The sequence below is a fragment of the Lepidochelys kempii genome, chromosome 7, assembly GCF_965140265.1.
Source record: "Lepidochelys kempii isolate rLepKem1 chromosome 7, rLepKem1.hap2, whole genome shotgun sequence".
NCBI classification, from domain to species: Eukaryota; Metazoa; Chordata; order Testudines; family Cheloniidae; genus Lepidochelys; species Lepidochelys kempii.
In genome coordinates, this window is record NC_133262.1 from 17,703,552 (window position 1) to 17,965,613 (window position 262,062).

The window sequence follows — 262,062 nt, forward strand, 5'->3', positions numbered from 1 at the left end:
TAGCGAATTTGCTAGCTATGCCATCAGATTACTTAAGCGGGTATTAAATCTTGCAGGCCTTTGAAGACTTTCGGTCAAATGAAGAAGGAATTGCACTGCATATTTCTTAGATTTAAAGCTCTGGTTTATTATCTATGGGGGTTTCTTTTGCATTTTGAGTAATTAGTACATATTTTTTTCACCTATTAACAGAATTGATATTGTGGGCCCAACCTTGCAAGCTGCTGAACATCTTCAGTTGACACTGAAAACAAGAATAGCTGGAAGCACTCTGTATCTCACAGCAGCAGCTAAGCCCCATTCTGTTAGACTTTTGTGGACTCTCGGATTTATTTCAGTGGGCACTCTGGCTCCAATCCTACCAAGCACTTAGGCACATGCTTTACTTTAAGCACATGACCAATTCTATTGAAGTCAATGGGACTAATTACTTGAATAATCGCATGATGAAGTGCTTTGTTGTTATGAACTTGGTAACTGGGCAGCAAATACCAAATATAATGTGGTGCCTGATGTTTTTCTTTTTTGTCATTTGTACAACAAACGTTGATGAGCAAAATTGAGACATTAGTCCAATGGAAACCAGATTCAAAACAACTGCAAGCTTTGGGAACGTTTGAGTCCAAATCCAGATATGAAGTTCACAGCAATGGGAGTTCTTCTCTTGAGCTCAGTAGTGCCTATTCCTAAAACTGTCTGAACAAGGGTGTGACTGGGCAGAGGAGCCACACACCCCAGTGAGGGGGCTAAGGAGGCTGGTAAGCTCTCTACTGGCAATGAAAGGGTTAGGGAAAGCCTGTGGATCCAGGTGATCACACCCTGCTACGTTGGCAGCCAATATCTGGCCTGGAGAGGAGAGCTGAAAGGATGAGAGTTTGGGGATGATCAGGAAGGAAGACAGAGCTCTGCTTCTCTTAATGGTGAATAAGATTGATTGCAGCCCTGCAATTTCAATTGTTCGCCAGCTAGATCAGCTGTCCTAGAAGGCATGACCAGACACTGGCAGGAGGCAATCAATGGAAGCATAGACTATTTGGGGGACTAGCCCTGAATAAAGAATAGGACCCTACTGAAGTTTCATGGGAGGACACTGTTTTTGAGTTGTGTGTATTTTGTTCCTGATTACCTTTGAACCTCAATGCCCCCAAAGGAGTAGGACTGAAGGATACTTTAGCTAGAGGGCCAAAGCACCAAGACACAGGCCATAATTTGGGAATGCTGGACAAACTAAAAGCTTGCAACATTAAACCTGTGTAATTGGGAGCAATCAGATCTGAACTGTACAGCTCTGACCCATCTTTATTATAAATTGTTATTACTGTTGTTATACCGTGGAGGTGATCACAGGCTCCAATCAGCCCCCATGTGCTAGGTGTTGTACCCTGCCACAAAAGGCTTGAAGCATAGAAGCAAAGGACTTATCATGGTAGCTGGCAAACAACATGTTAGTTCCATGTTTTGTTTTGTTTTCATATATTCTATGAAATATATATGAGGTGAAGGCATGAGAGGATGAGTTAGTGGAATCACAGAACTATGAGAGGAAGAAAGGGAACAGAGACATTGAGCAGGGGAGAGGAGAGAATTAGAGAGAGGAATTGTTGAATAGGAGGGAGAGAAGGATGGAGAGGAAATTGCAGAACAGGAAAAATAAATCCAGCAAGAGAGGGTCTGTGAAGGAAAGGATGGTTGTAGAGAACTGTGAGGACTCCTTGTTCTAGAGGGATCCTGAGAACTTCCTCCCTGGCTTGGCTGATCATGACTGGGTAGGTGAGAGATGCAGCAAAGCCAACCATTAGGGGTCTTGTGTGTTATCCCACAGTTAGCTGAATTTGGGTGTAAGGATATGGCTTTATGTTCCCATGCACACACTGTAAGTAGATGTGCCGCAAGGTGGGCTTGGAGTGGGTATCACAGATTCCCTCACAAGACTCATCTTGAGTCCATGAGGTCCCCAACCAACCAGGAGAGGGCAAACCATTCAGAGTGTAAAGTAAGAAAATCATTGGTCTCTGCATATTTGCCAGGAGGATTCATATGGGTTGGATGTGTCCATTAAAAGCCATACTTTTTATCTCCCTTAAGCATACTACTGGGAACTTGGGGATGACTGGGACTTGGTGCACCCAGTGGGGAGCTCCTTCCAGTCAGATTCAGGCCAAAGGGGAGAGGCCTGGGCCAAATAAGGAATCTCTTTGCTCCTGGTGCTGGCTAATTAGCCCAGGGATGGTCTTGTAGAATTTGCTGCTCTTATTCATATGTGTCTGCCCTAGTCACTTTCTAGGAACATTCTACTGTCAGATATATGTGCACAGCGCCCATTGATTTCAATGAGACCTGCACCTGAGTATCTTTCTTAGGGCAAAAGCTGACCCTTCTTGTTTGTCCCAAACCAAGTTCCTCCCCTCAAGCCTGTTGCCACAAGGCTTTGCCTGAAAAAAAATAATACACAAGCCTCTCAGCTGATAGCAAGTATGTACCACACTCAGTTGTATCAAAAGGTTCACTAAAAATACCCTCTGTGACCTTGATGCAGATTTAATCTGTCATGGTACACTCAGTGTAGCTCTAGTATTGTCTTTTGCATTCCTGTCCTATAAAGAGCCAACCAGATATCTTTTCATCCACTCGTAACATATTGAGTGACCTTGGCAATAGTCTAATCTAGTTTGGCAGATCCAAGATAGAGAAAACAAGCAATAGAGACAGACCTGCTGGTTTCTGCTATTGATCAGTGGCTTGAGTGAAAGCTCATTATGAGCAGAAGGAACGTGTCAGGCACAAGCTCTCCTACAAAGCAGTTGAAAGGAGACCAAGAAACTCAAAACAGTAGCAAGACTCTGAGGAAAAATATTACTTCCTTTGACTGAGAAGATCTCACAGCAATTGTTGGTTAAACAAAGGGTAGGTTTATTCTGCTAAAGGGGTAATACAAGTTAAAAATGTGGTCAAAGTAATGAGAACATTGTGATTGAAAGTTTTAGTACAGTAAAGTCTAAAATATTTACTTTCTCTCAAAGATAGGCTTTTTATTTTTATTTTATTTATGTTTTTTTGCTATTAATAGGAACTCAAGAAGGCAATGCAGCATTTGCAACTTGGATTCTGATTATTTAACTAAAGGATTTTGTGGGGAAAGTAGATAGTCATTAAAATGAAGGATGAATAGCATTGTCTAGAGACAGGCCTCTACTGTATAAGAGGAGACTACTCTACAAATGTCTGCCCAAGTGTAAACCTTCTGCCAGGTGGAGCCCCCACCCAGTAACCTGAGAAAATTACACACCACCCCTGGGTGCCTCTGAGAGGGAATACTTCCCCATCCGCAAGCACAGAGTCTGAGTGTAGAAAATAAACTTTTAATGAAAGGGGAGAAGTTACCCGACACTAATTAGGGAAAATGCCGCAATCAGGATTCATGAACCTAAAACTGGGAGCAGGACACCCACCCCAGAGTGAGTGGGGCAGTGCCTTCTGCCTCATGTTCTTGAGTTCTACAACCAAAAGTTTCTTTACTGTGTCCCCCTCTGCTCCCTCACCATACTCCACTCACAGTGGTTATCCTTGGTCAGTGAGGACCCCGTTTCAGAAGTACATCTGTGTGAGTTCACCTCCCACCCAGGGAAGAAGACTCTGGCTTGCTCTGCCATCTGAGCACTTTCTCTGGCTGGCTGCCCTGCTAGCCACTGTTCCTCACTGCCTCCCACCAGCCAACTGCTCACCATTTTCCTCAGTCACTCCCGCCATCTGCCCGTCAGTCCCCTCCTGCTGCCACCTACCTCTCTTCTGTGACCTCTATGGGTCAATCTCGTAGCGATTTTTTTAGCTCTCAACAGGCTGGACAGAAACACTGCCCCACCACAAGTGATTTCAGCTCTCATTGAGTACTTAATATAACAAAAAGGGGAAGCAAGCAGCCATCTTAATTGACCAAGTACCAGCAGGCAGAGGAAGAGAGAGAGGAAGAGAATGAGCTTTAGCCTGCACTGAGGTGCTGCTGCCAGTAGAAGGAGTCCAAGTACAGCCGAAGGCACTTGTAAGCACACACAGCCAGCAGAGGGGGATCAAGCACAAATAGTGCACAGTAAACAATAAATAAACAAAAAAGAATTTGCCTATGGCAGAGGAGACAGCTAGGAGGTGTGAGGTCCAACAGGAAAGCAGTGAAATGGGCATTTTCATGAGCAATGTTGGTGAGTTTGATGAAAACTGTGAATCATGAGTGGAGCCCCTTGAATGTTTTGACCAATTTGTAGTTTGCCACTCCATTCCAGATGGACAAAGACTTTCAGCCTTGCTGACAGTGATGGGTTCCAAGGCATACAGACTGCTATCATCTCCAACTGTGCCCAGAACTGCCAGGTACACTGCAATTACTTCAGCAATGCAGGAACATTTTTCTCCTGCCCTATTGTTGATAGTGGAATGACAGCAGATCCATCAGTAACATCAGGGAAGTGGAGAGTCAGTAGCGCAGTTTGTTGCTACTCTAAGGAAGTTGCCAGAGCATGTCAGTTCGGATGAACATTATGTGATGCCCTGCATGACCAATTTGTCTCTGGATAATGCAGTGACCAAATCCAGAAAAAGTTACTGACACCATCAGCACATACATTCAAGAAGGCTGTTGAAGTAAATATTGCAATGGAGATCACAGACAAGAATTCTCTGGACTTTAATGTGAACCAAGAAGTTTATCTCCTGCATCAGTGAGATAGAGGACCACAGGAATGCAAGGGATTTCTGTGTGGTCATTGTGCACAAACTATGCCCACTGAGAAGGATTGCTGAGCATGCGAGGTCATTTGCAGAAAGTGCCAGAAGAAAGGACACGTCTCTGTGACCTAATGCAGAGTTCAACAACCAGCAACACAGAGTATCTGTTCATCCAAGAAGATACCTGTGAAGACCGAACCAAAGAATGGACAGAAGTCGGGAATTCATAATATTGAAAAAGACACATGCTGTAGTGATCAAGACCTATCACTTCACTTGTTATTAGAAGATAGAGTCATAGATGCCATCTGGGTCACACCCTTGATCAAGGAAGTTCGTATAAGAATGGAGCCTGATACTGGAGCTGCTGTTTCACTGATTTCTACATCTATCTATCAGCAGACATTATCACAAGTTCCTCTGGAAGAAATCTCCACAGTTTTGAAGACTTATACCAGAAAAAAATTAATGCCGATGAAATTTCAACTGGATGGACAATCAGCCATTTACCCTTGTATGTGATTGTTGAAAAGTATCCACCATCATTTGGCAGATCTTGGCTTGAGAAACCCAAGAAGAATTGAGCTGAGATCAAGGTGGTCACAAAAATACCTCAAGATTTTCAAGAAATACAGGACACTCCTAAATTTTTGAAAAAGAACTTGGATAGACGAGCAGTGTGTCAGTGAAGCTCACTGTTAAGTCTGACAGCCAGCCAAAATATTGCAAGGCCAAAGTTGTGTCTTATGCTCTGAAGCCTCTGGTGGAAGCTGATTTGGATCATTTACTGAACACTGGAATCTTGCCACTGGTTTCACATAGTGAGTGGGCTCCTCCTATTGTACCAGTGATCAAGAAGGATGGATCCATCCAAATTTGTAAAGATTTCAAAGTGATGCTGAACCCAGACCAGTGTCCAAACCAGTGTCCACTACCATATATTGAAGATTTGTTTGCTACTCTTAGTGGAGGACAGTGTTTCAGTAAATTGGATTTGCTCAGTGCATACCTACAAATAGAAATTGAGCCAACATCTCACAAATATCTCACAATCAACACACAAAAAGGCTTATTTTGTTATCACAGGTTGCCTTTCTGTATCACTTCAGCACTTGCCCTATTACACAAAGCCATGGATGAGATTCTGAGGGGACTGAATGGAGTTCAGTACTAGTTGGATAACATCCTTGTTATAGGAAAAGATCAAGATCATCTTCAAAAGTTGGACACTGTCTTGCAACATTTGGAAGACCATAGACTGAGAGGTTTCAGATACCCACCTGCGGAAGTGAAGAAACAGATTGATAGAGCCAGAAGAGTTCCCAGAAGTCACCTACTACAGGACAGGCCTAACAAAGAAAATAACAGAACGCCACTAGCCGTCACCTTCAGCCCCCAACTAAAACCCCTCCATCGCATTATTAAGGATCTACAACCTATCCTGAGGGATGACCCAACACTCTCACAAATCTTGGGAGACAGGCCAGTCCTTGCCTACAGACAGCCCCCCAACCTGAAGCAAATACTCACCAGCAGCCACATACCACACAACAGAACCACTAACCCAGGAACCTATCCTTGCAACAAAGCCCACTGCCAACTGTGTCCACGTATCTATTCAGGGGACACCATCACAGGGCCTAATAACGTCAGCCACACTATCAGAGGCTCGTTCACCTGCACATCCACCAATGTGATATATGCCATCATGTGCCAGCAATGCCCCTCTGCCATGTACATTGGTCAAACTGGACAGTCTCTACGTAAAAGAGTAAATGGACACAAATCAGATGTCAAGAATGATAACATTCATAAACCAGTCGGAGAACACTTCAATCTCTCTAGTCACGCTATTACAGACATGAAAGTCGCTATTTTACAACAAAAAAACTTCAAATCCAGACTCCAGCGAGAAACTGCTGAATTGGAATTAATTTGCAAATTGGATACAATTAACTTAGGCTTGAATAGAGACTGGGAGTGGCTTAGTCATTATGCAAGGTAGCCTATTTCCCCTTGTTTTTTCCTACCACCCCACCAAGACATTCTTGTTAAACCCTGGATTTGTGCTGGAAATGGCCCACCTTGATTATCAGACACAATGTAAAGAGAGTGGTCACTTTAGATAAGCTATTACCAGCAGGAGAGTGGGGTGGGAGGAGGTATTTTTTCATGCTTTGTGTGTATATAATAAGATCTTCTAAACTTTCCACAGTATGCATCCGATGAAGTGAGCTGTAGCTCACAAAAGCTTATGCTCAAATAAATTGGTTAGTCTCTAAGGTGCCACAAGTACTCCCTTTCTTTTCATAGACTGAGAGTACATCGAAACAGTCTGAATTTTTCCAACCTTCAGCTGAATAGCTTGAACATGCAATTGATGCCAGAGACTTAAGGAAATCACCAGAGAAAGTGGCTTTTCAAGAACCACCACTGGTCAGAGCCAGAGTCCACAGTCAGGAGTCAAATGTCAGCTGGGTCAGGAAACTGGGAGATCAAAAGCAGGAGACAAATCGGAGATCAGAACCACAAGTTGGAGGTCAGGACCCAAGCCAGGTCGGGATGCTGGGAAGTCAAGCTGGGGGAGCAGGAGGCACAAGATACACAGTCTAGAGCAGGGTGGATCTAAGTTGCTTGGACAGCTTCTCGTTCCTGGCTTAAGTAAGGCCAGTGGTCCAATGGGGCTGGGCTTCCTGGGTCAGCAGTCATCAGCAAACTGTCAAGTAGAGGGTTGAAGCATGGCTACCCCTGTGGACCAGGATTTGAGGCCCATGGATCATGACATCAAGCACAGCAATGCTTATGGGCTGTTATTCCTGCCAGATCCAAGCTTCCGTCAACCCAAAGAAGCTTCAGATAAAGTGTTCTATCTCAATTTGATAGATAATTTACCCATTACTAGCACAGACATTAATAAAGAAACAGCTAAGGATGACACACTTTCTCTTATGAAGGGAATGGTACCGCAAGGTACATTATTGGATCAAAAGAATCCATAGTTTACACAATTCATATCATGTCAACATGAAATAATCTGTGTCTCACGGTTACATCTTATGGGAAATGCAAGTGATCATTCCAATATCACATTAATCTCAGGTTTTGGAAGCTCTTCATGAAGATCATTTTGGCATTGTACAGGTGAAGGCCTGGAGTCATGTCTGGTGACTGGGGATCAACAAGATATTGAGAGGAAGGTGAAGCACTGCATTGTGTGTCAGCAAATTCAGCATGATCCTGGCCCAGCTCATCTAAACACTTGGTCATGGCCTCAGACACCTTGGTCATGTATTCATGTGGACTCTGCTGGATCTTTGGAAGATTATATGCTTTTGGTGGTAATTGATGCCCATTCAAAAATGGCCATAAGTTTTCAAAATGTCTTCTATTACAGCTACCAGAGCCATTGTACATCTTTGTACTTTGTTTAGCCAGTGTGGTCTACCATTACAGTTGGTAAGTGACAATGGATCTCAGTTCTGTTCTAAAATATTTTAGAGGTTCCTAGCTTCAGACTGAATTCAGTGTGCATGTTCTGCTCCATATCATCTAGCTACAAATGGACTAGTGAAATTCATAAGCATGCCTTAAGGGCTAACAAGTCCATTTTGAGTCATCAGTAGAAACTGGGCGAATTCTTTCCTGTCTATAGGACCACACCACATGCTACTACCTAGGGGTCACCTGCAACTTTTTTTCTTGAAGAGATCTTTGTGTATCTGTTGGGACCTGTTATTTCCTGGTGGTGCCTCAAAGGGAGCCAAATCCCAAGCTATGCACATTGATTGACGACATGAGACTTGTCATCATTTTTCCCAAGTAGAAGGCTTAGTATGGACTTGCAACTATGGTTAAGGAGTGAAATGGGTACCTGGGGAACCTTTAAAATTCACAGGACATGTTCCATTTGCAGAAAAACTATCCAATGGTATTTTATGGAAACGACATATAGACCAGTTGCAGCACCGACAAGTACCAGAGTCTAGGGATGTTGCAATAAAAATTTCTGTTCTTCCAGTTTAGCCTCTTTCCATTACAACTCCTAATTTTGATGACTTGGTGGAAGAAATTTTGGTACCAGATCCAGTTGATTCCATACCAGATCCAGTTGATTCCTTACCACTGACCCTGCTGTTCAGGATACTGTTGCATGGCCATCACCACATCATCCCAAAACAGTGCAAAAACCAGTTACGTAACTGAACATATAAGCTGGTAGAGAGCTATTATTCTGGAGCAAAATAATCGCTTGCAACTTGAGAGTCTGCGGAAGTCCGCCCACAACTTTTAGTTAGGTTATATAGTGTTTCATATTAGCCATATAAACAATCTATCTATCTATGGGAAATTTTTTAAATTAGGGTGGAGAAATGTGATGTCCTGTCCCCGAACATTCCCCCCTCCTCAGTTCAAAGCCTTACTTTCATGTTAGTTTCAGTTTTGCAGCTAGACAAAATCTCCGCAGCAGACAGCTGTGTTTCTATCAGATCCTTCTATGCCTATCTCCTTCTCTGTTGATCCAAATATAACACACCCCTTAGCCAAAGCTCCTTCTAGGGAGATAGTAGTGTGGGCCACAAATTCTAATGTAGAAAAGACATTGCACTACTGACTGTAGAGTGGCTGAGCAGCTCCAGGTTAGAGGAAGGATTCAGCTTTCATTGATCCCTTTGCAAAGCCTGTTTACTTGAGCTATGGATGGGGGACTAGAATTTGTGCGTTAGTACCTTCCAATCTTCTGGTTCTTTGCATTCCTCAAAGAGTTAGATCTAGTGCAGACCTCGGTCACAGGTTCAATTTCACATTGTCAATCTTATCTAGAGCAAAAGGACAATTTCCTCCCTCCCCTCCCCCCAACCCCGACCTCTGCCTCCACCAGGCTGGGATTAAGGTACACGAGAGTAAAAGAAATGCACTGTGATGCAGCTCTTGCTTTGGGGGAAAATAAAACTCATGAATACATTTAAATCTAAAGAGGGTAAACAGTGTTTGTGTGGGTGTGTGGATGTGAGAAAGAGAGAGACAGAGAGAGAACAGACGATATGCTAATCGAAAACTACCATGAAAAGGATGCCATCTGATACAGCAATCCTGATTTGTTTCACATCTTTTAGGTTTAAAGTCTAACCGTGAGCATGTTCCACTGTATCCTGATGGTAGCCTACAACACTGCAATATCCTTTAAAGGGCCCATTCAGTCTTTAAGGGGAAAAAAGACTGACTTGCTCCTTTCAGTCAGCTTGTGAAAGGAAAAAGCCATAACCTAGATAAAAATTAGGCAAAGTCAGAGAGCAGAGGGAGAGAAATCACGTAGCAGGACTCTGGGGAGAGATATCAAGCAACAGAGTGAGCAGTCATATAATGTCTGTGTAGCTGATCTATCCTGTTAAATGTCATTTCATTAAAGGTCACTGGTTATATGGATTCCTAAAAATTTGAATGTAGCAGATTCTGTACAGCATTTCCTTCCATGATGGATAAGACAGCTGAACAATTTAACATAAGGGTGAGGGGAAAGCATGTGCGGTACATGATTTGAATTGTATACGAAGAAAAATTAATTCAAACTATCTGCACATTCATTTATATAGTGGGATAAAGGGCACTATATGCGTAGGAAGCAAAGCACAAACAAATGTTTGTGAATCTTTATTTTCCTTAAAATATACATTAATTGCCCTTGTAAGGGTATAATTGGTATAATCTCAATTGTTGGTAAATGCATATGTTGCAAGGCTATTTAGATATATATTGAATACTTAATGAAGGCAACACATAATAGGACATTCTCCTAAATCCCCTCTATGTCACTGTAGTGGTTCAAATATATGCCTTAAGGCTAATGCAGCATGTGAGGATTTCCCTATGCTAGCAGAATCCTCCTCTGGTTTAGCCAGCTCCAATGATCCCTCCCCTTTCAAGTGTGGAAGCTGTTCCAGAATAGGGAAGGGTCATCTGAGGCATAGGAGGGGGAGAAGCTGTAATCTGGCAGTCCTGATTAGTAGTGTGGCTCCTTTGGGCACCATCATCTATCAATTTATGTTGCAGCAGTCCCGAGGCTGCTCTAGCTTTTGCTAGCAGCTGATTCAGGGTGTGAAATTTTTCACAGCCCTGAGCAACATAACTAGGGCAATCTAACTTTTAAATGTACACTGGGCCTAAAAGATTTTGGGGTCATTCAACCACAAGTTGTTGGGATAGATGCAGTAATTGCTGGATGACATTCTAATGCCTGAGTTATGCAGTAGGACAGACTAGAATAGCATAACAAGCCCTTGTGGCCTTCACTTTATGAATCCTGTTGCAAAAAAAGCAAATGCAATTTTGGGTTGCATTAACAGAGGTATAGCATGCAAGTCATGGGAGTTGACAATATTCAGCACTGGTTAGGTCTCAGATGGAGTACTGTGTCCAATTTTGGATGCCTCTGTATAGAAAGGATGTAGAGAAACTGAAAAGGATCCATAGGCAAAAGTGATCAAAGATATGAAATACAAGCATATGATCAAAAGTCTGATGAAACTGGGTATTTTTAGTTTGGAAAATAAGAGATTAAGGGAGGATACAATACAGATCTTCAAATAATAGGCTGCCATAAGAAAGGTGAAGAAGAATTGTTCTCTCTTGCCACAGAGGGCAGGACAAGAAGCAATGGGTTCAAACTACAGCATAGTAGATTTAGTTTAAATCTCAGGATAAACTTCCTAACTGTAAGAACAGTAGGACAATGGAACAGATGGCCTAGGGAAGTCATGGAAACTCCTTCACTGCAGATTTTCAAAAAAAGGCTGGATAGCCATCTGTCTTGGGTGGTTTAGACACAACAAACCCTGCATCTTGGCAGGAGGTTGGACTAGAAGACCCTTGCAGTCCCTTCTAACCCTATGGTTCTATTATTCTAATCGAAATTTAAACCCAGCTGGTCTAGCATTGGGATATTGTAAACTTTAATTCCCTAAACTGTGGCCATGCAGCAAACAGGAGCTTTTAGCTGGAGGAATTGTTCTGCACGGCAACTACAAGCAGGATACAAAGGATCAGTGACCTTCTGCCCTGTGGTATGGTGGAGTCTTTTTAATTAAAAAAATTACTTTGAAGCATAGAGATCTCATTGCTGTTCACCACAGGATTTTTTTTTTTCATCTGCAGCTGGGTGAGAAGTCTTCAACTCCTTTAGTGGTCTTCACTGGCTGCCAGGTTTGTTCCTGAGGTCAAACATTTTTGCTAACCAAATAATCTTTACCTCCCCGTCAATAAGAGGTGATACAATTGCTCCCTAGAAGTACATTAAAGTAAAGGAGTAAAGAAAGATCATGAAGAACTCTGCTAGACCTGCTAATCTCCCCAGAGGTCAACATTGTAATAGCTATTATCTGTGGACATTAATGCCTTCCGGGGCTAGTAGAGTTTTTAAACTTTATGGATGAAAAAAAAAAGTGAGTGACTGAGTCAGTCTTTCCTTGTGGGTGAAATCTATAGAATTCAGTTTGTCTAGAGAAAGAGCTACTGGCAAATCTAATTATTGAGCTACAGTTCCTGCAAAGAGTATTTAAGTGACTAGCCTCTTCCTTTTAGGTGCCTACTTCACAGCTTAGAAGTTTGGACATGCAGAGCTGAGCTGGATCTTGGATTTGATAATATGTCCCTTACAAAATCCATTCATTACTTGTTTCTTCAAGTAATGTATGTTCCTTAAGTATTTTGGCCCTTCAATATTCAAGTATATCTACACTGCAATAAGAAACCTGCTGCAGCAAGTCTCAGAGCCAAGGTCAACTGACTCAGGCTCATGCTACGGGGCTATAAATAGCAGTGTAGATGTTATCACTTGGGCTGAAGCCTGGGCTCTGAGATTCACCCCTGCCATCCTCAGGTTTCAGAGCCCAGCCTCCAGTCCAGTAGGAATGTCAACAGTACTTTAGCCTCATAGCTCAAGCCCTACAAGCCCGAGTCAGTTGACCCAGGCTCCGAGACTTAGCTGACACAGCACTGTCCACAGCGGCTCTTATGTTGGTGTAATTTATGGGGCTCAGGGGTTTATTCACACCCCTGAGCAACATAAATTATACCAACATAACTGGTAGTGTGGAAATAGCCTGAGATAAATGAGGTAGTTCACACATCTCCAGTCTAGCGGCCGGGGTGAGGGGGGGTGGGAAGAGTGTTAGGTGGATGTTCACACCTTTCCAAGTGGGACCATAGGTGGAGCAATTCACACCTCTCCCAGTTAATCCCTCATTGAGATTAATGGGGGCAGTTCACACCTCTCTGAACTTCCAAGATCTCTGAAGACTCATTTCTGCATCTTGCTTCAGTTGCACTTAGTATCTGTGTATGTACACACACAAACAACACTTGTTTGCTAAAATATTAATAGAGGCAAATGTAAGAAATATTCAATACAAATCTGTTTAAATAAGAGTTTATTTGTTGGATTGTATATTGCTCTATTTGCCCATCTCTAGTTTTCACACAGACAATAGAATACAGCAAATTTCCATTGTTTCTGGTTTTTTTGTTTTTTTTTTAGTTTTGCAGCTGTACCAATCAAATTCAGAAGGAGTTTTACATACTGAGCAGAAGCAGGATTATATCCAAACTATCCAGGATATATCTCTCCTGGCTAAGAGTTTATATGATGTGGTTTGGTATCAAGCCAGTAATAACATTCTAAAAAAGCAAAAACAAAAAAATCAAGTGAGCTCTTTGAGAAGGCCATGTTTAAAGAGATCACCCACAGTACTGTCATTGCCATTGGGTCACATAACTTTTAGGATGAATTATTTTATGGTTCATGTTAAAAAAAAAACCTCTGCTCCCATACTCTGTCACTATGCTTTCTACCTACAATAGGATGCATAAATAAGAACAAAGAAATATCTCTACATTACAAAATTAATGTCATGATGGAAGGTATTGATGGCTGCCATCTAGTAGGTCTTTGATGTAGAGATCAGTCGCTAACCTGGTAAAAGTCAATAGATATTTTAACCATCTTTCATTATAGCTAAATGGAAGAAGCAATTAAATGCCTCTTTGTGTGGTGATAGTTGAAATAATATAAAGCTACCACCCAAGTTAAGGTGAGCAAGACCAGACCGATCAGAAGATAAGCCATGCAGATGCTGGGGTTTCCCTGAGGACTGACTGCAAACACAGGAGCTGGAAGATTGATTGTGTGCAGATGAGTGTGTGTGCGAGGCAGAAAGCCAAGAGAAAGAGCAAAAAAGGGAGAGAAGCAGTGATGAGTATGGCCTTCGGAGGAAGCCAAGATACCATGCTTATCTGAGGCACTATACTCACTGGTAATGCAGACTTGGATTTCTGTTTGTTCATACTGTGTTCAAGAACTTTGAGTATGTTCCTTGCAAATAAACAGGACTTCACCAAAGTAATACCTGACCCATTATCAATTTCTCCTCCAACTAGAAACAACCAATAAAATCCCAATATTAGCTAATTGCTTGAGTCAAAAAGGGCCAATAGTAAGAATAAACCAATATTTAACAGTTTAAATATATCATTGTTAATCTTTTCTTCCCACCTCTTTTGTTAATTCTGCCTGTTCCTATTCCCATTGCAATCACTAATGATCCATCTATTTATTGTGTTTATACAGTGCCGATTACATTGTAGCATATGCACCTGTACCTTTGACTCCCATTGATGTCAATGGGAGAAGGAGCAGGCCCTTTTTTATTAACCTCATGCTCTCAAACTATGAAGAAATAACCAGTTAATTCAAAAAAACATTTAGATGTGAAGTTTAACCTGGCAACTGCTACTGGATAAGAGTTAATAAATGTGATGTAAAAGCAGCTGTAGTAAAATGGCACATGAGCTTTTGATTGTAATTCATTTACAATTAATTGCTAACTAGTTAATGATAATGGAGTTTAATATTGCAGCAGTTAGTGGTAATACAATGGAATTAGGAAGTAAATGCTGGATATGTATATTTACATTTATATTGAATTGGCAAGTATTACACTAATTAGTTAATACAGCACATTCAGTAAAGATCCTTATCCAAAAGGGAAAGTGTAAATAGCCACAGAGACCTAGGAACTAGGAATTTGTTTTCTGTTGTCTTTTGCATTTAAACTATCCAGAATATAGTCTGGAGAACCATAACAGATAAAGTGCTGACAAATAAGTCTGAGTGAATGGTTTGGTTAATAAAAGACCACATCCATTTGAGGACACAGGATAAGGTAGTGACTTTAATGCTGACAATGTCATCCATTCTGACTTATTGGTTAACTTATAACAGCTCTCATTTCTAGACATTTTTATCAACTCAGAGCATCTGACTAATATGATAGGCAGAGTTGCTTCTATCTCTAAAGCTGTCTGGCTATTAATGCCTTAGTTTAATCAATTTAGGGTCTCCATGACGGAAAACAGTCTAAAGGTTTGTTCATGTCTTTCTAGAGTCTCATGCTTTTATGCACTTCATGTCTTTCTGAGTATAATGTCCTACATAAGCAGTGAAGAAAAACTGTTTCCAGACCTGTTAGTGGATATAGCAATGGAATGAATTCAAGGATAGTTGGCTGTGAAACACTGTTGCAAAAGACTCATAGACTCAAGTAACACACACAACTGGGTTTGAGAGACTACAGATATTGAATTTGCAGTAAGGCAAACTTGGTAATGTTTGCTGTTTTCTAGACTAAAGGTCATTGAACATTACAGTGCTGGTGATATCAACGTGAGTCTGGTACCCTTAGGGCTGGTTGGCCAAAATGGGATAAAATAATTATAAATGTGAATTGACTCAACTATTGAGGACAAAACTGTTCAGGGATGCACATCCTCTCCTAAAGGATGAGCAATGGCTCATTCCATAGCATTCAACTTTTTCTAGTCCAAACCATGCTTAATATAAGTAAGTCTGGGCCTCTTTTAGTCTACAGCTCCTGCTGTAGAAGAGAAGAATGGTTTGGTAGTTAAGGCAGTGCAGTGACACTCAAGAGCTCTGGGTCCAAGTCCCAGCTCTACCACATCTTCCCGGGCTGAACTTGGGCAAGTCACTCAATTTCTTTCTGCCTTAGTTCTCCATCTTCATATTGGAGGTAAATAATATTTCCCATCTCCCTTGTCTATTTAGCTTGGGATCTCTCATGGAACTTTTTATATTCTCTCTCATTTTAGTTGGTTGGTTGGTTTGTTTTCCCATAAACTAAAATAAGAATCATTTAGACTGGAATTACATGGTTGCTCTTTTTCCATGGAAAACAACATTTCATTCCCTCCCTAAAGAGTTTCATGTCTCTCAGCTACATTTTTAATAGCTTATTAATTGGTAGATAATCATACTGTTCCCAAATAAATAACACCTTAGTAATATATCTGAATAGCCCGTTCAGCACTGATTCAACATGGCACATCCTAACTTTGAGATTCAGTCCAATGGGACTATTTAAGTGGTTAAATTTAGGCACTTCCCTAAGTACCCTGTTGAATTGGGAGCTTAGATATATCATCATGAATAGATTACTGGGAAAATCTCAACCATGCAATTTAATAGAAAATTCAATCCTCTCTCTGGGGGTATTTAGAATTATTCTGTAGAATACTATAGCAGTTATAGATTTTTCTATTAAATTCTATAATATGGTTTTATAAAACTTTCCAGAATGGTTATAATTTTGTATTAAATTGTATTGACCCTTTCCAAAAGGAAAAGTAATAAAGCTCTATCCTTAGGAACATAGCGAGCTCAATCTATTTAGGTTAACAAACAAAAGATTAAGGGGTGACTTGGTTACAGTCTATAAGTATCTAGATGGGGAACAAATATTTAATAATGGACTTCTTCAATCTAGTAGAGAAATTTATAACACGATGCAATGGCTGGAAGACCTGTGGTTCCCAAACTTGTTCCTCTGCTTGTGCATGGAAAGCCCCTGGTGGGCTGGGCCAGTTTGTTTACCTGCTGCGTCTGCAGGTTCGGCATCCAGTGGCGGCGGTTTGCTGCTCCAGGCCAGTGGGGGATGCTGGAAGTGGCGGCCAGTACGTTCCTCGGCCCGCACCATTTCCAGCAGCCCCCATTGGCCTGGAGCAGCAAACCGCGGCCACTGGGAGCCGCGATTGGCCGAACGTGCGGATGTGGCAGGTAAACAAACCGGCCCAGCCCTGCAGGGGCTTTCCCTGCCCAAGTGGCGGAACAAGTCTGGGAAACACTGCACTAGACAAATTCAGACTGGAAATAAAATGTAATTTTTTAATTGTGAAATTAACCATTGAACTGATTTACCAATGGTCACACTGAAGTCTCCATCATGGACCATTCTTAAGTCAAGATTGGATGATTTTTTCTAAAAAATCTGTTCTAGGAATTATTTGAGGAAGTTCTATGGCCTGTGTTATACAAGAGATCAGACTGGGGGATCACAGTGTTCCCTTCTGTCATTGAAATCTACGAATACTAAGAAAATGATATGATATGAAACAAAGCTCCAGTTGAACAATGTAACGTCAAACTATTGTTTAAGACATAAGTTCTATAAAATCCCAGAGACCTAGTGTAACAAAAAAAAAGAGCGGTGAATGGAGAAATCTACTATTCAGCTTCCTATTGCATAATAAACCTTTTAAAAATGAAATTAGTTGATTTTAACAACAAAAGCTAAACGTGTGTGTGTACACTGTAGCCCTTCTGCTTATGTCCCTTGTCCACAGAAGTAACATTCTCATTGTAATGTAATATGAGGAAACATATTGTACCTGTGCAACTGAACCACTTTAATGAATGTTCTGGCTTTATAGAATAATTCTGCAAGAAGTCTCAGGCCAGATGGTGGTCCCAGCTATAAGTGAAAGAGGCGGCTACTGACGGTTGCAATTAAACATAAAAATAGTACTGAATGCTTGAGTTTGGACTTTAATTGCTAGTGGTGAAGTTCAGCCAGTAGCATAGGTGCTTTGAAAGGCCCATCCCACCTATGCAGCAGAACGAATGCAATTCTCTTGCATGAATGGCCTGCTGAACAGATAGAGTGTATGATGAGGACATTGTACCATACCTGCTGTGGGCTCCAGAACTACCTTCTTTGTGGCCTGTCTGGGTAGCCCCTAATCCTCCCTTACTCTGTTCACTGTCACTTTCACAGTGCAGTACCTATGGCCTTTGCACCAATAACTGCTACACAGCCAAAGGTTCCTGATGTTCTGGAAGCCAAAGAAATTCCACATACATCTGAGGTTTGGCAAGTCTGCACTATACCCCTACGCACCAGAGCTGGGTTCTGAACTCCATGTAAGTCTGTGCCAATACAGGACGCAGGAGTGGGAAAAGGGTCAGTGATGACACAGATAAGCGTTCAACAACCCCTTCAAGGGGTCACGAGGGCCAAGGCGCCTATTCCAGCCCAGAGCGGGAATTGCTGCAGACCTGCCACATGCCCTGCTCACGGTTTATGGGTTGGATTCTGTCATCTCACACACTTTCCCCTCCCAAGAATATTTGCGAGGAAGGGAAATACATTTCATCCCCAGGGTTCAGTGCTTTATCATTATATATTAGCAAGAGGAATACCAGAAGACTGATCTTTTTCCCCTAGTCCAGTGATACTGTTCATGTGGTATGTCAAATACAATACTTGGACATTCCACTTCTGATTAAACAACTGGAATAGAAACATGTCAGATGTTTCAGAAGCAACATTCTATATGAGTTTTTACTGACATGATTATAGATCAGTCGAAAATGTCAATACTGTTATTGGATTATCACAGCAAAATTGTCACTGTACCCAAATCATCCATTCTGGCAGATCTAATGTACTCTCCAGTGAATGGTCTTTTTCATTTGGAATCCAGGGGATTTTAACTGAATTACAGCAAAGGTCAGCCTTAAAATTAAAGCCATAATTTTATGGGGTAACTCCTCTCCAGTGGACATAAGCATATTTGTCCACTGTATCGATATGATTGCATTTCTAAATCACATTTCACTGGTTTAAGAACATACACACACACGAGAAATGATCAAATGCCAGCAACAGCACAGACAGTATAACGTAACCACATAAAATGTGTTGACACCAATGGCACAGAGCACGGCATTTTACAGTAGTCATGGGAGAGGTGCTAGTAGGCAGACGAATTTCCTGTCGTAATCATACAATGGTTAGAAACTAAAGCCAAGAGAATAAAAAGTCAACTTACATAGAAATGTGATACATGTGAAACAGTGAGCACCAGATTTTATCTGATAATTTATTTTCTTCAATAAAAGTTTTAAAATACAAAGGGCCAGATTGTGCTAGCATTACACTCACAATGACTTCTAACTTGCACCCCAGAGTCAGTGGATCTTCTTTTGTAGTAAGTTACATAGTGTGAGTAAGGGTGTGACAATCTAGCCTAGGGATCAGCAACCTTTGGCATGCGGCCCATCAGGGAAATCTGCTGGCGAGCCAGGACAGTTTGTTTACCTGCCGCGTCCGCAGGTTCCGCTGATCGCGCTCCCATAGGCCACGGTTTGCCATTCCAGGCCAGTGAGGGCTGCGGGAAGCAGTGTGGGCCAGCGGATTTCCCTGACGGGCTGCGTGCCAAAGGTTGCCAATCCCTGATCTAGCCCAAAATCAAACACAACTGTAGTTTGGGCCAGAGCTTGGTAATTCAAGCAGCACCCAAGTTGATTTGTTAAAGCAGCAGCGCTCAGATTGCAACAGTTTGCCAGCATGGCCCTCAACGAAAAGACAGAGGGAATTGATAATGAAAAATGAATGCACACAAGCTTAATTAGAGAGACAAAGATGGGTGAGGTAATATCTTTTATTGGACCTGAAAGAGACAAGCTTTCAAGCTGATACAGAGCTCAAAAGCTTCTCTTTTTCATCAACAGAAGTTGGTCCAATAAAAGATATTACATCACCCACCTATTCTTTCCAGTATCCTGGGACCAACAGGACTACAACAGGACTGCGAACACTTGCTTTATGTTAGACTATAACGGAGAAACCAGACATCTCTTTCTGCTGGATTCTGAGTTTAAACTCAACCCTAAGGAAGGAGCTCTGCAGGGAGTAGGAGTAACCCTGGAAAACACTGTCACTCAAAAAAACAATTTCACCCTTACTTCCTCTTTGCTTCACAGGCATATACTGGTCTGTACGAGAAGAAAATTACTATCCTTTTTCTCCCCCTCGATGGCTCAGCTGTGCTTGCCAATGAGTAGGGGGAGCAGGGTCAAGGCTCTGCTCATTCTCTGCCTACCCATCCTGCAAAGTCAATAATAGCCATGTAGCCCTTCTTGCTATTTTGTGCTTGGATCCAAACGCTGAGTAGCCCATGCATAGGTAGGGCCCTACCAAATTCATGGCCATGAAAAATATGTCACACACCATGAAATCTGGTCTCCCTCTGTGAAATCTGGTCTTTTATGTGCTTTTAGCTTTCAGATTTCGTGGGGGAGACCAGCATTTCTCAAATTGGGGGTCCTGACCCAAAAGGGAGTTGCAGGGGGGTTGCTCGGTTATTTTAGGGGAGTCACAGTATTGCTATCCTTGCTTCTGCCCAGCCTTCAGAGCTGGGTGGCTGGAGAGCGGCAGCTGTTGGTGGGGTGCCCAGCTCTGAAGGCAGCGCCCCACCAGCTCGGGTGCAGAAGTATGGGTGGCAAAATCATTTCAAGCCACCCTTACTTCTGCACTGCTGCCTTTAGAGATGGGTGGCCAGAGAGCAGCAGCTGCTGACTGAGGGCCCAGCTCTGAAGACAGCAGCACAGAAGTAGGGGTGGCAATGCCATACCCTGCCCTCCTTACTTCTGTGCTCCTGCTGGAAGTGGTGCTGCCTTCAGAGCCGGGCTCCCAGCCAGCAACTGCCACTCTTTGGCCATCCAGCTCTGAAGGCACCATCGCCTACAGCAACAACGCAGAAGTAAGGGTAGCAGTTCCACTACCCTGCCTACAATAAACTTGTGACCCCCCTCACACACACAACTCCTTTTTGGGTCAGGACCCCTACAATTACAGCACTGTGAAATTTCAGATTTAAATAGCTGAAATCATGAAATTCATGATTTTTTAAAATCCTATGACCTTGAACGTGACCAAAATGGACCATGAATTTGGTAGGGTCCGATGCATAGCAGAGAAAGCGTTTTTTTAAACCCTCTTACTTCTTTGCTTGGGTATGAATTTCAAGTCTCAATCCAACCTCACTGGCAATAAAAGTCTGCAGCTGATCAATTTTCTACACATTTTGCAGTTACAGGAAGAGGACAGCCATGGATCATATGTTAGAACTACTTTGCCTACTTCTGAATGATAAAAGATTGCCCTATATAAAGTTTGCATTGAACTCTGTAGGTGAGTGCTCTTAGAACTACACCGGAAACACTCAACACCTGACAGGATGAGGCTCGATATTTTGCTTCTGATAGCTTGCTGAAAGCAGAATGGCAAAAACATGATTCTTTTTCTTTTGAATTATGTTGGTGGCATATAACATTTTAATTTAGCTCCTCAGGTAGTATTCTGACAGCCTCAAAAGCATTTCCCTAGATACATAATGTTATTAATGGCATATTCTGTACTGGTGTCTCATCTATATCCACTAAATGTTATAATTTCAACAGAGCAGTTGCAATCAATGAGATGCTATCTCCAAAATAATGCACAGAGAACTTGCCAGAGGGGAAGCAGGTTTTTCAGAGAAAAGTTAAATTAGAATGAGGGGATTGAAGAGAGAAAAAGACAGAGTAGGAAGAAACTAAAACCCAGAAGGAAGACAAAAATGAGAAGGGGACAAATCCAGGGACAGGTAGATGTGTAGAGTAAGGGAAAGGGTGAGAAAGGGTGAGAGGCAGAGTACAGGGGACAATGCAATGAGATGTCCAGGACAGGAGTCAAATGGGTATAATTCACTGTTCAGTGCATATTATGTGTTCCCCTCTGTGTCAGCTCCACAGACCACCCGAGTTGGCTACAGCTACTACATGGAAGATTTAGTCTTTTAGTTCAAGATGCAGAGGCTCATGCTCTTAACTCTGGAGGTTCCTAGTTCAATCCCAAATGATAGTGGTTACATAGGCATTGTTGGAGAAGAGATTACAAGATATTTCATTACATAGGCATTGTGGGAGAAGAGATTACAAGATATTTCATTCTCTGGCAGGGCCAGACAATCCTTCCCTTTTTGGAAGTTATTTCAGATTTCCAATTTCTTTCTTTTTGAAGCATGGCTGTCACGTGGCTTTAACATCCTTTCCTCATTGCAATGACTCATGAAACCTGTTCTTGCCTTGTCACTTCACTATTTATTACTTTTTTCTTAACATTTCTTTTTTCAGTTTTCCAACAACTCTTGTGTCTCTCTACAACTTGGTCCCAATGCAGACATTTTTAGTCATTCCTGGACAGCCCCAAAAAATTCCCTAAAGGCCACGCTCTGGAAATCAGGGCACAGCCCTGATAGACAGGGATCCTAACAAGAATGCTCTTCCCCAGGTAGTGGGGTATTGTGAGCCATTCTGTTAAAATCAGTGCCGTCCTGAGGTTCAGCAGGTCTTTCAACTTCTGCAGCCTTATTGTACTGGAGCTAATGGCTGGTAGAGGCATACTATGTCAGATCTACATGACCTTTTTTGCTCCTCCCTCTAGCTACCCTGACTCATTCTCCTTTTCCATGCTGCTGTGGAACTTTTTGTTCTTAGATAGCTTTTGCATCTAAAGAACCCAAAGCATTTTGCAAAATGGAAGGTAAGTATCAGTATCCCCATTTTACAGATGAGGAAACTGAGGCATAGAGACTGAATTTATTGCCCAAAAATCACAAAGCTGATCAGTGGTACAGCCAAAACTAAAACTGACTCCCACTCCAATATCCTATTCACTAGGTAATGCTGCCTATTGAAAGTTTCTCTCAACCTCTTATTGGAGTATTTCTATATGCTGCTCAGGGGCTGAGCAAGAGGTCATCATAACAGCCACATTTAAAATAAAACTGCATAACAAACAATAAAAAGCAGACTAAACTGGAGAGTGCAAGATATATAGATTTAAAGACCCAAATATGTAGATCTGCAAATGTCTTATTGAGGAACACGTGACTGTATCGTTGTCATTCTTTTTGTTTATGAATCTTACTTCTCATGTTATACAGAATTTAGATTGCAAGATTTTGGGGGCAAGACGTGTGTATAATTGGTTCTGGGAGGTACCTAGAATTCTACTGACACTATTATTATGATAATACCTAATCTAATTACCAGAATGCCATTGTACTAGACACTTGTTAAAAAGACAGTCCTTGACCCAAAGAGCTTATTGTCTAGTTTACCAGAGGTAGAGCAAATAAACTAACCTTGGGAAGGCAAAGGACAAGGTAACAATAATCACACATAATTTAACACAATAAGCATTGATCACGGCTCATTACCCAGCTGCCAGTGTCTCGTATGTAGCCACGCAGCTGGGTAAGAAGGAGAGAGGCAATAGGGCCTAATAATCATCATAATAATGTAAAAACATAATGCCTTTTGAAAAGCTGTATAACATTAATGAGTTAAACATATTATTTTATTTCTTTAAAACAAACTGTTTGAAAATCAGTTCTTCCTTCACTGTCCTGTCAGACCCTAAATTCAGGCTAATTTGTTCCCTCTGCAGACTCTCAATGGCACCACAAACACTGAAGCCAAGCAGGAAAACACAGGGAAGGAGAAATACAGAAATATGACTAACAAAGACGTACATAAAAATTGTTCAATAGAAGGCCAGGAGGTGGCAAGCATTTCTGGAAGTGAATGGTGTTTAAGAGTGTGCCTTTCAGGCTATTCAGTATGAGTGTGCTACAATGGACAAAACCATACATGTTATTGTACAGAGATTTAAATTTCTACTTACCCTTTGTGGGTACATCTCCGACAAAGGTATGTTCTCACTTTAAGACCAGGAGATGGTAGAAGAAAAATGACACTGTGTTCTTTGCCTTTGAGAAAAGTACTATCTTCAAAGGATTGTTGTCACATTCTGAGACATCTCTGACTAGCTGAGAATTGCTGTGCTGTTTTGACAAGCATATTGAGAGCTGTTGAAATATCATTAAATTGTAACAAAACAGGTTGACTTAAGCAATAATAAACACATTTTGTCTTGTACCTTGGCAAACCAAGACTTGTGATGAATGGCAAATCTAGAAAAATGCTAAAGCATGTTTCAAAGCTAATGACAGGCTTCAAAAAGGTCACACCAGTAAAATGACTAAGAGTTTCTTGTGGAGACAATCAAAGTAACCCATTGGAATGAATCTACCACATTAATACAATAGAAATACCATTTGACTCTTGTGTTCGGCTCTGTGAAATAAAGGTTAATGATTATAGACCAGCAGAAAAGGACAAAACAATACAGGGAAATGGGCATGTGAAATTTCAGACAAGCACCAACCCTTCTCTGAAATAGATTTGACTAATCTATCCAAGACCATTGCCTTCAGTGACAGCAATATTATGAAAAGGAATTGGATTGAGAACTTCCACATGTAATTAATATATGTTTTCATTTATTTGGCAAATGCAAATTGTAGGAATGTTCAGTCTATAATAGTCAAAGTAATTATTTATATGAGGTAATGCTTAGAAACCCCTGCAGAGACAGGAATCCGCTGTGTTAGTCACTGTACATACCACAGTAAGGGTACGTCTACAGTATGAAATTATTTCAAAATTATTCTATTCGAATTTTCAGAAGCTATTTTATACATTCGGTCTTCTGTGTCCCCACTAAAGCACGTGAATTCAGCGGAGTGCGTCCACAGTACCAAGGCTAGCATCGAATGTCAAAGCGGTGCACTGTGGGTAGCTATTCCATGGTTCCCACAGTCCCTGCCGTCCATTGGAATTCTGGGTCAAGCTCCCAGTGCATGATGGGACAAAAACATTCTTGCGGGTGTTTCTGGGTGTGTGTCGTCAGTCGCTCCTCCCTTCGTGAAAGCTATGGCAGACAATCATTTCGCGCCTTTTTGGAGTGCGGATGCCACATTACTTTCAGTACCGCTGCTCTCCTGCTACTGTGAATCCACCTCTCATTTCCTCTCATCTTCCTATGTAATCTCTACTATCTACTCTTTCTCTTCCCCATCGAACTCTGCCAACTCTGCTCGGCCATCGTGAACAGAGCAGCACGCTTCTGCCGCCAAGTCTGCTCTCCCACTATTGCTTCGCTTCCGAGCTTCCCCATGCTGTCTGTCCTGGGCTCCCAGCTCTGTGAAAGCTACAGAAGACAACCATTTACTGCCTTTATTCGGCTATCGTGAACCGAACAGCACCTCTTCCGCTGCCACTCTGCTCTCCTACGTTTCGTGCCCTTTTTCCAGGATTACCCGTGCAGGCACCATAGCCATGGAGCCTGCTCAGATCTCCGCTGCAGTTTTGACCATTGTAAATACCTCGCGCATTATCCAGCAGTATGTGCAGTACCTGAAAAACCGGGTGAGGAAGCGACAACAGCACGATTACTATAGTGATGACGACATGGACGCAGACATTCTTAGAAGCACAGCATGTGGCGACTGGGAGATCATGGTGGTGTTGGGCCAGGTTCATGCTGTGGAACACCGATTCTGGGCCCGGCAAACAAGCACAGACTGGTGGGACCGCATAGTGTTGCAGGTATGGGATGATTCCCAGTGGCTGAGAAACTTTTGTATGCATAGGGCCACTTTCATGGGACTTTGTGACTTGCTGTCCCCTGCCCTGAAGCGCAAAGACACCAAAATGAGAGCAGCCCTCACAGTTGAGACGCGAGTGGCCATAGCCCTGTGGAAGCTTGCAACGCCTGACAGCTACCGGTCAGTCGGGAATCAGTTTGGAGTGGGAAAATCTACTGTGGGAGCTGCTGTGCTGCAAGTAGCCAATGCAATCACTGACCAACTGCTATCAAGGGTAGTGACTTTGGGAAATGTGCAGACCATTGTGGATGGCTTTAATGCGCTGGGGTTCCCTAACTGCAGTGGGGTGCTAGACGGAACGCTTATCCCTATCTTGGCCTCGGAACACCGGGGCAGCCAGTACATACACCGCAAGGGGTTCTTTTCCATGGTGCTGCAAGCACTGGTGGATCACAAGGGACGTTTCACCAACACCAACGTGGGATGGCCGGAAAAGGTGCGTGATGCTCGCATCTTCAGGAACTCAGGTCTGTGTGAACAGCTGCAGGAAGGAACTTACTTCCCAGACCAGAAAATTACTGTTGGGGATGTTGAAATGCCTATAGTTATCCTTGGGGACCCAGCCTACCCCTTAATGCCATGGCTCATGAAGCCATACACAGGTACTCTGGACAGTAGTAAGGAGCAGTTCAACTATAGGCTGAACAAGTGCAGAATGGTGGTCGAATGTGCGTTTGGACATTTGAAAGCGCGCTGGCGCAGTTTACTGACTCGGTTAGATCTCAGCACAAGCAATATTCCAATTGTAATTGCTGCTTGTTGTGTGCTCCACAATATCTGTGAGAGTAAGGGGGAGAGGTTTATGGTAGGGTGGGAGGTTGAGGCAACTCACCTGGCAGTCAGTTTCACACAGCCAGACAACAGAGAGATTAGAAGAGCGCAGCAGGGCGCGCTGCACATCAGAGAAGCTTTGAAAGCCAGCTTCATGACTGGCCAGGGTACAGTGTGACAGTTGCGTTTGTTTCTCTTAAAGTTACCCGCCCCCTATATATATGAAAGGAAATAAAGTCACAATTGTTTAAAAAACATTCTTTATTATTTGTTGCACAAAACACTGAGACAAATCAGAAGCTAGACGGGGGATGGGGAGGTATTGGGTTAGAATCATAGAATATCAGGGTTGGAAGGGACCTCAGGAGGTCATCTAGTCCAACCCCCTGCTTAAAGCAGGACCAATCCCCAACTAAATCATCCCAGCCAGGGCTTTGTTAAGTCTGACCTTAAAAATATCTAAGGAAGGAGATTCCACCACTTCCCTAGGTAACACATTCCAGTGATTCACCACCCTCCTAGTGAAAAAGTTTTTCCTAATATCCAACCTAAACCTCCCTCACTGCAACTTGAGACCATTACTCCTTGTTCTGTCATCAGCAACTTGAGAACAGTCTAGATCCATCCTCTTTGGAACCGCCTTTCAAGTAGTTGAAAGCAGCTATCAAATCCCGCCTCATTCTTCTCTTCCGCAAACTAAACAATCCCAGTTCCCTCAGCCTATCCTCATAAGTCAGGTGTTCCAGTCCCCTAATCATTTTTGTTGCCCTCCACTGGACTCTTTCCAATTTTTCCACATCCTTTTTGTAGTGTGGGGCCCAAAACTGGACACAGTACTCCAGATGAGGCCTCACCAATGTTGAATAGAGGGGAACGATCACGTCCCTTGATCTGCTGGTAATGCCCCTACGTATACATCCCAAAATGCCATTAGCCTTCTTGGCAACAAGGGCACACTGTTGACTCATATCCAGCTTCTCGTCCACTGTAACCCCTAGGTCCTTTTCCGCAGAACTGCTGCAGAGCCATTCGGTCCCTAGTCTGTAGCTGTGCATGGGGTTCATCCGTCCTAAGTGCAGGACTCTGCACTTGTCCTTGTTGAACCTCATCAGATTTCTTTTGGCCCAATCCTCTAATTTGTCTAGGTCCCTCTGTATCCTATCCCTACCCTCCAGCGTATCCACCTCCCCTCCCAGTTTAGTGTCATCTGCAAACTTGCTGTGGGTGCAATCCACACCATCCTCCAGATCATTTATGAAGATATTGAACAAAACCGGCCCCAGGACCGACCCTTGGGGCACTCCACTTGATACCGGCTGCCAACTAGACATGGAGCCATTGATCACTACCCGTTGAGCCCAACAATCTAGCCAACTTTCTATCCACCTTATAGTCCATTCATCCAGCCCATACTTCTTTAACTTGCTGGCAAGAATACTGTGGGAGACTGTGTCAAAAGCATTGCTAAAGTCAAGGAACAACACATCCACTGCTTTCCCCTCATCCACAGAGTCAGTTATCTTGTCATAGAAGGCAATTAGATTAGTCAGGCATGACTTGCCCTTGGTGAATCCATGCTGACTGTTCCTGATCACTTTCCTCTCCTTTAAGTGCTTCAGAATTGATTCCTTGAGGACCTGCTCCATCATTTTTCCAGGGACTGAGGTGAGGCTGACTGGCATGTAGTTCCCAGGATCCTCCTTCTTCCCTTTTTTAAAGATGGGCACTACATTAGCCTTTTTCCAGTCATCTGGGACTTCCTCAGATTGCCATGAGTTTTCAAAGATAATGGCCAATGGCTCTGCAATCACATCCGCCAACTCCTTTAGCACTCTCGGATGCAGCGCATCCGGCCCCATGGACTTGTGCTCGTCCAGCTTTTCTAAATCGTCCTGAACCACTTCTTTCTCCACAGAGGGCTGGTTACCTCCTCCCCATGCTGTGCTGCCCAGTGCAGCAGTCTGGAAGCTGACCTTGTTCGTGAAGACAGAGGCAAAAAAAGCATTGAGTACATTAGCTTTTTCCACATCCTCTGTCACTAGGTTGCCTCCCTCATTCAGTAAGGGGCCAACACTTTCCTTGACTTTCTTCTTGTTGCTAACATACCTGAAGAAACCCTTCTTGTTACTCTTAACATCTCTTGCTAGCTGCAACTCCAGGTGTGATTTGGCCTTCCTGATTTCACCCCTGCATCCCCGAGCTATATTTTTATTCTCTTCCCTGGTCATTTGTCCAATCTTCCGCTTCTTCTAAGCTTCTTTTTTGTCTTCAAGATCAGCAAGGATTTCACTGTGAAGCCAAGCTGGTTGCCTGCCATATTTACTATTCTTTCTACACATCGGGATGGTCTGTCAGCTCTCCTGGACTCCTTTCCCCCTCATGTTATTCTCCCAGGGGATCCTGCCCATCAGTTCCCCGAGGGAGTCAAAGTCTGCTTTTCTAAAGTCCAGGGTCCGTATTCTGCTGCTCTCCTTTCTTCCCTGTGTCAGGATCCTGAACTCAACCATCTCATGGTCACTGCCTCCCAGGTTCCCCTCCACTTTAGCTTCCCCTACTAATTCTTCCTGGTTTGTGAGCAGCAGGTCAAGAAGAGCTCTGCCCCTAGTTGGTTCCTCCAGCACTTGCACCAGGATATTGTCCCCTACCCTTTCCAAAAACTTCTTGGATTGTTTGTGCACCGCTGTATTGCTCTCCCAGCAGATATCAGGGTGATTGAAGTCTCCCATGAGAACCAGGGCCTGCAATCTGATAACTTCCGTGAGTTGCCAGAAGAAAGCCTCGTCTACTTCATCCCCCTGGTCCAGTGGTCTATAGCAGACTCCCACCATGACATTGCCCTTGTTGCTCACACTTCTAAACTTAATCCAGAGACACTCAGGTTTTTCTGCAGTTTCATACTTGAGCTCTGAGCAGTCATACTGCTCCCTTACATACAGTGCAACTCCCCCACCTTTTCTGCCCTGCCTGTCCTTCCTGAACAGTTTATATCCATCCATGACAGTACTCCAGTCATGTGAGTTATCCCACCAAGTCTCTGTTATTCCAATCACATCATAATTCCTTGACTGTGCCAGGACTTCCTGCTTGTTTCCCAGGCTTCTTGCATTTGTGTATAGGCACTTGAGATAACTCGCTGATCGTCCCTCTTTCTCAGTATGAGGCAGGAGCCCTCCCCTCTCGCGCGCTCCTGCTTGTGCTTCCTCCCGGTATCCCACTTCCCCACTTACCAGAGGGCTTTGGTCTCCTTCCCCCAGTGAACCTAGTTTAAAGCCCTCCTCACTAGGTTAGCCAGCCTGCTTGCAAAGATGCTCTTCCCTCTCTTTGTTAGGTGGAGCTTGTCTCTGCCTAGCACTCCTCCTTCTTGGAACACCATCCCATTGTCAAAGAATCCAAAGCCTTCTCTCCGACACCACCTGCATAGCCATTCGTTGACTTCCACGATTTGATGGTCTCTACCCAGGCCTTTTCCTTCCACGGGGAGGATGGATGAGAAGACCACTTGTGCCTCAAACTCCTTTATCCTTTTTCCCAGAGCCACGTAGTCCGCAGTGATCCGCTCAAGGTCATTCTTGGCAGTATCATTGGTGCCCACGTGGAGAAGCAGGAAGGGGTAGCGATCCGAGGGCTTGATGAGTCTCGGCAGTCTCTCCATCACATCGTGAATCCTAGCTCCTGGCAAGCAGCAGACTTCTTGGTTTTCCCAGTCGGGGCGGCAGATAGATGACTCAGTCCTCCTGAGGAGAGAGTCCCCAGCCACCACCACCCGCCTCCTTCTCTTGGGAGCAATGGTCGTGGAACCCCCAACCCTAGGACAGTGCATCTCATGCCTTCCAATCGGTGGAGTCTCCTTCTCTTCCCTTCCCTCAGATGTATCATCTAGTCCACTCTCCGCATTAGTCCCTGTGGAGAGAACATGAAAACGGTTACTTACCTGTATCTGCATTGCTGGTACATGGACGCTCCCCTTTCTTAGGGGGATGGAGGAGGAGGGAAGGACAAGTCCAGAAACCAAATAAAAATTTAGGATATGCCAGCTTTCTGCTGCTTGGGCAATCCTCTCGGGTTAACTGAGTGGGTCCCCGTAGCCTCCCCGTCCCCGTCCCCCTCCCCCTTGTTCTAGAGCATCTGGGTGAGGAGGCTATGGAACTTGGGGAGGGGAGGACGGTTATACAGGGGCTGTAGCAGCAGTCTGTGGTCTTGCGGACTTTCCCGCGTTAGATCCACCATACACTGGAGCATGTCAGTTTGCTCCCCCATGAGCTTGACCATAGCATCCTGCCTGCTCTCATCGCGCATGTCCCTCCTCTGTTCGTATTCATGTAATGCTTTACATGACTCCACAATTGTTTGCCTCCATGCATTCAGCTGTGCCCTATCAGTGTGGGAGGACTGCATGAGCTCGGCAAACATGTCGTCCCAAGTTCCTTTTTTCCGCCTTCTAATATGGACCAGCCTCTGGGACGGAGTAGATAGGGGGCACGTTGAAACATTTGCACCTGCTGCAGGAGGAGAAAAAGGGAGGGTAGTATTTTAAAAGATACATTTTAGAGAACAAAGGGGACACTCTTTCTCAGTGAAACAGACAATTCATAGTACACAGCACATGTTCTTTCTGTACAAGGTCGCATTTTGCCTCTTATACTGAAGTGCCTGCCACTTTGGTGTGAGTAAGCCATCACATGCGGCCGGGCAACAGAATTCAGCTTGCAGGCACCCATGGTAAGCCCTAGGGGCACACGGGGTTCTGCTTCTTCGCATGCATTTCAATGCTTTCAAATTGCTGGGCCCCCTTTACCATAGCAAGCAATGCCTGGTGGGTTTGCCATATAAAAGGAGGGCCTGTGGGCTCTCTGAGATGATCGCTTCACACAACACCCACCGCATGGCTCCAATGAGGCTCTGAGCAGGGATGAGCCCTTTAAACTAAACACGAACAGCCCAGCGCGGCTGGGTTTCCCCCCAACCCCCACTGCATGGCTCCGGTCAAGCTCTCACTCACCAGAAGTGCCTTCTCCAGGATCATGGTCCGGGAGCATGCCTTGGGAGTGGGGGGAGGCTATTGGCTCCAGCGTTAAGAATAGTTCCTGGCTAGGGGGGAAAACAGATTCCCCACTTGCCGCCTGTGCACTGTCCTCCTCCTCCTCCTCCTCCTTCTCTTCGTTCTCCAAAAACTCATCCTCCTCGCTCCGTGCTACTCCCCCCTTGCAGGTGTCCATGGACAGTGGTGGGGTAGCGGTGGCGTCACCCCCCATAATTGCATGCAGCTCACGGTAGAAGCGGCATATATGGGGCTGTGACCCAGAGTGCCCGTTTGCCTCCCTGGTTTTTCGGTACGCTTGCCTGAGCTCCTTGATTTTTGTACAACACTGTTCTGTGTCCCTGGAGTAGCCTCTTTCCGTCATGGCCCTGGAGACTTTAGCGTACGTATTTGTGTTTCTTTTTTTGGAACGTAGTTCTGCCATAACAGATTCGTCTCCTCAGCACGTGATGAGATCCTGTACCTCCCATTCGGACCATGCTGGAGCTCATCTGCAAATCCGGAACTGCATGTGATGGTGGACTCTCCATGGTTGCCTGTGATAGTGGACTGTGCTAATGGTCACCTGTCCTGATGGTGACCAAACAGGAAATTCAAAAGTTCCCGGGGGTTTTACTGCCTACCTGGCTAGTGCATCGGAGTTGAGAGTGTTGTCCAGAGCGATCACAAGGGAGCATTCTGGGATAGCACCTGGAGGCCAATATCGTCAAATTGCATCCACAGTATCTGTAACCCAGAACTGCGATCTCAATTTTAGTGCTACTCCACTTGTCGAGGTGGAGTACAGAAATCAGATTAAAGAGCCCTTTAAATCGAAAAAACAGGTTTGGTCGTGTGGAGGGAATCAGTTTTATTTCAAAGTAACTCAGCTAATTCCGAAATAACCGCATACTGTAGACCAGGCCTAAGAGTCTTTCCCCTGAAGATCTTAAAATCTAAATAGACAAGACAGAAAGTACTTTATACATGTTCCTAAATCCATCCCTATTCTGAAAGCACTTAAGGACATGCTTAATTTTAAGCATGCACTTTAGTCGCATTGAAGCTTTTAGGATCTAAGCATACGTGTAACTTTAGTTGCAGGCTGCCCTGAATCAGAGCTTCTGAGAGTTGCCTCTAGTCCCAAAGGAAGCTTGTGATAGAACTTGGAACTGAATCCAGATCTTTTGAGTCCAGTGTCTAAACCACAACAATATTCTTCCTCTCAGGAAAGGAAAAAAAGTCCACAATCTTATGAACTATTTTTCCTGTCCAAAAGTATATTTAAAAATACCTGATTCAGCAGGATATTGCGGTAGAGTACAATAGCCTGCAAAGGTTGCATAGATTCATAAATTAAGATAAGACTACCCAGTTTGACTCAGACTTAGTTAATATGCAGAAAATAGATGAGATTTTCTCTATTTACTACAGATTCTATGGGGGAAAGAGAACTTTCAGCCATATCTGTGTGTCTTTAGTACTTCACAGAAGTCTTTAGGAGCTATCCTTTGTGCACTGATCCTAGCACAGAAGATAGGATTAAATTCTCTAAGACCTTCTAAAAACTAGACAAAATCTTTCCTATTCCTGTTGTGTTCTTCTCATTAGAGATTGTGTATACATTACAAAGTACCTTGTATATCATTTGCATATCCTAACTTTGACATAAGTAAGGACTACTTGCATAGTAAAGCTTCTAGGATCTGCTCTTGAACATAATCAGGTAACCTGCACACTTTACTAAATTGTGGGTAAAATCCTTCCCTGTGATAGCACTATGTCACAAAAGACTATTTTATTCAAGTTCTAAAATTACACCCATCATGGTGATATCAGATCTATGGGCCTTATCCTACAACCCTTCTGCATATTAGAAACCCTGTTGCACATAAATCAAGGAGACTATGCCTGTGTGCAAACATTTCACGTGCCTATCAAAGTGAGTTGTTGAACTCCCATTGACTTCAATGGCATAAGACTGAGTCCATCATGTAATACCTCTGTAATATATGAGCTGTAATGGGGCACAAGAGTCCCATCTTTCTGAGTTCACATCTTGTAACATAAATTGCTGGATATAGATATTCAGGCCTGTCTGTAAAGGCCTATACTCTAAGAATTTAGGTGTACTCTTATTACTTAGCTAGTTATAGAGGTATAAAAGAAAGAATCAAAATCACTGTCTGCTGGTGTAAGAGCCTTCTCTTACTGTGAAAGTCTGAGGCCCTGTTCTTAGGCTAAGGCCTTTGGCTGAGCAGCAGAGGCAGCCATAAGCTGGGAAGCCAATGGTCACATCCTCACATTCCAAACTAGTCACATTGAAAGAAGGTGCTATTGGGCTGTTAGGAATACAATCCTGTCCTGATAGTGCCTATCTCCTCCAGAGAAAGGGAATTGCCTAGAAGATGTAAAAGGAAACTTAGTCTGATAGCATCCTGTCTGGCAAGAACTCACTTATCAATAGTTGGGATGTGAAATCCTCATGTCTGTGTTGTTCTATCATTGTAGTTCCTATTTCCCTATTGTTTGTCTGTATCATGTCTGTCTGGTTCTGTTATTGTTTCCGTCTGCTGTATAATTAATTTTGCTGGGTGTAAACTAATTAAGGTACTGGGATATAATTGGTTAAATAATCATGTTACAATATGTTAGGATTGGTTAGTTAAATTTCAGGAAAATGATTGGTTAAGGTATAGCTAAGCAGAACTCAAGTTTTACTATATAGTCTGCAGTCAATCAGGAAATGGCAGGGGGGGAATGGGAATCATGTTTTGCTAAGGAGGGGAATGGGAACAGGGACACAGGTAAGGCTCTGTGGTGTCAGAGCTGGGAAGGGGGACACTAAGGAAGGAAACTGGAATCATGCTTGCTGGAAGTTCACCCCAATAGACATCGAATTGTTTGCACCTTTGGACTTCGGGTATTATTGCTCTCTGTTCATGCAAGAAGGACAAGGGAAGTAAGCGGATGAAGGAATAAGCCCCCTAACATAAATAAATGAAATGATACTACTAAATTAAACAAACACCTCTGGATAAAAGTTTACTGTTTTTCTTTTAAATATATTAAGTTTCCATTCTGTACGGAATGAAAAAATATTCAGCAAAAATCTCTGTTGCTGTAAAGCAACGCAGTTCCATTGAAGACAATGAATCGATACCAATTTACACCAACTGAGGATTTGACCATTGCATTGTAAATTAAGTTTAGCATGGCTTAGCTTTTAATCAAACCGTTTCTAGATCAATATTGTGTGCAACCTTCTGGTAAATGGCTAATTTTAAAAGGCTTTGAACAGCTATAACATTACACTTCAGGCTGCAATTTGAAATATTTTCTAGTGTTCATCCTTGTTTTCACTAACAAGGTCAGCTCCCAGACTGCTGTGCTGGGCATCACAAAATGCAGAAGAGATGGCCAGCCCTCTGTGGAGATAGAGGTGGTTAGGGACTATTTAGAAAAGCTGGACGTGCACAAGTCCATGGGGCCGGACGAGTTGCATCCAAGAGTGCTGAAGGAATTGGCGGCTGTGATTGCAGAGCCACTGGCCATTATCTTTGAAAACTCGTGGCGAACCGGGGAAGTCCCGGATGACTGGAAAAAGGCTAATGTAGTGCCAATCTTTAAAAAAGGGAAGAAGGAAGATCCTGGGAACTACAGGCCAGTCAGCCTCACCTCAGTCCCTGGAAAAATCATGGAGCAGGTCCTCAAAGAATCAATCCTGAAGCACTTGCATGAGAGGAAAGTGATCAGGAACAGCCAGCATGGATTCACCAAGGGAAGGTCATGCCTGACTAATCTAATTGCCTTTTATGATGAGATTACTGGTTCTGTGGATGAAGGGAAAGCAGTGGATGTATTGTTTCTTGACTTTAGCAAAGCTTTTGACACGGTCTCCCATAGTATTCTTGTCACCAAGTTAAGGAAGTATGGGCTGGATGAATGCACTATAAGGTGGGTAGAAAGCTGGCTAGATTGTCGGGCTCAACGGGTAGTGATCAATGGCTCCATTTCTAGTTGGCAGCCGGTATCAAGTGGAGTGCCCCAAGGGTCGGTCCTGGGGCCGGTTTTATTCAATATCTTCATAAATGATCTGGAGGATGGTGTGGATTGCACTCTCAGCAAATTTGCGGATGATACTAAACTGGGAGGAGTGGTAGATACGCTGGAGGGGAGGGATAGGATACAGAAGGACCTAGACCAATTGGAAGATTGGGCCAAAAGGAATCTGATGAGGTTCAATAAGGATAAGTGCAGGGTCCTGCACTTAGGACGGAAGAACCCAATGCACAGCTACAGACTAGGGACCGAATGGCTAGGCAGCAGTTCTGCGGAAAAGGACCTAGGGGTGACAGTGGACGAGAAGCTGGATATGAGTCAGCAGTGTGCCCTTGTTGCCAAGAAGGCCAATGGCATTTTGGGATGTATAAGTAGGGGCATAGCGAGCAGATCGAGGGACGTGATCGTTCCCCTCTATTCGACATTGGTGAGGCCTCATCTGGAGTACTGTGTCCAGTTTTGGGCCCCACACTTCAAGAAGGATGTGGATAAATTGGAGAGAGTCCAGCGAAGGGCAACAAAAATGATTAGGGGACTGGAACACATGAGTTATGAGGAGAGGCTGAGGGAGCTGGGATTGTTTAGCCTGCAGAAGAGAAGAATGAGGGGGGATTTGATAGCTGCTTTCAACTACCTGAAAGGGGGTTCCAAAGAGGATGGCTCTAGACTGTTCTCAATGGTAGCAGATGACAGAACGAGGAGTAATGGTCTCAAGTTGCAGTGGGGGAGGTTTAGATTGGATATTAGGAAAAACTTTTTCACTAAGAGGGTGGTGAAACACTGGAATGAGTTACCTAGGGAGGTGGTAGAATCTCCTTCCTTAGAGGTTTTTAAGGTCAGGCTTGACAAAGCCCTGGCTGGGATGATTTAACTGGGAATTGGTCCTGCTTTGAGCAGGGGGTTGGACTAGATGACCTTCTGGGGTCCCTTCCAACCCTGATATTCTATGATTCTATGATTCTAGAGGTGAATTTTTGAAATTCAGTTTTGTGATGTTCAGTTTATGTGAATGCAGAGAAAAATTATATACTTACATTTTTCTTTTATTTCTTTTACTACTCTCTTAACTCAATTGAAAAGACAACCGCTAGTCCAAGCTGTGAACTTTTCGCTAAAAATAATTAAACCAAGCAGGAGGATCTTATCTAACAAAGTTTGCCTCTCTATGGCATTCTATAACATTTCTTTTTAATAGCTTAAAGTCCTGGGCATAGTTTGAGGGGAGATGGGAAGGTTTGTCCCCCCTCAAAACTGCAAACCTTGGGCAGGCATGGAATTTGCTACCTCATTGGCCTGACTGGCGCTGCCTCCCCTCCCCCCCCCCAGATATAGAAGTCAAATTATGCCTGTGCTTAAAGTATCATGACATAAGGATGCTTTGAGATGGCAAATATGTGAGACACTCTTTGGCTACACCAACGTACTTCCTATTCCTTGACATGTCATTGAGGCGTCACCTGGGCTTGCCATTACGGTTTAAAACAAACTGACCAAGCAGTTTGTTTTAAGATGTTCTGCAAAGCTGGAATCCAAATACAGTTATCATAGAATTAACCCAGGTGTCTCCTAATCTAAATTCGGGGGGAAATGTCATAATCACAAATACCATTATCGAACATAGGAATTACTTGAAAATGCTAACCTTAGAATGTTGTCCACAGTTTGTAGTACAGCTTTAAAAGTACTACGCCTTATTCACCACTCTGCTACACTTGTGGGAAGTTACTGATGTCAATGGAATAATGTGATTGTAAAACTAGTGTTTCTGAGTGGAAAGTATGGTTTCAGTGGGGTTGCACTGAGAGTAAATGAGGACAGAATTTGTAGCTGATCGATTGTTGGTTTCATGTTTCTCTCATTGACCTGTTCACTTCAAAAGTGGCTAAAGGATCAGGTACATCAATTACATTCACCAAACACATCATAAAACATCCCTAATCCTGCCAACACACCAACTCAAAGGAGCAAGTCAAGGGAAAAAAAATCTGCCAAGGGAACACAAGAAACTTGACCCTTCTCAAGTAAGCCCTCTTAGGCAAAAAGCCTGAATAAATAATAAGCTTTGCTCTGAGGATCTGGCTACTCTAGCCCCAAGTCAGGAAAGCATTTGAGCATGTGCTTAAGTCCCATTGACGTCAAGTGCTTAAGTGCTGCCCTAACAGACCAACCGATAGAAGCGAGTTTGAGAGTCAACAGCTCTCAACTGAGAATGACCTGTCTCCATTTCACCCATATTCCAACCTAGGAAACATTAGTGAGAGCATCCAAACTGGTCTTACTTACTAGGACAAAGCAGACTCTGTGGCATGAATAGCTTAATATATGAAAATCCACTCCTTGAATTGTACCTAAAAACAAAAGGAAAGCCAGAACAGTCAATGGAGTGCCATTGTGGTAAACTACATTTGAGAAACACTGCTAAGTATCAACAATCTGCCCTACCTCAAGCTGTCAAGTCGTATACAATAGCAGACCAATATAGCATGCATCCTCCCTTATCTTGCACTCCTTGCTTATGGGACAAAAAACAAAAGTGGTTTCTAAAGTCAAAAGATCATGGGGAGTGCTCCCTCTACACAGTCTCCAGGGTGCAAATCACTGGAAAACAGCTGAGGAAAATGAAGGTTCATGGCTTTTATCCCCTCTCATTTCACTTCAGTAGAACTGACTGGGGCAGCAGGCTGCGCACTCCTCCTGTGTGGAGGGGAGCTACAGGAGAGTTATACTTGATGGGCTGGGTGGTGGCACAACACTCCCCCGAAATGGCCCACTCTCCATTACATTTACTAGCATCAGAATCATAAACAAGCCCTAGTGAATCAGCTGCAAGCCTCTGACCTATCTGGCTTATAAGTCTTCCCACTACCAGAGCTTCCCTCACTGAGTCATTCCCTCACCGACTCAGACATCTCTGGCTGATTGAAATGTCCTCAACAGCTTCCAGAGTCATTACATTGTTCTCATTTATGTGCATTGGGAAATGACTATAATTGAGCTAAAATTCATATTGGGGAGCGTGGGGGGAAACAACTAAATGTTATCATCTCCGCAGAAAAGACATTCTCTTGCTGGTTATGACAGAATTATAAAATATTTGAGCATTCATAAGTATTACAGAATGCATCATGTGTATGAAAACACCAAACAAAGAGAAATGCTACATGCATTCTTCCTTTGAGCAGGACTAAGCAAGGAGAGGATGATTGCAAAGATTTCTCTTAGCATTTCTTGATGTTTAAATGTCTAGTCTACTAATACAGCTGAAAAATTCAGGATTTTTATCTGTTCTGGAAGGATGCCCTTATGGTTAAGGGACTGGATTGCACTCAGAAAATCCAGGTTTACTTCTCAGCTCTGCCACAGAGGTCCTTGATCAACTGACTTGCTCTCTCTGTGCCTTGATTCCCCATCTGGAAATGGTAAGGGTAAGAATCATCAAGGAACAATGTGGGGTAATAATATTCCTGTTCTCCCAGCCTTTGTCTGTCTTGTCTATTTAGACAGTAAGGTCTTCAGGCCAGGGACTCTCTTACTATGTGTTTGCACAGTGCCCAGCACAATGGGGCCTACTGCTGCTATTGCAATACAAATAATAATAATAAAAAAACCCACCACCATGAAATTACCACATTGGGTTGCTGACTTCAGTGCATGTAGACTCAGGGCCCAAAGGATCAGAAATGGTCTTAGTTTCAGAGTAGCTTTATAATGGAATATCACCATAAGAGCAGGTCACTGTGCTCCATGTCCCAAAAGATCAGAGAGTTTTTTTATGCCTATATGGATCACTGTCCACCATCTCAGGCACCTCTTAGGTCAGCCCCATTCTGAGCCTCTTTAACGGCCTTGATACCTGAGGGCAGAGATCTCCTGGACAAACCAGTTTGTGTTTGTCCTCCAGATTATCCAAATTATAGGTCTTGTTACATGAATACTATCAGTAACCACAAAAGGACTGCTGAGGCCCACTGTTTTCTGATCTCTTCCAGCACAAATCTCAGGCCCTCTGCTCCTTCCCCATCCTCTTTGGCCTTTCTAATGCCATGGATACCACTGACATCTTGTCTTCCCTTGGCTTTCACATATGATCTTATCTTGGTTTCTTGTGCATTACTTTGGCATTTCTTTTAATGGGCCCTTTTCTTCTGCCAGCCCATTTTCCCTGGGAGTCATTAGACTTACCATACGTACCAACCTATTAGCTCAGGAAGAAGACCCCAGAGCAATTTACCATGTTGCTAAACATTATGCATGTGGTTCCCATCTCACACTAGTTTTACACCACACCTGTTAATTAAATTAGAGTAACTCCGGATTTACAGGAGTGTTAGTGAGATCAGAGTTTGGCCCTATAACTGCACTTTGAAGGACTGGCTACCAGAATCATTAATGAACTGAATACTGTTTTGTGTGTGCTAACCTTTCAAAGGCTTCTAATAATGGAAAGAATTTGCAGTGTAAGGTAATGATAGCAAGAATGCAGAGAATTATCTTCTGCAGTAGCTTATTATAACAGTGCCTCTCTGCAGTACTGTTTTTCAGACAGTGTTTCATGGATCTAGAACTTAGTGTCAAAAATTTGATCAGAGCTGAAGTGTGGCCGAAAGTCTCACAGGGGGAATTGTTTTTTCCCTCTACTTTATTTACTTAATCTATGGCACCATTTCTTTGCAATCAGGAGTCTGAAGCAAAATTAGCATATTTGAGATATATTTTTATACTCTTCCTCAAAACCATTGGTTGCTTGTTTGTTTGAACCCAGTTTGCAGGCACCTAATAATATGGATTAAAAGCTTGTTTTGCTCTTTTCCCTAGTGCTGTGGAAGCCATCTGCTGGGAACTGGTCTTTCAAATTGTCTGCTGTGCATGTGTGTTTCATTTTATTCATTAGGTTTAATAAGGAAAATTATATAATATCATTAAATAGTGCAATTAACTGTCCTAATGACATGATTACACATTTACTCTAATTATATGAAGTGCATGAAAATTGGCTACAAATTAGTTTAAATTAATCAAGGAAATTAAATACAAAACCAGAACGAAGATTATTGTGGGAAAGTAATGGTATGGATCCAAAACAAGCTTATTAAAAGCAAGTTCAGTTATTGACTAAGAACTTAATCCAAAGTCCACTAACATTCCAATGTCTTCTGTGTGCTTTGGATCAGCCTAAGCATGCAACAAGTCAGTCAGTGAGGTGCACCGATATGACAGGGAACAAAATTTTGCCCAGTGTCTCTTAACACTGCACTGAAAATATAGCAAAATATATAACCTAGGATAATTATTTTAAAGCTTCAGCAAGTTCATTTCTTCCTACAGGGATAAATTCTAGCTTGTCTTACACAACAGCAGTTGGGAAGGGGGTGCAGGGAATGTCTTTGCACCCAGTGAACTCACGTAGACAGACAAAATGCTGACCTAGAACCACTAACCGGAGGTTTGGCTAACATGTCTAGCAGAGCTCTGCTGCCAAGAGGGAGTAATATAGATAGAGGGTGGGGCCAGTGGCCCTTATTGTTCACCTGCCTTGTGCCTGAAAGCAGGCTGTTTTCTGTAGCATCAGTAAGCAGTGCTTTAGGGCATTCCACCTCTTCTGACTGCTGAGATATTCTGGGCTGTGCAGGCAGAATATCTGCGGGAACCATCTCCTAACCACTAGAGCTCCATCCTCCCCTCCAGGTCCAGAATGGCTCAGAGGAGGAAACCCAGAATTTGATCCTTTGTGTATTTCAATAACTTGTGAACTCCAATACACTTTACACATCTATTCTGTTCCCAATATATATATTTACCTTACCAGCGGGTTGATTATATTTTCTCCCTGGGCAGTGGCAATGAAAAGAATCCCTCTCATTAATGTATAGAACCTTTTCAAATATTGGATGATAGAGATCAAGTTCTAAAGCCATTAGCCTATGATCCATTCAGTAAATTTTTTAGTTCCTCTGAAAAGACAACCACATATATCACTCTGTCTTTTTGGAACAGAAAAATAAATACTAACTCTATTTCTACAATAAGTTAATTGTCTTATTTTCCCTCCTTTACCTGAGGACTGAGATCTCCTGAGGAGTACATGACTGCTGTATAAAGTGAAATTGTGTTACTATAAACTTATAGTAACTATAAGAGCTCCATATCGATTTGAAAGTGAAAACACAATTCTTCATTGTTGCCAGTGACTCACTCCAAAGAGATCTCAGGAGAATACTCTTCCCATTGTGCATCAATTCAAAAGTCCCTAGGAAAACAACAGATCGCCCTATTGTTGCTTTTCAATAGGCTCTTCAGCAAAATAAATAACTCACTCTGAGAGTCAACACTGCTATAGATGGTAAATATTGTTTGCTCAGTGTGTTTTTCTTAAAGGCAAGTGAAACTCAATTCTCTTTGCTCCCAGAATTTTATTAATGTTACTGAAGTGAAGTAGCCTTTTTATCACTGTATGAACACATCATTCCCCTGCCCCCCCACCCACAGTGGTTATTGTTATTCATTGGTTGTTTCATTCAGTCAAGTGGGAACTCACCTAATATTTCACAAAAATGTAAAAGTAATATGAGTTAATGTTTTATGACTAACAGTAATACATGAATATTTCTGAGATCTTTCTGATTAATCCTCTTTCCTTTCCTGGTCTGCATTAGATGTTAATTTAAGTTCAGAAGAAATCCATACCTTTGTTTTAACTGTCAAGCAGTATATTTCTATGACTTGAAGAAATGTTATTATAGCTTAGTGAAAGTATTCACATACTGTACAATTGCTGGTCATTCTTCCTTGTGCTGTTACCTAAATAAAGTATTATGCAACTGGAAATGGATTTTGATTTTGTTTTCATGCTCAAGATGGATACAATAGGTTCAAGAAGTCCTTTAGAAAGAATAAGTTGAAGGCAGAAAATTACACACAAGTCAAGAATCTTGTAACATTCTAGCAGCATGCTAATTAAAATGAAGGTAAACCCAAAAGGAAAACAACAAGTTGTGCCCTAGCATCAGTTGATATATTCATTATAAGTGGTTTACGTGGTCAATTTTGGCCTTTTTTCTTCTGCACCTTGTCCACGAATGGACTTTGATTTTTCAGACGTGTTTGATATTTGTAATTATTTAGTGATCACTTGATGTGAACCAGGGTTCCGGGTTCCATTGTGCTACATGCTGTACAGTTACACAACAATACACAATCCATGCCGCAGCACGTATCTAGTCAAAGACTCGAGTCCTGCAACTGGATATGCGCAGACGGATCTTTACGCCAAACCCTAATAAAATCAGATTTGACTCGACTGGGACTACTTGTGGAATAGGTAAGTACGTCACGGTGAATAAGGGTGGCAGAAGCCAGTCTTCCCTGCCTCAGTTCCCATCTGTACAATTGGGGTAATACTGCTTTCTTTCTCCCACCCTTTGTCTTCTTGTCCATTTAGACTGTAGACTTCCTCTTGTTAACGTATACGTCCAGCACCTAATACAAGGGGGTCCTAATCTTGGTTGGCACCTCAAAGTACCAAAGTACTAACTAAATTATCTTACAAGTAATTTACAGCATATGGTGGCATACTTTTTTTTTTTTTTGAGCGTTTCAGTGAAGATGACTATTCTAACTCTGAAAAATAATACAACCCTATTTCTGTATGATGAATTGGCTTCAAATGTGGAATCCCACACTACATTTTTGAAAAGTAAGATGGATCCTAAACTAGTGATGCTTTTAAAATAATAATTCATTACTTCAGAAAATGTCTTGTGTTAATCTTACATAAATACAAATTCAATCAATTAATAAGACAAAGTAATTAGCCTTTGAGGTGACATTTGTCCAAATGAATAAATATCTTGACATTTATAGAAAGAAGGGCTGTCAATTCATTGCAGTTAACGCATGCGATTAACTCAAAGCAAATTAATGCTTTTTTTAACGACCGTTAATCTTATGCCATCTGGAGATGGGACACCGTGGCGGCCTGGTGGGGAGGGAGGTACAGGCTGTGGCAGAGAGCAGGAGGGGGCTGGGGACAAGAGGCTGTGGGCAATTCGGAAGAGCTAGTTAAACACCTTCTGAGTGGGAAAGAGGAGCCCGGCCCCTGTCGCCTGCACCATCCCCTCCCCGGTGGACAGCGGTGGCCTTAGGGGTTGGCGAGGGGGGGCACTGCCCAGGTACAGGGGGACAGGGCAGCTGATGTCTGGGTGTCCTCTTTTCCCACCTGTGTATCCGGTTGCCACTGAGCTGAGGTCAGGGAAGAGGGGGAGCCTGTCTGCTGGTGCTTCTGGCTCAGGAGTGAGTGCTGCTGACAGCAGCTGCTGCTGGCTGAGAAAGCATTCAGGCTCCTGTGTGCTCTGCTTAAAAAGACAGTGCTCCCTCAACACACACACTCCCCCAAACACACACACACGCACACACACACAAATGAAAATATTTGTAATAAAAAATAATATAAGTGAGCACTGTCCACTTTGTATTCTGCATTCTAATAGAAATCAATTTATTTGAAAATGTAGAAGATATCCACAAATATTTAAATAAATGATATTCTATTATTGTTAAACAGTGTGATTAAACCTGTGATTAATCATGACTGTTTTTTTAATCTCACGATTAATCACAATTAATTTTTTTAATCATTTGATAGCCCTCACAGAAAGTGTAAAGCTGATAAGGCTACAAACTTGAGCTCACCATGATTTTTTTCTATATAAAATAGAGTCTGAGCATAAAATTGCATTTATTTAGCCAGAGAATGTCAAGTTTCATTGTTAAATTTACCATAGTAATTAGGCAAGCAAAAAAAAGCATTGCATTCTCAGCTCTTAGCACCTTGGAATCTTCTGACAAGCCCCTGTGCAATATTTGAGGAACCTCAGTACGCTATTATTATTCAGGCTACATTTTGTCTGTCCCACTATACTTCTGACTTCCAGCAGGGATTGGCGACAAAAGTACCACAATATTATTAAAGACTGTTCCTGGGGAATTTCTGTCCCAAGATGTTTTGAAACATCTCATGAGATTTTCTGCTCTCAGTTGATTTTCTTCGCAGTTTTGCAGGAGAAGAGATGATTCAGACAGGACATCCGCATTTTGTGGGTGTAAACTCAGCTAATGAAAACCCAGGAAGTTCCATAGGCTGATTTTACTTCAGTTGAGGATCTGGTGCTGTGAACTTAACTCCAATGGTGAAATCCTGGCCCTATGGAAATCAATGGGAATTTTGCCATTGACTTCAGTGGAACCAAGTTTTCACCACGGATCTTTTAGGACAACATCCATCACTATTTTCAAAGGCCATGCTCATCAATGCACCAGACTGAAACGTGTACTAGCATCAATGAAGGAATGCCCCAGAAGGGAACAGAGAGACAAGGTAGATAAGGTAATATCTTTTATTGGATAAACTTCTGTTGATGAAATAGAGATACATGGCAAACCAGAAGGGAACAGCTGATAGAAGGAAACAACCTCATCTGTAAAATTGAGATAATATTTCTCTATCTCACAAGGACAAAAACATGAACACATTGTGAAGTGCTGTGAGAACAATTACAAAAAATTACTATGTACTAGCTAGGTAATACTATATGACTAAGTATTCCAGTGGCAAAACCAAAATAGAAATAGAATGTCTTCTGTAGCTACATACATTTAATCTGTGGATTATGAAAAGACTCTTTAAACTGCATCTGCATAACCCTGAATGTTTGACCCTAACAACTTTAGAGGAAACCAAGTAACATTCATTTTAGAGACAATATAGAAGTAATATATTTTTCCAGATGCTGTATTGGATTGCTCAAACTGGAATGGGCACACTCACAAGGAACTATAATAAAAAAGACAATGTGTATGCAATAGCAGAAAAACATAGCAAAACATCTATTAATATTGTTCTTCCAAGAAAGAATGGCTTACTAAAGAGGCTGAAAGGACATCTGACATGCATTTTTCTCTGTTTTCATGAAATATAATCATACATAAAACTGATGTGATTACTTTCTAAATCTAATACTTTTCTTATTCCTTTTCTTTGATGGTTGTTTGCTCCTTAATGTGCCTTAAATGTGTAATAAAAATATAATGAAAAACATACATTTATGCTATGTGGCAGCTACTGCATATGCCATAAAGAAGTAACCCTATAAAGTTAAATTTTACAGTGTTTTTTTAAACCTGTTACTTCTTATTTTCTGTATGCTTAGGATATTTGTGAAGGAATTTAATATTTAACAGAATGCCTTTCTTCATCCACATTAAATGCAAAGATATTCTTCTATGGTCATTGTCTTTTCCCAGCTGTACAGCTACAAAAAGAGGAAAAACAAATTGAATTAGCTTTCCAACAGTGTCTCATTAAAATGTAATGTCCAAATATTTGTATTATTTTTCAGTAATTGCTTTAGGACAGTAGAGGGTTCTTTCCATACCATTTTCAATAACCATGCAGTTTTGTAACTGAGCTTAACTCTTTGTCATTGGTGACATCAATGCACACATGAAGGAAACGCAAATCAGATCACAAATGAATTAAGCATCTGTGTTAGGGTGTCCACGCAACACAAGGCCTGAATGGGTACATTAGACCAATTAACCTTAGGTTGAAGTTCCTGGAGTGAGAGGGGCTACCGAGCAAGACAGGATGGATGAAGACATTGCCAAACATAAGCACCAACTCCATGGGTGCTTCAGAGCTGTATCCTATTCCCCAGTGCCTCTGGCCCACCGGCAGGCCCCACCAATCAGCTCCTCCCCCTTCTCCCCCAGCACCTCCTGCCTGCCGCTGATCAGCTGTTCAGCAGCGGGCAGGAGATGCTGGGGGAGGAGAAAGAGGAGGCATGAGGGTGGGGTGCTCTCAGGGGAGGGGCGGAACAGGGCAGGAAAAGACAGGGTGGGAGCAGAGCAGGGGCATGAAGAGGTGGGCGGGGTGGGCCAGGCGTCGAGCACCCCCGGGAAAATCAGAAAGTCAGTGCCTGTGTGGCCAGAAAAGGGTGAAGCTCCTGGAAAGAGCTAATCCCCAAAGCGATCAGGAGGAGGCGTCACTAGCAATGAGTGCATTCCATGACAATTTGGTGGAGAATGTGGGCATGACAGTTGCCCTGACACAAGGGGAGAATGAGTGACCATGCACAATGGGAAACCCAGAGATGAGGGTTAATGAAGAAAAAGAGAGGGATGACCGGCAAGCCCAACTTCAGCAGATACACGGTAGGAGACAACCATCCCCCTGAGGGTTACAGGCTTGAGGGGGAGGGTATGTGATGGGGTGTCCTCCCCACACAAGACCTGAAGGGGTAAATTAGGCAAATTAACCTCAGGCTGAAGTTCCTGGAGAGAGAGAGGCTGTAAGGCAAGACATGACAGGTGAAGGCACCTCCAGAGGAGGGTGCAGCACCTGGAAAGAGCTAATCCCCCGAGCAATCAGGAGGCGGTGCCATTAGCAGTGCGTGCACCCCATGACAGCATCCCTTTAAAGAACTGGCCTTCAAGAGCAATTCACTAAATAAAGAATTGATAATGAGAAGGTTTCAACAAGATCTCCGTGGAAATGAACTCCAGGAAGACCTCTTGGGACAAGAAGTTCTGTCAGTTACTCATTGCAGCATTTGAGTTAATTTGTTATTGAATGAGAGACTGACTCAACCACCATATTTGAAGGACTCAGTCTTTGGCCTAATAATCCTTAAAAATATCATCCCCATCTCTGACATAAATATTCACTGTTATATGACTCATGCTTCATTTTATAACTGAAACAGAGCTTTATTTTGAAATCCTTGCTCATGTTGAGTAGTTCAGATAAGAACTCCCATTACTTCAGTGGGCTTTGGATTAGACCAACAATCCTTTCAATTTCTAGTCTCCTCTATCAGCTATATATAAAGACATGTATCCTTGTGATCTAACTGGAAACTATAAATGATCCCTGCTCTTGGTTACTGACCTAGGGCTAAGCTCTACCCAGTGGAACCATTGCAATCAACCTTTTCTATCTGGTTGAATATTGCATGTCCAGTCCAAGTCTGGAATTAGAAGCTGCTTTTACATGCAACATATGTTTTCAGGGGTTAAAGTAAGGAGCAGCAGGAGAAGCTCAGCTCCCCCGTTAACCTCCTTGGCTTAGGTAGACCACATTCCCCTAGAGCTTTCCCTCCTCTTTGTCTAGTGCAGTGAGAGTGTCCCCTCTTGGTTCAATCTACTTTAACAACTGAACATATATTATTCTTTAGGGGTCAGATTTTCAAAAGGCTTGAAGTCAAGTTCCAAGTACTCAACTCTCGGGGCCAGATCTCAGATCCTACAGTGCCCACCATGCTAAGCTCTATTGGAAATCTGGCCACTTATTTTGGCACCTAATGGGAGCTGAGGTCTTCCATACCAGTGCCCTAGTTGTGGGTGTTGATGCTTTTGAATATCTGAGCCTGGAAGCGAATATTTCTGTTCGGAGTCTGCAAATTAGCCATATTACCCTCAAGACTCCTTTTTTAAAAAACCTTCTGCTCTCTTGCATCTTCACAATGGAAAACATTCTGAACACAGCTACAAAAACATGCAAAACACCTACAAAAAAGATGCAGTATCAGTACTTTCAGGTAAGCAGTGGATGGAGGCCTGACAAGCTTATTGGAAACAGCAGCTAGTGTGCCTGGCGTTTTGCTTAAATACAGGAGAAAAATGGACTCCATCAATAGCACCTGATGTTAATTTTGTTATAGGCAAGGCTAGTGCATTAGAAGTGCTACACTTATCCAACAAATGATGACTCTCATTTATCACCCAAGGTAATTTTCCCTACACCAGGTCTCCTTTTGTTTTCCTTTTAATGATTTAACAAAACAAAAATACTTTAAAGTTCAATATGTGGTGAATACACATATCCTCCAGTGTTAACTAATCAACACAAACAAAAGAGTCAGCCAATTAGCAGTCCTCGATCAAAAAGTGATTTCTACAATACTATATAGTCTTGTGCAAAGGACAAAAGTAAACTCTGACTAGGGTGCATATTTATGGCCATACTGCTCTGCAAAGTGGAAATGCCCTGTTGTGTTGGGAAAGGGCTCTGATGCCGTGTGGCACAATAAATATATATGTCATATGGACTTGACTGTGACGAAGTCCATGAATGAGTTAGAAGAGAGGTGTGGAGGCTTAGTCACAATGGGTCAGATTCTTCATTGACTTCAATGGCCAAATATCTTCAGAAGCTACCCCAGCTATCTATGAAAGGGCACAGCACACACTCCTTCTGCCTCTGCCCACTTCCCCCCCTTCACCCCCCCACACACACTCTCTGTCCCCACTTTGGCCCAGGTACACTAGCTTGTGTGTTAAATCACTAATACCTTTAATACCAACATAATGTGTTCCGTATAAGCTGCGTGTGTTGCAGGAAATCTTGGACATGTTTTAGTAGGGAGTTTATTAAAATGTCATTGGGACTATTTTTGTATCCTTCCACTTTTAGAACCAGATGCTTTAGTTACCATGAGTCCAATTGTACAGGATGCAGAGGAAGAAAAAGGTATAAGGCAATGATTTTGAAAAACATACAAATAATTTGAAAATAACTTTAATTAAACTCCAGAATTTCAGGTCCATGAGCTGATAGAAGGAAGTGTTGTTTGGTACTGAGAATCCAATATTATAAAACTCCCATTTCTACCACTGTAGGACTGTGGGGTACTGTCACTAGTATAGGACTTAACACTGCCTCAGGTCAGTGGCTTTTCTGGTGTGGAAAATTCAGATTTGGGAGAAAGTGGCAAGTTGATTTTTAAGAAATAGTGACAATCTGAAGCTGCTTAGGAATTCGGAATAGTAAAATAAGTCTAGGGGAGATGAATTAGTGGACAGAGTGCAGATGAGATGTTGAAAGGTCCAGCTCATTTTGAAATTAATTGAAAGAAAACTGTCCAGAATCATTTTTGGCCATAAGGGTCCCCACAGCTCCACCCATTAAGAAAGTACAGGATGATTTATGAGGCAAGGCTGAGGGAACTGAGATTATTTAGTCTGCAGAAGAGCAGAAGGAGGGGAGATTTGATAGCTGCTTTCAACTACCTGAAAGGGGGTTCCAAAGAAGATGGATCTAGACTGTTCTCAGTGGTACCAGATGACAGAACAAGGAGTACCAGATGACACAACAAGGTCTCAAGTTGCAGTGGGGGAGGTTTAGGTTGGATATTAGGAAAAAAATTTCACTAGGAGGGTGGTGAAGCACTGGAATGGGTTATCTAGGGAGATGGTGGAATCTCCTTCTTTAGAGGTTTTTAAGGTCAGGCTTGACAAAGCCCTGGCTGGGATGATTTAGTTGGGGATTGGTCCTGCTTTGAGCAGGGGGTTGGACTAGATGACCTCCTGAGGTCCCTTCCAACCCTGATATTCTATGATTCTACGATGTGCTTTCCCTCTTTCCCAGTGAGTGCCTTCCCTGCCCATTGGTATCCCAAGCACCCAGCAGGTATGCTGGCTGGAGCAGCTCCTATACGTTCTATGTGTGAGTTTTTTAAGAGAAGAAGGGAGGAAAAGTCTCTTCTCCTCAAGGCTATTCATTTTAAGACTCTAGGTGAAATCCTGGCCCCATTGAAGTCAATTCTAAAACTCCCTTAACTTCATTGGACCCAGGATTTCACTCTCTAACTATAAACTTTTACCTTCTCCCCAACAAAACATCTCCAACTATCCTATTTGTTTCCTAAGTGTCTGATCTCATGCATCTCTTAGAGCCCTGGTTTCAGAGCGCTCTCCCTGGATCACTCATGCAACTACACTCTTTCATCAATACAGTGGTACACAGTATGCTCCAGATAAATTCAGGCCCCATTACAGTTTCCTTCGCCATAAAAATGGTGCTTTATAATCCACTAAGGCAGGGTGTTCTGCAACAGATGGTGAAACTGAATGCTTTTTAACATAATTTTAATAGGGAAAAAATCGTCCTTTCTCTGGCCACTATACAATTCATTGCTCCTGGTAAGTGTGCAGCCAGGGCGGCAGCAGGAGGAGCAGCAGTACAATAAGGCAGCTGTTGAAATGTTAGCCTTTCTTGCAGTGTTTTGCATCACTTTAGAAGACATCCTTTGATAGTGTTACCACTGAGGTTGTCATAATCAGTTAGTAGATCCACAGACTGCCACCAGTGTGGTCCCCGCTTCATATAAGAAAAAGGAGTTCCTTTAGGGCATTTTTCATTAGGGCTGTGCAGGGCCATCCTTAGGATTTATGGGGCCCTACACAGTATTATTAAACTGGTGCCCCTAAGCTCCATTGAAGGTGGTCCCCAGCTGGCACCACTGATCCCAGTGTGTCAAGGGGGCACATCCACCACCCCTGCCCTCGCACCCCCCACCCCCATTGCTGACACACACCGTGCTTCATACACAGCAGATGCTGCAGCAGTGGCTCGAGGCAGGCTTTGCACTGTCACATGGGGGTTGCAGCTTGCCAGAGCCCAAGGCCTTCCTGCAGCCCCTCGCCACTGCTGGCTCACCACGAGCATTTTGACAGGAAGTACCAAGCAGTAACAACAACAACAAGAATACAAGTGTGTGTGTGCGTGACAGAGTGTGTATGTGTATGTGAGGGAGAGCCAGTACATGTGAGAGAGACAGAGAGAGAACCAGCATGTGTGTGACTGTGTGCTGGGGGACTGTGTGTGGGAGAGACAATCTGTATTGGAGGGCTGTGACTCGTGAGAGGCAGAGTATATGTGGGTGGGAGAACCAGTCTGTGTGTGAGAGAGACGGTGTGGGTGTGTGTTGGGGAAGTGTGAGAGACAGTGAGAGCACTGTCACTTTAAGTCCCCTCCTCCCTCCCTTCCTCCCCCAATCGGCCCGGCTCCCCCCCCTCAAGCTGACTCATATGGAAGTTTTGCTCCTCCTGTCCTGGCCCCAGCCCAGTCCCCACCGGAGACTGAGCAGCGCTGGCAGTCAGGGTCCAGGGAGGAACTCTGCTCCAGGCAGCGGTGGGCCAGGCCGCCAGGCCGCTCTGGATTCCCAGGGGCTGGGGCGGCAGAGCAGGAGGCTGGAGCCCTCAGCTGGCTGAGGAACAAGTGGGGACTTGGGGTGGGGGAAGAAGCCCGCCGGCACAGCGCGGCAGGGGGCCAGAGAAGAGAGGTGTCCAGCCATGAGGGGAATGGTGCCCCAAATTTTTGGGTGCCTTACACAGCTGCATATGCCTAAGGATGGCCCTGGGGCTGTGCACCTTTGGAACTGGCTTTCATCTCTGGTCCATAACAACCGGCGTTTACTAACCTTAAGGACACACTGTCAATGGATCTATTCTCCCTGGAGCATATTAATAACTAATTCAACTACATCAGTAGATCTCAAAGTGCTTTACAGAGGAAGTCAGCATCATGATACCCATTTTACCAATGGGGAAACTGAGGCTTACAGAGGTGAAAAGACTTGCCTAAAGTCACCCGACAGGCATAGAACCCAGGTCTCCTGAGTGTCTGTCTAGGCCATATTGCCTCCCATTAGGCTAAGGGAGTTGGATAGGACTAGGGCAGGTCTACACTAGGGAATTCAGTCAAACTAAGTTACCCAACTCCAGCTACGTGAATAATGTAGCTGGAGTCGACGTGGCTTAGGTCAACTTTTGCAGCATCTACACCGCACTGCATCGATGGGAGAAACTCTCCCATTGACTTACCTTATGCTTCTTGTTCCGATGCAGTATGGGAGTCACAGGAGAGCGACTGGCAGTCGATTTAGGTGATCTTCACTAGACCCGCTAAATTGACCCCTGGTGGATCGATCGCCATGCATTGATCCACTGGAAAGTGGAGACAAGCCATTGGTAGCAGTTGGGGGTGAGGGCTTGGACCCTGTGGCAGGGGTTCAATTAACTTTTGTTCTATCTATGGTGTAGCCAGGTGGGGTAATTGATAGGCCTTTTTACTTAGGACTGTATTTTAAATGGTTGCTAAGGGCACCCAGAGCTTTGGATGGGCACTCTTAGGGTAGATGGTCCATTCTGGCCTCAAAATCTATAGTCTATGAGTCTATATGGCCCATGGGTCAACTGACTCAGCCTCAAGTGCCTCGTGCTATGCAGCTAAAAATAGCAATGTAGGTTTTTCTGCTGGAGCTGTAGCCTGGGCTCTGAAAACCTTCCCCCTCGCTATGTCTCAGAGTCCGGCTCCAGCCTGAGCCTGAACATCTACATTGCTATTTTAACCCCGCAAGCCCGAGTCAATTGTCCCAGGCTCTGAGACTCGCTGCTGCTGGAGGGTGTTTTGCTGAGCAGACATGCCCTCATATTCTTACTGTAGACTAAATCTAAATAAAGAGATTGTGTAGTTCCCAAGCATAGAGAAAGTCAGAGACACTTCCCAAGCCAACATCGGTACTTAAGCCCTGATGCCACAAGTGACTTGAGCACATGCCTAATTTTAAGTATTTGAGTTGCCCCACTTGAGTCAATGGGACTAAACTCACGTGTTTTAAAGTTAGGCACATGCTTAAGTCTCTTGCTGAGTCAGGGCTTTTTGCTGCTCTTGTTCAAGCAACAGTGAGTGACTCGATAAATCACATAGTGCTGATTTCGGCTGATCCCTGTATATTTTTTTCATCTTCCTTATATATGAAATGAAACAGCTGTTTGTCCCTCTTAGCAACATTGACATGTAAAATAGCGGTTTGCTCAAAACACCCTGTCTTGAGGAAGGATCAATAACATGAGGAACTTAACAGACCAGGCAGGACCTGGAGAAACGTAATAAAGATCAAGGTGACAGCAGGTTTTAATTGTGTGAGAGGAGAAGGGAAGTTCTGAAAGGTCTTTGCCAGTTGAGATTATAATCAAAATGTCATCAGACTGCCTCTTGTATTTTCAGTCTCTTAGGAAAATTACTAAAACTGGTGTAACATTTTCAGATTAATTTTGATGCTTCCATCAGAAATTCTGGCGTTTCGTTAATGTCAGGTATCATTGTCATTTGATTTCCCCTACCCCCACAGAATGTCACTTCACTAATGACCTACAGGTTCTGTTGAAATATAATGTGCAGATTAATTGAAAATAAGGTTTGTTTCAATATGTGATTACAGGGAATGACAATTTATCATTCAGATACTCAGATGCATATTTTAGTTGTCAAATTATATAGGTCTACAGTGTAGGGTTTTTTTAAACATAAATGAAATATTTGTTTCTTAGTAAATGTCTTCACTTATCCATTCACAGTTCATAACTGTTGCATTTAATGATCTGCAGGAATTTACCAGGTATGTGCATTTAATGATCTGCACCAGGTATATGCAAAGAAACAATACAGGGTTTGGAGTGGGTGAAATCCTTTGTGCTAAGCTCCCAAAAGGAATGTGGTTTTATGGGCCAGGCACTGGACTGGGACTCCAGAAATGTCGACTCTGGATGTGCTATTGTATTCCTCTGTGACTACAGGCAAATCACTTAATCTCTGCCTACCTCTGTGCTCCAGCTATAAAATGGGCCAAATACATCCTTTCTCCCACCTTTTGTTGGTCTTAGGTATTTAAACTGTAAGCTTTTAGGGGCAGGGAGCATCTCAGTCCGTGTTTGTACAGTGTCTAGCACAATGGAGCTTCAAGGCACTAGTACCATACCTATAAACAACAACACTAGCGTGGAGAAAGAGCAACTGGACAGAAAGAGGCCATAGCTAGTTGGGTCCCATACTCCCAGCCATGTAGACTTTGTAGCCACTGGATCTGCAAAGGTCCTCTTATTCCCATGGAGACAGTTGATGCACAGTTCCAGGGAACAGCTCAATACTCATGGGTAGCTTCTACAGGGGAGGTTTTCCAAAGGGTTGTAAGGAATTTAAGAGCAAAAGTCCCACAGAAAGTTAATGGGACTCATGGTCATAAATGTTTTAGACACTTTGAAATCTGCCCCTGCAGCTCACTGCTACACTCATGGTTCTGCTGCATTTTGGACCTTCTGTGGCCACAGTGGAAAAGCATTTAGACAAGTGCCTTGAGTCAACAAAGTGATTTGTAAATGTAGCTGTTACTTTCCTAAAAGACACAAGCGTTTTTAATCAAGACCTTCAATCAACTCTATGTTTCACAATGGATGCCAGCCATACTTCCTATGATTATGAATGATGAAGCCCAATTTTAGCCCAGTGCTTGCACCATAAATAAAAGGAACATTTAAATGACAAAGTATAAGTTAGAGAGACAAGGTGGGCGAGGTAGTATATTTTATTGGACCAACTTCCGTTGGTGCAGGAGATAAGCTTTTGAGCTTTTCTTTCTCACCAACAGAAGCTGGTCCAATAAAAGAAATTATCTCACCCGCCTTGTCTCTCTAGCATCCTGGGACTGATATGGCTACAACACCACTACTTAAAGTATAAATTGTCATTTTGCTCCAGAGAATTCCACTCAGTGTGAACTTTAAATAGGGGACTTTCCATATATATATATATATCATGCAATTTTATGATACCGGTGATGGGGGCGCTTCAGAAGTCCTTACTCTGGTTAAATATCCATCAGTGGTGGCTCAGTTTAACATTCAGAAGATTGTACAGACCACCAAATTCTCTCCTTCTCTGCCTTCCATGATACATTCCAGCAAGAGACACACAGCATACATGGAGGCAGAATATGTCCATACATCATTATAGAGAGCTGCCTATATATTTAAATAGGAACTGTATTTTGCAAAGTTGACAAGATCCAACATGGCTATAAAATGGAATATCTGTTGCCTTGTGTGTGTTTCTTGAAATATTCTTGAGACTACAGTAGGGAATTTTTACTCAGAAGGACAAATTCTGCCCTACATTAAAGTCCATATTGTGCCTCTGAAGCAGTGTAAAGTGAACCCAAAGGTTAATGAGGATTCCACCTTTGGTGAGAATTGTTTGCCTGGCATAAGATTGGTAAAATGGTTCTACACGGGCCTCTTTGTTCCACCCCAACCTCAGTGCATAAAGTCTTCTGGCGTATAGCTTGCGGTGGCACAAACAGTGAATTAGTTGTTGTGTAAGTGATGTAGCCATCCTAACATGGCAGCGTCATCAGGAGACATCAATAGCATCTGTCCGCCATCAAGTTGATAAAGAAAGCAGTCCATAATCAGATGACATGTTGTTTGTTCTTGAGCTCCCAGGGACAGAATGGGGACCTTGAGAAGCCTCGGTAGTAAAGTTATGTGGCCTGTGACCACAATGTATCCTGTTCCTGTGAAGAAGCAGCTTTCAGTTCATATGGTTGTTCTGAAGGGCATGTGAGAGCTGATCTGGAAAGACGAGGGGAGCAGATCTGAGTTGTCTATCTGACAAGAAATGTACTATCAATCCAAAAGATAGTCCCACTTTGCTGCTGTTCCTTAGAAAGGTCATATCTGATGTACTGTCTCAGAGGTTCAACAATTTCAGAAAAGGTGTGTCTTGACTTTTTCCAGAGTTTTTGATGTGGCTTTGATATGAAATTGTGAAACAAGCGGTCTTGATAGTTGGCTGTGCCAAGTGATGCAGCCAGGGTACTGCCTTCATTCCTAATGGCCAGGGAACCAATGCCAGCCAGGACCAGAAGGTTGGAGCCTGGAGTTGGCCAGTAATGACACAAAGAGCAGAGATGATCAGTGAGTCCAACTTGTCACAGTGTCAAATTGAGCCCCATGCTGCCACACTGTATTTGGCAAATGCAATAATTAGGGCATTGATAGGTGTCCATAGGGTTTCAGCACTAGCACCCCCTAAGTTGCCAACAAGCCTGTAGAGGAGTGCAATTCTTGACTGGATTTTAGCAAGTCTTCTTGATGTGTTGTTGAAAGGACAGAGCGTGGTCAAGCTCCATTCCCAAATAAGTAGGGCAACAGTTCCAACATGATTGTTCTGGCTCTTCAGAAGGACCTGCAGCTGTCATAGAGTTAACCAGCTGGTGAGGTGGAAACATGATCACATTGTCTTTAGTGAGTTTAGTTTAAATCAACACTTCAAAAGGTACTTAGGCAAGGTCAGATGACTGGGTGGGATGTCAGCTCCTTAAAGCGCCTTCTGGCTATAGCCGAGCAGATCACATCAGCACACACGAACTTAGTTGCTGAGCTGAGTGGCAGGTTAACTGTATATATTTTAAAGAGCTCTGGAGCGAGTGCAGATCCCTGGGGAAATGTGTAGTTCATGTGACATGGGAGACTTGAACCATCTCCACATTTGATGATTGATTTCTAACAGAACAGCATCAGCATAAAAAATGCTAAACGTTTCTTGTCTGGGACCATGGAGTATAATTTTAGGACTAGTCCATGCTGACAAACTGTGTCATATGCTGATGAAAAGTCAAAAAAAACCAAACCAAACCAAAACAAAACAAAAAAACCAGTGCAAACCTTCTGTCCTGCCTCAAAGACATCCTCAGTCTAATCACTTGACCCTCAGCACTGTGGCCCTGTCAGATCCCTGCCTGGTGCTGAGATAGCAGTAGGTCTCTCAAGCAGCTTAAAAGCAACGCTGATTAGAGCAATTGGGTGATAATTCTTCAGGTCATCCACTTTCCTTCCAGGCTTAAGAAGAGCCACTCTATGTGGCCTTCGGAACTGTACAGCATTACAGACAAGTGTTAGAGACTCTTAGCAGAAATTCGCAACAGGATGAACTTGTGTGATGCAGGATGTTGGGGACCGTGTTGGAGGTCTGACAGGGACTGTTGGGTTGGAGTGAGGCCAGGGTGGAGTGTACTGCATCTCAGTGATCCTCACCAGCACAATGATACTTAGGAGACCAGTTCAAGATGTTCAGGCTAACTTGTGCTGGCACCTAGGCAGCCCCAATATGAACAGAAGCATAGACATGACTTAGACCCACCTTTGCCTATACACACATTCCTTAGCCATTATGCAATTGAGAATTGAGCCCAATTCCTGCTACTTCAAGTAAATCCAACTCGCAAAACCAAACATGCCTCATTATATTTTTCTCACTTTGATCACAAATGTAATTTTTAGATCGATTTAGCTCACTTTTGTAACCTCTTCCTAATATGACAACTTGCTCCTGGCTCCATCTTCTTTCTCATTGAATAACTCAGTTTTCTTGTGATTGATGAAAAATTCCTCTTGGTAATGATGTGAACATTATGATAGTTAACTTTAAAGCCCTTTTTCTCTGCTGGAAAAAAATGTTTTTTAATGTTCATCACCATGCAATGAAATCACAGCAGCAGCGTTCTATAATGTTTATAATATAATACCTAATAAGACTAAAAATGGTTATTTTGGCTGAGAATGGGACAATTTCTAACTTCCCTTTGTTAGTATTTTTTTTAATTTGCCATGCTTCTTCTGATCACTAAAGCAGATTATTGCACTATAATTTTAAAACAAAGTGCATACAACTATCTCATAACGATAAGTAACAATAATAAGAAAAGGAGTACTTGCGGCACCTTAGAGACTAACCAATTTATTTGAGCATGAGCTTTCGTGAGCTACAGCTCACTTCAGCGGATGCATACCGTGGAAACTGCAGCAGATATTATATACACACAGAGATCATGAAACAATACCTCTTCCCACCCCACTGTCCTGCTGGTAATAGCTTATCTAAAGTGATCATCAAGTTGGGCCATTTCCAGCACAAATCTAGGTTTTCTCACCAGTGGGGTGGGAAGAGGTATTGTTTCATGATCTCTGTGTGTATATAATATCTGCTGCAGTTTCCACGGTATGCATCCGATGAAGTGAGCTGCAGCTCACGAAAGCTCATGCTCAAATAAATTGGTTAGTCTCTAAGGTGCCACAAGTACTCCTTTTCTTTTTGCGAATACAGACTAACACGGCTGTTACTCTTAAACCTAACAATAATAAATGATCTATGGGTTTTATTTTTTTTATTTCTGCCTTTGGGACCTCCTGGGCATTTGAGATGAGAAATCCAACATCTCTTCATACAATTCCCCCATCCCTGCCCCCTTTTCCTCTCTTTGGGTCTGATCCAAAGGCCACTAAAGTTAGTGGAAATATTCCCACTGACTTCAGTGGGCTTTGGGTCAGGACCTTTGTAGTTTGTCATTATTATCCTCTAACCCTCCTGATGGGAACATGCAATAAACAGCACACCTCCAAACAGTTGATTCCATTCACTGGTCTTTAGGGCAATACAGAGAGAGATAGAGTTGGTACCTATATTCTCTTTTCCTTCTCTGTTGAAACAAGTTAAACTGATTCACCATAGGCCCAGACTGCAAAAATTCTGCAGCTACCCTAAATCTTCTAGATCGCTTACCTTGTAGCCCCTGACCTCTTTTAGCCTTTTAAGAAAAAAATACATGAATAGTTCAGATATAGGAGCAGGGCCAATAAAGTTTTAGTGATCATATAGTTGAATGCATAGCGATTTAAGTTATTGTTTTAGTCTGCATGATATCGTAATTTGAGAAAGGACATTTACACAGAGTGAGGAAGGCCCATGCAAGGTCTTCCAGAGATGTGCTTAGGTCGTGTGGAAGGCTTTCAACAGGCTCTTTGCACAACAGTGATTACGTTTTCACCCACATACATACAATGGATAATATCGTTCCTTCCACCGTAGGCATTTATGACTTTCACCACTTTGGCCAAATCCATTGCAGTTGTGTCCCAGGGGATATTAATTCTCCATCTTAAACTCCACAATTGCCACCTTATAGTGGATGGGTGTACACTGAATCAACTTGATTGATCAGTCCATCAGCCCTCACAGAGAGAGCGCTGATCCCAACACATCCGTTGTGTTGTTCTAGACAGTCTTTTAGCCACCAGCTGGCCAGGCTGTCAGTGGCACTGGACACCCAATCAGCATAGCATACCACAGCTCAGAACCCCTGAGCAAGCCACCAGCCTCAGCCTCCCAAGCAGCGGGGATTCAAGGCATGCGCCACCATGCCCAGCATACACTGAACAGTCATTAGAAAAGTCATTATCCGTAGGAGTGGCCTCACAAAGTCTCATCCACTAATCTGACAAAAGAGTGACGGATTAGAACATTCAAGTCCATATTGTGCCCTCCAACTGCTCACACAGGCCCGCAGGCACATCAATTACAATAACGTGATGGGAACTGTAGTTGAAATGACTTCAGTTAAGGCATGCCATGAGCAAATCTGAAACATTTGGAACAGATTCAAATTTGGGGTCCTTGCTGCTCTGAGTTATTGGTTATTACTGTGAGAAGCTGCAGTGACTTCTTTGCTGCTATAAATGTTGAAGTGAAATTAGACACCTGGCAATCCATTTATCAAAGAGCTTGCAGTTCTAATTTCAAGGCATGTTAAATAATAATAAATATTGAGTGAGTAAAGTTGAGCTGGGCATCTTATTAAAGGGCAAATACGTACCATGTAAGGGATGGCTCCTGCCAGCTCTTGTTTAACGCATGGTGTCATAAATATAAAGGGAAGGGTAAACCCCTTTAAAATCCCTCCTGGCCAGAGGAAAAATCCTCTCACCTGTAAAGGGTTAAGAAGCTAAAGGTAACCTCGCTGGCACCTGACCAAAATGACCAATGAGGAGACAAGATACTTTCAAAAGCTGGGAGGAGGAAGAGAAACAAAGGGTCTCCGTCTGTCTGTCATCATCTAGCCCCCTTTCCCTGGGGCAAACTGCAGTCTGTGATGGTCATAATTAAAATATGCTGGCAAGGGGGTTGGACCATCTGCCTCTATCTATCCCCAGGCTACACCTCTGCATCCCCAGTACCTCCTTAGCCCTTAAACAAAGGCCTCAGCCTGGGGAGTTGCCAGGCTGGAGCTCCCTTTTCCCTTCCCCAGCACTTCTCAGCTTCAGGTACCCTTGCTCCTCGGGCAGCTAGCTCCATCTCTCTCCAAAGCTAGAGAGAAACCATTTGCCTGCTGGACCAGCAGCTCTTTTATAGGGCCCAACCTGCCCCTGACTGGCTGCCTCCCAGCCTTTTCCTATTGGCTCTCCACCCCAGCCCTCTCCAAGGGCTGGCTTTTAACCATTTTAGGGCTGGAGCAGGGTGACTACTCCACTACAAGCCTACATAATGTCCTAACCTCGGCTCAGTGCTGCATGGTAAGGAAAGAAATTCAGACAGGCATCCATGTACCTGATGAATACCTGAAATGTATTTAATATTTTCTATGCCCTGACCCTTAAGAAAATAGAGGCATATTTTCCTACATAATACAATAGTGCACATTTGAGCTGTTTTTAAGAGACACAGCTAACTTCTCCCTTTCTTAAATGTACTAGAAAGCTTTAATTTTTATGCTCCTATACAATTTCATTTTACCTTCAAACATTTCATAAAAGCACTTTTGATTCTTTAGAATCGCATGAGACACTGACAGATAAGAGAAAAACAAGTGTAGGTGTCTCATTGGAAAAAGGCAGATTCAGTTAAATCATCATTTGTTGTTTTATACTCGAAAATGTAATGCTCTCTGAAAAAAAAAGAACAAACAGACTTTTCTGTTCATGTTTTTATGTGAAAAATACTTAGAGTGGTGGTGGTGCGGGGGGAAATAGGATGGTGGAACAGTTTAATTGAAGTAGATGTTGTGAAGCACAGGAAAAATGAAACTTTAAAGACACAAACAATTGAAAATCAGCTACTCTTGCTACAAATATTGAATAACATGTGAAGAGCTTATTCAATAAATTTGACTTGCTAATGGATAGGGCATTCATTCCTCTAAAATGCCTGGCACATAATATTTGGAAACTGCATCATCCATAAATAATAAAATATGTGTATTTTTTCCATCTTATAATACAGCAGTGGCAATTTCCTCGGGACTTATGATGGGATGGGAGGTGCTGATTGCCCCTGCCTATTCCTTGGGCTATCAAGTCTTCTCAGATGGTCAGTTATCTTCAGGAAAAGCCTTAAACCTCAATCATAACTGTTTGAGTGAAATATCAAAGAAGAGCAAGTGGAAATGAAGGAACTGGGTAACAATGGTGGAGATTCAATACTAAAAACACCAGAAGTTCTCTTTCAGAGCAATCCTCTAAAAGTCAAGCAAGTTTCACTTTACTTACTGCTTGCACATGGAGGATGATTTGTCATCATGAACTTGAATAAGCTCATTAAGCCTGAGGTAAGGAGTGATTCTAAATAAGATTAATAAAATAATCTTGTAAACTGTATCACAGAGCCAGCAGAATATTAAAACTCTGGCATGCAAGCAAGCTAATAGTGCTGTTTTTAGGTAGTCTTCAGAATGAGATGATCATTCCCTGATGATCTCATTTTGAGCAGAATAATATTGTGTGTGTGTGTGTATTTTGAGCAAATCTATGGCTATGTGTAAAGGACAGAGCATAAGGATCAAAGATTTAAAAGTGTGCATGCAAAAGTGCACATGGCCTTCTGTGAATGCACAAATTATGCTTGCAAAACATCTCTGATGTGCGTAGAGAAGCTTGGCAAGCACACATCTTGTACACATGCAAATACCTGAGTTGAACGTGTACATCAGGCATTGTGCACATCAGGCATTGAAAAAAATAGGTCTAAGAATTAGAAGGGGATTCTTGGATTGAAACCCAAGGCCAGAGTATATTTTCCCAAAAAGTGCCTTGAGATTTGGGAAGTGAGAGTGTGTGTTTTCCCACAAGAAGGGTGGCATGGAACTTGAAGCTCAACAAAAAAAATCTTCATGTTGATGGTATCAGTGGGGACTGTACATGAAGAATAGGTCCAGAATGTTTATTTGAGATCCACATTCACTGTGCAGTTTAAAGAGAGAAATGTCCCCTAAATGTATCATTCTCAAAAAATATGAAGGGGATTTAGAGAAAGAAGAAAGAGGGAAAGGGCCTGAAAGTATTTCAAGATCTCCTTTTTTTTTTGTACGAATGATGATGGTGGCTTTTGTAACACAGACAAGTGACCCCTAAGAATTATATTAAGAGCACCTATTTGTTGTTTCATGCAGACTACCCAAAAGAAGACAGAGGATAATGGTTTCTTGTTTGTGATTTATTTTTGTATGTGTTCTAAAATGGAGAAGTCAGAAATGAAATAAGAAACTCAAAGGTTTGGGGGAGGTTCTTTTTGGAGCCTAATTTTGACTGCTGCCTAAACTGTCAATTATTGCCAGAGAAGCCACATTGTTTTACACAAAACCACACTTTAAAAAATTCTTTTATTGGAGATTTATTTATTTCCCGGTATGTGACAAGTTGGGTACAATAGTCATCTACAGGGATTGAACTGGGAATCTCCAGTATCAGACACACAAGCCTTTATCCACTTGAACTAACCATATAATCTCATTACACGTCACTAAAAAGAAGGATATTAGTAGTCACTAGGGCCAACCTTCATAGGGGCATATGATCATATGTTTATATCATATGACCACTGTTTACATCAGTTTCTGAATCTGTGCTTCCCTAAAACTGTAGCCAGAGCTGCTGTCAAACATGAAATTGAAATGTAATGAAGATGACAAAATGATAAAAGAGAAACAGCCTTGGGCAATCATTTCTGGTTTCTGCAGCTGATTTGAAGGGACATTTCATTGTCACCATTTCTGTTATGTCCTTTGTCAATAGGGACCTGTCCAGCAAAATATCTCCTGAAGAAAAAACATGAGAACAGTTAGACTATTATAGAGCACCATCACTGGGGCCCTTTGCATCTGGCAGCGTATTCTCCAGAAAGGTATGTGTTCTGCAGGATTTTTCTAACTGTTTCACAGAAGGTATGCTCAAGGCTACATGCGGCTTTCACAACAGAACAGTAATCAAACTGAAGCAAATCCTGAAATTGCATTGACCCAGCTACATTCAGACACTATTATATGCTAGTGGTCACCAGCCAGAGGAAAACAAGAGTTTCTACATGATGCAGCTCCAAAAGATCACTGGGTCTTTCTTCCCCTTAATTGAATAAGATCAAAAAATGTTACTGAACCAACAAATCTATATTGTGTGCATCTATGTCAATTGGAATTCCAGGTGAATCAATGTGCTTCTCTGAGTTCAAGGGTAGGAAAACTCAGATCTGGGTCAGAAAGCATTTAGTTTTAATTTAAAGTGAACATATGCTTGCAGATAAAATGAGGTTATCAGAAATGAAAAGTTCAGACCTCGGTTCCAAGATGGTCAGTGTGATTCAGCCCTTACGTGAAGGAACGAAAGCGCTAATTGTGTAGGAGCAGTTCAGTTTCTATGCCAATCCAATTCTTGTCTTCCATATTCAGACTGGCAATATGAGTTAATTGGTGCAATTGTGATGGTGACATTTGTAATGTAGAAACTGTCTTCTAGGAACTATACCAACATCACCCATTCATTATTTTACATAGGCTGTCCAGCAGAAGACAGGTGATATTGATTTCAGTCAATACTGACCTGGACCAGATTTAAAACAATGACCTGGAGATAAAGAGCTCTACATTTTATTACTAACATGCAGAATGTGTCACAGAGAGAGGATATTGCTGTTTTTAATAACCTCTAGAATCATCTGCCTCCCTTTGGAAAAGGCTTTAGGGGATCATCCCAAAAGCTGTAAAGCAAAAAGAAACTCCAAATTAAATGCAGCAAATATTATTTTGTGTGGTTTTTAGAAACAGACAACTTGAGCACTCTTACAGGATGCAACACCAGAGGGACTCCTGAATAGGAGTTAAAGAACTGCACAGTGACAAGACTCCAGAGTTTTACTGAAGAAATAATGGAATAAGCAGAATAAATTTATTTGGATGCAGAAAGTCAATCTTCATGAGAAACAAGTTCTACCATTGAAATATATCTGGCACTAGTTCTAACCAGTACTGAATTCAATGTGAGATGGGTATTTCCCACCCGGTTCCAACTTACAAACAGCAAAAACTGTGAACGGGGGATGGGAAATGACTGGGGAAACTTATAATGTGATTATGGTGAAATGAATTTAATAAGTTAAGTGTATTTTTGCTTAGCATACAGTCCTCATCCAATAAAACACCATATGCAGCACTAAGAGGAGAACATTGATACAGTTTTCTAAATGCAAAACCTGACAATTATAAGAATTTAAAATACACTTAGTTCAGTATTTTTCCAGATGGCTGGGATACCATGTGGGATATATTTATATGTCTTCCATGTAAAAAAGATACAAATGTTAACCAATGTTATTGAGATACATAGAGACCATCTGGGCATTCTAGACTAAAATAAAGATACATGAGTAATGCTGAATTATACAAATAATGGGAGAATTGTATGGCTTGCTGGTTGCTGTATTCCAAATAGATTATGGATTTAGGAGGTTTTAAAATATTAATAAACAAAAATAGATGCTGTATGTGGAGTTTATTGAAAGTTGCCAGCAGTCATTCTTTAGCAGAGGTCTATGGCTAATATTCTTGCTTCGTAGAGGGATGAGGGTTTGTTTTCTAGGAGCTTCTGAATCAGTTGGATCATGTAAAACATTGAAAAGAGTGGGGTGCCTAACTCCTGCATGTACCTTTGAAAATCCTAGCTGTAATTCTGAGTGATTCAAATGGCTAAAATATGTCAATGATGTCGATAGCTACCCCAGTCTGAGAGGAAGTGCTCTGTGAATCCAGTAATCAAACTGTGCAGAGTGTCATTTTAACCAGATTGGTTTGCTTTGCCCTGGTGTTATAGCTCATGTGGTGGAGGATGTCTAGTGGTCTGTTTTTCACAATGTATCCCAGGACATATTCAGCCCTGGGGTGAAATACAGTCCCTGTTGAAGTCATAAGAATGTTGCCATTGACTTTAAATGGGTCAAGATTTCACTCCTAGTGTCAATGAACTTGTGTCTACTAACGGCGAAGTTGGGTCTTGTCCCCTGGGCTTTTAATTTTAAAATATATAAAGTATTCACACTGAACTTTTAAAAATTACTCTGTGTGTGAGAGATGCTAATAAAAATGAATAAAAAGGGTGGTAATTGATAACATGGACAGAGATGAAGTCCATGGGATAGGCAGTATGGTCCAATGGTGCTGGGTGGTGTTGGTGGCCTGTGATATACAGGAGAGCAGAGTAGATGATCTAGTGGTCCCCTCTGGCTTTAAACTCCATGACTGTATGATAGGCACTGGACTGGGAATTGGGAATGTGGGTTCTATTCCAAGTTTGGCGACTGACCTGCCACGTACCATATCCCTTCTCTGTCCGTCCATTTCCCCTCCCCCATTTGTCTCGTTAGAATGTAAGCTTTTTGAGAGGCTGGCATTGTGTCTATGTGTTTGTACAGTTCCTAGGTCTATGGGGTCCTGCTCTTGATTAGAGCTTCTTGGCACTACTTTAATGCAAACATTAAATAAATAATTATTCTAGTAGCCTCATTATATGAGGCCACATCTTTTTTCCAGTGTAGCTTGGCCTATTTGCATTTTCAAGCCATTAGAAATAACTTTCAATACTGGAAAGAAAAAGTAAATAAATGATAGGAATCAGTAAAGTTCTTCACCTTTTTAGAAGTGCTTGGGGAACTTCCTACAATGAAATTCAGCTAGCAACATAAGTAATATCACTAGCAAGGCTGCCCCGTCAACCAAAGTAACATGACTACAAAGGCAAGGAAAAATTGATTGATCTGCCTTCATCAGATTAAATCTATGCAAATACTGGGAAAAGAAAATACCCTAAGGATGACAGAAATCTGGTTCTCTTAAAGCAAATTCATGGTTGCAAAAATTAGACAGGTCTGTTCTTTTTAGCAGGATCCCCTATGATAGTATCTCTCTAATTGCAATGGTGTTTCTTACATAAAGGCAGAAAGAAGCATCAATTTTTAAAGTAAATCTAAAATTTTGTATTTGAAGCAAACAGTCTTTAGTAGTAAAAAAATTGTTCCATGTTTCCATGTAAAAATGACTGCATGTATGACATATAAAGACCATTACTTACTAAAGTCTCTCTGAAAATCATTTCCCCAGCACAGATTTTCAGATTTATTTATTTTTCCCGAACAGATGTGAACTTCCAGACTGGCAGGGCCACAAGCTCTACTTTCAAAGTCCTTGATGGGGAAAAAGTGTAAGTCTTTCAAAAAAAAGTTAAGAACATAAGAACGGCCATACTGGGTCAGGCCAAAGGTCCATCTAGCCCAGGATCCTGTTATTCTCTATCCTTTTCTTAATGATTCCTAACATCCTGTTCTCTTTTTTGACTGCTGCTGCACATTGAGTGGATGTTTTCGGAGAACTATCCACATTGACTCCAAGATCTCTTTCTTGAGTGGTAACAGCCAATTTAGACCCCATCATTTTACTTGGGTTTATGTTTTCCAATGTGTACTGCTTTGCATTTATCAACATTGAATTTCATCTGCAATTTTGTTTCCCAGTCACCCAGTTCTGAGAGATTCTTTTGTAGCTCTTTGCAGTTTGCCTGGGACTTAACCATCTTTAGTAGTTGAACTACATAAGCAAATTAGCTGTAATTAAACTGAGTTATGATGCCAATCATCATACTGCACAAAATAAGGGCTGAAATTATAAACTTGGCATGGTGCAGGGGTAGAGCTCAGAAATTTTTCGACAATTTTATCAGAAAATACCAGTTCAGTGAAAATTAAACTTTTCATGGAAACACTGATTTTGACAAAACTTTAATTGGGAAAAGTTTATCAGGTCCAGGATGGAATTTTGGGTCAAAAATTGTGACAAAGTATTCTAACCACTGGACTATCAGCTATTCTAAGCTCTCTCTCTCTCTCTCTCTCTCTCTGTCTCTCAGCTTTTTTCATAAAAATTTCAAAGGGACTCTGTTTCATTCTGATGCAGAAAAAAACAAATTCTGAAACTTCTAAGTTCTTCATAAAACAGAATTATTGTTTTCCAGACTGCCTGATCCAGGGGACAGGCAATGGAATGCCCACCCTATCCCATCTGTATCCCTGGTTTAGATAGGTCTCAGTTGGTAGCAACTGAAGGTGGTCACCATTTGGTGGCTTATTGAAAATAAGGGCCTTGTCCCGAGTCTGTTGAGGTCAAAGGGAGTCTTTCCAATCACTTACATTAGCCTTGAATAAAGCTTTAAGCTGAGAAATTGGTGCACATTCAACACTAATTGTGACCCTTACTGGCAGTCTAAGCAGAAAGACCTAAAGACTTGGAAAGGCTGCCTCTTTCACCTATAGAAATGCTTGTCCAGCTCAGAGTTGAGTTATATTGAGGTCACAGTGTGGATAATACTTTGTCTGCCCTTATCCATGTTGTGCAATATTCTACCCGTTCTCCAAACAGAGCACTTCAGAATCCAGTCACTTTCCAGAGTGATTTTTTTAAAGCAAATTACAAAGAAGTACAAAATTGCAGCCCAACTCTAGATATGCTGAGCACCACTTGAAAGGTGCCAAGCATTGATGTGCTCAGTATCTTGTACCTTTGGCCCTAAACTAGTTGGTCCTGTATCATTAAAAGAACTGGACTTTAGTTTTTGGGAGTCCTGACATCTGGATGAATTGCAGTTGGCTCTCCTTGACTTTGAGATCCTGTCACTCTCTGAACTTCTAACTAAACCTCACAAGATTCCACTGAAAGCCAGATGACAATTTGCTAGTTTTGACTTCAGGAGAAAGAACTGGAATGGAATCTAAATATATCCACAAGCTGAGGGTAAGAAGAGGACAGAATAATGGAAGTGGACAGGAAGAGAGGTGAATTAGGGACACAGACAGATAAAAGGCTCAAACTTATGAGGTTCAGCCAGGCAGATGTGCTTCTAGTCCGAGTCTTTCAAATAATGTTTATATGATCACATTCAAAACTTTATATAGCATTCATAGCAAACTAGGATTTCCCAAATCCCTAGTTTAAATATAAAAAGAATAATAATTATTGCTGATTAATTATTTGGTTGTCATTGTAACCATAATATGCCCCCTCATCTTCTCAGAATTACCTGCTGCTAATACTTTTTGTGACAGAATGTTTATTCTCAAGACAAGGACCTCTTCTTCTTGGATTGTGTTGTTAAAATGTGTTGTATTCAGAAAAAAATCATCATCCTACATTTAGTAACTTAAAATACTTGATTAGACTCTTGTATTCTGAAGAATGTTTGTCATTTCCATATGCCCTAAGAAGCTTTGAATAGCTCTAAAAATATGCAAGCTAGAAGAATTTTCAATCCTATTTTGAATTTTTACATTGTATTACAAATATATTAAAATGTATTTCAGTGAATACTTAGATAATTTGTGCCATAGCTGATTAGTAGCTATTAGTCATCTACTGTAATTATTGTTATGACTAATCTAATGAATACTATGACCAACTGCATTGTTCAAAACCCTTTCCTTCTCTCAGCAAGATAAACCATGAGGCATGCTTAAACTAGGGAATGGAAACATGTTCAATTACATTTTGAATATAAGCATATGCCATATGTTCAATATTTCTTTTTCACATCACCTGAAGTTCCATAATCCACAAACACAGCTCCTTTGGGTTGTGCACAGTCAGAACTCCTCAGTGTAAAATGTCTAATATGCTGAGAAGACTGCCACCCTCACCCCATCATGTATTTTACCTCCCTGGAGTGACAACATACCAGAGATACAGCACAGGGTTCCATGAAGTCTGAATGCTCTGTCTGATGGAGACTTCTACTTGATCATTCAGAGGATGATGCAACCTTATTACTGTTACCTAATAATGCACCTGGTTACTTTATACTTCCAAACAACTGGAACTTCTCAAATAGCTCTAGAGTAGTTTCACCAGGTTCAGACTCCCTATATTTGTCAGGTTCTGATCTCCCGACTTCTGAGTATTCTCTGGAATATTTTCCCTATCTTCCACCTCAAACATTGTTTTACACACCAAACCTCCCTTTGACCAAGCCCAAATCCCTACAGCATCAGCTGGTTCTCCAAGTAAGTCTAAGTAACTGAGATAGTTAGTGAGTCTGTCCATTTATATTCCAGAAACTTTCCATAGTAGTTAGTAAAGCTGAGAGAGGCAAGTCCCATTAATAACATTTCTACAATAGCATAACAGATTTTCAGGCCCTTGTATTATTAGAGGCTGCTTGAATTATACACCAGCCTCCAGTTTGTATGTACCACTGCACATTGTTCTGTCAGAGCTTTGATGAGATACCATTACTGCAAACTTTGCTTGGAGAGCTATGAAAGATTAAATCAACCTATTACATCTCCATTTGACTGATGCCCCATTTTCAGACAGAAAACAACATGCAGTGCCAACTCAAAAGGTCTACTTGTATTCAGGGGAGGAATCCCACTCCTGCAGACCAGGATGTGACACCACAGCTGTTCTCTCAATGCCTCTTTGTGACAGCTTCTGCACGCTGAGACCATAATGCTATTTTACCATACATGGACAATGAGTGCCCTCAGGGAGCTGAAAACTACTTTTTTATAGTGTGGAAGCATCAGTGTTAAAGTCTAATACACTAAGTAAATTCAGGAGTCCATCACAGCTCCTATGATATGACACAGAGAATGCCATAGAAGGAGGCAGAGTCTAAACTATTTAGGACATTTTTTTAGGTCAAACCATGACTTTAACATTCACCCTGAAATCAATTAGCACCCAGCACAGATTGCAGAGAAGAGAAATAAGGTGGTCTACATGAGAAACATTTAGTAAGCAAGCAATTGTTCTCTGCAGTTGCTGAATTTTTTGAATAGTTTTGAAATGTTATTCCTCATCAAGCATATTTCAATAGCCAATCTTTCTATAATTTCTGGCCACTTAATAGCTCATGAACGGAATAAATGTTAGCCTGACTGTGCATCATCTCAAGAAGCAAGCTTGAATATATAATTTAGAAAGAGCCCCTAAACCAAATCCCTGAGCCAAATACCTCCAAGCTTACGGTGTATCTGAAACTGACTCCAGATCCAAAGTTTGTAAATAGGGTTTATCTCTGAAATGGAACACATAGAAAAGCCAAATCTAAGTACCCCTGAATCTTGAGGAGTTTGAAATGAATTTTGTAACAGGAGAACACAGGAACCGGTGGAATAACTCAACAGAAAAATTATAGAAACATTCAGCAACGTATTCTTCTCTAGGAATAATGTTTATAACAAGGAAGCAAAATATCCTTCCATAATCAAAGAAATAGAAAATAAACTCATTCTCCAGTTTAGGTTCCACCCCAATAATATGATGCTGCATTTAACTAGTAATCTTCCTCCACAAAAACTTCCTACCTACTCTGTCCCTCCTACAAATGCAGTCAATAGCCCTTTTCCTGATCACCTGTGTAAAGTGGAAGAGAAAGCTCAGGTGAGGTTAAACACTTATCTACCAGGAACCAGATAGTAACTGTGTATCATCTCACTGCCCATCATTAGCGGGCAGCATACTCTGGTATATCTCCTTTCTTTCCACTTCACACAGAATAGAGTTTTTGTACTTTTTAGGTGTGCATATGTCTAAGTAGAAGACTGGAAGTTTTGCTAGGTAGGTTTCTGTGGGCTGTCATATCAAGGAAAGGAAAAGGGAAATTTAATTTAGAAAATAAGCACAGTTCAAGTCTCTAAACCACTGTCTATTTTTTCTCTCTTCAAAACATTTTAAAAGCTTCTCCTGTGGAATTCAACTGATGGCACATGGACAATGTACCAATTAGTAGGAACTACTCCCAAATTCCTAGTCTCATAGAGAGAACTCACAGAAACTGCCCAGCTCCACAGTCAGTGCAGAAAGAACTGAAGCCAGCCACAGTGCTTCTGACAAGGTCAGATATTTGCTGTCACTGTAAGGGCCGAACCGCAGTGGCAAAACACTCTCATGGGAACCAATTAGAAACAAAAATACCTAAAGTGTTTGCAATGGGTTCACATATTCCTTTTTTTTTTCATTTAACCCAACCATATTTTGCCTTGCTTCCTCACTTTCTGCTTTCTTCCCCTCCCTACTGCTGCTAAACTTTGTAATTAGATCCATTAGTGACAGCTGACCAGCTGCTGTGGCTCTGAAAGACATTAGGAGGCCCCATTTCCAGTAGCAGTCTGGTGGAAATAACAATCAGCAGACCTGAGTTCCACTTAGCTGCCAAGTAGTTCCACCCTGCCCCCAATCCCAGATATGCTACCTTGTAATTGAAGACCCTAGTTGTGGAAGCAGAGTAGGGGGGATGGGAATACCCCGCATTGCTCTGCAGTCACTCCCTGGCAACTGACACTAGAGTGGCATTCTTCCTTACCCAGGAAGAATGGGTCATTGTGGTGACAGAGACGACACCTGGGAGGGAGGAACAAAAAGTTTAATGAGCATTCTTAGAGGGTTCCTCTCTTTTATCTTCAATATGTGGTGAAATTCACTCCTGTGCAAAGGGCCAGCATGAAGCCAATGTACCACTTAAGTCCTGCTTCAGCTCCATTGTGAGGGTTTAGTTAAGACATTCCGGTGCCTAAGCCTTGTAAGTGGCCCTCCACACTGAGGGACTGTGTTACTCACAAATGAAAAAGTAGTAAGAAAATACTTACTGCCTGAACTATTGATGAAAGAGAGATGAAGTGGGAGGAGCTGATTATTAATAAATCATTGCTATAACTTGTATCCAAACAGTATATGTATTTACATTAATCCATTACTTAAATCTGCTGCTTCCCCTAATCTTCTGTATCTGACATCTTCTTTTTTTTATTGCTTATAGAAGGAAATGATTTCTACTGTTCATTTTATCTTGAATAAAACATTAGCAGCTAAGGGTCCAAGCCTGCAGTGACTTCCAAGTAGATGCAGGAGTCTATCTGTGTGGAGCTCATTGCAGTATCAGGGCCCAAGTATATTCATAGGTTTTTCTTTATTACCAACTGTGATAGGTAATAGGCCCTGTAATGCAATGGCTTTGAATCAGGCTCTATAATACAATGTAAATGAATGGTATATGGTTTGTTTTATTAATAACATATGTGAAACTTTTCCAAGACCAAGAAGGTAGAATAGCTTCTATACCAGATATGGATCTGAGCCACAACTTTTTTATTCAGATGAAAATTTTCACCCACTTCCCCCACCCCAAAAGAGATTGTGTTTAGATCCCCGGTTTTGGTTCAACACGGATAGATCTGGATTCAGATTTAGAGTCTGAACGCCCTTGATCCAGTGTCTGGTTATGTTCAGAACACAGATTTTAACCTGGAACTCAGTCTTTGAATATATTATATAATAAATTAGCAAAACTCAAGCATCTGTGGATTTATACAGGCGTAATGGACATCAGAATCCAATTTCCAAAGTTGCGAAATGTACTGACTAAACAGAAAATAGCAGGTAAACAGTTGTTCTTAAATTCTTTTCTGCTGGTTTTTAAAAATATAGGTTTTGTCAAAATGATATTAATCAGCAATTCAAATCAGAAATTGATGTTCTTTTAATAATTTTCTTGAAAATGCTCGAAAGTTATTTCTCAGCTGAGTATCAATTAATAAATCTTCTGCACATCTGAGAAGATCTTTGCTGAGAAAAATATCCAAGGGCTTTCTTTCATCAAACTTTGGGTGCATCTATAGTTCAAATCATCTTCGAAGAACAGTCTCTTATGGTCTCATCTTCTTTCTCAAGTGATGCTGCCTGAACATTTGAATGAACTCTTTCCTTTCCTGAGACGATTCAAGCAAAGACTTTAGTTACGTAGATTCTCTGGTACATGGACGTCGCACACAATTGCTCTCATTGATGTAATCCATCCGACACATCTGTTCATCTTTTTATTATGTTTATTATATTTATTATTCAGTTTAGTTGCTATTCTTTTATGTCCAGTGGTTGGCTGTAGTGTAGTGCTATAATATACAATAAAATATTTAAACAAAGTGTAAGATCCTTCAGCAGGAGTAAATTGAAGACAGCAGAGCTATGCTGATTTATACCAACAAATCTGGCCTGACATACGTGAGAACCACTGTCATTTTATGGGGCAAGGTGAAGAAAGAAAATGTCATGCTTGTTTTTGATACAAAAATTCAGAATACTTATAACTATCTTAGCTAGATGGGTAGATGGTTGGGCAGACAAACCTTGTGTGTTTTTGGATTGTGCATTTTTTCATAATGCAGCCACTTGTCCATAATGATGTTATTCTGAGTCAGGAAACTCAGCCAGTAGCGAATTAAAAGGGGGCCAGTCTCAGCGTGTGCCTTACACTATTGTTCCTTCTCTGCAGCAGCAGTTACGTGTGGATGAAAGAGCTAATGAACTAAATTTCATCTGGGTGACAGAATAAACCTGATTCATTTCTGGGTCCAAAAATCAACTGGCATCAAGAGCTTATGCATAAAATCTCCCCTAGCATCAAGAGCTTATGCAACTAATTGCTTCCATGAAGCCAATGAAAATTTCCTCCATCTTTTGCTACACTGAGCTGCTGAAAAGTGCTGCTCATCCAGCTGTAAATATCTGACAGGCAGTCAGACAGCACCTCCAGGACAGAAGGTTTTAAAGCAAAATCTAGCTATGTATCATCGATGTGTGCATGTTAAAATTCACAATGTGCTGACAATTGAGATCCGCTGGTCACATCAGGTAACTCAGAGACAAGGCCCAAAACAAAAGGCGTCCCTCTGGCGGATGGCACAAGTCAGTCTGGGACAGGAGATGAAAAATATCCCTGGATACAAACCAACCAAAGTCTAGCAGACAAGACCAAATTCAGGTGACAGCAGTTACAGATGGAAGTGTCACAAATTCCCCCTGACCCAAGAGGGTTTCACGAACCTCTGGGTCAAATGCAGCAGGTATATTTTAAATAAAGAAGCAGATAAAAGGAAAAGGGAAGTTCAAACTGTATTTGAATTCAGACTTTGAGGCATCCGGCACCTACTGAATTTCAATACTATTTGTCTGACTAGCACCCTTAGGCTCCTTTGAAATTCATGAATCCAGATATCCATAAGGAGTGCCATCATATCCCCAGGAAAGGCGTTCCAGATGGACTGCACCAGTAAATACTCTGAAGCAAATCCTGCTCTGAATGTACAGCCCAGAGCAGATTTCCCAGCATATGTTTCAGAACACAAATGATATCAGAAGTGAAGTAATACAGATATTCCTCCTTCAGAAACTGTATAATTCTCGGCCATGGACATTTTGCTTACAGTTTACCAAAATATCCCTTTAGCTTTTTCTTTAAAGGCATGCACATTCAAAATATGAGTACAGCTTTAATTACCCGTTCAGATAAGGTTGGAATCCCAGAACCCTCAGGTCTGTTGACTAAGCGTAGAATAAACTCTCACTCCTTTTCCAGTGCTATGAGCTAAACAAAATATTAGAAGCCATAGAACAAAACAAATGCAAACACTAAGACTCTTCAGTGCCCCCTTTCCATGGCTCTTCCTCCTTTGAACTTAAAAGCACTACTATAAGCATCTTCGAGCAGATGACAGGTTCATTGGAAAAATACTTTTCTGTCATGTGTTCTGACTGGCTTGCGCCTTCATTTATGCTGAATAGTTTGTCTCCCACCTGCAATGACAATGTCAGGAATCCATCCGCAGGCTGCCAAATTGGCTCTGTCCACATTGTCTCTGCAGCTCAGTACTGGCAAATCATTTTAAATTCTTTCTTAGGCCTCTAGCATGTTCCCCTGCAATGGCAGTTCTGACAGATATGCTAGCTCTAACGGGTGGACTCATAACTGGCATAGAATTTGACCCTGTTGAGAAGGTAACACTGGGGACACAGTAGTTCTTTTCTGTGTGCTTGTGATATTCAAAGATGGATGTTTCTTGAAGAGAAGAGTGGCTAGTCCTATAGGAAAAGGGGAAGAGTCAATGGAGACAACACCAAATATGAGCCCCAGGAGTATACAGGATGGGTTGAACAGGATTACAAGGGAGAATAGGAATGGAAAGAACTTGTAGCCAGAGGGAACAGGGGATAGACCGGAGAATTGCACCATCACCAGGAAAAGGCAGGTCTATGTGTTCGGGGACTCCTTACTGAGAAGAATAGACAGGCCTGTAAACAGAGCTCATCCAGAGAATAGAAGGATGTGCTGTCTTCCAGGTGCTAAGACACGGGATGTGGACCTGAGGTTGAAAAGGATCCTAAAGGGATCAGGAAAGAATCCACTGATTGTCCTTCATGTGAGAACAACTGATACCAGTAGATTCTCGCTGGAACGTATCAAGGGAGACTATGCCAGGCTGGGGAAGACGCTTAAGCAAATCGAGGTTCAGGTGATCTTCAGTGGGATTCTGCCTGTTCCTAGAGAAGGGCAACAAAGGTGTCAAGATTATGATGCTCAACAGATGGCTCAGGCAGTGGTGCTATAAGGAGGGCTTTGGGATATATGGCCACTGGGAGGCATTCATGCACAGAGGACAGTTCTCTCGGGATGGACTTCATCTGAGTAGGGAAGGAAATAGACTTCTAGGATGGAGGCTGGCACAGCTGATTAAGAGAGTTTTAAACTAGGAATCTGGGGGAGATGGTTGGGAGATGTCCAGGTAATCTCTACGCCGGATTTTAGCATTGAGAGGGAAGAAAACAAAGTAAGACAGGATACAGCCATGGGTAGGAGAATGGACATAAGGAGTAAGAGCAGTGTGGATACCAGTCTAATAGGTCATACTGGCTGTAGAATGTCCGTGCCTAATCGGGTAAAGAATGTGAGCGAGGCCAAATTTTAAAAATTAAGCAAAAATTAAGATGTTTGTTCACCAACGTGAGGAGCCTGGGTAACAAAATGGAGGAACTAGAGCTACTGGTGCAGGAAGTGAAACCAGATATTCTAGGGAGAACAGAAACATGGTGGAATAGCAGCCATGACTGGACTACAGGGATTGAGGGGTATGTGCTGTTTAGGAAAGACCGAAATAAATAAAGGTAAAGGTGGTGGAGTAGCATTGTATATCAATGATGAGGTAGGTTTCAGAGTAACAGCCGTGTTAGTCTGTATTCTCAAAAAGAAAAGGAGGACTTGTGGCACCTTAGAGACTAACCAATTTATTTGAGCCTAAGCTTTCGTGAGCTACAGCTCACTGCATCGGTTGCATACTGTGGAAAGTGTAGAAGATCTTTTATACACACAAAGCATGAAGAAATACCTCCTCCCACCCCACTCTCCTGCTGGCAATAGCTTATCTAAAGTGATCACTCTCCTAACAATGTGTATGATAATCAAGTTGGGCCATTTCCAGCACAAATCCAGGGTCTAACAAGAACGTCTGAGGAGGGGGTGGGGGTTAGGAAAAAACAAGGGGAAATAGGTTACCTTGCATAATGAGTTAGCCACTCCCAGTCTCTATTCAAGCCTAAGTTAATTGTATCCAATTTGCAAATGAATTCCAATTCAGCAGTTTCTCGCTGGAGTCTGGATTTGAAGTTTTTTTGTTGAAGAATTGCAACTTTCATGTCTGTAATCGCGTGACCAGAGAGATTGAAGTGTTCTCCGACTGGTTTATGAATGTTATAATTCTTGACATCTGATTTGTGTCCATTTATTCTTTTACGTAGAGACTGTCCAGTTTGACCAATGTACATGGCAGAGGGGTAAAGAAATAAGAAGCGATGGACTGGATAAGACAGAGTCCGTCTGGGCAAAAATCACATTGAGGAAGAAAACTACTAGAGCCTCCCCTCTGATAGTGCTTGGGGTGTGATATAGACTGACGGGATCTAATTTGGATATGGATAGAGCCCTCTTTAATGTTTTTAATGAAGTAAATACTAATGGAAACTGCGTGATCATAGGAGACTTTAACTTCCCAGATAGAGACTGGAAGACAAGTGCTAGTAATAATAATAGGGTTCAGATTTTCCTAGATGCGATAGCTGATGGATTCCTTCATCAAGTAGTTGCTGAACCGACAAGAGGGGATGCCATTTTAGATTTGGTTTTGGAGAGTCGTGAGGACCTCATAGAAGAAATGGTTGTAGGGGGCAACCTTGGTTCAAGTGATCATGAGCTAATTCAGTTCAAACTGAACGGAAGGATTAACAAAAATAAATCTGCAACTAGGGCTGCTTTTCAAAAATTAAGGAAATTAGTTAGGGAAGTGGATTGGACTGAAGAACTTATGGATCTAAAGGCAGAGGAGGCCTGGGATTACTTCAAGTCAAAGCTGCAGAAGCTATCGGAAGCCTGCATCCCAAGAAAGGGGAAAAATTCATAGGCAGGAGTTGTAGACCAAGCTGGATGAACAAACATCTCAGAGAGGTGATTAAGAGAAAGCAGAAAGCATACAGGGAGTGGAAGATGGGATGGATCATCAAGGAAAGCTACCTTATTGAGGTCAGAACATGTAGGGATAAAGTGAGAAAGGCTAAAAGTCATGTAGAGTTGGACCTTGCAAAGGGAATTAAAACCAATAGTAAAAGGCTCTATAGTCATATAAATAAGAAGAAAACAAAGAAAGAAGAAGTGGGACCGCTAAACACTGAGGATGGAGTGGAGGTTAAGGATAATCTAGGCATGGCCCAATATCTAAACAAATACTTTGCCTCCATCTTTAATGAGACTAATGAGGATCTGAGGGATAATGGTAGCATGACAAATGGGAATGAGGCTATGGAGGTAGATATTACCATATCTGAGGTAGAAGCGAAACTCAAACAGCTTAATGGGACTAAATCGCGGGGCCCAGATAATCTTCATCCAAGAATATTAAGGGAATTGGCACATGAAATTGTAAGCCCATAAGCAAGAATTTTTTAATGAATCTGTAAATTCAGGGGTTGTACCGTATGACTGGAGAATTGCTAACATAGTTCCTTTATTTTTAAGAAAGGGGAAAAAAAGTGATCCGGGTAACTAGAGGCCTGTTAGTTTGACATCTATAGTATGCAAGGTCTTGGAAAAAATTTTGAAGGAGAAAATAGTTAAGAACATTGAGGTCAATGGTAAATGGGACAAAATACAACATGGTTTTACAAAAGGTAGCTCGTGCCAAATCAACCTGATCTCCTTCTTTGAGAAAGTAACAGATTTTTTAGACAAAGGAAACGCAGTGGATCTAATTTACCTAGATTTCAGTAAGGCGTTTGATACTGTGCCACATGAAGAATTATTAGTTACATTGGAAAAGATGGGGATCAGTATGAAAATGGAAAGGTGGATAAGGAATTGGTTAAAGGGGAGACTACAGCGGGTCATACTGAAAGGCGAACTGTCAGACTGGAGGGAGGTTACCAATGAAGTTCCTCAGGGATCGGTTTTGGGACCAATCTTATTTAATCTTTTTATGATTGACCTCGGCACAAAAAGTGGGAGTATGCTAATAAAGTTTGCAGATGATACAAAGCTGGGAGGTATTGCCAATTTAGAGAAGGCCCGGGATATCATACTTGAGGATCTGGATGACCTTGTAAACTGGAGTAATAGTAATAGGATGAAATTTAATAGTGAGAAGTGTAAGGTTATGCATTTAGGGATTAATAACAAGAATTTTAGTTATAAGCTGGGGACGCATCAATTAGAAGTAACGGACAAGGAGAAGGACCTTGGAATATTGGTTGACCACAGGATGACTATGAGCCGCCAATGTGATATGGCCATGAAAAAAGCTAATGCGGTCTTGGGATACATCAGGCAAGGTATTTCCAGTAGAGATAAGGAGGTGTTAGTACCATTATACAAGGCACTGGTGAGACCTCATCTGGAATACTGTGTGCAGTTCTTGTCTCCCATGTTTAAGAATGATGAATTCAAACTGGAACTGGTACAGAGAAGGGCTACTAGGATGATTCGAGGAACGGAAAACCTGTCTTATGAAAGGAGACTCAAGGAGCTTGGCTTGTTTAGCCTAACCAAAAGAAGGTTGAGGGGAGATATGATTGCTCTCTATAAATATATCAGAGGGATAAACACCAGAGAAGGAGAGGAATTATTTAAGCTCAGTACCAATGTGGACACAAGAACAAATGGATATAAACTGGCCATCTGGAAGTTTAGACTTGAAATTAGATGAAGGTTTCTAATCATCAGAGGAGTGAAGTTCTGAAATAGCCTTCCAAGGGAAGCAGTGGGGGCAAAAGACCTATCTGGCTTCAAGATTAAACTTGATAATTTTATGGAGGAGATGGTATGATGGGATAACATGGTTTTGGCAATTAATTGATCTTTAAATATTCATGGTAAATAGGCCAAATGGCCTGTGATGGGATGTTAGATGGGGTGGGATCTGAGTTACCACAGAGAATTCTTTCCTGGGTATCTGGCTGGTGAATCTTGCCCACATGCTCAGGGTTCAGCTGATCGCCATGTTTGGGGTTGGGAAGGAATTTTCATCCAGGGCAGATTGGAAGAGGCCCTGGGGGGTTTTCACCTTCCTCTGTAGCATGGGGCACGGGTCACTTGCTGGAGGATTCTCTGCACCTTGAAGTCTTTAAACCACAATCTGAGGACTTCAATAGCTCAGGCATAGGTGGGAGGTTTATTGCAGGAGTGGGTGGGTGAGATTCTGTAGCCTGCATTGTGCAGGAGGTGAGACTAGATGATCATAATGGTCCCTTCTGACCTTAATATCTATGAGTCTATGAGCTTTCTTCAGCCTTTTTTCCCTCCTGGAGAGAAACCCTAATCTGCATAAATAAGATGCTGTGCTGCACTGGTTGCTATGTTCCAGTAGTCATAGCCTTGCAGTGCACTACACATTGATTCGTATTCCCTCTTCCTTTTCCTGCTCAGCAAAGTTTCTTTGTTCAATGGAAGCCTTAAATAAACGACCCTCCACATCAAACAGGTTTTTTTTTTTCCAGATGTCTTCTCCTCCTTCCTCCCGGTTTCTCTGCATTCTTAACCTCTGCATCTTCTTCCCCTTTTCCTCCTTTTATTCAAGTTGGAAGAGTGTCTACAGTAACCCATGCTTGACAACTTGTCACTCTTCACAGAAGGGTGGACTCTGTTTCCTGCACTGTTCTAACTAGCCTTATGTCTTATCACCACCCAACTAAGCTTTATTTATATCAGTTTCCCTCTATATTATGCAGTAGGAGAGGCATCAGAGCCTAGATTTTAATCCTAGTTTATACCAGTGAGGCCCCTCAGAGTCAGGGACTCAATGTGTTAGCCAGTTCAAGGGGCTGTCCTTGAATTTTTCAAACACTTCTTAATGTATGCAGTTTTTTCCCATGCATTTGTATAATCTCAACCTCCTCTCTTTGAGCAACAGTAACAAATGCTATGTAGCTGGGTGAGGAGAGAGGAGTAGCAGCTAGGGCTTATTTCAAGCATTATTAGAATGATAGCTGAGCCTTAGATGTTCAAGAAGGTTCCTAGTGTCATTCATGATGGGGAGACAAATAAAATTGTAAGAGTGTCCTGGTAGTTCAAGAGCCCACATAATTCCTGTAAGAGGAAGTAAAACCCTCTTATTTCTTGCAGATGAACTACAGACCAGGGGTGAAACCCTGGCCCTATTTTGCCATGGATTTCTTTGAGGCTAGATTTCACCCTGCTCTTTTAGTTCTCCCTGTACCTCTGTTTTATTATTATAAAATAATATTTATTATTAATATAAAATAGTATTATTTATTATTTTGCAGGATGTCCAGAATTCCATTATCATCCTGATTTTTCAGTTGGTGTAAACTTTCTAGAAAATTATCCTTGGGGTCAGACTTCTCATGTTTGGAGTCAACCGATAGGTGAATTTCATATGAAAGTTTAAATAAAATCTTTTCAATCATTTTGAGATATGGAAGAATTATATAGAGCACACATATACACACTTTCTCATATAGAGCACACATATACACACTATAGTGGCCAAATGCTCCTTGAATAAGCTCTGTTGACTTTAGAGGGGCTGCGTCAATGTACATCTGCACAGAACTTGACCGTAAGATTTTTTTGTATTTAATTTTGCTTACCAGTGACATAAAATAACATACAGAAATAATGTTGAAACCTGACATGTGACCTGGATTAGGTTGTGCTGGTGAGTGAAGGGGTATACCGTTTGGACATACAGCTGTAAGTAATTGGAAAACCGCTTTTGAGCATGCTCAAGTGGTAACTGCTATGAGTTGAGAAAAAAATAAATGAAGCCCCACCCTCTAAGTGACATCATTAGTAATACAGCAGAACTGTATGTTTTTACTAGGGAAGTGGACTCTTCAGGATTTAAGGCTTATGTTCTCAGGCTACTGCTGGAACAGTCTGCATGAGCAAGAATGGAAATATCCCCCCGGAAAGTCACACAGCAAAATCCCCAAAAGGGTAATGAGGTACCTCTTCACTGACAACACAAAGAATATACTGCTTTCCTTACCCACGCTCCAAATCAGTGCACTGTGGAGATTTGTAATCTAGAAGATGTAAAAGGGCACAAGGAAGATTAATTTTATTTTTGTCTTGAATGTGTCAGTAGCAAAGGCAAAGTAATTGAAGCAGCATTTGCGTTCAGAGGATTCCTGAAAGGTCTCTAACATTCTGAAATAAGAAAAAGGGGGAATAGTGTCAAAGCTAAATTCAGTCCATGCATAATATCTTTACATTTTATACTATGCACAGCTCTGGTACAAGGATATGGCTCTTCTGTGGGAAGTATGAAAAACAATTGAAAAGTGTTAGAGGATCCTGGAAATGGTTAATAAACTGGTAATACTGTGGGGGTGGTTAAGGAAGTCATCTGCTTCACTTTCCATGTTACCCATTTAGAATTTCAAGTCTCAAAAACAAACATTATGCTAGGCTGAAGAGGTCGCATTAATGAATCAGATCCTCACCTGGTTTCAAGCAGCCTAGAACCATTGGCTTTGGATAGTACTTCATACAAAAGTATCACAAGAGAAGGACTGAATGACTTAATAAGTGTTTTCAACTCTAAAATGTGTTGGTTTGAATCCAGTTTGACTTTTGGATGAGGTACAGAAGTTAGTGTTCTGAAAAAGGTCAGTTATGGTTTCATAGTTCATTATTTTTCATTTTCTGACACCTTTATGCACCTCTTGTTTCCTCACCACCTCTTCCTAGTCAAGCTTCAGGTGGTCTTTCCGTTGTCCCTCCTAGTCATCTCTATTTTCTGGAATCAATCTCTCAACCACACCACTCTCAAACAGAAAGTACTTGGTAAGTTCTCCATCACATTTCTGAATGGTTTGCCTGCTGCTTGCTTAGCTCAGCTCTACCAAGTACTATTCTTTTCCTCAACTTTCACATCCTACCTGCTTTACTAGGACACTTTTGCTACAGTTTCAGAGAGGATAAAAATCACCCCCACGCAAGGTAAAAATAGTTGATCCAGTTTGTCACCAGGTGGTGAGAGTCTTTTCTAATCTCAGTACCTGACCACCACAACTCCAGGGGCTTTTAACCATCACTATACTTTATTACAGCCCTTCAGCAAGCCACTACCTAGGGTGTTGTTTACCATCAGTAACTAGCTTCTCTTACTTGCTCATGGAAAATGGTGCAGCACTGGATAGCCCTGCTTCTTTCAACCTCCCTAATCTCCCCCTAACACTAACCTCCTTTCTGTTTATATAGTCCCAGCAACTGGGGGCACACTTGCAACCAAATTAGCTCCTCAGCTGTACCACAACTCAGTTAATTGGCACCCTCTGCCAACTGTCTGTCTTTCAATCAGGTCCCAATTAGTGTATACTGGTGGGGATTTGAGTAACAGGGCAGTGAGTCCAGTCGTGACTCAGCACAGCCTGTTCACAGTTATATAGGATCACCTCCCTCCCCTTCAGCATATAGTCCCACTACCCACAAGCTAGAGGCAGGGGACAGCTATTCTACATGGCATGTTTCCTAGTCTAAACTGTCAATTATAAGCTATAGAACAGCATTATTTGTTCTCTACATACTTGACCTGCACAAAAGGATTGCAGGGAATAGCTAAAGTCAGCTGGGCAACTGAGGCCATTCTGCTGGTTTTGGGGGGGTTACTTGTGTAGAAAGAGGGGTTCTCAGCAGCTGGGTAGAGATCCCTGAGGTCTCCACTTATCCACTTCACTCTCTTTTCCTCCAGATCTCTGTGGTCTGGTGTGCACATGATCCTGCCTCTAGCTGCCAGTCCCATCTTGTCCAGGGGAATGAGCAGCACAGAAGGGCTCTCTAGTTTTAGAGACATTCTCTTATGCAGAAGTGGAAGGCAGGACTTTCAAACAGGATACAGGGATCAGAGAAGAATAGGCAGAGATTCTTTCATACCTGAACCTAGGGGATGTGTCAAAACTGCTCCAGTGTCTCAGATTCTAGGAAGAGGTGAAAAAAGGATTGATCTTGCACGTTATGGGAAAATACCAAAATGCTGTTAAACCACGTGCATCCAAATAAGACTCAAGCATCCTGTAGTGATGATGGGGAATTAATTTACAAAGGTATTCCTATTTTAGGGAACTATATGATTTACTCAGGGTTGTAATGCTGCACAGTTATCTCAGAAAACAATCTGACTAATAATCTCAAACAAATGGTTTGCTATACCAAACAGGCAGGCAATACTTGGAATAGAATAGGTAATTGTCTGCCTAGCCATCTTATTACCTGTCAAATGCTTCTTGTTAAGTGTTCAGACAGGGAGAGGCAGAGAAGACACAGGCAGTAAAAAGAGAAAACCTTTATCAGCCGGTCTCCAGCCAGTCAGTATTTGTGGCTTTGAACCACTGCACCTAGGTTGCCCCCGTAGCTTTTCTATTTCAATTTTCCATGCTCCCCTGTGTGCATTTGATATCTTGATGAACTCTCCTCTCCCCAGCCTAGCCATATACAGGTTGGGACAAAATGTTCTCAAAGCCTTGTCAAGCTCAAACACAATGAAAAGTGGTGTAATCATGAAACAGACAGTTGGCGGTCATAGGCACTGCAGCTCTCCAGCCCCCCTCATAGGTTCTGCGGGCACCTCATCAACTACATTCAAATTAAAGAAGAATGTGTCAACCCTGCTACCGCTGTCCCAGCCAGCTCCATGGGGATCGTGTTTATTGTAAGAACCTCTCCTAAGAATACCTGGTCAGATTCTAGGGGGATGATCACTAGACCGATCTGAGAAAGCTATTAATAATATGTAATAAAAATCAATAGCATCCTGGCCCTTCTTCCTCCAGTAAAGAAAAAAACTAAGATAAGGTGCACAGGTAAAAATATTCTGAGTATATGTTCCACATCACAGTGACAGCTTCAAAAATAGAAATGGGTCAGTGGCCTATTGTGCATCCCATGCCCAGCACCCCGAACCCGCATCCATCTCTCACTGATGGAGACAATGTTGTCAATGAGGGAATATGTCATTAGGAAGACTTTTTCCATCATAATTTATTGACCCAACAGCCAAAACAAATTCCACTCCCAGTTAGAACGGTGCAATTAACGGACTTTCAGTTTGAATGCAAAACAGTTATTTGGAAATTTTTGTGAACTGAAAAGGAGAAAAAAAATAGTTTCAGGCTGAATGAAAAGTTTCATTTCAACATTTTCTAAATAAAATGTTCTGATTTGGAGCATTTTTAAACCATTTTTTTATTTTATTTTTTTTTAAATAAAGTTAAACTACATTTTTAAATGAAAAGTAGCTTGTAACTGACGCCGTGCATTGGATGCTGTTTTGTATTATAGCTACCAAGTAGCTGCCATGGTATATCATCTGCAAAGTCTTTAGGGATCATGTGGCATGAGATGGACTGCATAAATGTAACACGTTGCCATTTATTTAGTATGATGCTGTTACGACGTCGTAAGAATTTCACAATTAATCCTTCTTGTGACTATTCATGGTGCTGAGTTTTTTAAAGTATGTTTATGATAAAAAAGCAACTTAATATGGGCCTGATCCTTAAAAGTTCTGGGAAAGCTGCAATTCCTGCTGATCTGGAGCTCAAAGGGACTCATGCCATGGTGTGAACCCCAAGAAATCAAAGCCAAAGGCAAGATTTGTATTAACTACTCACACACTTACATCGCTGCCTTGTGACCATAAATATGCAAGGTTTGCACAACCCTAGCTATATCATCCAGAATAGTAAGAGTTTCTACTAAAAATGTTGGCCCAAACCTAACTATGGATGGACAATTGGTATAATTTTATTAATAAGTACTACGTTTACCCTAGTTATGTTCTTCATTAGCTCCTGTAGTTAAAATAATCCAAAAATATATGGTTTAATTAGCCCTAAAGAGTCCTTTTCAGAGCTGCAGTAATAGATAAATATTCTGAGTATAAAATATCATTTAAAACTGACTCAGTTCCATTACAGATCAATGCTCTTCCCATTAATCCAATCTATTTTCCTAACCCTGAAGGTCCCTTAAGTTTAGCATGTACACTTATGCTGACAGTTAGTTAATATATAAACAGATGTTTTAAATTAAATGTTTTACCACACTGCCACCTGGTGGGTGACCAGAAATGATACACAATTCCAAAAGTGAGTAGATTAATGGCAGTTAAAGGAGATATCAGAGAAAATAGAAGCACAATCTCTAGGGATCTTTGTGCCTAGATAGTCAGGAAAGTTTTGAAGAGGTTTTGCTGTCTTTATCTTTCAGTTTGCAGTCCAACAGTTGGGGAAAGCAAATATATTATGCAAATAGTACAGTGCAACATAATTAAAGGGAATACCTGAAATGTAGAACAGGCATGGGAAAAAAAACAGTAAAGGAGAATACATTGAAGGGTCAGGGAAAATTCTTCCAGTGTGATTAAAGAGACTGTCCATTAGTACAGATGCAATGGGATCAAAGTTGTTTGGAGCAGGAACAGTTCTTTTGTTCTGTGTTTGTACAGCGTCTGGCACAGTGGGATTCTAATCCATAACTGGGGCTCCTAGTTGCTGCCACAATACAAATAATAAATAATAATAATAATTGATTAAGATCTGGTTTTATATTTCAGCTTTAAGACCTCTGGGCCAGATCTTCAGCTGGTCATCACTTCAGCTCCATTGATTTCCAAGAACAGTCTCTGCTCCCAAGGTCATTTCTACATTCTGTATAACATTTCCTATTCTTTTTTCCTTCTCTCCAGAACTGTCATATCAAGACATCACTATAAAGCTGGTCACATGCTGTTGTTCTTATGCATCACAAAAGTATACTTAAATAACTTGAATTTCTCCACTAGCAACATCTCCAGGCTTCTCTCTCCTCACATTGTTCTTGGTAGTTGAGCAAAAGTTTGCTTTGACACATATTCAATAAAGGAAACTCCTTGTACTTGCTTCAGCCTACATGGTGTTCTTTAGCCTCTCATCCTCTCTGTGGGAAATCATCCATCACAAAGAATTACTCATCGGGTTCTGTCATGCAGCATTGGATCACCCAATTAAAAATTCAATTCATAGAGGATTTTTCCATTTGCTACTATTCCTTTCTGTAGCAGCCTTACTGTGGGATGCTGATCTTGCAGCTATGACACTAGCCTAATATTTGGAAATTGGAGGGATGATTCTCAGCTTTGCCACAGATTTCTCATTTGACTTTGCCCAAGTAATTTGGTCTCTCTGTGCCTCAGTTCACTGTCGAGTGGAGATAATAGTTCCCTACCTCATAGGGGTAAGTCTAAATGCACTAATGATTATGAGATGTTCATATGCTCTGGTGATATAGCCTGTGTCAATGCCTAAGCAGTGGATTTAGAAGATGATTTTTCGCCTCCCCTGGAGGTGAAAAGAATGAAATCAAAAAAGTGATGTACCTGCTTTAAAGTTAAATGTCTTCCTCCTGATTTTGTGGATAAATTTCAATTCTGTTTCATTTCAGTTGAGCTCTTCTGACATCTGTGCCAGGACTCCTCTTCTATTCATTAATGTATTTAAAAAACCTGCCTAATCATTCAGACACCTGGGAGTGTATCTAAATACCTGTATAATGTTTTCCTTAATTAATTTTTCACAGCAAATAAAATAAGGATCAAATTCTGCTCTTGGATAGACATGCTGGAACCCCATTTACGTCAATGGGAGCCACTCGTGCCGAAAGGAGGACTGTATAAACAATGTAGTAAAAAGGTTGTAGGCCCAATACTGCAAACCTTTATTTATGTGAGTGTTCCATATTCATAAGAGTAGATAGATAATCAGGGGTTCTCAAACTTCATTGCACCGCCACCCCCGTTCTGACAACAGAAATTACTACGTGATACCAGGGTGGGGGGACCAAAGCCAGAGCCCACCCAAGGCCCCCCATCCAAGGGCTTCAGCATCAGGTGGGAGGCCAGTAATCTGAGCCCCACCACCCAGGTTGAAGCCCTCGGGCTTCAGCTTTGGACCAGGGTGGTGGGGCTCAGCCTTCAGCCCTGGGCCCCAGCAAGTCTAACACCAGCCCTGGTGGCCCCATTAAAATGTGGTTGGGACCCACTTTGGGTCCTGATCCACAGTTTGAGAACTGCTGGTTAGATAGATAGATAGATAGATAGATAGATAGATACTGCACAATACTTTGCAAGATTGGGCAGTAACATTCCTATTCACACCCTGTTTGTTTGTTTTTCAGTTTTCATGAAGATGTGTCTTTGTCGGAATTAATTATTAATAGATTATCATTATTACTAATTAATTATAACAATTATTATTAATAATAAACTTAATACAGGGCTTTGCTAAAAGGATGAGCATAACCAGATTCAGATATTTCAAACACACCCCTGGATAATATAGCTATAGTAATCGGTCTGACTCTGAGCTTTTCTACTACACTCATCACCATAATGTCTGAACGCCCCATTGTATCTTTGCCAATTTTTTTTCAACATATTGTTTTGTCATTATCATCTTTGGAAAGCCTTCCCACTGGGATCACCACATGAAATATCTTCTTTTGCAATTTTGCATTACTTTTATGAATGAGGACAATCCAAGTTGCAGGTGCAGGATCAGGCTCTGTTCTAATATAACTTACGTACTATGTCAGGAACTAATGCTGAATGACTGAGAATTTTGCTATTGACATTAATGGGTGCAAGGTCAAGCCCTCAAAAACCCAGCACCGTAAGGTACTATTTGGTCCTCTCATGATCAGGGTCAAAGACAGCTGGCCAAATTAAGCACTGGTGAAAGGCTGCTCCTCTCAGAGTCAATGGAATAGCTTGTAATTATGTCAATGCTACGAGATCAAGCAGCAATTATTGAATAATTATTAATTATTGTTTGTATTTCAGTAGTGTCAACAGCCCCAGCCACGAACCACTGTGCTAGGCACTGTACAAACACAGACCAAAAAGATGTTCCCTGCTGAAAATACCTTAAGGCCAGATCCACAAAGGTATTTAAATTCAATATAAAGCATTACTAAAAGATGAACTGAACCATGGATAGCATAGCAAATATACCCCTGGATAGCATAGCTGCGGTAATCTGTCCATCTCTAAGCATCTCTACTGTGCTCATCACCATAGCATCTGAGCGCCACATTGTAGTCAGTCACCTAAAGGCCTTTGGATTTAGGCCTTACAAACTAACTAATTGGGTTTAGCTCCACTGAAATCAATGGTGTTACACCAGAACTGAAATTTGACCCTTCTTTGGCTTATAATGCCAGACCAGACATTATCACTTGTTATACCTTTGCTTATCTGCCTAACCACTGCTTGTATCTATAACAACTTTTCAAAGACAATCCAGAAGAGTTCACAGTTCAATGCGTAAAAGAGGATGAGAGAGATTTTGCAGTCACTGGGGGTTTTTTTGGTAGTCATTTTCTTTACAGTGTGTACTGTTAGCATTTCTATTGCTGTTCTGGAAAGCTAATTTTGTTTGCAGAGTGTTTTATTGGCTGATTTTGTTCGTTATCTGCAAAATCACATTTCAAGAAAGCAAAAAGAGGAAAGAAAAGAAAGACAAAAGAAAATAACACAAAGAAATAAACAGCCATCATAATTAATTTGCAATTAAAGAGCAAAAAAAAGCACAAAGTTAGAATGGGCTGGTACTAAGCAATAGGATTTAACTTTTGTGTGTGACATATAAAAAGTCTACAGTAAATCTCTGCATTTCAAAGATTGTTAGTAAAACTGTTCCAACACTGGTATCTTTGCACTGTTTGTTTTTTAAAAATGTTTCAAGTTCTAAATTTCCTCAGCAACTAGGAAATGCTCTTTACAAGTAGGAGCTTTTATCATTTACATATGCTTAGTGTCAGGAATAGCAACTTCCTTTTACTTTTTTCCAGCCAATGCTTCATGCTCTCATGCTTTGCATTTCACCAGGTCTGTCCCTCTGTGTTACATCACTCTAGCTGAAAAGAAAGATAGACCATTTGGGAAGCTCCAATACCTACACTCAATCAGCTTCTCCATTCAAACCAAAATAAAAAGAGAGAGAAGCAGAACATGTCTCTTGAAGGGGCAGTGAAGATCCAACAGCTATCTTCAGAGGGATCAGTTTGAAGAGCCAGAAGCCTGGCAGGGGACAAGCAGCAAGCAATTATTTGAGTGTTTCCTTTTCATCAGCTCCACTTCTTACATTATGCTTATTTCAGTATAATCAAAGGCCCCACTCAAATCAGGACCCCATTGTGCTAATTGCTGCAGTGCCCTAGTACAGTGTTTCCCAAACTTGAAACGAACCACAGCCAGTGGGAGCCGCATTCGGCCGAGCCTGTGGAAGCGGCAGGTAAACAAACCAGCCCAGCCTGCCAGGGGCTTTCCCTGAACAAGCGGCGTTCCAAGTTTGGGAACCACTGAACTAGTAAATAGAGTCCACTGCCCTGAAGAGCTTGCAATCTAAATAGACAGGATTGATGAAAGGTGGAAGGAAATAAATATTATGGCCTGCACTTTACAGATGGAGAACTGGGATGCAGAGATTAAGTGACTTCCCCAAGGTCACACTAGAAACCTGTGGTAGAGCTAGGAATTGAATCCAGAAATCCTGGGTCTAAGGCCATAGCTTTGACTACAAGACTGTCCTCCTCCTCTCCATCTTTTAAAAGAATATTTTACACCAATAAATACTTAGTCATCTTCAGCCTCTTTCTTTTTATTTTCCTGCCTCATCCATCAGCCAATCTTGGCCCCTATCTGAAACTGATTCTCACAAGAAAACCTTTGATGGTCTTAAGACTCTGGTGCCCATCAGACCATCTCTTGCACTTCTAACAATAAGTTCTTCATGCAATAACACTTAGCCTGATGATGTAGACTGAGGTATATCACGAGGAAATATCTTCAACCATGGAGCTGTCTACTTAGATGTTGGCCTTTTGGAGCATAAGAGAAATTTATTTGAATATATTAATGAACCTGTTGAATGGAAATGAGAATGTTTTTGTCCCAGAGGTATAGTACAGCAGAAACATCTGGAAATAGACATTTACAATAAATATTATCAGCATGATTTCTCACAAATGGACTTTCGCTTTTTCAGTATTTATTGGGGCTATTCTGCCTTTCATGCTTGTGTGCAGCTCCTTTTATCCATTATGCATGTGCAAGGAAAGGAGAATAGCTAGAAATCCCACACCAGAAATCCAGATCTGAACAAGTCAACAATCTGTTGACATCATGACAACTCCCTTTCTCTAGAATGGACTGAACCCAAACTTGCAATTTGTAAAAGTCTGGGTTTGCACTTTACTCCAGAACTGATTGTTTGTAGCCCAAGACTGTTCCTGCAATCCTATATTCATGGTTTGCTGGTGTTTTTCAGCTCCTTAGTCTGACATCACTTAGTCTTGTTCAGCACTCTGACAGATCACATGTGGGCAGTGTATTATTTATATTGGCTTTTGGTATCTTCACACCAGTGTATATGTTCTGCATCACTGAAGAACTAAGCTGAGTCTGCAGTTTGAACAAGACTTTATGGGCCCCATGGATCATTTTTTCCAAGGAGAGAACAAAGATTTCAACTGCACTTATAGCTCTTGCTCACAAGCCAACTTTCCAACAAATCAACCCCCTGGTATTTCACTCCAGTTCCCTCCTCCCCAAAATACCATAACTATCATCTCCTAATGGATTTTTTTTTCTGACAACATCTCCTATCTAATTACTGATAGATTATAACTGTCCTCAGCACAGAGCCCCAGAAATGTCATGGTATGGATAATTCTATGACTAGAGCTGGTCGGGAATTTTTCCATTAAGTGTTTTTTCATTGAAAAATGCTGATTAATTGAAACATGGTTTTTGTGGAAACCTATTAGTTTTGATTAAATTTTCATTGGGAGGTTCTCCCAGGTCCAGGGTTCAGTTTCTGGAGAGAGATGGATTCACTTCAGAACAGCCAATAGGGCAGAGGTTGGTGCATGTATGTGAGAGAGCCTGGTTCAAGTCATGGCTCTGGTTGATTTAGAGTAGGGACTTAAACCTGGGTCTCCCACATCCCAGATGAGTGCCCTAGCAACCAGGCTACAGAGTCAGTCAATCGCTCTCTCTAGCAAGAAAGCGTGACTCTATAGCCCTGATTCAGAGCAGGGACTTGAACCTAGACCTCCCATATCCCCACTGAGTAGGCTAATCAGTGAACTGTTCTCAGGGGGATCTCTCATGTCTCATCTCTCATGACCTTCTCATAAACTAGGGAAATAGAGCCTAGGTGGAGCTACTATAAGATGGGTACATAACTAGCTGGAAAATCATTCCCAGAAAGTAGTTATCAGTGGTTCACAGTCATGCTGGAAGGGCATAACGAGTGGGATCCTGCAGGGGTCGGTTCTGGTTCTGGTTCTGTTCAATATTTTCATCAATGATTTAGATAATGGCATCGAGAGTACACTTATAAAGTTTGCGGACGATACCACACTGGGAGGGATTGCAAGTGCTTTGGAGGATAGGATTAAAATTCAAAATGATCTGGACAAACTGGAGAAATGGTCTGAAATAAATAGGATAAAATTCAATAAGGACCAATGCAAAGTACTCCACTTAGGAGGGAGCAACCAGTTGCACACATACAAAATGGGAAAGGACTGCCTAGGAAGGAGTACTGCGGAAAGGGATCTGGAGGTCATAGTGGATCACAGGCTAAATATGAGTCAATGGTGTAATGCTGTTGCAAAAAAAGCACACATAATTCTGGGATGTATTACCAGGAGTAGTGTAAGCAAGAAACTAAAAGTAATTCTTCCGTTCTACTCCGTGCTGATTAGGCTTCAACTGGAGTATTGTGTCCAGTTCTGGGCACCAGATTTCGGGAAAGATGTGGACAAATTGGAGAAAGTCCAGAGAAGACCAACAAAAATGATTAAAGTCTAGAAAACATGACCTATGAGGGAAGATTGAAAAAACTGGGTTTGTTTAGTCTGGAGAAGAGAAGACTGAGAGGGGACATAACAGTTTTCAAGTACATAAAAGGTTGTTACAAGGAGGAGGGAGAAAAGTTGTTCTTCTTAACCTCTGAGGATAGGACAAGAAGCAATGAGCTTAAATTGCAGCAAGGGTGGTTTAGGTTGGACATTAGGAAAAACTTTCTAACTGTCAGAGTGGTTAAGCACTGGAATAAAGTGCCTAGAGAGATTATGGAGTCTCCATCATTGGGGATTTTTAAGAGCAGGTTAGACAAACATCTGTCAGGGATGGTCTAGATAATACTTAGTCCTGACTTGAATGCAGGGGACTGGACTAGATGACCTTGAGAGGTCCCCAGTTCTATGATTCTATGTTTTTTCATGAATAATTTTGTTTTGTTTTTTTTTTTGTGATGCCGACTAAAAAATATTAAATCCTCAAAATGTTTCGTGAAATGGAATTCTTGTTTTCCAGACAGCCCTAATTATAATCTAATACTATGGAAAAAGAATGGCCTGGTGGCAAAGACACTAGAAGTCTTATATTCTATTCCTGGTTCTGCCACAGATCTTGGGATTAAATTACTTAGAATCATAGAATATCAGAGTTGGAAGGGATCTCAGAAGGTCATCTAGTCCAGCTCCCTGCTCAAAGCAGGACCAATCCCCAACTAAATCACCCCAGCCAGGGCTTTGTCAAGCCTGACCTTAAAAACCTCTAAGGAAGGAGATTCCACTTAATACTTCTGTGCCTCACTTTCTCCATTTGCAAAATGATGATGCCAATAGCTACCTTACCTGAGAGTCCAAATACGCTGATGTTTGTAAAACAGAGTAATATCCTTGGATGGAATTAGTATAGAAGAGCAAAATATAATTTCATTAATGGTTCAATACTTAGTGTTGAGAAGACAGTTTTATATTAGCAACAAGTTGTTTAGGTGTTTATCATTTTCCCCATCACAAAACTAACCTTAGGCTGACACATCCCCTGCTTCATTAAACCCAAACGTAAATATTTTAGGACGTGTGTTAAAATTCTCTGAAGCAACAGAATTGTGAACAAAATGCCGGGTATCTTCTTGTGTTCTATAATACAAACATAGCCTCTTCTTTTTTTTTTGCTTTTAAAACTTGAAAGATGTCATGGATTTCATCATTAAGAGCATGAGTTACTGACCTATTAAGACACTTCATTTATTTTGTTGACTCTTTAGGAGCAGACCTTGGTTACAGATAATTATAGTATTGCTAGGTTGTATAAAATGCTGCCAAGTTACAGTATTAGCCTCTAACATTAATACTACACATGCACTTGTTTGATGTTGCTCCCACTGAAGGTGGAGTGTTATTATTCCATTCTGTATGTGAAAGATCAGATCCTAAGTTTATAACAATGCACAGAGATAAGATGCTCCAACATATATATCTGGAGTATTGCAGACTGAAACAACATGTCATCAGGTTAATAACTGCACCTTGTCCATAAATTTCTTCCCATGATTTCCCTTGTGAATGGGGGCAATGGCCTGACTCCTGGTGAGTGGTCTATCCAATACCAGTCTATGTCACCAGGGCAAGAAAAGTCCTGCTCCCAATCCAGCCAGCTGATGTATTCAGCCTGGGTCATGAGATGCCGGCTGTAATTAGTGGACTGCCATTAGGAGCAAGTTACAACAGCTGAACATTCTTGTTTTTCTTTAAAAGAAAAAACAAAAAATGAAACTGAGTGCACAGAAAAAATATCAGCGACATAAATGATCTTTTGAAGGTCACATAAACACAAAAGTCATTCTATTCAAGTCCTGGTCTCCATAGCCACATTGCACATATTTGTCATATATATTGTTGGTGGGTGCATGGATGTATAGCATTAAAGGTAACACTACAGACTAATGCAAATTACGACAGGTACACAGGAGTCCAAGTTAGGTGAAAACAATAAAGCTGAATTTCCCAACATTTGTAGATGGGTAAAATTTCAAACATATCTCTTTATTCAAGTAATTTCTTGTATTTAATAAAATTTGTAAGCATCTATAGTGGTTTCTGAAACTCTGAACATGTCTTAAGTCTGATGAGCAAGACATAAATCAGAATATAAGTAGCCATCCATGTTTCCAGCTGAAACATTACAGCTAAGAACATTTCTCACGCGGTCTTATTTTTAAAGGATGGAGATTTTTCTCTAAAGAGTGGACTAGAAATATGCAGGGATAGGTTTCGGTATTCAGCTAATGTTGCTCATATTTTTCCATCTCCTGAGCCACCTTCAGTCCTTACGCAGTCAAAATTCCCATTGTTGCTCCAATAGGAGTTTTGACTTGGAAAGGACCACAGGTTTAATATATAGAGAATTATATTTTATGGAGTTTAAAACATGTTTTGAGGAAAATGCTCTTTGAAGAATGGATTATTATGAGAAAAGCGTTCTTGTGTCATAGGGTTTACCCAAGAAATATTTTCCTTTGTGCTTGGGACAACGGGATACTATTTTCAGAATTTCAGTGATTTAAGCAAGTGGTGGACATCTGATCATTTTTCTGGATCTCTTGCTTTGCCAGGCATAGCTTTGTGGTCTTTTCAAAGTTCCTATGCTGTGTTTCCAGAGCTTTCAGTTGTGTAACCACTTTAGATAACTTTTTAAGATTCCTTGTTTACTCTAATACTGAAGTGTCCCTTTGGAAGATTTCTAGCCTTTACAAAGTATCTCCATATTTTCTGATGCTTTTAGAAACTTACAACAGTATAAACTCCCTTAAATGGTCTCTCTTCCAGAAGACTAATGTCTACACTACAAAGTTAAGTTGACTTAATTTAAGTCAACATCTAGCCACAGCAGTAATTAAGTTGGTTGAGCATGTCCACACCACACTCATTGTGTTAGAGTGCGTCTTCACTCGCAGCACTTGCATCAATGCAGAGAGCAGTGCACTGTGGGTTGCTATCCGATAGGGCAACTAGCAGCAGGGGTTTTGGGAAGGGCTTGCAATGCTTTTTGGGACCAAAACATCATTGCAGGCTGGAATGGGAACATGGCTTTGACCTCCCAGGATGCAGTTTTTTCCCTCACTCCCAGGGAACAAGCACTGACTGGTGGGAGTGCATTGTTATATAGTTATAGGACGACAAGCAGTGGCTGCAGAACTTTTGAATGCGGAACACCACTTTCCAGGCACTTTGTGCAGAGCTTTCTCCAGCCCTCACGTGCAGCAACACTAAAATGAGACTTGCTCTGACCCTGGACAAGCAAGCTTCCAGAGAGCGATCACAACTCGCATCACCAGACTGCTTCTGGTCAGTGGGCAAAATCAATTTGGAGTTGGTAAATCCACTGTGGGAGCTGTTGTGATCCAAGCGTCCAGCGCCATGAATCAACTTCTGCTAAGAAGGGTAGCAATGTACAGGACATAGTGGATGGTTTTGCCATGATGGGGTTCCCTAACTGGAGGGGGGCAATAGATGGCACACATAACCCTATCTTGGCACCAGACCACCTTGCCAAAGAGCACATACACCAAAGGAGATTTTTTTTCAATGGTGTTGCAAATGCTGGTGGATTACAAGGAGTGTTTCACCGACATCAGCGTGGGAGGTCAGGAAAGGTGCATGGCAAGCACATCTTTAGGAACACAGGTCTGTTCAGGAAGTTGCAATCAGGGACTTTCTTTACGGATCGCAAAATAACCATTGATGACGTTGAAATGCCAGTAGTGATCCTGGGAGTCCCAGCCTACCCCTTGCTCCTATGGCTCATGAAGCCATACACCAGCTACCTGGACAGCAATAAGGAGTGGTTCAACAGTAGGCTGAGCAAGTGCGGAATGGTGGTGGAATTTGCCTTTGGACATTTAAAGCATTGCTCATGCAGTTTACTTACTAGATTAGACCTCCGTGAAAGCAATATCCCCTGTGACAGGGTCGGGTCAGATAGCTACAGGAGAGTGATAGAAGGCAGATATATTAGCCCCAGGTTGAGTAGGTCCCTTTTCCCTGGGTAAGGTAACAGGAATGGTTCCAGAACAATCAGGAACTTTCTGGAAACAATTAAGGCAGACAGGCTGATTAGAACACCTGCAGCCAATCAAGAAGCTGCTAGAATCAATTAAGGCTGGCTAATCAGGGCACCTGAGTTTAAAAAGGACTTGTGGCACATGTGTGAGGAGCTGGGAGCAAGAGGCACTAGGAGCTGAGAGTGAGAAGGCATACTGTTAGAGGACTGAGGGGTACAAGCATTATCAGACACCAGGAGGAAGTTCCTATGGTGAGGATAAAGAAGGTGTTGGGAGGAGGCCATGGGGAAGTAGCCCAGGGAGTTGTAGCTGTCTCACAGCTGTTCCAGGAGGCACTCTAGACAACTGCATTCCACAGGGCCCTGGGCTGGAACCTGGAGTAGAGGGCGGGCCCGGGTTCCCCCCAAACCTCCCAACTCCTGATCAGACACAGGAGTTGACCTGGACTGTAGGTTCATGAAAACGGCCAAACTGAGGGCTGCCATGAAACTCCGAGGTGAGCAAATCCACTAATAAGCGCAAGACCCATCAAGGTAAAGCAGGAACTTTGTCACACCCCGTTGTTATCATTGACTTCTATGTGTTCCATAACATCTGTGAGGCAAAGGGAGAGAAGTTTCTGCAGAGCTGGGGCATGGAGGCAGATAGGCTGGCAACTAATTTTGAGCCTGCCATTGGGGGATGTGGAGTTACAGTATCACTGTAACAGGGTGTTTACATCAGCCAGAGACAAATTTGAGTGTAAACACATGCACAACTAAGTCAATGCAAGGCAAATTACGTCAGCCTAACTTTCTAGTGAAGACCAGGCCTGAAGATCTATTTGTTATAAAAATAATTGGAAAGAGTAATGAGGATGGGTAGATACTCAGTTTATATAAATTGGAATAGATTCCTTGGCTTTAATGGAGCTATTCCAGTTTACACAAGCTGATGATACAGCCCATACATTTTACAATCTACAGCGCATTACAGTTCATACTGAAAATGGTCCCAGGAAATTACAAGTCAAACCATTCATAATGATAGCTTGGAATTTAATGCATAATTCCAATGAATGGTGATGGTAATTGTGGACAGCAATCACCATTCAAATCTTTATAATCTTGCTCTGGCAGGTAAATAACATCACTAGGGCTGTAATAATTTTTTGGCTGTGAAAAACGTGTCATGGAACATGAAATAAGCCTTCCCCATGAAATCTGATCTCCTCCTTGCTGCTGGGAGCATGCCAGTCAGGGGGCTCCTAGATGCAAGTCCTGACTCTGCACAGCGGCTCTCGTTCTCAGGGGCAGATCAGACCCACCTCCGAGAGCCTGCCTCCCCGCTGCTGCAGAAAGCTCTCTGCCCAGCACTGGAGGTTCCTGTAGCTGGTGGAGACTTGTGGAGGTGGGTCGGATATCCTTCTGCTCCTGGGAGCACCCCAGCCAGGAACTCTTAGCTGTGAGTCCTTGCTGTGCTGGGGAGAGACAGAACTTGTCCTTCCCCTGCATGGCAGCTCTGAGGGGGGAGGGGAGATCAGACCCACTTCTGGGTACTTTTTGGGTTGGGACTCCCACAGTTACAACACAGTGAAATTTCAGTTGTAAACAAAATTTCAGTTGTGCAACTGACTAATTTAAAAACCTTCTGGCCATGAAATTGATCAAAATGGACCACGAATTTGGCAAGGCCTTAAACATCACCATTGTATTTGCAATATTCTTACCTGAAATACGTACAGCGTTATATTGCTGTCCATGATTCCCATCAAAATTGCTCTGGAGCAAACTCTTTAGGCCAATAAATGCTTTGACCAGGGTAGTTAATTATCAATTCCTCAAGAAACATTCAGACCTTGATAAATAAATTAAGCTTCTAAACTGTCTCTTTCACACAGCACTACCTTAACATGCACTTGGGAACTTCTAATGCACGCTGATAGGATCTGCATGGGACAGTTAGGGCACAATATGTTGGTGTGCTTTAGAAATCCCATTAGTGTGCATTGCAGCACTGTGTAGATAAACCTTAAGACATAAATTGCAACCTCTGAAGTAAGTACTCCTTGGAGTTAAATTCTGGTGCCCACCCAGCTGCGCATCCCTTAAAATGCTCCTTCATGCTATTGTTTACTTTATCACACAGGGATTCAAATCCGAAATAATCTTTAGTTCATTTCTGATCCAAGGGAACAACTTTATGAACCAAGATTAACATAGTAGGATTCATTGCGGAGAAATACCCCAAATGTGCCTCAGTTTAATCAGAGCTTTAAAAAGTTCCTGAAAACTCTGCTCCTAACATGGTGTTATTGCTTAGAAGTAAAATGAGTCATCTGCCATTGGATGATCTGTATAATGAAATCCGATAAAGACTGCTCATTATCACTTAACGGTTGTAAATGGCGCCTCTGCAGAACATTACATTCCTGGAAGGACTGAAAGAATTAATGCATCCATATATGCTTCCTGCTTTATGTCAATAACTGGAAGTAAATCATATCTCATACTCAAAGAGAAAAGTTTGGTATTTGACAATTTTTTCATAGCAACAAGCCCAGAATAAAGGATCAAATACAACGAGAACTGGGCAAAATTTTTCAGCCAGCACTTTTTTTCTTTGAAAAATGCAATCGTCCTTTATCCTGCATTTATGTCCCATGAGTGTCTTAGACCAGTGTTTCTCTACTGGTGAGTCACAACCATCCAGGGGTGCTCGCAAAAGGGGCATCACAAGGCATTGAAAATTTTATTAAAATGTAAAACAAAGAAAATCTCGCTTCTCCACTTCCACCCTTACCCTTTAATATCAAGTATTCTCTGTCAACCTCTCAAAACGCAAATTATATATGTTTTCCATTGTTAGCATTGATAGATATTTTTACTCCTACTTGTATAGTAAATGTGAAGGGGGGGGTTGCTTTTTTCCCCCTTGTATAAGGGATCACCAGCCTGGAGAGGCTGAGAAACACGGTCTTAAGGTACATGACCAGGGTTGCAGAACCACACTGTGGAGGAATTGCCAGCATTGGCTACTCAGGCTTTTTATATATTTTTTTCAGAAAGATCCTACAAACAACTCAGAAGATCAGCATTTTCTGACATTTTTTCAGAGCAACAACCCTCCACAATCTCCACAATCCAGAGGGCCAAACCCAGCCAAAGTATAATTAATTAAAATTAATGAAATATAACAGATCAGAATGACCTCATTTGTAAAGATATTCCTTACTCCAATTAGAAAGGAAGCATTTGGGATATTGTTAATAAGGGCTGATTGTTACATCTGCAGTGAAATGAAATGCAAGCATAACTGGTGTAATTTGTTAAGAAGTGACAATTTAATTATTGGCAGCTTTACCCAGCCTGGACAGAGGCAAACAAAGGAAAGATGCATGCAATTTAGTATGGGATTGCATAAATATTTTCATGTGCCATATGGGTCATGCTGATGATCTGAGAAGAAGGGAAGACTTGAGAGTTCTGGTTCTGATTCATGTTGTTTGGAATTGATTTATCCCTAGGGTAAGCCTTGGCTCCTTTCATAATGAAATCTATAGAATTATATATAGCCAATTAGTTAAAAACCAAAATAAGATATTCAATTTCTAAAACAAAAAATTATTGTGGCCCATATATTCCACTCTGCTCTGGGGCACAGAAGGGAGACAGTGAGTCACAAGGAGAGGAAATATCTAAGTCTTTCACTGAAAGGCAGGTTTTCTACACCAGTGGTTCTCAACCAGGGGTCTGGAGCTCCCTGGGGGGCTGCAAGCAGGTTTCAGGGGGTCCACCAAGCAGGGCCAGTGTTAGCCTTGCTGGGGCCAAGGCAGAAAGCCTAAGCCCCACTGTGTAGGGCTGAAGCCCAGGGTCTTAAGCCCTGCCACCTGAGCTGAAGCTGAAGCCTGAGCAACTTAGCTTTGCGGGGACCCCTGTGGTGTGGAGTCCCAGGCAATAGCCCCGCTTGCTACCCCCAACACCGGTTCTGGCTTTTATATGCAGAAAACCAGTTGTTGTGGCACGGGTGGGCCATGGACTTTTTATAGCATGTTGCAGGGAGGAGGGGCTCAGAAAGAAAAAGGTTGAGAGCCCCTGTTCTAGACCTCATATCATTTTCTGATCCCTTTCCTTTGTTGTTTGTTTGTTTGTTTTTGTTTTTTTGTTTTGACGTGTTGACACCGTCTTTCAGTAATAGGCTCACCGATGCTGTATGCAGAGGTAAAACCACCTCCCTGCTCCTACTTGATATTCCCCTGTTTATACATCCAAAAATAGCAGGAGCCGAATTAACCACCAGTTTGCACTGGGAGATCATGTTCAGCTGATTGTCTATCATGACCACTAAGTCCTTTTCAGAGTCACTGCTTTCCGGGATACTGTCTCCCATTCTGTAAGAGTGACTGACATTCTTAATTCCCAGATGTATGACATTGCATTGCCACACATTCCATTCAAATGAGCTCATGCCACACACATAGGCCTGAGAGAGCTCCCCCTCTGGCTAAACGCTCCCCAGGCTATTGTGGCTGCAGCCCACTTCCCTGAGCCCCAAGTGTCCTTTACACCTCTTGACCCTGAGCAAAGTCCAGGCACTTCCCTGAGCTTGGGGTCTCTAGGAACACACACTTGCAGGGTGCAGATCCTCTGACTCACACCCCCTCCTGAGAGTTGAGCCCCCACAGTCCAACTGCCTAGCCACTGAGATTAGCATTGACATCCCCATAGCTTAAACACCCCAGAACTCCGAACTCCAGTCATGTGGGCACTCTGGGTTTACAATTTCGCTCTTCATGTGCACATGGGAGCAGAATCAAATAGACACAGGTTTATCCAAAGGTTTTTAACCCGATCACTTTTCACATAAGACATGAGCACAAGAGAGCACAATTCATTTAGAAAACAACAACCCCCCTGAATGGAATGACCCTCACTTTAGCTCACCCTTTCCTTGGACTGCAAGTGATATACCTCTGGTCTCAGGTATATCCCCTTACCTCCTTCCCTCAGCTTGAGCTGGTGAAAATAGCCAAAGACCAAGACTAGAGCAGCTCCTGCCCTTTTGTAACCTGCTCTGTCATGTGGCTACCTGGTCGATCTCAACAGCTGAGCACAGACCCTACCAAGTGACTTCTTCCCAAACCAATGTCTTCCCTAATAAATCAATACTCTGGGTTAGGAGCCAGACTTTTGTCTAGGATGCTTCTATACCGTCTATTGTGCAACTACCCTTGGGAATTCCAGTCCAACCAGGAGGTAAAAGGACAACAGAGAAGGCAAACAAACCCGACATTCAAAATAGAACCCCAATCAGACACAGACACACATAAACAACCCCCATTATCAGATAGAATTCATAAACAGTGCAAGGACAGATTCCCCAAATCACCACAGCCCAGGTTACCAAATGATTAATGTTGATTAGGTCAGCCAGATTGAATTGGCTGACCTATCCTAATCATTACTTACCACTCCGCCAATTTTTGTGTCATTGGCAAACTTTACCATCAATTATTTTATATTTTCTTCTAAATCATTGATAAAATATTGATTAGCACTGGCCCAAGAACAAAGCCCTATGGGGCCCCACTAGAAACACGCCCTATGATGAGATCCGGTTTTAAAGCCATTTAATATGTGCTACATTTGATTTTGTATACTGCTACATTTTTAATCAGAATTTCATATAGTACTGAGTCAAATGCCTTACAGAAATCTATTGTGTCTACACAGTGGACTTTATCAAACTTCAATCTCATCAAATAGCAATATCAGGTTTGTTTGAGAAGACTTATTTTCCACAACAATTCTGATTGGTAACATTTATGCTACCGTCCTTTAACTCTTTACTTGATCACATCCCATATCAGGGCTTTCCAAGCTTTTTAAATGCACAACATTAGCTTTTTTCCCAGGCCTCTGAACTTCCCCAAAAGTTATTAAAAATCAACATCAGTGGATCTGAAAGACCATTGGCCAATTCTTTTAAAACTCCTGGGTGCAAGTTATCTGGCCCTACAGATCTAAAAATGTTTAATTTTAGCACTTGTACTTTAATAGCCCCCCTAGCTACTGCTGGAGTAGAAATTATCACTGTAAGATGTGATTAAATCACCCAACTTTTTTTCAAACCTTTTCCCTTCAGAACAGGTATTACTGTTTTTTGGGCAGATGCTCTCTCTCTATCAACATATCAAACCTGAGTCACAGGGTGAAATCCTGGCCCCACTGACATCACTGGCAGTTTTGCCATTGACTTCAAGAGAGCCAGAATTTCACCAATAGCACTTAGGTTCACAGTGCAGTTCTCATAACTGTATAACTCCTTCCTTTGTTGTCCAGCTCACAGAGTTGCTTTAGGGCCAGATCCACAGGTAGGTTTCCAATCACAAGTTTATTCAGACAGCAGAAGGTACAAAGAGCTGCTGTGTCCAAGAGGGTAGAAAGTAATGAGGTACAAACTAAATCAGAATCACTTTTCTAACACCAGATCTAAAACTACTGAAAACCCAAGGCAGCATTTAGAAGTGATGGCAGAGAAGGGGTACACGTTGCGTGAATGGCATCTCTGGAGGGAAAGGGAATCAGTTACACTGAAGTTAAGATGAATCTGATGGTCACATCTCAGTAGACAAAAGTGCATTTCTCAGTTCAGTCACATAATGCTATGCTGCAACGCTGTCAGCTTTTGTTCCAGACACTAGTAGTACAGACACTAGCTAACACGAAAATGAATGGAGCTAATGTGATCTCAAGTGAGTGAGTGGCATGTCCAGAGGTTAAGGTCAGAGTACTATTCTTATGGCAGAATGGGGAAGTTCACTGTAAAACCTGAACTGCCTTTGGAGAAAGAGAACTTGTAACTAAATTTCTACTACACTCCTAATCATCTGAAGCACTGCTACATATTTCAAGCTCATGCCCTCATCCCTTCGCCCCCTCCCTTCACACCTATCTACACGCATAAAGTAATAAAGCGTTTACCAGTGGATATGAACTTTGTACTATAGGTCTGGTGGTCTTTTTGTGGTGGAACTCAATATATATACATCTCTGGGGGGGGGGGGGAGAGAGAGGAAGTGCTTATGGTATTGGTATGTCCAAAAGTAAGAAGATAGTATTGTAATGCAAAGTATGCACCTAATCCCTTATAGATTCTAAGGCCAGAAGGGATCACAGTGATCATCTAGTCTGACCTCCAGCATACCACTGGTCATAGGGCTTCCCTGAATTAATTCCTGTTTAAACTAGACCGTATTATTTTTAAAACGTCCAGTCTAGATTTTAAAATTTCCAGTGATGGTGAATGTACTGCAACCATTGGTAAATTGTGTCTACCAGATAGATATAATGTTATGGACTCAAGGTCAGAACACGGCATGAAAGTTGGATATATTATTGATGCCAAAGCTCTTGGAGGGAAGTCAGAGGTTACATATCACTTAATCTCTGTGGTGTGGTCACATATACTATGAATGAATAGACAAATCAAATCAAATATGCTACAATTAAAAGATTATTTCATCAAAACCTACTGACCTTGAGCACAATCTCTAAGCAAACCTATTCCTTTGATGAAGAATTACACTATTTAAAGACAAACAATGCACACTCTTTAAACCATGGATCCATAAATGGAGATAAATTCTACTTATCACAGCTCCATCAGGGAATCGAACCAGCAGTGAAAGATTTTCCTCTGGTTAATTCCAATGCTTTCTGCCTACAATCTTAACCTTGTATCTTCCCTTGGATATCAAAAGCTAACTACTCTTTGGTGTATTTTTAATGGAGCAGAGGAGATTACGCATTTTAAAGGCAAAATACTCCCAACCCCAGGTCTGCATCTCATCACTATTCTGTGCCGAATGCCAGCAAACGTCAGTTGCAGTTATACACAGGCAGGGAGTGTCAGAATGGAGACCTGCTGTGTGAATTTTGGAGAACTTTGCCTAAGGGTGAATTGGTCCATTTTATATGTTTCAGAGTGGTAGCCGTGTTAGTCTGTATCAGCAAAGAGAACGCATGCATCCGATGCAGTGAGCTGTAGCTCACGAAAGCTTATGCTCAAATAAATTTGTTAGTCTCTAAGGTGCCACAAGTCCTCCTCATTCTTTTTCCATTTTATATGTTTCCTTGCATTTCTCACAGGACTCTCTAGGTGGCAGATGCTACCTTACTTGACGCAGGTTTTGTTAAGTCTATGATATTTTCTTAGTAGCTCTATGTGCATGTCCTGATCCTGATTCAGGACCAGATTTTACCATTTTACTCAAGATAAAGAGTACATTATGGACCAAGTAGTTCCATTTACTTCAGTGGTCCTAACTGTGGAGTAAGTTACTCCTCACAACCCAAAAATCAGGCCCATATGCAGTGTCGGAGAATGTGGGCTTTCTAAAGCATTCTTTGTGCATTCTTTGATATTTCTATCCAATGACTGACCTTCCTACACTGTCTAAGCACTGTGTGCGGGTTCAGATCTCTACATTCAGTCAGAGTCCTGCTAAGGAATTACTGCTCATCTCTGCACAATGTACTCCTAGATGCCTATCATTGTCAGATTCATCAAAGTGGGAGGTGGTTTTCATCTTTAAACTGTAATGGAAGATAACTGTTCGTTAAATAGGCAAAATGAGGAAGAGATCTAGTGATGATGACCAAGGGTCCTGCTCTGTCACCTGCTCGCATGCTGAAGTGTACATTACTTCACAAGCAGCTCCACTGATTTCGGGATTAGTCATTGTGCAGTAAGAGAGTTCTCAGTCTGAGGAAGCTTGTCAAATCTGGTCCCAAGTTTCTCAGTTTTATAGAAAACTTCATAAATACTGACTTGTAATAGCTTAGCTAAAAGGATAAAAATTTGTTAAATGGTTCTTAGTGGACACTTGAGCACACCACAGATGGCATTATTACAATTTGCACTAATCCTTGTTGGCGGTCTAAGCAGAAAGGACAAGGGACGAATGCGCCATGTAGGTGGAATGGACTCTTTCAAACTCGGAGGTGGTCCCTTCAGGTTAAGATGGATGTATACAGATGATGCAGTTTGGAGTTGTCCGCAAAGCTGCCCACACTAGCTCTGTCTATTTAAAATTCACATTGAAAAACAGACCAGATGCCTAGCTGATGTAAATCAGCATAACTCCACCAAAGTCAATGGAGCTATGTAGATTTACATGCACTGAAGATCGGGCCCTATAACCAGAAAGAGATTAAATCAATTGTGTTATTATAGTGTCAGACAAGTGATACCACTCTTATGGTTTAGAAAGCATTTTCATTCTAAGTGAATAGATGTGTGCACATTTTTGCATGTGTAATAGTGCACACTTAGTGTGCAAATCAAGTCCTAATGATCCCGAGGCAGTTTCCGTAACAGTAAGGATTTGTTGTAATGTCTTCGGCCAAAATTTCCCAGTTTCACTAACTGCCTCCCCTCCTCCCCAGCTTTGTCTGCCCTTCAGTGGAGTACCATGTAAAGGAGTTGTTTTGTCTTTGGGATAACATATTATTGATTATTATTAATAGTAGCCCAGGAGATCCCATATACATGTGAGACTGTCCAAACAGATGCACCCAATTAGTGGCAATAGTAACAAAATCATACCTGCTAGGTTCAATGAGCTCATTGTTTCTCTAATATTTCATAATACCTAGGGCTCGTTGTTAGTCATATATCACATATAACTAGGTCTGTACAAAGCTCTTTAGGGTTCAATTTTAAAAAGGGATTAGGAAACCAACCCTGGTTTACATGACCAGGAAGCAAACCAACCCTTGCAGTTTCACTTGGAGATTCAGGGTCAGATGCAAATGGTGCAGATCAACATGACTCTGTTGATTTCAATGGAGCTACACCAATTTACATTAACTGAGGATTTGATCCTCGATCCAGAATTTCCTGAGGTTGCTTCACTTCTGCCAGTGCCTTCCCACTCTATGCTCCCAACAAGTCACTGTATCCCCTCCAGCAAGTCCCAGCTCCCCTGAAGACATCTGGTAAAAGAAGGGGAATGCCTGGGGGATATTGGAGAAAGGGGGTGAATACTGTGGGCAGCATGAGAAGCCTGCTAAGGTGAGAGAGTTGTTTCTGGCTTCCCAGATGTGCAAACAAGCACAGCCTACATTCATCAAACTTTTGCAAATGCAATCTGAGATTGGTAAATGATCAATGTTCAAATCCAAGGCCAAGTTCTCATGAGTTTGAGCTTCAGTGTGAATATTTCACACAGTTTCAGTTACAACTTATCCTATCACTTTCTATCAGGACCACAGTTATGATTCAGGGGTAACTGCTGTTCCCCACCCTCACCTATCAAACGTGAAAAATAAATATTTAAGATGTTGCTTCAGATTACGGACTGTCTTCATATCTGGCTTCTCAGAGTTTACTTAGCAGTAACCCTATCAAAATAAAGCTATCCAATATGTCACTTCTTTGTATTGTGTCCTATTGTAATATGTGTCCATGAGCTGGCAAAGAGATGGTAAAGCACCTCAACCAATCGGATGTGAAAGTTCGTAGAGCACCATTGGGCTGATGAGTGCACTCAGTAGGAACTCACAGGTCCATTGTTTGACTTGCGCAACAGAACTCTCCCACTTTCAGATTTCAAAATAAAACCGACTGGAGAAGCACCCTGGAGATAACTGAAAACATCTGTAGCCTGAGAGTCCCTTCTTATGCCACTGTGCAGTTTCTTGAATGTGACAGTGCTCACACTGTGAAGATGTATAGTCAAAAACACGGTCCATGCTTATTTGCTTCCACTGCAAGCAAAATACCTCTGGCGTTCTATGAAAAAGCAGAACAATTCCTGTGCCACCAATGGCATAGGGATGTGCAAGTAATAAATACTCACAATCAAATGATCCGCCCCCTCCCCCCAAACACCTATTCTTTACAGGCAACTCAGCCATATTTCACATTATGGGTTTGAAACTTTAATCTATTCAGTCCCTCACCAAATGCGCTAGAAATGGCAGGTGTATTAGTGGAACTGCACTGAAACACAGTTGGAAAGCCTTATAAAATATATTTATCACTGTTGTGATAATGCACATCATTGCCATGGGTTGGAAGTTTTAAAAATAATGGCTAGTGAATCTCATCTCAGATTGCAGAGGATATTATGGTGAGAGGGTCAGAACAAGTCAGTTAAACTCATATGGTATTTTCTTTTTTATTCTTATTCTTTTTTATTGTTCTTTTCATGTTCCAGGTGGCACTGAACAAAATAAATGTTGTTACATTTTGTTGATGTGGAGAAGAAAATATAGTCTAGTGACTAAGAGTCATGACTCCTGGGCTCTACCATCTTTTTATATTGAATTGATGTGTGATCTTGGGCAAGTCATTTAAACTCTACAAACCTTTGAAAAATAGTTATAATGCCACCTATCTAAAAAGATCACTATTCAGCTTAATACAGACCAACTGCGCACTTTGAGATCCTCAGATGAAAGATAATCTATGAATGCAAAGCACATTAATTATTACTCAGTGAATTCTAAGTTAAGATCACTAGAGATGATCCAAACCAAAACCCTGAATCTCAACACCCCAAATCTGGAGCATGTAGAATCTTAGAATCCTAGAATATCAGGGTTGGAAGGGACCTCAGGAGGTCATCTAGTCCAACCCCCTGCTCAAAGCAGGACCAATCCCCAACTAAATCATCCCAGCCAGGGCTTTGTCAAGCCTGACCTTTAAAAACTTCTAAGGAAGGGCATTCCACCACCTCCCTAGGTAACCCATTCCAGTGCTTCACCACTCTCCTGGTGAAAAAGTTTTTCCTAATATCTAACTTAAACCTCCAACACTGCAACTAAGACCATTACTCCTTGTTCTGTCATCTGCTACTACTGAGAACAGCCTGGATCCCTCCTCTTTAGAACCCCCTTTCAGATAGTTGAAAACAGCTATCAAATCCCCCCTCATTCTTCTCTTCTGCAGACTAAATAATCCCAGTTCCCTCAGCCTCTCCTCATAAATCATGTGCTCCAGACCCCTAATTATTTTTGTTGCCCTTTGCTGGACTCTTTCCAATTTTTCCACATCCTTCTTGTAGTGTGGGGCCCAAAACTGGACACAGTACTCCAGATGAGGCCTCACGAATGCCGAATAGAATGTAAACCTAGATCTGATCCACACTTTGTAGCTAGGCACTATCTTTATTCAGGGTCAAAACAAATGCCCTCATCAGAACACCCTTTAATTTCAGTGTCTACTTCTGAGTCTAAACCTTTTAACTCTGTATCACTTCTCATAGATAGATAGATATATGCATCTATTTATCTGTCTATACATGACTAGCTTGTTGCAGGGCCCACTCCTGCAAGCATATCCACATGTGCCTAAGCATACTCCGAGTGGTCCATTGGGTCCCATGAGAAATGTGACTTTCCTGAACAAGAGTTTTCAGGTGTAGAGCAGCCTTTTTTAAAGGATTAAAGAACAGGCACATTTGCCATATAAATGCTTAGCTGAGAACTTTTGCCAGTAAGCACAAAATCCAAAATAAAATCACTATTTGCTCCTATTTTCCATAAGCTTTATTTGCAGAGCTTTTATAAAGCCTTTTCTTTCTGGGATCCTAAAAGATAAGCCACAAATAAAAGGAATGAAATAAATATGTAAACTCCTTGTATTCCCTTGTCTAAGACCTCCTCAGGTGGAACCTTCTGAATTTGCACAGCTCTAACATAGACACACACTCCATGGTGCATGGAGCTGCTGCTTCAGTCTTTTTATGCTAGTTGTCAGCAAACAACAGCATTAATATTCCAATGATTTATCTGCTGGAGGAATTAGACTCTCAGTGGACCACTGAATACATCTGGACCTGCCTAATGAGTGCATTCTTCACCAGCACAGTGATTGTGGAGGGCTTGTAAATATTTTAGACATGATTCACAGAGCCATGTTTACTGATAGGCTATTTATACCTAGCGCAATTAAACCTCTTTGGAAGAGGAAAAAAACCCGTCAAGGATGCCCACGCTGGCACGCCAGTTGAAAGTGAATATATCCTCATTAAAGAGGTTAGGAAAACACTATTAATAATTTTGATAGTTTCTCTCAGAGATATTTATGTCAGTCTTTGTCTGACTGCATAAAGTAGCATATATTATATGTTTCTGACAGCAGAAAAAAATCAATGTTTGAGTCTGACTATTTCCTTTGTACCAACCAATTTTTGTCCTTTCAGCTGTGAGCAGTCTGGAGGTGGGTATTTTGTTTCTTGTTTTTTTGGTTTGGGTTTTTTGTCCCCCAGCCTTCTCTGACAAATTAGGAATATTCTCAATTGAGAAAATAATCATTAGATTTCTCTCACCAGTTGAAGATTAGTCTAAGGAGTTGCGAGGTGAAAGTCAAAAGGGGCTAGAATGTGGTTGGTTCCTGCACAGAACTTTAAGATGGAGACTAGCATAAAGGCCCAGAGCCACAAAGGTATTTAATCAATGGAAGTTAGAAGCCTAAACACCTTTGTGGACCTTGGCCAATGAGCCAACATAGTTGCAATCCTTTCACACTAGTGGGGATGGAATGGGAAAAGATACTTGCCCTTTCCTATCTGGGCCTCAAAGGGGACAGCCAGCTGCATCTTCTTAGGCATGTAGCAGTACCCACATATCTTGAAGCTCCAAAAATAGCGCATGTCTCCAATGTGGGCCAGCACTTTAAAGGCACAGCTGAGCCCAAGGTATGGAGATTCTGTCTAGAGACCCATCCAAAAATTAGAAGACATATCTGGAGAACTTCATGGAACCAAAAAATTGCGCTGAAATTCTCTTGAGAGCAGCCCTCTTATGTCAAGTTTTGTGGTATTTCCTGCTTCATAGAAACATAGAAGTAATAGATGGAAAAAGCCTATTAGATCATCCAGTCCGTCTCCCTGCCAACGCTGAATTGATGCCGGCAGCATATGTATCTATGTCAGCTGGTATTTTTGAGCGTCTGTTTCCCATCCTACCAGTACCAGGAAATGTGGAAAAAAGCAAACTGATATTTTTAGCTTTATAACAGAACATTTGGAGCAAAGATTTGGGTTGATTTATTTTGTCCAAACCCATCTCATTGAGTAACACACCACAAAGATTTTTATACGTTATACTTTTATTGAAAAAAAATTAACACCCATTCATTCTGATGAGGAATGACATCAAACATCAAATGTCTCATACATACATCTCTGTAAATTCCAGGGTCTGGATCTGTAACCTTTATGCTGAGTGGCATGTACTAACGCAGAGTCCAACTAAGGTCAATGGGTCTACTCCACCGAGTGCTGACAGTGTTATTCAATACGTAGCCATTGTAGAATTGGGCCCAAAGTAATTAAGGTCTCTGCTTTTCTGTATATATTGGAAAATGGCTAGAAGTCATTCCCTATCCAATACCTAGTGGATATTGGTCTTCACCAAATTATTTTTTGTAGTGCCTTAATAGTAATCCCTTACTATTAGTTATCAGCTTCACACTGTTTTGTATCTGCTTCTTACTACTGAGTGGTATTTGCTACTACCTTGCTGCTATAGCAGCTTGTCTTCACTGGTGCCAAGTAATAACCTTAATAATTCTCACTGTTCAATAGTTCTCACTGCAGAGTCTAGAGTACAGACGTGGAGACACAAGACAGAATTATACAAATTGGGAGATGCACCATAAAACAGATTACAAAAAGAGAAGCAATTATTACCAGAAAACTATTGACACTCTTGGGGCCAGATCAATACCGACAAATCCAAACTTAAAAAATAACCAAAAAGGTAAAGTCAATACAGACAACTGGTTCACAACATGGGAGTGGGACATTTTGGCAAAAGGCAGACCCCGACTATTACAAAAGCATCATAGGATCTAGAGTGCCTAATTTTTATGGTGGTCCTTAAATTTGCACATCTGTGCAAATAGGTTCATACCTTTGGGTACCCAAGTTTCATACACAGAAACTCAAAATTTGTGTGTACCAAATGATCTTTGTTCACAGAAAGCATTCTTAGACGTCTGTGCACCCAATATATGGAGCTACACACTTGATTTGCATGTGTAAATGCTGTTGCTGTGCACAAACCTGAGTTTTGGGTTGTTTAAAATGTGTAATTGTTCAATTTTAGATTTTAATGTCCATGCAGAGCAGATTGGAATCTGGTTTTAAGACAACCCCACCTGGTAATATATGGAACTCAGTTTACCTATCTCACAAAATGAAGGACTGAATTATTCCTCCTGAGATCTGGTTCCAAGAAATCTGGTTGTTTTAAACCATATGCTTACAATTAACAAAGTCTTGCCCTCCAGCAAGAAAGAAAACCACCAATAAGACAAGCTTTAGTGTTCATCCTGTGGTAAGCAAAGGAAGATTTAACATGAAATATTTAGGTATGAATTAATGGGAGAAAGTACAATAGCCTTTGTGTAACATTTAAAATGATGTACATGTTAAATAATTACAGTTTTGTAGTGTGAATACAATATTAATACATTTCCAAGCATCAGATCTTTTTAAAAATGTATTTTATTCAAATGAAAAGCCACTTAATGTGGATTTAGAAAACAGGGAGAGAGTGAAGCAAATTATAAATACCTTCCACTTTATCAGCATTATAGGGCAGTATTAATTTTAAAAATAGCTTTTAAAAACATGCATGGTATACCATAATAGAGATGGCTGTATTTCAGTACATCATCCTGATGACTCTCTCCACAGCAATGAGTTATGCAGACACACAGAGCTCTAGTCAGCAGATACGGTATGTTCCATGTCGCAGCTGAGGGAAAGAAACATTTTTGTCTTTTGATTCAGGATTATGAGTTGTAGCTACTTCTGAACATGAGTGGTTACTGACTTTATCTGGTTACTGACATCAAAGTCCAGGAAGCTGTCCCCTGGATTATATCACTTCAGGAAGTACCCTCTCTGAAAAACGTCCACTGTTTATTGTAGCCAAAGACAGTTAGAAGGATAAGACCATTCATGCATCTTTTCTGTGATGAAGAACATCAGGGCTAATGGAACATGCAGTATTTTAAAGGGGTTAAATTAACTGCATCTGTAAAAGTTGACAGTATTAATTGGCACGAGTGTCCTTTAAAATTGTGTATTATGTCTCTCTAAGTGAGGAAGGGAGCAGTTACCATAGCAAACATTGTTTTTATTGACTGCTTAGAGGACATAGTCACATAAAACTGCAGATCAGGCCAGAACACAAGTTAGAGCTGCCTAGGGATTTTTCTAATATACACAACAACTTTTTCCCCCCTAGTCTGCAAAGTTTTATAGGTCTCGTAAGATAGCAATTAGAAATATGACAGATCTCACAGACCTGTTACAATATTCTCCAAGGATGAGGAGAATGACTGCATCTTTCCATGAGCTACCGAGATCAGGGACAATTCCTGAGATCCTCCTGGATCTTGCTTTGTCTTTAACCCTCATTGAAGTCTGTAAAGAGAAAAAGCACCTCAGGATCTGTTCCAATGGAAATAAATGACCTATTTTTTTAATATCGGAAAGAAGCCTGATCCAATGGATAAAATACTAGACTACATATCAAGAGACTTAAGTTTTTATTCCTGGATCTGCTACTGACCATCTTTGTTGCTATGGTCACGTCACATCACTGCCCTGTGCCTCGGTTTCCCCATCTGTAAAGTACTTTAAGATCTAGGAATGAAAAAAGCACTATTTAAGATCTAGGTGTTATTCTTATTAATTCTTTAAATAGTTCAATAACAGAGCTATGCAAAACTCTGTGGTTTTGGTTTGCAGGTGTTTAGGCAAATTTTTATTTCAGCTTTGGATGGAATAAGTTTTCACGCCCAGATTTAAAATTTCAAAGCTAGTTGGCAGGAGTGAGGTTTGGGTAGGAGGTCTGAGGGAACTTTAGCTAAGTTTGAGGTGGTGGAACCTCAAAAAAATTTTCTGACTTTCACAGATGTAACACAATTAATTCACCTTTTAAACTTATTATTTCTGTTATTTAAAATTATTTTTTCAAATAAGAGTGAGTCAATGATGTCAAGATTTGGAGTATTGCTTACAATTTAGTTACTATATGGGTAGTATGATACAATCCTAGAGGTTGTTGTGTCAGAACAAACCATGTATTCTTTTAGTATCCTTTCTGCAATGGCGTCAGACCCTACTCATCTTTATCTGATGTCCCATGACATTTTATGTATTCACGCACATAGTCACATTAATACAAAGCATCACATCTTCTCTTTTCCCACTACCGGCTTCCATATTTGAGCATGGCATAGACTGCCAGTAGTCAATTCCAGTTTTAGATCTGGACATTTCTTTCAGAGCACATATTTCTTGGTTTGAAATGTTACCCTCTTCCCCATCACACTTTATTTCATTTACTAACCCAAGAATTTCCTGAAGATTAGATGTCACTTTCCGGATTTGTTTCGCTCCTTGGAATTCTGATCCAAACCCAATGAACTTAATGAAAACAACTAAAATTCATTTAAAGGCTGAGTAATTTTTCTTATACAATTCCTAGAGTGATAATTATACACAGGGCCACCCATTACCCTTAAGTACCCAGAAATATCTGTTCCTTAATTTAAGAATCCTTCAAAATCTTTCCTTCAGACAATAAGCACCTGAATGCAGGCACTTCTCTGTTTGATGGTTTCACATTGCTTGAGACTGCCTTATAGGTTTTAATAACACTTCAAAGTACAGTAAACAGATGTCCCTTTACTTCAGTGTATGCCAGTGAATGGTTTGGAGCTGTGTATACTACATACCTACTAACGTGAATATTAAACACTAGGTTAATTTTCACAGTACTTTGTGAATAATTTTGTTTCCCCAGTTGTTACAGTGGTTTTGATGTCTAATTCACTAAGGGGGCAATAAACAAGATTTGTGTGGATTGTAACTATATACAGCATATATTTGGTAATAAGTATAAGGTAATTCCTTTGCCTAGATTTGATTTCCACGTGCACTATGTGTGACATTCCCCAGGGTACAATCAGGATGGTTGAACAGCTGTGTCCTCTCAACTCTCCAAACCGGGGTGCCTTTCACACTGCTTCACTGTGAGAGCAACCACTCCTGGCCTTATTCACACACAGCCTCTAGCATGTAAATTACTCCCAGCTGAGTTATAGGAGTGCTTCTAGCCAGTCACTCCTGTTTATGCATCCAAGGATCATATATGCTCTTTTGGACACCATCACACTGGACTCCCAAATCTTTTTCAGAGTCACTGCTTCCCAGGATAGAGTCTGTAAGTAAGGCCTACATTCTTTGTTCCTGGATGTATACATTTACATTGAACTGTATTAAAACACATATTGTTTGCTTATATCCAGATTACCAAGCAATCCAGATTGCTCTGATTCAGTGACCTGTCCTCTTCATTATTTACCACTCACCCAATTTTTGTGTCCCCTGCAAACTATATCAGTGATCATTTCATATTTTATTCCAGGTCATTGACTGAAAATGTTAAATCACGTTGGGTCAAGAACCGATCTCTGCAGGACACCACTAGAAACACACCCATTGGATGATGATTCCCTGCTTACTATTACATTTGAGACCTAAAAATTAGCCAGTTTTTAATTCATTTAATGTGTACCGTGTTAATTTTATATTGTTCTAGTTTTTTAATCAAAAGGTACCAAGTCAAATACCTTACAGAAGTCTAAGTGTATTACAACTACACAATTATCTTTATCAACTAAGTTTCTAATCTCATTAAAAAAAATATCAAGTTAATTTGGCAGGCTCTATTTTCATCCTTTAATTCTTTATTAATTGCATCCCGTATTAGTTGTTCCATTATCTTTCCTGGGATCAGTGTGAGGCTGACAGGCCTATAATTACCTGCGTCATTCCATTTACCCTTTTTTTAAATTGGCACATTAGCTTTCTTCCAGTCTTCTGGAACTTCTGAAGTGCTCCAAGACTTATTCAAAATCAACATTATTAGTGGCCCACTGAATTCTTCAGACAGCTCTTTTAAAACTCTTGGATGCAAGTTATTTAAACCAGCTGGTTTAAAAAATGTCTAACTTTAGTAGCTTCTGATTAGTAGCCTTCAGAGATATTAATAGAATGGAAAGAGAGTTATTGTCAGCTGATGAGACTATATCATCTGTTTTCCCCCCAAACACAGAATAAAAAATATTTATTGAACATGGCTGCCTTTTCTGCATTATTACTGATAATTCTACCATTTCCATGTACTAATGGACCAATACCATTGTAAGGATTCTTTTTGTTCCTAATATATTTAACAAACTCCTTCGTATTGTCCTTAACTCTGCTAGCCACAAATCTTTCCTTCTGTCCCTTTGCCTCCCTTATCAATTTTATTCAATTTCTAGCTTCTGATTTATATTCATTACTATCAACTTTCCCTTTCTTCCACTTGTTTTAGATAGATAGTTGCCCTCAATTCCCCTCTAAACCAGGTTGGTTTTTTAACCAGCACTGCCTCTTCCTCAATTGTGGCTTTTGGGGCATCTTGTGAGTTATTCTTTAATGATTCCCAATTATCATTCGCATTTTTCTGATTGATTTCTTTCTCTCAGCTCATTTGGCTCATTAATTTTTTTCAGCTTTGTGAAATTGGCCCTGTCGAAGAATGAAGCATATGTACTACTGGTCTGGACTTTATTCTGTTTGCACATTATAAATCTGATAAAGTCATGGTCACTTGTATCTAAGCGACCATTATTTTTTAGTTCTGTGATCAGTTCCTCTTTATCTGTGAGGACAAGGACTAATAAAGAATTTCCCTGTATTGGCTGCAAAACTTTTTGAGTTAGTTAGGAAATTGTAATCTATAATGCTTAGAAATTCTAAGGATATTTTCAGACTGGCAGCATGAGACCTCCAGCACATGTCACTCAAATTGAAGTCCCCCATGATCACATGCATGTTTTTCCCCTACACATTATAGACAGGTGTGTAAGAGGACAGTCAACCTGTTTCCCAGTGTGATCTGATGGTCTGTAGCAGATTCCAACTAATACCCCATCTTGTGCTTTATCTGTTAGGACACTGATCCATAAGCATTCAAGATCATTTTCTTCTGTGGTATCAGTGATTCAGAAACAGGTAATGCCATTTTTTGACAGAGACCCATTCCCACTCCACTTTTGCCCACTTGAGCCTTCCTAAATAGATTATAACCATTGATTTTATGTGAATCATCCCACCACATTTCAGTAATGCCAGCTAGACTGAATTTAGCCCATAAATGAGCAATTCTAATTCCTCTTGTTTGTTTCCCAGACTCCTAACATTGCTGTATACGCAATTCAAGAATGTCTTCTCTTCATAACCTTTGGTTGTTTAATTTTATTCTCAACATATTGATTTTGTGCTGAGTGCTCATATCTTCCCTCTTTTTACCCTCCACTTTTGCTATTGGTTTAACCCCTCCCAGCTGCTCTAGCAAGCCTGTCCCTGAGAAGATTGGTCCTTCTTCTGCTTAGATGGAGGCCATCCAAACTATACAGCTCTATCTCTCCATAGAAGGTGGACCAATTTTCCACAAAACCCAAACCCTCTACTCTAAAACACTACATATGTATCCAACAATTCACTTCCAGAATCTTCTGTCTTCCATTGCTCATGGACAGGTAGGACCTCTGATAAGATCACTTGGACATTCTTCTTTTTCAGCACACTTCCAAGTTCCCTGAAGTCATCTACTATCTGGGAGATAGCCTACAATGCTGTCTCAGTATTGCCCATTTGACCCATCACCAATGGATCCTTGCTCATCGACGTCAGAAGCCTATCCAAACTTAATGTGACATCTTGTGTCTTGCTTCCAGAAAGGCAGCACGCTGCCCTGTTGTCTGCCTATCCCTTGCAGAATGTTCTTTTTGATTCTTCTGAGTATTGAATCTCCAACATCTGTCTTTCTTGGCTGGTTGGACAACTCTTGGAAGGCAAATTTGATTTTCTTACTTGTTTCTTACATGCTGCCATCCAGATGTGTGCCTCATACATCTCTCTGTTCCCTTGAACCTGCTGGATTTTGAGAGGTATCTGCCAAAGTTTCCAAGGTAAGGATCTGGTATTGATTTTAAACTTCTAGATGTGTGGAATTCCTTCTGTTCTTCTTCTCTCTGTTGGCCACAGCCTGCCCACCACCGTCTGTCTCCCGCTGAGTAGAATGCCTCCTTGACCTATTGTCTCTGGTGGTTCTGAACTACCAGATCTCCTTTCTGACTTCCTCTCTCTCCAGCTCCTTAGTGGCTAGTTCCCCATTCTTCCTTTCAGAGTAACAGCCGTGTTAGTCTGTATTCGCAAAAAGAAAAGGAGTACTTCTCTAAGGTGCCACAAGTACTCCTTTTCCATTCTTCCTTGAATCTGGTGTTTCCCAAAGTAGGAACTCCTCAGTATTTCTGATTCTCAGTAGCATGTCTACTAAGAATCTCTTCCTCTCACTCGGCCACCACCTTGCACTTCATGCACACAAAATCCCTTGAGTCTTCAGGCAGAAAAATAGAACATGGCACATTCATCCCAGGTCACCAACATTGTTCCATTGCCAGCCATCTTGGTATCACACATAGTGCTGAACCTACAAGGAAAGCTTCTCACACTCCCTGTCTGAACTCCCTCTGAAATGCTCCTGCTAGCCGCCTGTTTGTGGCTCTCAAGTTCACATAACAAGTGACTTTTTATACTAAGCCTTCCCTGCATAGCTTAGCTCAGTTCTGCACCTCACCTCAGGGAGTGAGTAACCATTCAGAGACTTTGAAAAGCTGAGCTGACCAATGCTCCTACGGTTAGAGCCTCATGGCCTTTAGCAAGGCACCCTGCTTACTCAGGGGCCTGTGACCCAGCCACACAGCCTGGACACAGAGAACACGCAAATAGTCAACCAAACAACTCAGACAGACCAAACACACCATTCACCTAGTCCCGCTACCTCCAAGCACAGAATCTGCACTACTGCCTCCAAAACTCTCCTGTTAACTTCCTCTGTTTGTGGCTTTGACTACTTTCCTCAGAACTCACCAACCATAGGTCCAAAAAATATATGGTCACTACAATTTCTGATCCCCTCCAAACCCTGTAACCACTAATCCTAGTCTTGTTAATATCTAACCGCTGCACTTCCTTGGTCCTGGATCTATCTACTCTGGCTAAAAAGAAGCCCTTTCTTCAACTAAAGATCATTAAACATCTGGGGTTAACTGAGGCAGAATGTTCATTTACCATGTTATGAGGGATTGCAGGCCTTGAACACAGGCCTGGGAATCCCTAGACAGTACTTGTACCACAGCCTCAGTCACCAGATTACAGGAAACCATGGAGAAGGGGGCTAACAGAGCCCTAGCTCACAAAAAGCTCTTACCACAAAGCTCCTGACTAGGGGAGACTCTGTCCCTACCAATTGGCTCAGACACACCACTCAAGCCAGAAGGAGGCACAGGAAGTTATCTGAGTAACTAAGTGATTCCCTGGCTAGCTGCTACTTTGGACCTTGTGTACTTGGCTGACTCGTGAGCTCTGCCCCCCAGCCGGTTCCTGCCTCCAATCACAAGACAGCTCCCCTGCTACCCAGTGTACATCACTGCCGGACCAGTTCAGTGGGTCTCATGGTCACAAACACACATCAGGCTGTTATCCTTTCACCAAGGTGTGAAATTATTATTTTCTTACAAATTATCCCAGTGTAATGCAGGCTTACAGCAAAGAGAGGCTTCCCTGCAGTCTTCACTCCTCAGCCAAGGCTCATCCTCTGAACTCACTTTCTGAGAACCCCTTACTTCCTGTTCTTTCCACTTATATCCTCCCAGTTACACTGTTAGCCCAGGGATTACCACCCAGGGCCCACCCAGGGCCCCATAGTCTCCCAACAGAGAGTGTTTAATAGCTGAGCCTGCAGCCTTCTTCATCAACATCAGTAACCAGGGAGCTACTAATAGTGCCCTGTAACATCTCCTTAGCCCAGATTCTGCTTTCTTGCCTCTCTCCAGGTGCCTGCTCCACCATTCTACCCCTCACTCCAGTTCAGTGCTAAACTTGACTCCGGATTCTGTCTCCAGCTCTGACCCCTGGCTCCAGTTTCTGACTCTGACCACGAGGCATGACCACCATCACCCTGATCCTCATACATGTTTGCTAATGTGACAGGGTTGCCTCTGAGAGCAGACTAAACTAGACTCGATGACCGAGGAGGTCCCTTCTAATCCTATGGTCTTATGTTCTTGTTGTGGCCATGTGGATGAGGTGTTCTTCAGGAAGAGGAGCAGAAAATATTCATAAAATTACTTTAAGTTTCCTAAAAATATATGAAATGCTGGCTGTCTGACTAATATTTGCCCTCTGCCAATCAGAGCACAGGTATCAACATACTCTATGGCTACCTAGAAATAATTATACAAATAATTCAGCATGAAACAATCAGGATGAAGGGAATCACATATCTGTTAAATGTGTGCTATTGACAATTAACAGTTTCACAGCATCCCTGCATTTAGACTGATTGAGACAATGCCATTTCAGTACTATGAGTGGTTCTCAAAGCCAGTCCGCCGCTTGTTCAGGAAAAGCCATGTGCCAATTCTGCCTTCATTCAAGATTCTCGCCTCTCTGGGGAACAGGTTTGAGACTAGGGAGAGTATATTGAGAAAATCAGACCCTGGTGTTCAGTATCTCCATATTGCTGTAGATTGATAGCTTGATTAAGAACATTAAGGCTTTTGTTATGAAGTGTCACTTTCAAATATGCCTACCTCCCATTCTGACTCTCTGTTAACAAGGCTATGCTCTAATAATCCCTCCACCCTGATGTGGATCCATACTATGAGCTTCTCAGCGCTGCACCGAGCCAAGAGAAGGGCATATTTTCAAGTGACTGGGGTAAAGAGTTCCAGCACTCTAAATCAAATGAGCAGACAACCTCTGAGTGGGAGCCTCTGCTAGATGAATGAGCTGGCAACAAGTAACAACAAGGTAATAAACAAGATTAATGTGAAACTAATGGATGAATAGAGATAAATGCACAGAATATCCATTAACAACAGAGAGGTTTGTATGGCAGATTTCTGGCAAAGAGTTTGGTATAGAGCTAGGTGACACATACCTACTAAATCACTAGCAAAAATCCTAAGCTATGTCAAAGGAACATGAAGGATCTACTTTGAAATGACAAAAGCAAGGAAACTCAGCATTACAGATAAAAATCCGGGCTGAAACACAGTCCTTAATTTCACTCTTTAATCTATCCCCAGATTTGAAAAGATATGTAGATACCTACAGATGCAGGTAGAGCTTCTGAAAATCCCACCAGGCACCTGTATGCATCTGTAGGTGCCTAAATATCCTTACAAGTCTAGCTCTGAATAAATAGGGGAGCAAGAGGGCAAGCTGTTATGGTGTGAATTGAGGATGTCCATCTGAGGTTTTTCTCCTTGCTCCTCAATGTTGAAGGTGGGTTCCAAAAGTGAATTTAACATCTTTTTGCTATTTCACTGGCTTTTGGAGGCACAACAACAACACAAGCAGTTTATAATTTTATAAGCAGAGCTGGTTGGAAAAACAACAACAAAAACATGAAAAAAAATGTGAAGGTTTTCACTGGAAAATAGCAAAATGTTCAAATAAATGTTTTTGTAAAGTGGCCCTTCCAATCCCTTGAGATGAGCCAATGGTAAGGACTTTAACTCATTAATGACAGTCTGCCTACCCTTCTAGTTCCGCATTTTGTTGCCTTCTCCCACTCTCGTTTCCTTCATTTTTCACATTGCTCCAAATGGTTAGAACAAAACCTCATTTCCTCTGTACCGATATCCTCTACTCCTCTCCTTCAGTTTCCTATTCAATACCTTCTTCTTTTTGCCTTGCTCTCCATTGTTTCCCTGTGTTCTACTTTCTTTTCCTCCCTAGCCCTACCTCAGAACCCACTCAAAAATCTCAGAGCATGCAAGATTCACTCACAACCTACCAGGACTCACATTTATTTTAACCCTGGCCCCTTCTTTGTTTTTTTTTATGTTCATTGTCTGTACTTACCTAATTTATATGTAAGCTCTTCAGTGCTGAGACTCTGAATAATATCATCTCCATAACCGTGGTGCAAAGTGATTGTGCTAGATAAAAAAAATAAATTGTGAATGTGACACTTTGTTACTCCTGCACTTATCTGCTATTCCCTATGGCCAAATCCTGAAACAACAGCTTATCACTATAAAGGGGGAGGGTGAATATGCAGAAGACCCTCACACAGGAACTTGACGTTCTCCAGGGCCCACAGAAGTGATTTTCATAGTGGGCCGTCACAGAAAGGGAAGAGAGGGAAAAAAGGCTTGTTACCCACCAATTAGCATAGGTCAAATGGGTTCCTCATCACATATGCAGTGTGGTTCTGCACGACCAAACCGTACCAGTAGGTCATTTATTTCTATTTCTTCTGACTCAGCAGAAGCAAGCTATGCACTGGCTATATGGATGCCTTGGTTCTGCAGCATGCATAGGCTCAGAGGATTCTTCTTCTCTGCATCATTCTGTTGTGATGCAGTTTGCAGCAAGCAACGCAGGGGTGTTGAGGATTGGGCCCCAAACGTAGGTACTCTGAGTTAAAACTGCTTAGATAGCCAAGAAACCCCAAATTTTCACCAATGTTAAATTTAAAGAGGAAACAGAAAGTTACAGAAAAGTGCTCTGTGTTCCAGTCTGCATCATGGAATCTCCAGCTACATTTTGCTAGACTGCATTTTTGGTACATATGTTGGATCATATTAAAGAAGTTCTGTATTAAAATCACAAATGAGTTTGATTCCCCAGAGTTTAAATTCCAGGGTATTACTAATTAAGAGGTCTCTTGGTTTTTGGTACTGTTTCTCTCCCTCTATGTGTGAAACTTGCAAGCTGCTAATTGTGTTAGTACATTCTAAGACAGAGTCTGTTCTCAAAGCAGTTCACACAGAGAGAGACTCAAAGCAATACTCTAACAACAGAAACAGCACCCAGAGACTCCCCACCCTTTTGTTGTATTAACAATTGTGATTAAAATAGAGATAGAGGATGTATGTGGATGGATGCTTGGTGTGGATAATAACTGAATGATCAGGGAGGTGCCAGCCTAAGAATCCAGTGTCCATCGGCTGAAGAAGGCGTCAAGTAGAAATAACCAGAGGACCCCCCGGAGGGCAGACTGGAATCCACCCAACAGCCTCAAGAATGGGAGAACCAAAGAACAAGATAACATCTTGGAGCCGTCAGGAATGTGCTATCTGCTGATTGATTCAGCAACAGCATGATGAAGCAATTCCCATAGACTGGCATAGGAAGAAATTCCTATAAAAATAGACTCTAAAAAGTGAGAACTTTGGGGGTCTGATTCTGCAAACCAACTTCCAGGAGCATCAGATGAGCATCTGACAAGGCCCTGCTCCCTCCTCATGTCCAGGCCACCTGGCCAGTGACTTGGCATGAGCAACTCTAAGGCTGGTAACTATGATAACAACCTTGCAGAACCTGTGTGTGTGGGTGTGTATGTGTGTGGGTGTGTGTTTGTATGAATGAATGTGTGAATAAATATGAGATTGAATGGAATGTTATAGCTATAACTAACTGCTTACTATGATTCTTTCTGTATTCACAATAAATGTGGTATTTTGCCTTTTTCCCTTTAATAAGATCCTGCTGGTTTTTATTTTATTGGTACAACACATGGGCTTATTTAATAGTTATTACGTTGAGCTTGCAGTGCTGGGAGTTACAAAAATCTTCCAAGTGAGCAAGATGATCTTGTGACTACAACACTTAGTTGGGAGCCCAGAGATCTGTGTTCTACTCCTAGCTTTGACACATACTTCCTTTGCTACCATGGTTAAGTCCCTTCACCTCTCTGTGCCTCAACTTCCCCATATGCAAAGTGAGGATAATGATATTTACATACATCAAATGGGTGTTGTGAGGCTTAATTTATTTCAGCTTGCAAATGGTTTTAAGATAAAGTGCTAAGTGCAAAGTATTATTAATTAATATTTATTTTTATATTATTTTGACTCACAAAGTGGCTTGGGAAGACATTACTGGGAAATAAATATGAAGTTAAATACCAAGTTATTTTTTCTGTGCAGTTGCTTTTCTGACCAAATCCACATGTAAACTTATGCATAAAGAGAACACAATTACATAAAGTTTAGAGTGCTCATTATTTATGTGTTCCTTTAGAGCTATTGAAGGAGATGATGTCACTACACGTCACAGTTCTATACTTCTCAAACACATATAATTTACTCTAAAGTTTCTATTGGCTTCTCTGAAGTAAACTTGTATCCACACCTAAAAGACAATAAAAGGGGAGATGTTTGCACAGGCTCAAAACAGCCCTGAGGTAGAACAAAAGTATGAAAAGGTGTTCTCAGCTGTGTCTGAGACTTTGCTCATTAAGTGAGCTTTTTGAGCTCACACCAGTGGAATGAACATAGCAATTAGCTAAGAGAACTCAGAAATCAGTTTAGATATTCCAGCAAGCCCTCCTAGTGTAGACATAGTTTTACCGTTCCCTAAATGAAATAAGCTATACTGGCAAATGCACTTTTTTACAAATGTAATTACATCTACACTATGGCTTTTGACGATACAAAAATGTTATTTAAAAAATCGCATCCCTAACCAGTGATGTTATGCCAACAAAAGTTTCAGCTGTGCAAAATCTCAGCCTTGAATAGACACCCTTTTAAATTGGGGTTTTACTCCGATTCCCATGTCAGCAAATAACTGAAACATTACATTTTACAGATTACATTTGTAATCTTATTTGCCACTGGACAGAAATGAATTTTATATCAACCAGATGCTTTTCATTTTTAAGTGATCCATGTTTAAAACTTTCAAGATTATTTTATGAGCTAATGCTAAACTCTGAGGATACAAATACTTATTTTAAAATCCATAATTGTTTTCTTGATCTTTTCTGCAAGCTGTTAAGCTAGACAGCTCTCATGAGACCCTGGACTGTATGCCTACTGAAATATCACAACATGTAAACAATATTTTTCTCATGTCCATGCAGAGGTAAGACAGCTGAAGATAACACAGAATTTGCTTATATTTCTAACAACGGCACATTTCTTCTTTTAGAAGTTGATTGATATTTATTGCTACAGTAAATGACGGTTTAAATAAATACTAGTGCTTATTCAATGCATCATTAATTTTAAGAAAAAAGCAGGACACCTACTGTCAACAAACAACGGACCTGAACACATGAATAATTGGGGCAATATGACAACCATTTTAAAAAGGAATTATCGGAGTACAATAATACCAACTGAAATGGAACCTCTTCCTCATCAAGAAGGGAAGAATTCCAAACATTATGTATGATTACATACGGTGTAATCAATAAAAGAGGTGTCTGAAGTTATCTGCTCTAAGTAGCAAAAACAAAATCACTGGGAAAACATTTACCTGTTCATTAAAATTAGAATTGTCTCCATAAATAACTGACAGTGAGATGCATTTCATATTTTGCTTATATCAGGGGGTGAGTTAATGAGTTCCTGCCTCTTTTTTTCTTTTCTTTTTTTTTATTGTGTGTTTCTAGGGTATTTTGAAGGATGCCTTTTTGTGAGTTCCTCTGTTTTTCAATTAAGGATACAATCTGTGAGTAGAAATGTTGAGGTCAAATATGTATTCCTCCAAGATTTTTCACTGGTTTTTAGCTTGGATTTTAGGAAAGTCAAAAGACAACTATTGATTTCTAAACTGCACATCTTTGCAAACACAAAGTTAACCAAATGAACACACCTGAGGTTACGAGTAGCTGTTAGTTAAGGTTGTCCCTAGTTTACTTATCGTTATGTAAATTATGATGTTCTTTAAAAGTGTTTATTGTTACCTCTGTATCCATGCATTTCTACCATGCACATCTCACCCTGGTATTTCAGTGCCATGTATATAATGTACGGTAGCAACCTTTCAATCTGCAAAAAAACTAGATTCTCTCCCAGGTCATACTACTTTGTCAGGGGTTCCATTCTCGGAGATTGAATGTCAGGCGATATAGTGGCAGACTATTCTGCTCGCACCACTCTCTGCTGAAGGAATACATGAGTATACACTGCATTAAGAAGGTGACAAGACTTGGGCTCATCTTGATCTGACGGGGTAGAGAATTTCACAGTAAAACAGTGAACATCCTGCTTCTGCCTACTAACAATTTCCCATGGGGGCAATTGGACACAGCATATGAGTCAATCATAGGTGTTGCCGAGAGAAATGCAGTTTGTGAGGGAACTGAGTCCTAGCCTGTTGAGGACTGTAGGATTAGAACCATGACTGTGGAGCAGATCCAGAATGGGATAAGCAGCTAGTGCAGAGACTAGAGCACCAGGATGATGTGGTCTAGGTGATTTCTCTTACCCTGAAGGTGTACTGCTTTGTGTTGAGCCAACTGAAGCTTGTGGTCTGAAGCAGGTGAGAATACATTGCAGTAATCTAGTCTGGAGCTCTCAAGCAGCATGTGTGGATCTGTGCTCACAGAAAGAGGGCACAATCTTCTATATGGCTAAAATGGAAAAAAGGTCATTTTTTTTCATAGCTGCGAGGTGGCTATTTTGAGTGCAAAGATAAAATAGTTACAGAATCCTGAGACCTAGCCCTGGTCTACAGTAGGAGTTTAGGTCAAATTTAGCAGCGTTAAATCGATGTAAACCTGCACCTGTCCACACGATGAAGCCCTTTTTTTTTCGACTTAAAGGGCTCTTAAAATCGATTTCCTTAATCCACCTTTGACAAGTGGATTAGCGCTTAAATTGGCCTTGCCAGGTCGAATTTGGGTACTGTGGATGCAACTAGACAGTATTGGCCTCCAGGAGCACTGGCCAGGTAGACAGGAAAAGGCCCGCAAACTTTTGAATTTCAATTTCCTGTTTGCATGGTCACCTGCAGCTTGCCACGCTGTCCAGAGCTCATCAGCAGAGGTGACCATGATGGAGTCCCAGAATCGCAAAAGAGCTCCAGCATGGACCAAATGGGAGGTACGGGATCTGATCGCTGTATGGGGAGAGGAATCCGTGCTATCAGAACTCCGTTCCAGTTTTCAAAATGCCAAAACCTTTGTCAAAATCTCCCAGGGCATGAAGGACAAAGGCCATAACAGGGACCCGAAGCAGTGCCACGTGAAACTTAAGGAGCTGAGGCAAGCCTACCAGAAAACCAGAGAGGCAAATGGCCGCTCCGGGTCAGAGCCCCAAACATGCCGCTTCTATGATGAGCTCCATGCAATTTTAGGGGGTTCCGTCACCACTACCCCAGCCGTGTTGTTTGACTCCTTCAATGGAGATGGAGGCAACACGGAAGCAGGTTTTGGGGACAAAGAAGATGATGCTGATGAGGTTGTAGATAGCTCACAGTAAGCAAGCAGAGAAATTGGTTTTCCCGACAGCCAGGAACTGTTTCTCATCCTGGACCTGGAGGCAGTCCCCCCCGAACCCACCCAAGGCTGCCTCCCGGATCTGCCAGGCAGAGAAGGGACCTCTGGTGAGCGTACCTTTTAAAATACTATACATGGTTTAAAAGCAAGCATGTTTAATGATTAATTTGCCTTGGCATTTGCAGCTCTCCTGGATGCACTCCCAAAGCCTTTGCAAAAGGTTTCTGGGGAGGGCAGCCTTATTCCACCCACCATGGTACCACACCAGGTACCAGCCTTATTCCACCCACTTTACCACACCAGGCTAGTAGCACGTACTCGGGAATCATTGTACAACAAAGCATTGCAGTGTATGTTTGCTGGCATTCAAACAACATCGGTTCTTTATCTCTCTGTGTTATCCTCAGGAGAGTGATATCATTCATGGTCACCTGATTGAAATAGGGTGCTTTTCTTAAGGGGACATTCAGAGGTGCCCATTCCAGCTGGGCTGTTTGCCTGTGGCTGAACAGAAATGTTCCCCTCTGTTAGCCATGGGGGGGGGCTAGCCACGTGGTGGGGGGAGGCAAAATGCGACCTTGAAACGAAAGCACTTGTGCTGTGTATGTAATGTTAACAGCAAGGTTTACCGTGAAACCATTGTAGTGTAGCCATTGTTCTTGAAAATGTCTTTTTAAATACCACTGCCTCTTTTTTTTTCTCCACCAGCTGCATGTGTTTCAATGATCACAGGATCTTCTCCTTCCCAGAGGCTAGTGAAGATTAGAAGGCAAAAAAAACACACTCGTGATGAAATGTTCTCTGAGCTCATGCTATCCTCCCACACTGACAAAGCACAGACGAATGCGTGGAGGCAGACAATGTCAGAGTGCAGGAAAGCACAATATGACCGGGAGGAGAGGTGGTGGGCTGAAGAGAGTAAGTGGCGAGCTGAAGAGAGGGCTGAAGCTGAAAGGTGGCAGCAGCACGATGAGAGGAGGCAGGATTCAATGCCGAGGCTGCTGGAGGATCAAACCAATATGCTCCAGCGTATGGTTGAGCTGCAGAAAAGGCAGCAGGAGCACAGACCGCTGCTGCAGCCCCTGTGTAACCAACCGCCCTCCTCCCCAAGTTCCATAGCCTCCTCACCCAGATGCCCAAGAACGCGGTGGGGGGGCCTCCGGCCACTCCACCCCAGAGGATTGCCCAAGCAACAGAAGTCTGGCAATCAATAAGTTTTAAAGTTTTAAACTTTTAAAGTGCTGTGTGGCCTTGTCCTTCCCTCCTCCACCACCCTTCCTGGTGCTTCTCTCCTCCACCACCCCTCCTGCTCTACTTTGGTAGTTATCCCCCTAGTTGTGTGATGAATGAATAAAGAATGCATGAATGTGAAGCAACAATGACTTTATTCCTCTGCAAGCGGTCATCGAAGGGAGGAGGGGAGGGTGGTTAGCTTACAGGGAAGTAGAGTGAACCAAGGGGCGGTGGGTTTCATCAAGGAGAAACAAACAGAACTTTCACACCGTAGCCTGTCCAGTCATGAAACTGGTTTTCAAAGCTTCTCTGATGCGCACCGTGACCTCCTGTGCTCTTCTAATCGCCCTGGTGTATGGCTGCGCGTAACCAGCGGCCAGGCGATTTGCCTCAACCTCCCACCCCGCCATAAACGTCTTCCCCTTACTCTCACAGATATTGTGGAGCGCACAGCAAGCAGTAATAACAGTGGGAATATTGGTTTCGCTGAGGTCTAAGCGAGTTAGTAAACTGCGCCAGCGCGCCTTTAAACGTCCAAATGCACATTCTATCACCATTCTGCACTTGCTCAGCCTGTAGTTGAACAGCTCCTGACTACTGTCCAGGCTGCTTGTGTACGGCTTCATGAGCCATGGCATTAAGGGGTAGGCTGGGTCCCCAAGGATAACTACTAGCATTTCAACGTCCCCAACGGTTATTTTCTGGTCTGGGAATAAAGTCCCTTCTTGCAGCTTTTGAAACAGACCAGAGTTCCTGAAGATGCGAGCATCATGCACCTTTTCCAACCATCCCACGTTGATGTTGGTGAAACGTCCCTTGTGATCCACCAGAGCTTGCAGCACTATTGAAAAGTATCCCTTGCGGTTTATGTACTCGCTGGCTTGGTGCTCCGGTGCCAAGATAGGGATATAGGTTCCGTCTATGGCCCCACCACAGTTAGGGAATCCCATTGCGGCAAAGCCATCCACTATGACCTGCACATTTCCCAGGGTCACTACCCTTGATAGCAGCAGATCTTTGATTGCGTTGGCTACTTGCATCACAGCAGCCCCCACAGTAGATTTGCCCACTCCAAATTGATTCCCAACTGACCAGTAGCTGTCTGGTGTTGCAAGCTTCCACAGGGCTATTGCCACTCACTTCTCAACTGTGAGGGCTGCTCTCATCTTGATATTCATGCGCTTCAGGGCAGGGGAAAGCAAGTCACAAAGTTCCATGAAAGTGCCCTTACGCATGCGAAAGTTTCACAACCACTGGGAATCGTCCCAGACCTGCAACACTATGCGGTCCCACCAGTCTGTGCTTGTTTCCCGAGCCCAGAAACGTGTTCTACCGCATGAACCTGCCCCATTAGCACCATGATGCCCACATTGCCAGGGCCCGTACTTTGAGAGAAGTCTGTGTCCATGTCCTCATCACTCACGTCACCATGCTGACGTCGCCTACTCGCCCAGTATCGCGTTGCCAGGTTCTGGTGCTGCATATACTGCTGGATAATGCGTGTGGTGTTTAATGTGCTCCTAATTGCCAAAGTGATCTGAGCGGGCTCCATGCTTGCCGTGGTATGGCCTCTGCGCAGAAAAAAGGCGCAGAACGATTGTCTGCCGTTGCCCTGACAGAGGGAGGGGCGACTGACAACATGGCTTACAGGGTTGGCTTACAGGGAATTAAAATCAACAAAGGGGGTGGCTTTGCGAGAAACTGAATGGCCCCCTCAAGGATAGAACTCAAAACCTCAAGGATAGAACTCAAAACTTGGTTTAGCAGGCCGTTGATTTCAAAGAGGGAAGGAGGGAGGGAGGAGAAAATGAATACAAAACAAATCTGGTCTATTTCTTGTTTTGAGCCACTTCATCTATCTTTATACATCTTGCTGGCAGCAGACTGTGCAGTACGACCGCTAGCCATCATCATCTCCTGGGTGCTCGGCAGAAGACGATGCAGTATGACTGCTGGCCATCATCTTCTGCTGGCTGGAGGTTAAAAGACAGCGCACTGCCGGTAGGACTGAATTGCCACGAGACAAAACAAGGGAAATGACCTGGCTGAGTCACTCCCATGTTTGCCCAGGCATCCGATTAAAAGAGCACCCAGGACTACGTCAATGACGGCTACCAGTCATACTGCACTGTCTGCTGCCAAAAGGCAATTTGCTGCTGTGTAGCAATGCAGTACCACATCTGCCAACACCCAGGAGACATACGGTGATGGTTAGCTGAGCGGGCTCCATGCTCGCTGTGGTATGGTGTCTGCACAGGTAACTCAAGAAAAAAGGTGCAAAACGATTGTCTGCCCTTGCTTTCACGGAGGGAAGGAGGGAACGGGGGCCTGACGATATGTACCCAGAACCACCCGCAACAATGTTTTAGCCCCATCAGGCACTGGGATTTCTACCCAGAATTCAAATGGGCGGCGGAGACTGCGGGAACTGTGGGATAGCCACCCACAGTGCAACGCTCCGGAAGTCGATGGTTGCCTCGGTACTGTGGACACACTCCACCGACTACATGCACTTAGAGCATTTGTGTGGGGACACACACAATCGACTGTATAAAACCGCTTTCTACAAAACCGTCTTCTATAAATTCGACCTAATTTCGTAGTGTAGACATACCCCTAGAGAGCTAATATATGATTTTGAAGGAAAAAGCCTTGTTCTAGTGAGAAATCCTTCAGTGAGGCTGCTCACTTGTGTAAGGCTCTGGAAAAAAGATCCCCATATTCAAAAATAGCCAAATTAGGAAACTCTGTAACACAAAAGCTATGTCTATAACATGCATTACTGTTTTATTTTTAATCCAAATTATCGGCTCTATTTTTGTCCATAAACTCTATGACTCACTAGACGGTGGCCATTGAAAAAAAGTCAAAATATGCTGCCACAAAATATCTCTCAGAGAAGCAGCTGCAGCATTTTTCCCTTCTTGTTGCAGTAATATATCTCTTCACAGATAAATACAGGGAATATTGACAAGCACTCTGGGCTGGTTTTGTTTAACTGGTAATCGACAGGAGAGGAGCTACCTGGTTTAATTGTTGTTCTTGTTTCACATTCTTTTCTTCCCACCATTTTTCAAGCTCGTTTTTATTTGGTTGCTTTGCTCTGATTCAGAATCTGTGAAATTAGAGCATTCTCGAAAGTATTTCAACCAAAATCAGAATTTCTTTATATTTTCAATACCATGTTCAGGGAGTAAAAGCAAAAACAGCTCTGGAGAGGTATTTTCTACTCCAGTGAGTCCTTTGTGTTCATACAAATGAATAAAATTGCCCAAGAATGTGGTAATATAAAATTCTCTTGCTCAAGACACAAGCATGGTGTGAAGTAAGCCCTTTCACCACAGTGTCATCTCCTTGATTTGCAGCTCATAAACTTTATTTTTACTGGGACAAAGGACGGTACAGGTTGTACAGACAGAGCCATATCACTGAAAAAGTAATGGAATTCTCACCCACATGTTATAAGAGCACATTTGTAATTACATGTGTAGCCTTTGTGACTATGTATAGCCCTTGTACATGAAAATCTCTGTCTCTGGGCTAAATTCTCACTCTTATTTTCCAAAGAAGGGAAAGATTTGTGGAGCTCCATTACACCTCAGGCAAACATGGATGAACAATCTGGGATGCCAGTAGCATATTAGCTGCCCATTGATGATAAGGCTATCTCTGTGAGCCAGTGGATCCGCTCACTCACTAGTGTATCAAACTACACTCCTAAAAGCTTCAGGATTTCAATGCCTTTTCTTCGGGCATTTTGAGTTTTGGTTTCTTCAAATAAAACAGTTCAACATAATTTTCACATATGAACCCAGGATCTTCTGCAAGTCTCACTCCTGCCTGGTTTCATTCCCCATGCTCTCTGCCTGGAAGCCAGGGAGAGTCTTTCTGGTCACTTCTGCTGATGCCGTTCTCCAACAGACTGGATTCCAGCCTTCCAAGCCTGCTCCCTGCAGGACATCTACCTGAGGGCCTCTTTGTTGCCTTCTTCTCTCTAGCCTGCTCCCTGAACTCAGGCTGCTTTACCTTGCAGCAAGCCTGACTCTCAGTCACAGTCGTCTATTACAAGACCCCAGACCAAGGCTATGTCTACACTGCACTTTTATCAGTAAAACTTTTGTCCATCGGGGTGTGAAAAAACACCCCACCCCACTGACCGACAAAAGTTTTACCGACGAAAAGATGTGAACAGCGCTTTGTCAGTGGGAGATGCTCTTTCGCCAACGAAGCTACCGCCGCTCATTGCAGGTGGTTTTATTTTGTCAACAGGAGAGCTCTCTCCTGCTGGCAAAGGGCGGCTTTATGGGAGACCTTACAGCTGTGCCACTGTAAGGTATGCAGTGTAGACATGGCCTTTTTCCCTTCACCTGAGAAGAAGGGCTGAGCCTAGTACAGGGTGCAGCTGAGCCCCACCCCCACAGTCCTCTTTCTCTCATTCTATCTGCTTGATGTGGGTATGTCTGTATTGCATAAAAAAGGTGTTTTGTATTGAGATTGCTCCGTCAAGATGGTTATCTGGAAGTAAAATCCAAGCGGAGACAAGGCACTGTAGTTTTATACCTCAATATAGCTAGTTGAGGTAAACCCCAGGAGGAGGTGTACAGAGTTGAAGGAAGGTGCGGTGATAACATAGCATTCTCACCTGAAGCATTAAGGCTATCAGAAATGCCACATTCCCTCTGGCAGCATTCCTGTTTTCTTTTTCACCAGGCTCTGCTGGTTCCACTACTGCAAGCAACAGAAGTCAGGAATAAACCTGTTAAAGTCCATTGAATGACACCCTGCAATACTCCTACCAGAGAGTGCAAAATCAGGCCCAAGACAGGCATATTGCCTGAGACATTTTAAACCATCGGAGTGATGAAAAGAAAAAAAAAATCCTACCATGACCCCCACTCCAGAAGGATGGATTAGATAACTTAATACGTCTTTTCTATCCCTTTAACTTCAGAGCTTAAAATAAACTTCAAACCCTTCCGAAAAAGTACTTAAAGGAGACAGGAAATAGAGCTTAAATCGTCAGCATCTTGTCAGAAGAAAAAAGGAATCCTGTTTGATTACAAAGTTATGACGATTTCAACCTTTTACTGTTGATTTATCAGCTGGCAACTGGTTTCCCTGTGTACTGCATGCTCCTGTCTTTGTAATTCAGTTGACCTCTGAATGCACTTCAGGAAGCAGCAGTTTGATGACATCTCTGCAGGGATACTTTTGTTCCAATAAAAACTGCAGGTGAATCAACAGGAAACTCAGGATCTCTTGCTGTTCTGTTTCTGATAATTGAGCACCATTCTCTTTCATCAATTTGTCATCAATTTCCAGAAAATGATTGCCACAAAGATTTAACACTCTTTAGTCATAGAAAGATTTTGTCTCTTCATAGCATATAACCAAGTACAGCACACAGACTTATTATTCAGAAGCAGCCAGTGATAACTTACTTTGGAATCCTTCCCTGACATAGTTTGAGTGTCCACACGTTCCTCAGAACTGATTTTATTTTCCTTTCCCATGTTGCTAACCAAAAGTGTTAGAGATTGGAATAAACCTTAGGTTTCTATATGGGTGTCCTGATTATGGTTTAAATCTACAGAAAGAAAAAAATAGTAAATAAATCATAAAAACAACATAGCTGTAAGAAAAAAGTAATTTTAAACATATTTGCAACATGCTCTTTTTATTGATATGCAAATTAAAAACATTAACACCACCATCTTTCTAATTTTTTTTCCTTTCAGCTGTCGTGCCTATTTGATGAGTGTACAAGATAACACAGGTACCTAAACTGGCAGTATGACTGCTCTAGGAATTATTCTGGGGAAGTCCTATAGCCGGCAGATTAGAGGATCACAGTGGTCACTTCTGGCCTTGGAATCTCTGAATAACATAAAATGTGTGGGAGTTTATGCTGAATGGTGCTTAGCTATAATAAACACTAACTTCCTGGTCGGAATTCATGTTGCAGATAGTTGAATGATACCATAAAAGTGGTGGCCTTTAGCTATATGGCCTCTGACCTCATCTAATATATTCATTAGAGGTTATATTTTAATTTAAGCTGTGTGTCTGTGCAGGTGGCAAAGGAAAGTAAGAACACCTCCTTACATTCCTGTGCAAACTTCCTAGCCTTTGGCCCCAAGTGCCCAAGAGTTAGTGAGTACTGCATGCCCATTTGCCTTTTCCCCCCTCAGAACAGGTGACTGGGGACGTGCAGGGAATTGAGTGGCACTTTGGGTCTGTCTCTACCATTGCACTGGCCAATGCAATTGAACTAGCATGAGGGATGCTGTAACATGCTGCTGGTGTAGGTTAGCAGCAAATTATTACCTCTGTCCTTTTCATAGTTTGAGAGAGGCTAAGGGCAGAAGGGATCATTAGATCTAATGTGACGTCCTGTATACCATACGCCATTAAATTTTACCCAGTACCCCTATACTGAGCCCAATAACATGGAACATTTGGGGGGCAGTCGGTGAGGGCACAACCAGCCTCCCCTGTAGGCAGGGAGGTAGCGACAAGCTTCCAGCTCTGCTCCTCCCTCAAACCAGCTCCACCTCCGATCCCATGCAGCCCCCCAGTCCTGCTCTGCCTCCAGGGCCAGCTCCGCTCTCACCCCCTCTCCACCCCCAGACCAGCTCTTCCTTCATTCCCTCTCTGCGCCCAGACCAGCTCCACCCCCAGCTTGCAACTCATCCCGCCACCCCCAATTCCACCCCCAGCTCTACCTTCAGCTCAAGCTCCACTGCCAAGGAAGCCTTGGCTGTGCAGTAATGGGTCGAAGGGGGAAGGGCATGGACAGATTGTTACTGGGAAGGGGGCAGAGGGTGTGACTGGAAAAGTTTGAGAACTTTTTGAGAAGTTTTAGAAAAATATCTAATTTCACTTTAAAGACTCCAAGTGGTGGTGAGTCCACCAACTCCCCTGGTAAACTGTCCCCGTGTTTGATTAACCTCACTGCTAGGAAATTGCATCTTATTTTAAGGTTGAATTTGCCTAACTTCACCTTCCAGCTGGTGGATTTTGAAATGGTTTTTGTCAACAAGACTGAAAAGCCCCTCCCTCTCAGATATCTTTGTCATGTGTATGCATCTATCCACAGTGATCAAGTGTGACCCATAAACCTCTCAGTGTCAACTGGCAGAGGACACAGTGGGTGCATAAAATTTTACTCTTGGTCAGATATATGTATAGTAATTCACTAAAGGTTGGCATGTGAAGTCTCTGAGCCAGTGGTCCATTGGCAGTGGGTATCATAGGCCAGGGGAGGCTAAGCCTCCCCTAACCCAGGCTGTGGCCTCACCCACGATACATCCTGAGGCCCTACCCTTGCTCACCTTCTTCCCTGAAACCAGCGGGGGCTCAGCTCCAGCGGGCAGGGTGGACCTTGGGACTCTGGTGGGCGGGTGGAGGGGGGGCTTGGATGTAAGGGGCCGGGCCACGGGGCTAACATCCCCAAAAAGGGGGGTTCACCTGCCATCCATGCAGTATCCCACTGGTCATCATAATTGTGAAATGTACATCCAGCTGACATTTAAGCAGTTATATGTCTGTAAGCAGAATCAGGATGAGCTCTACCCTGACATCTAGTGGCGAGTCATGGTGGGTTATGGAAAAGAACTTCAGGGGCTGATCTCATTTGCATAGGCACATCCACCCCGCCTAGATCGTCACTTTGGCTGCTATAGGAGCCCCAGTTTCTCTGTTACTGGGGCAGGAAGAATAAACTGTTATTATCCTGATTATGTGAATCAAGGACAGTGGAACTGTATTTGGCCTTTCGTTATGATGGAGGGACTCACCATCAACTAAGCAGCACTCGCTAGGAAAGGGTCATGGGTTCCAAAAGCCAGTGAATTGAGAGATGCTGGGGATGGGTATTAATATTTGGTGGTATGGGCCCTGATGAGGGCATTACATGCCAATTGTACCTTCTCATCCTCTCTCCGTGGTGGAATATCAGAGATAGTTTTGATTCTACTATGAGTCTAGTTACAGGGTATTGAGCTGAATTCACTTTGGGCCAGTGGTATACCCCTGAATATTGTGTATAAGCACTGGGGCTTCCTTACTACAAGCTGAAATCACTAAAGAGCTAAAATCACTGAGTGTTGTGTTAAGTAGTGGGGGGGGGGCTGAAGATATATTGCGGAGCAGTTCGTGGGATGGCGGGAGCAGCTCGTGGGATCACTGGCAGAGCAGAGCCCCACGGAGAGGTTGGGCAGTCGGCTTTGGACCATGTAAGGTGCCCCTTTAACCCCCCCCCTTTCCACCCAGGTTGGGAGGTAGAACTCTGTAAATAAACTTTCAAACTCTGGCCAAGCTCTGGCACTGACCAAGGACAGAGACTTTTGGGTTGTTGGACTTTTGGGACTTTGGAGGACTTTTGGGTTACTGGTCTCAAGAGCCAAAGGGAAGGGACATGGCCCAATTTGCTTGGGGTGGGCTTTGGCTCATGGGTTGTGTTATGAATCCTGTTGGTGGTGTTTCCCCAACATAATGCCACATTGTTTCTTTCTGTTATTAAAAGGCTTTTGCTACACTCAGACTCTGTGCTTGCGAGAGGGGAAGTATTGCCTCTTAAAGGTGCCCAGCAAGGGTGGTGTGTATTTGTCCCAGTCACTGGGTGGGAGCTCTTGCCGGTTTTGCATTGTGTTATTGGAATGGAACCCCTAGATACTGAACCCAGCCCTTGTTGCTGCCAACTCTGATGGGCAGAAAGGTTACATATCTATACTGAAAATAATGTTCTTACAGCAGGTAACCAGGAGGAGAGGTCTCAGACAAGTTTCTTTCAGGCTGGGAATAACACATACCTATCTCTGTCTGGTCATTGTATATTGTGTGTCTCACAATGTATGTCTATTTGCACACTGAGCCAGATGCTGATTAGGAGATTGTGAAATCTACAAGAAAGGAGTATACAGGAAAAAACAACCAGCAAGGGACTTCCTGTTCATGAATAAGGACAACAATTGTTCTGATCTTTCTGTGGGTGCAAGCAGACACCCTGGATCTTCACCGAGGAGGCAAGTTGGCAGGGTGATTTGGCTCATGAATGGAAGACCACAGCCAAGCCTGGCTGTAAAATGCTGAAAACACTTGGGTAAGCATTGCTCTGTAAGATGTGAAAGTAAGTCTAGGTTCTAGAATGTGTGTTATGTGTTATTTTGTTTGATAAGGAATCATTTGTTTGCAACACGTCTACTTGCTATCACTTGACTCTGTACGTTGTTAAATAAACTTTTACTTATTTTCACTATCTGAGGGCTGTATGTTAAACGGAGCAGTAGTCTGAGGTATAACTGGTAAGCTGGGATTCGGTCCTGTGTCTGTGGCAACACCGAATCTGTGAATATTGTGTCCAGTGGAAGAGGGACTGGACCCTCCAGGGAGACACTCGGAGGGCTTGAGAGCTGGAGCGTGCCTATTGCGAACCTGCAGAGTAACAGTGGGGCCTGTAATGCCTAGAGGGAGTGCTTGTGTTACCTGGTGTAGGTAGAGTCAGGGAGCTGGCCCATGGCAGGCACAGACAAGGCTTCCTCACACTAAGTGCAGGTCATAGCGAGGTGCCTCACAACCATGGCTGCTGCTGGGAACTGTCACATCAAGCCACCTCTCAAGTCCTCTACAGCAAGGGGGAAGCAGGGAGGGAGCTGTATCTCTCTGTGCCGCTTATGCGGTGACACAGCTACATGCCGCCCCATGCGCAAGCCATGTTGCAAAGTCAATTTAGCCCTGAAACATTAAAAGTGCCCCACCATTTCCTGATCCTGTGGTGGAAGCTCCCTGCATATGGATTTGAAAAGTGCCTTTGTAAACTCATTTCCCAGACTGTGTGTGTGTGCCCACCCTTCATCATATGAGCTTGAAACACAATATCCTTATGCCATTCTAGTCTGAAAATGCCTCTTTGAGGGGGCTTTATAAGTAACAGGATTTTTAGGTGTGTCCAGATTTTCTCCCATACCTTTTCTATTCCAGATGAATTTAAAAATGTTCAGATGTATCTCGTGAAAAGTTTAGAAACAGCTGCCCACAAGCCATCAGTTAGCTGTTTTTAAACTTTTCAGGAGATACATTTGAACATGTAATAGGGAGACCATTCAGCCCTGATCAGTTATTTTTCTTCACTGCTGAAATGCCTGTTTTATTTCCAAACACAACAAGGTAACTAGATCCTGCTCTTTGACTGGACTTCCCATTTTGTCTGTGTTTTTCAGCAGCTTAGAGCTAGACCCCAATTAGGAAATGGGAAACAGCAGGGCAAAAGGGTGAAGTGAGGAAACTGAAAACACAGGTGTATGAAATCCACTTTGACTTTCATCTGGACAAAGGGGCTTTTGTGTTTAAATCGCTGCAAAAGAAAGAGCAGGAATGAACTCCTTGTTGAGGGTGTTAAGGAAGATCCTGCAGTTTCATGTCAAAATGTCATGTTTATTCTACTATCTTGCACTGGGGCTTCCCCCACCCTCCAACAAAACAATTACAAGGGAATCATGTTTTTAGACCCTTGCCCTTCTAATATATTTGATCTCTGTCCACTGTGATAAACTGACCCAACACATTTCTGCCTGATTCAAGACCTATGAGACCCCACCTCTCTAGCATTTCCCAGTGCTAAAGCCTATGGCACTGGCAGCTTTAAAAAAAAAAAAGTCTTTGTTTGAAGGATGCCTATTCACTGTCAAATATTTTAATGACTTGCCTTTGCACTGTGGTTCTAACAAATCATATATCACCCTACAACCCTTTCAGAGCTCACAGTTCTGTCCCCCTTCCATCAAACACACCCCAGTGCAAGAAAATATTAGCTTGGCTTGGAAGATAATAGTCTGGTTTAAATCAATACCTTGGTTATTGCAAAGTGGGGAGGGGGGGCGCAGTGTGAGATTGAAGGAGGGAAGGAGAGGGCAGAGCAGGTTTAATTTCCAGATTTAAAGGACTAAAAGTGCCCTGGATTCTCTTGTTTAAACACCCACACTCCCTTTTGCTGTGATTCTGTGAATGAGTTGGTTTCCCAAGATCGTTGCTTTCCTCCTCCCCTTCCCCCTCCTTCTTCCTTTAAAGGAAAAAGGCTACAGGGGGGGATGTGATTCAGGCTCCAGCCTCCCTGCTTGCGATTGCGCGGGGCAGATGTGCAGCAAACTCTCAACAGCTGGGTCTGGGTGCCGCCTACTCCGCCCCCTGCCCCCGCAGGGGTGAAAGTGAGAGCAAGAACCTGAGGATCGAGTCTCACTCCGGCATTGGACGGAAAAGTTGGAGCCCCGCCTCGGATTGGCTGACAGCGTTTTAGAGGGAGCTGTAGCCTCCAATTAAAGAGGCCCCGCGCAGGCAGGCTGGCTGCGGAGAGGGCTTGAGCGGCAGCCTTGTTAACCAGCTCTACTCTAGCCCACAGCCCTTTACAAACAGAGGTTGTTCACCGGCTGCTGCCAGGAGTACAGCCTGTCGCACCCTGCTGTAGGGCACCGAGAGAGCTGACACCTTGACGAAAGGGAAGGGGGAAAGAAAGGACGAGGCTTGTAATGGATCTGAGCCCAGGAGTGCAAAAGGTGAGTTGTAACTTTATTTGCACCTTCTGCTTTGTATATTCTCTCCCACTCGCCTAGCAAGGTTAGGGGTGGCTAGTATGTTCTAAAGTTTGATGTGCCTTTCCCCCTCCCCCCGTGGCTCTAGCTAAGTCAAGCCTCTAAATAGATCAGTGCAATTTCTTCCTGAACACAGACTCTCTGTGGTGTCACCTTGATCTTTCCTGTACTAATGCCAGTGGAGGTGTTAACTTACTCTCTTGGCTGGGGAGACGGTAATGTTTTTTCTAAAGGACACAGTTAATCTGCTGTCACTTTGTAGGATTTGCTTTCAGCCACCTTGTGACTCGTTCCACCATGGGTGTACTTCAGAGAGGACAATCAGAAAGGTAGCCTATGGAGTTTAACAAAGTGGTAGGTAGCCTATTTTGGTAGATCTTTAGTAACAAAATCCCCGTTTCCCTTCACCTCTTGTAACGTCTTTGGCCACTGCCAAAATGCTTGCTCAAAGTACTGGGAGCACAACTCAGGCACAAGGTAGCTAACTTCTCTCTCTCCAGGGTCTGACCCTTCACTCCCACAGTGCTGGCCTGGTGCCCAGCTCAGTGTGTGTGGGGTTTTGTTTTGTTTTTTTTAATAAATGTGCAGGTCAATAAATAAAACTGAGTGTAGTTTGTTACTCCCCTAGCTTGAAGGCAGATAACTTACCTGCACACAATGGAAAGAAGCCAGATTCTGGAAGGAATTCAGTTTTCTATTCAATGTAGTCATTTATCTCCTAAGCAGATGGAGGAATAGCCCTGGTGGGTGCAATTAATGACTCTTTCCAAATCTCTTTTTGAGCTAGTTATCTAGCAGTGAAAGGCTTGCCTGACAAAACTTGATGCCTAAATGCATGATGGGGAAAGCTGGGAATGATATCTTCTGAAAGTTGAGATTCTTTAGAAACTTTCACCTTGGGCTGTTTTACAATGAGGAGGGAGTTTAATTTTAGATTTGACTCTCTTCACTAGAGTGGAAATCCATTTAAAAATGGGTTTGGTCTTGTTCCTTTCCTTGGTAGAGTTGGATTATAGGAGGAACGCTTTTCCCCCTTATTGCCACTTCCTTAATTGTCCACACATTGTACATGCATGCAAAGATCTTCTTATTTTTTCTCCAAGGCTACAGTTACATATTCAAAAAAAAATCTTATGTGCTAGAAGTGGGAGGAGAGAGTGGAACATTTCAATTCTACATTTTTGCCCAATTTTGTGTGTAATATTTGCTCCGTGTCCAGCGTAAGGGGTTGTATGGAGCTACCCCAAAAGAAGCCTGTGATGGAGTGGTGGCTTAGAGTGGTATGCATACAAACAGGGCTTGATCCTTCAAGCTCTGAGCACATGCTTAACTTTAAGCATGTGAGTAGTCTCGTTAATTTCAATAGAACTACTCCTGCTTAATTGTAAGTAGGCGTTCTTGGGTGCTGTATTGGCTCAGGGAAAGCATGCTCAGTATTTTGCAGGATCACACTGTAGTGATCAGGATTCAGAATGGTTTCCACTACCCTTCTATGACTTATAGAAGTGAATTCTTAGTGTGATGGTATTGGACTACTTCCATCCCTTTCTGGGCCTAATCCAAAGAACACTGAAGTTGATGGGTTGTGTGGGCAATCAATTGACTTGCATGGGCTCTGGATCCAATGCATAAACAGCAGACACAGAAGGAAGGACTGTTACAAAATAAGTGTATTGTTATGTGTAATATAAAACATTATGCACTAAGTACATGGAAAAAAAATCCATAGGGAACTTTAATACAAGAATTGAATTGTATAAAGCTTTTTGACAGGAAAATGTGTATCGAGAAAGTTTACTTCAGTAAACCTTCAATTGGCCAAAACCAATTACTAGTCCTTATCTATTCTAAACTGATATATATCACAGCTTTGACCATCAGCCTCTACTAGAGACTTAGATTACCTTAGAGAGACCCTTTGGGTGGGTGGAGTTTTTGTTTGTTTGAGACTGGGCAATTTTCAGTACTTTATCACCCTTACTCAGGAAGTGAAGTCCCAGGCCACTTTCAATCTTTTCTTTGAGTTAGAACAACTGAACATCATCCCACTGTGATTCCTGACTTAAAACTGAATTTAAGAGCTGTTAGTCTCCAGAGAAAAGATATATGGTGTATGTTGTCAAAGAACTGGGTACTTTTTGGCTTTATTTTCTACACCTGCATGGCAGCATAACTTGGGAAAGAAAGGAAACCACCTCCTTGAAGTGAGATCACATGCATCTCTAGGTTTCTGCATTGTCAAAATAGCACAGTTTGGATTTCTTTACAATAACAGCTTCTTACCTCACTACTTAATGGCAACAACCCTGGTAGCATGGTTCTCCCCCCCCCCCCCAGGAGCTGGATGGGGGCAGCACCCACTGACTAGCATGGGTGCTGAGTCTCGGGGCCTCTGCAGATGGCTGTAGCCACCCTGGAATCTGTCAGGTTTGGTGGCAGGTCTTGAGGTGGGAGAAATGGGTGGCACCCCTACCATCCCCAGCTAAAACCTTCCATGAGCGATTCCTTGCGGAGAACAACTCCCCAAAAATCCCTCTCCTGGCTTCTAATACAGGAAACGAGGATCTGTCTCTGTGAGACTGACATGGCTCCCTCTATTTGGAGTAGTGATGAGCAGCAGTGGCACCATTGAGACCAATGGCAGGGATCTCTCCCCAAAAAGCACTGTGCAACCTGTTTCCCCCCACCCCTGCACCTCCTTTCCCTCTGAGCTTGGGACCCAGCCCTGCTTTCTCACTGCCCTACCTACTCCCGCTGGTGCAATGTGACCCCATGGGTGCACAGTACTGTGCTCTCCTGAGCTCCGGGACTATGGCCGTGACAGGCCATTGCACCAAGCTCCTGGGGAGAGGCAGCTCTTTTGGTTTGCCCTCTGTAAACCCTCCCAAAGACCAGTCACAGTCTAGCCCGGAACATCTAACTGATCTGTGCTGTCTTCTCCCTCCCATCCTCATCCTCTTCCTCTCCCCCTCCAACTCTGCTGCTGTCTGTCCTCCATGTGGTCATCAACTCCCCATCTTTCATTCCCTCCTGATGCATGTTGGAATGCTGCCTGGCTGAGATGACTGTCATTGGCATTGCTAGTCTAGTGACACTGGTTCCACTCACTGTACAGCACACTTATATATATATATATATATATATATATTTTTAAAAGCCCCTTATTGCCAGAATGTCATTGGGCCATTGCTTCCACATGGGGTGCAGTCCCACAGCCTGAAACGATCCCTAGCAGAAACCACACAATGACAGCAAAACCTGAAGTATATGGGGCAAAAAATTTAGCGGTAGCTTTTGATCATCCAAGAATACTTCCTCTGATGCCCAGAAATGAGCCTTTCTTAGGGAAGGCCAGAAGACGAAGCTCACTCTTTGGCTGCATCTACGCTACAAGCTGAGGATGCGATTCCCAGCTCATGTAGCCATACTTGCATTAGCTCTCCTCTGAGATAGCATGCTGAAAATCATAGTGCAGCTGTGGTTGCCCACGCAGCAGTGTCGCATGGTACAAGTCCCAAGTATCTACCCCTGAGGTATGGTGCATTTGTACTCGGGGTGGCTAGTCCAAAAAAAGTTTGAGATGTTTTGAAACCTTTCCTGGGGCAGAAAATCTGTTTTCCAGCCAGCTCTAGCTACTCTTCCCTCATGCTGCAACTCATGATGTGGATACCGTATGCAGGAGAACAAGGGGACTACTTATCTCCCCTATCTGCCCAGTGTGAGTATATACTATGAGTGACAATCTCTGCACTAGGCTGTTTTTGCCCAGAAGTTCCTCATATGTGATTTGAGAACGGACAATGATGCTGCACAGCTGTGGATCACAGAGGGGATATTTTGCACTCTGGATGCAGAAACTTGTCAGAGTCTTTCCAAAAGATAAAGCTTTATACAGAGCTGTCATTGCTGAAAGAAGATATCATCAGCAACTTTGGACTTCATTTAAATGTGTGACAAGCATTGCATGAGTATCTGCTCTGCATTACAGGGATGTGGTGTCATGTTCACATGTCTTTGCACAGTTGCATCTGAAGGGTCAAAATAGGGCTAAAACTCCCTGAATCCACGGACCCAATGATCTATCTCCTTATCTTCTGTAATTGTTCTGATAAGTTGTCTGTCTCCTATCACCTGAATTGGAACCAAACACAACAGTAAAAGGAAAAAAGCCCCAGCTAGTTCACACTTAAAGGGAAATGCAGTTACATAATACCAAAAAAATTATCTTGCATCAATCTGTCCAAATAATAGAATATGTTCAAAGGCACACGAATGTCTTTGGATTAGACAGTCGTTTAATTTCCTGAATTGTGAGAAGGGCACTTTTTCTGGGCACAGGGTGAGCTACTGTCAACTATTAATTTGGCTCGGCAGTCTCACACTGCCAGTCTGAGCAAGTCTACGAATGGGAGTCTGGAATTCTTTAGGGCTTGTTACAGGGCCTTGAAAATTTGATTTTTTTTTCTTTTTTTCTTCAATCATTGTTGGGTTTAGTTATTGCTGATGTCTCGCCCAGTGTATTATGGGACTGCTCCTCTAAGGAAATTAAAACAAGGTGAGGGGAAATCCTTCTGCTTGGAGGATCGGTGGTTTAGCTTAAATTTTGAAAAGATTTTTTAACTCAAAACAAAGATGTTTTGCAGTTTACTGGAAATATTTGAATGAGCACAGAGAACCCTGGGCTGCTGCCCCTGAATTCAAACTCTAATTTGATCAGGAAAAGGAAATAAAAACTGCGCTCAAAGTGAAGCGGAAGAGTTTTGTTTGAGGTGATTCAAATGTGTGGGTGTGTTTTTTTTTTTTTTTTTTTTTTTTTTTTAAAGCAGGGGATGTCCATAGCTAAATGAAAGCTGTGCTGCCCAAAGTGGGCGAGCTAGAGAGAACATAGGAGCATAAGCATTTGCCATAGTGGATCTGATCATTGGTCTGTCATGTCTGGAATTCTGGATGGACAACCTAATGCTTTGGAAAGTGACAAAAAAACTCCATAATAAATCACCAGCAACCCTGCAGTAGTCAGCATATGCCTTGGGGCCAGAGATTTTATTTATATCTGACTATGTCTAATGATATAGAAGTGAATGAGAGCTTTGTTTCATTTGATACTGCAGAATTTGGCTCACTGTTATAAGCCATAAAATTACCCGGAACCTTTTAAAATCCTGCAACTTTTTTGGTCTCTGTCTTAATGCAGTATTGTGAGACCTTTAAATTGCTATATCGCTTATTTAAGTCAGTCAGGAGCTTTAAGCTAAATCCACAAAGTGATCTTCTTTATTTGCTGTGCATGGTGGGTCTCCTACAACTGTCCAACCAGCCATTTGAGGTCCCTTTATAACATCACAACACAGAGATGTATTTATAGTGAAGCAGTCATGCTTCTTATCAAAGACTAAGACTTAAGAGAGATTGAGTAAGGATAACAGGAAAAGAAATGGTTACATAACAAGTATAACTCCTTGGAGTCTAAACTTAACTTTAACAGGCTAAAATCCTTATATGAAGTAGTTTCTCACCTAAAACAATCTCCCAGCATCCCCAACTCCCGGGGCTGGGATCCACAGATGCAAAAAGCTCTGTTCCTTTTTACTCTCCGATGGAGAACAGGGTGTTGCCTTATAACTGCAGGACAAATCCAAAAAACTTTTGAAGTGCATCTCTAGACATGGCTCTTTTTTTCCTGTTGACTTCCTATCCCTCCACTGATTGCTTGTAAATGGGGCTTTGCAGTGTTTTGGCTCACCATGCTTACTCTACACGTGAACCTAGACAGACTGGAGAATATATACATATATATCCCTTTGTCTGGCAACACCAGTTTTTCACCTGTGTTGGGTGGTAATGCTTGATACTAACTATAACTTATTTAGTCATAACTTGTGAAATATATGGATGATTAAAAATAATATTAACTACCAGCAAGATCCTGGCTTTCATTTAAGATCTCATACGACATTCTTTACAGATAAATACTATGACGGCAATTTGTTGTGTGCAGTGAGTTTGTCAGGGTACTGTTACAGAACAGCAAACACTTTGCCAGTTGGCACTGACAAGGTCTGAGTGACATGCATATTTACTAGGACTGCACATGTAAACTATAGTGACACTGCATGCAAAAGGATTTCATTAGTTATTTGCATATGCAAGTGCTTATTTGTGTGAACAATAACTGTACAACCAATTGCATGTCTACACTGTCAGAAAATCTGACCAAAATATTTTCTACGCTTAACCTGGAAGGAAAAAGTACTCCTTGTCTTTCTCAGTATTCACAATTGCTGGTTGTGGATCACATTAGCAAAAGTTCAGAGTTCCGTGTTGGAACCTTGTTAGTTATTTTACACGGTTCAGCTAATGCAGACCCTACTCTTAACTGGAAAGCCAAAAGGCATTCCTTCTTTGTGTAGCTCCAGTAGATCTCAATGGTGTTATGTAATGTACTACCCAAGAAAACTGGAGACACATTGCCATCTGTGGTCATATTTAAAAGTTGGTCCATAGTTGTCATATCTGCATGACTTGAATCAGTATGTACCCCAATGAGAGCAATCCTCCTCCTGTTGGAGTGGGATGACTAATAGGCACTGCATTAGTTGCAAAGGAAAACATTCATCTTACTGTAGACACTTGTTTGTCTCTACTAACAAGTATTTCTGTGTACTGAATCATAAAGTTGTCAACACAGTCTGACCTCAGTGCAGGAGGATTGGGAGTTCTGCCCACACCCATGCCTTTCTTTCTCTTAGACCTAGACTGTTAAGGCACTGATGTTGTCATATTTTGTCAACTGTCATGTGAAGAGGGGGCGGGGGACAATATTTTTGCCTTTCCCTCATCCTGACTAAAACAGCCTTGAATGAGACCAAACACAAATTGCTATGAAACTTCAGCCAGTAGCTCACTGTGAAGAATGTGTGGGTGAAGAGCTTGTGTGTTTGGGCTCTATCCAGACTTTGGGGCCAGATCTGGCTTACCTTATGGTTCAGGCACTTCAGAAATATTCTTCCTGTAGAAGGAATTTGAGAGTCCCTTTTTTATAGGAAGTAAATAGGGAGGGGGTCTGAAGTGCCAAGAATGTAGGTATTGTTTCATTCAAAATTAGGAGTTCAGTGGAGCTGTTCTGAGACTATCTAGCCACTACAGTCAATATTTTAAGGGCTGTTTCCGTCCACACTCCCAGGACATTCTCACCATACCTGACCCTGGCTACAAATTCTTTAACTCTGTCAGTCCAGTTACAGATACTCTGAATAGTTTCTCTTGTCCTTAGTCTTATTATAGACCCTCCCCTTATCACCATCACCACCACCACACCTCTTCAGTGTCCCATTCTCTTCTGTTCAGTCACAGGCACAAGTGTAGAATCTCCAAACCCTCCCCCTCTTCAGTCCTTGGCCCACCACACAATAAAGTGCAAGGGTCTGTACTTTTTTTTTTTTTTTTTTAAAAAGAGTACTGAGATAAATGAAATTAGTAACAGTTTTGGAGACTGGGAACTGCTGCCTGAAAAGCCATGATAGGTTTTTTTAGGCCAAGATTTTTAAAGTGTTAATCATCACCCAGTGTTGCAGCATCTGACTTATTTTTTGGGAGTTTAAATTCCATCCACATTTGATTATATTTAGACTCTGAAGTACCCTAAATCTCTCTTGAAAATGAGCTTTAGATTCCTAAATCAGATGCTGCAATGCTGAGTGCAGCAATGCCTAAAGATGTCTAAAATCTAGGCCTTAATGTTTAGCAGCTCCTTCAGGAAGAGTATTTTAAAACCAGCTAAGAACTGAATCCTCTGAATCGGTCAGAAGAAAGGAGAGGGGAAAACCCCTGTCCCCACTACTGGTGTGCAGTACCCATGTAACATTGCTCACATTACTGTACATTCTCTACTTTCTAGAAAGTAAAGACTCCATCCAATGTTTGGAGGGTGTGTCAAATAGCTCACCATCGGTTCCAAGGTGAGATGAGTACAAATAATTAGGGCCACAGGCTCTTTAATAAGGATAGCAAATGAGCTGTTTGAAAGAAATGAGCCTTTCTGAAAAAGCGGACTTAATTAGTAGGATCCAGAATTTAACATTTGTGTAAAATCCATGTGTAAGTGAGAAAATCCAGGCTGTAGCAGTTGTTAGGCCCTCAGAGATGCCCAGGGGGCATATTAATAACACTCCCCATTTCCTTCCCCTCTTTCATGCACCCGTGAACATACCAGCTAAGCTTTTTAGGAGCCTTGCAGGGATGCTGCCCAGTCTCTGCTGGGGGCACAAGATTGAAAGCCTCACAAAAAGGGAAGAGGAAGAGTGAACATAACAAGCAGCTCCCTATGTGCTTTTATTTAGCAGCTAGACCTAGCACAAGTGTGTTTATATGTATACAGACACCAGCCAGAACAGAAGCAGAATAATAACCCAAGACAAGCCATAGCAGCCCAGTTCCAAATCAGATTTTGATTCCCCATGGGATCTTCATGGACTTGATCTTTCCCTTCTAAAAGGCATGGCAAAACTCCCATTGATTTCAGTGGAAGCAAGATCCAGTTCTATATTATTCTTTCAAAACTTCACTAATACTTGATGCAATCCACTAAAACTATGGGCAAGTTCCCCAAGATTTGCTCAAGCCCTGGCAAAGTGCTCCTGACATGGAAAATCTGTTGGGGGGAGAGAGTTCATGACAGTAGAGAATATCTTCCAATCACTGGGAGTGTGTAGGGGAGCAGAGCTAGCCAAATAGTTTGCACCAGTGGCCAAGCTGGTTCTACAACCAGGGCAATGTTTGATGCAGCGCATCCATTCTGCAGCCTCAGCCCATGAGATTTCTATGGATTGCCAGCCATAAGCTGATTTAAAGCTGCTGTCCTCTCTTCAGGAGGAACCCTGAGTAAGGATAGGTGGTAGAGGTACCTTCCTCATAGAGATTTTTTTTTTATTGGCTGGGGCTCCATAGAGGTGTCATGCATGTGTCCCCTGCAGCAAAAGGGGCGTGGCTGGTATAGGGGAGTGTAACTTAAATGACCTTGTGCCAGCTTCATTTTGACTTTTGGCTTTGAACTATATAAAATGTATTCATTTGTGGAACAAGTCATTTGACTTAATGTTGTCTCACTAAAAGCCAAAAATTACATACTGTAGTCTGGAATAGTTGAATATAACAATAAAATATTAATGAGCCTGAACTATTGTTTGCAGCTTTGTAAAAGCATTAGCTTTTCTCCTCTGGAGTCCCTTTGCTTAGGTTACAAATGGACATAGGTCTGATGTTCACATGCCTTGGGTCTAATCATAAATGTGTTTAGGTGACAAGCTTCCATTGGAATAAATGCCATTTAGGTGCCTAAAAACCTTTGAGGATTTGGATCTTCCTCCTTTTTAGACAAATATCCACATCTAAAATTGTCATGATTGTTTTAGTCTTGGGCCTGCAATATATAAACAGTCCTACGGTGGTGTGAATTTGGAGTGAGGTCCATTGGCAGAGCTATGAAGAGAAGCTGTGATCGCAGTTAGCTCGTGATGGGTCGGTTCCTTCAAGGTGATGAGTAGTCTCAACTCTTATTGACTGTAATGGACTGAGGATCAGACCATGTGTTATGTAACTCTGTTCTGGTATGGACAGAGTCCATGGTAGTGATTTCAACGTAAGACACACAGGGTATGTCTACACAGGTATAAAAAACCTGCAACTGGCCTGGGTCAGCTGGCTTGGACTGCAGGGCTAAAAATTGCTGTGTAGATGTTTGGGCTCAGGCTGTGACCTTGTGAGGGTGGAGGAGCCCCACTTTGCCTTGAATGGTACCTTCGTCTATGTGCTAACTACTTACGCTAAACTTATGGCTAGAACAACATAAGAGCCATACGGGGTCAGACCAATGGTCCATCTAGCCCAGTAGCCTGTCTTCTAACAAAGGCCAATGCCAGGTGCTTCAGAGGGAATGAGCAGAACAGGTAATCACCAAGTGAGCCATCCCCTGTGGCCTATTCCCAGCCTCTGGCAAACAGAGGCTAGGGACACCTTCCCTGGCTAATAGCCCTTGAACAATGCTGCATACATTTGATTATGTAATCATTCTTGAGGTTAAAGCATCCTTTATAATCCTATATTTGCAAAGCAAGGACCCAAGCCTGCAGTCCTGTGCAGAAACTCTGCCCTTTTGAAATCCATGGGAGCTATGAATACTCATCACAGGTCAATCAAGCCACTTAGTTAGGTAACGTTAAGTTCCTGAGGCAAAAATATTCACACTTAAGTCTTTAAATACATTTTCCAATCACTTCTTCTAAAAGCTCCCCAGATTTGCATTTAAGGTTTTGTAAAGAAACCAAAGTTTCAACACCTATTTTGAAACTCTTAGGTCTCTACCGGTGAGTTTATAATATCCAAGGACAGGCTTTCTCCATGTGAGTTTTCTGATGGTGCCTACTTCCATTTGAGCTGTAAATACTGTGGGAACAGGGAATGTGATCTGTTACCATGCTCGAACCAATAGGAGTCACGTGTTCTCTCACAGCTTTCCTTTGTGGCCTTTGGTGAGCCATGGGGAAGTTAAATGGCTTGCAATTTCCCCATCTATCAACTGAGGACAAGGGTGCTCGGGGGGGGGGGGCGGGTTGTGAGGCTCTTTGGATGGAAAGTACAACAGAAGTGCAAAATATTAGTAGATTATTACCATGCTTGTGGTATTTCAACACTTCTGCTTCCAGTGGGAAGCAGAAAGCTCAGAGGAGGCACACTTAACTGAAATATAGTACATATCTGAACGTTTTGGAACTTATAAGGGCTGGTATTTAGTTCAAATTTGGGCAGCTTCACACCCCCAAACTTCAATTTTTTTAGAATTCAGACCAAGTTTTCAAAGCTCCAGTTTCATATTGGTGGAAAAATCTGTTCACCTTATTTTTTTTAAAAAAGCCTGTCCTTTCTTTATCATGAATTCACACTCTGTTAGAGAAAGGAATGCTGGCTGCCAAGTATGTGCTCTTGGACGAGAAAGATATTTGCAGAGTCTCTAGCTCGATTATATCTTTGTCGTACTGGAGGTTGAAATTTGGCACCTCTGCTGAAATAGTTTCCTTCAGTATCAATGCCTTTCCCTGTGCTTTATATATTGCCAAAACAAAAGGCATTGTTTTTAGGATAAACTTCCCACACTCTGAAGTACAATGTCAGTTAGTACTCCCAGCATTCCAAATGGCACCAATTCATTCCACATCTTGTATCCAAATACTCTCTATTGGATTAGTTTAATTCAGACCTTAAAAGTGACTTTTTTCTTCAAAGTGTAATAGCATGAGTATCTGCACTTAACCTAATTTGTTACCACAGCAAGTCTTGTCAAGATCGTGCATATGATGGACCCTGCTCCCATGCAAATGATAAGAAAAGAAGTCTCAACAGTCCTTCTTTTTCCCTAGACAAAGAAATGCAGGTGTTGATAAATCTCACACCTGACAATTTTTTGTCACTTTTTAGTGAATTCAATGCTGGGGAGAGGTGCTGGATTGACAGCCCTACATGATGAGGTTCTCTCTATTTGCAGAACTTCGCCACATTAATGTTTTGACACAAAGCTGAAGCTACAATCTCCAAGGGGTGGAGGATTGTTCAGTTGCCATTTTAACCTCTGCTGAGACATCCAATTGCCCTGTTGGCAGATTGTTGTGATATGCCATGCTTTCCACTGGAAACTGGATAGTGAATCCATAGATGAGTAATGGACATGGTCAAGGAGCTCCTTCCAAAAGTCACTAAGGACAAGCTTCTCCACAGCATTGTAGCAATGTGAATTGTCCATCCTGAATGTTGTCCTCTCTAAGAGACTAGGCCTCTCACAGTTGCCTTGTGTGACAAGACATTAGGTTGCTTGTCAAAGTACCAAGTTGGCCTCACCTAGAGGGTACTTGACAGGACACAGGCATTGCATAGTTCTGGACTCCTCAATTGTAAGGAGAAAACGAGCATATACTACTACTAAAGAGAGAAACTGCTTGGCAAGGTTAATATTCCTATGCCTCAACTGTAGGACCCTTGCTGTGTTACGTCATTCCTTTTGTACTTCATTAACACACGCTTGTCATGAACACACAACAGCAGCATAACTGTAAGCAACTCTGGAGCAAATAAACAGGTTTCATCTTGTGAACTGGTCCAACTGGCTTCATCTTTGAACTTCAACCATCCAATAACCTCTATATTGAAATTTTTGTATATTTTTCTCAATGCAACTGCAGCAGCATCAAGACACAAGACCAAATGTTTAGACCCATTAAAGTCAATAGGGAATTTTGCCATTGACTTGAATATAGCCTACATATGTACAGTAATCATCCAAGCCCTACATCATTGCTTCTCCATTCTGCTTGTTGAATGCAAGAAGCAAATGTTTTGCTTAATTGTGGAACAGTAAAACCAGAGAGAGCTTTTTGCATAAAAGGCATGGTGAACATCAATTCCAGAGCACAAAGTGAATCAAAACAACTCAAATTGGCTCTGACTTTAACTTCCCTACTCTCTGTATAACAGTCACTTATACCAACCAAGATTTGTTTATTACAGGGCTAAATCAGACCCAAGGAGGAAAAATGTTTGTATATTTATAATTTTAGTTAAAATAAGGTTTTTATATTTTTGAGCACACGATTCTTTTTGATCACATAATTTTTGTTTTTAATATTCAGTTACATCAACCTATATCCACTGAGGATCTAGCATATAGATCCTAAGTACTGTGCCAAAGTTTCTTCAAAGAACTCTTATCTCTTCCCTCTTCCTCCCCGGTCACTTCTATCAACATTCATGGTGTCAGGTAATCCTGTTTTACTAGGGAAACACATCGGACTGGTGCATATTAAGCATTGTGGTTTCTGAAGAACTGATCTATAAGAGTTGTTAGAACTTTTCAGTGCTCTGTCTTTGAGAGGATACCTTTTCTTCAAGGAGTTTGTCGAAAGGTCTTAAAAGAAAGCGTCGTCTTATGTTGCCGAAGTGAAGTGAATCCCTAAACCAAACTATGAGTTCATGATACTCCAGGCCAGGTTCCTGCTGCCTATGGTGTGGGCTGATGGGGATCTTTGTTCTGCATGTGACTTTTAGGCAGATAATACATACATACCACCTACAAGGTTGCACAATACTTTCCACAATAAGACCCTCTCCAGCTGTTCATAACTTTGCTAAACTTTACTTTAGCAATTTTCCATGCTGGATGTCTGCCTCAGGCTAACCTGGGATGGGGGGGTGTTGGGTGTTTTGGCTTTTTTTTTTTTTTTTGTATGAATGAGGCAGGGGTCCTGTATTAAGGTGATCATTTTAGAGTGATCATAATGCCCAAGGAGCTCAGCCAACCTTTAATGCGATCACTACCTAAATTTGACTGCTTGACATTAAAAACTTAATGTTCCTCTAACATAGGTTTTCATGTAATTTAATATAATTCCTGGCATTCACCAAAACATGTACCTTGTCCTGTATTTGGTGATGTCAAGTTGTTATAAATATAGGTCCTGATTCTTCAAACACTTTACTCACATCGTTCATTCTGTATCCCTGAACAGTCCCATTGACTTAATTTTGGCCACTCAGAATTCATAAAACTAAGCATGCATGTAAGTCTCTACAGGGTTATGGCTCCAAGATGTGTACACCCTTACCACAGTTCCATGTACCAATGGACCTATGCATTAAATAGCAAGTTTAGCCACAAAATTCAGCTTTTTGTGTGTGCAATTGCCAAATGTGAAACGCAACTGGAATATACTGAATTGCTAATAGCACATGCAATCCAACATATACGTTTCTGAAAATCAGACCCTCAGTGCCTTTGCAGCACCTTATTAATTTAAGCACCAGCAAGAAATTGGATTTTTATTTATTTATTTTAATCCGCCATGCAAGGTCCCCGAATCTACTTTCAGTACAGCACAGATTTAATGGGTAATAACTCAAGTCTTCCTCTCTTGGGAGTCACCCTTAATCTTAATTTACATAGCAGGTTATGATTGCTCTATAAATGTCCAGCATATGCATGTTCTAAGGCATTAATTAGCCTATATACTCTAAAATTATTTCAGTAAATCTGTCATCTTCACTAAAGATGCTTCCTTTTGGAAGACCTTGTGATAGGCATGGAAGCTTAGTGGTTTTTTGATTTGGTTTGGGTTTTTTTGTGTGTGTTTTTTGTTAAAGCAAATTTTAGAGAACTTCCCTACATTTTAAATAAGGGGAAGTGTGTGTAAATTGTAGTGCATTAACTGTAGGTTTGTGTTTAAATGAGGCGCCCGTCTCTTCCCCCCCTCCCCCCTCCAAAAAAAACAAACCCTCCCTTCACATTTAGGCACTGAATGAAGGACTAGATTCTCAAATGCTGCACACCCAGCATCTTCCATTGTGACTGCCCATATTTTTCCATACTTCTGAAATTCTGGCCACTTAGTTAGGTACCTAACTAGGAGACCAGATTTTCTGAAAATCTGGCCTCAACTATGGGTGCTGACTGAATTCCACATCTCTAAAGTGTGGTTCATGATACTTCTCTTCCTCAAAATGATTTTAGGGGTAAAATAAATGAGACCCAGAAAAGCCAAACAATACATAGAAACTACAAAAGATCACCTTTGGACATGCACCCACAAATTTGGATGCTTACCAGAATTACTTGGAAGCCTCCATGAGGGAGAGTCTGAGTTCTGGTACTTAGTCTCCATGTTTTTTGCCAAAATTAGACTGACTTTTCTCATAGTATATCAGAATTTCTGCCCAGAATGGGGAAACGAAGTGACAAGAACATATTGAACCTCACATATATTTGGGTTAGGTTTGTTTCTAGTTTTGGGGTGAAATTTTTGAGCCCATTCTTATCCACAGTGGATCACCCATTCCCATCTGAAACACCAAGGATATATCTACTTCCTTGTTCTTAAACCCAAGAGAAGGCATATAATCTATTCTGAGGATCCAGCTGCTATCAAAAGTCCTAACTGAAGTGGGAGAAAGAACTTCTAACTGAAACACAATTCCCCTATTGCTGTACTAACTGGATCTGCCTTGGTAGGAGCAATGTCCTGACTTTCATTGAATTTAGGGCAGGTCTTGTATACCTTACATCTTCCTCAATGAATCCTGCCAGTTCCTATTGCATTTATTAATAGAACTGAATGAGTGTGATGTACTTTGCTTTGTTCAAAAGTGAACCAGTTTCAAAGGATGACATTTTACACAATTGTAAAGTCCAGTCACTTTCAGTCTAGTGCAGCCTGTATACACAGGGCTACTGCAGCTGCTTTTGATTCAGCTGTATGTAAACACTATCAGCAGAAAGGCAGACATGTTTCCTTTTCTCTACAGTCATAATCATCACTATGCCAGCTGAACTATAAACAAGCATGAACACATTTATGAGCTTTGTCCTAGAATGTCTCGAAGATTTTGAGATCAGAAGATGGGTGGGCATGATGACCCTTGTGGGAATTCCAGAAACGTTGATCACTTCTCCAAAACTGGATATGAAACACAGGAGAGGAACGATAAGAATCCCAAAGATGTGGAACTGAGTTCCATGCCAATAATCACCCCCCTCCCCACCATTCTTTTTTTTTAGGAGCTGTGGAACCTTCATTATTTCGGGTAGATCTAAGTTTGTTTTTTTTTTCACTGAGACTCCAGCAGGAATGGAGCTGCAGACTTGTCATACCTTGATAACGTCCTTCTCCTAACAGCTTTTTTCTTTTTCCTCTCCTCTTCCTGGAAGCCTCTCTAATCACTGATGCTACATACAGGGACGTTGGCAGAGAAGAGTGCTGCAGCCTCTGGCCTTGGTCAAAGGACTCAGCGAAAGTCAAACTCTAGAGTGAGCTACTGTTTACAACCGCTTCAAATAAACTAAGAGGGATGTTGTTCACTTTTTAAGCTTCCCTGGAGATGTGGGTGCAGTGTACAGTTGTTTCCAAATCTAGATGGATCGCAAAGGTCAATACAGAATAAATATAACAAACCAAAGGAAACACAAATATTCATACCGCTGGGCCTGCTGAATGCAGCGAAGAAAGCCTTTGTCCATATATTGAGTATTTAATTCTCCTGTCCTCCAACATAGTGCATCTTGGGGGGGGCGGGGGGGAAGGGTGTGTGTGTATATATATGTGTGTGTGTGTGTGTGTATATATATATATATATATACACAATCTCACTGTTCAGCTTGTCTTGGCTTTGTTTCCCTCCTTCAGCCTCTGTGATTTCTTTCCTGGAGCTTATGTTCAGATCATGCAGCTGCTTATACAGATTATACTGCAGATACCTGTGCGCTCTCTCACTTAAACTTCCCACCCTGCCATGATATGAAACCTCTTAAGGAGACTTGCTGAGTTAGGCATCCTTTTCCTACCAGTCCTAGTTCTCTAACGTGTGCAAATAAACCTTAATCTAAGGAGCACAACCCAGTTAAGCAATTGCAATAAGTAATTAAACTCATAAACATGCTGCATGGAATGTCCCAAACCATCTAAACATTATATGCATGAATTCTTAGTGTTTTCTTGCCCGTGGGAGTCCTTTCAAAGCTGGAATTGTTAATGTCTGAAATTCTGTGCAGGCTGGAGGAGCCCCACCCATAACATTCTTGCTCTGCCTTACGGGCATTTAACCCCAGCTTTCAGGCTGGGCTGGTAAGTGCCCAAAACGTTCTTGAATGCAGGACTTCTTAAACTATACCAAAGAACTAGAATTAAGTAATCTTTAGGTCATTGTTTTGGAACAGATTCCTCTTCCTCAACAATCTTCCCATAAGACAAGCTAGAATTTGACTTTGGAAAACTTTAATGCTAAAGGGATGGGCTCAAACCTCAGTTACTCAGTGAATTCAAATCCACTCTCTGAAGTTGCTTCAGTGATACAGGTCTCTGTGGCTGTCTGTTGTGATGTGTGGAGAGGTTTTTTTTGTTTTTGTTCTCCCAATTAAAGCCTGTACTGAAACATAACCACCTCAAGGTATTATTTGGATGCTTCACTGTTTGTGCATAGTGTGTTTGCATAACATTTCTGTTTGGAGAGTAAAAATTCAATACACTCCTTGAGAATGCAGAGGCCTCATATAGGTAAGTGGGGATGAACAGTTAGGATAAGCATCTCCAGAGTTAATTTATTTGGCTAAATATAGGTAACCCTTTCAAAAGCACTCTAGTGACTTAAGAGCAGATGTTCCATTGATTCTTGTGGCATTATTCTGCATAGTGCATTTTATACATACGAGATGGCATTTTCAAAAGTGCCTAAATAACTTTAGTATTGACTTTCAATGGGCTATATATGTGTGGCCTGGCAGATAAGATGCAGGATGGGCAACCAGGAAGAGCAGAGTTCTATTTTCAGCACTGTCACTGATCTGCTGTGTGAGCTTGCACAAAGTCCTAGGTTTTTAGGCCGGAGGTACCATTGTGATCATCTGACCTCCTGCATAACACAAGCCACAGGATTTCCCTGAAATAATTCCTGCTTCAAGTTGAATAGCTGTGCTTGAACTAGAGCATGTTTTTAACTCCAATCTTGATTTGTAAACTTCCAGTGATGGAAAATCCCCTGCAACCTTGGGTAAGTTGATCCATTGGCTAATTATGTTAAAAATATGTGCTTTGTCTAGTCTGAATTTGTTTAGCGTCAGCTTCCAACTTCTTATACCTTCTTTAGATTGAAAAGTCCTCCAGGATAAAACTCCTGTTTCCATTTAGGTACTTATGGTTATGGGTCCTTTTATTCTTAAAAGAATACTCCTCCTTGTCTATGGCCAGCAGAATTAAGGACCATTTCTCCTTGTTCTCTTGCTTCACTTATCAACTTTCTCCAATGCTTAGCTTTTAATTCCCTATTTTCCTTTGTTTTTGTGTCTGTGTGTGTGTATGTATGTAAAATTTTCACTTCCTTTCTAAGCCAGGCTTTGTTTGTTTGGTTTTTTTTTAACCAGTGTAGCCTTCTCTCTCAACTATGGCTTTCTGAGCATCTCTTAGCTTCACCTCTGCCTTTCCCTCTCCCACCCTTTGTCTAGCATTTAAGATCTCCAGAATAGGAATTGTCTTTACGGAGCCTAGCAATCTTGGCCCCAATTTTGGTTGAAGTCTCTATGCAACTACTGTAATGCAAATAATCAAATACATCTTTCTGCACAGACTTTCAAGTAAAGGTTTGTGCTTGGTTTTTATCTGTGGAAAGTGCTCTAACCATTTAGAAGGCTAGAGCATAAATAAGGGTGTTTGCTTTTAAAGCAGGTCTCCAAGTTCTGTTTTCTATAGTGTTGGCCTGCTGTTAATCATCTTTCCTCAGAAACCTGGGGTCAAATTCAGCCCTCTTATAAGCAGGCCCAAGTAGAATTGGGTTATGCTTGCTTACACCAACACTAAAATCTGCCTCTAGTCTCAGTCTGAGCTGTATTCTTACACTCTTAATAATAAAAAGACGGGAAGAGAACTAGGTTTACATTGTCTCCCATAGATAGCTCTAATATGACTAAGGCTAGGTCTCGGATAAAATACCAGAGTTGCAGTTTCTTCAGTTAAAACAGCAAACAGTGCAGGACCACTGGTAAAATATACCCATGAGCTACACTAGTTCGATGCAAGTCATAATAACTTGATATATGCCTGTGATCAAAGTTTCAGGCATTCCTTTAAATAAGAAAACATGTACATGTGTGAGAGGAAGGCTAAGGCTGGCAAAGTTGTCTTTCACGTTTTGTTTCAGAAGTCACTTGGATACCAAACAATACCTAAATGTAAATGCTATGGGTTTTTATTACTAAATCTGTAAATGTCTACTTTCTGCTTCTCTCTTTCAAGGGAGAATGTTTTACCCATTTTCCCTTCAGCCTTCTGTGCCTCTTGAAAACAATAATTCCAGGTGTCTTCTTTATTTAAAAAAAAAAATCTTGGATGTGGGGGAGAGAGTGTTGGATCACAAGCTGTTGCATTTGAACAATTGAGTTTCCAGGTGATTGGAGCCATTGAAAGCTATTTGGAAGGAGAAAAGTAGTACCTATCACCAAGAGACATTGCCTTTTTGAAAATAGATTCTATCAGTCTATCTCTAGATTCTATGACACTTTCAAACTGACTCATTGATTTTTTTGGAAGGAATGCAAGTCTACATGCATGTGGTGTATTTACCATTTTAAAAAGTGATGTCCTCATATTATTCAAATTAAATTGATCTATGGTAGACAAATGCAACTAACATATGCTTCCATGTTTGGCCACTACCTTCACAAAAACATACCTCCTGAGGCAAAAACCTTGCCATACATTATTTCAGAATGAGCCTGATGCTGTAATTCCTGTCATGGGAATGCCACCTGTTTCTGAAGATATTTGTATAGCTTGGCACTAAAGTGGAATGGCTAGTCCTTACCCCTCTAATAATTCTGTGGATCAATTTAGCACCCAGGAATGTGAGGGAGAAATGGCCAGAAAGAGCTAACTATACTCTAAGCAAGTGCTGTTTTAAGCTTTGCCACTCATCTTGGCCGAGGCAGCTCAGTCCTGATCTGCACTACCTTAGCTCTTCCGGTACTGATCACTGCTGAAGTAAAATCATTAGTAGTCAGACCTGGCTTCACTTCTTCTGCCACTGCCTTGGCCAAACAACTTAACTTCCATGTCTCAATTCCCCTACCTGAGGAAAATATTTCCATATCTCCAAAGGATGTCAAAACTAACTTGAGTCCAGATTGACCCTTGTGCGGGGCAGAAGAGGTATGGGATGTGTAAGGGGCCTTCCCTTCCTTCTCCTCACCACCTGCACCACATGACTCCCTAATTATTTTAAACCACAAGGCCTCCAAATTATATGCTTGGCCAGTACCTACCACAGTGGGATCCTGGCCCATGAGTACAGCTCCAAGGTGCTACAGTAATACAAATAATACATGCAACCTCTATTCCCTGCTGCTATTACCCTTCTTTCTACCCCCACCCCACGCACCCGAACATAAATGGGGTCAGGAAGGTTGTGCTGGGAGTCAAACAATGGGGCTCCAATTCTTATTGGGCCCACTCAGCACTGTTGAGATACACATCACTGGGAGAGTCCCATGCTCTGCCCTTGTTTCTTCATGGAGTCTGGTTTGTAAATTCTCCAACAGGGATGGAGGGAGGTAGATGTGGACCCTTCCTTGCACTTCCTGCATCAGCCCATGGAGCTGGCTGATCGTAGAAAGAGGGGAATAGTCTGCTTCATCCTAAACTCTGATGCAGTCTGCACAGTCCCACTCTATACTTCCTGAAGCATAAGACTTCTGACCTCCCATTAGGGGAAATACAGAGCTGTCCCAGCTAATACTGGCCATGCTAAAACTTACTCTGCTTGGCCCTTAATATTTGTAAAGCTCTGTAAGGTGATTAAAGGAAGCAAAATATTGCTACACTGTGGCTTCAACTACAATGGACAGATACATTAGATACCAAAGTAGTATAATGGGCTTCAAGAATGAACTGTAATATTGTATTCTCTGTGGGCTAGTGTTAGTTATACACTAAAGCACACAGGAGTACAACCTATTGACTTAATTGGATTTATTGGCCTTCTCTTTGGGCTTGTTTCTCATACGATCACAACTTAGAATGTAGTATTTTTCTCTCTCCTATTGATGCTACTTTTGCCTCTTGTAATAGACAGATACTTTGAACTCCACATCTAAAACAATTGCCACAGATTGTATTTGCCACTAGGACACTGTAGTACATGTTGGGAAAACAAACTTTAGATTGAACATGAACTTGTCTTGCTTACAAGTCAAATGTTTGGTCAACACTTGAATTCATGTTGTCCAGCTGTGACAGGAGATGTTGTAAAATGAAACTTTATAATTTCTATGAATATTTGCTTATATAAATACTCCAGACCTGCTTATTTACCTAGTTTAGCCATAAGCTCAAGTGCTTTCCTTGTTTTTATTAGCTTATCAGGGTAGCTGACCAGGAATAAGGTTTGCCTTTCCAATTCTGTCTAGACAGTTGAACCATTAGTCTAGTCTAGTGCTGGACTGTTTAGTGTGATTGCAGTCAATCATGTTTTCCGTGACAATACTATACATTTTATTAATCCTTACCTAATATACAGGCATTGCCTAACACATTCAATGAATTCTTTATCTCATTATAAGCTGTTGGGGGTTTATTTTTGCCACTATTGATAAACCAAGCAAAGGCACTTCAAAAAATTAGGCTACTGACAAGAGGCCACTGGACTAACTCCATTGCTGAAAAGATGATTCCCAGTGGGAGGCTGAGAGTGATCAGCTCCTTGGTGTTTGTGTGTGGGGTTTTTTTTGTGCCAGACTATGAATTTAGGTGCCTAATTAGGCATAAGTTTTTGAAAACTTTGTCCTTGCTGAACAACTACTGCATATGTCATTGGCGTCTGTAGGGAAACATAAACCTCTTATTGGCGTTTGTCTCTCCCTTTGTGGGAAAGTTGCAGATAAAGGTCTGAGCAGTATTAAGTCTTTGTACAGCAAATGTTGGACACCAGCCTGGCATGCCGAAAGGAATCCGAATGATGATCATGGGCATGGCCCTGATAAAGGCAGTGTGCCCTTAACTCCCATTGAACTCAATAGGAGTTGCAGGTACCCAGCATCCTGCAAGATTATGCTTTACCTCAGTACCTCACTGGGGGTCAGATCAGTACCTCACCAGGGGCTCCCAGTGAAGTAAATGGGAGTCTGGTAACTTCAACAGGTACAAGACCAAGCCCCCTAAACAATATGCTGCTTATGACTTGATTATTATGGCCAAGCCCATGATAACCTTATTTTCCCAACAAGGCAGTACCCTGCCCCCTTTGTGAGGCAGCATCACACCTGACTGGATCACACATCTGGTGCAGGGTCAAAAAAGTGGCTACCCCCTTGCCCGTAAGAGTAAATGAAGCATATGGAACCATGGCTCTGTGCTGGCCAGTGGAGGTGACTGGATGCAAAGGGTAGGGGGAGGGTCTCCATGCAAGAGTGAAGACTGAAGAAATCCATTCTCCAAGGGGTATGTCTGAGGCACAAGGCCTCTAGTGCCGTAGAACTGTGGTATGCCCCGTTGCTCAGAGGTAGTGCATTTATGCACTGTCTAGCCCTTAACGTTAAATGTTTTTAAAATAATGGTTACAACAAGTACTCAATAGACTGGTTTATGTAGTTGGCTATGTGGTGTACTAGGCTACCTGAGTGCCAGGGCCATGCCAATATTTCTTGTTCAACAGCTCCTGTTATAGCCACAACAACGCATCAAGGTAAGCCCTTCTTATTGTGCAATACCTCAACCTGAAGAGTCGCTGTCTGCATGATAAACTTGCCGTGCAGATCTTAGCAGACAAAACAACTAGTGCTATTTCTGGCAGTACTTTCAAGCCCTTTATCACTGGAGCTTTAGATTGGATTTGTTCAGACCACAAGATCATGACTACTAACAGGCTTTGAATCCATTTGAAGCCAACTGTATAATACTGGCAAGTACTTGAGTGTTTACCTGAACACCAACCCCAGTAAGGTTAAGGGTGGAGGAATTGCTCTCTGAGGGCTCTTTGCTGGCTATCGTCAGTACATCTGTCTGGCACTGGGAGGTCTCGGAGTTCAGCCTGTTCTAGTGAGCTATACCCAGTCTTATTCACCTCCCCTTACTAGAAGCATGCTTGTCCCAAGTTTAGGTAAGTGTTTCCCATGATCAGTCTCCTTCCCCTGTGTGCTAAACTCTTCACTTCTGATCTGTTAAATGGTACCTCATCTTTCACTGCTGCTGTTTGTAAGCATGCTTGTACATAGGTAGTCAGAAAATCAGAGACAGGGTTCATGATAATTTGTTTTACCTTATCTTGCTGTTTCTTTGCCAGGTCTCGTTTATGGGGGGAGGTTTTTGTAATCCAGACCCTTAAAGATACATAAAGTGGGGAAACTAAGAAGCTGCATTTCTGGGCAGGAAGTACTGTTGACTGCAAATTCTAATACAGACAAAGGCTCCTATTATGACCAGCCCCATCACAGGGATGCAAATGATGAATGACCAAAACCTCCCTCCACTCTCGTGGAAGAGAAGAGCACGCAGGCAATCTTCTTCTGAATATAGAAGGCCCACTGCATCACTAGCCATCCAAATTGGGTAGGGGATGAGGAGCTGGAGCCACTGGCCAGCCGAGACAACTGGCTGTGCAGAGGAAAATGCAGCACAACACTGAAGTAGTGCATCAGGCAAGCACTCTGCCCTGAAGTTTCTGGAAACTTTGGAGTGTATTATGCTTCCCCCAAGGCACGATGCCTCCTGATACTCTGAAGGGGATAGTGCAACTGCACAGGATTGTGCCTGGAAGGCAACACAAACCAAACATAAGTAGCTACTTAAGGCCTCTGCACTTCTGGGGACCCTGCAGTGCGGAGTGTACCCCGTGGGTTGACCCAGAGATCTATCTCCATCTATGGTCATGGTACTGGAGGAGAGACAAACTGTCAAAGATACTGTAAGGTGTAAAGTATATATTTTAAGGACCCCTGTCTTAGCTAGAAGAGCCTCTTAAGTGTTCAGCCCAGCCCTGCACATTATCCTGACACTGTTTCTCTTTTGTTTCCTTTCTGGTTTAGGTCTAGGTTTACACAAGGCTGGCTTTCAGCTGGTTCATATGCCTAGTACCAGGAGGAGCAGTGCTATCAAACTGTTGAAAGTTATGAAACAAAAGTACCCTAGGAAAGTTAGATATATGTTGCTCTTATCTCTGAGGCATGGAATTAGCAATTAGCTATGGCAATTAAACAAGTGGGGGAGAGGAGCCATGGGAGGTATTTTCTACTGTTTGACTGATAACCTGAGTCTACATTTGCCTAAGAAGAAAAAATTGTTTTCCTTAAGGAAATAGTCCATCTGTTTTACATCTTTAAATCAAAGCAAATGCTCATGTGGAAAGGCTGAATTGCATAATCCAAGAAGTACACCACTCATTTATATTGACAGCTCAAGATAAGAGTTAATTGAATCACCTATATATATATATATATATATATATATATATATAAAATTTGCTTGAGCTGAGCAGATGTGTAACCCTGATACACAATAGGGGAGTTCAAAAAGGTTTCATCTCAAATGAGGCTGGTGTTGGCAAAGCGGATGTGTTGCCTAGAAAGCAAGTGAGAAGGTGAAACCTATTTCATCTCCGCTATCCTGATATGCTGACACAAACAAGCAAAGTTCAAAGTGCTTATTTATCTTGTGTATATGAGGGATTGATTGACATAGTAGGGTCCACTCTGCAGCCTCACCTGTTGCAGCAGAAAAGTGCACACTAACAGGTGCTGAATATTTAACCCTTGAGTGTAAACCCTGGTGTAACAAGTAGGCCCCCAGGGCTGTCTGTGTTCTAGCTAACTGGCTGCCCTTTGGGCCACAGCACCGTCTGGAATCTCCAGAGCATGGTGGCCCTAACCTGGTGCACACCCCTATGCCTTTATGCCCTTCTAGAGTAAAAGGGGCTAGAGCAGGTATAAGGGTCTCCGTCTTTTACATATGAGTTGGTCAGTCAAATCTGTTCCAGTACATAATGGAGCGGAACAAGGATCACTAACTGTAAGAAGTGTTAACAAAGGGATAACATGGAGCTGGCAGAGTTCATAGTCAACTGTCTGATAGCTGTGTCCATGCTTTTATGGAATGTGGATTTAGAAAGTAATTTTTAAAGCATGTAGATACCAGATCCAAATCCCACTAAAGTCAACAGAGGCTGACTTCAAGTGAGCTTTGGATCAGGCCCATAAAGCAGTGTTTATATTTGGACAAGTCTACTCTCCCATAAACACTCTTAAACAGAACAAGGCTAAGTGAAATATCAAATGTATCTTGGAACTTTTTCAGTGGTCGCTGGATGTCCCTGACTCTCAATGTCTTGACCGGGTATTTACTTTTAGACCTTTAACTGGCTGATATTGTACCCAAAAAACCCGTGGCTCTCCTACATTTCCCCCCCCCCCTTTGGTCTGTGTATCATAACTCTCTTCTAAATGGGGTTATTTAATCCTATTTGCCTTTTAAATAGAAGTATAGACTCAAATTCTGTCAGACATCTGAATCTCTAGTTGCAAACCGTACATGTCCCCGTTAAAATCCCTAGTCCCTATTTTATATTTAATGCACTGTTCCAAAACTGATGATGTCCTCATTGGCTTCCTGCCTCACCCACAATATTTGGGGTCCCAAAAAGATTATTGACCGGGGTAGGGTTGCCAACTTCCTAATCACACACAACTAAACACCCTAGCCCCCTCCCTTCCCTGAGGACACACCCCCATTCCCCCTCTCCCTCAGTAGCTCACTCTCCCCCACCCTTCCTCACTTTCACTGGGCTGGGGCAGGGGGTTGAGAAGCAGGCGTGGGTGAGGTGTCTGGCTGGGATTGTGGATTCTGGGATGGGGCTAGGGATGAGGAGTTTGGGGTGAAGGAGGGAGCTCCAGGCTGAGGGATGGGGCAGAAGGGTTCAAGGTGTGGGAGGGGGCTCTGGGCTGGGATAGGGAGTTGAGGTGGGGGAGGGATCCGGCTGGGGATGTGGGCTCTGGGCTGGGGATGAGGGGTTTGGGGTGCAGGAGGGAGCTCCAGGCTAGGGGGTGGGGCCAAGGGATTCAGAATGTGGGAGGGGACTGTGTGTTGAGGCAGGTAGCTGGGGTGCAGGATGGGTACAAGGGCTGGGCTGGGGGTGCAGTCTCTAGGATGGGGCTGGGGATGAGGGGTTATGGGTGCAGGAGGGGACTCTGGTTTTTGGGGGGGCTCAGGGCTGGGGCAGGAGATTGGGGTCTGGTCCCAGTCAACAGCACAGTGTGGGGGCTAAGGCAGGATTCCTGCCTGTCTTGACTCCGCATTGTATGCCAGAAGTAGCCAACAGCAAGTCCAGTTCCTAGGCAGAGGAGCAGCAGGCAGCTCTTCATGTTGGTCTTGCCCCCAGGCACTGCCCTTGCAGCTCCCATTGGCCGGTCCACTCAGCTGACCGGAGCCACCAGGGTCCCTTTTTGATCAGGTGCTGTGGTCAAATACCAGACACCTGGTCACCATAGCCAGTGGTGACTTTTGAAGAATGTGAAGAAGGGGGGCCAATGACCATTTCAAGGCATATCTTGTGAATCCTTAGGACTGAGGGAATCTAGCTCTTCAAGAACTCGTAGCAATTTTTTTCTAGCTGTGGTGCATCTCGAGTAACGATGGACGATAGATTTACAGTCTCATGTCAGCTGTGTCCTTTGCTTGCAGCAGAGTAGCCAGTTTGCGCAATTATACTGCATTGCCAGCTATTTCAGCAAAGCAGGTTTTTTGTCTAGTTCACATCCTGAAGGCACATTAACAAGACAGTAAACTAATATTTAGGGGCAAGTCAGGTAAAATCTATTTATAGAAATGTTGAGTCTTAAAGTAGAGGCCAGATCAAAACCATTGCTTTAAACCTCTCTGAATTTCAGCATCTTAGAAATCTAGAACTGGATCGAATCTGAACTTTGCAGCTCAGACCCATACAAGGGCCGAAAATGATTATAAAGGTTTTATGAAAGGGTTTACTGGGACCAAGTGTCATCTAGCTATGTTTATGTGGCTCTGATGAATTCTCTTAGGCCTGGTCTACACTACAGAGTTAGGTTTATTTTAAAAATGACTGCGTCCATACAACCAACCCCGTTCTGTCGACCTAAAGGGGTCTTACAATTGACTTCTGTACTCCTCCCCGACAAGGGGAGTAGCACTAAAATTGACCTTGCTGGGTCGAATTTGGGGTAGTGCGGACACAAATCGATGGTATTGGCCTCTGGGAGCTATCCCAGAGTGCTCCATTGTGTCCACTCTGGACAGCACTTTCAACTCCTATGCACTAGCCAGGTACACAGGAAAAGCCCTGGGAACTTTTGAATTACATTTCCTGTTTGGTCAGCGTGGTGAGCTCAGCAGCACAGGTGACCATGCAGTCCCAGAATAGCAAATGAGCCCCAGCATGGACCAAAAGGGAGACACTGGATCTCATTGCTGTATGGGGAGAAGAATCTGTGCAGGCAGAATTCTGATCCAAAAGAAGAAATGCAAATATATTTGCCAAAATCTCACAGGGCATGTTGGACAGAGGCTACACCAGGGACACACAGCAGTGCCACGTGGAAGTTAAGGAGTTCAGGCAAGCCTACCACAAGACAAAGGAGGCAAACGGTCACTCTGGGTCAGAGCCCCATACATGCCGCTTCTATGAACAACTGCATGCCATTCTGGGGGGTGGGGGACCCTACCACTGTCTGTGGACACCTGCAAGAGGGGAGTCTCATGCTGCACGGAGGAGGATTTTGTGGATGAGGAGAATGCACAGCAGGCAAGCAGTGAATCCGTTCTTCCTGCTACCCAGGACCTTTTCATCACCTTGGGGGGAAATTCCCTCCCAAGGCAGGATCCCCGACCCTGAAACCAGAGAAGGCACATCTCGTGCATGCACATTTGGAACTACAGTACAGGGTTTAAAAGCAATAGTGTTCATGGTCATGGTTGAAATAGGGGGATTTTTGTAAGGGAACAGTAAAAGGACCCCATTCATGCTGGACTGTTTGTGCTTGGCTAAAAGGGATCATCCCAAAGAATAATCATGTGGCGGCTGGGAGGGGTGAAGTGATCATCCCCAAGAATAGCCACGTGGTGGGGTGGGGGTAGGTGTGTGCTGCAAATCTACCAGAATACTACAGCCCCTCCTTTTTAAATTTGAAACCCAAACCATTGCTTGCTCTGGGGAAGGGGGGTGCTGCAGTTTGAAAACATTCCCACACATTATGTAGGTGTAAGAAGCCAACCCAATTTTACTCTCCTTTTTATCTCCTCCCCCCCAGGTGCAAATGTTCCTATGCTCCCCCATCATCTCCGTCCCTGAGGTTATTGCAGATTAGAAGGCCCCCCCCAAAAAAAAACGCACTCACGATATGTTTTCCAAGCTCGTGCAGTCCTCCTGCACTGATGGGGCACAGCTTAATGCATGGAGGCATTCAGGGGCAGAAAGAATTTAAGTGAACGTGAAGAGCAGAGGCAGGACGCGATGCTGAGGCTAATGGGGGAGCACATGGACATTATGAACCTTCTGTTGGGGGAACAAACAGACATTATGAAGTGTCTGTTGGAGCTGCAGGAAAGCCAACAAGAGCCAAGACACACACACACCCCCACCCCCTCTCCCGCTGCATCCACTGTATAACCGCCTACCCTTCTTCCCATGTTCCATAGCCTCCTCGCCCAGATGCCTAAGAACACGGGGTGGGGGAGGGGAGGCTCCGGGCCCCCAGCCGCTCCACTCCAGAGGATGGCGCAAGCAACAGAAGGCTGTCATTCAAACAGTTTATTGTAGTCATACTAACAATCCAAACTGTGTGGCCTTGTCCTTCCCTCCTCCCCCACCCCACCCGGTGTGTTCGCTATCTCTTTTTTAATAAAGAATGCATGGTTTCAAAACAATAGATAATGAGCGAGGTGTTTACAAAGCTCACAACCACAGCAGTGATAGTAAGCTGAGTGGGCTCCATACTTGCCGTGGTATGGCGTCTGCAGGAGAGCAGAGTTGTAGCGGAAGCAGTGTATGACGACTGCTAGCAGTCCTACTGCACCATCTGCTGACAGCAGCACCCAGGACACAACAGCGGCGGTGACGCTAAGCTGAGCGGGCTCCTTGCTTACCGTGGTTTGGCGTCCGCATGGAAAAAAGGCACAAAACAATTGTCTGACATTGCTTTCATGGAGGAAGGGCGACTGACGACACGTACCCAAAACCACCCGCGACAATGTTTTTGCCCCATCAGGCACTGGGAGCTTAACCTAGAATTCCAATGGGCAGCAGAGACTGCAGGAACTCTGGGATAGCTACCCACAGTGCACCGCTCTGTAAGTCCATGCTAGCCATGGTAGTGAGGACGCACTCCGCCGACTTAATGCGCTTAGTGGGGATGTACGCTGTTGACTGTGTAAAATAGATGTCTAAAAATCAACTTCTATAAGATCGACCTAATTTCATAGTGTAGACATACCCTTAGTTCCTTGCATTTGCTCTCCAAGCACTCTACAAATGCTGACTTCATTGAACAAAAGAGAAAACTGTTAAAAGCTCTAGCTAGCAAGTCTCCTCTGAGCCATGTGCCCTTGCCAAGTGACTTAGCTTGTGTCAATGTTCCCGGAAGATGCTGTGCACAATGGGCAGGCTCCAGCCTGGGGCTGAGCAGGACTTCCCCTGCAACTGCAGCTCTGGGTTGCAGTTCTGGCGTGGGCAATGGAACTGAGAGCAGGGAGCCTGTCTCACCTGTGATGTCCCTGAGGCTGTATGGGGGACAGCGTACTTTTATTTTTGCAGCCTTAATGTTCTTTTAATATTTTGTATTTGTATAAAAATGGATCCTCGAGTAGTTGGAATGATTGATTATTTAGAAGGGAATATGGATGTTGTGCTACTAATGGATCTGTCCCTTTAAGAACAGGCAATATATTTAAGACTGAGAGCAGTGTGAGCTGCTTTGTTTTTGTGTCTACAGGATGAAAGACCCAGTCTGTGTAAACTCCAGAAAGGTCAGAACTTGATTTAGTATATCTCTTTCCAGAAAGCCAGGCAACACTAGCACTTACAAGAGACTGGATGTATTGGGGTATTGCTAATGAGGCATAAATGCTTTCACTTGTAGGTCACTATCCTGTCCAGCTCAGCAGGGTTTAAATACTGCTATCTCAAGGAAGTTTGGACCATATATGAGATTAGTTTAAGCCAGTTCCCATGTCACATACTCTAATGCAAAGCATGGTAGTGAGATTAAACTCTTCGGGATGGGGACTGTCTCTTACTATATGTTTGTACAGAACCTATGGCAGTAGGTCGCTGATATTCATTGTGTCCTCCAGTGAAAAATCCTGTATCGGGACCAAAATTGCTTTGCTCACTATAAATTTTATGAGTTAGCAACATCTTAATTTTCACACTCCCACTGGGAATGGGTAAGAGAGGGGTTCTAAAAGCCTAAGATTAAATCATAATTTTGGGATCAGTCTTAATGGTAATTCCCATGTGGGGTTGCTTTTTGGGGGGGGAGGGATCAACTCACAGGATTTAAAAAAAAATTAACAGTTGGCAAAACTGATTTTGTTTTTGTTTTTTTTGTAGAGACTTGTTGCCAGTGCAGATGAACTGTCCATCAGAGATGGGATTCTGGGAAAGTTTATAGCCCTATTCAGAAATCCACAGTATCACTTCTCCATAATTTTTCCTTTAGAATTACTTCATTCTTGGCTCCTGTCATGCATTTCACATTCTTTAAATTCAGAAAGTCATGTTTGATAAATCCTGCAGTGCAAAGATAGACACAGAAGTTGTATTTTTAAACCTTATTGGCTGCTTCTGCTCAACAAATGAGCTCATATTTGCCCCTTCTTCCCATTTTGAGACTAGCATTTTTTGTCACTGCCTTCCCTGCACAGCCATGGACTCCTCTGTATAAACTTAGTCTGTCAACTGTCGTGAATGAACAGCCTAAAGTGGAGCATGATCACACTATTTCTTTTTCCTCTTCTTTTCCTCCCTTGGGCATTTATCTATTCCCCACCATGTTTCCCCTTCACCATGGAAACCATCTGCAAAGCAAAACATGAGATATGGAAACTTGAGTTTCTGAATAGGGACCAAGGAAGTCTCTACAGTATACTACGGACTATCTGAATAGCATGGGGGGGCATGGATTTTGTTCAGCTAATTGAAGGCAGGAGCCAGTCAGCAGCAAGGTAGCCACCCCTGTTACCCTTGTGTCTGGGGGTCCCTAGTCTGTTATCCAAACATCCTCATCCACATCTCTTCTGGCTCCCCAGCACAAGACACATAAGATATGTCTACATTGCCGTTAGACACCTGCAGCTGGTCTTTGCCAGCTGGACTCGGGCAGCTGGGCTATTTAATTGCAGGGTAGATGCTCAGGCTGCAGCCCAAATTCTGGGATCCTCTCATCTCACCGGGTCCTAGAGCTCAGGCTCCAGCCCAAGCCTCAATATCTACACTGCAATTAAACAACCCCTTTAGCCCAAGCCCTGTGGGTCGGTCATCTGTCATAGGCCAGCCGAGGGTTTTTAATTGCAATGTATACATACCCATGGGAGATGAAGAAGGGATTCTGATAATGCAGAGGTTGGAATAACAGGGTTTTGGATAAACAGGAGTATACTGTATATCAATAAAATGAACATTAGTAGTAAGGCAGCACTGTGTATCTCAATCTTTCACTGCTTAAGGGTGTTTTCTCTATTATTCAGCAACAGAAGTGAATGAAAGCTGAGAACTTGTTTCCCTGGGGAGCTATTTCTGATTATCTCCATGTGTGGACACTCCATTATTCCAGAATAAGAGTGCTGTATTCTGAATTAATTTGGATCAACTATTTTAGTCCATTTTTGGATTAAACTAATCCAGAATAAAGCACTCTGATTCTAGAATAAGAGTGTCTACACATAGAGATAATCAGGAATAGCTTCCCAGAGACAAGCCCTTAGAACTACATGAAATGAGAATAGCTCCCATTCATTTCTGTTGCTTTAAGAGAAGGTGCTCTGTCTGAATATGAATGTATAATAATTATAAAAATTTGCCTTTCATTTGGTAACATTAATAAATTAAAATCTGTGTCTTTAGAGGAAGCAATGGGAAGAGTGGGTGGTTACTTCTTTGCAATTTCTTTTGAACTAGAATGGTGAATCCTCAACATGGGAGAAGCAAATGCAAGGAGGGGGCCCAAATGAGGGATTGGATTTTTCTTAAAATCCAGTCTTTGTGTTAAAAGGGGTATTAGTTTTCAACCACTGATCATTACAATTCATATATATTTAAATTGCTGTAGTGTCTCTGGCCTCACATTTCCCACCTATTTGAATAATTGTCCCTATATCTAAATAATTCTTCTCACCCAGACATTTTTTCCTGGAAGTTTTTCCCATGGTTAAGGCTAAAGATTATCTAATTCAGCTGTTTGCATCCCATGAAACTCAAATTCATAGACTCAAAAGCCAGACAGGAGCACTGTGATCCTGTAGTCTGACCTACTGAGTAGCACAGGCCATGGAACTTTTCCCCAAATTATTACTAGAACTGATCTTACAAAAACCATCCAATCTCCATTTTAAAGTTGTCAGTGATGGAGAATCCACCACAACTCTTGGTAAATTGTTCCAATGGTTAATTACTGTGTTTTAAAAAATTGTGCCTTATTTCTAGTCTGAATTTGTTAAGCTCAACTCCACCATTAGATCACATTCAATCTTTCTCTGCTAGATTGAAGAGCCCATTATTACATGTGTTCCCCTCCTAGGTATTTCAAATTACCCCTTAATCTTTAAAGTAAAAAGATAATGAGCTCAGTCATTATCACTCAACAATCTTGAGTTGATTTGTACATGGTATACAAGTTGTGTGATAAGTTTGGTGAAACTTAACTCATTGATAACCTCTCAACAAGACTCAGTCTGAGATCTGTTCTTCTCACATTCACAGAAGTATCTCAAACTGCCCCCTAAATGGAAAATGTAAGTGGTAATTCAATATCCTGTGCTAAAACTAAATGTAAAACATGCTCCTTTATTCACAGTCTCTAAACATCTGTTTAGATCGTGCTGCATTTTAATCACATGTCCATTAAACAAGTGGCCTAGAAGGGAAGATGTCTGAAGTTTTGCTTTGATAAGAAATGTTCAGTTGTACTGACTGGTGAGCCCAACTTATTGGCCACCAGAAGTTTTATTCCAATGTTGTCTCAATGGTTTATAATGTATGGTGGAGGTACTATAAGCTAGCACCCAGATAGTCAATAAGAGGTCTTTATCCCTTTTCATCTATGTTCAAGACCAGAACTTTTTCAGCAGTCTTGCTTAACCATGAGTACCCAGTTGCCCAATGATTTATTGATCTGGAGACCTCAAACCGCACAAGGCACAGTTGTAAAGGAATCAACATGCTTGAGAAGCCATGCACAATGGAAGAACTCAAGGCCAAGAGATAGAGATAATATATAAAATAAAGAAAAATCCTGAAACTCTTCTCTTTTCCAGATGTCTGTAAGCCAGCAGCAATCAGGAAGAGGGGTGCCTTGTCTGCGATGCAGAGGGATGTGTACAGGCTTTGAGCCACATTCTTGGAGGTAATTTATCTACTGCTGGATGGGCTATTTAAAAAAAATCTCTCTTGGGGCTTTGTCTATATTCAGGCTTCACTGACTCTCTGTAGATGCAAACTGATAAATGATTGTGTTGGAGGAAGGGAAGTGCAGAGTTTGTGCAAGCTCAGTGCTGGGGAGGCCACTAGAGGGCTAGAAGGTTCTGCCCTTAGGATATGTCTACAGTGCAGTCTTAGCTCATGCACCTACATGATTTGATTTATTTATTTTTTGGTCTAAACCTTCTATGCTGCACATAACCCTCAAGCATGTGTCTCTTTGTGCTTTGAACTTGTGTTTGCTTGCATGTCTGGAGGTCTGGATTGAAGCTGTTATCTCAGACTGGAACCTGCCCATTTTGCAGTGAGGACATAGGAAAGGTCACTTGAATATTGATAGTCCTCCACAATTCTCTCTGAGACAGGTATATTCTTCCACAATTGACAGAATTGATTGAAGAATCCATTGAGTATCTGAGCACAAAGAATCATGGGAAATGGCCCCACATACACATTAAGTGCAGAAACGGTGAGGACATAATGCATATAGGGCTTTTCTGATGAATGCTTATACTGGGTTAGGCTAACCTGAGTGCCAATCATCCAGGCTACATGCGCAGTGTAGACATAACCCTCGGTCTCTACACCTTAACCAGTCCTCCTCCCTCTATCTGTTTAGCTAATCTCCTCCCTATGCAATCCCATCCAAAAATTAAAGAAACAAGCAAAGTTGTGGATTTATCATGCTGTTTGGAGACTATTGTCCTGTTCACTCTACCAGGATGGTATATCTCCACTCCACCACCTCTTTGTCTTCTCTTTACCCTGTACGTTCTTCAGGACAGGAACTGTCTCTCACCCAACTTGTCTAATGCCTAGCACAGTAGGAATCAGATGCCCTAGGTGAGATCAGAGTTTTACTGTAATCCTGGTGGTAATGAGGCACAGGCAGAGGTGAAAGTAAGCCGGTATGCCCTGGTACGGCGTACTGGTAAGAGCCGGTGCGCCATATCAGGACTGGCTTTCAGAGACGGCAATTTAAAGCCCTGGGGTAGCAGCGGCGGGGCTGTGGCAGGGATTTAAAGGGCCCCGGAGCTCCAGCGACCACTACTGCCCCGGGGCCCTTTAAATCCCTGCCCGAGCCCTGGGGTAGCGGCAGTGGCAGGGCTCTGGCGGGGATTTAAAGTGCCCTAGAGCTCCAGCCGCCGCTACCCTCCCGGGGCCCTTTAAATCCCCTCTTGAGCCCTGCTGCGGAAGCCCTAGGGTAGCGGTGGTGGGGCTCCGGAGGGGATTTAAAGGGCCGGGGCGGTAGCGGCGGCTGGAGCTCCAGGGCCCTTTAAATCCCAGCCTGAGCCCTGCTGCCCGAGCCCTGGGGTAGCAGCAGTGGCGGGGCTCTGGCGGGGATTTAAAGGGCCCTGGAGCTCCAGCCGCCGCTACCGCCCCGGCCCTTTAAATCCTCTCCGGAGCCCTGCTGCCAAAGCCCTGGGGTAGCGGTGGTGGGGCTCCGGCGGGCATTTAAAGGGCCGGGGCGGTAGCGGCGGCTGGAGTACCGGGGCCCTTTAAATCCCCGATGGAGCCCGGTCACCACTACCCCAGGGCTCAGGCAGCAGGGCTCAGGCCGGGATTTAAAGGGCCCTGGGAGGGTAGCGGGGGCTGGAGCTCCGGGGCCCTTTAAATCCCCGCCAAAGCCCCGCCACTGCCGCTACCCCAGGGCTCGGGCAGCAGGGCTCAGGCGGGGATTTAAAGGGCTTGGGGCTCTGGCAGCTGCTACCCCAGAGCCCCAGGGTAGCGGTGGCAGCCGGGAGCCCCTAGGGCTCCTCAGTTATTTAAAGGGCTCGGGGGTTTAAGGCCACGCCTCTTCTGGTTGGGGCCACGCCCCCTGCTCAGGACTCCAGCGTACCGGTAAGTCCTCTAACATACTTTCACCCCTGGGCACAGGGCACTTGCACAAAGTCTCTGGGATCTTGGGGAACCTCCAGGCTTGGGGAGAGGCTCCAAGATGAGCTGGGGGGCAGAGTGGATAGGGAAGGGAGTCTTTGCTAAGATTACCTCCTGCCAGAACCCTGTACCAGAAGTGGCGCTTGGATCTTCAGTGAATGAGGAATGGCCCAAATCATACAAGCTAGCAGACAAAAATATCCCTTCTACACTGCCATCCCACAGAAATCTGTAATAGTTTTCCCCACCTTGATCCTAAGCCAAAGAACAGCCTTGTGTCCTTCTTTCTTAGACCAGAATCAGTACCATTAGGTTTTACTGAAGGAATCCAAATGGTATCAACACTTCATTGCAGAAGTACTCCTAGATTCTTCCTGACCCCATCCTCCTGCCTCCCCTTTCCCCCCACCACACACTTCATTTGCTTCTCAATGTTCTTCAGCTTTTCAAAATTCTCATGTACAGCAGCCAGGCTAATAGTGTCTGGTGTTTATCCCAGTATGCCTACAATAATAATGGTTAGAGTATGTTTCCATCAGAAAAACCAGTTTCATTTTTTGTGTTCATGACACTTGCTCCTACTTCAATTGGGAGGCAGGAGGCAATTTCAGCAGGATGCACGAGTGATCCCAGGGCAACGATGTCCTGCTTTAAAAACTCCTCAGCTCAGTTCCATTGTAGCTGTGTACAACAAAGTAACCTTTTTGCACAATTTAAATGATACAAATTCAGAATAAAAATTATTCAGGACTGGACTCCTCTCTTCAGCCAGCCTGTGTAAACTATCAGTGGCCCAGTGTGTTTAGCTACTGTAAGGGGACTGTTGCCCCCTTACTAACATTCAGTGGGGGTGTTCTAGTTGCTAGCTCCCAGTACTAAAAAGGGGGAAGGGTTGATGGGGAATCAGGACTCTGAGACTGACAATGGGGAGAGGCCAATGCTCCAGGTCAGCCTGAATGACAGGGCGGGCAGGCTAATCAGGGAGTCAGGAGGCCAGGGAGGTCCTGTCCTCCATGTGAGCCGGAATTGCCTGGGTCACACAGAGTGGGGCCGAGCTAAGGAGAAAGCAGGGGTCCGAGCTGAGCTGGGGTGCAGAGCTGTGCTAGATCTGGAGAGAGCAGTCCCTGTCCTGAGAGCAGAGCTACAGCCCCAAAGCCAAAGGCACAGCCCAGAGAGAGCAGACTTGCCCTGGGAGGAGAGCTGCTGCAGCAACCAGAGCCAGAGGGCCCAGAAATGCAGCCCAGGAAGCAGGTCCGTGCTAGGAGCAGAGTCACAGAAGCAGCCTGCAGAGCAGACCTTTTCCTGGGAGCAGAGCTGTAGCAACCAGAGGCAGAGGGGCCAAAGAAGCAGCCCAGGGAGCTGGACGCAGAGCAGCAGAGACAGAGTGGTGGGGCTGCGGCTGGGGCAGTCCGGAGCTGGGTGTGGTGAGCAGCTGGGAAGAGCGAGGGGGACCCTGGGCAGCGGGCCCAGCACAAGGAGACACCTCAGCCAAGAGGCTCTGTGGGCCAGGCTTGGATCGTAACCCCGACTGGGCGGGGGCGACACTTGGAAGAAGGGTCCTACCACTTAGAGCCTGAGAGCGTGTGGCCACCACCAGAGCAAGTGTCCAGCCCACAGCATTCCTGCAGCACTGCCAGGGCTGGAGAAGGCGGCCTGGGACTTACAAGGAACAGACTGTGAACTGCCCTAGCATTCCAGAGACACTGTTTGTGATGTTCCCTGCCACAGAGTGGGGTGATGTGTTTCCTGTAACCTTTCCCATTTTTCCTTATTCTTTTTTTAAAATTAATTGTTGATTAAATAACTTTAACTTGTATGTAATGGTCAGTGGGTCAGAGAAGTGCCCAGGGCAGAGAGAGTACCCCGGAGTGGGGACACCCTAGCCCCTGTCCTAGGTGACCACAGCAGGGTTGGGGGTTGAGCCCCCCAGGAATCCTGGGCCCAGCCTTGTTGGAGTATGAGGATTCTGCCAGACAGGAGAGTGAAAGGGGAGTCTTCAAGGACAGGGAGGCCACTGGGTAAAGGAAGTGGGAGCAAGGACTCGGATCCTTTCGCTAGCCCACTTCACTGGGGTAGTGCAGAAGCCAGGAAAGTTCCCCACAATAGCGGGACTATTCCCCTGCTTACACTACCATTTCATTCTATCCAGAAAACACTTCATCTTGTGCCATCTGTCAGAATTGCATAGTCACTTCTTTACTCTGTATTTCTTTAACTATATTCACAGTACTAGTCAAAATGTCTCTTCTCCCCCTTCCCCCGCCACCAAGAAAGCAAGAAAAGGGTTGGGAACGGGAGTGTCTCAGATCCACAAGTCTGGTGCTTTGGAACAGTCCCTGGGGAGGACCCCTTTAGTGTGTTGAGCCTGTTCGGGTCGCATTCTCACCGGGGTAAGTCCCTTGATTTTACCACCTCCTGGGACTGAACTTTGGAGCCATCAGCACACCTGCTTCGCTCCGTGAGCTCCCCCTCAGTGAGTGCACCTGAACTGAACACTTAGGGGAGACTTGTACAACCAAAGGGAGCAATGCACCCCTGACTCTGGAGTGGCACAGCCAGCTTGGTAAAAACAGAAGGGTTTGTTAGATGTCTGGAAAATGGCATAGAAAGTCTTTCTGTTTAATGTAGAGAACAGAAAAGTCCATCTGGATCAGCCCAGAGCCCTCCTCCAATCCCTCTGTAGTCCCAGTCCAGAAGCATCTCCTCCTTCCAGCAGCCCCACACTTAACAATCCCGAAGGGCTCTTCCTTAAACATTTGTTCTTGTTCCTGGGAAAACATCATCACCTGGCCCTTTGTTCTCCAGCTGGTCAGACCTGTCTGGCATGCTGCAGAGGGTGGGTCCCTCTGGTCATTAGTTGTTAGGTACCAAATGGCCAGGCAATTGTCTGGACCCAGGCCACCGACAGCAAGGGGTCGGTCACATCTAGGTCTAGGGAATAAACCTTTCCCCCCTGCCTAGTTAACCATGCAGCATGTAGGGGAAATTGAGGAACACACATTCTTCATACAAAATATTATGAACTGTTCCCCTCTATCACAGGGAGCAATCCAAATTTTTAAACTGTCAAGCCTTTCAGGCTCTTTTCCTTGAAACCCTGAAATCTACATGGAAAATGTTAAAAGAAAATCTTGTCGTAGCAAGCATTTTCTGAGGAAAAGATTCACATTTGTTCATCAGGTCTAGACTCTGGTGCTGCTGTACTCACACCTGCTGATATTGGGGGTGGAGGGGCATGATCTCGACAGCCCTGTGACTTGGCTAACTCCATATGATAGAATGCCCTCTTGAGGTCATGGGCAGCTGGCACAACTTAAATCACCCTTGAGATTGCAGTTAGTTGTGGGGGACCATGATCAAGGGAGGATTAAAAAAGGGTCTAAGCCACTCTTGCCAAGGTAGCCCTCCGGAGCAGCACTGGGAGGTGATTGTCTGTGTAGAACAAAAATGAATTAACCCGATCCAAAGCTAAAGAGTGCATTTTTTCAATTAAATGATCTATCTTCGTTGTGGGGAACTGACTTTTCCCTTTAATAGGCACTTTTCTATAGTGTGACTTTAAAAAGTAAACACACTGCTCCATTCCACATCTCTAATGTGCAGATGTGGCTCTAACCTAGGACCTTTTTTAAGGTGATACTTGGATGAAGGTGACAGAGAAGCTGAACGCATACTAGTGATACATCATCTCATACAAATAAAAACACATCTTCAGCTTCACTTAGTTATGTTATGGCTTCTTTGGAGCCAAGAAACAGCTGTGATGTGATTACTTGCTGTTAATAGAATGGGTTGGAATATAAAATCTGTAAGAATATACTGGTTGGGTAGAGACCTGCACAACAAAGGAAAATAGATGTTTAGCAGGCTAACTTTTTGTATCTAGATCTCCCAAACTGCACCAAATGCTCTGCCAACACATTGCAGGTGACCTACTGTGCTGTGAGGATTATTTTGGACCTCCAGAATGTATTAATCTGGATTGCACCTCTGCATATGTTAACCATTTCTTTCCGTTTCTCTAGCAACCCTCATGCTAGAGGGTCCCAGTGTATCACAACAAGGAGAAACAATAATGCACTTGGTACATACAGTAATCTATACACACTCACCTAAATCTGAGAGCATTTGTCATATGTTGTAAAATGAATTAAAATATACTCCTCTTTGGATAGAGTAAACATCTTTCAGTTCACTTGACTTAAGCACCTTAGATCCAAACTGTACATCTAATGCGACTAGAAAAAGGAGAGGGGAAAACATGCAGAAAACTTAAACCTGAAATCTTCCAACAAAGGAAACAAATTCCTATTTTTCAACCAACTTCACCCATGAGTGTGGGAGACCGTTTTCACAGGAGCACAGACTATGCGCCTTGCTCCTGCAAAGATAACCAGCTCAGGTCTTGCAGCAGTCCGAACTGAATATGAAACTCTCATGCAAAAATAAAATCCTGATAACTAATCAAGCTATTACTTTTACAGGCTGGGAAGCAGGAGAGGAGTTTCTATCTCAAATACTGGGAGGCACTTAAATACAGCAGTAATGCCAGTGGGGGTATATGTTGGATCAGTGCCATTTTAGCAGTTCTGTCCATCTGCTCTGTGTGCCCTTGATGAAACTGCAGCTGTATGATCCACCACCAGTAAGCCAGGCAATTTACAAACTCAAATATCCCTCCCATAGGGAAAAGCTGGGTCAAGGGGCTAAGGGTTGTGAAGTAGCAGTGTCTGAACTAGTCAAACTCTAGAACCCACAGTGTAAGTGCAGGTTCAAATGAAGTCAAAACGAGTTTGCAGCTCTCTTCCACCAGTTCTTTTTTTTTTTTTTTGTCTTAAAATATTTTTTTTTAAATTGTGCTGTGTAATAGAATTTCTTGGCAGGGATTAGAACAGGCTGTAAACCCTACATTTCAGCCTATTGCAGTTTGTGTAATTCTGAGAATTTAGTAAATGAAACTGAATATTCACTTATGCTTTGACATACCTTTGGGGGGGAAAGTAATAATACTAAATGATGGTGGCTCTCTTTGTGCTACTGTTTTTTCTTTGTCATCAGCCAGCTGCAAAATAGCAGACATGTACTTGATGCTATTCAATGGCACAGCAGGAATGGGGCTTAGTGCCAAAGTAATTATACTCTGTTTAGACTTGAGCCACCTGATGTACTGCATATGGGCTTATATACTGTAATGCAAATCCCGTGTGTGTGTGTGTGTGTGTGTGTTACACAGGCTTGGAACCCAGTGTACAACGATTTGAAAAATGCTTTTTAAACAAAACCCATGCTGTCTGTCCTTGCTCACTTTCAAAATGTGAGGCATGAGCCAACAGGATAATGCCAAATGTCCATAGTAAATATTCTACACACTGACTCACTGCTATCAAGGACAAAAGTGACAGACATGGCTGGGGAAAGTGAAAATAAAAACCTTTGGTTTCACAGGATGTTAATGTCCCTCACCATGCTCATCAACAGGTTAAAATATCTACCTTAGCAATGGTTCTCCTAAGCCTATTTTTGGCTGAACTGAGGTTTATCTCAACAGGATGTCTAGTATCAGAAATATCTTGTGTTTCTAGATATCCCATTTTCAGTATTTTTCTAAGAAAATCATCTAACCAAGAGATCTACCAATAACACACTTCTGTTTTGAGGACAGCTTGAGCAGCACAGATGTTAACTACTGAACATCTGTATCCCTCCTCTTATCCTGAAGAATGCCAAAGTGTTTGGTTGCAAATCAAAAAGAAACAATGACTACAAATTAGAGGGCAACTTCTGTCTAGCAGATGAACAAGAATTATGATTTAAGAGTCTATATCATGCTTGTAAAATACACAACCCTTTTCAAGATTTTAGAACTTAACACTCCGTTGTGTTTGGTCAGTGAATTCTGTATTGTTTTCTAATTTGCTTTTATAATTATGTATTTAAGTACTGCACAGTTCCATATTTGTTGTACATATGGAATCTCTGTATTACTTAAGTACTATTACAGATTTACAGAATGTGGTATGTAACATCACATTATACAACTGTGGGTTCCTGATTTCCACACCTAAGCTGCATGAAAATCTCAGCCTTCAAAGTTCAGCTACTTCTTGTTTTAAATCGACTTGCCAACTACAGAGAAGAATTGGGAATCAAAATTAATCATTGCTATTATACTAAAAATGAGTTTGGCCCTTTGCTTTTAAAACTATATATTTTTGACTACCAAGAAATAGCAGTATGGATTTATAATCTTCCTATTTTTTGGTTATAATTATGACTACAAAAACACTTGCAATGAAGTATAAATTTCAGTAACGGAAACTGTGTGGTACTGCCATGAAATTGATAATCTCTTTGAGTGTCCCTTATAAATTCATGGAAACTAGCTGTTCAGTAACAGCGGGTGAGAAGGCACAGTTGATCAGTGGCGGCTGCTGCTGCTCTCACCAGGGACAACAGTAAGGCATTTACAGTTTTTTGTATTCCATACCACTGCAGATTCCTTTAAGGCATATCCTGCTGCCTTCCCAAATATAGTTTGCATCACAAAGCCCTTTTTGTCTTCTGTCGCGATCCAGTTTAGTATTTAACCTTTAGTAACTTTAAAGTTCAGCACTGAGCCTTCAAAAGAGCACATGCCTACCAAGGTCCAGCTTATATCAAAAGGATGATTGATCTCACTTGTCCCACACAGGAAAATATGCAAGTCATGCAAATGTAGCCAGGAGGATCACAGCTTGAGCTCTGATGCAGAAGATGATCGGAAAATTGGCCGCTTGTTGTCTGACTCAAAGTATTCTACGCTCACTGCCCGGGTGAAAGGTGGCGATGGTGTTCGCATCTACAAAAGGAACCGCATGATCATCACTAATCCTATTGTGTCTCGGAAAGATCCAACGTTTGACACGATAACTTATGAGTGGGCTCCACCAGGACTGACCCAGAAGCTGGTAAGGATTTGCCAGTTGAGTAATATGTTCTGCATTGTGTAACAAAGGCCCTATTGGAAACATTACCATTAAAAAGTATTAGAACCTATGGTTTCTCTTGGAGTTAAAGTTCATGCCATGGTTAGTGTAGTGCAAAAACCACACAAGTGCAGAAATAACTTCAGTGGGTTCAGGCTGCAACAATAGTGGTGGCTTCTGTAGGTTGATGTATTTGTTTTTGGATTTTGGGGAATGTATACGGGGGTTAGGTTCACTTACATTAATGTTTCCCCTAGAAATGTATTTTAAGAATGGAAAGTCTACCTCATTCATCCAGTTAATGCCCAGTAAAAACATTGGAGCGGACAACCTATCTCTGTTGTACATCTGGTTATACTAAATCTGTGTATTCCACATAAGTGTTTTTTAAGCTTAAAAAACCAGACTAATGTTTCTCAGCTTTCTTCAGAATGGTCATAAGGAAGATGGCATGTTTCAGTTTGTTTCAAAGCTAAACAATCGGGATGCTAATCTTTCATGAATAGATGCCTTGGGTGCTTGCTGTGTTGGTCTGACTCGCCTGCAAATCTAACTGTAAGGCCTACTGAAATTCTGGTATACTTATATGAAGGTGGTTTAATGTGACAGGAGTCTGGGTTTTTTCAACCAACCTTTAAACTGTACTTGACTCCATTTTTCAAAAACAAGACCACTATATTAAAGCTGTAAGGACCAATGCAGCATCTACATCGGATGCTGTATTTGCAAATTTCCTGTATGAGTCTCGTTAAAAAATGAGCCATGGTCTCAACAGTAGATGTGAAATCTCCATTTAAACAGCAGTTTATTTTTTCTTGACCCTTTGAGGCCAACAATAGTGTGGGCTTAATTTGAGGTACAGTATCTCTCTTCATTAACCAGAAGCAGTCCGTGGTCATTTCCTGACATGTAAATCACAAACTGGTCTTAAATCTTTCTAGGATGAAGTATTACTTCCTCTTTAATGCTCTGTTGTATAGGCCTCTGGATTTGCTTTCCTAAGCTATTTCTGCACAGAGCCAAACTATAACAGCCATTGTAAAAATGGTGTTTGCTTTGTGATTTAAGCTGTAATAGCTTTTGTAGCTTGCTTTAGGACTTAAAGTAAGACACTGATGTAAGTGATAACTGGCTAATAATAAGAACTATGCATGCAAGTTTCACATTTTTGCCACTTACAAATATGCAGAACGACAAGTTAATACCGTCCCTTAAAGGCAGACTTCAAAGTTGGGGAAGATGCTTATTTATAGTACCAACAGAACACTAGACAGCAGACAGATAAGAAAGACCAGGTCCCTGCCCTAAAATCTACAGATTCAGGCCCCACGACCATAAGAAACACTTGCTCAGACTAAATTCGTTTGCTTACTCATGTGAATAATCCTACTGAACGCAATGCTTTTGCTTGTGTAAAGACTAGCGCTCAATACTGCCAACCCAGGCCCATGACAATAAATGACTTGCATCTGTTAACAGTTTGCCTCTCTAACTATTGTTGCTCTTCCAGTTGTTTGCAGAGGGGCAAGTACAATCATCCCCCGTTCAACGGAAATCAGCTCTCTCTCCCAGAATGGTCAAGCGCCAGATACTACTCTCACAGAAAAGCTTTCTCCTCCTTTCTGTCTTGTCCTGAATCTGTTGGACCCAGAAGTCTTGTCAGAACAGGATTTTTTTTCATAGAATTCCAGTATCTCCTACTTCCAGCTGGCTTGGAATAGTGAGGAAACTAGGTGTCTCAATTACATCGGTGCTTCCAGTCTCTGGAAGCAAGTGCTGATGCATGAAAATAGGGGTAGTGAGCTGCAGGAGTTACATGAGGGACAAGTTAAGGAGTTTGGCTAAGAGAGGCATCGCTTATACTGGCAAATATCCTGCAGGGGCTCTGCATGACCTTCTAATGTTACAGGGCAGAGCGACTGACATAATACTTATGTTTAAAAGTTCATTGTCACTCAAAAGGAATGAGGATGGGATTGTCTGAGCACCTGTTTTAGAAATACAAGAGCAAATAAAATCTTAATCATCCATAGATTCTGTCAGCTCAAAAGCAGGTACAGAGACTAGGATTTACAATAGACTAACAATTGTCTGGAATACAAAAATGTTTATAACGTACTAAATGTTGCAGGGTTCAGATTAAAAATAGGGTGAAATCCTGGCCTCATCAGGTAAGTCTACACTGAATAAGACCCATATCATGACTCTGGCTGGCCCAAGTCAGCTGACTCGGGCTTGGGCTGCGGCCTGTACTATTGCTATGTAGAAGTTTTTGGGCCTGGGCTGGAGCCTGAGCTCTGAGATCCCATGAGGTGGGAGGGTCTCAGAATCTGGGGTCCAGAACGAGCCAAACGTCTACACAGCAATATTACAGTTCTACAGCCTGAGCGTGAGTCCGCTTACCAGCCCAGCTGCAGATATTTAATTGCTGTGTGGACATTCCCATTATAGCCACTGAGAGTTTCACTGTTGAGTTGAGCAGGATTTCACCCATTTTGTACAGCAGATTGTTTGTTTAAAACTTGCTTGTGGGAAACCAGACACTTTCAGCTTCACTTACATATATAGCTAGCAACTAAACTAGGTTGCTGTTGTGTCCACGCACAGAGTGTGCGCTATATTGTAATATTTGCCCTAAGCTCTTAAGGATGCTAAGTAGCACACTCAGGATATGTACTGTGAATTGAGATCCATACATACATGAGGGCGATTTGAAATATGGGACTTGGCATAAATTCACGGCAGGTAAGAAGGAGCATAACCTAGTTAGTGACTGGTCAGTCAGCATCCAGTAGTATCCAGATCATTGCTGCTTATTAAAGTGTCTTGTGTGCTTCAGTTCTTCTAAAAAATGTTTACTCTAGCTGGTCCTTTATTAGCTTGAAATCTTTGCGCATGGGCTTTATTTATATGGAACTGAAATGTTTGATATCCACTATACATAAACATATCTTTGTGTATTCTGAGGCACAAAGGCCATCCATCCATAAATATCATGGTCTGCTTTTTAGCAAACATAACTATTTCAACAATTATGAAGCTATTTATTTAATATTTGCTTTCTCTGAGAACCAACTATTGCTGAGCTCTTCAGGCTTACATGACAAATGTTTGCCATGTTAGCAAGTGCCATCTTCCTCTTACCCCCTTCTTGTCTAAAAGGCAAAGGGAGTATAAAGAGAAATATCTGGACACAGGTGTCACTGAAACAAACTGCGAGAAATTGGATGGTTGGACTGTAACTTATTTTTCCTTAAGCGTCCTAAGTCAGTAGCTAGGAGCCCCACTGTTATCTGGTGTCCAGTTGTATTTATTGCATAGGGAAACCACTGAAATGAGCCTTATCACATCGGCACTGAAGCTGAGACATTTCTTACAGCTAAATACAGTCTAGACCAAATCAGCTGCTTAACTCAAAAACAAAATTAAGTTTTGAGTATTTGAGCCAAAAGGGGGTTCTTCACCATCCGAATGGGTAGCTGGATTTTAAAGAAAACAAATCAGATCACACATTCTTTTCTATGCCCACTATTTGGACTTGGTATATAATGCAATTATGGAACAAATGAAAACATTTTAAAAATATTTTGGAAGTAAACTAACCAATAGAAGGACTTTTAGGGGAATTTGAGTGCTCAGATAACTTTGAGCTATGTGCTCTGGTATTTAAACATCCTATTCTCACACACACACACACACACACACTTCTGAGGGGTCTTTTCCTCTTCAAATTTAAGCTAGGATGATTTTTAGGCTGCTCTAAAAATTCTCTTCTATGCTCCAAAGAAGGATTTAGAAGTAAAGGTAAAGTTGCAGGATTCATCAAATCAGGGAGGCATACATGGTATTTATTTCTTAACTAAACTGTCTTCCCTGTTCGGGGGAAAAACAGACAGGTTATTGTTCACTAGAATTGTGCAACTATGTAATCACATTTTTTCAATGAAAACTAGAGCAGTGTGTTGTAATAGGAGGCCAAGAATCCATCTTATTTGACTGTCTGGCTATTTAATCAAGCAGCTACTACTGGTGGTGTGGTGGGGGAGGTTATTTTTATTTTTTTTCTTAAAGAACAAATACAGCTGGAATGTATGTTTAACCAGTGTTTGTCTTTCAGAGTCCCAGGGGAGACAGGAAGCTTGTTGGGGGATCCAGAGAACAATAATGGCAGTTATCCAAAGTAACATGATTTTTTTTTTTTTTAAAGCACACTGCCCAGTTTAGATTTACCAGAAATCCAATTTTCACCATGATGAAGGCTGGCTATTGAATAGTGCTGCTTGGACTAGACAGCACTGTGGGAGGGTTTATTTTCTATTCATGGAATTAAAATTATTCATTCAATTTAGATCTTTACTTAACTCTTAATTCATAGCCATATTGCCCTTTTATGGTTCTGAATCTACCACATGCCTACTGGTAATCATGTGTCTATACCAAATGCAGTGTATATACTGTTCAGAGAGAACATTTGGAGAGCCTCCTGGTGGTTGGGCAAGTTGCCTGGCCTTAAAGTTCAGACTGACTAAAGAGCTGTAAATTAGATTCTTACAGACATAGCAGACTAGGGTGTTCAATGGGGATCTCTCTTCTTCCCTCCTCCCCACACCCCAAAAAAGATTCTGAACCCTTTGATAATTTCCAACATGATTTTGATTTGTTAGACATTTTTGTTGTAAAGTTACATTTCCAGTAAACACAAATGTTCATTAACTTTGAACATTGATAAAAGTTTTGGTTAAATTGATAAACATGGCATTTTCATGAAAAATTCTGAACATCAACAGTTTTTGTGAAAAGCTTGAAAAGGGCCTTTTGGGTCAGAAAAACCTCTAATCAACCAGCAGTAGTGACCTTTTTCCCTTCTGAATAGAAAGTGGAAATTAGGGATTTTTCTTAATGTTGTCCTGAAGTGGCTGGCTCAAGACCAGAAGGCAGTAGTTCAGTGCTTGTTTTCAATGAGCTGGGTCTGTGTAAGTAATTAAGTGGGTATCCAAAATCCCAGTGGAAAATTAAGAGAACAGTTTGCAAACTATCTGAATAAAATAGTCGGGGTGAAAAGTGAAAATGTTTTTGTCCTAAATTATCCAAGTGAAGGTAACCTAATAAAACATTTGACTATACATTATAGTAGCAAAAGAAGAAGCTCATTCTTATTACCAAAAAAGAACGGGAGTACTGGTGGCACCTTAGAGACTAACAAATTTATTAGAGCCTAAGCTTTTGTGGGCTACAGCCCACTTCGCTGGATGTATAGAATGGAACATATAGTAAGAAGATAGATTATATATACACACAGAGAAGGGAGAAGTTGCCATACAAACTGTAAGAGGCTAATTAAGATGAGCTATTATCAGCAGGAGAAAAAAACTTTTGTAGTGATGATGATCAGGATGGCCCATTTAGACAGTTCACAAGAAGGTGTGAGGATACTTAATGTAGGGAAATAGATTCAATATGTGTAACGACCCAGCCATTCCCAGTCTCTATCCAAACCCAGGTTAATGGTATCTAGTTTGCATATTAAGTCAAGCTCAACAGTTTCTCCTTGGAGTCTGTTTTTGAAGCTTTTTGTTACTAAATTGCCACCCTTAAATCTTTTACTGAGTGGCCAGAGAGGTTGAAGTGTTCTCCTACCGGTTTTTGAATGTTAGGATTCCTGATGTCAGATTTGTGTCCATTTATTCTTTTGCGTAGAGACTGTCTGGTTTGGCCAATGTACATGGCAGAGGGGCATTGGTGGCACATGGTGGCATATATCACATTGGTAGATGTGCTGGTGAACTCTTGTTACCACTGAATCCAGTCTTCACTGACCGGTTGGACTTCTCTGTCCTGTTCTGCAGTCACTTAAGCATTTCCTTCATCTGGAAGGGGGAGAGTACACTGTATCTGGCCCTGTCTTAAAGATGGCCAAGCTGACCAATACCTTTCTGAGGCTTAGAAAGGCTTATGAATTTTGCTGTTTTTCATTTTCTTTGCTAACACATTACATTATTTTAAAAAAAATCTGGCACTGGAATAAGATGCCTTTGATAGGTATGTTGACATTTATATTGGTCTCATGGCTCTGCTATAGGAGTACATTAGTCCTGCCAAATTCTTATTAAAGCCTTTTATTGAGGTGTGCCGGGTTTTGTCTTTTGTGCTGCAGCTGAACTAGGTCAGCAGATTTTGAGCTGTCTAGTCTGTTATCTTTAATATTCTTGGATAAACTGCCTTGACTCTTTTCCCACTCAATAAATGCTTATGGTAGTATAATCTCACATATTTATTTCATTTCTTGTGGAAGCTATGTCTATGTGATACATTTGATTGTGCTTAAAGTAGCTGCAGCGTTTCTGTAGCTTGCTTTAGATTTATGACAGATACATATGCATAAAGGTTGGGCCAGTGTTGTTTTCCTTGTGTGGTCTTCTGTGGAAACCCGGAGCCTCAACATGATCTTGAGTTTAGGACCAACAGCTGTCTTTAGGACACTTCTTTGGTGGGGTTGTAAATTATCAGGAGCAAAAATCAACACTTTTAAGACCTCTTTCCATTCACAAGGTAAATAGACAGTTTGTCTAAACACCACTGTTTGCAACCACATTTATTTACACTGCCAAAAATGTGGGGTGAAAACCTGGTCTTTGGGGAACTGAATGGGCATTTAACCATTGACTGATTTCTGTGGGGCCAGGATTTCTCCCATTAGTCTCCTTTTCTAGTTGAGCTCTGAAATCAGATGGAAATTTCATGGTATTTCTGAAATATCTTTTTGCTAAAGATAGTTGAGGAGTGAATTTACATTAAGGTGTGTGTTTTTTGTTTGTTTGTGTTTTTTTTAACAACTCTCTTATTGGCTGTTTAATGTTTGCTACTCTATGTAAACAACTTCTCTACCCACTTAAGACATACACTAAACAGTTAATAGTCTTTCATTCCATTACTGTTCTATTTGTAAATGCTGACAAAGTAAGATGCAAATCTAATGCAGCTGGATGCTGGTCTTAAAAGTGAATGTCAGGCAGCCAACTGGCTGCCTACTAGCTCTTCACACTAAAGTAGGAAAAAGGTCTCCAATGGGAAACTCCCTTTCCTTTAAGATCTATGCCAGAAATTACTTAAGTGTACAGAAAACATCCTCCTGCAAATGTTAATTCAGCATGGGACAAGACTTGTCATAGGACCAAAAAAGCTATGAATTCAATGGCCAACTGGCTACCAAGGGAATCTTCCATCAGATTAACTTTATTCAGAGAGCTGTTTCCTAATTGCCCTCTTGCAAATTCTCTCTTCACAATAATGAGGTATGAAGCTGCTGACCACCATCCATATATGACAAAATCAGTAGTGCAGTAATGTTGGTGGCCATCTATTTCAAAGCTGTCAGTTCAGTAGTCACTGAACTTCTTATTGGCATATAGGTTTATCTAGCGGAGGGGAGGGGGCGTATGCCCCGCTTCCCTCCCCCGCCCCCGATTTGTTGCTTGGCTTATACTGAGTGTGCTCGCACAGACTGAACGTGCTCAGTAACACTGTTGAAGCCAGCTGCCCTCACTCTGCCCTGCCCCCCCCACACACACACACACATTGGGAGGCATGGGTAGTCCTCTGGGTTTTCCCTTTAAACAATGGATAAAATGTATGTGTGCAATTCTTGAGGTTTATAAGCTGTAGTTTTTGGTTATACAATGCTATAGACTTGCCTCTGACTCTCTCTCTCTCTCTCTCTCTCAGTTGTAATGACTGGCAGCCACCTGGCTGTTGGCAGCCACCTGGCTGTTGGCAGCCACTTTGTACAATCACTCAGCAATAGGACGGAAGTCTCCTGATGTACTCTGTTCTTGTTGTAGCCTTTTACCTGAAAGTGCTCCGGCGGGCATATTTTAACCTAGAACATTTAGGGGCTACTGTACTCGGGTAAGAAGCAACCATTATTCAAAAAAAATCTAGACATGCCAGCTTTCCACAAGATGGGAGAACACCTGGGTTCAATGATGTCTTCGAGGAATTCATTTTCTTGTTAGTAAACACTGTCTTTTTAAATCTAAAAGGCTTGTCTCTTCAGGAAGACACTGGCTGCAAATAGATGTAAGCCTCTTGACAAATTCTTAGCGTGGTGGGGGTAGAAAACTGGCTTTTCTGGGTGTTTTTTTTTCTCTGTCAATGCTTAACAAGCCATTGGATGCTGAGTGAAAAGGGCATGGACATGGAACCTGGAATTTTGGTGTCATTCTAATTTATGCTGCCTTTCACTAACACTGCTAAATAAGGTCCTGATGCAACTCCCAGTTAAGTAATCTGGAGCTGGATGGGGACCATAAGTGGGTAGCTGCTTTCTGTACTAGCTGAGGCTTTCAATAGTAGCCCTTCAAGGAGCATACTGTAGTGATATGATGGGGCCTTGGTGAAAGGGTGGCGGGGCCTGAATCAGAGGAATGATTTGTCATCCTAACCAGATGTGGATGGGATAAAGCTCTTCTGGCCAACAATTCCTTTTTTCAATATCTTGGAACAGCTGAGATCCCAAAAGCCACTGTCAATGCAAATGATATGAATAAAACTATAAAGACATGCCACATATCAACCCTGCTATACCTGCTAGATGCTTCCCTTCATTTTAGAAGGGGAAAATTGACTGACTCTAATACAATACACATTACTACTCTAGCTGGCTTAGTATTAAATACTGATGCAGTTATGCACAAAGATGTATGAACTAGTCTTCTAGTTGTCTAGACATAATTGAGCTGATCACACACTTCAAACTTCTTCTAATAGCTCATCTGAAGCTAAAGAATAAGGGATGACTCTGAACTTGAGTGAATTTTTATTTTTTAGTTACTAGATACGCTTGTTAGGCAAACAGCTTTTTGAAAAAAATCTCTCCTGGCAATCAAAAATGTTGATTAGAATGGCTTGTTTATGTAGACTAGAACTCTTATTTCTTTTTTTCTTTTTGGTTTTTTTTAATGCTAGGAAGGGACTTCTGAAGGAAGTCTATTAAAATAGAAGATGTGTTGGCTCAGATAATTACACAGGCTTACCCAGACCTATTAGAGTTGGACAGGCTATTTAGATGACTGTGAGAGCCATGTATATTGGGATGGACACAAGAATGTGGCTAGGCCACCAGACTGCTACACAGAAGACCTGTATTGAAGGTCTAGCACTGCCATTGACCAGCCTGGTGACCTTGGGTAACTTGGCTTTTTACAAATGGGGATCATAATTTTGTAAAGTGCTTTGATTCCTACAGATGAAATGCATTCTATAAGCACTAGATATAATACTATATATGATAGTATTTTCATTCTTGGTCACACGGAGAATGTGTGAGTTGAGCTAAAATATCAGGTTGGCTGATCTCTCTAGGTATTTATAGAGCTGGTTGGGAAAAACAAGAAGGAAAAACAAACATTTGACACTTTCCCGTCTCTCATCCAAATTTTATTTGAAAATTTGAAAAATTTTGACTAGCTCTTCCTTCAAAACTCAAACTTAGCTTCCAGAAGTTCAGCCTACCTTTTTATTTTTGTCTGAACATGTTCATCTTAACTGTAAAATTATTAAGCATACACACAGAGCTAGTACTTCTCTGTAGGAACCACTTTGAGAATATTGATTTTCTTCCTTCTCCCTACATCAGGCTATACAGTACATGGAACTGATTCCAAAGGATATGCAACCAGTCGCTGGCACGGAAGGGGCATCCTATCGTCGTAGGCAGTTAATGAGGCAGCTCCCTATTTATGACCAGGACTCTTCCCACTGCCATGACCTTGCTGAAAGTGAGATAAAGCTTATGGAAGATTTTGTAAAGAAATATAAAAGTGATGCTCTAGGAGTTGGTGAAGTTGCACTTCCTGGCCAAGGTGGCAGTGCCAAGGAGGAAGGGGAGCAACACCACAAAAATGCAGCTGCAAGTAAACCACCTGTTTCAGCCAACGGAGCCCTGAGTGATGCACCAATGGGAGTGGAGTATGTAAGTATCCTTACTTCTGTGAAGTTCTTGTGGATGCAGACATTACTGCAGGCTGAGTTCCCATTGCCCACACAACTTTCAAAAGCATTCAATGTTGGCCCAACCCTGCTCTCATTGAAAGTAGTGTTCGGAAACATTATCCCACTAGGAGGGTGGTGAAGCACTGGATGGGTTACCTAGGGAGGTGGTGGAACCTCCATCGTTAGAGGTTTTTAAGGCCCAGCGTGTTAAAGCCCTGGCTGGGATGATTTAGTTGGTGTGGGTCCTGCTTTGAGCGGGGGTTGGACTAGGTGATCTCCTGAGGGCTCGTCTAACCCTAATCTTCTATGATTCTGAGTGTTCACCCAACATTGATCACGTCTTAAAAATCTCTCCCTAAGTCAAAAGCTGACTACCTAAATTTACACACGTGGAAAAAAGCAGCCTTGTTTTCATTACCTGCAGCTCCTATTAACTTCAGTGGGAGTTATGGGTTCTCAGCCCTTTAAAAATTAGACAATCTGTCTCAAGTTGGGCATGAGAAAATGAAGCGCGCACACAGTTGGTGGCTTTATTTTACTACACCCATAAATTATTGAATAATTCATTTGGGTCTTCAACCCAAATAAAAGTAAAAATAACTTAAATAATAGCAGCAGCATTATATTTGAACATAATGCTTTGAACACGTAATGGTGGAGGCGCTCTGCAATGAAGTTACAAGAGCAGTTATTTTTAGATAAATCATAAACCTATGAAATATTAATACATCTGGAACCCATCATCCATAGATGTGCACAGCTGGGATTGAAAAATGCATTTCCGAAAGTATCCAGATTCTTCACCAGTCTGTTGTGCTTGGAGAATATAAATCTAATGTAACGTAAAGTTTAAAAGGGGTCTGAGGTGGTCAGCATGATCATTCCAAGAAACGCTTGTCATAAAATATATTCATTGAGCTGGAAACTTATTTCATGCTGACGCTTGCAAAAGTAACTTCAATGATGGATTGATTTTTAAAGCTGAAAAACTAACATGTGAATTTTTAAGGCAATATTTTCTTGTAATTATTATACTGGGATTGTAGCATGTCAAAAGTGCGGTCACTTTTCAGTCTATATCAAGGAAAGACCTCTTATTAACTTTCTCATTGTCCATGTCGACTAGTATGTAACTAGTCTGGGAATATACCTAAAGCTGTGTGAAGAATCACAAACTAAAAAATTTAGTATCCGGAAAAGGAAGGCTTCCATTAACTAATTTATAAAAGCCATCTTGGCACAAAGGGCTTATTTAGACTGGAAGTTTGTCCTTCCAAGCAAATACATAACTGTGGTGTTATTCTTTTAAGAACTTAAAGCTTTATTTTTGTTCAGGCACCAGCTGAAAACTGAAATTGTTTCGAAAATAGCACCAATGTCTCCCTTGTAATTAAGGTATCACATAGCTGAACTTTGAGGCAGTGCTGTAAAATTCCACAGCAGGCTTTGCCATACCAAAGAGTAATTGCACATTTCCCAGTCTAACAAGGGCATCCATTTTAGTATGACTTGATGCAGCACTTAACACAGCTGAACTGGCCTGAGTGGCTAGGATCTCAAAAGCTGAATGTGTTAAAGTCCTAAATTAATACTGGCTTTCCTAGAACTGCACAGGAATGAATCCTGAAAAACTAATTCTATTACAGAAAAACAAACAACGGGGTCTGATTCTCTAGCCTTTCTGTAATCACTGCTGTGAAAACTGGTAGCATTTTTACATCCACTTCATGCAAGTGTAAACAGGCAAGAAAAGTAGTATTAGGCCAGACAGAGATCAGGGCTGGCTCAGCCAATGCTGAGATTCCTGCAATGCTAATGTGACTCTTACTCTTCATTCTCCAGTGCCACATGATGTGCTAAACAAGCTGCTCCATGATAAGAGCTATGTGGTGACATTAACTTGTTTCCTGGTTCTCTGTCACTGCCTTTGTTAGAGCATATCATAGATTCCTCCCTCCTCCTGTCCACACCAACTCACATTTCCCCTTACTCTCAACACTGAAACATGCACACCAAGTACTGGGCACACACTTTATTTTTCTTGCCTCTAAAAGTAGCATGGATGAAGGAAGAAGGCTGTGGGCTAAGGGTGTAATTCTGAACTTTGATTCAATGGCTTTATACCACAAGATTCTCATACTCCAGTGATGTTACACCTGTAAAAGAGCTAAGAATTGGGTCCTGAAACTTGAGAATTAGGGGGCAAGGCAAGCCTGTGGCTTTGTGGGGGTCCATCTTAAATGCTAAGATGGGATGGCAGCTATAGAATATCAGGGTTGGAAGGGACCTCAGGATGTCATCTAGTCCAACCCCCTGCTCAAAGCAGGACCAAGCCCCAGTTTTTGCCCCAGATCCCTAAATGGCCCCCTAAAGGATTGAACTCACAACCCTGGGTTTAGCAGCCAATGTTCAAACCACTGAGCTATCCCTCCCCCCTATGAAGTGGGCTGCAATTCAAATCCTGTCCAATTTGTCCAAGCTAAGATGTGTATTGGTATTTTATTCCTCGAAGAGCCAGGCCAAGAGTACAGCAAATGGTATTCTAATACAGCATTTACCTTTCAATTAGTGAGAGGCCAAAACAATAGGGGAGATCTGAACAAAATAGAGTATACAGAAAAAGATGAATGTGAGAATTAATTTAAAGTTGCTTTAATGCAGGCAGAGAATGAAGTAAAAGGGATGTAAAGATACTTAGAGCAATCTTTTATTTGTCATGTAGACAGTTATCGCTTTAGATCCGAGTATTGCTATTATCTAATGCCACCATCTTCTGTGCACCTCCCAAAATCCTAAAGTGTAAGCCTGAATATTGCAACATCTTCACTACATGGAATGATTTATTTTTGTCTGTGGGATCTCGCTTCTACCCTCCCTACCACTGCTTCTCCTAGGAGGCTTCAATCAAATCGTTAAGCAATCTCCATGCCATCTGAAGCTGGCCTCAGAGAAGGAGTGTTTCATCTGTGGTCTTGGGATTTACCAGGACAGTAAGCTATACTTGTCAGTTTTCTGACACCCAAGATAAGAGGTAGAAGATATGAAAGCCAAGGTGGAGGGAGACAGCCAGTCTTGGGATCTACCAGGGTTACAGAACGTGACCTGGTAGGGTGTACTGTTGACGTTTTTTTCTCAGAATTCATTTCTGCAACATTTTGCTTGTTTTCTGTACCGAGGGTACAGACTCAGGTGTATCCAAAGGAAAGGTTTGCATGAATCCCAGCAGCTGATTTTTCACCCTGGCCTAATTCAAACAGACTTTGCTGTCAAGGAGATCAGATTGAAGTACAGAACTAAAACCTTGTGCAGGATGCTCGCAGCTTTGCATTGTGACAACAGTAACTACATGGGACCATTCCAGTTCATTTCTCTGTGCAGTATTTGGTCTCCCCTTGACAAATCCCTTCCTATTAATTGCACGCATCAATTGGCGAATACCTCCCTAATACCAGTCTTGAAATGGCTGTTGCACGCTCAGGCAGCTGTTTCCTATTGGAATCAAAGTGTATAAAGCAAAACTTATTGGATCCATGGAATTCTCTCCCTAAGGAAGGGAGCTGATCTCAAACCACTGTGGCTGCACTTTTTTCTGCCATGGGGGAGGAGTTCCGTAGCTATAACAGGACCGTGCTCTGACTTGATATCTCCTGTTAGCCAAACTAGTTTTCTGTCAGGTAGAAAACAGACTATTTCTGACCCACCCAGTCTCAAGAAGTGTTCCAACCAGCATGTTGGAATCCATCAAAATTAGCCACGGTTCCAAATAGTTTGAGGCCAGCAGCAGTCTAATAAATATTCAGTGGCAGCACAGACATATTCAAAAAGGAAGAAGTAGCTTCAACTGTGGAAACTTCAGTTGTAAAAGAGCTTTGAGAATGACTGGCTCTTCTGAGAGATCAAATTTTGAAACCATTCAATTTGGAGGAAGGGGGTAGCATTCAGTTACCCCAGGTGGTAGTCCGCAAATGAAGTATTCACTCATCCCCAGAGAAATTGAGCTGTAAGATAAGAGTGCCTTATTATGATCCCTACAAAAATGTGCAAAAGAATTTCATTTACCACAAGGAAGAAAAAGTGGAAATATTACTGTTTGCTGCCTAGTGAAGACTGAATAATTGACAGAGGGAACAGAGAAACAAGTTCTAAATGTTTTTATTGGCAAGAAACATGAGCTTGAACCCAGGGAGGGGGAGAGTGTGTGTGTGTGTGTGTGTGTGTGTTTTTGTTTTTTGCTTGTTAATGTTGTGGTTTAATAGTCAGTTCTCCCAAAATCAGCAGAGTTGGGATGGGTCGGTTCTTAAAGATCTCCTTTATGAGGCAGCAAGCAAGCTCCAGGTTGCTGCTGAATACGATGGTGAATTCACTCAATGGCCCTCTCCTCCCTGAGCCAGGACAGAACCAGTGTCCCCAGACTGATCTAGAGGGTTACAGTGAAGTTGCCAGTGTTCGGATGGTATGTAAAGCCCATTCATTTAAAGGAACCTCCCACGTATTTTCAGATTATATGACAATGTTTAGATTATCTAGATCTTTGGAAGTAAAGTCAAATGTTATGCAGCTTAATATTTTTTGTTTAAATTATATAATTGCACAAGCTACAAACCTGGAACACAGTCAAACCACATGCGTCCTGCCCCTCTGCCCACACCCCTTCTCCAACCACAGGACTCTCTCAGATTGTCAGAGATCCCAGAAACTGTCACTCTATACACACTGTTGGGGAAAAGCTTTCTGTCTTTCCTCTCTCTCCTGGTGCAAACACCAACATAATGGCTGTTTGCTCTAAACATGAGTTGGAGTCTTGAATTTTAATTCTTAACCTCTGATCATCCATGACTCTTGCCACACTAAACTCTGTGAAATAGAGAGTTACTCAATGAAACAATTAATCAGGCAGAGCAATTTAAAGCACAACACATGTGAGACAAAGTTGCTTAAGCATTACATCTTGGTTTGATGAAACTTTAACAGTACTTCAAAGACTGCTCGTAGAAAATTGCCTTACAGCCAAAGGCTGTGCTGGATGAAATTCCAGCTGCCACTTAAAAAGCACTTCATTTGATGACTAAGAAACTAAAATGCTGATCGAGTGCGGACTCAGCAGCTACAAGGCAGACTCTGTCCATCCAAAATTGTAAAATGGGAACATAAAGAGCAACCTGTCAGCCACAATAAAGTCTTTTTTTGGCTATAGAGAATAGACCTTTTTTTAACTGTATTTTTAAAATGATTGTAGGATTTCCCATTGTGGACTATAAAATTAAATAAACCTAACTGGTCCTAATTGTAGTACGAGCTCACAGATCTCCCCAAGTACCTTCAGGTAGCTTTCACTTCCCATCCTTTGTGGGCATGTGGAGTTTGATTCTCTTACCTTCGTGTAAATGAAGGGTAATACCACTGATGTCCATGAAGCTCTACACTTGTTTAAAACAAGTGTATATGAAAGGAGAACCAGGATCTTAATCTCTCAACATCTGCACAAAATTACACCTGCTAAGACATGCTGATTTTTGTTGTTGTTGTTTGGTGTTCTGAGTTACAAGATGTCATGTAAATGTAAAATCAAAACTGATCAACTCTGTAGATGATATGCAGATCGGGGGAGTGGTAAATAATGAAGAGGACAAGTCACTGATACACAGTGATCCAGATTGTTCTTGTGCCCAGTTTACCAGTCTGTTTCACTAGGGCCAAGTTTTAGGTCAGGCCCTTAAGAACAAAGACTGTAGGTTGCATTTAGCTCTAATTTATCAAAGAGAAGATTAAGGAGGGACTTGATCAGTCTATAAGTACCTACATGAGGAACAGAAATTTGATAATAGAGGGCTCCTCAATCTAGCAGACAAAGATATAACACTACCCCATGGCTAGAAGCTGAAGCTAGACTAATTCAGACTGGAAACAAGTGCAATCTTTAACAGTGAGTAACTTTATTATTGGAACAACTTATCAAGAACTGTGGGGGGATTCTCCATCACTGGAAAGTTTCTAGAAGACCTGCTGTAGTTAAAGCACGAATTAATTCAGGCAAGTCCTATGGCCCAACTATGTGGATGTCAGACTAGATGATTACAATGATACCTTGCAGCCTGTGAAATAATGAGAAAAATCTGATTAATTTTTAACGTCAGAAGGTTATGGGGCCAGATCTTTAGTTGATGGGAAATTCATGTAGCTCCATTGACTTCAGAGGAGCTGTGTCAATTTATCCCAGCTGAATCACTGGCCCTCAGTTCTCATCCTGGGGTAGCAAATATTTAATGCTTTTCATTGGACAACTTTGCAGCACTGCCTGCATTGGCTCCTTAAGTCTGGTTTTACTTTTTACTACTTAATCATTTCTTCCTTCAAAAGAAAAATATCACAGCGACTTGCTCCTTTCCTCAGCTCTTCCAACTACTCTTGCTGAGAGTAAGAGGGGGGAAAACAACTTAAGCCTAAATTATGCAGCTAAAGGAATACCTAAATTGGACATATTTGTACAAGAATTCACACTTGTTCTGCTGCTAGGCCACTGATGGTTTAAAAACAAGAGCTCTTAATCCTCCTACTGCAGGACATAAGCTGATTATCTGGCTGATCCTGAGACCAAAACGTGTTCCCCTCTTGGTATATTATTGAACAATTAGCAGCATTCTTGTCTAATTACTGCTTCCCCTGGAATATCTAAATTCCTCTGTGTTGGAGACAAGATGGACTATTTTAGGCTAGATGGATTATTGTACTAGTCCACCATGGCAGTTCTGTCAGTACTTATCAACTGCATAAATAAGAATACAAGATCCAAAACAAGCCATAAATCAGGAATTCCTTTTAAAAAAGTCACTAAAATATGCAAAATTCTTAGTCATGACTATGCCTTGTATTTACAGCAGGTTTGATTGCCATGACTTGCAGAAGGAGTCCGCCTCTCTGCTCCCCACACAGTCAATAATCTATTCTTTATTCTAGTGCTGCGAGATCTGCAAACAGGTGGTGCCTACAGACTGCCCTGTGGTGTATGTGGACAGAGCAGGCTACAATCACCAGTGGCACCCAGCCTGTTTCGTGTGCTACAAGTGTTCTGAACCTCTAGTTGACCTGATCTACTTCTGGAAGAACGGTGCTGTTTGGTGTGGCCGCCATTACTGTGAGAGCATAAGGCCACGCTGTGCAGCTTGTGATGAGGTAGGGCTGATTCCCTGCTGCAATTCTGCTATGCCTAGGCAGACAGGTTTTCTGGGACCTTGTGCAAAGAGACCTGTAGGGCCTATTCCTCTTCTGTTCCTCCATCTCTGTATGCCCAGGAACCTCTCTTATAGCTGCATCCTGCTTTTGTGGGGTTTCCTTCCTCCCATGCTTTGTGTGTGAGTTGGGGGTGGGGGGGGGGGAGTGTGCATACACATACACCCCTGTTTGAGGCTCTGTGGACCTGGTGATCTTCCTTCATGAATCCATAGACTCAAATGCCATATGTGGAAGGTAGTTAAAGAACTTGTTCTCTGATGCTTCCCACTGGCTCTAGAAATGTCAAGGACAGGAAATCTGGCTGGTGAGTTGGGGATATGCAGTGTAGGGCTACTTAAAGAGTGAGGTCTCCGTGCAGTTAGATAGCAGTAAGGGTTATGAATTGGAATGGGCTTTATATGCTGTTGCTTTCATTGAAACAGGCACTTGTGGTTTAAATGCCTTTTTAATTTTTTTCAGAGAGTCTAAGGAGCCAGTATTCCAATCAGGATTAGATTTAAGAGGAGGTTCAAGGTATAGGGCTGGGTTTCAGGTATGGAATCGGCAGTGCAGAAAATGTTGTTGAGCTGGTTGTGTTATATTTCTTGCCAACAAAGGCATCATCTTGAAAGTTTCTATCATCTCATGCCAAAATCTCCTCACAAGGGCAACCATTCTGGTTTTAATATGAGCAAAATCTCACAAGAAAGAGGTAATATTTCTCCTCTGGTTTTTAGATCTGACCTAGAACCAAAATCACTGGATAGACTCAGACTCTGATCCAGAGATTTAGTCTCAAATTTGAAGAGGTTCAGGTCTGAGATCCTAGTTTAGGGCTATTTAACTATTAAGAAGCTTTGTCAAAGAATAGCAAACTGCTGTTGTCACTGTTGAATGTGGTCTGTCTTTAAAAGGTCCTGGAAAATGGTCTCATTGAAATGTAGTCCAGTATGTTGAAGGTAGACTATGTAATTGTTTTCTCATGGGAGCCTATATCTATTTATGGACTTGTCTACACTTACCGGAGGATCAATGCATAGGCGGTTGATTTAGCAGGTCTAGTGAAGACCCGCTAAATCGACCACCGATCGCTCTCCTGTCAACTACTGTACTCCACCGGATCGAGAAGAGTAAGGAGAGTCGACCCATCGACAATGCGTAGTGTGGACCCCACGGTAAGCAGATCTAAGTTACGTTGACTTGAGTTACTCTATTAACGTAACTCAAATTGCATAGCTTAGATCGACTTTCATGCACAGTGTAGACAAGGCTAATCTCATGAAGAGATACAAGCGGTGAGAAGCTTTTTAGAGAGGTTCTGATACAGTTGTGAGAGTTATCTAAAAACAGCTTAAAATATGTTGAAGCCACCAGTATTGGTATTAAAGAATTGCAGTATTGCAGGGGGAAAGTCCTGCGTTGAGGCATGGTAGAGAGCTGACCTCATTCCCTATTAGCAATAATAAATATGAGTAATCAGCTCACTTTGTGATCATCCAGACTATTTTGAGGAAGGGGGCAGGCTTATTTACTAACTCCACTGGCGCAAATCTAGTATAACGTCATTGTAATCAGTGTGTAATGGAGCTGAATTTTTTCCCATTTATTTGCATTTAAAATATGTGGGATTTTTATTTTTTCAAAGCAACATGTAAATATGGTCTGCGGCTTTGGTTTCACCATCAAGAATGATCCCATGCTCTTTGCTTATGAGTTCTCCTAAGAACAGCTTCCATATCTAAAGGAGACAAGTAAATGTGTTCGTTTGTTTTTGTGCTCCAACTTGGCAAACACCCTTTTTCTTTGCTCACCTAATGAAGGGTGATGGTTTGTCTGCACGAGGAAAAACTATGCCAATAAACAGATGTATTTGTCTACTTCCACAGATAATATTCTCGGAGGACTACCAGCAAGCTGAAGGGCTGACCTGGCACAAGAAACACTTTACCTGCCTGGAGTGTGAGATGCTGCTGACTGGCAAATCCTTCAGCCTGGATAAAGCCAAGCTTCTGTGTACAACCTGCAGTAAAACCAAACATCCCTAAACACCCCATAGCTTGAGAATCCAAAGTCTGCTCTCATAGATCAAGTTAGAATTGGTGGAAATTTGACAAATGTGGAAAAGGGATAGACAGGGTGGGGGAGAATCACTTCATGTTTCACTCAAACTAGAGTCTGCCGGTTCACTGCCAGGCAACTAGAACCCCACCCTCCTTAAATTAAAGGAAAATAACCCTTTGGGGAAACAAAAAGAAAATTCACATGCCAGGGGACAGGAAGGAGATCTCTGGTCTCTTTCCTGGGAAAGAATTGCACTAAAGCACTGGTATAAGTAGTTTCTGGGAGATCAAATCCACTAGGTTAAACCTTGTGATTAGCATGTGACTAATCTGAACCCAACAAATCCAGAAACATGCAGACTTTTGGTTCAATTGTAAGATCTTGCTGCATCCTTTTTATAATGACACATTTCAAAAGCCCTTTTGGGACATGCTAAACCTATGGTCAATAACTAGTTTTATGGTGTTATTGTTCAATGTATTCATAGAAAACTAGCAATTTGTACTAAATCAGTAGCTTCAAAGAAATAGATTAATCTAATAATTATGTTGTGGGCAGGAAATGGTATACATTGTAGAAACAAGCAGGCTTTTCCTCGTTGGTGTATAATGCCCCACTTTTTCACTGTAATTTGGCATATTAATTGCCTGCAAGAATTTGGTTGCAGGTAGGTTATTGCAGTCCTCCTCTGAGCCAGGTATATCTAGGCTGATGGCAGATTGGAATAATGAGGGCAATTGACTAATCCCACTATTTAATTGGAATTTTGGTATGATTAAAATTTCCTGGAAATTCTTAGACTTGTAGCCCCAAGGCTACAGGCTTTAACCTCATACTCTCCTCTCATCCCCTTTATAGTTAGTGAATTTCTGGGGAGAGGCATTGTATTAATGTGAGTAGTAATGGGATGGCTTCAAAAGTGGAATTTATTTGGATTTTTATACCATTGGTTTTTAGCCTGGAAGTCTCACAGAAACCAGCTTTCTCATCAGAACGGTCTTGATTCTTGCTGTGCCTGATGTTTTAGGATAACATTTAATGCTCCCACCCAAGAAACTGAAAAAGGATTCTTAACATCCAGACCTTCCCAATCCTATTATCAATTCCCTACACCCATCTGATTCTGGTAATAGACAAAAAAGCATCCAAATGGGAATAAGCCTGGTTTTCTATATTTTTATACCCAAATTACTCACTAAAGAGAACTGGAATATACCGGTAACTTTGCAACAATATTTCCATGCTAGATATGTACTATGCTTGGAATTGCTGGCTAATCGTTCTTTGAACTATAGAAAATGTCTTTCTTTCAGACGGACTAGGTATAATTGCATGCTGAGTGTATGAACAATTTCTGTAATATTACTAGAAAATGAAAGTGTGGTAAATTTGAACATGCAACAAACGTATTGAAAGCTGGATGCGCAAATCAGGTTCCCAGTTCTTCACACCTTATTACAGGCACAACTGCTATGTAATGCACACCCATGCTGTGTGACTGTATATTATACATGTTCCGAGTGAAACCTAAGTTTACTCAAACCCACCTTCACGCATGCAAAGGAGAACATCTGCCAATCTATATGTCTATTTCTGGGAATAGGGGTGAGAACGGATAAATCCACATATGGAGGTCTGTAAAAACATAGTGGGGACTCTTACGTTGCACATAATGAGGGCTCTGTTTTGAATGCCACTGACTTAGATGACATATTTATAAGTGGTGTTCCTGGGCATGCTTGGACATTTAAAAGTAAAACCCTACCTCCGGGACTGATGTAGTAGCATCAAAAGTTCTGAAGTGATGCTGATGGTGTCAAGGTTCCTCCCCCACTCTGAACTCTAGGGTACAGATGTGGGGACCTGCATGAAAAACCTCCTAAGCTTATCTTTACCAGCTTAGGTCAAAACTTCCCCAAGGTACAAAATATTACCCCCGTTATCCTTGGAATGGCCGCTACCACCACCAAACTAATACTGGTTACTGGGGAAGAGCTGTTTGGACGCGTCCTTCCCCCCAAAATACTTCCCAAAACCTTGCACCCCACTTCCTGGACAAGGTTTGGTAAAAAGCCTCACCAATTTGTCTAGGTGACTACAGACCCAGACCCTTGGATCTTAAGAACAATGAACAATCCTCCCAACACTTGCACCCCCCCTTTCCTGGGAAATGTTGGATAAAAAGCCTCACCAATTTGCATAGGTGACCACAAACCCAAACCCTTGGATCTGAGAACAATGAAAAAGCATTCAGTGTTTTACAAGAAGACTTTTAATAAAAAATAGAAGTAAATAGAAATAAAGAAATCCCCCCTGTAAAATCAGGATGGTATATATCTTACAGGGTAATTAGATTCAAAAACATAGAGAACCCCTCTAGGCAAAACCTTAAGTTACAAAAAAGATACACAGACAGAAATAGTTATTCTATTCAGCACAATTCTTTTCTCAGCCATTTAAAGAAATCATAATCTAACACATACCTAGCTAGATTACTTACTAAAAGTTCTAAGACTCCATTCCTGTTCTGTCCCTGGCCAAGACGACTACAGACAGACACACAAACCCCTTGTTTCTCTCCCTCCTCCCAGCTTTTGAAAGTATCTTGTCTCCTCATTGGTCATTTTGGTCAGGTGCCAGCGAGGTTACCTTTAGCTTCTTAACCCTTTACAGGTGAGAGGAGCTTTCCCCTGGCCAGGAGGGATTTCAAAGGGGTTTACCCTTCCCTTTATATTTATGACACGCCCCCCAAATCTCAGCTAGGGTGAAACACTGGCTGGGATTTCTTCCTGGAGCTCTAGGAAAACAGAGTTAATAAGACACATGCATCTCTAAATATACTACCAAGTACATAAAGACTAACAATATTTTCCACATCTCAAGGACGATTTTAACCAGTTGATTCTGGGAAACTTTCACGGGAGAGTGCATCAGCCACTTTGTTAGAAGCTCCTGAGATGTGTTGGATGTCGAAATCAAAATCTTGGAGAGCTAAACTCCACCGAAGAAGTTTTCTGTTAGTTTCTTTGACGGTGTGAAGCCACTTTAGTGCAGCATGGTCGGTTTGCAGGTGGAAACGCCATCCCCAAACATATGGGCGTAGCTTTTCCAGAGCGTAGACAATGGCATAACATTCTTTTTCAGTGACTGACCAGTTGCTTTCCCTCTCAGACAGTTTTTTGCTGAGAAACACTACAGGGTGGAATTCTTGATCAGGTCCTTTCTGCATTAAAACTGCTCCCACACCACGCTCGGATGCATCTGTGGTTACTAGGAACGGTTTGTCAAAGTCTGGGGCCCTTAGTACAGGGTCAGACATGAGTGTCGCTTTAAGCTTGTTAAAGGCCTTCTGACACCTTCCGGTCCACTGAACAGCATTTGGCTGTTTCTTTTTGGTTAGGTCTGTCAGTGGGGCAGCGATTTGGCTGTAGTGCGGTACAAATCGTCTGTAATAACCGGCCAAGCCTAAGAAGGATTGAACCTGTTTCTTTGACTTTGGGACAGGCCACTTTTGGATAGCATCCACTTTGGCCTGTAGGGGGCTGATAGTTCCTTGACCCACCTGGTGTCCAAGGTAAGTCACTCTGTTTAGGCCTATTTGACACTTCTTAGCCTTAACAGTTAGTCCTGCCTCCCTTATGCGCTCAAGGACTTTTTGTAGATGTTCCAGGTGGTCTGCCCAGGAATCCGAAAATATGGCCACATCGTCAAGGTAGGCGACTGCATATTCTCCTAATCCCGCTAGGAGACCATCTACAAGTCTTTGGAAAGTGGCGGGTGCATTTCGCAGCCCGAAAGGGAGTACATTAAATTCATACAGCCCGAGATGTGTGATGAAGGCTGACCTTTCCTTGGCAGATTCATCTAGCGGTACCTGCCAGTACCCCTTGGTTAAGTCCAAGGTAGAGATGAACTGGGCCCTTCCCAGTTTCTCTAATAGTTCATCTGTGCGTGGCATGGGATAGTTGTCTGGGCGAGTTACAGCATTTAGCTTACGGTAGTCCACGCAAAAACGTATTTCCCCATCTGGTTTGGGAACTAGAACCACTGGAGATGCCCATGCACTTTCAGAGGGGCGGATTACACCCATCTGTAACATATCCTGGATCTCCCGTTCTATAGCAGTTTTAGCTTGAGGAGACACCCGGTAAGGTTGGACCCTAATTGGGTGAGCATTACCTGTGTCAATGGAGTGGTATGCCCGTTCAGTCAGTCCTGGGGTGGCTGAGAACGTTGGCGCGTAGCTAGTGCACAGCTCCTGGATCTGCTGTCGCTGCATACGCCCAAGGGTCATGGAGAGGTTCACCTCTTCCACACCACCAGCACATTTCCCTTCATAATAGACACCTTCAGGCCACTCAGCGTCGTCTCCTCCCTGGGCTGTAAACTGACAAACCTTTAATTCTCTGGAATAAAAGGGCTTTAGAGAATTAATATGATACACCTTAGGCTTTCGGTTGGAGGTGGGGAATGCTATGAGATAATTAACAGCTCCCAGGCGCTCCTGGACCACGAATGGCCCTTCCCACGATGCTTCCATTTTATGGGCCTGGAGCGCCTTTAAGACCATGACCTGGTCTCCTACTTTGAAGGAACGCTCTCTGGCATGTTTATCATACCAGGCTTTTTGCTCTTTTTGAGCATCCTGTAAGTTTTCTCTAGCAAGGGCTAAAGAGGTTCGGAGGGTGTTTTGTAGGTTGGTTACAAAGTCCAGAATGTTAGTTCCTGGAGAAGGTGTAAATCCCTCCCATTGCTGCTTCACCAACTGCAATGGCCCCTTAACCTCACGGCCATATACAAGTTCAAATGGGGAAAACCCTAAACTGGGATGTGGTACAGCTCTGTAGGCAAAGAGCAACTGCTGCAATACTAGGTCCCAATCATTGGAGTGCTCATTTACGAATTTACGTATCATGGCCCCCAAAGTTCCATTAAACTTCTCCACCATGCCATTTGTTTGATGATGGTAAGGAGTGGCAACCAAGTGATTTACCCCATGAGCTTCCCAAAGGTTTTTCATAGTTCCTGCCAGGAAATTAGTCCCTGCATCTGTGAGGATGTCGGAGGGCCAACCTACCCTGGCAAAAATGTCTGCTAGTGCCTGGCACACACTTTTAGCCCTGGTGTTGCTTAGAGCTACTGCTTCCGGCCATCGGGTGGCAAAATCCATGAAAGTCAGTATGTACTGCTTTCCTCTGGGTGTCTTTTTCGGAAAAGGACCCAGAATATCCACAGCTACTCGCTGAAATGGAACTTCAATGATGGGGAGTGGCTGGAGAGGAGCTTTGACCTGGTCTTGGGGTTTTCCCACTCTTTGGCACACCTCACAAGACTGGACATAGGTAGAAACATCCTTGCCCATTCCCTCCCAGTGGAATGACCCCCCCAAACGGTCTTTGGTCCTGTTCACCCCAGCATGGCCACTAGGGTGATCATGGGCTAAGCTCAAGAGCTTGGCCCGGTATTTAGTTGGAACTACCAACTGTCTCTGAGGATGCCAGTCTTCCTGGTGTCCCCCAGAAAGAGTTTCCTTGTATAAAAGTCCTCTTTCTACAACAAACCTGGATCGATTAGAAGAGCTGAGAGGCGGTGGGTTGCTCCGTGCCGCCGTCCAAGCTCTCTGGAGGCTTTCATCTGCTTCCTGTTCGGTCTGGAACTGTTCCCTTGATGCTGGAGACATCAGTTCCTCATGGGATTGTGGACCTAGGCTTGGTCCCTCTGGAAGCGATATAGGGGATGGAGCTGTTTCTGTTGACTGTGAACCGCTCTCCGCTGGTGCACTATGTTGGGATTCAGGCTCCGGCTGAGCCTCTTGTGTAGGGTTATCGGCTGCTGCCAGTTCAGGTTCGGTGGGGCCCTCTGGTGTTGAGGTTGCAAGTACTGGATTCAGTGCTGACACGGGGTCTGGTGTTGGTTGTTCGGCTGGTTCCGGTTCTGGGACTGGTTCCGTCTGGGTCTCTGGGACTGGATCCACTACTGCTGTTGCAGACATTGGCCTGGGGTCCAGGTCCATCACCTCTGACTGGGTCCTGATAGAAGTTTCCGGAACAGAGCTAGGCCTCACGGCTTGTTTAGCCTGGTTGCGGGTGACCATTCCCACCCTCTTGGCCTGCTTCACATGATTGGCCAAGTCTTCCCCCAACAGCATGGGGATGGGATAATCATCATAGACTGCAAAAGTCCACATTCCTGACCAGCCCTTGTACTGGACAGGCAACTTGGCTGTAGGCAAATTGAAAGAGTTGGACTTGAAGGGTTGAATCGTCACTTGGATCTCTGGGTTGATTAAATTGGGGTCCACTAAGGAAGCATGGATAGCTGACACTTGTGCTCCGGTGTCCCTCCACGCGGTGACCTTCTTCCCGCCCACACTCACAGTTTCCCTCCGCTCCAAGGGTATCTGGGAGGTATCTGGGCCTGTGGACCTCTGGTGTGATTCCGGTGCAATGAACTGTAATCTGTTGGGGTTCTTGGGGCAGTTGGCCTTTACATGCCCCAGCTCGTTACACTTAAAACATCGTCCAGCTGACGGGTCACTGGGGCGAGGAGGGTTGCTGGAGAACGGGGTGGTGGGACGATAAGGGGTCTGGAGGGTTCTTTGGGAGGTAGGTGGGGCTTTGGGCGGCCCCCGGTAATAGGGTGTGGTCTGGGGTGGTCCCTTCTGGTCTCCGCTCCAACTGCGACCAGTTTTCTTCTTCTCTGCCACCTCCACCCATCTGGCTCCAATCTCTCCTGCCTCAATTACAGTTTTGGGTTTCCCATCTAGGATGTATCTTTCTATTTCCTCAGGAACACCCTCTAAGAATTGTTCCATTTGCATTAGGAAGGGCAAATTTACTGGAGATTCAACACTTGCTCCTGATATCCAGGCATCCCAATGTTTTACAATGTGGTAGGCATGTCGGGTAAATGACATGTCTGGTTTCCACCTTAGGGCTCTGAACCTCCGACGAGACTGCTCGGGTGTTATCCCCATTCTGACTCTCGCCTTGGATTTAAACAGTTCATACTTGTTCATGTGTTCTTTAGGCATTTCAGCTGCCACCTCAGCTAAGGGTCCACTGAGCTGCGGCCTCAGCTCTACCATGTATTGGTCAGTAGAGATGTTGTACCCAAGGCAGGCCCTTTCGAAGTTTTCTAAGAAGGCCTCAGTATCATCACCTGCCTTGTAGGTGGGGAACTTTCTGGGATGGGAAGTGGTACCTGGAGAAGGATTGCTAGGGTTTGTTGGTATATTCTGCTGGGCCTTTATCCTCTCCATCTCCTCCACATGCTTCCTCTCTTTTTCCTTCTCCTCCTCCACATGCTTCCTCTCTTTTTCCCTCTCCTCCTCCACATGCTTCCTTGCCTCCATTTCCCTCTTGTGGGCAGCCTCTTGGTGTTGTTCTGCCTCCCTTTCTTGTTCCTTCTTCAGCTGCATGAGTTCTATCTGTCTTTCATGTTCCCTTTGTTTTTCCTCAGCCTGAAATTTGGCTAATTCCAGCTGTAGTCGAGCTGAGGATTTGGCCATTCTAACCTCTCTGTTTTTAACTAACTTTACACCCGAGGTTTAGAAATAAACAAACAAAACTTGGCTGTAAAATTTTGCTGTGCTGGAATAGAATACCTATTCTCTGATAGTGATTGTCAGCCTACAGAAAAAGACAATTCCCTTGTCTCTGCTCTGGGCCCAAATTAAAGCAAAAAACCTCCAACTACTTGGAAACCTGCTTACCCAGCCCAAAGAAGAAAAAAATTTCTTTTCAAACCTGTGCTCCTTGTAAAACAAAAAAAACAAAAAAATCAAAATCCTAAAAAAAAACCCTGCCACTTTTGTCTCCAGGCAAATGGGTAGAGCACACACCCCCTATTTACTTTTAGGAAGAAAAGAAAAAAAAAAAAAAAAAAACCTCTGGGTTGGAAGACTGTGAATTTCCCTGCAGGAGTTAAGTACCCTGCCTCCAGGCAAAGAAAATCTGCAATTCACAAGATAATCCCCTTTTGTCTCTGCTTGGCCACAAAGCAGAGAGAAACCAAGCTGCTTTCAGTTTCAAAGCTGCCTTCTGGACTTCCTAAAAATTCCTTTTTAAAATCTGTATTTCTAGTTCAAAAAATCTCAACTGGATCTCAAAATGATTTCAGGTTAATCCCACCACTGTGCCACCATGTCAAGGTTCCTCCCCCACTCTGAACTCTAGGGTACAGATGTGGGGACCTGCATGAAAAACCTCCTAAGCTTATCTTTACCAGCTTAGGTCAAAACTTCCCCAAGGTACAAAATATTACCCCCGTTATCCTTGGAATGGCCGCTACCACCACCAAACTAATACTGGTTACTGGGGAAGAGCTGTTTGGACGCGTCCTTCCCCCCAAAATACTTCCCAAAACCTTGCACCCCACTTCCTGGACAAGGTTTGGTAAAAAGCCTCACCAATTTGTCTAGGTGACTACAGACCCAGACCCTTGGATCTTAAGAACAATGAACAATCCTCCCAACACTTGCACCCCCCCTTTCCTGGGAAATGTTGGATAAAAAGCCTCACCAATTTGCATAGGTGACCACAAACCCAAACCCTTGGATCTGAGAACAATGAAAAAGCATTCAGTGTTTTACAAGAAGACTTTTAATAAAAAATAGAAGTAAATAGAAATAAAGAAATCCCCCCTGTAAAATCAGGATGGTATATATCTTACAGGGTAATTAGATTCAAAAACATAGAGAACCCCTCTAGGCAAAACCTTAAGTTACAAAAAAGGTACACAGACAGAAATAGTTATTCTATTCAGCACAATTCTTTTCTCAGCCATTTAAAGAAATCATAATCTAACACATACCTAGCTAGATTACTTACTAAAAGTTCTAAGACTCCATTCCTGTTCTGTCCCTGGCCAAGACGACTACAGACAGACACACAAACCCCTTGTTTCTCTCCCTCCTCCCAGCTTTTGAAAGTATCTTGTCTCCTCATTGGTCATTTTGGTCAGGTGCCAGCGAGGTTACCTTTAGCTTCTTAACCCTTTACAGGTGAGAGGAGCTTTCCCCTGGCCAGGAGGGATTTCAAAGGGGTTTACCCTTCCCTTTATATTTATGACAGATGGTAATAGGCATGGGAACAGTGAAAATGAATCCTTTGTGGAGTAGCTACAGTATGCATATTTCGGGGTTGCCTGTGGCCATTTTGTCAATCTGACTCATCTCTGATTCAGTTACTTCAGTGAACTCAGTAGGATCTTATAAATCACCTTAAAATGTGTTGACTCCAAGTTACAGTAGGAATTGTTAAGCTCTCTTTTAATAGCTTTGGATACAAGTAGTCAATGATTGTCAAAAGTTAGCAATGTGTGGATGGAAATAAAAACCAATGGCTTTGTTTTACAGCACCCTTCTAGATGTCCTTTATAGTATCCTGAATTATTGCTGGTTTCAGAGTAGCAGCCGTGTTAGTCTGTATTCGCAAAAAGAAAAGGAGGACTTGTGGCACCTTAGAGACTAACCAATTTATTAGAGCATAAGCTTTCGTGAGCTACAGCTCACTTCCTCAGATGCATATCGTGGAAACTGCAGCAGGCTTTATATATACACAGAGAATATGAAACAATACCTATTCCCACCCCACTGTCCTGCTGGTAATAGCTTATCTAAAGTGATTTCCAGCACAAATCCAGGTTTTCTCACCCTCCACCCCCCCACACAAATTCACTCTCCTGCTGGTGATAGCCCATCCAAAGTGACAACTCTTTACACAATGTGCATGACAATCAAGCTGGGCTATTTCCTGCATAAATCCAGGTTCTCACATCCCCCCACCCCCATACACACAGAAACTCACTCTCCTGCTGGTAATAGCTCATCCAAACTGACCACTCTTCAAGTTAAAATCCAAGTTAAACCAGAACATCTGGGGGGGGGGGGTAGGAAAAAACAAGAGGAAACAGGCTACCTTGCATAATGACTTAGCCACTCCAAGTCTCTATTTAAGCCTAAATTAATAGTATCCAATTTGCAAATGAATTCCAATTCAGCAGTTTCTCGCTGGAGTCTGGATTTGAAGTTTTTTTGTTTTAAGATAGCGACCTTCATGTCTGTGATCGCGTGACCAGAGAGATTGAAGTGTTCTCCGACTGGTTTATGAATGTTACAATTCTTGACATCTGATTTGTGTCCATTTATTCTTTTACGTAGAGACTGTCCAGTTTGACCAATGTACATGGCAGAGGGGCATTGCTGGCACATGATGGCATATATCACATTGGTGGATGTGCAGGTGAACGAGCCTCTGATAGTGTGGCTGATGTTATTAGGCCCTGTGATGGTGTCCCCTGAATAGATATGTGGGCACAGTTGGCAACGGGCTTTGTTGCAAGGATAAGTTCCTGGGTTAGTGGTTCTGTTGTGTGGTATGTGGTTGTTGGTGAGTATTTGCTTCAGGTTGCGGGGCTGTCTGTAGGCAAGGACTGGCCTGTCTCCCAAGATTTGTGATTATTATTGCTGTCCAACGTAAATAAAACAATGTACTTCTGTACCTTTAAAAGATTAAGAAGGGTAAAAAGTGCACACAGCATGCAATTGGTGGTGAAAAGAGCCTGAATCATATAGAGAATACTCTTTCAATAAAGAAATTAGCAGCATTTATTGACAGGTATTCACTTTCCATTTGTGCACAAAGCATGCTGTGTTCTAGCCCTATCACTTCATAAGAGGTAAATATGAAAAAAGAACGTGAGTTGAAGAAACCTACAGATCACATATAATGAGTCAATAAAACATTGAGTTATTTTTAAATATAACAAAAATCACTCTCTTGCAGTGAATACAGTACATCTTTGGTCTACCCCCTACAGAGTTATTGATTTCTTATTTTGCTTAAAGTAAACTGGCTGCTTAGTCCTTGCTTTTGTGTCTGTCTCAAAGCATGTATACTGCAATAGGAGTCTAAAGCCAAAGATATTCAGGATAAGCTCAGATTTCATCTAAAAAGTCTCAGCTACTGCAGTTTGTAAAGAGATACGTAAGGTAATCATTTTTCTTTTTTAAAAAACAGGCTCAGGTCAGAGTGAACATGAGGTGGAACAAATTGTTCTTCTTTTGTTAGTTCAAAAGAATTTGCATGGTGGCAATATGTATAAATGTCAGAGCCAATGAATGCAGAACACTGTTGCCTTCAAATCAGAGGACTTTAGAATCTTAATGAAACTATGGGCAGAAACCATCTTTTCAGATATGTTGCTGGCAGTAATTCCATTTTCTTTCGTGCACAGTTTGTCCTGCTTGGGGCCGGACTGACCTTGCTTACACTGGTTTTGTACCTGTGCAGCTTCACAGATTTCTGGCATGATTTTTCCATTGTGCCACAGTCCCTTTGAACCAGCACTAAGAGGCAGTGAACTTGGGGGATCCAGCCACTTGACAGTCCTATGTGGCATAAAACCAGCCCAATGATTCTAGGTAACACCTCTGCCCACCCTCACCCCTCCACAGCTTCTGGCATCTCCGGGTGTGACCTTGCAGCGGGCAGGGTTGGGAGTAGGGGGAGCATAGCTACAGCACAACTTCACTCTGTCTGTCTGTCCCTGGATGCCAGAATGACATTTGGAGCTATATGCAGCCAGGCCATAAGTGTCCCTGGTGGGTGTGAAGGGCTGAATCAGCCCCCAAACTAGGGGGACATACCTAGGGGGCATAAAGCATGATGGAGAATTTGGCTCTGAAATAGCTATTCCTAATTTAAACTGGTATAGCAGACCAGATTTGGGCATGAAATTAGCTAGTGAAAGAAGCTTTCTATTTTCTGTATTAATAATCTACCCAGCTTTTCTGTAAGAATCTGGTCCTACAGATCCATGATATGTGAGTAGTCCAGCATAAGTAGTCCTAATGAATGAGACCATTCCCATAAGGAAGGGTTGGCAGAATCAGGTTCTTAATTTCCATTCTGAAACTTTGTTGTTATGGGCCAAAAATATTTTGTATATATGGGTGTAAGTCTGGTATAATTCAGTTAACTATGGATTTTCATCTGTACGATTAAAAGCAGAATTTGGCATAGTGTTTGAATTACTGGAATAAAATGATAGGTTTAACTCTTCCAGAACTTAAACTTATTTGTTTTAAAAAATAATAATTGAATAAACTCCTGTTTTGACCATTCTCAACACCATTTTGTCTGTTCTTTTGTTACCCCCAAAAAAAGACCTTGTTCTTTCTCTCAAAGTAGTGCTGTTGTGAGTCAAGCCAATTAAAGCCCAGGGTTGTGAGTTCGATCCTTGAGGGGGCCATTTAGGGATCTGGGGCAAAAATTGGGGATTGGTCCTGCTTTGAGCAGGGGGTTGGACTAGATGACCTCCTGAGGTCCCTTCCAACCCTGATATTCTATGATTCTAAATCCTGTTTTGCTTTATTTAATCTCTCCAGCTGAAATAGTAATTAAACTGTTTGTTTGCTCTTCAGTGTACTGTGGGCATAAGATTCTGATTATGTAGAAGGTGTCATAATGATGATGTCTTCCACATATGTGTATCCTTATGAATAAAGATCATAGGCCATGGATTATAATACAATTATTTTAACATACAATACCAACTGTATAAACTTGTATGTAGCCTGTGCCTCCATCAGTGGGTGAGACAAGATGGGTGAGGTCCTATCTTTTTTATTGGACCATCTTCTGTTGGTGAAAGAGAGAAGCTTTCAAGCTTCCACAGAGCTCTTTTTCAGATCCATTTGCCATTAGTGGTGGATAAACTATTATTGCATTAAACAATAACCAACTGATTTGATCACTCAGGATTGCTAAATGCTAACATAGCATGTTCTAGTTTGGATTTTTCTCTAATGATAGCAGCAGGTAAAATCGTAACAAGCCTTTGCCTCTGAAGTTCCAACTTCAGATTTGTACACACCTCCCTGAACCCTAAAGAATTGGCTACCGCCCTCTTTCTTAGCCTCTGAGGCATTCGTACCAGTGTATAAAGCCACTCTTCTCAAAGCTTCTGTGATGTGGATTGCTTGCAAAAGGTCCCAGCAACTACTTACTCAGTGTGTGCTACCTGTGAGCTGTGCCCTGTGATAGTTGCCTTGGTCACATGGTCTTCTCACTTTCATTGGAGTGATTGCAAACAGAGGGCTTTTAACGCATAGCTTCCAGTGGGAATTAGGGTTGCTAACCCTACCGGATTGGCCGGGAGTCTTCCAGAATTGGCCTCAATCTCCTGATGACTATTAAAAGCAATCCGGGCGATTTTTATAGGTCAAAAATCCGGTCAGCGGCACAGCAGGGCTAAGGCAGGCTCCCTGCCTGCCCTGGTTTCATGCAGCTCCCGGAGGCGGCCGGCATGTCCAGCTCCTGGGTGCAGGGGTGGCCAGGAGGGGTCTCCTCGTGCTGCCCCTGTGCCCCATCCTGAGCACCAACTCTGTAGCTCCCATTGGCTGGGAACTGCGGCTAGTGGGAGATGTAGGGGCAGTGCCCGCAGGTGGGGGCGCGCACGGAGCCACCTGGCTGCCCCTGGGCCTAGGAGTCGGATATCTGGTCATTTCTGGGAGCCGCCTGAGGTAAGCGCCACCCAGAGCCTGCACTCCTCACCCCCTCCTGCACCCCAATCCCCTGCCCCAGCCCTGAGCCCCCTCCTGCTTCCAAACTCCCAGAGCCCATACTCCCTCTCCTGCACCCCAATCCCCTGCCCCAGGCTCAGCCTGGAGCCCCGTCCCACACTCCAAACCCCTTGGCCCCAGCCTAGAGCCTGCACGCCCTCCCACATCCCAAACTCCTGCCCCAACTCAGTGAAAGGGAGTGAGGATGGGGGAGAGCGAGCAACAGGGGGAGTGGGGACGGAGTCAGTGGGGGGAGGGGCCTCGAAGAAGGGGCAGGACAGGGGTGTGGCCTCAGGGAATGGGGAGGGCAAGGGTGTTTGGGTTTGTGCGATTAGACAGTTGGCAACCCTAGTGGGAACCCTGGCACAGATCCATATCTGCACAAGTATCCATGCTTTCCTCCTCCATTCCTAGGAACAAAATGGCACTCATGTTTGCACGGGATGGGAGGGATAGCTCAGTGGTCTGAACGCTGGCCTGCTTAAACCAAGGGTTGTGAGCTCAATCCTTGAGGGAGCCATGTAGGGATCTGGGGCAAAAATTGGGGCTTTGAGCAGGGGGTTGGACTTGATGGCCTCCTGAGGTCCCTTCCAACCCTGATATTCTATGATTAAAAAGCTCAGTTTTTTTCCACCTCTCAGATGTCAGTAACTGGATGACAAGACTGATATGAACAGCGCAAAACATGCAAGTCTCTTGAATCTCACTTTTCGTGTCAAAACAAATGCAAACATGAAGTCCGACACCAATCAATAGCAAGTAAAGAAATACATTGGCCTCTATTCTTGTATGGCTCATCATCTAGAACGAAGAAGATTATCAGACGACTTCCACAATGTGCCGTGGTATGTCCTCTGCAAGAAAGCTATGCCTATCATTGCGTGATCACCCTATCCAGTGGAAAAGCATAAATGAAACAACTTACACCATCTGTAGGATTTTTTCCACAGAAGACAAAAGAGGAATCTAGTATGATGATGCGTGAAGCTACTATAGCTTAAGCTTTTTGAGGCAGGGACTGTCTTTGTGACGTCTTTGTGTCTTTGTACAACAACTAGTCCCATGGGGATTTGTACCATGAGTGTGTCTCCTAGGTGCTACAGCAATATGAATAATAGCCCCAAAAAGGGTGCTACAAAACGCAAACACTAAATGTAGTGATTGCTTTATTAAATTAATTCTTAGCTGTTACAAGGTGCTTTGAGACTACAGATAAAAGGTGCTTTCCCTACCTTGTAGCATTTTAGCGGACACCCACTGAATGGCATCCATTGAGTAGGCAGCTGATTTTGTTCTCCTCCCTGGCCAGCCAAATGGTCTGACACGAGAATTACTTTAGAAATCCCTGTTGCTCAACGGAGTTTTGATTCATCGACAGTGGCTGTGTACTGCTTCCTCTAGATCAGTGGTTCTGAACTCTGGTTCCACCATTTGTTCAGGGAAAGCTGCTGGCAGGCCAGGCCGGTTTGTTTACCTGCCACGTCCGCAGGTTCGGCCGATCGCGGCTCCCACCAGCTGCAGTTCGCCACTCCAGGCCAATGGGGGCTGCGGGAAGTGGCGTGGGCCGAGGGATGTGCTGGCTGCTGCTTCCTGCAGCGCCCATTGGTCTGGAGTGGCGAACTGCAGCTGGTGGGAGCCGCGATCGGCTGAACCTGCGGACGTGGCAGGTAAACAAAGTGGCCCGGCGCACCAGCGGCTTTCCCTGAACAAGCGGCAGACCAGAATTGAGAACCACTGCTCTAGATCCTCTACCAAATCTTAGTACATTCCCATGGTTAAAGCCTTTGATGCACTGTAACTCAATGGCAATGTTATCACCTTCTGGAAAATATCCCTCTCCCTTTAATTTGCTAATGACAGCATTCATGCTTCAGTTTTATAACTGCCTCATCTTCAGAGGTATAAAAAAGAATGAAATAAACCGGCATGAGGAATAAGCACATAGGACTCAGTTTGGGGATGACAGACATGAAAAAAACTGGCTGTCAGTGAGGAACATACAAGACCTCAATCTTCCAGCTGCATTTGCAGCTACTAACGGATGTGCGATGTGATTTGAAGAAAGCAGCTTTAATATTAAGTGCTGTGTGAATTGTTATGATGAAAAAGCATCCTGTCGGATTTGGTTGTATATAATAAGACTTTAGAATATCAGTCTCTGTTTCTGTGCTAAGGTACTAAAAGATGCTGAGCAAAAATTAAGCATTCAGAGCTGCCTCCATCAAAAGAATAACACCAATCATTCTGTGTGTTTGCTTAGTTGCAAGGCAAGTTGACAACTTTATTTTTTCCCCCTTAACTCAGTTTCTTTTAACTGGAAAAGTCCAGAGTTTGGATGCTTAAAATTGTTCATCCAGACTGTGTAAAATTTGTTTTTCTCTCTACTATAAATGGATTAGACAGGGCAAGTGGAATTTAATAACAGCTACAAACTGGAATGAGCTTCATTACTATGCAAGTCAGTGAAACACCACATTGAACTGAGAATTCAATTTGTGCTCAGCTTTCTCTTCAGTGTAAAGATCCATGCTAGTGGGGATAATTCAGACTCTGGATATTCCAGACACCTACCATATACCTTTCCAATATTGTCACTGTATTTCTTCAAGGATCTAGATGTAATTTATTTTTAAACACATCTGTGTGCTGCTATAACACAGTCAGCTCACAGGACAGCTGTGTAAGACAGTTGGTTTCACACAAGAATGAGTTGTTGCAAATAAATTCTGAGTTTGTTTTACCTATTGCTTTCAGTTGATTAGCAAATTGCTCAGTAGAGAATATGGTTAAATGATCTTTTAACTTGATAGTTGTGTTTATAATAATGTAGCCCTTCCGTGAAAGGATAGGAATAATTTATGACTTATATGCAATTTAATAACACTTCTTTTAATAAGCAGTGCCAGACTTATAGCTTAAGCTTATAAGTGACTAAGTCTTCTGTTTGCTTCCCACATATATTCTCAAAATGGTGATATATAGTTGGTATATAAATATAGATTAATACTTTTCTCTGATGAAGTTTAAACTAAAATATTCTGCATCATTTTTTCTTTACATATATGACTGATAAGACATAGAAATGTTTCTAAATGCGTAAATAAAACATGTATCTCTTTTTAAAGCATCTCAATATGTTCCACCCTGTCGATTTGGAAAGTGTTAAGTATGAAGCATACAACTGTGAGGTTTTTAAAGACACCTCCTATTTATTTTAAAGGAAATGGATAAATCTGGTAACAAGTCAAGCAGCTTAATGGCGCCAGGGGTGTCATAAGGATAAAATCCACTGACTGTAAGGTGCTCCGTTATGACAGCGACGAGGCCATATAAGAGAAGAAAATAATAAATTAGGGAGACCGTGTTTAATACTGAATCTCCTATTTCCATGGACAATCCAGAAAAGGGTATAAATTCAACGGTCGAACTTTTGATTACAGCAGCAAAATGTGAAGTATGACATTGTATGACAGAGACAAACTGCAAATTGAGCTGGAGAGATTAAGCCAGGGGACTGCAGGTCGCTAGTTGTATTGAGACAAATAAATGTGAAATCAAGCTATTATAGAGAGGTAATACACAGCAAAAAACTGACAAGTCTGCATGTAACTACTGTGAATTTAATATAAAAGGTGACTGGATGACTCATAAACAATTCCATCCAATACCAATGAGATCCTTTAAAATCATGATGTTTAAAGATTTGTGCCAGTGTAAAATAATAGCTCAGTGCTATAGTCTATTATTTTGGGTTGAGTGTCTTGCAATGATGCTTAAGGGAAAACAAGAATTATACTATCCTCCAACCCCTGGAGAAAAGTGGGATTTGCTATTCAAGCAAGGAGAATATTTTGAAATGCAGAATAACTGATGAAATTCATGTTCAACTGTTCAAAGTATGTATTAAATGAGTGGACAAAATAAAGAAGAGGCTTTGGTCAGTCAATTTGTAATCAGGGTGGGGGGCTTTGGATCATGTTGCAAAGCCTCCAAAAACATTGTCTTTGAACTGTGTGATGGATGGAAGAAAATAATCCTGTGCCAAGAGAGCGAAGCTCCTGTTTCAGTTATTTTAACCATGATGTGTAAGCTCAGTTCGGAAAGGTGGAGACTGCACTTGGACGGTCTTTAACATCACCGTATGGCTGGAGGTACAAAATAGCTCATCCATTGAGGTAAAAAGACACTTGTCAACGAAAGTGGTTTTATTTATTTATTTTAAAGGCTTAAAGCAATATTTTGTGTATAGTAAAAGGCAGCCACCTTCTTTAGATTTAAGGTGAGTTTTTATCCGCAGTAAGAAAAAGAGAAGTTAACTGTCCACCTATTTATAATAAATCAGACTTGTTCCAGGAAAAATGCAAAGGCCAGGGACTTGCAGACACATGTTCTGACATCTACTCTGCCATAGCTCAAGCTCATCTTGTTGTGTCCCCGCCATGCCTCTTTGATGCCAGCATCTTTCCTGTCCTCATTCTTGTTTCGGTCTCCATGCCTTCTCCCTATGTATGGAGTAACCTCCCAAACCAACTTCCTGAGGCTAACATCTGTGGCATTCAAATCCTTCCTAGAGATCCACTTCTGCCATGACCCCTACAGAAATAAATCCATGCCAAATGCTTTCTCCATTCTGCTGCTGCACTGGAGGAGGAGAGTTTTAGGTAAAAATGACACCAAAACCAAAAACCACCCTACCATGTCCAGGTCCTAATCATTTCTCCCCTTAGTGACTGTAACGTTTTCCTCTGTAGATTGCTTTATTTGCCACCTGATTCCCATCAGACCATCCAAAATCCTGCTGTGAAGACCTCTTGTTTCTGGCTTGCTACTCCAATCATGTCATTTCCCCACTTCAAATCCCTTACCTGGCTACTTCTCACTTTCTCTATGCATTTCAAGCTTCTGACTCTCCCCGTCTAGGCTCAAGCACTGGTCCGGCTCACAAATCTGCTCTCGTTGTCTTCACTCTCCTCCTTCATGTCTTCATTCAGCTTCTGGGGTACTTTTCTTCAGGCCTTATTCCATGTTGTCTCATAGACCTGCAACTCCTACCCCTTGTAAACCAAGCATCCTCTTCCTTCTCCATAAATCACGCTGCTCTCAAGTAAATCACATGCCTTCCTCCATGTTCTGCCCAGTTCTTAAGGGAGGTAATCATGACTATAGCTAGGCAAATACTTCAAAAATTATTGCTTTTCTCTTCTTTTCTGTAACCATTAACTCCAATTTTTAAATGCATTTGCCTGGCCCATGCTGACTCCCCTTTTGTGTGTTCTTACTGTGAACATCAGTGTGATTGAGTTCTGGCCCAGATGTTTGTAGCGTGTGAATTTCGAGGCATATCTCTCAAGTGTCCCACATTGTGCAGGACATCCCACATCTGGACTTGATTTTAAAGTCGTCCCCCATTTTGAGGGCCACTGTCCCCCACTTCAGAATCTGGCGGTTGACAGGTCTGATTCAAGGTCCCCTGTGCAGATATTTGCAGAGCCTTAGCATGGAATCCTGGACCCGTTGAAGTCAATGATGCCAGAATTTAATCCCTAATGTTTATTTTTTCATACAAATGTGTTTTTTGAGCTAGAAATGCTGACACACTTGACCAATTAAGGAGCAGAAATCATAGCCCCTACCCTATCTCACCAGTCACAACAAACAGGTGTCAAACAGCAAATGTAAACAGATGCAGAGAACAGTTCATGATAGGGCCTTAGAGGTTTTAAAGAGCAGGAATTTGTCAAGTAATTCAGAATAACAAATCAACCTGCCCCATGATCATGACCCTTTTCAAAGACACGCCACATCAATGAATTCTCATCACATCAATTATGTATTTGTTTTTTTAAATTACACACATAGTATGAATGAGTGGAATGTATTCGTGTTTTCATGATGTAACATCAAAGACTTTCCCACAGAACTGTAGTGTTATTAACTGTGGGTCAACCTGGGACTAACCTTTGCATGCATCTCAATGCCCTTGCAGATGTCGCTCAATTACAGTACATTGTCTGCTCTCTCTTGAAAACAGGGTCTGTTTCTTGTTAGTGCCCCATGGGAGGTGTGGAAAGGAAGGAGAGCCATTGTCACTCCCCCTTCGCATTAGTCAATGGGACTCGGTGAGCTGGGGAATGGGACAGAGTGCCTGCAAGAAGAAACAAACCTGTGAACAACTAGATTTCTAGTCATTCTAAATATTATGGGCCAGATACTCAGCTGCTGTAATCTACCAGATGCTCCATTGATGGCAATGTAACTACGCTGTTTAACACCAGCTAAGAATCTTTTCTATAATGTCAAGTTCAGATTTCTATGAACTCTGTGGTCAGGATGACTCCATAAGATTTTTTTTAAATGAGTCTGATTATTTTTATTTATTTTTTTTAAATCCTGGACAAAGCATGAGCCTTGTTCTCAGATATTTACCACCCTTGGGAAATCGGAGCCTTTTGATCAGCTATATTGGTAATGTCAATAGTATGTTTTGGCAGGATTTGCATGGATAAGTCATACAATTACAGTCTTTATAGGGGAGAAGGAATGACAGCCTATTACATTTCTCCGCACTGAGGTAGTTGCCATTTAAAGATGAAATTAACTGTAATGTGTTTCTTTGATGACCATGTAATATTGCACTGCATGAATCTTATGGCCATGTAAAGAAAATCTGTGAGCCCAATATCACCAGTGAAATAGCTGATAAAGAGAGTCAGATGTCACAGCCATGAATGTTCTCCTGAAGTTAGGTGCCTAAATCGGGTGAGCCCTTTCTTGTGGGGTTTTAGAAGGAGCTGTTGCCCCCTTTTACACCCTAAGCACCTGAGACAGAGGAGGAGCACTCACCTGGGATGTTGGATACTCAGCATCAGATCCTCATGCTGCCTGATTTGGAGCAGGGCCTTAAACCCAGGTCAGTCCTCCCCAGTGAGTGGCCTAACTTCTAGGTTATAGGGTATTCTGACCCAGGATTCTTTCAGTGTCTCCTGCTGAAGTGTTCCATTGTGTAGAACTAATTAAATATTCACTGGTTCAGAGAAAAGACTGACTCTGTATCCTGCTGGTTCACTTTCCAAGGAGCGGGGCCCACACAAGGTTCAAATCAGTAAAGCAAGGATTTGGTTCAAACCACTGGGCTATTGGATATAACAGGAGAAGGTCTTTTGTGCAGATTAGATGTGCTGTGAGCCCACCTACCAGAGTGGGCTCAGCACATAAAATGTACAGAATGCCTGTTTTGTGACTCCCCCCGGGGGTAGGTGGAGCTCTGCAGCATCAGAAGTTAGGCAGCTACGCACATGCTCACTGGCAGAAATGTAGGTGCCTTGGGGACTTTACCAGTGGGAACTTGGACACCTCCAGGGTTAGGCAGCCACTGAATGGGAGTTTTGTGAATGCCAGTGGGGCCTAACTATTGGATTTAGGTACCTAGCGAGGCAGTTAGTTTTTGAGTAGTGCCCATCAATGTAGCATCCAACCGCTTTTCTATTTGTGCTATGTAAAATTATATTAACTGAAATGATCTTTTCCATTCCTTTCAATTAATAAAGTATATGCGTAAGCTGCTTGATTTATGTAATCCTCTGAGCCCATGAAAATATTCAATTCTTACCAGTGTAATAGAATAGTTTTGTAGCCAATGTGATCTTCAGTATCAAGGCAATGGCTGCTGCTAGCACGAAACCTGAAAACTACTTGGAAGACCTTTTAAAGAAACTTCCTCCAGAGAAAAAAACTTTTTCTACTGCTGGAGTGAAAAGATAATCCAAAATTTAGTGATGAGTGAAATAATGGTTTTGTGCAGCCCTGCGGGGAAAAATATGTCAAAGAGAAGACAAGCAGTTGCTTAAATGAACACGTTAAATATAGTGTCATGATTATTTTAATTAAAAAATATTTATCTCTTGCTAACTGTCCAAAGAGCAGAATTCATGTTCACAATGACCTCTAGCTTTGTAGGTGCTTATTAGACATTAATTTAGGTTATTGAAATTTACTCTGTTACTATTAATCATTTAGCATGCATTAAGAACTGAGAAAGACAATCATAGCAATGATCAAAATCCAACAACATTTTCAAACATGCCCAGTATCATGGAAGGTTTATCATGACTATTCTACAGCAGACTAATTTAGATAAAATGAAAATTGCTTCAAAAGTATGATCACATATTGCACTGAATGAATTCAGATATTGTCTGAATCCTACAACAGTTTAATTAACATGGTGCAATCGCATCAGAGGGATTTGAGGAGCATCAGAAACACATTTTCAAATCTTATAACATGGGCAAGCTGTCTGGGAGAACTTTGAAAACCTCACCATTTCCTGACATCCTTTAATACCAACTCTCAGATCAGTGATAGGTGAAAACTAGGGGATATTCACAGAGAAATAAGAGTGTCATGGGGACAACACTCCGTCAGAAGGTGAGCTATCCATTAAAGGGCAAGTCTGAGTTCAGCCTATCTCTTTTCTAAATTCTAGTCCTTTCAGGGGAGAAGCTGGGATCTGTATGGCCTAGAGGGGTCAGGTGACTGAGAGGGTCAGATGACAGTGCACCCTCCTGCTATGTAGGAAGAAACTCAAAGACAGCAGTATGTTTCTGGAGGTCTCTCCACAGTGGTTTAGGGTAAAGGCCTGGGAAGGGGAAATATGGAGATACTTATGGGTTTCTACTGGAGGGCTGTGGAAGTAACCAAAGGATAAAGAGCTATTTTTGGATGAAGGGCTGGTGTTCTGGTGAAGTGGGATAGTGCAGGGGAAGAGCTGTTTGATCTGGCACAGCTGCAGTGCTGGAGGGCTGAGGCATTCTCCATGCAAATTGCTTTTCTTGCAGGAGTCCCAGGCTGGGACATTTTTAAAAAGTGTGGGAGGAATTACTCCCCTCACCCCCATATACACACTTAAAACCCAGAGGAAGGACTCAGTCTAGCATGGTAAATGACTATTTAGAATCTTGGTTTTACCACAGAAGGGGATTCTTTTGGTTTGGCCAGAGGACTAAATCACTCAAGCATCCAACCAGCTGGAAGCGGAATGTGGACCATGGGTGGAAACTGGGGCATGGCTGCTCCCTGATCTGGGTTCTAGGTAAGAATGCCTATTATGCATCCCCTTATTACATCATAGGCTAAATCCTGTTGACCCTATTTGCTGAAACCAATAGAACTACTAATATGAGATAACAGGCCTAATCCTGCTCTATTAAAGTTAATGTGATGTCTACCATTCATGTCTGCGGTAACAAAATCAGGCCTAAAGAAACCACTGATGCCCTGTAACTTGGTAATGATCATCTTGCTTTGGACCCAGGAGAAATGTGCTAAAATCAAAAGAAATAGAAATTGTCGGGAGTCTTAATTTTTTTAGGCAACTTTGAAAGTAAATGCAGCAAAGAGTCCAGTGGCACCGTATAGACTAACAGACGTATTGGAGCATAAGCTTTCGTGGGTGAATACCCACTTCGTTGGATGCATGTAGTGGAAATTTCCAGAAGCAGGTATAAATATGCAAGCAAGTAAATGTAATTATAGAAAGATACTTTTCATTAAATAATAAAGAATCATATCTCAGCAACATTAGGTGAGAAAAATATGAACCAAAGGCAGGCTTAGGTCGCTGTATAAATGCTATTATAATGCTTTCTGAAAAACCCCAGAGAGAGAAAATCAGAGTTGTAAAAACAACAGGCATTCATTTTGAATTATGAAGTGCTTTTGTGCTTCAGAAAACTCACATTTCACTTTTAGTGGCCTGAAACAGCTATTGCTTTTGGGCTGTCCTATAATACGGTTGATGTGGATACGTGTTGTCTTATAAAAAGCGAAGTTAATTATTCCTATTTAAAATTACCTTGGTAAATTTTAAAAAAAATCTTACTTTTCCAGTAAAAACTACCAAAAATAAAGTAAATTTCTACATTTTGGTTTTTCTGTTCTCTTTTACTATTTCTGAAGTTCATTCACATGGACATCGTGTATCCTGCAGGAGCTTTATGGTACTGTACTTGTCTAATTTGGCCTGCTTTTACTCTGACTTCCACTGCTTACAAAAATACTTTATTTATGACTTTAAATAAACCACATATCCTGTAACAGAAACAAAACACAAAAATGTGGAAAAAAAACGAAAACCAGTTTCTGTTTTCCAGGTAAAAAGAAAAAACAAACCCAAGTGTTCCTGCTTAAAATATCATGGTAAGACTGCTAAAATATTGGCCACAGTTCTTTGTTGCAGAGAAAAATAACTCTTTGTCCCAGTAACTACCAGATGTCAACTGAAACAAAATAGTTTTATAAACTATTTAGAGATTCTAAAATTGTTGTCTAAGTACTGGAGGTTTCTAGGGCCAAATTCATCCTGTTGTAATTCCACTCATTTTAGAACTTATGCCATGGATACATTTGGCTTCTAATGCACAGAAAAGTGGTGGTGTTCCCTCAAAACCCAGTTGATTATTTACAGGCAACAAAGCTATTTTGATTTAGGTTTTCTTAAGCATAAGTTGAAATATTTTCCCTGCCATTCTGTTGAAAAGTATAATTCTCCACATGCTTTTTACTTGTTAGAAGCTTGCCATGCTAAGTCAGCTTGGTTCTTTTTGGCCTTTCTTTGCCAAGGTGAGCAGAAGGGAACAAATGGATTCAGAAGTTCGTACATTCTCCATCTGTGGATGAAAAGGGGATTAAAGATGTCTGGGTTTTAGGGGCTTCCTCCCCTTAGGGATTTTTCCTTCTGTCCTGATCTCCAGCCTTCCAGCCATGACAAAGCCAGCTTCTTGGGTCTGCATAACTGGGTTCAATATCTGGAAAGAACATGCTTTCTTGTATGACTTCTGGCATTTCCAGCTTCAGGTCATACAACATATACTGCAAATATCTCTCTCTCTCTCTGCAGTGTGTTGTCAGTTCAAGTTCTAGCCCCGTCTGGAACCCCAGCAATGCTCAGAATAAAAACTTCTTTAAAAAATGAATCCTGCTTTTTCAGAAATATCAAAAAGGCTTATTCAGCAGCTGTGAGTTCTGGAGATGAGCGAATGTTTGGGAGAAGGCAAGGCGGTCTCTTTGTTTCCAAAGTGGATCACTGTTCTCTGATATTTTGCTCTCAAACTGTAAGTACGATAAAAAATATAATAGTAGTAAGTGAGCAGAACATAGTACAACTCTATAGAAACACAACATTTGTACACCTCTGAGTATGGAGACTTGTTTTCAGGGAAGTGTGTGCACAATTGCACACTGAACTTGTATGTACTTGCTACTACTGCACAAGCTCCGTCAGTGACTGCAAGCACAAATGCACATTTAAATGTATGTCTGAACTCTTAGGCACAGAGTTGCAATAAGATTGAGCTAAATTCCAGACCATACCACACGATCCATTGTCTACAGCCAAGCTCTACGATACAACTGCATTTACTCCAACCCCTCAGACAGAGACAAACACCTACCTACAAGATCTCAATCAAGCATTCTTACAACTACAATACCCACCTCCTGCAGTGAAGAAACAGATAGACAGAGCCAGAAGAGTACCCAGAAGTTACCTACTACAGGACAGGCCCAACAAAGAAAATAACAGAATGCCACTAGCCATCACCTTCAGCCCTCAACTAAAACCTCTCCAGCGCATCATCAAGGATCTACAACCTATCCTGAAGGACGATCCATCACTCTCACAGATCTTGGGAGACAGGCCAATCCTTGCTTACAGACACCCCCTCAACCTGAAGCAAATACGCACCAGCAACCACACACCACACAACAAAAACACTAACCCAGGAACCTATCCTTGCAACAAAGCCCATTGCCAACTGTGTCCACATATCTATTCAGGGGACACCATCATAGGGCCTAATGACATCAGCCTCACTATCAGAGGCTCGTTCACCTGCACATCCACCAATGTGATATATGCCATCATGTGCCAGCAATGTCCCTCTGCCATGTACGTTGGCCAAACTGGAGAGTCTCTATGTAAAAGAATAAATAGACACAAATCAGACATCAGGCAGTCAGAGAACACATAAATCTCTCTGGTCACTCGATTACAGACCTTAAAAGTTGCAATTCTTCAACAAAAAAACCTCAAAAACAGACTCCAACGAGAGACTGCTGAATTGGAATCAATTTGCAAACCGGACACCATTACATTAGGCTTGAATAAAGACTGGGAGTGGATGTGTCATTACACAAAGTAAAACTATTTCCCCATGTCAAGGTTCCTCCCCCACTCTGAACTCTAGGGTACAGATGTGGGGACCTGCATGAAAAACCTCCTAAGCTTATCTTTACCAGCTTAGGTCAAAACTTCCCCAAGGTACAAAATATTCCACCCGTCGTCCTTGGATTGGCCGCTACCACCACCAAACTAATACTGGTTACTGGGGAAGAGCTGTTTGGATGCGTCTTTCCCCCCAAAATACTTCCCAAAACCTTGCACCCCACTTCCTGGACAAGGTTTGGTAAAAAGCCTCACCAATTTGCCTAGGTGACTACAGACCCAGACCCAGACCCTTGGATCTTAAGAACAATGAACAATCCTCCCAACACTTGCACACACCCCTTTCCTGGGAAATGTTGGATAAAAAGCCTCACCAATTTGCATGGGTGACCACAGACCCAAACCCTTGGATCTGAGAACAATGAAAAAGCATTCAGTTTTCTTACAAGAACACTTTTAATAAAAATAGAAGTAAATAGAAATAAAGAAATCCCCCCTGTAAAATCAGGATGGTAGATAGCTTACAGGGTAATTAGATTCAAAAACATAGAGAACCCCTCTAGGCAAAACCTTAAGTTACAAAAAAGATACACAGACAGAAATAGTTATTCTATTCAGCACAATTCTTTTCTCAGCCATTTAAAGAAATCATAATCTAACACATACCTAGCTAGATTACTTACTAAAAGTTCTAAGACTCCATTCCTGGTCTATCTCCGGCAGAAAACCCCGCATAAGACAGACACACAGACCCTTTGTTTCTCTCCCTCCTCCCAGCTTTTGAAAGTATCTTGTCTCCTCATTGGTCATTTTGGTCAGGTGCCAGCGAGGTTACCTTTAGCTTCTTAACCCTTTACAGGTGAGAGGAGCTTTCCCCTGGCCAGGAGGGATTTCAAAGGGGTTTACCCTTCCCTTTATATTTATGACACCCCATGTTTATTCCCCCACCACCATCACCACTGTTCCTCACGTGTTCTTGTCAATTGCTGGAAATGACCTACCTTGATTATCACTACAAAAGGTTTTTTCTCCTGCTGGTAATAGCTCATCTTACCCGATCACTCCCCTTACAGTGTGTATGGTAACACCCATTGTTTCATGTTCTCTGTGTATATAAAATCTCCCCACTGTATTTTCCACTGCATGCATCCGATGAAGTGAGCTGTAGCTCACGAAAGCTCATGCTCAAATAAATTGGTTAGTCTCGAAGGTGCCACAAGTACTCCTTTTCTTTTTGCGGATACAGACTAACACGGCTACTACTCTGAAACCTAGTATAGAGGTTGTTAATCTGCTTAAAGCAATATGTACTATGGATCGGCTGCTCAACGTTTCCTGACTTAGTAAACTTGTATGTGTTACATTTGCCTTTCCATCAGGACAGGATCCATATTGCCTACAGTATGCCATTTATTCCAAATGCACCTGGTGTTTCTGTTTGCAAGGTACAACTTGTTCATTACACCCAGGTAGTTTTAAATATGCACCACTAGGGTTTGTAGAGATTGCTATTAGAATATTTATCTCTGCCACGTCACATCAAAATAAAAAACAACCGATGTACAAATGTATTATTGTTGGACCAGCTGTTTTATTTATTGGGCTAATAAATTCCTTGGGAGACTCACAATCAGAGCTGAAGCATGGAGGCCTTTAAATACAGACATTTTGTGTGTATTTTAACTTAAAAGCCATAGCAGGCTTAGACCAAGTTACAGCTCCGTGAGTAAAGGTCTCCTTATAAAAGAGACCTATTGATATACTGCCAAGGTCTTCCCCCGAGACCACCTGAATAAATTTCCTTCAGCTGACAAGCCTGGAAAAGGCACCCTTTTAGCAGAACAGGATTCAAAAGCTATTTAACTGGGAGGCACCAGCTTGTCTTTTTGCAGAAGAGAATTTACTCAGAAATGAAAGGCCATTTTTCAAACACAAGGAAAACCTGTCACGGTAATTTTTCTTTTCTGGTGACATTACAAGATCTGGGCAATTAGGTAGTTAAAGAATCCTAAAATCAATAACAAGTGACCTTTAATTGACTACTCTGAATGAAATTACTGATTCTGTGTGTGTGTGTGTGTGGGGGGGTTAATACATAATTCATTTTCATTTGCAATGGAATCCTTCCAGTGGCTTAGAAGTGGACATATAAAATATAGCCAGAGAAAATCTAAGGGTAAATAAACCAAAATACTTAATGCCACAATAACATCAAGATTAAGGGGCTAGTATCTTTTCCTGGGTTGGCGGGGAAAGCAAGTGAATGGGGAGAATCTTTTTTCCCTAAAGAGTCAGTGGGCCAAATTCCTACCTGATGGAAGTAGGTGGAACTTCACTGACTTCAGAGAAGGTCTGAATTGGGCCCTATATCATTAGTAAGGTTTTGCCTGAATTAATGCATGGAGAAGCAAAAGAACTTTAGGGTGCTTATCTGATATTAGTATTTTGTATTACAGTAGGTCATGGAGACCCCAATCAGCGGTCAGGATTCCATTGTGTTAGACACTGTACTGACATCATAAAAATATAGTCCTTTCCCAAAGAGCTTGCAGGCTAAACATATGATAAGACAACAGCTGGAGTAAAAACAGGAAGGTTCAGGTAACTAGGGAGGGAGCGTTTTTGGTATAGTAAACACAGGATTCCCACTGTCTAGTCATTAATCTAACATCTAACAGCAAAATCTACATAACTGGGCAAGAAACTTTGTGAGAAGATGTTTTGAAATTGTTGCAGAACATCAGTATTTCCATACACAATGACACCTGTAACCAGCAGAGCTGCTGAAATAATAACAAATAAAATATTAGACATCTTTGTTTCATTAGTCGCCCAGCTCTACAGATTGTTGACTGATATTTATCAAATAAGTTTTTCACAATTCGTTTACCATCGAATGACAAATTACTTGTGAATACCTTTTGTCACTAATTGACCTGCTTTTTCCAAAACTCAAGTCGCCCTTGAAAATGGAAAATAATTTGTTTACAAACATAAAATAAAAAAGGGTATTTGAGCTGCTTGAGCCTCCAGAAGGGATTTAGAGTTGGTTTTAGTTCATCTTTCAAGATGAAGGTTTGGTTTGGTTCTTGCTTCATCAAAACTGGTTGGGCCTTCCCTTGCAGCGTCGATATCTTAACTTATTGTGGTAGCCCTTTGTTTTTGTCTTTCATCCCAAGTTGCTTTTTCAAAGGACTTGAACTGTCACATGGATTCTATCATCACATTTCCCTCTGTAAGCCTTCAATGCACGAGAAGCATGGAGGGATGGATCCTCGCTCCTGCTCAGACCCCTTTTCCCCCCATGTAAAAGGGTTGGAGCTGCATAAGGGTCCATAAAAGTCCCAGTCTGGCTGTGGGGAAGATTCCCTTGACACAGGCACTGTGGATGCTAGCTGTAAGGCTGCCTTCTGAGGACTCCCTCAAACATCTGGAGTAGGTGGGAGGAGTTGGATGGCAGGAGGGCGTCTTGGGATGAGGCAATAGCATGCTGTGTGGTGGCGTATTGGACAGCTCAGGGAGGCTGTGTTTCTTAGGCCTTCATTGCTGCCTTTAAGTAGTGCTGGGGCCTCTTCAGTCTGCAGAATAGCTCAGGATTGGGAAGCCACAAGGGTGGCTTAAAGCTGCCTTAACGTCCGTTTCCCTTGGATCGTGAATTCTGTGCTTTCTTCTCATATGGATGGTGTTGGTGGGCTGTTTTGTTTTTTGCCATTCAGAAAATTCTCTCTGCGGTTTCTGATACTGTCTATCCCTGATTGCCTGTCTTACCTATGTAGCTCTGTATGATAGTGTATTAACTTTTTTAACTGCACTTGGTATGAATGCATATGCAAGTCTGTCTGTCTTTGAAGGTAGCAAATGCTATAGAATGTTTACAGTCCTATGGATTATCTACTGATGAAGACTACAACACCTGATTAATTTTTAGAGATAGAGGAGTGGTGCAAAGAAGCCATTTGCAACTGTGTCACTCCTGTGGCCAGTTCTATGTCATCCCAGGCCCTGGAATAGTTTAGAGCAGCACTTTAGACATTCCTCTTTTTCTTGGCTTTGACTCCTATGGCAGCAAGAGGAAGCTTAAGGGAGAAAACTGCCCCAAGGTTTTCATTATAGAGTTTTCTTCAAATTTTATTCTCATTCTCCATGGAACAAAACAGACGCAGCAAATTCTGAAGCCAGAGAGAACCCTCCACAAGATCCCAGGGATGGTACGTCGGCGAATATTCACTTTCCCCCACCTCTGTCTACAGGAAGTAGTGCTGAGCCAGCACAGGAGGTCTCTTTCATCCATTGATCCTGGGGGAATTCTCTGGTTCCAATCAGCTTATGTTCACCATTAAATCTGGTAGAGGGTTATTTCAGATCACTCTCGTAGTACGGACTCTTTTCACATCAGACATTTACACTAAACTATTAATAAATAACTACTTTGTTTATCGTTATATTTTATTGTCTTCTTAGTCTTTTTGTTAAACTCAGGGCACAGATAAGTTCTGTGTAACTTCTTTCAAAGGAAAGCACTGAATAAATGCTTCTTCCAAAGGATTTTTTCAGCAATGTGGTGGCCTCCAGGCCTCAGCTCTGAGGTAAAAAAATTAAAGAACTTGAAAAACGGCAGTAATCAAGGGAGGAAATGGAAAGCCCTTTTCTGTTGCCATTTTGGACGAGAATGACAATCAGTTCTTTATGCTGAAGCTTTATCTGAAAGGGAGAAATTCATTGCACAGGGAGAAGAATCAACTGTTTTAGAAAATCTGATCTCAGTCAGACATACAGGTTTGGTAATTAAAACAAAAGGGGCGTTAAAGAGACAAACTGTGTTTATTTTTTTAATCAGCAGCAGCATAGTGGGAAAGATTTTTACAGATGGTTTTACAAGGAGTGATTTATTACGTTGAACTTTGATTAATGACGTACCTCAGAGACCTGATATATTGAAAGGATACTTCACAGAATTTCAGTCACACAAAAACCCTATAAATATATTTGTTCAAATTTCACATGACAATGTAACCCAACTTCTTAACTTGTCAGCCTGGACCATAAATTGGAGGAATGCTAGAAAGATGAAAAAAGGAAGGAAAGATATACAATGGGAAAGTATGGTTTGAAAAGCAGCAATTTATGTACAGGTCTTTTTATTCACTGATGCAGGAAAAGACCAACATGAACGGATTAGAGTTTATGATAAATTAGATATGAGCTCATAATACAACAATATTTTGTAAAGAAAGAAATGCCATCTTAGGGTGCATATCGAGAGATCTATCCATCCACAGAAAACAAGGAGTTCTCGCTAAATGTTGAGCTATGAAATGGGATCATGGCCAACAGTTTGAAATATGGAAGTCCTGGGAACTTCTTGCTTTTCTTGTGGGGAATATACATTGAGATGAGGACCTGAGCTGCATTTGGAATGAAGTACTGTTTTTCAAATAAGAGACTATTCCAGGAATAAACAATGCACAACCCTATGTATCCCAGTACAGGACTGAATCCTGTGTTGTCAGCAGGACTCTGATGGTGCATTCCTTTGGCACAAGATGCATCCATTGACATTGATAGGAGTCTTGGATGGGTAAGGTCTGCAGAACAGGACAGTCAATGACTATATGTAATGCACAAAATACATCTTGTATTTTCCCCTGGAACAGGGCATATGCTCTACCACTGAGCAAACACCCATTGAGGAAATAGCTATGCCCCTGAACGCACACAGGCCTTGTATCCTGCATATATGGGTACATGGCGTGTTGGAGGCTGAATGGGATACTCCATAAGTTATAGGCCTAAACTAATTGTTTCATTATATAGTCCCTGATCCAACTCCTGCTGAAGTCACTCAGACCCACTGCACCAAGCACTGAAGTGTATATGCACTTCGGGTGTGGCCATGTCCCAGAAAACAGCTGAGTTCAGGAACATCCTTTTGAAAATGGCCGTGTGCCCAACGTGTTACTTTTCTGACGTACTGCAAAAACTTTCGGATTGAGTGTTAGGTTCCCAAATCTTTGCTGGTCATTTTTGGATAAATTTGTGCAGCTGGTAATCTAGCTTTAGTGCTAATTGGCAGTGCAATCAATGACTTTGGTGGATAAGTAAAGGAGACCTTGTATCTTCTATTTTATAAACTGGAGGGGTAGTTCCATGCTACTTTTTCTAGCCTAGTACTACAGGTAAAACAACTAGACTACCATACAGTGGTTAGTGATTTATTTCAGTTAAACTAGACAGTGTTCAAGAACTTGATACACCTCATGGATCACTTAATGTGTCTGACATAATGCTGGAATTGTATCTTCCATTAAAATAACTAAGGGTACACCTACACTGCAAAAAAATAAAACAAAAAAACAACCACAGCAGCAAGTCTCGGAGCCTGAGTCAACTGTCTTGGGCTTGCAGGGCTAGCACTACAAGGCTAAAGCAGTGTAGACATTCCCACTTTGGCTAAAGCCCGGGCTCTGAAACCCAGCAATGGGGGAGGGAGTCAGAGCCCAGGCTCCAGCCCCAGTGGGTTTGTCTACACTGCTAATTTTACCCTGTAGTGCAAGTCCGAGTCAGCTGACCTGGGCTCTGAGACTTGCTGGCACAGGGCGGGCAGGGCGGTGAGTTGTAGTGCAGAGGTACTCTAAAATAAATTTCCTGCTGCCCTAAAATATGCACACAAATCAAAATTAAACTTTTTGTTCCTCAGCTGTTTTATCTACCAATGTTTACTCAAAACACAGAAACCAGAAGACAGATGGCTGCTATACAAGTTGGTCCACAGGGGACATAAAGCAGCACTGTTCCACAGAAATGCCTTTTCCATGGTTACTTCCACACCCTGCAACTCAAAACCACATCTCTCTGGTGGGCGCCAACAGCAAAAAATGATAGAGTTTAAGTGTCCAAACTAAGGCGGGTTAGCTTGACTAACATAAACGCTAGACTTTTGATTTTAATTTAAGCATGCCTGCAAGTAAAGTTGTGCATTTTCTTTCATTTACACAAAAAACTATTATTAGAAGTCTTCTTTTTTTGGCATATCAGCTATATAGTTTGTCTATCTTGCTGATGTACCATATATAATTTGAGAACTATGAATACCACCCATTCAACTGCTGTCTTCATGCTGGCTTAATAAATAACAATACCACTTTGAAAAAAATCTTTACAAGAACTTAACTTTAGTATTTTTTAAATATTCTTTTTCTTTCTAAAAGTATGGTCTTCTGTCACCTTATGGTGCTACCCTATGCCTAGGTTTAGGTTAGAGATATTGCTTTATAAACAAATGCAAATAGAACCTCTTCTTAAACTGAGCCCAATCAACTCCCCAGCTCTGAAATCTATTGAATGCTTGAGCATCCAAAATCTAGATGCAGATCTGAGTTTTGGGGATTAGACCTATCATTAGTCACAAGAAAGAATCTACAACAGATAGTAAAGGAGACATAAATAAAGAGAACAGTCAAATGATATGTAGATATCAGAGACAAGCTGGTTTTTGGAAGTGAGGGAGGGGCAAAACCAAATAAAATAGATCCATCAAACCAAAGTGGCTGCAAAATGTATGCTAACATTTTGTTTGTTTATAATATTTCGTCTGTCACAGGATTAAAGTGATGGCAGAAGACAAGCATGTGCATGTATAAAAGTGTGCATGTCTGAACATTCAGCCAAAAAAGTAGGTTTTAGATTTAGTTTAAACATAGGGTAATTTAATTGTGATTGTGCAGAAAAATTCAATGAAAACTGGAATCAGTACTACTGAAAGTAAATATTTTACTGAGGGACAAATTGTGTTGTTATTAGTCATGTTGACTAGCAACTTACTCCCAAGTGGTCCTACTGAAGTCAACAGGACTTCTTATGGAGTAAGCGTATCTGGGTTTGGCCTGTAGTTATTGGAAAAAATCTTTAGTTGCTTTAACTTTACTGGGGTCTGATTTGAATCCAGATCCTGGCTCATGCCCATCTCTCCATGCCCAAACCAGGACCCTGAATCTGAAAATTCCTGAACTCTGGAAATGTCTTCACTTGGATCTGAATCCAAACATCTTCACTCTATCTTCACTCCACGGCAGCTCTAATACACTGAGGAAAACTGCCTTTTTACTAGCTTAAATCCAGGCTTCTGACCTCAGGGCAAACAAAAATATGAGTTAATCTTGATTTCATGTAGCAGTAAGTGTGACAAATAGACCTATGTCTTAGTTAGTTTTTGTCCCCAAGATACAAGGGAAAAGGCACTAAATTGCAAAGGTCAACAGTTGGTGGCCTCATATTTCTTCTTAATGAATGTTAACAATGTCTCAGGACCAATAATATCCTCATGAATGTGCCACAATCTCTCTCTCCTGAACTGCAAAATCATTCTTTACCTTTTAGAGGAAAAAGAGTTACAATATTGCTTGTGTAAATACCTTGGTTGGTCAGTTGTATTATTGATTTTTTTCCCAACAGTTCATAATCAAGGACTCAGCCCTACAGTCCTTCTGCAGGCAATCAGACAAAACTTTCATTGACTTTAATGGGTATTTTGCCTACATAAAGAGTGCCAGGGTTAGGTCCTAAGCTTATGCACAGCTGCGTTGCTTAACAAAGAGCCTGATGAAATCTAAACAGTGCCTTGTGGTTTTACAAGTATCAGTGAACTACCGTGATGTTTATTTAAACTGCAAAATACTGATCATATATAAATGAAGTCTAAATATTATAAATGGTGCCCAGGTGATTCCATGACACGTTATCATACAGCAGGGGTCGGCAACCTTTCGGAAGTGGTGTGCCAAGTCTTCATTTATTCACTGTAATTTAAGGTTTCGCGTGCCAGTAATACATTTGAATGTTTTTGGAAGGTCTCTTTCTATACATCTATAATATATAACTAAACTATGGTTGTATGTAAAGTAAATAAGGTTTTTAAAATGTTAAGAAGCTTCATTTAAAATTAAATTAAAATACAGAGTCTCCCAGACCGGTGGCCAGGACCCGGGCAGTGTGAGGGCCACTGAAAATCAGCTCAAATGCCACCTTCGGCACGTGTGCCATAGGTTGCCTACCCCTGTCATACAGAATGCCACTTCTGTATCCAGATGTTATATAGAGCTGTCCCCTGGAAAAGCAAAATCTGTCGAGTAATAACATAGTAATGGGAGAAGATTTTGAGCAAATAGTGAGGCCTCTTATATAACACAATGCACTTACAACACAACCTCTCTTTCTTTAGCATCTTTCATACAAACTATATTGTAAGCGCTGTACACCATTAGGCCCTGATTCTTCAAATGCTTGTGTACATGCTTAACTTTACTACCTTGAGAAGTCCTATTGAAATAAATAGCATGATAAAGTGTCACACATGGATAAGTATTTGCAGGCTCAGGGCATTAAATTGTAACTAACGACTTAATTCAACCAAACTTGAATTCCCTCCACCCCCATTGGCTTACGTAGAAGTCATGTTGTGTCTTTTAGATCAATGAGAGAAAAAATAAGACGTGGGGCAAGGAAGGTTTGGAAAAGGTGGAGAGCTGATGAGGCAGGAGGATTTGAGAGAGCTGTTCCAGATGAAATAAATGCAGTTAACCCATGATTTTCCAAGCTGCAGAACTGAAATTCCAGGTTAACAGAAAGTTGGTTATATTCCTTAGTGCTGCACTCACCTCCTGTACAGTTCTTAAGAGAAGGGAAGCTTCACACATCAGACGTGTGGTGTTTTAAACTCTGGGTGAAAACTAAATTCTTTTCCATTCCTGCAGATCTTTGCTTCAGTCTTGTGGAACTGAGGCGCATAACACAACTGCAGCTTCCAATTATGTGATCATTTTTCCTGTCCCATCCACCACCCCCACATACATTCAGAAACAATTTTCTGATGGTCCCTTCGTACTTTAGGACAATCAGGGATTATCTCCAATGGTGATATTGGGGGAGAAAGAGAGAGAAAGCCAGTGCTAGCTGAACAGGGTAGTAGAAAGAGACAAAGTCCATGAGACTTTTTAAAGTCACTAGGCCATAGTATCTGCTAGTGTAAATTGGTGTAGCTCCATTGAAGTCAATGGGTCTGCACTAATTTACACCAGCAGAGGATGTGTGAATTCTATGGAATTACTTATTTTCTATCATCATTATTTATTATTTGGGTGCCTGAAGTCAAATGCCTCCAAACCTTAATAAAAACAACAAATATTAATTATGACAATTAAAGTGACCCACTTTTGACTTTCTACCCCTTTTCCGTTGAGACCAAATAACATATACTCTGAGGTAGATTAAGGTTTCCTGGGGCCCTGGGCCAGAGCAAGTGAGAGGCCCCTTCTCACCCCTTCCACCTGTGGTCCTGCCCCTATTACGTCCCCTCCACATGTGATCCCACCCATGGCCCCACACCTTTCTCCCCTTCCCCAGGGCCCTGCCCCGTTCTACCCAGAGTCTCCCCACTTTCTGCTTCCCTACTGTAGCCCCAAGACCAGAGCTTTGTCCCACCACTGCAGCCCCAGGCTGCAGTGGGGAGAAAGAGCTCCTCCAGTCCCAGGACCACAATGGGGGTCCCAATGCTGGGGCTTCCCCTGCTGCCCCCTGGCTGCTGTAGGGGACAGAGTCCAGGGCACCGGGGCTTCCCACGCCGCCTCTGGCTGCTGCCAGGGATGGGGGGTGGGTGCTGCTGCCTGGACACGGGGTCGCAGCATGGGGGCTTTCCCCACCTGACCAGGGCTCCGGGGCCCCGTAGACCCAGTGGCTAATCCACCACTGTATATACTAACGGGGCATATTACGCCTTCAATGTATGACTATCTTGTGACAGGAGAGAGAGACAAGGTAGGTGAAGTAATATCTTATATTGGGCCATCTTCTAATCGTTTCTTGCATTTGCTCAGAAAGTAGATGTTGCTGTTACTTTGGGCTTCCTTCACCTTCATACTGTGGAGTTTCCATTTCAGGTGGCAAAATTCAATATCTCACCTTGTTGTTTGCCGTGTTGTTGTAGTTGTGTTGGTCCCAGGATATGAGAGAAACAAGGTGGGTGACAAAAAGATATTACCTCATCCACCTTCTCTCTCTCATACCCTAGGACTGACACGGCTACAACAGTGCAAACCCGTCTTATTATATGCATCTCCGTGGATCTTAAAGAACAAGAGCAATATTAAGACGGCGTACCAGCAAAACAAACTTTCAGTGTACTTTCAAGAATGAGCTGCATAATATGCTGGCTTCTCCCATGCGCTGCATGCTTATTACTCCAGCGGGGCCAACATCAGAACACACACTTGTCTGTCCAATTAATAGCAGCGACCCCAGGAGGGAACAACCTGGAGTGCTGCCGCATTTCCTTACTGTTCTTAGTCTGGTGCCAGTCGTAGTATACGTGAAGCAAACTCACCACAGATGAGACTGAATTGCAGACAGTTCAGACCATTCACTTTTGACACAAACCTTCCTTAGGAAGCACAGCTGGGGAGAAAACAGAAGGAAAAAAATACACAAGTTTTGTTTCTCTTTTTCTGTCAGTTTCATGGTCTTCAACATTTTCCGATCAGCTCTGTTGTTAAAGTCCTTCAAAACCACGTAGGTTACATAATAGTCTTCCAGCCCCAGCCACAAGAAACGTGTACAATAATTGATAGCAAGGCAGTGACAAATCCACCTTATTCCAGTTTTGCTAGACATTGGACACTGGAACCCAATCCCTACATCTTTACTCCAGTTCTTCCGTCCCTCTGCAATACTACTGATGTCAATAAGGTGTAATCCAGGATGGAATGTGTTCCATGCATTTTCATGGGGGGGGGGGGGTTTCTGAGGGAGAATTTCAGATTGGACCAGCTGGCTGTTGTTTTCTGTTGAATAGCAAGTACAGAACTTGTTAGTCAGTCTCCAATGTTCTCTCATTACAGTATCTTGTGCTAGTTCATGTGAACATGCTGCTTGCACCAATATATGAAGGATGCTGGTGCAGAATATGGGAGGCAATTCATTAGTCCAGCAAAGGTCTGCAAGGGTTTCCTTGATTTCTGAATGGACAGCTTGTTTATGTCCTGGTTTTCTGTGAAAACTCCTCCCAAGCAAGTAAAATTGCTTCCGTTCTTACGTGCTGAATCTCCAAAAGGGCCAGATTATGCCTGCCTCAAGTGTGCAAAGGAAGGAGCAGGGTGTGCAGTGTTCAGTATCACTAAATGCTAAGGAGCTTACAAGAGATGTGTTTTATTCTGTGTCTGATCCCAACTGGGCATGCATAACAACAAGAGCTTCACAGACTCTTGGTCTGGGAAGCTCAGCCCTTAAAGGCACAGACCCCCCAATACCACAGGCTGGAGGCAGACTGGGTCAAAGCAGATGGAGTAAGAGGAGGCATGGTTAGGATGGAATTTCACACCAATTCTTCTGTGCCCCACGTAGTGGCCCATAGGGGTTATTGCAACAGGGACACAAATTTGAGGAGTTGTCAGTGCTAACCAAGCTTGTGTCAGTGGCCCCTGGCATCCTCTGACTAGGGGAGGCAAAACCCTTTCTTGTGCCAGTGCAGAGATAGAACTGGCTAGCCACAGAATCATGTATGTGAGGCGCCATCTTTACGTGTGCTGGAGGATGTGTATTCCCCGGCAGTTGTGGGACAGCCCACTGTAGAGCTGTGTCCAGGTTCTACAATTTAGCCCCCGTTATAAGCCTGATCCTACAAGGTGCCAGGCACCTCCTGCAAAGCACTGAGAGTTCAGAGGGTTGAGGAGGCGCTCATCACCTCACAGGAGGTGTTCGTTATCATGAATATGGAGCCCTAGAGCACTATATGAAGGCATAAGCACACCTACAAATGTGTTCTCCAGGTGGCTGCACCGCGAGACAGCAAGAGAGCTGTGAGGAAATGGAGTCTCACACTGAGAATATATGACACCCGTGCCCTTGTATCAGTGCTGGAAGGTTTTGCAGTTAACCTCTACATCTCTAAATGGCTCGAACCTGGTTACCAGAGAGCCCACCTACCTCCCTGTACCATACTGCTGCAGTGGAACCCAGTGGGATTATTCCCCTATGTGCTGTTAAGCAGGATTGGGTCTTAGTTTTTAGTTACTTTCAATCCCTTGGTTTAATAGGTTTTGTCTTTGTTCAGTAAACTGACAGTGAGGCCTTGTCTACACTTACAGCACTGCGGCAGCACAGCTGCACCGCTGTGGCTGTTAGTGAAGACGCGATCTACGCTAACGAGAGAGCTTCTCCCGTCAATGTAGTTACTCCCCCTCCCCGAGAGATGGTAGCCATGTCAATGGGAGAAGCCCTCCCACTGACATAGCGCTGTCTACATGGGGAGTTCTGTCGGTATAATTATGTCTCTCAGGCGTGTGGAAAATCCACATAGTTATACTAACATAAGTTTGTAGTGCAGACCAGGGCTGAGGCTGCTTGTTGCCTGATATTTTAGATCAGGGATTGGCATCCTTTGGCACGCGGTCCGTCAGGGAAATTCGCTGGAGGGCCGGGACGGTTTGTTTACCTGCAGTGTCCACAGATTCGGCCAATCGCAGCTCCCACTGGCCGCGGTTGACCGTTCCAGGCCAATGGGGGCTGCAGCAAGCGGTGGCCAGCACATCCCTCAGCCTGCGCCGCTTCCCGCAGCCCCCATTGGCCTGGAACGGCGAACTGCGGCTAGTGGGAGCTGCGATCGGCCAAACCTGTGGACACTGCAGGTAAACAAACCGTCCCAGCCCGCCAGCGATTTTCCCTGACTGGCCACGTGCCAAAGGTTGCCGATCCCTGTTTTAGATGGAGCACCTTGCTTGCATTTTGTTGTTTGTATTGTACTGGAGTATGCTAGGGGAACTTTGTATGCTTTGTGAGCCTGTGCCAAAAACAAGATGTGCATGAATCATGAGGCTAGCCCAAGAAGGCAAATTTTAACTTATTAAATTAAATCTAATTTAATTAAAGTTGCAACTCAAAAAACCCTAGAGCCAGACCCACCCTTGGTAGAGAGTTTCTTGCAAGTTTGAAGTTACTTAAGAGCTTAAAAGAGTTAATCTTCATTCTCAGTGACCATTTCATTTCACATTCATGCTCTGTATTCATGGTGTGTGTGTGTGTGTGTCCAAAATCTATTCACCGTGGGAAACTGGCATTGTAGTCAGAGAAAAGGTTTCTTGTTCTTAAATGAAATAAAATAACACAAAAAGATATTTCTCATTCTTTCAAGCCTTTTTCAGGGCAAAATGTTTACACAAGTCAAATCCTAATTGTTTACCCTTGAAAATAACCAGCAAGAAAACAACATACTCTGATTTGTTTGGAATGCACTGGATTTCCCTTGAATGTAGGGCTCAACATTTAAATCTTAAAAGCTAAACATACGTTGCATATTTTCCACCTTCCCTGTAGAATGCCTAGCATCAAACAAAGGGCACAGGAAAAGATTATGCCTTTTTAATCAGATTTTTCGGGTGTTTTCGTTTGTGTTTGTGGGGTTTTTATTTAAATACTTTCAAGTAAATTTTACTCTTTTGGGGGGGGAGAAGAGGAAAGGTTGGTTTTGTTTTTTTAAGGTAATTGTTTAAGGTAACAAGTAAGGTTGTTCTGAACAAAATAAACGGCAAACATTTTGCTTTCCACCTTGTTTGTACAGACTGAAATCAAGCCAGAAACTTTATGATCATCAGATATATTAGACTTCAGTTTAAATATTTTGCTTTAAATGACAAAGATGGTCCATTTTGTTATCTGTTTCACATACAGCATCCTTTTGCCCTTGATATTCCATGGGTAGTTTGAATATAACTGGTTTATATGCAAAGCTTAATATGCTCCATGGGAGCAGCATACTCTTAAATCTTCAAGGGCAAATTTTTATTTCATTGTATATTATTATTAGTTTTTGCCTGTCTTTATACATTTCAGCAAGGCATGACATTTAGATAGTGCAACTGATTCCTGGTCTTGTCTTGGTCAGTCGTCTGTCCTGCTCACATCTAAGCTTTGAAATTTTTTGATTCTTTGATTAAAATCACTGGGTGAAATTCATCCCAGGTGTCAATTTGTTGAACTCAATGGAGTGGCAGCAGGAACAAATTTGGCCCATTCTGTCTAGACCTAAAAAGAGCTATCCTCAGTTGTAGGAGACTGAACATCTATTTGAAAAAGAATTAGACCTGTTGCAGAATAAATATCTTGGTGTAACAGAGGTTAGCATCAAGAATTTTCAGGACAGATAGTAGTTAAGAGGAAAATTCTTTGCCGGTATCAATGAATTAAACTTCATCAAAGTCAATGGAGTTTCACCCATTTACAGCATCAGAGAATTTTCTCTAGAATCTTTCATTCAATAAATACTACAGCTGATCAAAAATTTTCTGATGGGACATTTTTTTGTCAGAAAATATTGTTATGTCAAAATAGAAACATTCTGCAGAAATGTGTCCATTTTCATTTAGGAAAAAAATTGAAAACATTTTGATAAAGTTGAAATGTTCCATTTCTGGCCATATGGGAACAGAATGTTTCAATTTTTCATTTCAAAACTACTTTGTGTTTATACATTTAAAATTTTATAATCTATCACATAAAAAATTGAAAGCAGAATGAAATATTTTGATTGGTCCTGCTTTGAGCAGGGGGTTGAACTAGAGGACCTCCTGAGGTCCCTTCCAACCCTGATATTCTATGATTCTATGCTTTTATCTAAACAATGTATTTTGATTGGAGCAAATATTTTTTTTTTTACATTTGTTGTGTTGAATATTTCAAAAAATGTTTTCTGTTCATTCCAATTCAGAACCCAAAGGTGTTTTGAAACATCAGAGTTTCTCATGGAATGGCAATTTAGCATTTCAACCTGTTCTAATGAATACCGTATATCATTTTAGAAGACATGTACTTTAACAATTAAGCTAGCTGTCTTTCATTGCTTCTTATACAACAAAAGTGTGACTTAAGAGGATATACTATCCCATTCACCAGCTGTCCCAGAAAGAGTAACAATTTTCTTTGAGATCATAATTCTTAGCAGCACTTTTGACCTTTAATTTAACTTAGTTTAGGCAGGAATAGCTACAAAGCTAAAATATGAATTCTTGAGAGTGTAACTATTATATTCATTACCAGGATTATTTTATGAATTTGAAAAGGAAAGACACAGAACTTTGTCCTCATTGTGTTAGCAGAGTCTTATCCCAACAGTCTAGTTCAGATACCACTGTGAGAAGTATCCTTCTAAAAATCTAGATGGAAACCTATCTAGCTTACTATGGAAGCTGTATGAAGGTAAGAGGAGCAACGCACCAGAAAGGAGTCTGGGAGCAATCTGGGAGCTGACCTGGTCTGTGAAGACCAAGGCAAAAAAAAGCATTGAGTACTTCAGCTTTTTCCACACCATGTGTCACTAGGTTGCCTCCCACATTCAGTAATGGTCCCACACTTTCCCTGACCTTCTTCTTGTTACTAACATAATTGTAGGAACCCTTCTTGTTACCCTTCACATCTCTTGCTAGCTGCAACTCCAATTGTGCTTTGGCCTTCCTGATTACACCCCTGCATGCTTGAGCAAATTTTTATACTCCTCCCTAGTCATCTGTCCAATTTTCCACTTCTTGTAAGCTTCCTTTTTGTGTTTAAACTCACTGAAGATTTCACTGTTAAGCCAAGCTGGTCGCCTGCCATATTAACTATTCTTTCTGTACATTGAAATGGTTTGTTCCTATGCCCTCAATAAGGCTTCTTTAAAATACAGCCAGATCTTCTGGATTCCTTTCCCCCTCAAAGTCTGCTTTTCTGAAGTCTAGGGTCTGTATTCAGCTGCTCTCCTTTCTTCCTTTTGTCAGGATCCTGAACTCGACCATTTCATGGTCACTGCTACCCAGGTTCCTACCCACTTCTACTACCCCTACCAATTCTTCCCTGTTTGTAAGCAGCAGATCAAGAGGAGCATGTCCCCTAGTTGGTTCCTCCAACACTTGCACTAGGAAGTTGTCCCCAACACTCTCAAAAAACTTCCTGGATTGTCTGTGCACTACTGTATTGCTGTCCCAGCAAATATCAGGGTGATTGAAGTCCCTCATGAGAATCAGGGCCTGTGATCTGTAAACTTCTGTTAGTTGTCCGAAGAAAGCCTCATCTACCTCATCCTCCTGGTCTGGTGGTCTATAGCAGATGCCCACCATGACATCACCCATGTTGCTCTCGCTTCTAAACTTAACCCAAAGACTCTCAACAGGCTTTTTTCAATTTTCATACTTGAGCTCTGAGCAATCATACTGGTCTCTTACACACAGTACAACTCCTCCACCTTTTTTCCCTCACCTGTCCTTCCTGAACAGTTTATACCGATCCATGACAGTGCTCCAGTCAAGTGAGTTACACCACCAAATCTCTGTTATTCCAATCACATCATAGTTCCTTGACTCTGCCAGGACTTCCAATTCTTCGTGCTTCCCAGGCATCTTGCATTCCTGTACAGGCACCTAAGATAACTAGCCGATTGCCCTACTTTCTCAGTATGAATCAAGAGGCCTTCCCTGTTGCACCCTCCTCCTGGTGTTTCCTCCTGGTATCCCACTTACCTCTGGGCTTAGGTCACCATCCCCCGGCAAACGTAGTTTAAAGCCCTCCTCACTAGGTTAGCAAACTGGCCTTCAAAGATACTCTTCCCTTTCTTAGTTAGGTGAATCCCATCTCTTCCTAGAAATCCTTCTTCCTGGAACAACATCCCATGGTCAAAGAATCCAAACCCCCCTCACTGACACCAAATGTTTAACCACGCATTTACTTCCACAATTCAATGGTCCCTACCTGAGCCTTTTCCTTCAACAGGGAGGATGGACGAGAACATGACTTGTGCCTCAGATTCCTTTATCCTTCTTCCCAAAGCCACGTAGTCTGCAGTGACCTGCTCAAGGTCATTCTTGGCAGTATCATTGGTGTCCACTTGGAGAAGTAGGAAGTGGTAGAGGTCCGAGGCTTGATCAGTCTCAGCAGAGACTCCATCACATCCTGAATTCTAGCTCAAGGAAAGCAGCACATTTCTCGAGTCTCCTGGTCTGGACAGCAGATGGATGACTCCATCCCCCTTAGGAGAGAGTCCACAACCACCACCACCCTTCTCCTCCTCTTGGGAGTGGTGGTCATGGAACCTCCATCCCTAGGACAATGCATCCCATGCCTTCTGGTTGATGGGTCTCCTGATCCCTTCCCTCAGATGACTCTTCCAAATATTCTCCACCGTAATACCTGTACAGAGAGCCTGAAAATGGTTTCTTACCTCTATCTGCATTGGAGATACATGGGTTCTCCTCTTTCTTCTTCTAGAGGTCACATGCTGCCAATTTTCTTCCCTGTTCTGCACTGGCTTCTCTGATTCTTCAGCATGCTGTGCCTCCAGTACCAAACAATGACTTCTATCCAGTCATGGACTCCTCAAGAGGTCACTTCTATGCCCAGCTCTGAGGGAAGAGTCCTTTGTCTATGACTAAACTGCAATGTAGAGAGGACAGTGAACTGAGACAGAGACCTGAAAAATGCATCTATAATAGGAAGGTTGACATTAACAAATAGGGTTGTTATATGAATGTGATCATTTTCTTGGGCCCACACCATCTGTTTCAAAGTGCAGGACAATGGGTTGGCAAAATGTCAGCCCATTATGGTAGAGATCAAGAAGATAAATCAGAATCCCTTAAATAGATGCATTTTGTTGTAACAGGAAACAATTGCCCACCAGTTGGGCTTATGATAAGGCGAGCATCCAGACATTTCCAAAGAGCTGAACAGGGTTTAGACAATAAGACTCATGCTGCTAAATCATAATCATAGAAGTCATAGAGGAAAAATAACTAAGACATTGAGTCCATTCCAGACAATCAGAAGATTGTCCTTGTGTCATATTTTCTAGTACTCTATCCCAATGTTCTAATGAAGGAGTTTGTTAGTTTTCTGCTGGCTTGGCCCCATTTAGAAAACACAGATATTTGATAGATGTAAACCCACCTTAATTCCATCAACAGAGTTCTGCCCACATCATAGAAACCACCACCACTAAGGATTGAATGGACCATGAGGACCGAATCCTCTGACTTCTTGGATATTAGGAAAAACTTTTTCACTAGAAGGGTGGTGAAGCACTGGAATGGGTTACCTAGGGAGGTGGTGGAATCTCCTTCCTTAGAGGTTTTTAAGGTTAGGCTTGACAAAGCCCTGGCTGGGATGATTTAGTTGGGGATTGGTCCTGCTTTGAGCAGGGGGTTGGACTAGATGACCTCCTGAGGTCCCTTCCAACCCTGATACTCTATGATTTTATGATTCTAAAGATGGCTTCTCCAGCTCAGGGTTGAGGCTTATGGAGTAGAAAGGAGAGAGCATTGTGCAATACGAGAAATATTGCCATATTGCTGCCTGCACTGGACTTGTTCTTTGGATAAAAGGGCATTACAGTCTTCAGGGCTGCAAGCCAACCCCTTTCTTGAGCATTCACAGCCTGATCCAAAACCCACTGAAGTTAGTAGAAAGTCTTTGTATCAGATCCTCAGTCCACACCAAACAAGGAATATAAAAAAGATGTGATGTAGGGGTTAATGACTATCCCTAGATGCTTGTCCCTCTTCTTTCAGAGACTCTTTTCTTGTGGTATCCAACCAGCAGTGTTTCACAGAGGAGCAGTAATTTCAATGGCAAAAGCAATCTTCCTCTAAACATGATTGTGACCTGAAAATGATGTACAATCACAAATGTAATGCTCTCTGTTGCAGAGTATTCTCTTTACTGAACAAGAAAAAAGGGTGCAAGTTTTTGAGTTACAGTTTAGAATATTACTTTGTCGTTAGACCTGGTAGGAAATTGGAATTTCTATCCCATGGGAAGTTCCACTATTTCTAAATTTATGTTAATTCCAAATCAAGACAAAACTCTAAAATATCTTTATTACTTTTCACGTAATGGAACATTTAAAAAAAATTCTATTTGGAAATATTGGAACATTTCATTTTACCACCAGTTCTGAATTAAAGTTCTCCATTTCAACTTGGTTAAACATTAATCTGTGTATACCTTTGCTGCAACAGTGCCTCATGGGAGTTGTAGTTTGTGCCTCATGACCCCATTCTCTGTGGGCTCCTCAGCCAGACTACATCTTCACAATGCACCATGGTGGCTCAACCAGAGGGTGACAGTGATGCATGATGGAAGCGTAGTCCAGCCAGGGAGCATAGCTGACCCATAGAAGGGAACGGGGATGTGAAATACGCAAACTACAAGTCCCAGGAGAGATAATGGGCTCATGTGAACATGCATTAATGTTGAACTGACCCAAAATTAAGCATTTTGATTGGGTTTAACAAACCAAAATATTTTGACTCAAGTTGATATGACCCAACCTGAATCAAAATATTGTTTCAATTTTCCTGTAGAACATTTTGCTATTGTGGAAGATGCATTTTCTGTCCAAAACATTTTGACAGAAGATTACCAACCAGTTCTAATAGTCACATTTTTGTAGAGTCTTCTTTCTATTCTTACTGTTGCATTAATTATTTGTAATGAACAATGTTTCTGACAAATATAGCCCCTTTTTTGTTAATGAATTATCTCCAAAGAAGGCTTTGGGTTTTACAAATTGATACACGTATTGTAATTGCTATAGAAAACCAATGGCCCACATTCTCTCCCAGTGTTTAGGGTGTTTTCCACTGCACTGCTGGTGTAAAATGACCCTGAAGCTGGGATGCCCAGACACAGAAGACTCAGCCCTCGATGATGCAGAGTTAGTCTGTTCTCTCCTGTGGCTCATCCTTTCCTGTGTGGGGTTCAAGGGATCAACATTCCTGATGCATCCCCTGTAAGTACCCAGCTGCAGCTTGTTTGCAGTCTGGAGAAATGGACAATCCAATTAGCAGATTGAATTTGAGGATGACCACAAATCTCGGTCAACTGGTCAAACAGGTTCCAGATGATGATTTTCTAATCATACATCTGGTACTTAAGATCCTCAAGCTGAATGTGAAGGGTTGTCTGCCACCAAACAGTAAGTTATTGGTGTTATGGGAAAGGAAGTTCTAGCTGACATCATTTGTCTACAAGAAACTCACATTGTGCTGAATGTAGAGGGAATGATTGTAGCTTTTCCTGACCCCTTTTGAAGTCCCCAGCTGTCAGAATGTCCTCTTGGAGTTCTTAACAACAGGCACTACTTAGAGGGCTCAGGCACACCACTGCAGGGAAGGGACTCCTGCCTGGGAGCATGTGAGCCGCTTGCACACACTAACATGGCCAGGGACAGCTGCTGGTGAGCCTAGCTCCAGTGGACAGGGCTGGAGGCATTACAGCCAGGCCAGAAAAGCTGCCTGGGCTGGGCACTGGCTCCTGCACGCGGTGGCCTGGCATGCTCCTGCTTTCACAGCTGTGAAAACAGCCCTGCAGATCCACAGATATCTGCTTTATATCCATGGATATCTGCATCCACGGATATACATTTTGTGTCCACTCAGGGCTCTCCCAGTCTTGATTGGAAGACCTCAGGAGATGGAGAATCCACCACTTCCATTGCTAGTTTGTCCCAATAGTTATTCACCCTCACTGCTGGAAATGTGTGTCTTATTTCTAATTGGAATGTGTCTGGCTTCAGCATCCAGCCGCTGGGTCTTGTTATGCTTTTCTCCATTTAAGTGAAAGAGCCCTTTGCTACCTGGTATTTTCTCTCTGTGAAGATACTTATATACCTAATCAAGTCATATCTTGGCTGAACTGAATAGCTATTAGGAATTCTAATGAGTGTTTACGAATACTGCCTGCAGTTTGCAGCCTACAGTGAATTTCATTTTGTCCTATTATCTTACATAATTTATGAGCCCCATTCAGCCCAGGCATAAGTGGGTGTAGTTCCTATTAAAAAAAAATTTGTGTGTGGCATGCACAAGAAACAATGCTGGACCTCATTACTATTAATAAGGATATCACAGTGCAGGATAAACCTGCTAACTTTATGACTTGATTTTTTTTTTACTTTTACTTTCAATGCCTCCTAATAAATCAGTACTAATAATGATGGAGCTTTTTCCCTATGATCTACAGCATAAATCAGAATTTTCAACCTGCCAAGTCTTACTTATCTGGAGGGTGGCTCCCTCCGTTTATATTAGTTTTAAGGGAGGTTATTTTTTAAAGCATGTCTCTCTGAGGCAGAAAACAATCCTGATGTCTTTTATGTGCAGTTTGTTTTAACCCCAAGAATATTTTTCCATCAAGTGAATTATAGTAAAATAGGATTTCTCATTTTTATTTCATACTCCAAATAGATCTTTCCTTGCTATTGTCAGCAAGTGTACAAGCCACATCTCATTTCAGTGCCAATTCATCACCAATTTTGTACTGCTCTTTGATAGAACTCGAAATGAGAGGGACTGAGATCAAAGAAAATGTGAAACTACCAAGGGTGCCTAGTAAAATAATTGACACTACCGCTTATTATACAGATGTCCTGATATTTTTAAATGGATTCCAATTTTGTGATTGCCATTTGTGTGTAGCAGTCCCATGTCATGGGATTAGCATGCAAACCTCATCATGCTCTGACCTCTTACAGCTCCAGGGTGGCTGGATGACACAATGTAAGGATTCTGGTAACTTTTATCCACTCCCAAAGGGATCTTTCATTTAATTCATTCAAGCACAGGGTGGAGTGTGTGAATGACATGGACCACTGGCCTTTGTCAGAACATCTGGATGCTATTGTTTTGAGAATTAAAAACAAATGGAAAGAAAGAAACTGGATATGTGTTTTTGAATCAAAGATTTGGGAGTCCAAATGTTCCAGAAATGTGTGTGGATCCAGTGAAATGCCTGGTGGATACATAAAAATTGAGTATTTGCACATGCCAACCTAATTTTCACCATGTACTGGACTTGGCATGCAAGTAACTTGTGTATTCACACATTTGGGAACGTGAGCCCGGGCTTTTCCTATCACTTTTTAACTATTGGGCTGCCTTTGCTGTTCCCACAATATACTGGGGTTTTTTTAATGTAAACAGCCTCTAGAAGTGACAATCCTGTTCAACTGTGTTATTATTGAAGCAGATCAGATATGGGGTTGCCTCACTTTTTCACACTTACGTATTGTTTTCCAACTTTATACTATGGGGGCGGGGGGAGAAATGAGAGGAGCACAAAAGGAGAGGAAAAAACTCCTGAAAATCTAAAAACCAAAATGGAAAAAAATAAAATTCTTTGGTGTTCAAGTATCAAAACAAAATATTTTAAGTTACATGTAGTTGAAATTGTAATTTAGTTTCCAAATGTCCATTGGACATTCAACTTTTCATTTAGAATTTTCACACTGGAAAATTGAACATTTTTGCCAGTGTCACCATTTTCCCATGAGAAAATGTTTATTCCAATAAAATCATATTTTCCAGTGGGAAAGTTTTTTGGTTGACATATTTCAACAAGTTCTACTTATCGTATTTCCTAAATTTTATTTTGTTTGAGCATCTCACCAAGTTTGTTACCTCCCTAATCCTAAGTGAGGTAGAACATAAGAACATAAGCGAGGTGAAATTCAATTTCTTTCAAATGTTCTCTGTGTCTGAATTGATGAATGTCTTTTTAAATCCTTAAAAATGTACAAAGCAGGGATAGGAGTTACGATAACCAATTCATAATCATTACAGATGCAAAAGGAAATGAAATAAAGACCACGAAACATTTGCCTGCCTACTGAAACAAGAAGCTAGGCAGATAACCACAAAATCTCCCTCTGGATGGATGTTGCCCTGTACTAATAGCTTTTTCTAGTGAAAGGGCAACACCGTAGCAAAAACCACAGAGCAAACGATAAAATCACTTATCTGCTGTTGTATGCTTTTGACGCTGATAAGAATACAAGCTTCCAGGCATAGCTTTTGCAACTAAAAATGTCATCTGTCCTGGGAAACTAAAGAAGATGACTGGAAAAAAATTAAGCCTGATAATACATGGTTTCATTTCAGCAATAGAAAATCTCAAAATTGTGCTTTCGTTGGGGAAAGTTAATTACTCAGTTATATTGTTTCTTTTTTGCTTAGCCGTTGTGAGAGAAAACACTTATTGATTTTACCACTGTGTGCTTGAGCCTATCTGTTTCTGTCCACAGAAACCGAAACCTTCAGATAAGCCAATTTCAAATATCTAGAACTCTACACACACTGCAAGCTTAAGACTAATATTTTGCTAACAGGGCTCGAACTCAAAGCCAAGGGGCTCTAAATACTTGTATCATAAATACAGAACTGTGTTAAGCATCTTGTTTTAATCCCTGACTGAGAAAATGCTGCATAAGCATGTTTCTACTACAGTGGATGAGATGTTGATGCCAGCTGCTTTCTGCCTGTGTTCATTGACTGTACGAGTAGATGCTAGCAGTTTTATCTTCCATTTTTTCAAGTGGATAGCCCAAGTGTCCCCAACAAATATCTGGCCCCGGTCAACTCTACAGTTTGCTCCCTGCATTAGAAAATCATTTATTAAACACAGTTTTATTTTGTTTTTAAAAACTCCTTCTACTGACATGGTCCTGCCAAGTGATGTGGAGGAAATCTAACTTATCTATGGTATATACAGGGCACGAATGTAGCCAACATTAATTCTAAACACTGTGGGTTAGGCATAATTGCCAGCAGAATCACTGTGCTATCCATTGCTGCCTCTTTTCTTATGAGCTATGAGAAAACTTGGCGGAGGCCTGGGCTAGACTAGAAAATTAAGTCTGCTTAACTACATCGCTCATGGGGCTGCTTAACTACATCCACACAGATCATTCTTCCGTTGACTGAGGGTGGGCGAACCCCTCCCGTTGGCATAAGTAGTGTCTACAGTGAAGCACTACAATGGCACAGCATTGCCGCTGAAGTGTTTCAAGTGTAGACAAGCCCCAAGAAATATGCTTTGTCAGAGGGGATAAAGCATCAAGATTTCCACCTGTTGAAACTGACACAATTTTACAAAGGTGTGGGTGTTTTTTTCCTTTCTGTGAGTTGTTTTCGTGAGAAGGGATGGGATGAATATTAGCTGATGGTTTCTTGCCTTTCTGAATCTGTTAAAAATAAATGCAATGGGTCAAATTTAACCATGGTGTAATTCGCCTGAAGTCAATGGAGATTCACCAGGAATTAATTTATAAATATTGCCTAGAATATGGCTGTTTTATGTGCTTTCCACTCACAGGATTCTCAGTGGGGAAAACTCTCAATTGGTTACCTTGGAAAAATGGGTTTTATCTTTCTTTGGTTATTTTTCTTGGCTGGATTAGACCAGCTCCACCCCTATATAAAAAGGACACTGTTATACTGTGACTGCAGAGGTCATAGGGGGAATTACCAGGGAGAAAATACTATCTTCAGTGGTCCTTGCAACTCGTTTGGAAATGTGAAAATAATTACTTGCAAAGAATTAATATAGGGCCTAATATAAAGCCCACTAAAGTGTGTGGAAAGACTCCCATTGGGAGTCCCTTCCAATGGACCTTGGATCAGGACCATTGGGAAAGTCAATTTATTGTAAAGATGAACATTGTTTTGAGTGTCCTGTGAAGCATTTGATTTTAAATAAGTTTAAATAAGTTTGGTTCAAATTTATTTATTAAGATTTATATCATCAATGATGTATTATTTGTTGAAATATATATGGCTAAATGTTATTACCTTTCATCTGACATCTGACAATCTCCATGTGTGTGTACAAAGACACAGACTGTCGCGCCATCCTACAATTGGATCCTCACATTTGACTCTTGTACTCCTGCTGAGATTAATTGACTTGGCTGCACTCTGGCTCACCCACATGAAGTCCAGTAGCACGATCGGCAACTCACAAAATAACAGCAACTGAAAAAAGAGAATTGGTCAATGTATACAAGGTCCATTTACACCTAGATATCGCATATCTTGACATAGTGTAAGACTTGACTGGGTAGAGTCTATTTACTTCCGAGCCATTGGCCACTAAGACCTCATACTAAACACTCCTTATTAGTTTTCTTGTATAAAATAGTGGGTTTCTATTTTAAGCAAAATTATTAATTTACATTTGTAAGTATAGCAAAAGAAATGAGGTTGTATTGAGGTGTCATTAATGCGCAAGTTCTCTTTTTTAAAAAAACAACATATGAGCTATTTTGGAGCTATATGATTGGGCCTTTTCTCTGGTAACTCAAAAATGTCCAACTTGATTTTGCTCAATTCTTACTTTTCAAATTGGATCATGAAATGGAATCTTCTATAGTGGGGGGTCAGGTAAGCGGAGGTTGTTACAGAGTTGAGTGGTGAACCTCTGACATGGCAATATTAAACTTTCAGGCATAAATTTGAATTTACATGTTTTTAGGTGCCCATTTTGGGTGTTTGCATATTTATAGCATAATTTATCTGTGAAGGGGCCAAAACAAAACAAATCCATTCGGCTGTCTAATGGTTGCTATGCAAAATTTAGCCCCCATTTCAGAAAAGTATATAAATATATGGTTAAAGTTGAGGCCATACTTAAAGATTTTGCTGAAGCGGCATTTGTCTGCAGTTTGTTCAGATTCTGGTGCCTGCACCTGGTCTACCAAAGCCACTGCAGCATGGTCTACCAAAGGCACTGACTCTAGGCTCCAGGCTCCTCAGCCATCATCTCTCTTAGGTAGAGACCCAGGTCTTGCTCCTTCGTGACTGGATTTTTTCCAAGCTCCTCAGTTCCCTGCCTACACTGTGATATCCCCAGAAAGCCAGACTGCCTAAATAAACCAGTGTCTGCACTTTGCTTTCTTGTGGAAGGCTATGAATAGCTGTAATTGCCAGCAGTCAAAAGTTACCGCACAGCTCTTTCTAAGCAAGCACATTTATTCTAAGGTGAAAGCATTACAGAAAAAATGTACTAAAAACAATCAAAACATACATGCATGCTAAGAGGCTTACTAACTCCAACAAGGGCTTTGGTTTGAGTCAGTCCTTCAAGCCCCACCAAGAGCTTCTGTGATTATAAGTTCATAATAGCCTTAGCTCAGAACTAGCCTACACATGAGTAGGTTGGTCTTTCCTTTATACAGTGTGGGCCTTTGATCTTGAGACTCCAGGAACAGTTCATCAGTAGATCATGGTCCTCTCCTTGGGGCGTAGCTTCAAAAGGCTCGGTTTTTGCATAACGGGAGGCGGGGAATTGGTATTCACCTCCCCTTAGAGATTTCCCAAACAAACCTCTTAACGTTGTTCATAACAATTCCCAGGGTACGCATTCCATCCCCTCTGTAGCAAGAGATTACATACAATCCCAGCCCACAATAATACATAAACCATTAATTTAATGCAATGGACCCCAAACATACTTAAACTTAATTCAACAAGGTCTCCTAAGCATATTGCAGGAAATTGCTATATCTGTCACAGACACTACTTGCATTCAGTAGGATATCTGTCACAAATGGAATTATGGATCATCTGAACAAAGACCGCATATGCCAGAACTGGAGAAAGTCTTATCGCAGTGACAAATAATTGACTATTAGCAGGCTGGTCTAGGTGTTGTACAGTTGTCAGGCCTGGCAGTCATCCATCATCCAGCTGTTGGTGGCAGGAAAGAAAAACAAACTAAGTGAATATGTTACAATTATGGATAGTTTGAGAGTACGAGAAGAAAGGGGAAAGCTATACTACATCATTTCACGACAAAGGTAGAAAATAGCTATGTTAATTCTGTCACCTGAAAAGGTTTATGGGAATTATTTAAAATTTTATTAGTCAAATTCTGTAGGCTGGCATTTTGAGATTTTTTTTTCTTTCAGAACATGCATCCTTATATAAACAGTGAAATTGGCCTATTATTATTCCAGATGCAAAGATACTTTGTGTGTGGACAGTGATAAGCAGCACGTGTGATTTACCTCAGAAATGCCAACTATTTTTTCACCTTGTCAACAGTAAATATTATGCTTGATCTTCTGAGAACCTTCAGGGCACTCAGAGAGAACAGAGAAAAGTTAGTGGATGAGAAAAGTGGGTTGCAACTCCAGCAGTCCTACTGAACAGGACTTTAATAGTTATGAGTTCCTAGTGTAAAGTAGTAGGACCCATTGATATCAGTGGAGTTAGTTCCACTGATGTAAATCAGGAAATGACCACGGGCTGTAATGCAAATAAGATACACACACACACACACACACACACACACAAATGTCTCAACATGTACTTAGAAATGGGCCCTTAAAAACATGTATGATGGACCTCACAGAAATAGATTAAAACTAACTTCTGATTTCTAACTCTAACTTCTAATTCATGTACTTGAAATCAGAGATAAAAAAACAAATCCCTGGATCCAAGCTCCCCTATAATAGGAAAGAATCGCAGAAAGAATCATTTTCTTCCAACACTAACCCAAGAACTTTATCAGTACACAATTGTATCCCTAAAGCTGCTCTGAATGTCTCTCTCTGCCTCATTGAAGAACTTCTGCTTCCCTCCTTCCTTCCTGAGTTTCTGCAAGAAAATTAAAGAAATTGTGCACGCATCCTCATGCTCTCCAGACTTTGGGATAAATTCTAATCTGATGAGAACTCTTCAGTTTAGGCTTTTTTTCTGTAGAAACATACTAGCAATTATCTAGTGCAATATTTATTTGAATCAGCTGCTTTGTGAATGATGTAACCGGAATCTCAGAAAGGAAAACACCAAATATGGCAACATTGTAGTGAAAATATATCCTGAAATGGGTTTTTGAATTGTGATTAAAAACACAAATGGATATGACAATGGTGAGACTGCAAAAACCCTTACCCTTATTAACTGTTAGACTGCTAACAAAACCAAACTAGAATTTGGAAAGAACAAAATAGCCTTATTCAGGGAAGTTTTCTCCACAAAAATGAGCTGTGTCAGGAGGTCAATATGTGAAGAATTTCAGGGCTAGATAGATGGCTAGATCAATGCACTTGAGAGTTTCTTCTGTGAAGATGTTGTTTTCCACAGAGACTCTTTGATATATTTTTAGCTTTCCTGCTTGCAGTAATGAACTTGCTCCAGCACATAGAAGGGAAATGATTTAAAAGAAAAAAAGCAGTAGAAACATGTGGAGGAATCTAAGTCATCTTTAAGGGCCGGGGGAGGGTGGCGGGAAGGAAGCATGAAAATCTTTTTCATCAGACGCAGACGGAGCCATTTCCTTGCTCACCCAACGTCTGCCAGAGATAGGGACATGGATAAAAGCCAGCAGAACTTAAGATGAGTCTAGATTCGATGGTGATGATACTGATTGGTGCAAGAACTGGCCACATCCTCAATTGAATGCATCTGTCTGTCTTTCATCAAAGGGAGTCGTAATCTCCATACTTTACTACACTCATCCCCAGTCATAGGTTCCCAGATTGCTACAGTTGCCAAAACCACACACTTTTCAACTACTGGTGGACCGCCAATTATGTCCTTTCATCTCAAATGCAAATCTTGCCATAGCTGACCATGTTTTCATTACCTCTCCCACTCTCTGACTGCAATGTGGGAGCCATGCAGGCTCTCCAGCTTGTGCTGAATGTGTGGCTTTTCCCTGCTTAGAAGGTGTATATAGCAAGAGTAGTTTGAACCCATTCTATGCATTGGCTGCCAGTCATCTACCTGGGAAATTCAAAATACTGTTTTACTTTTACAATGGCCTATCTTCCCAGCTACTGCAGAGACTCAGTCTAGCTCTGCCCCCCTCCCTCCCATTCAAACATGTAAAAGTAGGGAGTAAAGGGGAGAGCATTCCAGTATCACACCCTTGTTTCTGGAATTCACTCCCTTTACACATTCATAGCATGTGTGCAATCCCGGCCACGCTCAGGAACGATTCCCCTCTTTTGTCCAGGCTATTCACCCACTGCAGGCTCTGGTACCTCTCTTGAGATTTCCCTGTCTCGGACCTGCATAGTTGGAGTATTGGAGGCTGTGTGTGCATCCATGGTGATGGTGATGGTTGTTTTTCCTGTACTAGGGAAATGTTACTGCTTTTAAACTAAAGCCAAGTGAAGTGTGCCCAGAGCATTGGATGTGATGCAAATATTGGAATATATACAATAAGTTGTATACTTCCATTAATGGGTCTCTGTTTCAAACACCCTGCTACCTCACCAGTCACACTCTTTTCCAGGCCAGGTAATAAAGATGTCAAACAGTCCTAGTATGAACCCTAGTACTTCTGATTTTATAGAACCATTATTAACACTTGCTGATGTTGAAGATCAACCAGTTAGTCCTACTCTACTTGCTGTCTCTGGGACAGTTTCTAACCCAGAATAGATCTTCATCTCTCACTCAGGACTGCTCAGTTTCCTTAAAAGTATTCTGTAAGGGGCTTTGTCAGAGGCTTTTTGAAAGTCCAAATATATATGACTTATTCTGCTTTTTCAACTATATTGTTAATACTGTTGAAGTGTAGACTAAGCTCAGTTTTTCTTTCCAGAAGCTATACTGGCTTATCCCTATGATGTTCACCTTGGAGGAGGGGAAAAAAAAACAGGATCAGGTGGGGCAGTATCACCCCACACCAGTCCTAATGGATGTCACGGCACCCCAAAAGTAGTAGCCATCCCTGGTTCACAGACCGTCTCCAATGTCTCCTTAAGGCTTTGCTACCACCTGCCTGGGGTTTGGCTAAATATTAAGGTTAACTCTATGATACAGCTTTGCAGAAAAGTGTGTGTGTGTGTATTATTTTTTAATAATGTACAATGCTATCAGAGAGAGCTCCACACAGTATGCACAGTGGAACAGTTTAAGACACCAATAAGGTGATTACAGTCTGGAAGAAAAATTACCTGCAATTATAGTCAGTTATGTGATAAAAATGAAACGTATCTCCCCTCTCTGAAAACCTCAGCCTCTAAGAAGTATTTCCTCAGTCTTTCAACAATATTTTGCTGCAAGACCTAAGAGACATAAGAGGGAGAGCCGACAATAGAAATCCAAGAAAAACAACTTGAGAGAATTTATAGTCTTCCTGTCTTTTACAGTTTTGCACTTTTCTGTCACCAAGAGCAGAAGGATATGCATTGAAAGAGCAGTCACAGCAACTAATTTATCATATTTACTAGATGAAATCATAGTTAGGAGGTGTTTTATTAAAAGATTTAACTTTTTTGTATGAAGCTGTGAAGACTCGGGGGGAAATCAATGGTCTACGAAATATGTGTATTTCAGTACTTTCAAAATTAAAAGTGTTATTAATGGACTTGCAGGGCAGAGTTTGCTTCTTTCATCATAAACAGCATAAAAGCAGAATAATCATTAAAATACATGCTGCAGTGACTGAGACATAAGGTTTTATTAACATTTAATGAAACTTTAGAATTCAGGCAAAGATACAATCGAAATTTTAAATTATTTTTAAATAGACGGTTTTTTAAAACTTGAAAAGCTTTCAGCTCTATCATTATGCAGAAAAAATAAAGCCTTTTGTGGCCTAATATAATTGCTTTATGATTTTTGATCGTCACTCAACTCCTGCTACTATATACTGTGTTTTACTATCCAAGGGGAATTGACTGGGAATATTAAAACAAGAGTCAGGGTCAATGAATGAATGGTCCCTATTGCAATGAATGAGTGGTCCCTATTACATCAGTGTCTTAAAAATATTTCAATTCTTATTATTTTATTCCCGAGAAGTGGTAAGAAAGCTGGCAAAATGTAATGCAAACAGATCCTCCCACTTTGGATGCACTGAACAGAAGAAGAAAATTAAAAAATGCCCATGTAGGGGAAGGGGGCTATTTTATGTCCAAGTTAGTGCAACAAAGTTTAGGGAGACTCTTTCTATAACCAGCTCACCTGGCTACTTTGCATCAGCAGAACAAGGCAATATGTTATGACTGCATTATTAATATATATTGATCTGATGCCATATATGTGCACAGCACTGTACAACAAAGGGAATGTGCAGATAAGCAAAAGGTCCTTGTCCTAAGGAGCTTATATTCTAAAGGTTCCATGAGTACCACACTGGATGCATTTGGGTCTAATAATGATTCATGGAGAAATGTGCATACCAGATGCAAGCTAGTTCTCACTCACTGACTTGGATAGATAGATACATTACTTTTTTCATTTGGGGTTATTGCCTACAAACTGTCAGACTATAAAATCAGTGAAGCAAAATCAAGAACAAAGAACTAGTTCAGGGATCGGCAACCTTTGGCATGCGGCCTGTCAGGGAAAGCTGCTGGCGGGCCGGGACAGTTTGTTTATCTGCAGCGTCCGCAGGTTCGGCCGATTGCAGCTCCCACTGGCCTTGGTTCACCTTTCCAGGCCAGTGGGGGCTGCTGGAAGCAGCAGCCAGCACATCCGTAGGCCCGCAGCCCCCATTGGCCTAGAACAGCGAACCATGGGCCAGTGGGAGCTGTAATTGGCCAAACCTGTGGACGCTGCAGGTAAACAAACTGTCCCAGCCCGCCCATGGCTTTCCCTGACGAGCTGCGTGCCAAAGGTTGCCGATCCCTGAACTGGTTAGAAGGACACACATGTTTGTAGTAAAAGGGCAGCTGCTGTAAGCTCAAATCAGATGAAGTTTTGTGCAGTAGATTTCCTGGAATTATAGATACAGGAAAAAAGACTTGGTCATTTAATCCATCTCCCCTCACCATTCCCGAAAGCACATTTTCTAATGCTTTGCCCAGTCATGTTTTAAATAGCACAAGTAGTAGCTTTTGCCACTTCCCTTACTATCTAATAGCTCTCATCGCCACAACATTTCCCTGGGCTTCGGCCTACACTTTCCTCCTCTTAATTCTACGGGTGACTAACGCAACCTCTCCGTCCTTTGTAGTTGGACCCTTTGAATACTAGTAACCAGTGAAAGGAACAGGAGTACTTGAGGCACTTTAGAGATTGATAAATTTGTTATCAGCGATTGAAATAGGAGGGAGAGTTCTCACCAGCCAAACAGGAAAGGAGCTATCAGGGAGTACCAACAGCCCAAACAACTCTGGCAGGAGACCTGGGGGGTTCTCTCTGCTTTTAGGAGAGAAGGGGGAGCTGTGGTCTAGCCTGTTCGCTGCTACATTAGCTCTTGCCTGTAAACTGTTATCTTGCTCTCCCTGCACCAGTGCAACTGAGAGGAAAATTAGGCGCTATGTAGCTATTGGATTTCAGCACAATGACATTCTGAAGCTCTGGTTGTTGAGGAAACAGGCTGTCATGGCTTTGCTGAATGAAACGGTGCAGAAAAAGAGCTGTTAATACAATTAATTTACACTCAAATGTAGCAGGTGTATGGGCCAACTTTAGGAGAAATGTGTTTTACCAAGACCCAATCAGAAATAAAAACCTGTCTGCCATTATGCAGAAGGCTGTGCAGTCCCACAAATGCACCAGTAATGGCTCAGTCTACAATGAACCCTTCTGATTTAACACGAAAAAGGGATGAGGCCACTCGGGCACTGCAGTGTGAAGCAACCCCAATTCCCAGGGGTTCCTCAGTGGCATCAGGGTCAAAAGAAGATATCATTTACATGACACCGTGCTGGGTACAAGGGTTTCCCTCAGAGTTTGTAGAGAGCCCTATATAACCATGGGCAGCCATGAATATCCATTTGCCATCCACTTTCAGTAAATACTTTGTTGCCCTTTCTCATCCAAAATAGAACCTTCTGATCTTCCAGGGTTTCTAAATGCTAACCTTATATTCTAAGATATGAGGGGCAGTGTGGTCCTGGGGGTAGGGCACTCAGCCTTTTGGAACATTGGTACAACGACCATTCATGAGCTTTTCCAAGTGATTGTGAAAGCAACCTAAAATGAACAACAAGTTGCAAAGTAAAAACCAGACATTCAATCCTGCCCCTGAAAATCAGCTTATATTATAGTGTTATATTGTACTCCATTCAAACTGCAGGCTGCACATCAGCAGCCGCTGTGTATATTATGGCTCATCTGCTTCATTTCCTCTTGAGACAAAGAAAACAAGTTGGCTTTCAAGTTGGATGTATTTTGCGCTTTTCTAAACAGTCAAGTCAGATTATTAACACAATTCCTGTTAACGAGTTAAACGTGTAGGCTGCTGTAAGTCTCCAGCAGTGCTGACATCACATTAAACTCCAACAATTGTATATAAGCCTTGCTATCTAAATCAGCATGTGCCAATGCTTAATTGAAATGGCTGAACGTGATGGCATAACTTCCGTACCAATTGTTGTCTTAGACTTACCCTTTCCAGCTCAGAGAGCTGTAATTGTGTAACATCTGGGATCTTCTTTCTTTTCTTTTCTCATTACAATTTACCTTCAGTACGTGCACCAAGTAATATCCTTTTATATGTTTCAGAGGAACAGCCGTGTTAGTCTGTATTCGCAAAAAGAAAAGGAGTACTTGTGGCACCTTAGAGACTAACCAATTTATTTGATTGGTTAAGCTCATGCTCAAATAAATTGGTTAGTCTCTAAGGTGCCACAAGTACTCCTATCCTTTTATATGTTGATGTCTCCATAGTTTAAGGTCTGTTGATGGGTTTTGTTGCCCAGCTGCAAACTCAATGAAATTCACAAAGGTGCAAAGAATAATGAATGGTAGGAGATGGTGCATAGAGTTTACAATGTGTTTCTCTTCTTTTTTTAACCCTTTTGAAATCGCTGGGTCTCTAATATGCCTCAGAGACAGTGTACAAGGCAAATAAGAAACATACTGTTGTCCCTTTGTAAGAAACACAGTAACCAAAATGAGGACTTCTGTACATGGTAATGTGTTAATCAGGTCTGTTTTATAAGGGATTCCAGCCCTGTCCCATATTTTGTGTGCACAATTTTTCACCCATAACTTTTTGCCTCCAATCAGTGGGTGACACAAATGATGCCATTTATATGGCTAATTGGTGCAAAATTGGTTCACTTGGTTCATGTGCAAAGGTTTGTCTGTTCTTTGTGTGCCCTGTTAAAAATGGTGGCAAAGAGAAGGAGAAGGGCTTTGCTGAAGCTCCGATCATGGCTGTGTAGGGATACCTTGGATCAATTAAATTGTATTCTTGAACTCTTAATCCCCTGCATAATGGGGGCAGAGGCTATGACTGGACCCTACCAGAAGTGTAAAGTTGGCTATAAATGAAGGAGCAACTTGTATAGGGGTTATGGAGGTAGATATGTAGGGTCTCTTGAACTGGAGAAGTCATAGTGACATAGGTCCTGCCTGCAAGGAGCATTTTTTAAAAAAAGATGGTTTGGAAAATTACACAGGGAGTGGGGCTGGATGCAATATGTACTAGAGATAACAGAAGTGTGTTTAATATATCTGCTAGGGTGCATGACTCACTGAAGATTAGGAGCAAAATAGCTAACCTGAGTTTTATTGCACTTTGATGAATTATCCTATGCTGGCTGGGAGCTTCACTAGGTGACCTAGTGGATCTTTCCCATCTTCTATTTCTATGAGTCTGGTTTAATAAAGAAAGAGATATTGAGCTGTATTCCAGCTGGGAGCACATGACCATTGATGATTCCATTTATGAGCAAAAATGTGTTTGCCCTTGA

General features: G+C 42.2%; 1 protein-coding gene and 1 long non-coding RNA gene across 5 annotated transcripts; both read left to right on the forward strand.

Annotated features, from left to right (window-relative positions):
- The first annotated feature begins 86,439 nt into the window (after nt 1–86,439).
- Nucleotides 86,440–128,035, forward strand: LOC140915235 (uncharacterized). 3 transcript variants are annotated; one of them, XR_012160106.1, is made up of 3 exons: nt 86,440–86,608; nt 88,212–88,315; nt 127,377–128,035. It is a non-coding gene; the product is annotated as an uncharacterized lncRNA (long non-coding RNA). The 3 variants fall into 3 exon arrangements; XR_012160105.1 differs by lacking the exon at nt 127,377–128,035 and adding an exon at nt 114,735–115,052; XR_012160107.1 differs by lacking the exon at nt 127,377–128,035 and adding an exon at nt 99,338–99,431.
- An 11,172-nt stretch (nt 128,036–139,207) lies between these two features.
- On the forward strand, nt 139,208–202,705 carry LMCD1 (LIM and cysteine rich domains 1). Of its 2 annotated transcripts, XM_073351202.1 has the most exons (6): nt 139,208–139,450; nt 172,552–172,640; nt 181,284–181,539; nt 191,192–191,527; nt 198,502–198,717; nt 200,643–202,704. In XM_073351202.1, the coding sequence occupies exons 1-6, from the start codon at nt 139,424–139,426 to the stop codon at nt 200,799–200,801; spliced, it is 1,083 nt and encodes a 360-aa protein (XP_073207303.1). In that variant the 5' UTR covers nt 139,208–139,423; the 3' UTR covers nt 200,802–202,704. The 2 variants fall into 2 exon arrangements, with proteins under 2 accessions (XP_073207303.1, XP_073207304.1); XM_073351203.1 differs by lacking the exon at nt 198,502–198,717 and having other exon boundaries at nt 200,643–202,705.
- The last annotated feature ends 59,357 nt before the right edge of the window (nt 202,706–262,062 follow it).

Excerpts from the sequence above, each read along its gene's own strand:
- LMCD1 (XM_073351202.1), top strand. The coding sequence starts at position 139,424 with ATGGATCTGAGCCCAGGAGTGCAAAAG. Across the intron at positions 139,451-172,551 it reads TGAGCCCAGGAGTGCAAAAG|ATGTCTGTAAGCCAGCAGCA; the intron begins GTGAGTTGTAAC and ends TCTCTTTTCCAG. Across the intron at positions 181,540-191,191 it reads CAGGACTGACCCAGAAGCTG|GCTATACAGTACATGGAACT; the intron begins GTAAGGATTTGC and ends TCCCTACATCAG.